At 44.7% G+C, this 288,358-nt stretch overlaps 3 protein-coding genes across 10 annotated transcripts; 2 read left to right on the top strand and 1 right to left on the bottom strand.

Moving 5' to 3' along the window:
- The first annotated feature begins 32,333 nt into the window (after window positions 1–32,333).
- Window positions 32,334–53,679, top strand: LOC104046161 (3-hydroxy-3-methylglutaryl-coenzyme A reductase). 6 transcript variants are annotated; one of them, XM_064439990.1, is made up of 20 exons: window positions 32,334–32,367; window positions 38,183–38,378; window positions 38,787–38,898; window positions 39,430–39,517; window positions 39,619–39,703; window positions 41,134–41,239; window positions 42,328–42,434; window positions 42,844–42,960; window positions 43,441–43,592; window positions 44,462–44,706; window positions 44,844–45,016; window positions 45,574–45,768; window positions 46,374–46,532; window positions 46,677–46,834; window positions 47,916–48,021; window positions 49,210–49,380; window positions 51,522–51,662; window positions 51,761–51,919; window positions 52,215–52,369; window positions 52,519–53,679. In XM_064439990.1, the coding sequence occupies exons 2-20, from the start codon at window positions 38,214–38,216 to the stop codon at window positions 52,571–52,573; spliced, it is 2,649 nt and encodes an 882-aa protein (XP_064296060.1). In that variant the 5' UTR covers window positions 32,334–32,367; window positions 38,183–38,213; the 3' UTR covers window positions 52,574–53,679. The 6 variants fall into 6 exon arrangements, with proteins under 6 accessions (XP_064296060.1, XP_064296058.1, XP_064296059.1 ...); XM_064439988.1 differs by lacking the exon at window positions 32,334–32,367 and adding an exon at window positions 32,416–32,736; XM_064439989.1 differs by lacking the exon at window positions 32,334–32,367 and adding an exon at window positions 32,965–33,045.
- A 16,530-nt stretch (window positions 53,680–70,209) lies between these two features.
- On the top strand, window positions 70,210–81,070 carry LOC135310886 (ceramide transfer protein-like). The gene is made up of 4 exons (XM_064439984.1): window positions 70,210–70,649; window positions 71,462–71,600; window positions 72,596–72,679; window positions 79,681–81,070. The coding sequence occupies exons 1-4, from the start codon at window positions 70,590–70,592 to the stop codon at window positions 79,845–79,847; spliced, it is 450 nt and encodes a 149-aa protein (XP_064296054.1). The 5' UTR covers window positions 70,210–70,589; the 3' UTR covers window positions 79,848–81,070.
- Window positions 81,071–94,785: 13,715 nt separating this feature from the next.
- LOC135310888 (ceramide transfer protein-like) lies at window positions 94,786–258,464 on the bottom strand. 3 transcript variants are annotated; one of them, XM_064439994.1, is made up of 18 exons: window positions 258,270–258,464; window positions 257,999–258,148; window positions 252,420–252,554; window positions 222,332–222,448; window positions 150,448–150,555; window positions 149,496–149,634; window positions 148,416–148,499; window positions 141,257–141,414; window positions 116,898–116,990; window positions 115,363–115,449; window positions 114,264–114,356; window positions 109,043–109,138; window positions 100,763–100,895; window positions 100,582–100,652; window positions 99,128–99,256; window positions 98,238–98,367; window positions 96,727–96,863; window positions 94,786–95,560 (listed from the first exon to the last, which is right to left on the bottom strand). In XM_064439994.1, the coding sequence occupies exons 2-17, from the start codon at window positions 258,092–258,094 to the stop codon at window positions 96,730–96,732; spliced, it is 1,803 nt and encodes a 600-aa protein (XP_064296064.1). In that variant the 5' UTR covers window positions 258,095–258,148; window positions 258,270–258,464; the 3' UTR covers window positions 94,786–95,560; window positions 96,727–96,729. The 3 variants fall into 3 exon arrangements, with proteins under 3 accessions (XP_064296064.1, XP_064296063.1, XP_064296066.1); XM_064439993.1 differs by having other exon boundaries at window positions 257,999–258,463; XM_064439996.1 differs by lacking the exon at window positions 222,332–222,448 and having other exon boundaries at window positions 257,999–258,464.
- Window positions 258,465–288,358: the final 29,894 nt, after the last annotated feature.

Raw genomic sequence — 288,358 nt, 5'->3', positions numbered from 1 at the left:
CCTCCCCCCCCCCCCCCCCGCCCAGGTTTTGCTTCTCTCTTGTTATTTTTCCTTTTCATTGCATAATTATTGTTTTTTTATTACTATTGTTTTATTTTAATTATTAAACTGTTTTTATCTCAACCCACAACCTTTCTCACTTTTACCCTTCTCATCTCCTCCCTCATCCCACAGTGGGGGAGTGAGCGAGCAGCTGTGTGGGGCTGAGTTGCTGGCTGGGGCTAAACAACAACAGTCTCTTTTGGTACCAAACATGGGGCTCAAGGGTTGGAGATAATAACAGCTGCTGGTCACAGCACCATGTTCTTGTTTTTGCAGTTGGTGTTAAAGATTGGTGTTGGTTTGTTTAGTCTGCTGTGATTAGTAACATTTTGCCTAAGATATTTGTTATACAAACACTCATATTAAGCTTTATCTGGTAATTGGGGTTTTTGCTGAAACTGTTACTGTACTTTGCATGCCACCTTGTTGAGGCAATTAGCAATTATACCTCCTCCTCTGAGAGGTTTTATATGGAGGAAGTACAGAATAGTATCTTTGCAACTTTGTTCTATGATGTCTCTGCCTTTATTACAACAACCTTTTTGTACCTTGAACATCCTTGGGTTCAAGATAGATATATTTGGAGAATGTATGTTCTTATCCTGGGAAATGTACAGAGACACAGATAACTGCAATTTGCTGGGGCCTGGCCCATGCGTACCAAGCCCTGCTCAACAGTATTCAGTGCTCCCAAGGGGAAGAGAAGGTCTCTGGATTGAAATGCAAAGTGACTGGCACTGTAGACAATCCAGCCCTGATGACAGGCACTGCAGCCCCTCAAACCCCCACGACAAGTACTGGAGCTGGCTCAGAGAATCAACCCGTACCAGTATCAGTTGCCCCTATATACAAGACGAAATATTGAAAGCGGATGTCAACCCGTTTAGAACGGGATGATGAAAAAGCAGGGCCGTCACAGTGAGAGGAGGAAGAAGTCATAAATGAAACAGAGACCACCCGATCCCTGTCCTTGAGCAAGTTGTGAGACAGGCGAAAAGATTTCAGCCATTGATCAGGTGAGCACACTGTCACCTGGCTGGTCTGATGCTGGGATAATAGGTCCAGCAGTCTGGAACTAGAGGGAAAAGAAGCCAAACAATTGGGATCCCTTTCTGAGGAAGGGGGCGTTGACAAAGCAATTGGGAAAAAGAACGCAAGCCCTCAGCCTCTGGAGGTGACTCCTGTCCGGAGTGAAGGAAAGGGATCCCTTTAAAGATGATGTTACATATCACCTAGGAAAATGGACAACTATGGAGAAAGGCATCCAGTATCTAAGGGAATGAGCTGTGCTTGAGGTGTTTTATGGTGACCTGGACGATCAACGGTCATCCAAAGATCCAGATGAAGCCGAGTGCACATGACCCATGTGGCGGAAGTTTGTACAGAGCGCACCATCTTCGCATGCAAACTTATTGGCAGTAATGTCCTGGAAAGGTGACGAGGCACCAGCAGTGGGGGAGGTGATTGATAGACTCCAGGATTACGAAACAAATATCTCTTCCTCGCTTGTCTCTGCTGTGGAGAAACTATCCCAAGAGGTCCAGCAACTCAAAGAAGATATGTCCTACTCCCCACCTCGACAGAGTAGTGTCTCAGCTGTTAGGAATGAGCGTCCTTTGGCTCAAAGGAGGGGATACACACCACGGGCCACCCTATGGTTCTACCTGTGTGACCACAGAGAGGAGGGCATCAGGAGGTGGGATGGCAAGCCTACCTCGAACCTACAGGCACGAGTGCGTGAACTGCAAGGAAGAACAATCACTCAGGGAGGCTTTTGCAGGAAAACCGCTGCTCCAATTTCCAGTGAACAAGTCCCCAGACAGAGGAGTAGAAGGGCTGATTTTATTTCTAAGTGTAATAGGGAGACTCTTGATTCATATTTACAGGAAGTGAGTTGTGACTGCCATGGTCAAGACTAGAGGGGCCCTGCCTCCAGCTGGGTGGAGGAAAGGGATAGCCAGGCTTACTGGACTGTGTGGATCCAATGGCCTGGCACGTCCGAACCACAGGAGTATAAAGCTTTAGTGGACACCAGTGCACAGTGCACCTTAATGCCATCAAACTATATAGGGGCAGAACCCATTAGCATGCTGGAGTGACAGGGGGATCCCAAGAGCTAACTGTATTGGACGCCAAAGAGAGCCTCACCGGGAATGAGTGGCAAAAGCACCCCATTGTGACTGGCCCAGAGGCTCCGTTCATCCTTGGCATAGACTACCTCAGGAGAGAGTATTTCAAGGACCCAAAAGTGTACACGTGGGCTTTTGTTCGAGTTGCCTTGGAGATAGAGGAAACTAAACAGCTGTCTACCTTGTCTGGCCTCTCGAAGGACCCTTCTGTTGTGAGGTTGCTGAAGGTCAAAGAACAACAGGTGCCGATCGCCACCACTACAGTGCACCGGTGGCAATATCGCACCAACTGAGGTTCCCTGATTCCCATCCATGAACTCATTCACCGACTGGAGAGACAAGGAGTCATCAGTAAGACCCACTCACCCTTTAACAGTCCCATATGGCCAGTCCGGAAGTCTAATGGAGAGTGGAGGCTAACAGTAGACTATCGTGGCCTGAATGAAGTCACTCCACCGTTGAGTGCTGCTGTGCCAGACATGCTAGAACGTCAATACGAACTGCAGTCAAAGGCAGCCAAGTGGTATGCCACAATTGATATTGCTAATGCATTCTTCTCAATCCCTCTGGCAGCAGAGTGCAGGCCACAGTTTGCTTTCACATGGAGGGGTGTCCAGTACACCTGGAATCGACTGCCCCAGGGGTGGAAACACAGTCCTACCATTTGCCATGGACTGATTCAGACTGTACTGGAGCAGGGAGAAGCTCCAGAACACCTTCAATACATTGACGAAATCATCGTGTTGGGCAACACAGCAGAAGAAGTTTTTGAGAAAGGAGAGGAAAGAGTCCCAATCCTTCTGAAAGCTGGTTTTGCCATAAAGCGAAGTAAAGTTAAGGGACCCGCACAGGAGATCCAGTTATTAGGAATCAAATGGCAAGATGGACGTCGTCAGATCCCAATGGATGTGATCAACAACATAGCAGCCATGTCTCCACCAACTAGCAAAAAAGAAACACAATTTTTTTTGGGCATTGTGGGTTTTTGGAGAATGCATTTTCCAGATTACAGTCTGATCGTAAGCCCTCTCTATCAAGTGACCCGGAAAAAGTATGATTTCAAATGGGGCCCTGAGCAACGACAAGCCTTTGAACAGATTAAACGAGAAATAGTTCATACAGTAGCCCTTGGGCCAGTCCGGGCAGAACAAGATGTAAAAAATGTGCTCTACACTGCAGCCGGGGAGAATGGCCCTACCTGGAGCCTCTGGCAGAAGGCACCAGGGGAGACCCGAGGTCGACCCCTAGGGTTTTGGAGTCGGGGATACAGAGGGTCCGAAGCCCACTATACTCCAACTGCAAAGGAGATTTTGGCAGCATATGAAGGGGTTCAAGCTGCTTCAGAAATTGTTGATACTGAAGGACAGTTGCTCCTGGCACCCCGACTGCCAGTGCTGGGCTGGATGTTCAAAGGAAACGTCCCCTCTACACACCATGCAACTGATGCTACGTGGAGTAAATGGGTTGCACTGATCACCCAAGAGGCTCGAGTAGGAAACCCCAGTCGCCCAGGAATCTTGGAAGTTATTATGGACTGGCCAGAAGGCAAAGATTTTGGATTATCACCAGAGGAGGAGGTGACACGTGCTGAAGAAGCCCCACTGTATAACAAACTGCCAGAAAATGAGAAGCAATATGCCCTGTTCACTGATGGGTCTTGTCACCCTCTGGGAAAGCACCAGAGATTGAAGGCTGCTGTATGGAGTCCTATACGACAAGTAGCAGAAACTGCTGAAGGAGAAGTTGAATCAAGCCAGTTTGCAGAGGTAAAGGCCATCCAGCTGGACTTGGACATCGCTGAACAGTATCGTGGTTTAGCCCCAGCCAGCAACCAAGCATCACACAGCCGCTTGCTCACTCCCCCTGGTGGAACGGGGAAGAGAATTAGAAGAGTACAAGTGAGGCAACTCAGGGTTTGAGATAGACAGTTTAATAGGTAAAGCAACAGCTGCTCGCAGAAGCAAAGCAAAACAGGGAATTCATTCACTACTTCCCACAGGCATGCAGGTGTTCAGCCATCACCAGGAAAGTAGGGCTCCATCATGTGTAACAGTTACTTGGGAAGACAACCGCCATCACTCCAGCTGTCCCCCCTTCCTCCTTCTTCCCCCATCTTTATATACTGAGCATGACGTTATATGGTATGGAATATCGCACTGGTCAGTTTGGGTCTGCTGTCCTGGCTGTGCCCCCTCACAGCTTCTTGTGCACCTACCAGAGCATGGGGAGGTGAAGAAGTCCTTGACCAGTCTAAGTGCTACTTAGTAACAAGTAAAACATCTCCACATTTTCACCACTGTTTCCAGAAAAATCAAAAACATAATCCCATGCTAGGTACTATGAAGAAATTTAACTCTATCCCAGCTGATACCAGGACAATGGGAAAAGTGGCCAGTGCTCTGTCTCTATACTGACTCCTGGATGGTGGCAAATGCCCTGTGGGGGTGGTTACAGCAGTGGAAGCAGAGCAACTGGCAGCACAGAGGCAAAGCCATCTGGGCTGCTGCCTTGTTGCAAGATATTGCTGCCTGGGTAGAGTACCTGGTCGTGAAAGTACGTCATGTGGATGCTCATGTCCCCAAGAGTCGGGCCACTGAAGAACATCGAAACAACCAGCAGGTGCATCACTCTCCTAAGATTGACGTGGCTCAGGTGGATCTGGACTGGCAGCATAAGGGTGAACTATTTCTAGCTCGGTGGGCCCATGACACCTCAGGCCATCAAGGGAGAGATGCAACATACAGGTGGGCTCGTGATCGAGGGGTGGACTTGACCATGGATATTATTGCACAGGTTATCCACGAATGTGAAACATGCGCTGCAGTCCAGCAAGCAAAGTGGGTAAAGCCTCTGTGGTATGGGGGATGATGGCTGAAATATAAATATGGGGAAGCCTGGCAGATTGACTATATCACACTCCCACAAACCCACCAATGCAAGCACCATGTGCTTACAATGGTAGAAGCAACCACCATCTGTCTGGAAACATATCCTGTGCCCCATGACACCACCCAGAACACTATCCTGGGTCTTGAGAAACAAGTCCTGTGGCGACATGGCACCCCAGAGAGAACTGAGTCAAACAATGGGACTCATTTCCAAAATAACCTCATAGACACCTGGGCCAAAGAGCATGGCATTGAGTGGGTGTATTGCATCCCCTATCACGCGCCAGCCTCTGAAAAAATTGAATGGTGCAATGGACTGTTAAAGACTACACTGAGAGCAATGGAGGGGGTGGAACATTTAAACACTGGGCTACACATTTAGCAAAAGCCACCTGGTTAGTCAACACAAGGGGATCTGCCAACCGAGCTGGCCCCGCCCAATCAGAACCGTTATGTACTGTGGAAGGGGATAGAGTCCCTGTAGTGCATCTAAAAAATATGTTGGGCAAGACAGTCTGGGTTATTTCTGTCTCAGGCAAAGGCAAACCCATTCATAGGATTGTTTTTGCTTGAGGACTTGGGTGCCCTTGGTGGGTGATGGGGGAGAGTGGAGGAGTCGGGTGTGTACCTTAAGTGGATTTAATTTTGGTTGAAAACAGCCAATGAACTGAATAATATGCTGTTAATTGCCGTATAATGTTGTATGTTGTCACTACTACAGTTGTTTTCTGCCATATCAATGGTATCATGGTGGGAAACTCCCAAATTAATAAAAAAGACCTTTCGTTGAACTAAGCAACGTGCACCGGTGATGGAACAAGGACTGGTTTCAGCATGCAACAATCCAGCACCACACACGGCGTCTCTGAAAGAATTGTACAATAGATGGAATCCAAAGTCATGGACTAAATTAACTTGCTGTATGTTTCTATGGACATTTTACAGGGGTGGTCCATAGACTTGGGGAATGATAAATGAAATCCGTATATTCTATTAAAGGATGAGAAGGCGGGTAGGGGTTACTGTAGTTGTATTGGATAGTATGGTACCTGAGCATGATGTAAATGATATGGAGTAAGGGGTGGATACTGTCGTGGTTTTAGCTGGGATAGAGTTAATTTTCTTCACTGCAGCTGGCATAGTGCTGTGCTTTGGACTTTAGTATGAAAACAAGGTTGATAACACACAGATGTTTTGGTTGTTGCTGGGTAGTGCTTATACTAGTCAAGGACATTTCTAGCTTCCCATGCTCTGCCAGGTGCACAAGAAGCTGGGAGGGGCGGGGGCACAGCTGAGAGAGTGGATTCAAACTGGCCAAAGGGATATTCCATATCATCTAATATCACACCCAGTATGTTAACTGGGAGGAGCTGTCCAGGGGAGGGAGGCAGCAATCGCGGCTTGGGAACCAGCAGTGTCAGTGGGTGGTGAGCAGTTGTATCGTTTGTGGTTTTGTTTTTTTAATTTTTCCATTTTCCTTTTTCTGATATTATTGTTATTATTTTTATTATCATAATCATTTTTATATTATTTTATTCTAATTATTAAACTGTTCTTATCTCAACCCACAAGTTTGTTGGGTTTTGTTTTGCTTTTGTTCTTCTGATTCTCTCCCCTATCCCACAGGGGTGGGCGGAATGAGCATGTAGCTGCGTAGTGTTTAGTTGCTGACTGGGGCTGAACCACAACTGTCTTTATCTCAACCCATGAATTTTCCTTTTTTTTTTTTCTGATTCTCTCTCCCATCCTATTGGGGTGGGGGTGTGAGTAAACAACTGTGTAGTGTTTAGGTGCCTGCTGGGTTAAATCACAACAGGTGGACAATATAATGCCTGAAGAGAAAAATCAGTTCTTGGCATGGCACACAGGGAGAAGATTTTTGACTTGCGAAAAGAACTAAGTTGCTATTGCCAGCAAGATGTAAAAATTTTGAGGGAGGCCTGCCAGTTTTACAGGAATGAGATTATGGTCATGGCTGGTTGTACATTCTGTGAGAAAGAAGGCAGGGAAAAGGTGAAGGTTTATTCCTGTATAGATCCCTTTCAGTGTACTGCACTGGCCTCTACTTGCATATCCACTTACTAGTTTATGTTCCTTAAACCTAATATGATTTCACTCCTTCCTCTGGATGGTTATCGTCAGAGAAAAAAAAGAGATATTCAACCCTTTCTATTCAATGGTTTCTGTATCTGGCTATTCAAATCAGTCATGCATTACAAGGTGGTGAATATCAAGTGGGATCCTACTTCTTGGATGGCTATGCAGTCATTGATGGGGTGCTGACAGCTTCTGAATTTGATGGGTGATTTTTCCATGGCTATACTGAATGCTACCATGAAATAGATGGGAATCCTCTGGTGGGGCCACCTTTGGATATTTGTATTACACAATGCAACAAAAGATGGCCCACCTAAAGAGAGCAGGTTTTAACATCAGAACTATATAGGAGTATGAGTGGGTTGCTATGATGAAATCAGATGGGGAGCTTGCAGAGTTCTTAGGACCAGACTCCCCACATGACTGGTCCTCAGAGATTAACTTTTTGGTGGCAGGACAAATGCCATTTGTCTGCATTACAAAGCAGCCGCTGATGAAAAGATACATTACTATGATTTTACTAGCCTCTATCCGTTCATCAACAAAACAAAAAAACAATACCCCATGGGGCACCCTGAAGTTATTTTTGAGAATTTCGACACCCTGCCTGGCCTACTTTGGGATGTTCAAAGGAAAGGTGTATCCACCTCATAGGCTCTTTTTTGCTTGTGCTGCTTCACCATGGCATATGCATGCCTAGAGCTTTAGGATCTCTTAGATGCCCTGCAAGACCGTTGCCTTTATTGTGACATGGATTCTGTGATATTTGTGAGTCATCCAGGGGACTGAAACCCCTGGCTGGGTGACTATTTAGCCAAGTTTCCACCAGGTGAGCACATCATGGAATTTGTGTCATCAGGGCCCAAATCCTACGGCTACTTGCAGTCTGGAGGAAAATGTTGTTTAAAGGTTGAAAGCATCCCTCTAAATGCAACAAAACAAAAAATAAATTTTGAGGCACTGAGGGATTTCATGTTGGATTACGGCATGTATCCACACAGTGACAACCTTAAAAAGATCATGATAGAGTAGCACTCTATAATCAGGAACAAGCAGAAGTGGGCGACTGAAACCAGGCCCACCCACGCAGAAGGTGGTCTATGACAAAAGAGTACTGACTAAAAATTTTAAAAGCTTCCCCTATGGTTTTTGATCAAGGGCATGTGCCGGAAGCACCCCTTTTCTGCTATTCTGGCAGGGCCTAGCAACTATGGGAAAAGTTATTTTGTAAAAAGTCTTTTGGAGAATGTCAACTGTTTGCTGTATGTTATGCCTGAGAATATTGTGTGGTGTTACAGTTGTTGGCAGCCTTTGTATTGAGAACTGCTCTGTAAATATCCTTTTATCAAATTTGTAGAGGACTTACCTGAAAGTCTCAGTGATAACCTTTTATTTTCTCCTAATAAAGTAAATTTGGTTGCAATCAATGATTTGATGAACTCTGTGAGAGCTATGAAATTGAGAAAGCTTTTACTAAGTATGTGCATCACAGGAATCTCAGCATCCTGTACATTGTCTAGAATGATTTTTATCAGGGTAAAAAGAGTTGCACCATCACTCTCAACACAAAATATATGGCGCTAGTTCAGATCCCCTGACATAAGCTCCAGGTTGCATCCCTAGCCAGGCAGATGTAACCTGGCAAGGCTTGGTTTGTTTTAGAACCATTTGAAGATGTTACGCAGGTACCCTATGGGTACCTGGTTGTTGATTTAAATGCTTCTGTGCTGTGGGCTTTTAGGCTAAGAACTGGTCTCTTCCCACCAGAGCGGCCTGCCATTTACATATTGGGAAAAAAGACTAGTGTTCAGAAATAGAGAGTACATGTAGCAGTTGCTTCTGAAGACAAACGCCTTAATAATGAAAGCTAAGAGAAAGGAAGATGGTGGAAGGCATTTATTGCACGACATCATATAGTATGGAATATCCCTTATCCCTTTGGTCAGTTTGGGTCAGCTGTCCTGGCTATGTCCCCTCCCAACCTCTTGCCCACCCCAAGCCTACCGGCCTTTGGGAGTGGGAAGGGTTGGAGAGACAGCCTTGATGCTGTGCTGTCACTGCTCAGAAGTAGCCAGAGCATTGGTGTGTTATCATCAACACCTTTCTAGCTACAAATACAAAGCACGGCACTATGAAGGCTGCTGTGGGGAAAGCTAACTCCATCCCAACCAGACCCAATACAGTGGGACAGAGGTAGCAGTTGTTGCTCTGGATTATCAGTTGGTCCCCCAGCTTAATGTCCAGCTGGCTAAAATTAGAGGACAGTGGGTAATTCACAAGGCCCATGGCCTCACCAGCATCCAAGATTAGACCTGTCAGCTTTTACAATCTTGCAGCAAAGGTACAGCAAGGTGTTGTTCAGATCTTTGTGATCTTCCCCATTCTCAGCTATGAAAAAGTCCAGAGGTGTAGACTCTAACAGTGGAAAGTGGAAGCACCTCAATAAACAGGCCTTTCTCAGTGCTGATGTGCACTGGGGACACTTCAAACAAATCCAGCTTGAGTTTGGTACATTCTTCTGAGCAGCCGTGAATGAAAGCCATCCTTTTAAAAATATATTTCCTTTTCTAGATGTAGAACAAGACACCTTTCTCTGGGTTATCCGTTTCTTTTGCACTACTCGGCCTGGCTTGTTCTTTTTCTTCTTCTTGTCCTGGTCAGACTGTTGTCTGGCACTCCTGATTTGCTGGCATTTCCAACTTTTCCATGGCAACCTTGGAAACATGTCCAAACACGTTTTCCGCAATATCTTGAGCGGCACTTTTAACGTGTGGCTTAACAATTTTCAAACTCCTTTTCAAAACCTGGATGGCCTTTTTGAGCAGGCTACAGAATATATCTCTGACACCTGCACCATCCATCAGAAGGACGTCTTGAAAACTAAGACGACCATTACCAACCTGGGCTCTATAACAACTCACATACAAGGAAGGGTCCCCATAATTTTTTACTACTACCATTTTGGCGGGTTTTTTTTAAAACTATCAGAGGTCCGTGTAGAGGTAGAGCAAGCTAAACCCTCTGGTGATGTCTGCCAAAAAGGGAACTTTCTTAGTGGCAACACCCAGAGAAGCCCCCAAAACATGTGCCAGATCCCCAGCTGTAGAAAAAAATGTAAGGCTTTTCATCCATCTTGAGCTTTGATTTCCTTATGATGGGGTCATAGACCAGGCCCACTGGTGGAGAGTAAACAGCTGAAGCTTTCTTGTGGAGGTTAAGAAGATGGTTCATACATTCCATCAACATGAAGAGGGACAGATAGCCTTTCTGCAAAGTACACTGCCATATCTTGTCCTGCAGTGCTATTTCAAAGATGGTGACTTCATTGATGTTATTCCACCAGTGCAGGTACTGTATTTACGCCACACTCACCTCCCACTTGCCTGAGAGCTCGAGGGATCTCACCAGATGTACGGTAAAGTCTGAGCTGGTGTTTTGTGGGAAGATTCTGGTGCTGGTATTGCTAGGTACCATTATGTATAAGCCCGTCTGCCATCCTTCCCCTTCCCTCTGCTCCACTGCTGTTTTCCCAAAAGCAGGTTCATTCACCCAGTGTGCAAAACGCCAAACTACACACAGAGTGGAGGTATTTTATTCAGTTCATTTTTGCACAAAGATAGGTGCTAGGTGGTAATTCCACAAAGCTAACACACTGCACTAAGAAACTACAAGGCATTTATAGAGTTAAATGTGTCAGTAACAGCTAATATCCACACCCCCCAGCTAATCAGTGGTTAGTTTATTTCTCACTTATCGTAAAGGTACAGCTCCCTTTAAATTTACCACCCATGCTCAGAGAGTAAGGGGCTTATTTGAGTAGGGGATTTTCTGGCCTATGGGAGTGATTTTTAGTATTATAATGAGGATAAGCGCCTAGTGGGTGCTTAGTTTTAGTTCTTATCAACATGCATAAAAATCCCAATTAGTTGTCCTCCTTGACTTCATACTTTATTGCCCAGCTTTTGGTGTCGTCTTGTTATCCTGGAAAGTGGGTTCGTTCACCTGGTGTGCAAAACGCCAAACTACACACAGAGCAGAGGTATTTTACTAAAGTCATTTTTGTGCCAAGATTGGTGCTAGGTAGTAACCCACAAAGCTAGCACACCACACTGAGAAACTGCAAGGCATTTATACAGTTAAATATGTCAATCACAGCTAATATTCACATGCCTCAACTAATAATTGGTTAATTTCTTTCTCACTTGGATGTAACAGTACAGCTCACTTTTAATTTATCATGCTGACCCCAACTGGCCAATGGGATATTCATTCCATACCATGTGACACCATGACCAGTATATTAACCAGGGCAGCTGCTGTGTGGTGGGGTAGTTGTGGCTCAAGGACTGGTGGTATCTGGTTGGTGAGTGTTTGTGAAATGCATTTTGTTTTGGTTGTTCATTCTCCCCCTCACCCGGCCTGGGTTTTGTGCCTCTCATTGTTTTCCTTTCCATTGCATTATTGTTGTTGTCATTGTTTTATTTTAATTATTAAACTGTTCTTATCTCAACGCAGGAGCTTTACCCTTCTGATTCTCCCCCCCATCCTGCCGGTGGGGGAGTGAGCAAGTAGCTGTGTGGGGCTGAGTTGCTGGTTAAACCACAACAGAGGGTGTTGTTTCTTTCTTACCAGCTGGGGTCCCAGTTTTAGTTCCATCCTTATTGGAGTCACATTATTGGCTCGTACCAGTGTTCCCGATGACCACACCATGGATATGACTGCATCTAATACCTTGTCTGGAATATTTCCTTCTGCCGGACCCTTCTCAGGTAGCAGGCATATCTGGGCTCTCCATGCATTCTCTGGAGGAATATGTAACTGGACAAAATCTTTAGAGAAGGCTAATTGTGCATTTAATTTACAGAGTAAATCCCATCCAAGTAATGGGAAGGGACATTCTGGCATATAGAGAAAATTATGTGTTAATTTAGTATCCCCAATCGTGAGCTCCATAGGCTGTAAAAACGGCCTAAAGGGTGGTTTTTTTTTTCCTGTAGCACCAACAATGCTTACTTTAGTCTTACTTAAAGGTCCCTTGCAACTAGTTATCACAGAATAGGTGGCCCTGCTATCAGTCAAAAAATCAATTGCTTCATTCCCCAGCTTAACTGGAATCCGAGGATCGGCTGAGAAAGCTTTAATAGATTCCTCCAGTCCCCTTCAGCCTAACCCAACTTCTGCCATTACCCCAACCTCTTCCTCTGCTTCTCTCTCCTGGTCATTAAAAAGACGTGGGCATTTCTCCTTGCAGTGACCCTCCTGCCTGCAATTTAATAAGTCAGAAGCAGTCACTGGTTTATGTACACACACTGGTCCTCCTTCGGGTCCCACAGCTTACCTAAGAGGAGCCTGGATTCCAGGTCTCTGTTCCCTAGTCTTACTGGCTGTAAGACTAGTAATCTCATCTCCCTCCTCACTGAAGGAGCTTGATCCTAATTGTTTCAGGGGGGGCTACCAATAGCTGTGCATCCTCCTGCATATCCTCCGACTTGTTTGTTTTCTTACAGTTAGTACAGCACAAACTCTCTTTTCCCTTTTTTCCTTTTTTCTCATTTAAAGAATATATTCCATTCTGGTATTTTGAATCCACCAAACCACGTTTCTTTCTATTATCCCAGTCACCTCTTAACATAAAGAATAATTCAATGTATAGCATTTCGTCCCATTTCTCATTTTTCTGACAAAACATTAATTGCAGTATAGTATTATATTTCAAAGACCCATTTTCAGGCCATTTCTCAGCCTCTTCTAATTGATATTGTGGCCACAATTGATTGCAATACCATTTTAATTTATCCTTAGTCAGGGGGTCCCCTCCAAATTTACTCCAATTCTTTAGGATGCATCCTAAGGGAGAACAAGGAGGAGGGTTCCTGGAAGCAGCGGAACCCATTTCAGTAATGAACTCCAAACCAATGTTTCATAGACAACAAATTCCAAAATTCCCCATGTAAAATGAGGGATCTTCTCCCTGCGTTAGGAATTATACATACAAAACTAGGGATTTTCTCCCTACGTTAGGAATTCCAAATGCAAATACGTGCAAAAACAAAAAAAAACCACTGCAATGCATCTTATGCAGAGAAAATACCAAAACAATTCCAGTTGCTTCCTTAAGATCTTGCTCTTCCCCCCTTTTCCCCTTAAAATACCTCTTTTAAATAGCATTGCACCATTGTGTCGCTCACTGCCCGACTGCAGGAGAGAGGAGCCGATGGAGTCCCCAGTCAACAGGTTGTTGTGTGCTGGCGTCTAGTGGCTCCACTTCTCCTCATCGGGTACGGTGAGACAATCAGGGCAAGGCTGTCAGCACAGTCCCATCTGGGTCACCAAAACTGTTATCCCAAAAAGCGGGGTCATTCACCTGGTGTGCAAAACGCCAAACTACACACAGAGCAGAGGTATTTTACTAAAGTCATTTTTGTGCCAAGATTGGTGCTAGGTAGTAACCCACAAAGCTAGCACCCCACACCGAGAAACTACAAGGCATTTATACAGTTAAATGTGTCAGTCACAGCTAATATTCACATGCCTCAACTAATAATTGGTTAATTTCTTTTTCACTTGGATGTAAAAATACAGCTCACTTTTAATTTACCAGGCATGCTCATAGATTAAGGAATTTACTAGAGGGGGGCTGGTTTCTGGCCTATGGGCCTGATTTTTAGTATTATAACGAGGATAGTTCCCCTACTGGGCACTTTGTTTTAGTTCTTATCAACATCCCAATTAGTTGATCTCCTTGACTATACAGAATGCTTCTAACCTCACGCTGGGCAAGCACACCTCTAACGCTAACACCAACTGTAATTGACCCCCAAACTGTGACGATACTCCCAATACTGTTGCTCTGCATAGAAAACCTTAGGTAGGGAGGTATGTCACTGCTTTACATATTTCCAAGCAATACTGGTCCACAAAGCGAGTACAAATAAAAAGTACAGCTGCTAGGCAGTTTCAATTCTTTGACATGTCTTAAAGAAAAGAGAAAATGTCATGAGCATAACATTAAGTTAAAGCTGCGGAGAAATAACATTAGCAGCAGTCCTGGTGCTTTCCTTATTTTCTCTGACTAGGATTTTGATACATTTCACTTCCACTGACTAAAATGGCCTTCTGGAGGATCTAGCAGCACAAACTCAGAGGCCTACAAAATATGTGTAAAATCAGTGGGGCACATTTGTATAGCTGGGGACTACTGAGTCCAAAACTGGTCTGAACAGGAAATAAAAGAAAAAAAAAAAGATTAAAAAAATAATTTTATAAATATTATAAAGAAGAGCTGTTTTGCATTCTAGGATTTCAGATGCGGGGTAGGTGGTTCCTGTGCGTGGCTGGGGTTTACTGAGGTCAAACCCAGAGCTCAGCAGGCCCGGGACAGCAGTCCAACTCACCTTATGTTTTCCCAAAAGTGTGATCATTCACCTGGTGTGCAATATGCCAAGATACACACAGAGCAGAGATATTTTATTAATTTCATATTTGCTCAAAGATGGGTGCTAAGTGCTAACTCCACAAAGCTAGCACAAAGAAACTACAAGGTATTTATCTTGTTACATGATTAGTAAAAACCTGCATAAATTCATATTAATTGGTTAGTAATTATCATCTCATCTGCTATTGGTTAGCTATATTTTAATTAGCCTTGCTAGCTATGTAAATTAGCACACATGTTCCTTAGGGGGGGAGCAATTGTTCTCAGTACTGAATTGAGTCGGAGGAGGGAGCTGAGAGATAAGGAAATATTTGTTTTACGACTATATCCTTGCAGAACTGAGAGACTGATAAAAGGGAACATCCTGCCCCAGAAGACGTCGAAAGCTGGGTGATAAAGTGTGAAGTCAGTCAAAACTGTGGTAACTGGGGGAAAGGTAAAGGCGGCAGGGGAGATCACGACCAGATGCTGTTTTGCAAACGTTACATGGATCATTGTTATTACATAGTGGAGAATTCAATTTTATGCAGTGTATCACTCAGGGCAGCCCAAGAGCGAGCTTCCCCCATCCCCATGTCTCGCAGCTGTGGGACACTCGCTTCCCTCTGCGCCACACCTGCTCTAACACATGCACAGGTACACACAGAATCACAGGTTGGAAGGGACCTCTGAGATCAAGTCCAACCTTTCTAGGAAGAGCACAGTCTAGACAAGATGGGCCAGCACCCTGTCCAGGCGACTCTTGAAGGTGTCCAACGTGGCCAAGTCAACCCCTTCCCTGGGGAGATTATTCCAATGGTTGACTGTCCTCACTGTGAAAAATTTTCCTCTCGTGTCCAATCGGAATTTCCTCAAGAGCAACTTATATCCATTCCCCCTTGTCCTTTCCGTGTGACTCCTTGTAAAAAGGGACTCTCCATCTTCTTTGTAGCTACCCCTTAAGTACTGGTACATGGTGATGAGATCCCCTCTAAGCCTCCTTTTCTCAAGGCTGAACAAACCCAGTTCTCCCAGCCTAGCCTCATATGGCAGGCTTCCCAGTCCTTTGATCATCTTGGTGGCCCTTCTCTGGACCAGCCTGTCCACATCCTCTTTGTATAGCAGGGACCAGAACTGTACACAGTACTCCAGGTGTGGCCTGGCAAGCACTGAGTAGAGTAGGATAATGACTTCTTTCTCTCTGCTGGTGATGCCCTTTTTGATGCAATCCAGCATCCTGTTGGCCTTCTTGGCTGCAGCAGCACGCTGTCCGCTCATGCTGAGCTTCCTGTCCACCGGGACCCCCAGGTCCCTTTCCACAGAGCTGCTCTCCAGCCAGGTGGATCCCAGTCTGTGCTGCACTCCCAGATTATGTTTTCCCAGGTGCATGACCTTACACTTGTCCTTGTTGAACGTCATAAGGTACTTGTTGGCCCTGTGCTGGTTGGCTGAGAAGGGGTTAATTCTCCTCACTGTGGGGGTCGGCTACCTTTCCAGCTTCCCAAGCTCTGCCTTGTGGCAGGAGTGGCACGGCTGTGGTGGGGGCGGCTGACCCCGACTGGCCAATGGCATGTTCATTCCATACCATGTGACACCATGACCAGTATATTGAGGGGGGGCAGGTTGCAGCTCGGGAGCGGCGCGGCGTCGGGTCGGCGGGCGGCTGCAGCACATGTGGTTCGTTCCGGTGGTTCGTTCCCCCTCTCCCCTCCCTTCCCCCCTCCCCCGGGGCTTTGCGCCTCTCGTTGTTCTCCTTTCCATTGCATTTCTGTTGTTCTTTCTTTTAATTTTAATTATTAAACTGTTGTTATCCCAACGCACGAGCGTTACCCTTCTGATTCTCTCCCCCATCTACCGGTGGGGGAGTGAGCGAGTGATAGTGTGGGGCTGAGCTGCCGGCTAAACCACGACAGTCTTTTTGGCACCCAGCATGGGGCTCAAGGGTTGGAGATAATAACAGCTGCTGGTCACAGCACCATGTTGTCCTTTTTGCAGTTGGTGTTAAAGATTGGTGTTGGTTTGTTTAGTCTGCTGTGTTCTGCTGTGATTAGTAATGTTTTGCCTACAAGATTTGTTATACAAACACTCGTTTTCAGCTTTATCTGGTATTTGGGGTTTTTGCTGAAACCGTTACTGTACTTTGCATACCACCTTGTTGAGGCAATTAGCAATTATACCTCCTCCTCTGAGAGGTTTTATATGGAGGAAATACAGAATAGTACCTTTGCAACTTTGTTCTATGATGTCTGTGCCTTTGTTACAAAAACCTTTTTGTATCTTGAACATCCTTGGGTGGTTAAGGTGCACTTATTGTTAGTTTTTGGGCATGTTGTTTTGGTTTTGACTAAGCAAATTAAGAATATCACCCAGAAATCTGCCCCAAGCCTTGATAGTTACATGTGGCAGGGCATGTGGGATAGCATGGGCAAATACCTAGGGCAGTGGGCACCCCCAGTGTTTTGGAGTTTCACCCCAGAACAAGTGAAAAATCCTAAAAAACTAGTAGAATATTTGGAGAATGTATGTTGTTACACTGGGCCACCCTATGATTCTACCTGCGTGGCCATGGAGAGGACATGATGAGGTGGGATGGCAAGCCTACCTCAACCCTAGAGGCACGGGTACGTGAACTGCAAGGAAGAACAGTCACTCAGGGAGGCTCCTCCAGGAAAGCTGCTGCTCCAGTTTCCAGTGAGCAAGTCCCCAGACCGAGGAGTAGAAGCGCAGATTTTATTTGTAAGTGTAATAGAGGGACTCCTGATTAACATTTACAGGAAGGGAGTTGTGACTGCCATGATCAGGACTAGAGGGGCCCTGCCTCCAGCCGGGTGGAGGAAAGGGATAACCAGGCTTACTGGACTGTGTGGATCCGATGGCCTGGCACGTCCGAACCACAGGAATATAAAGCTTTACTGGACACCGGTGCACAGTGCACCTTAATGCCATCGAACTATATAGGGGCAAAACCCGTTAGCATTGCTGGAGTAACAGGGGGATCCCAAGAGCTAACTGTATTGGAGGCCGAAGTGAGCCTAACCGGGAATGAGTGGCAGAAGCACCCCATCGTGACTGGCCCAGAGGCTCTGTGCATCCTTGGCATAGACTACCTCAGGAGAGGGTATTTCAAGGACCCAAAAGGTTACAAGTGGGCTTTTGGTGTAGCTGCCTTGGAGACGGAGGAAACTGAACAGCTGTCTACCTTGCCCGGTCTCTCGAAGGACCCTTCTGTTGTGGGGTTGCTGAAGGTCAAAGAACAACAGGTGCCAATCGCCACCACAACAGTGCACCGGCGGCAATATCGCACCAACAGAGACTCTCTGATCCCCATCCATAAACTCATTCACCAACTGAGGAGCCAAGGAGTCATCAGTAAGACCCACTCACCCTTTAACAGTCCCATATGGCCAGTCCGGAAGTCTAATGGAGAGTGGAGGCTAATAGTAGACTATCGTGGCCTGAATGAAGTCACTCCACCGTTGAGTGCTGCTGTGCCAGACATGCTAGAACGTCAATACGAACTGCAGTCAAAGGCAGCCAAGTGGTATGCCACAATTGATATTGCTAATGCATTCTTCTCAATCCCTCTGGCAGCAGAATGCAGGCCACAGTTTGCTTTCACATGGAGGGGTGTCCAGTACACCTGGAATCGACTGCCCCAGGGGTGGAAACACAGCCCTACCATCTGCCATGGACTGATCCATAATGCTCTGGAACAAGGTGGAGCTCCCGAACACCTACAATACATTGATGACATCATTGTGTGGGGCAACACAGCGGAAGAAGTTTTTGAGAAAGGAGAGAAAATAGTCCAAATCCTTCTGAAAGCTGGTTTTGCCATAAAACGAAGTAAGGTCAAGGGACCCGCACGAGAAATCCAGTTCTTAGGAATCAAATGGCAAGATGGTCGTCGTCAGATCCCCATGGATGTGATCAATAAAACAGCAGCCATGTCTCCACCAACCAGCAAAAAGGAAACACAAGCTTTCTTGGGCGTTGTGGGTTTTTGGAGAATGCATATTCCAAATTACAGTCTGATCGTAAGCCCTCTCTATCAAGTGACCCGGAAAAAGAATGATTTCAAATGGGGCCCTGAGCAACGACAAGCCTTTGAACACATTAAACAAGAAATAGTTCATGCAGTAGCTCTTGGGCCAGTCCAGACAGGACAAGATATAAAAAATGTGCTCTACACCACAGCCGGGGAGAATGGCCCTACCTGGAGCCTCTGGCAGAAAGCACATGGGGAGACCCGAGGTCGACCCCTAGGGTTTTCAAGTCGGGGATACAGAGGGTCCGAAGCCCACTATACTCCAACTGAAAAAGAGATATTGGCAGCATATGAAGGGGTTCGAGCTGCTTTAGAAGTGGTTGGTACTGAAGCACGGTTGCTCCTGGCACCCCGACTGCCAGTGCTGGGCTGGATGTTCAAAGGAAACGTCCCCTCTACACACCATGCAACTGATGCTACGTGGAGTAAATGGGTTGCACTGATCACCCAGCAGACTCGAGTAGGAAACCCCAGTTGCCCAGGAATCTTGGAAGTTATTATGGACTGGCCAGAAGGCAAAGATTTTGGATTATCACCAGAGGAGGAGGTGACACGTGCTGAAGAAGCCCCACTGTATAACAAACTGCCAGAAAATTAGAAGCAATACGCCCTGTTCACTGATGGGTCCTGTCGCCTTGTGGAATAGCACCAGAGATGGAAGGCTGCTGTATGGAGTCGTACACGACAAGTAGCAGAAACTGCTGAAGGAGAAGGTGAATCGAGCCAGTTTGCAGAAGTAAAGGCCATCCAGATGGCCTTAGACATTGCTGAACAGGAAAAGTGGCCAGTGCTCTATCTCTATACTGACTCCTGGATGGTGGCAAATGCCCTGTGGGGCTGGCTGCAGTAGTGGAAGCAAAGCAACTGGCAGCGTAGAGGCAAACCCATCTGGGCTGTCACATTGTGGCAAGATATTGCTGCCAGGGTAGAGAACGTGGTTGTAAAGGTACGTCATGTGGGTGCTCACGTCCCCAAGAGTCGGGCCACTGAAGAACATCGAAACAACCAGCAGGTGGATCAGGCTCCTAAGATTGAAGTGGCTGAGGTGGATCTGGACTGGCATCATAAGGGTGAACTATTTCTAGCTCGGTGGGCCCATGACACCTCAGGCCATCAAGGGAGAGATGCAACACACAGGTGGGCTCGTGATCGAGGGGTGGACTTAACCATGGATATTATTGCACAGGTTATCCACAAATGTGAAACATGCGCTGCAATCAAGCAAGCGAAGCAGGTAAATTCTCTGTGGTATGGGGGACGATGGCTGAAATATAAATATGGGGAGGCCTGGCAAATTGACTATATCACACTCCCACAAACCCGCCAAGGCAAGCGCCATGTGCTTACAATGGTAGAAACAACAAATGGCTGGCTGGAAACATATCCTGTCCCCCACGCCACTGCCTGGAACACTATCCTGGGTCTTGAGAAACAAGTCCTGTGGCGACATGGCACCCCAGAGAGAACGGAGTCAGACAATGGGACTCATTTCCAAAACAACCTCATAGACACCTGGGCCAAAGAGCATGGCATTGAGTGGGTGTATCACATCCCCTATCTCGCACCAGCCTCTGGAAAAATTGAACGGTACAATGGACTGTTAAAAACTACGCTGAGAGCAATGGGGGGTGGGTCATTCAAGCACTGGGATACACATTTAGCAAAAGCCACGTGGTTAGTCAACACGAGGGGATCTGCCAATTGAGCTGGCCCTGCCCAGTCAGAAATCCTACATACTGTGGAAGGGGATAGAGTCCCTGTAGTGCACACAAAAAGTATGCTGGGCAAAACAGTCTGGGGTTCTTCCTGCCTCCGGCAAAGGCAAACCCATTCGTGGGATTGCTTTTGCTCGAGGACCTGGGTGCACTTGGTGGGTGATGCGGGAGGATGGAGAAATCTGATGTGTGCCTCAAGGGAATTTGATTTTGGGCAAAAACAGTCAATGAACTGAATGGTACAATGTGAACTGCTATATAATACTGTGTGTCACCTCTGTGTTGTATCAGTGATATCAGAATACGAGCCTCCCAACCCATGGAAGATAAACTATGAAACAAGCCGTGCAGCAGGGATGGAACGATGACTGACTTGGTATGCAGCAACCCAATGCCACACACCATCTCTCCCACCCAGAAAGACTTATACAACAGATGGAGCCCAGAGTCTTGGACTGGGTGAACTCAATGGACATTTTAATGGACCTTTTACAGGCAAGGTCCATGAACTAAGGGAATGATGTCTGTGTATTATGCTAAAGGTTGGGAAGGGGAGGGGTGGTGGTTGGTACGGTTGTATTGCATCGTATGGGACCTGGGCATGGTGTAAATGGTATGGACTAAGGGGTGGAGAATGTGCTGGTTTTGGCTGAGAAGGGGTTAATTCTCCTCACTGTGGGGGTCGGCTACCTTTCCAGCTTCCCAAGCTCTGCCTCGTGGCGGTGGGTGGGCTGGGAGGGGCATGGCCGTGGTGGGGGCGGCTGACCCCGACTGGCCAATGGCATGTTCATTCCATACCATGTGACACCATGACCAGTATATTGAGGCGGGGCAGGTTGCAGCTCGGGAGCGGCGCGGCGTCGGGTCGGCGGGCGGCTGCAGCACGTGTGGTTCGTTCCGGTGGTTCGTTCCCCCTCTCCCCTCCCTTCCCCCCTCCCCCGGGGCTTTGCGCCTCTCGTTGTTCTCCTTTCCATTGCATTTCTGTTGTTCTTTCTTTTAATTTTAATTATTAAACTGTTGTTATCCCAACCCACGAGCGTTACCCTTCTGATTCTCTCCCCCATCTAGCGGTGGGGGAGTGAGCAAGCGAATGTGTGGGGCTGAGCTGCCGGCTAAACCACGACAGCCCACTCTTTCAGCCTATCCAGATCTTCCTGCAGAACAGCTCTCCCTTCTGGAGTGTCTAATTCCACACTCGACTTGGTGTCATCCACAAACTTCATCAGGCTACATTTGATCCCGTTACCCAGATCACTTATAAAGATATTGAATAACATTGGGCCCAATATCGATCCCTGGGGGACTCCACTTGTGTCAGGTTGCCACTTTGAAAAAGAGCTATTTACCACCACCCTTTGGGTGCGGCCTGTCAGCCAGTTCCCCATCCGCTGCACAGACCACTTCTCTAGGCCATAATGCATTAATTTCTCCAGGAGGAGGCCATGGGGAACCGTATCAAAGGCCTTGGAGAAGTCCAGGTAGACAATGTCCACTGCCCGCCCCATGTCAACCAGGCAAGTCACTTTGTCATAGAAGGCCACCAGGTTTGTCAAACATAATCTGCCTTTAGTGAAGCCATGTTGGCTTTTCCCAGTGACGTGCTTCATTTGACTTGTGATGGCCCCCAGGAGGATTCGTTCCATAACTTCCCCAGGGATTGAAGTAAGGCTGATGGGCCTATAATTACCCAGATTGTCCCTCGAGCCCTTCTTGTAGATAGGGGTAACATTTGCCTTCCTCCAGTCCTCTGGGACATCCCCCGTTCTCCATGACTTCTCAAAGATTATGGAGAGTGGCCTTGCAATGATGTCAGCCAGCAATCTCAACACCCTCAGCTGTATGGCATCAGGGCCCATCGATTTGTAGGGGTCAAGCTCCTGTAGTAATTCACGTACTAACTCTTCCTTCACTGATGGTGGGTCGGTGTTTGGATCAATCGGCAATTTCGTTCCCAAAGCCTGGGACGCAACAGTGTTGGTAAAGACCGAGGTGAAGCAGGTGTTGAGGACCTCTGCCTTTTCTGCATCATTGGTGATTGACTCTCCTTTTCTGTTTAACAGTGGGCCTATGTTTTCCTTCTTTTTCTGCTTGTGGTTGACATGTCTGAAGAAACCTTTCTCGTTATTTTTCACGTCTACAGCCAGTTTCATTTGAGCTATGGAGGCCTATTGCTCCTCTTACTTCCGTTTCCTTTGTAGTGGATAAGCTGGCTTTGTGCTTCCAATAGAGAGTTCTTGAAGAACTCCCAGCACTCACTTGCTCCTTTGTCTTCCATGGAAGCATCCCATGGAATCCCTCCCAAGTGAGCCCTGAGTGAGCTGAAGTTTCCCCTTCTAAAATGCAGAACCCTTGTATTAATACTGACCTTCAGCACACTCAGCAGGATCCCGAACTCCATAATATTGTGGTCACTGCAGCCAAGGCTATCACTAACCGAGATATTACAAAGCAGGTTTTCTCAGTTTGTGGATAGCAAGTCCAGCAGTGCCTCCTTCCTGGTTGGCACATCTAACATTTGTATGAGGAAACAGTCCTCTATGCATTCCAGGAACTTGGTGGATGCCATGCGAGCTGCCGTATTGTTCTTCCAGCAGATGTCTGGGTAGTTGAAGTCACCCATCAGGACCAGGTTCTGTCGGCCAGAAGCTTTCTTTAGTGTCCCAAGTATCGCTTTGCCAGCATCGTCATCGTGGTTAGGAGGTCGGTAGCAGATGCCCACTGTAAGGTCCTGCTTGGAGATGACCCCTCTGACTTTAACCCAGAGGCATTCGATAGAGCAGTCGCAATCACCATAGTTGACTTTGATACATTCAAGGTTTTCCTTAATGTAGAGTGCGACTCCTCCACCTCTTCTACCCTGCCTGTCCTTACAAAAGAGTCTGTAACTGTCCATTGCGATCCCCCAGTCATTTGAGTTGTCCCACCATGTTTCAGTTACTCCTATGATGTCATAACCTTCTGAGTGGGCACGGAGTGCCAGTTCCTCCTCTTTGTTGCCTAGACTGCGTGCGTTCGTATACATACACTTGAGGTGATTACTCTTCTGTTTCACCTCTTGGGAGACAGCTAAGGAACCTTTGTCACCACACTGCTTGGCCTGACTTACTCCCCTGTTGGACGTGCTGGTGTGAGCATTTTTGCAACGGATCCCACCCCCCAAGCCCTTCAGTTTAAAGCCCACCTCACCAAGTTAGCCAGCCTACTGCTGAAGATTCCCTTACCCCTTTTGGACAGGTGGATTCCATCCCTCCCTAGCATGTTGTAGTAATTGAACACACCCCATTGTCATAAAAGCCAAACCCCTCACGGTGGCACCAGCCACGTAGCCAGGAGTTGATATACATTATGCACCTGTTTCTGGCTGCTCCCTTCCCTCAAACTGGCAAAATGGAGGAGAAGCTAACTTGGACGCCAATGTTTTTCACTTGCTCCCCCAGGGCTCGAAAGTCTTCCTTGATTTTACCCAGGTTACGGCTCAGCACAGAGAAACACCGCGTTACTGTTGTCACTGATTCAGAGTTCTTTACCCGGTGTGCAAAACACCAATTGTAAAATGTGTTCATCTGATTCGTGTCAATATGGAACAATGCTAGAGTCACACGGTGAAGTGTGACCTTCTAGCATTTGACCGTTCTGTTTGTGCTTGTGTAACCGAGGGCCGTTCAATTGACTTGTTAATGGTTGGAATGTTGATTGGCGATTTAGGTTGATAATAAAGACAAAAGAAGACCCAAAATTGATCAGATAACTGAGAAACTGGCGCCTGAGAATTTTAACAAGATAATGGATGGTGCTTGGGCCAGTCGGGAGGGCGTTAGCAATGAATGCTGCATTGACAAGAAGCCTCCTAAAAAGATACAATTCAGTTGACCGTCAAGGACTAACAGTGGAAACACCCTGCTACAAAGGAGAGTGACCAAAAAGACTTGCCCCCACACACCCGTAAAGAGCATGCGGGCTAATCTACATGGCAAGCGTGACTAATTTACGGCTGACCAACGGCAAGTGGGATGCTTATCACTGACCAATGAGTGTAAAGTTAGGCGTGTTTTTACTAATTGTTATTAATTAAGTAACTGAATATAAACCCTGTATTTTTGTATGACGGTATGCACATTAGGCGGAAGGATCCCCCGTGCATCCAGCGCTGCTTGCTTGTCTCTATTCAATAAATTGTAAACTTTGATTGAAATTCCGTTGAAGGCTAAATTAATTATAACACCAATCAACACAGAGTCGAGATGTTTGTCTTTATTGGCAGTCTGCAGAATGGGGTCCCAGTCATTTAACATCAGCCAGCACACCTTTTAGAAACACATGGGGTCTTTCATACAAAATTATAACAAAAAGAAGTCACATTAAAATATCTAATTGATTACTTGTACAAAAGTTCGTCCATGCATATCTGTCTTTTAGTTTGGCTCATTGTATTAAGGTGGGCTCACATTTACATCGAAGGTCTTGTCCTAGGGGTATGTTTTTAGTGTTATAATTACCTAAGGTAACCAGATGTCATACCTTCATCCTATCACTAAGTTAAGGTGTTACTTCATCTCCTGCTGTGGCTTCTGCCTGAACAATGGCTAGCCCCAAGGGAGGTATTTGCAGATCTTTGTTTTAGGGGCTTTCTAGTCTCTCTATTCAAGGTTTCGAGGCTGACCATCATGTTTTTTTAACCCTTCGAGATCATTACCACCTCCTCCTCTGGAACTCCTCTTCCTCCACATCACTCTCTGTGACAGAGCCCTGCACGATGGTTTCGTTGTTGTTGCTATCGCTCTCCCCGCAGCCCTACTCCCCCATGGCGACGACACTGCTGCCGCCTCGCTCTGCTCACCTCCCCCTGGCGCCGCAGGCGGCCACCCCTCCCCCCAGCGTGGCGCGCGGCTCTCCTTAGCGGAGGCGGTGACGGCCATCTTACGGAGGTCTGCGCCCAGCGGCGCCTCCCTCCCCCTCGGGTGGCACCGGGCAGCTGAGGTGGGGGTTAGGGAGAGACAGAGCGAGAGAGGAGAGCTTGCCTGCAATAAACATTGCCTCTCAAATACAGATAAGATTGGAGTTGTTGCCCAGTAGAAGTTAAAGGCAGCTCTCCCTTTGGTGCTATTGGGATGAGTCTCCCTCGGTATGACTGGCATCGGCCTGCTTGAGATGGTGATACCATCCCCACACCTTCAGCCTCACCGCTCCCTTGCCTCCCTGCTAGTGTTAGGCTCCTGGTTCTGGTCTGTTGCACACATCGTTCAGCAGGACCATTGAAAGGGGGAAAAAAAAGTTAACTGTTCTATTGCTGAGTGCTTATCCAGCTGAAAGTTAATTGTTGCAGAATGCTTATCTAGCAGCTGTGTAAAATAATTAGCAAGGAGGCCTGGAATCCACCTGTGAAGGACAAATTCCTGATAAAGATAGAAATTTGTCTCAAGAACCAGCTAAAACTGACTTTGCAGTTTGGACAAGTGTCAAGTGATAACTGAGTCTGTGCAAATCCAAAAGGTTGATAGCAGTGACGAAGAGGAGCCAGCAGCCTTCATCTTTACGACCCCCGATGACCACCACGAGGAGGCACTGCGCAAGCTCAGTTGGGAAAGATTTATGGAAATGACCTTTTTTGGCTAATTTTAATACGAAGCTGGGAAAGGTCATGCATATGTATAGGCATATTGGGAAATCTTATGTATATGTAATGCTTTACTGTATAAATCCAAGACAAACTATCACGCGGGCGCGCACAACTTTGGTGGGACTACCCCCCGTGCTGCCCAGCGCTGAATAAACATACCTACTTTACAATCTTACAGACTGTGGAGTCCGCTTTCTGCACATCACCATGAAGCACTGAACCTGTGTTGATACAAAAATTCGCAGATACTATCCTTCAAAGTCTGAACCTCCCCGTAAGAGGAAGCAGAGTATCCAGAAAGTTCCCAAAATAAAACTCAATAGCAACAAAGTCACTATTAAGCAGGCATCCTTTATTACAGCACTGGGCAGCACTGGGGATTGCTCCACCATGAGTGCTCCAGTGATTTGGTAAACTTCCAAAGATTATATGCTATAAAGTCATACATAGTCATAGGGTTCCCGATGATTCATTAACATATGTAAAAGTTCAATCTGCATGCATAGTTTAGTTGTCGTCTTTAGTGGTCTTCGGGGGTCCTCCAGTGGTCTCCGATGGTCTTCCTCACCTGTCCGCTGCTTGAACTTTGGGTTTCCTTTGCCCATATATAGTAATTGAATTAGCTCATCAGTCCTTTGGCCTTGGACTATCACAAGGGGCTGCTTTAAACTAGCTTGGCACTGATGTCCCGAGTCTATGTTATCAATGAATTTACGAGCTTATTCAAGGTCTTTTTAATCCTATCAGGCACCAAGTTGCATTCTTCAAATACCTAAAACCATCTTTGCAGGGGAAGAAACCACAAGAGAACAAGAATGCTTACAATAAGGTCTGAGTCAGGGATTGTCAGGGGTTTAGTCCTTTCAGCATGTCATCTAAAATCCCTCCCTTTTCCTTATTTGTGTACTTCTATGGCCACATTTAAGCAACTGAGTCAAAGTGTTCAGGAATATGGGTGTATAATTTGCTTTGTAGTTTAAGATAACATAGTCCTCTAATTGTAATTTGAGGTGACTTAGAAACATGCCAGCAAGGGTAAGTGACTTATACAACCCCCACAAATGTGCTAAGGTTAGATAGGAATCAGAAACCTGGAATGATGAAGGAATCCCCTGGTGTGCACCAGAGATAAGAGGAAGTGAAAAGGAAAAACATGTTATGAGGCCAGCTGTGAAACCAGACAGAACCGGCTTTGCAGGTTAAGTCTATGTAAGGTAAAAAGGGCAAGGGGAGGAAGACTCAGAGCCTTCATCACCACGACCACCAGAGAGACCACCCGAAGATTCAGCACATACGCAGGCAAAGAATTAAGGGCAGGGAAAATGTAAATTGATTCCAGGAAAAGTCGGGGAGAAATGTAAATTAATTCCAGGAAACCATTACCATAATGATGTAATCAGTAGCAGAAACAGTATAAGAAGATGAAAATTGAAACAAGGGGTGTGCATGCCTTTGGAGGAGTGATCCCCCACGCACCTGGCACCGAAATAAACATACCTGCTTTATAACTCTTTGAGTTGTAGAGTTTGTTACACAGATCACAGCTAAATTCATCTGTTGTCCTGAGCAGAATTGTTTTCCTAAAAGTGGGTTCATTCACCTGGTGTGCAAAACACCAAACTACATACGGAGCAGAGGTATTTTATTAAATTCACTTTTGCACAAAAAAAACCCCAGATGCTAGGTGGTAACTCCACAAAGCTAACACACCCCACAAAAAAACTACAAGGTATTTATACAGTTAAATGTGTCAGTAACAGCTAATATTCACACCCCCCAGCTGATTATTGGTTAGTTTCTTTCTCACTTCACCTTAAAGGTACAGCTCCCTTTAAATTTACCACCCATGCTCAGAGAGTAAAGGGCTTATTTGAGTAGGAGACTTTCTGGCCTATGGGTGTGATTTCTAGTATTATGAGGATAGTTCCCCTAAAGGACACTTAATTTTAGTTCTTATCAACATGCCAATTAGTTGTCCTCCTTGACTATATACTTTATCACCCAGTTTTCCATGTCTTCTGAGGCGGGGTGTTCCATTTTATCAGTCTCAGCTCTTCAAGGATATAGTTGTAAAACAAGTGCTTCCCTATCTCTCAGCTCCCTTCTCTGGCAGCCAAATTCTGTTTTGCCAAGCTCACATGGTTCATTGTTATTACTTAGCAGAAAATTCCATTTTCTTTGGGATATCAGAATGAATGGCTTGTGTTCAAGAGTAGGAATGTGTTTGAGATAACAACATTATTAGTTGCCAATATTTCACAGTATTTACAATAGTACTCTTTTATGTAACCCTGTGATCATCTGTTAATAACAGCAATGTTTTCCTTGGACAGACTGTTCTTCCTCAGCATTGCCTTTCACCAGGACACTGCAACAGTGGGGACAATGCTGCTCCCATGGCCTCTGTCAGTGTGAAGCTGGGCTGCAGGCAGGCCACAGGGAGAGCTATAGATATGAAAATTTTTGATGGCAAAAAACATTGTAACCAAAGTGATGAAATTAATCAGCCAGGGATGTTGTTATATTATGGGAACGTGGAGTGTACGAATCAGTGTATCTGTTGATCTGTATTTTAGTCCCTAGGTAATCATTAATGTGACCAAAACAATAGACAATGTGCTTCTGTCAGAAGAGGATGACAAAATGTGGTTTCATGTAGTGGACTGAGAAAACTGACCAGGACTGCCAAGATTAAGAGCCAAGTAGGTAAAAGGTAATTCCGGCAGGGGGAGATCGTGACCACCGACTCACGGACCACTGACCCAAGTAATATCACCTACTCAAAAGAGAACAATGGAAGAGGACAACTGAGCCTGCGCATTAATTTACATATGGAATGAGCAAGTTTGTACCAATCAGTAGAAAGGACAATAATTAATATGTATGAATATGTAAATATTTGATCTATAAATTGTATGAGAAAGGTGTATAAGGTATGCACATTAGGAGGAGCGATCCCCTGTGCATCCAGCACTGCAATAAAGAACGCCTGCTCTTTAATACTAAATTGGTGTTAAAGAGTTGTTTCTGATTTTACCGTGTTTTTCAGTAATAACATTATGCCATATACTTTCACAGACTGCAAATTCCAAATCATCATAATGACTCCTGATCCCAGTGAACTTGATAAAATAAGCATTTTTATTATTTGCCAAATTATATTCCATCACAGAAGAAAAAAAACCACTGCTACAGAAAAAGTGTGGAAAACAGAGCAGTATACTAAAGGTCATTTTAAATTATGTATCAATATACATAATTGTTACAACTGTGTACAAACTACTATTTTGCTTTGACTTACTCATATCCATATGCAATTACAGCAATTGCTGTGCATATTATCAATTTACTCCAGAAATCTTGTTGGTAGTTTTATTATTTATATAAATATATATAAGATATAAATTATTATTACTAAAATATTTTAAAGGTGAGATACTCAAGAAAACAAAAGAAGCTAACAGGGAAGATGGATACACAGTAGTAAATTATCAGGATTTATATGCATCACATTGAAGATGAGAATGAAAAGTGTATTTGCATGCTAAACAACTGAGGTGGCATGAATGATTTCCTCATTCACAACAACTACTTTGGGTGGAGTTCTTAGGAAACCTTTTTCATCAGTGTATCCTTTTTTGAGAATCACATTAACACTTCACAGCACAGTACCATGTGGAGCTACTTTAAATATTTCTGGATGAAATGGTGCATGCAAGAAGCAGTTTTGGAAAAGCTGGAGTGTAAATCATCTGCAGCAAAATCCTTGCAGATTATATTTTGTTTGTATTTAAACATGTTAGCCTGGAATTGCTCAGATCTGGCAAACACAAAATGGCCACACAAAACTGGAACAATGTATTGATTCAGGGAATAAGTATTTAAACGTTACTAATGCAATCTAGTGTAGCTCAACAAATGCTGGGGCCCGGAGCCAAAACTTAGCCGGGATAATGAGGTAGCCTTGGGCTGTAAGATAACAGGAACAGCCTGCACAATAACTAAAACTTGTTGCTTTGGGGGAGTCAGAAAGGCTTCAAGACAAGAAGTGCCTAAACAAAGTTACGATGACATTTGACCTTAAGAAAAGCAGATATACAGAACCATAAAGATAAGGAACTGCAGAGCAAACACTAAACCAGAACAGACCATCCCTCAAGGACAGTATATACGTGATCTCAGAACTGAGTGTGCGAAAGCAAGGGTTAACTAGCGGACACAGTGAGGAAGAGTATATCCTTCATCCAGAGACCTGACGACTACCTGGAGACACCAACAGGCATGCACAAAGGACATTTGCATATGACAATGAATATGTATATCTTTTCTTGGAAAACTAATGAATATGTACATAGAACATGTACTTAACCTGCACAATTAGATATGATGGTGTGCAAGTTAGGAGGAGCAATCCCCCTTGCACCCAATGCCACAATAAACATACCTGCTTTATAACTCTCTGTGAGTTGTAGAGTTTGTTTCCGCACCTCCATATTGCAATCAAGAATAGTATGTCACACCTGAGTCAGTGGGCAATGCCTGCCCAAAGAAACTGATGCTGTGAAAACCTGAAATCAGGACTCAATAGTCTGAACGACTATTAAGTAGGTAGTCTTTATTGCAGCGCTGGACGCACAGAGGATCACTCCTCCAAATGTGCATACCGCAAGTCGTGAAGGACAAAGCTTATATTGCTCAGTTATATACATATGCATTAGATTTCCTGGAACTAATTATAATACTTGCATCTTAATTACCCATGCGTTTTAATGAAAGAACTAAACCCCTGACAGTCCTTGACTTAGTCCTTATTGTAAACATCTTTGTTCTCTTGTGGTTTCCTCCCTTGCAAAGATAGTTTCAGGGATTTGAAGAATGCAAATTGGTGCCAGATGGGATTAAAAAGATAGTGAATAAGCTCGTAAATTCATTGATAACAGAGACTCAGGACATCAGTGCCGAGATAAGCACTCAAGGAACTAGTTTAAATCAACCCCTTGTGACAGTCCAAGGCTAAAGGACCGAGGAGCTCATTCAATGACTATATATGGGCAAAGGAAACCCAAAGTTCAACCAGCGGATAGGTGAGGAAGACCATCAGAGACCACTGGAGGACTCCCAAAGACCACTAAAAGGACAACTATGCATGCAGCTTGAGCTTTTACATATGTTAATGAATCCTCGTGAATCTTATTAATATGTATGACTTTATAGTATATAATCTTTGGAGGTTTACCGAATCACTGGAGCACTTATGGTGGATCAATCCCCAGTGCTGCCCAGCGCTGTAATAAAGGATGCCTGCTTAATAGTGACTTTGTTGCTATTGAGTTTTATTTCGGGAACTTTCTGGATACTCCGCTTCCTCTTACGGGGAGGTTCGGACTTTGAAAGATAGTATCCGCGAATTTTTGTATCATTAAGTCCCTTAAGGAACACCTGAAGAGGTATCAGGTGGTCTCTGGTGGTCCCTAGTAGTTTGTTGAAGGGGTGGTTTTTTGTGTCCTTTCCATGAATGCTGAGTCCTTCTGCCACATATAGTCATGATTTGACCCATTGAGTAATCTTGCCAGAGTGTATTGCAAGGTGTGTTGGTTTCAACTGGTGTTCTAACTCTTATCTAGAGACATCCTTAGTTCCTTTTGTCTTGGTTTGGACTGTTGCCTGCTGCTAGGTTGTTTGCATCCCTCCAGGACATTCCCCATCAGGCTTTCGAAGATTATGTCCTTGAGTGCATTCTTGCCTGAGGCCCCTTCAGCAGTGGCAGTCCTGAGGCTGTTGCCTGTTTGTCCTGGGTGCTTCTGAGTGGAACCTCAGGGATCATGAGGTGGTTTCCAGACAGGAGTTTGGTGACATTGCAGTACTGCAGAGGAGGTCTTCTGGTAGGAGTTTGGTAGTTCTGCAGTGTCCTTATCTTTATGGTTCTGTACACGTGCATCATAAATTTTGTTTAGGCGCTTCTTGTCTTGAAGCCTTTCTGACTCCCCCAAAGCAACAAGTTTTAGTCACAACAGGTCTAACTCTATCAAAACTAAGGAGCCTCTTGTGTTTCACGAGCAAAGAAAAATTGAGCATGCATAGCTACATCACAGAAAGTATTTCCTCTTTGGCCAAAAGCCGCAAATGTAAGTATATTGCATTCTTTCTGAATGTCAGGGGGCACCACTGCTTTCCACAAGAGAGCTGTAAATTATTATGGTATTTCTTAATGCCTTGGTAAAGTGCATCCAGGCGGTACCACAGGCACACAGCGTAGGTTAGCATCAGTGTAAGAAACAGATACACCACGATAGTAAGAACTTACAAACGGCACCCCGCCCGCTTGCTTTTCCCGGAAGGACACGGGCACCAACTGGCCAATAGGAGATGAGGTAGAACGGGGCTCCCGTGGGCAGCAAAAGGGAGTCTGAGCGCCGGGTACGTGGCGGATCTGTCTGTAGATCAGCATATATAAATAAGCCACATCCTGCCGCCCAATCAGGAAATAAGAAGAGGGGAGCGCGAGGGTCCATTGGTGGGCAGTTCATGGCGAGATGGCGTGTTCTTTGCTCCTGATCCAGTCTCAAGCTGTACGGCGTTCGCCGGATGGTTGCCTCAGCGATGCAGCGAGTGACGCGGCGTGGGCTGGGCGCGCCGGGCTCTCGCCATTGGCTGCGCGATCAGGCGATGGCGGCTGCTGGCGTGTCGTGCCTCGGGTAACCTTGCTCAGAGAGAAGTGGTAGCTTCAGTTTGCAGCACGGCGAGGAGGAACGTGTAGCATTTGTGCGGCGGTGCAGCGCCAGGGTGGTGAGCGGGGACTGGCGGGGCAGGGAAGGGCATGAGGGCCGCGTTTGGGTCAGGCGCTGTGCGGACAGCCCGCCGTTTCGATACGGGTCCTCCGTGGCTGGGGGACGGGCTGCGGCTCTGGGCTCCGAGCAGCTCCTCGGAGATCAGCCGGATAACGGTGGCGGACTGGCCCGCCTTACCTGCCGCCCTGAGTGGCGGGTGGGGAAGGTCAGAGCCGCTGTCCCGGTGCCTTCTCCTTGACGTCGGAGGGCGCGGCCCCGCGGAGTGGGCTGCGGGGCCGAGGAAGGCTGTCCGAGGCATCTGTCACCGGTAGCGTCCTGGGCGGGCTTGAGTTGCGCGGGCCTCGCTAGTTCTCCGCCCGGAAATGCGTGGGGACTCTGCGGCTGTAGGGAGAAACTCAGCCTTCCCCGTGCCCTCCTCCTCCGGACCCTGTGCTGGCTTCCAGCGGTCTGCACCCTGCTCTGCGGGCGGCCCAGCCTAGGTCACACTGGTGGGCTGTGCCCTCAGCCTTTCGCAAGGGGTTTGAGGGGCTACAGTGATGGGCCTGCGTGAGTGTGGTTTCCATTTTTAAAACCAAAAAATGCTACCTGACAGCTTGACACGGTCTGTGTGGTGTCATATGCTTTTCAGGTGAGCTCTGCACAAGGTTTAGCTCAGCTATTTTTGCTACTCGATTCCTTTATAATACTGTAGATATTGCTGAGTCAGCCAACAAGAGATGGGAAATTTGTGCTGATCTAATAGATGGTGTTGCAGAGGATTGCTTTGACGTTAATGAGAGCTGTGTGGCAAGTTTTAGGTATTTAAACTGAATAGTCATACAGTTACGTGACAGATTAATGCTCTAAAGCATTACATAAACCGATCTATTTTGCTTTTTACACTCTGGTTAAGTTTTTGAAGGGGTTGCAGTTAGAGTTTTTTGTTTGCATTTTGTTTTGATTCCCAGAATGGATTGCTGTATGTAATAGTCTCCTGGAAATTTTTGATTGAAAACAAAGACAAGCAGGAAATGGATAGAACTTATAAAGCATACCTTTTGAGTCACCATTTTGAAATGTAACAAAATGATATTAATGATAAACTACAGCTTTAAATATAAAGTTATGTCTTGCTAATTTCAAGCTATGTCAGTGTAGCTATAAATATTTTTAAGAGAATTAGGAATATGAGCTGATAATATGCATAGATTTTTTTTTTTTACAGCAGTCTGTAGTGCAGAATTTGTGCATGAAATCTTCATCAATATTTTCTAGAAATGCCAATTGCATGGTAAAAAAAATAAAAGATGCACTTCAGGCAGGTTAAATAAGCATGAAGGCTTTAAAGAACCCTTTTAGATTAAGAGTTACTGCTACTCAGTTAACCCCAAGATCAGCAGTGAGTCATCCTGTATTACATAGCAGCATTTATTTATAAAACATTGGCTAATAATAGATATTATGGAGAGTTATTTTTTCATAATCGAATGCATTTTTCCCTAACTGATTTTTGTGAAGCCATTTCACACTTACTAGAAATGTGAGAAGTAATATCTGAAGAAAGATTTTGGAATCTTTCTAGATCCAATAACAATTTTGTTAATTGCCTAGATAATAATTCCAACTTTCAGAATTTAGGAGCTGTATTACTAATTTTAGGACTGGTAGGACCGTATATAGTAATGAAGTAAGTACTAATTCTGATTTTTCCTGAAACTGTGGTATTCAAATGTATTAGTATTTTAATAGGATATTGCTATGCCTTTCCTATTTTTTGCTTTGTTTCAAAATCTTTGGCACTAAGATATTCCTTGGCTATGTCTTATTTTAGTTTTCCTAATTAAAATATACCTTCCATACTGCTGAGGATTAACCGTAATACCATTTTGGAACAGTTTTGTGAGAACATAAATTTACAAAACAGTATGTAAATTATATCGCACAGGGAAAAGCTAAGGATAATGTTGACTTTAAAAGGAGATTTTTTTGTTGTTTTGTTGTGTTTATTGGTTTGTTTTTAAAAAAGCCTTCTGTCAGGAAACGAAAGAATTTGTTCATAAGGAAGGCAGTCCTCTCAATGATTTTCCTCAGTTGGTTCCATCAGCCATAAAAATCCTGCCACACCTTCACTGTGGAAGGGTAAAGAAAAAATATATTGGTGCTACTGATGCTCATATGATCAAGATTGGCATTGGTAGGAAACCAAGATGTTTCTGGTATCTTCAGTAACACTAAGCAGATAGACTTGTCCTGTATATTATTTTCTCCATTGAACGACAGCTTCATTTATGATGTCCAAGCAAAAGAAGTAATACTAGAAAGACTGTCTTCCCAGAAGCCTGATTGTTACTTTTAAGGTACTTTGCAGTGACAGTGTGTAGAGCCCTCAGTCCTCTATGGGAATCTCCACAGTACTAGGTTTGTACATGTAAGTACTGAACTAGAGAATGCCTCTATAAGTTAGACTATTTAAGCATCTTTTGAACTCTAGGATATAGTTATATAGTTAACATTCATCACAGAGTCTTATAAGTTGTAATAAGCAAAGTCCCAGTATTAATGTATTTAAGAGAGTGTTTTATGACATTTTGTTTCTGTGTTTCATGAGTAAACATCCTCGATGAATTCATCTAAAGATACAACACAGAAAATAGACTAGGATGCCGTTTTTGTACAGAATATCCATGTTCTCAGGATGCAGGTTTTGTACAAAATATCCATGTTCTCAGTTATGTGAGAGGCGTGGGAGTTCATTGAATGTTATTTATTTAAATAAGGGGGTGATAAAATGCATCAGTAACCTGGGAATTAGTTATGGGTACAAGAGAACTGTCGCAGAACACTGTATGTGAGAAGGATTCATGTGTTTCAGATGAAAGAACTGTTTTCACACAGAATCCCAGAATCCCAGGTTGGAAGGGACCTCAGGGATCATCTAGTCCAACCTTTCTAGGAAGAGCACAGTCTAGACAAGATGACCTAGCACCCTGTCCAGGCAACTCTTGAAGGTGTCCAGCATGGCTGAGTCAACCACTTCCCTGGGGAGATTATTCCAATGGTTGACTGTCCTCACTGTGAAAAATTTTCCTCTCGTGTCCAATTGCAGTTTCCTCAAGAGCAACTTATATCCATTCCCCCTTGTCCTCTCCATGTGACTCCTTGTAAAAAGGGACTCTCCATCTTCTTTGTAACTACCCCTTAAGTACTGGTACACGGTGATGAGATCCCCTCTGAGCCTCCTTTTCTCAAGGCTGAACAAACCCAGTTCTCCCAGCCTAGCCTCATATGGCAGGCTTCCCAGTCCTTTGATCATCTTGGTGGTCCTTCTCTGGACCCCTTCCAGCCTGTCCACATCCTCTTTGTATAGCAGGGACCAGAACTGTACACAGTACTCCAGGTGTGGCCTGACAAGTGCTGAGTAGAGTGGGATAATGACTTCTTTATCTCTGCTGGTGATGCCCTTTTTGATGCAACCCAGCATCCTGTTGGCCTTCTTGGCTGCAGCAGCATGCTGTCCGCTCATGTTGAGCTTCCTGTCCACTGGGACCCCCAGGTCCCATTCCACAGAGCTGCTCTCCAGCCAGGTGGATCCCAGTCTGTGCTGCACTCCCAGATTATGTTTTCCGAGGTGCAAAACCTTACTCTTGTCCTTGTTGAACGTCATAAGATATTGTTGTCCCACTCTTCCAGCCTATCCAGGTCTCCCTGAAGAGCAGCTGTCCCTTCTGGAGTGTCTACTTCCACACTCGACTTGGTGTCATCCACAAACTTCATCAGGCTACACTGATGAAGATGCTGAAAAACATTGGGCCCAATTTTGATCCCTGGGGGAATCAACTTGTGTCAGGTTGCCACTTTGAAAAAGAGCTATTTACCACCACCCTTTGGGTGCGGCCTGTCAGCCAGTTCCCCACCCACTGCACAGACCACTTCTCTAGGCCATAACGCATTAATTTCTCCAGGAGGAGGCTGTGGGGGACCGTATCAAAGGCCTTGGAGAAGTCCAGGTAGACAATATCCACCGCCCGCCCCATGTCAACCAGGCAAGTCACTTTGTCATAGAAGGCCACCAGGTTTGTCAAACCTGCCCTTAGTGAAGCCGTGTTGGCTTTTCCCAGTGACGTGCTTCATTTGACTTGTGATGACCCCCAGGAGGATTCGTTCCATAACTTTCCCAGGGATTGAAGTAAGGCTGATGGGCCTATAGTTACCCGGATCCTCCCTCGAGCCCTTCTTGTAGATAGGGGTAACATTTGCCTTCCTCCAGTCCTCTGGGACATCCCCCGTTCTCCATGACTTCTCAAAGATTATGGAGAGTGGCCTTGCAATGATGTCAGCCAGCTCTCTCAACACCCTCAGCTGGATGGTGTCAGGGCCCATTGATTTGTAGGGGTCAAGCTCCTGTAATAATTCATGTACTAACTCTTCCTTCACCGATGGTGGGTCGGTGTTTGGATCAACCGGCAATTTCATTCCCAAAGCCTGGGACCCTACTGTGCTGGTAAAGACCGAGGTGAAGAAGGTGTTGAAGACCTCTGCCTTTTCAGCATCGTTGATGACTGACTCTCCTTTTCTGTTTAACAGTGGGCCTATGTTTTCCTTCTTTTTCTGCTTGTGGTTGACATGTCTGAAGAAACCTTTCTTGTTATTTTTTACATCTACAGCCAGTTTCAATTCGAGTTGGGCTTTTGCTTTTCTGACTGTATCTCTGCATGTTCTGGCAATGCCCTTGTAGCTCTCGATGGATAATCCTCCACTTCTCCATCTCTGCTATGCTTCCCTTTTGGATTTGAGTAGACCCAGGAGGTCGTGGTTGAGCCATGGCGGCCTCTTGCTCCGCTTACTTCCCTTTTAAATGTGATTAACTTGAATCACTGACGAATATTGAGCAGAAAGTAAAGACACAGTCAGAGGAAGATAACGTTGCACTTCCTGCTGTTGAAGTTGAGCATTGCCAAGAGTGGTTTGTTGGCAATTTCTATAGTAAAAATGAAGTTAATCAATTTTTTTGATAGGAAGAGTGAGTAGAAAGAAGTAATAGAATTTAGTGAGTGCTTACACAGAGAGGTGGTAAAAACAAGAAGTTGGAGTCAAAGTGGTATTATCAAAATTGTGTGACAGGAAGATACTAAGAGATGTCATGGAAGTGGTGTAGTTCTTTAAGACTTTTTTAAGAAACAAGGGAGATGTGTATGAAAAAAAGGATTGAGAAGGCAGGAACAGATCATATTGTATTTCAGAAGATTAGAAACAAATGTGTTTTACATGGAAAGTTGAAAGGTGAAGATGAGTTTCCTTACTCATCTGTTACTTAATGGTTTTGGGGTTAGTTTTTTTTTCTTGGTTTGGTGTTTCGTTTTTGGTTTGGCTTTTTTTTTCTGAGGTGACTTGCAGAACTGTACATAGCGCTCTCCTTTTTCCCCTGAATTTCATAGTTGCTTATATGAAATATTCTTTTGTTGCAGGTTTGCAAAGTATAGAAAAACAGTATTGAAAATGTTGTCCAGACTCTTTCGAATGCATGGCCTTTTTGTAGCCTCTCACCCATGGGAAGTCATTGTGGGAACAGTGACTCTCACCATCTGTATGATGTCCATGAAGATGTTCACTGGGAATGATAAGATATGTGGCTGGAATTATGAGTGCCCCAAACTTGAAGAAGTAAGGATTTAAATTCATGTTATAGTACTTATTGTTAATCTGTAGATGCAGGGTTTTCTGTAGAATAAGATCAGGTTGTGATGTATTAGGAGGAAAGTAGCTATACAGAAACTTCTTTATTACCTTCTTTTCCCATGCTGGATATTAAAGCTGTACACAAGCAGTGATGCGCCTACAGGAGGTTTTCATTAAGCCTAACTTTCAGTGGCATGATAACTGGTGAGCAAGTATTTGCTATTCATATTGTTTGCATTACTTTAGTCTTTTTTTAGACAGACTAGCAGTGATACTTATTTTATTCCAAATCTTTGTTTTTGGTGCAGCTTCACGATGGGATTCTTTTTGTTACTGAAAATTAAGTTACTGCTTAATGTAAAAGCTAACAAAATCACTTTTTATTTCAAACAGGATGTTCTGAGCAGTGACATCATCATCCTGACAATCACACGCTGTATAGCAATCACTTATATATATTTCCAGTTTCAGAACCTAAGGCAGCTTGGATCAAAATACATTTTAGGTACTGTATATGAATTTTTTTTTTGCTGTATGCATTTTATTTTTTTTAATATAAATTGGTAATAAATATACAGGTTTTAATACTTACGTACAGAGCAGGGTTATTTTAATTCTTTGCTAGATAGCAGAACAAATGTTCTGCATAGATCAAAGTGCAATTCTTTAAGAGAGATTGTGTAGGTTTATATAAACATTGGAAATGGAATTATTGAATAAATTGTTTATTGTGTGAAACACTAAAAATATATAGCTCTTTAAGACAGTTTTCATTTTTGCTGATAAGTGAGAAGATTTTTGGCTTTTATTTCTCACAGTCTTACTTTGAATGCAGTACAAATTTTAGATTTAAATAGCCATTAAAAAAATAGCATCCTCATCAGTTTATCTCAACTGCTGTTTGTGCACTCTGAGAGATGAGAATTGTAATTTGTTTGCTTCAGAATTGATTTAAAGGCATAGTGTGTTTTCCTTTTTTTTTTTTCCCCTTTCTCTCTAAACATATATAAAAAAGAATTTTCCAATTTTTTGGAAGGTATTGCTGGCCTCTTCACAATCTTCTCAAGTTTTGTTTTTAGTACAGTGGTAATTCACTTCTTGGATAAAGAACTGACAGGTTTAAAGTAAGTAATGAATTGTTATTCTGGATTTCTTGCTTGACCCCCCCCCCCCCCCGTACAATAAACCTTGATTTTTACTCTTAACATATGCCTCTGTCTTTCAGTGAAGCTTTACCGTTCTTCCTGCTTCTGATTGATCTTTCAAGAGCAAGTGCATTAGCCAAATTTGCACTCAGTTCCAACTCACAGGTCCGGGTTTTCTTTTTTGTTTTTTGTTTGGGTTTTTTGTTTGGTTGGTTTTTTCAATGGAGCCTTTGAATTTAATATTCAAAGGTGAATAATCCAGGTGGAGAGACATACAGGTGAATACTGTATTGGTGATATATAAAAAGGATCAGATTTAAACCATATTCTGTATTGTCTTTTATTCAGATCAGTGTTCAAGTGAATAACACCACTGTAAAATTGGTGTGCATAATCATGTGAGCCAAGTTAATTATATGTATGAGTACTTTATAGGTTCAGAACTTTAAACAGCAATGCTTATAGCTCTGTTAAGGAGACTAGAGTTCTTAGACCCAAGTCTTGCATTTATTGATAGAAAAAAGTTAATTTGTAGGACTCAGGAGCAGTATATAAATAGACATTTAATGTTATGCCAACACAGAAAAAAAGCATATTTTTTAGACAAAAATCTTAGCAGAACAAACATGGCATATGTGTAGATAGATACATATTCATGCTCTAATGCAATTAACAGCACAACATGAAGGATCAACAGTATATCTTGCCCATCATACATTGGAATAGTCACTTCTTAATATTTTACGTTCTGAAATAAAAGTGTTTTTAGTGAAATTAATTTATATCTACAAAATACTGTACATGGTAATTGAGCATAATTGTGACAAATACAATATAACATATAGCAATACATTATAACATTGTATATATGAGTATATCGTACACTCTATATATGTTATATAGTGTTGTATATTATTATATAACAATTACAAGTACAGAATTTTTTATTAATTTTCAAGAAAGTATTTCACAAATAAGTTTTCACCACAGCTTCTCTCCCCTTCTCTCCCATTCCCATTCACCCACACCCACCACCCACCCCCTGAAAAACCACCACCACTAAAACAGTAGCAGACTTCTGGAGTTTTCCATGCCTGGCTTCTGGGGGAAATCCTTTTTTCCCCAGGGGAAAGTTTTAGTGTCTTTTATGTCCTCTCTTCTGACAGCTGAGTTTAGAGAGTAAAATAATTTTTTTTAAAGTTAGGGTACAGATATGTGGTTGCAAGAACTTTTGAGATGCCATGACATAAGTGGCTTCTATTTTATGTCTTAAAGTGTAGAAGTCCTGTTCTTCTGAATGTACTTTAATTAAAAGTCTGTGCCCATCAGTGTTGTAGGAGCTTAGAATACTGATGAGCCAAAGGTGGAGACTTTCAAAAGTAAATAATCTTGTGTAAATTAAGACTGTCAAAGTATAATAACTTATGGGAAATGAAGCAATTAAAGAATGTATTCTCTCCATAATAGTTCATTTTCAACATCTGTTTTATAAGGCCTTATCACCATAATACTACTCAATTTACTAATCACGTTATGTGCACTCCCCTACTTTGATTTTTGTCTTTATGCTAATGTACAGAAATTTTTATTTTTAGGATGAAGTAAGAGAAAATATTTCACGTGGAATGGCAATTTTAGGCCCTACGTTTACACTGGATGCACTTGTGGAGTGTCTTGTGATTGGTGTTGGTACTATGTCAGGTGAGATCTTGTATCATTCCCATCGTTCCTGTTAACATCTTAAAGCAGCTGCTAAAATTTTCTCTTGGGCATTCTTAAAAATGAATGACCCTTTCAATACATGCACACCTATTTTGTATTCTTGCAAAAACTAGCGTTTCTAAAAATGACTCCAGGTGAAGGAAAGTTATTCTAGTTCAATTAAAAATAACCAATCTTACTCTGTGTGTGTGTACCCATCTTTTGATTTTCATCAGTTCAGTGCACAGTAGCAGTTATCTTTCCTTAAAAAGAGAACAGCTAAATGTAATAAGCAAAGGTTTTTCATGTACAAATAACTAATTTCTTTCTTAAAATAAATTGCAGTTCCATAGTAAGTACTGAGGGTTTTGTTTGTTTGTCTATTTGGTTTTTGTGTGTGTTTTGGTTTTTTGTTTGGTTTTTTTTTTTAAACTACCTTAGATGCCTTTAAGGTATGCTTCAAAGCATTTGCTTTTTAAATTCTTTTGGACCTTTGGGGGGAAAACATGTGTTAATAAGCTGTTTTTCTGTTTACATCTAGGGGAAAAAAACTCATTTTGGTGTAGCATGTATTTATATTGTTAGCCCTTTCATCTTTATTAAGGGGGTTCTGTAATGCATGTGCAACATGGCATATTGCCCCTTTCTGGATACCAGACTTGTGAAAGAGTAGGTGGAGTATATACTGTTTTATTTCCTGAACACTTAATTGGCCATCTTACACAAGGGATTTCAATACATAATGTTGGCTAATTGTTCTTTGCTTAGGTAAGGGAGGAGTTTCAAGCTTTGATTGTGAAGCTTTAAAATCTTAGTAAACTGCAATTATTTTTATATTTATTTAGATTTACAATTTAAAATTTTTCTGTAAATACCTTACATACATATTGTGCTTGGAATAAGCTAATACAAAATGACTAGGACTTAACATGCTTGTTTTTCTTTAATCTAGACAGTTCCCTCTATAATCTGCAGTGTCAGTTTAACGGTTTCTTTCTTGCTTCTGCAACACTTCAAGTATGTAGAAAGCCCGATGCATATTCAAACGTTAAAAACTTTTTTCCTCTCTTTTCTTTTTTTTAACATAGGTGTACGACAACTTGAAATTATGTGCTGCTTTGGCTGTATGTCTGTTCTTGCCAACTACTTTGTCTTTATGACCTTCTTTCCAGCTTGTGTGTCCTTGGTATTAGAGGTAAGACCAACTTCAAGACAACATCAAGCTTAGTATCCAGACCCTGTGCTTCTTGTAGGGTATGCATTTCTTCACTGAGGTATACACCAGCATGTTTGTCTTCCTTATGAGGTGAACAGAGGGAATGCACAGAAAGAGTTATGGTGGCTCAGCTGATGGACAGTAACTTGTTAATGCCACTGTAAATGAGTCACACTCAATAGTATGAATTTTGATCTAAAGCAGAATAAACAAGTTCTATTTTAAATTAATGGCTGTCCAGGGTTTTTCATTATTTACAGTCTAACATAGGCTAAACAGGAGACACTAGGTTTAATGATCAAATAAAAATACAGTGCTGAAGCTCACTTGTTGGTTCTTCTAATACATATTAAATAAGACCTAATTTTTAATTTTGTTATTTTTTCAGCTTTCGAGAGAGAGTCGTGAAGGACATCCTATATGGCAGCTTAGCCATTTTGCTCGTGTTCTGGAAGAAGAAGAAAATAAACCAAATCCTGTAACACAGAGGGTCAAAATGATTATGGTTTGTGGCTTTTTTTTGACCTGTAGTTATGCAATCGGTAAGATGTCCTGGTGAAATGAATAAAGCTTTTGTTTTCTATAGACTTGTGTTCTGCATCCCATTAGTCTAGTTTACTGTGGTAATTTTTAATAACACCCCCTGTATCTATACCTAAAGTCTTCCTGCATATGCCATTTCTGTGCAAAACACTCATGGCTTTTTCATGTGTACTCATTCTTTCCCTCTTACCCCTACAGTGCCCTCAGCTTCCTCTGCTTATTGCTTGAGCCAAGAGGAAGGATGTGGTGGACAGTCTCAAAGTTGAGTGTTATGATAGGCCAAAAATGGTGTTGATGAGAGGTGTGGAAAATCAGCCTTTAGCTTTAGACTTTTGAGGCATGGGAAACAAACAAACAAAAACCCAAGAAGTTTAATCTTGGTAGGTTAGATAACTAGATACAGTTGAAAAATTAATATTTATTTTGTGTTTTTTCAATACAGTCGCTGGGTTTGATTCTTGTTCATGCCCACAGTCGCTGGATAGCAGAACCAGCTGCTCAAAACAGTACTGTAGAAAATGCAGCGGGATTGGATGAGAATGCACCAAAGAGAATTGAACCTAATGTTTCCTTATGGCAGTTCTACCTTTCTCGGTAGGCAACTTCACAGAAGAGAAGTGCATTTCCTCAATTAGGGTCTATTCTCCAGTGTTGCTAAGCTATGGTCCTAGGGGTACAACACTTGTAAACTTGCAGATCTGACCCCTGTTGGATTTCTTGGAACCAGAGATGACATTTCATAAGAAATATTTCAATATTATGCCATTTGTTCAATCTCCTTGAAGTAATAAGAACATCATCAGGAGCCAGCTGTCCTGTATGCATCATAATGCTATCTTTTTGCACTAGCACTGAGACCTTTCAGAGCACACTGGAAAACAAATTTTCTGACTGCACTAGAATTATGCAGAGCCTCTGACCATTCACATACAAGTGCAAAAGCCATGTCATTATTGCTTTTCCTTCAGCTCAACTGCAGTTAGCAGCAGCTGTGGTTCAATGATACTTCTGAAAACTCAGAACTATCTATTAGGTTCCACACACACACCCCCACCCCCCAGCAGTTCAGCTTCCATCAAAATAGTCATTATTGGTAGAAGGTGATAATTGAAACTTTCTACTTTATTGTTGGGAGATAGGTGTTAAATCAATTTGATGTAGCTGTTAAATAGTGAATATTTTCCAGTCATTTCTCTTACAATTGTTTTGGGTTTATTTTTTTAACTAAGATTTAGAAAATAGTTAATGACACATGAAAATTCTTAATACAAAGAATTATTTCTCTACCCTACCCTACCCTAACATACTTGAATGTCCTGCTAGAAATGTCTTTTGACAGGAATTTCAGTAACTGTATAAATTATGATCAAACTATTACCCTTTCTAAAGCAAAGGGATGTCAGAATGTTGTTATAAACAAATTGTATATACCATGTATTTACTTCTTAATTTGTCTTTTTTAGAATGGCCAGTATAGATATTGAACAAGTAATTACTCTTGGATTAGCCCTTCTCCTTGCTGTGAAATATATTTTCTTTGAGCAAGCAGAGACTGAATCCACGCTCTCACTGAAGAATCCCATAACATCTCCAGCGATGGTCCAGAACAAGGTACCTGCGAACTGTTGCAGGAAGCAATCTGGACTTCTGAAAAATGATCAGATATCTAACACAGTAGAAGAAGCTTTAGTTCCCAAAGATGGAAATGGTAATTTTTGGCATTTTGAAGTCTGAACCTATTCCTGAATATTTGGAACAAATAGTGAAATCTGTGTTAGCATGTTGTATTTAGAATCAAAATTTAAGATTTTTGTAAACCAGAGTTCATTAATTGTCTTTACACAGCTGAAGTCATAAAACCTGTATTAGCAGAGTCATCAACCAAGGCTACATTTGTAGGGTTGCAACTGCCAACTGTGGAAACTTCTTCATTTCTTACTAGAAAAGAGGAAGAAGTTGAGTTACCTAAAGAACCACGTTCTATTGCAGAATGTGTTTGCATACTTGGAAATGCAGAGGTATGGAAAAATAACTTTTTATTTTTTAACCTCTACTGCAACATCTTACAGTTAATATTTTCCAGCTTCTAAATGATCCTATTGACCGTAATGTCATTATTAAGAGAATTATATGGCTTTAATTACTGGGGGGGGGAACGGAACAAAACAACACCCTTTCATAAGTTACTTCTGCTCAAGACAGTTTCTGTTGCATTTTTTTTCTTCAATACAGATGAGAAAAACAGATAGGTGTATATTTTTGAAGTTGTAAAGAAATAATCTTTTATTATGAATCTCCCTCTATCCCCAAGATTGGGGGGGGGAGCAGCTTCATAATTCATGGCATACCAAGTAACTGAAGCTTCTATCATGTACACATATAAGTTGGTGTTTGAGTAAAAAAATGTTTTATCATATCCTGTCCTACTATAAAACTTCACATTGGCAGTTGGTTCCTTTAGATGTTCTCTGATATTGTCAAAGTAAAATTGTTACCTTTTTTCATTTGGAAACATTTAAAAGGATTTTTCACCAAGAGAACCTATACTTTCTCTCTCCACCCTTTACATTTGCAGAAGGGAGCAAAATTCCTTACTGATGCTGAGGTCATTAGATTAGTTAATGCTAAGCATATTCCTGCATACAAACTGGAAACTGTGATGGAAACTCAGGAGCGAGGTGTGTCCATTCGCAGACAGATGTTATCTAAGAAACTCCCTGATCCTTCATCTTTGCAATATCTTCCTTATAGGAATTACAATTATTCTTTGGTAAGTAAAAGGCATACAAGCAAAACTCACTGTAAAACCATTTTCCAAATCTATGAAATGTGCGCTTGAAGTGATGTATGTGAATTAACAATGAGCTTGGTCAAAACTGATGTAGAAGGGGGGGGAAGGCAAGCATAAGGCACTACCTTTTATTGTTTTTGATGTTTTTAAACCTAGAGAGGTAGGTAAGTTTTGTAGTTTACCTTGGTAGGAAATACTTTTTGGGTATGCAATTGCCTTATCTCCTAAATGCAGAATTCTACTCATACTGAGCCTGAGTTCAGCTGAATAAAAATATTACCTTGAGCTCAAGTTAAAATGGAAGTTTAGTTAAAATTAATTTAACAGTATTAAATTAATTTTATTTAATAGTGTTTAAAACCTATTAAGGTTCAATAGGTCTGCCAAATACTAGACTTCAGCAGTATTAGCTGTTGATGGCTGTAGCTGTAACTTTTTGAGGTAGCAATTGGTTGCTTTATGGGTAGGGTTGTGGGGTTTTTTGCTAAGATACCTTGTTGTAGTCACATGCATAGTATGTAGTATGTTGTACTGTATCACTGTACATGTAGCTTAAATAATACCTTTTCTATTATTTTTGTAAGGTTATGGGAGCTTGCTGTGAAAACGTGATTGGATATATGCCTATTCCTGTAGGTGTAGCAGGACCACTATTTTTAGATAACAGAGAGTTTCACGTTCCAATGGCAACAACAGAAGGATGTCTTGTAGCAAGCACAAACAGAGGATGTAGAGCAATATGTGTAAGTATTGTTTGACTGGCCTGAAAAAAATTCTATATTATAAAACATATTTGGGGGTGATACAAGGTGCGTTTTTTTGACTCCCTAAAATTAAAATTTACTTTCAGTAATCTTACTTTGTTTCCCTTCTGCTTTGATGTTTAGCTTGGTGGAGGAGCAAGTAGCTGCATTCTGGCAGATGGGATGACTCGAGGACCTGTTGTAAGGCTGCCTACTGCTTGCCAGGCTGCAGAAGTGAAAGTTTGGCTTGAAAGCCCTGAAGGCTTTAAAATAATGAAGGAAGTGTTTGACAGCACAAGTAGGTTAGTACAATGGCTATTCTAGCCTTATTTCCTGATATCAGACTTCTGTGGATGGTAGAAAGCTCTTAATTGTATTTCTGTGTACTGCAGTACAGGAAACTACATGGGATAGCTCAAATGAGTATGTAATATGAATCTAAGAAAACAAAAGTTGCTCTGGCTATATACCAAGGCTAGTAATAAACATTTTTCTGATGATAAGTGGTAAACAACTAGATCATAGCAACAAATATGTTTACATTGTGTAATACTTAATACATAATTTTGTCTAAGCATTTAAAAATAAGCATAAACGCTTGTTTGGATTTTTAGTAGTTATTATGTAAAAAGTAATTAACATCAGTAATATAATCTGGAAGGCTAGATTCCAAACTTTGAATTAATTAGTGAGGTTCCAGAGAATACAGGATAAACTAATACTAGAACTGAAATGCTTAAAAAAAGTAAAACAGTGTTAAGAATAAGTTTATTTCAAGCCCTAGAGTTTCTTCTAAGACTTATGATTACCTGCTCTCTTTAGTAGGAAGATTTGGAAAGAGATTTCCTTATCAGTTATGTTTCTTACCAATCTTAAAAGTGTCACCCAAGGACATATGTATATTTTAGTGAGAATCAACTCATGCTGCTGCTGCTTAAATGCAGTGTTTCCTGGTTTTTGTTTTACTCTTATTCTGTATGAATAAAGATTTGACTTGTGAAGCATGCACTGTTGTTGAAGACAGCATGGGTTTTGCCTTGCTGTAAAATTGACATAAAAATTTCCGAAGGCCTCATTTTCAGTTTATACCTGGTAGTCAGATGTTTTAGGGAATAAAAAGGAATTTATGTTAGTGCTTAGGGATATTTTATTTCATGAAGTCCAGGGATAGAAAACATAAAAAGGCAGTGAACGCTTTTAAAGTGAACATTTTAAAGTATTTACTATGTGCATGGTAGCTGTGACCTTTTTTCCTGTGCTGAGGGAGGAGTGTAGCACAGTGTAGTCAACAGTGCTATCTGCAATGATTTACTATCATTTTGTCACTTAAAACAAATTTAATCTTTTTCCTTGAGGATTGTAAGTAATTAAATCTTCTTGCAGGTTTGCCCGCCTACAAAAACTCATCATCAGTTTGGCTGCTCGTAACCTTTATATCCGTTTTCAGTCTGGAACAGGTGATGCAATGGGAATGAATATGATTTCAAAAGTAAGATCCAGTCTCCTTAAGTCTCTAATAAATGTGTATTTCTTTTAAAAATGTTGTGGTTGGTGGTGGTTTTGTTGAGGGCTGGAAGTTGGGGGTGGCCACTGTTGATAGTGGGGGGATGTTTTTAGTTCAGTTAGACTTTGGTGGGGTGGTGATATGCTATTCTTATGGGGTGGGAATGTTTGTGGTGGCTGGGTGAGGTTTGCTGCTTACTTTGTTTGTTGTGTTGGAGCTTGTGCGGGGACTATCGTGGGGGGTGATTCGAGCGGTTTAGGGGGGAGGGGTCAGAGAATAGTTTAATATAGAATGCCAGCTTTGGGAGTTGGAGGTATCTTACTAATTTGTGACTACCTGGCATGTGAAGACAGAAAGACAAGACATAGCACTGTTTGCAGTAAACAAGAATAGGATGAGAATGATGAAAGAAGGTTAAAGTAACTTTGTGGTTTTTTATTATTTTTTAAACAAAGTATTCTTGATAATGTGGAGGTTAAGCTGTTTGCTCTGTTGCTTTGGGCCAAAGATTTTTATCCAGTAGTAGTAATCTGTTACTGTGTTTATCACCCCTTGTAAATAAGGGATTAGAAATCTGGTGAGTGGCAGCAGGTGGGTGTTCTCTAGTTTTGCTTGTTTGATTTGTTTTTGGGTTTTATGCAAACATGACACATGACCCATAGGCTGGGGGGGGTGCCTTGTGCTGTTTGAGATAAACTGTATGTAGAATAGGCAATCAGTATTAAAGTTTATCAGAACTGTTCCATAAATTAGTCTGGCCATAGACAAGTACTAAATATAGCAGACCTTTTGTCTGACTTCCTAGTGTAGAGAAGCTTTTTCCACTACGTCCAAAGTGAATTCATTTCATGCCTGTAGTGTTTGCCTTGGTTCATGTTGTATCTTCAGTATGGTAAGCATATGCCTGTTCACCTAGAATGTTACCCAGAGAGTCCATATGTACTGGGAAGAACCAATTATTCCCCATATAATTACCAAAGTGGTTGGAAAAAGGATAGTGATAGATTTTTCTTTTTCTTCTCCTGTTTCAGGTTCTTTCCTGAAATAATGTTCTTCAGCTGTAACTGATGATCTGATTAGACTTAATCAAATCTTGCTGTTCTACTGTCCTTGAGTAGCTTGTTTTACAGTCATAATGATATACTAGCCCTATATCTGTTTCTCTTCTAACAGGGTACTGAAAAAGCACTGGCAAGGTTGAATGAAGAGTTTCCTGATCTCCAGGTTATAGCTATTAGTGGTAACTATTGTACAGACAAAAAACCTGCTGCTATAAATTGGATAGAAGGAAGAGGGAAGTCTGTTGTCTGCGAAGCAGTCGTTCCAGCCAAGGTTGTTAGAGAAGTGAGTGCTTTATTTTATTGAATTTGTAATAAAAATGCATACACTTCACAAAGCTAATACATATTTTAAATCACAGATATTAACTGTAAGTTGTGTTCCATGTAAGGATAATCCCTGCATGTATTTTTAGACCACTGCTGTGGGATAAGTAATTTTTTCAGAGTAGATATTTTTTTCCTTTCACTGCCTCTTCCAAGATAATGTGCTATATATTTAATGATGGATATCTAGTTGAAGGCATTAGGATTTTCACTTTTTATGTTTGAAAAAATTATGCCACACTTTGATAGAGTTGTTTTTGGTGTTTGTGGGTTTTTTTGTGTTTGTTTGTTTGTTTTGGGGGTGTGTGTGTGTGTGTGTGTGGTTTTTTGTTGTTTTTAACACATGGAGTTTTGCCTGACATTATACCTGGTCATTTCAATCATTTCACTCATTTATTGCCTCTTGCACAAACCTGGCATTCTCTTCAAAGTTTTATGTGCTCCCTACTACAATGAAAACAGATAATCAGGTGCTTCACTTAATTCCAGAGCTGCCTTAGCTTCTTACATGATGAAGGGTAACCTTTATAACCAGTGCCAGTCCTAGCCTCTGACAAACTTGTCAGCTATCTTAAATTCTCTTCCATCTGAACTCAGAAGATTGGCTGTGTGTCAGACCAAATCTATTGCCTGTTACCTGGTTGCCAGCACTGGCCATGACAGACAATATCTAGGGAGGAGTTTACTACACCATACTGAGAATAGACTTCCACTAACATGTTCAAGATTGTGTGAATTGGTGCTTTAGTATTTGATGGAATTCCCTCCCCCCCTCCAGTAATTTGTCCAGTCCCTTCTGTGAAACTGTGTAAACTTTTAGTATCAATACACTGAGCAGAATTCCACAGTGCAGCTACACCTTGTGTGAAGAAATACCTCCTCTTTGTTGTTGATATCATTTGATGATGCCCCAGTTTGTACTGGAAGAAATACTTAAGACTTTTATCCTTTTTCTACTGTTCAAGATTTTATAGCTCTAACAAAGCTCTTCTACCTTCTCAGCTATTCTAATTTTCAGACTGAAAAGTACTAGTTTCTCTGAGGAATGAGTAAAAAGACTATTCTAGCATGTCTTTTGAACATCCTTATATCTGGATCTTTTTCAATTCTAAAATTTCTCAAATTCTGGGTACAGAGTTGGACACCGTATTCAAAGCATGTGTGCAGGCTGGATTTATACATTGTCATAATTGTGTTTTGGTTTTGCTTCCTAGTAGTTTCCTAATTTTCTAATTGTTTGCATTTTTAATGCTGATTCAGTTGTAATATCTATTATAGCACCAAGATTTCATTCCAGAGTAATAATGGGGAGCCCATCCTTTGGTAATTGGCATTGATAGTGTTTTTTCAAGTAAATTTGGGATTTTTTTTTCCCATCCCCCAACTACATACATCAAACTTACTTACATTGAACTCATATCAAACTTCATATTTTTGTAAGACTTTGCGCAGACCTGTCATCAGTCGCTATTCCTACTACACTGGAATATCCTAAATTTTGTTCACAGCACTATCTTGTTTTTTCTCTTTAATCATTTTTATACTAATTCAGTGTAAATCTCTTATCTGAAGGTTTCAAAATACAGTCAGTACAATATAAATATGTCACTTAATTTGATATTACTGTGCACAATGTTTATTTAGCAGTGTAGCAGAGTGTTGTGTTTAAACTCTTCAGTTTAGCTCCGTATTCTTATTCAGAGCAAAATTGGGGGAAGGTTTACTGTCTGGAGCAACTTGGGAGGAAAGTCTCTATCATGTCAAGGTGAATTAATGGGATATTTCTGCCAAGTTGGTTTTGTTTGTTTCATACTGAAGATGAACGAGAATTTGAAATGGAGAAGGTAGCTGATGAATTGTTCTTAAAGGCATGTGCCAAGTCCAAACCCTTTGCACTGGCTCTTCCATTGTTACTTGGACAATGCAGTCTGCGTTTGAAAGGGCTCCTTTTGAACAAAAATAAAAGTAGGTATCTAGGGCAATGATTGGGTCAAATTCTATACGGAAGCAAACAAGGGGCAGGGGCTTATTAAACATAAAATGAGGTATTTCTACTCCTGCCTAAGGAATGTTGTAGTAACAGTGTATCACTCTGCCTAGGTATTGAAGACAACTACAGAAGATATAGTTGAAGTCAACATAAACAAAAACTTGGTGGGTTCTGCGATGGCTGGCAGCATAGGTGGCTACAATGCACATGCAGCAAACATTGTGACAGCTATTTTCATTGCTTGTGGTCAGGTAGGATTGTTTTACACCAACTCAGCTTTTCTTTAATTCAGTAATTCTTAACCAAACACTTAGTTGAGTTTTTTGTTTTGTTTCTTCCTGATCTAAAGGATGCTGCACAGAACGTGGGCAGCTCTAATTGCATCACTTTAATGGAGCGAACTGGTTTAACCAATGAAGACCTGTACATCAGCTGCACAATGCCTTCTATAGAAATAGGAACTGTTGGTGGAGGCACCAACTTGCTTCCGCAGCAGGCCTGTTTGCAGGTATAAAGCAGAAAGTTTAAAGCAATTTAGCTTCCTAATCAAAGCTCACTTCTGTGTTGTGTACGTTGTGTCCAAGTAGTGTGGGAATGGGGCTTCTTGTAACTTCGTGGATTTGACATGAAAAATTTAGAATAATCTAATTGTTTTCATATATCTAGTTTTTAAAGCTCAAGATCTTTAATATTAAAGAAACTTAAAGCTAGTTGATTTGGTATAACTTGGAAAGACTTACTTTAAAATTTAGCATAAATTTACTTAGATTTCATAGCATGATATTGCATGTTTTTCTCTTCAGATGTTAGGGGTTCAAGGTGCAAGCCAAGATAACCCTGGTGAAAATGCCCGTCAGCTTGCTAAAATTGTATGTGCTACAGTGATGGCAGGGGAATTATCACTAATGGCAGCTCTTGCAGCTGGGCATTTAGTCAAAAGCCACATGATTCATAACAGGTAAGAAATGGAAAAATTCATATCTTTTTCTGCAGTTCTGCCTTTCTTCCAAGTATACAAGATTAAATAATAATTACATGAATAATTGTAACATAATAGCAGTGTATCATTTTAACTATCTAATGTAGTTATCTTACCATTTTTCTTAGGTCAAAAATAAATCTTCAAGACCTTCAAGGAACCTGCACTAAGAAGGCAGCTTGAATACTAAAGCAGCTTTGAAATGAAGAATTGTTCTAGCAACTGATCAGGTGCACAGGGGGGAGGGGAGAAAACCTGTGAAGTAAACTTAATTCTAAAGAATGAAAATCACCTTCAATTCAATGATTTCTGTTGAAGATAAACTGAAAGATCAATGTACTTGTGTGAGGCTACTTATGCCTTTGATCTTCAGTAGATGACTTCATGAAAGAAGTCTTGTCAGATGTCTTGAACGTGGCTTTGGAATTCTTACTCTTAAGCCTCATTTTTTTTGAAGGGTCTGTCTTATGTTTTTACAGGTTGAGATTATTTTGACTAGTAAGCTCCTAGTAACTACCAAGGTGAAAAGTGATGTAATGTACTTTGTTTGTTGGGGGGGAAGTTGGTCTAAACTTGGCCTGAATGCATTAGTCCTTGCCATCTTTATTTTCTGGTTAGCCAAGTATGTGTTTTTGTTTTTTTTTAAAGTGATGGCAAGCCTAATCACTTTCCATGAACTCCCAATTTTAATTTTGTTTGCATGTAAAATTTAAGACATAGGCTTTGAGACAATTTTATTGAATCATATTACTTTTATAGAAACCTCTGTCTGTAGTACTTAAATTGCTGCTGCTGCTTCAGCTAAGTAGCATTCAATGTTTTAACTCCACAATTTAAGCTGTTCCTTCATGGAAAACTTGTGACCTACAAAGTGCTGAAGTGTTAAATATAATCTGTACTGACTGTTCTGTCATTTTGTTCAGGTAGAAATAATAGATTTTGAAACTAGTAACTCCAAAAACAATTATAGGTCAGACAGTTCAGTAATTTAAGCAAATGAAGTTTCTCAAAATTGCTTGAATGTACTCCTATTAAAAATAAAAACCACACTGAAAAAAACACCCCAGGAATCAAGAACAGGTGCTTACACTTCTACTAAAAGAAGTCTCTTAAGGTACACTGTGTTTGTTTATTCCTAAGTTTTTTTTTTAACTGACACTTATTCACCAGGAATGGGTGTGTATCCACTGCTTAAGATGAGATAAAATGAAGACAGAAAATCACACTGTTATTTAAAAGGAATTAAAACATAAACCCTAGTGTTAAACTTTTTTTTTTTTTTTTTTGGGGGGGGGGGGGGGTGGTGGGGTGGTGGTATTTATGTTAAGAAGAAATCTTATCCTAAAGTACTAATTAAGGGTATTCGATGAAATGACATGTTAATGCAACAAGCACTTTTTGTATTAAAATACTGTACTTGAACCAGTCTCAGGTGGTGTTAATGTAATACAGAAACCCCAGGCTTATTCTGTTTTGATTCACCTTTGGGAAGGTTGCTAAATGCATCACCCTGCCTAGTTAATCACAGGAGGAAAACTGTTAATATGCTTGATGATGGGGTGTTTTTTGTTTTGGTTTGGGGGGGAGGGAAGCAGTGGATTGGACTGCATTTCTTACAGGAATGCAGCAGCATTCCTAAAGGGGTGACTAGCAGAGGTGCTCTTCTAATGTGCAAATTCTAGATAAATTCATGATGGGTTATTTTGTAGTACAGCAAAACACTAATATTGTAATGAGCTCATAAAGCTAATTGCAAGCATGAAGACATACTACATGCTGGATATGTTATGAAAGCATGTAAATTATCATTAGTGTTTATCTTACTGTAGTATTGTTAATAGCTCTCATTTAAGGAAAGTTGGAACTACTTTGTTTCTATGTTGATTCAGTGATCTTATTTAAAGTAACACTGTACTAGCTATAAATGGTGGTTCAGTGTTCATTTTGGTGAATTTAACTGACATTCTGTCCTGCAGAATTAACATTTTGTATCATTACTAAATTGTGTACATTTTGGTACAGAACTACTTTTTCATTTTCAGTAAAACAATGGAAAATATATTGGCTTCAATTGTGATACGAAGCCATGAAATAAGCTTAAAGTGAAATATCTTAACATAAAATATGACTAGCATAGAGTACTAAACGCAGTGGGGATATATGATACCAAAGCCTCTCACTTTATTTGCAGAAGCCTGTACACATTTATTCTCCTTGAAGCTGAGTTATGCAGTTTGCCCAAATAGGAGAACTAATTCGCTTCACCATTAGGCTTCAACAGAAGGTAGCACTATTTTGTGGAAGATAGGAGAAATGCCCAAATCGTTGAATTATACTTTTGGTAGTTTCTCACATGTTCACAAAAAAAACCCCAAAGTTTCAAAGGTGCTTTTTAATCTGTTAATTTACTACCTGAATTTTAAATACTGCTTTCACCAGGAAAATGTAATTTTATCAAAATATACAGTACTGTATAGTCTTGCAAGACAGGTGTCACGGTTCAGCCCCAGTCAGCAACTGAACACCACGCAGCTGCTCACTCACTCCCCCCACCCTAGTGGGATGGGGGAGAGAATCAGAAGAGCAAAAGCCAAAAAAAAAAAAAATTTGTGGGTTGAGATTAACAGTTTAATAATGAAAATAAAAAATAATAATTATACTAATAACAACAATGATAATATAATAAAAAGGGGGAAAAATCCAGAAACACAAGTGATACAACCGCTCACCACATGCTGACTGACGCTGCCAGTCCCTGAGCTGTGATTGCTGTCTGCCTCCCCTGGACAGCCCCTCCCAGTTAACATCATGCCCAGTATGTTACATGATATGGAATATCCCTTTGGTCAGTTTGAATCCGCTCTCTTAGCTGTGCCCTCTCCCCTCCCGGCTTCTTGTGCACCTGGCAGAGCATGGGAAGCTAGAAGAGTCCTTGACTAGTACAAGCTCTACCCAGCAACAACCAAAACAGTGGTGTGTCATCAACATTATTTTCATACTAAGTCCAAAGCACAGCACTATGCCAGCTGCAGTGAAGAAAATTAACTCTATCCCAGCTAAAACCATGACCACAGGTTAAGCTGGAAGAGTAAAAGAACCTGTTAGTACTACATCAAAAACTGTTTGAAATTCTTATCAGAGCTTTTAACATTCACTATGATATTATCAGTGAAGTGTTTAAGCTTTTAGTCAGCTTCCAGGATTTGTAGTGGGGTACTATCAAAAATTTGGAGCTGTAATCCGTGATAGAGATTCACCAGCCTGTGCCTGCATTTCTTGTAAAAGGTTAAAAGAACAGGTTCCCCCCTCCTTTTCCTGCCTTTCCCCCTCAGCTGTAGTTCAACTCCCATGTTTGCTCTTGGTAATGTCCATCAGTCTGTAATCTGACATACAATGCAGTCTGCATTCTTTTTCAGCCTCCTCAGCCCTACAGGTTTTATACCAGAATCAGAGGTTAACACACAGGAAATGATAGGAAGTTTAGGGAACTGAAGAGTTCTTATGTCCCTGTGTACGCTACACTAGAGTATTTCAACATCACTGCAAAATTTGTGTAGCAAGACTGCTTCAGTACAAGAAGTCCTTTTTGTTTTGAGTCCTTCACAAAACCAAACCATCTGTCTGGAATCAAGTTTCTAGAGCTGCAGCAACCTAATTGAAAATCTATATCAATTGTAATAGTATAGCAAATATTTTAAAATGGTAAAAAATTGTATATTTTGACTCTGATAACTAGTTTGCTTCTCCCTCTACCTAGATTACCTCCTTTCTTTGGTGTTCTGAATCTACTTCCCACTACCATTACACACCGGTCCTATTCCTGCTGTCTGATGTAAAAGTTTCAGAGCTGTATCTAACTAAACAATTTTTGTCCACTTTGTTGTCTCTCAGCCAGCTTTCTTATAGAAGAGTTCAAGTATATCCAAGCTCTGGGTGTGTCTATACATAGCACTGTTTGGACAATTTTCATAACCTGCTCATAGGGCAAAGACAGTTCTCAGAAAATCTGTGGTAAAAGCTCCTCCTCCCCCTCCTTTCAGCTGGGTTTTGGGGTGGAATGAGAGCTGTTCCTACTACTAGTGCTTGTAAGGCACATCATCTTATCTCCATCTCCTCTGGGACATGACTTACCATCTTTGAGGTTCTGTCCTTTTCCCTTGCTCCCTTTAGCTTTGATTAGGGAAGGCTTACATTGCACCATGACACTTGCGGAAACAAGGGGATAATGGTTTGGGCTTCAGGTGATGTCTGTGTTATAGCAACAGTTTCTCTCCTCCACAGATCCTTTCTGTTACCTTGGGGGAAGCTCCTATTACTGGCAGATGCATCTTGCCTTACTTAGTAATTACAGCACTGTGCATCTAGTGAACCTCCTAGTGCTGACAATTTTGTACCTTGTCTTCCTGGCTAGAGATTACTGCAGGCCCCAGAGTCACCTTGTGCTATCCTCTGGGAGGAGGCCTGCCTCTGAAGCTAACCTTATCTCTACAGTACTCTAGGGATTTTGCAGTCTATTATATAATGCAAAATTATCTCCTGTCCCATTTTCATCCCTGGTTTATGTTCAGTCAGCTTCTTAATCTACACAGGGTGACAATAGGGGCTTTTTAGCACCAGCTTTTATAGGTTCTTCCCCAATTACAGAACCCAACACCATTCCTACTAGGATTCTTAAGCTACCTAGAAAAATGCTTGCTCACCCCTACCCCAGCAGGATGGGGGAGAGGATTGGAAGGGTAAAAGCAAGAAAATTTATGCATTGAGATAAAGACAGTTTAAGAGGTAAAATGAAGCTGTGCACACAAAGCAAAATAAGGAATTTATTCACTACTTCCCAGCAGCAGGCAGGCCCCTCAGCATGTGAACAGTTACTTGGAAAGACAAATGCTATAACCACAAATGTCCCCCTCTTCCTCATACTTTCCCTGAGCTTTTAGTGCTGAGCACAAGGCCATACACTGTTCTGGGTTTGACCCTGGCTGGATGCTAGCTGCCTACCAAGCCCCTCTATCACTACCCCTCAGCTGGGGGTTGAGATAAGGACAGGGAGAGATCACTTGGCAATTACCATCGCAGGCAAAACAGACTTGACTTGGGGAAAAATTAATTTATTTTATTACCAATCAAATCAGAGTAAGGTATTGAGAAAATAAAACCTGTTGCTGTACGCTTCTATGGGAGAACTTATCTTGGGCCGCATATCTCCGGGACACAGGGCTCTACCCACCCTGGGGACAGTGATGTGCAGACATCAATATGATGGATACAAAATGTCCGTTTATTTAACTGCGTCACACGCTTATATAGCTCTTGCGGTTCCTGTTCCTGCCACTCCTATGGGGAGGAGTCTATCTTTCCGTCACATCCCGTGATCTTCCGGTCGCCGATCCCTGTCTATTCCCCTACAAAACCAAATCTTAAAACACCTTCCCCCCACCCCTCCCTTCTTCCCAGGCTCAACTTCAAGCCTGATGTTCTCTATGTCCTCCTCCTGAGCGGCACAGCGGGCCGGGGAATGGGGGTTGTGGTCAGTTCATTGCATGTTGTTTCTGCTGCTCCTTCCTCCTCACACTCTTCCCCTGCTCCAGCATGGAGTCCCTCCCATGGAAGACAGTTGTCCATGAACTGCTCCAATGTGAGCCCTTCCCATGGGCTGCAGTTCTTCACAAACTGCTCCAGCATGGGGCCTTTCCATGGGGTGCAGTCCTTCAGGAACAGACTGCTCCAGTGTGGGTCTCCCACAGGGTCACAAGTCCTGCCAGAAAAACCTGCTCCAGCACAGGCTCTCCACGGGGTCACAGCCTCCTTTGGGCACATCCACCTGCTCTGGCATGGGGTCCTCCATGGACTGCAGGTGGATATCTACTCCACCATTAACCTCCATGGGCTGCAGAGGGACAGCCTTCCTCACCATGGTCTTCACGATGGGCTGCAGGGGAATCTCTGCTCAAATGCCTGGACCACCTCCTCCCCCTCCTCCTTCATTGACCTTGGTGTCAGCGTAGTTGTTTCTCTCACATATTCTCACTTCTCTCTTCCAGCTGCTGTTGTGCTGCAACAGGTTCCCCCCCCGCTTCTTAAATATGTTATCACAGAGGCGCTGCCACCTTCACTGATTGGCTTGGCTTTGGCCAGCAGTGGGTCCATCTTGGAGCTGGCTGGCATTGGCTCTATCAGACATAGGGGAAGCTTCTAGCAGCTTCTCACAGAAGCCACCCCTGTAGCCCTGCCCCCCCCCGCAAAACCTTGCCAGGCCTTGCAAACCCAATACATATGGAATAATCCTTTGGTCTGTCTGGGTCAGCTGTCCTGGCTGTGTTCCTTCCCAACCTCTGGCCCATCCCCAGCCTACTCACTGGGAGGAAAGCGTGGTGGGAAAAAGCTCAAAAAGAAAACCTTGGTGCTGCATAAACACTGCTCAGGAATAGTCAAAACACTGGTACATCATCAACACTGTTAGCCAAAAATTCAAAACACAGCACCATGCAGACTGCTATGAAGAAAACTACCTCTATCCCAGCCAGAGCCAGTGCAAAAAAAGAAAATCTAGATCTTGGAACCAATATATGTTGACATCCACAACAGCCAAATAAAGACCAGCTCTTCTGGAGAAGAATTGTACAAGGTCAGTTCATTTTCATAAGCTGTAACACCAGGATGAAATAAATGTGCCATAAAAATTATGCCAATGACCAGTGTCTCCTAGGACCACTTGATGAAAGACCAGACTTTGACAAGACTCAAGCTCAGAGCAAGACTACTCACATAGGTCTGTAGCTTCTAGCTCTCCACCTAGTACCACAACACAGTTTGCCAAATTGCTTCCCACTTACTTACCCTGTAGTGAAATGCTGGTCTCCAAGAACAACTGGAAGGCATTCTCAAAGTAAGTATATGGTGTAGACTGCATAATCATCAATCTACATTCTCAGAAAAGTGATCTTCCAAGGAGGCAGTCACCCTGCTGGCAGAGAGCTACATAAAGGTGCCCTGAAAAACCTTACTTCACCCTCAAAACAAGTGGACAATGTTGCGACCCTCTTTTGCCCAGCACTGATTGCTTGATCAGTGTTTCACCCATAGTCCATAACCAATCAAGCCTGCTTTATACACTGTGTACTGGTATAACTATATTGCCAAAGACAGAACTTATTTTTTAAAAAGGTGCTAGGAACAAGCCTAGTACTAGTGTAAAAATACTTACAGCAGTCCAGCTCATTCTTCTTTTATATGTGAGAGCCACCTTGCTCTGTGTGAGCTGGCCCAGTTTAACAGTAGTAAAATAGTTAACATTAGTTAACTTTTGGGACTATCAGCTCTAAAAGAATGCTCCATTAGTGGAAAAAAATGGGCAGGCCTATCAGGCACACTGAGAGACATCACTGCTAACAGAGTTTCTGACTAAACAGAATTGCACTTTTTCAGGAATAATCTTGCCTTTCCTATATGAAAATTGTTTCTCGGTACGTCATAGAATAGAATAGAACAGAACAGACTAGAATAGTTCAGTTGGAAAGAACCTACAATGATCATCTAGACCAACTACCTGACCAAATCAGGGATGACTAAAAGTTAAAGGAAATTATTAAAGCCATTGTCCAAATGCCTCTTAAACACTGACGGGCATGGGGCATTGACCACCTCTCTAGGAAGCCTGTTTCCAGTGTTTGACCACCTTCTCACAGTAAAGAAATGCTTCGTAATGGCTAGTCTAAACCTCCCCAGTGCAGGGTTGAACCATTCCCGAATGTCTTGTCTCTGGATACCAGGGAGAAGAGATCAGCACCTCCCTCTCCACTTCCCCTCCTCAGGAAGCTGTAGAGAGCAATGAGGTCACCCCTCAGCCGCCTTCTCTCCAAACTACACAAACCCACAGTCCTTTAGCTGCTCCTCATAGGACATTTTTTCCAGCCCTTTCACCAGCTTTGTTGCCCTCCTCTGGATGCATTCAAGGATCTTCACATCCTCCTTAAATTGTGGGGCCCAGAACTGCACACAATACTCGAGGTGAGGCCTCATCAATGCTAAATACAGTGGGATAATCACCTCATTTGACTGTCTGGTTATAGTGTGTTTGATGCACCCCAGGATGCGGTTTGCCCTCTTGGTTGCCAGGGCACACTTCTGACTCCTATTGCATCTGCTGTCAACCAGCACCCCCAGATCCCTTTCTGCAGGGCTGCTGTCCAGCCACTCCTCTCCCAATTTATACTGGTGCCTGCCATTACTTGCCAAGGCAAGCAGTTCCGGTGCCAGCACGATCCACAGCAGAGTGCTCTAGCATGGTGCAAAGGGTGTTTCCTGAACCAGGGAAACGTCAGGGGCAGCTGAGAGAGCCGCCAGGAGCCCACAGCTCGCATGACAGCGACTGATGAGACCTGGGTGGGGCCAGGAGCAATGGCAGCCAAGCCCCCCCACAAATGTATAAAAGAAGTCCATAGGGAGTGTGGCAAACAGGGCAGGGCATGTCAGCAAAGGCATGGCATGGCAGTTTGCGCAGTAAGGGCATGCAGGAAGAGTGCTGAAGCTCTGCATGCTCGACCAGGGAGCAATGGTATCCACCCAGCAAAAGGCCATGGACTCGCTTAACTCTGCAACCGCCATGACTGACACAGCTTCCCAGACAGAGCTCTGGTGGGAACATGCTGCCACCCAGATGTCAAGCTGCAGGGTGTGTCCTACTCATGCCAGTACCAGATGGCAGTAGTGAGCATACCTGTGGGAGGTGTGCCCAGGTAGAGGAACGCCTCTGCTTAGTGGCAGAGCTCTGGGAGGAGGTGAGTAGGTTGAGGAGTATGAGGGATTCCGAGAGAAAGACAGACTACTGGAATCACACCCTACCTTCCCTTGGACAAGACCTATGGGCAGACAGGATACATGATAAAGAGGATTCCCTAGCCTCTTTCCACTTGGCTGAACATGGTGACTTAAGGGATAGGGGGCAACGGCAACAAGTTCCTGGCAGCACAGCAGGTGTGTCTCCTCTGTGACTATCCCACCTTCCCAGGTGCCCTTGCACAATAGGTACAAAGCTCTGCAAGTGGAACTGAAGAATGATGAGGGCGATGGTTCATCTAGCTTGGAGGTAGGGCCAAGGTTAAGTCAGCCTACACCCTGCATCAAAACTGCTTCCATAAAGAAAAAAAGCTGGGTCATTGTCATAGAATCACAGAATCATTAAGGTTGGACAAGACCTCTAAGATCATCAAGTCCAACCATCAACCCAACACCACCATGCCTCCTAAACCATGCCCTGAAGCACAGCATCTACACATCTTTTGAATACCTCCAGGGATGGAGACTCAACCACCTCCCTGGGCAGCCTGTTCCAATGCCTGACGACTCTTTCAGTAAAGAAATTTTTACTAATATCCAGTCTAAACCTCCCATGGTGAAACATGAGGCCATTTCCTCTCATCCTATCACAAGTTACTTGGGGAAAAGAGACCGACCCCCGCCTCACTACAACCTCCTTTCAGGTAGTTGTAGAGAGCAATGATGTCTCCCTCAAGCCTCCTCTTCTCCAGATGAAACAACACCAGTTCCCTAAGCTGCGCCTCATAAGACTTCTTGTCCAGACCCTTCACCAGCTTCATTGCTTCTTTGGACATGCTCCAGCAACTCGATGTCCTTGTAGTGAAGGGCCCAAAACTGAACACAGTATTCAAGGTGTGCCCTCACCAGTGCCAAGTACAGGGGTATGATCACTTCCCTATGCCTGCTGGCCACACTATTCCTGATACAAGCCAGGATGCTGTTGGCCTTCTTGGCCACCTGGGCACACTGCTGGCTTGTGTTCAGCCGGCTGTCGACCACCACCCCCAGGTCCTTCTCCACCAAGCAGCTATCCAGCTACTCTTCCCCAAGGCTGTAGCGTTGCATGGGGTTGTTGTGACCCAAGTGCAGGACCCGGCACTTGGCCTTGTGAAACCTCATACAATTGACCTCGGCCCATCAATCCAACCTGTCCAGATCCTTCTGTAGTGCCTTCCTACCCTCGAGCAGATTGACACTCCCGCCCAATTTGATGTCATCTATAAACTTACTGAGGGCACATTCAATCTCCTCATCCAGATCATTGATAAAGATATTTGTGCTTGTTTTGGCTGAGAAGGGGTTAATTCTCTCCACTGTAGTGCCTGTGGTGGTCAGGGACCTTTCCAGCTTCCTGTGCTCTGCCACGTGGGCAGCAGGCTGGGAGGGGTGGGGCCACGGCCAGGGCAGCTGACCCCAACTGGCCAATGGGATGTTCATTCCATGCCATGTGATGCCATGACCAGTATATTAACAGGGGCAGTTGGCGTGCAGGGGGGCAGTTACGGCTTGGGGGCTGGTGGCATCAGATCGGTGGGCAGTGAGCGGCTGCATCGTGTGCTGTTTGTTTTGGTGGTTCATTCCCCTTCCCTCCTCCCTGCCCCAGGTTTTCACGCCTCTCATTGTTTTCCTTTCCATAGCATTTTTATTGGTTTATTTTAATTATTAAACTGTTCTTATCTCAACCTACGAGCATTACCCTTCTGATTCTCTCCCCTGTCCCACCGGTGGGGGAGTGAGCAAGTGGCTGTGTGGGGCTGAGTTGCGAGCTAAACCACAACATTGGGCCCAAAACTGAGCCCTGGGAAACACCACTTGTAACCAGCCACCAACTGGATTTAGCAACGTTTACCACAACTCTCTGGGCTTGGCCATGCCGCCAGTTTTTTACCCAGCAAAGAGTACACCTGTCTAAGCCATGAGCCACCAGTTTCTCTAGGAGGATACTGTGGGAGACAGTGTCAAAGGCTTTATAAAGTCCAGGTAGACAACATCCACAGCCTTTCCCTCATCCACTAGGTGGGTCACCTGATAATAGAAGGAGTTCAGGTTGGTCAGGCAGGACCTACTTTTCATGAAGCCATGCTGACTGGGCCTGATTCCCTCATTGTCCTGCAGATGAGGACATGTTGTCATAGGACAGTCTCTTAGGGAGGTCTGCTGCCTCCCTGGGACTGTAGGGGAATAGACAGGGATCGGCGACCAGAAGATTACGGGATGTGACGGAAAGATAGACTCCTCCCCATAGGAGTGGCAGGAACAGGAACCGCAAGAGCTATATAAGCGTGTGACGCAGCCAAATAGACGGACATTTTGCATCCATCATATTGATGTCTGTGCATCACTGTCCCCAGGGTGGGTAGAGCCCTGTGTCCCGGAGGTATGCGGCCCAAGATAAGTTCTCCTGTAGAAGCGTACAGCTACAGGGACCATGAAACTTCCTACCCTAGTATGGCCCTCAGATTACTGTCTATTATTGATTTTTCAGGTAGGCAGTGATGAAGTTGCAGTAAGAAGTCCAAGGGCAATCAAGACAGACTTAATGGCCTTGGGATGACTGGTTAAGGCATCAGGAGCCCAAGTAGAATCATAGAATGTCCCGAGTTGGAAGGGACCCACAAGGATCATGGAGTCCAACTCCTGTCCCTGCATGGGACAACCCCAAATTCACACCATGTGTCTGAGGGCATTGTCCAAGTGCTGCTTGAATAGCGCCAGGCTTGGCACCATAACTATCTCCCTGGGGAGCCTGTTCCAGTGCTCCACCACCCTCTGGGTGAAGAACCTTTTCCTACTGTCATGGTTTAGCCCCAGTCAGCAACCAAGCACCAGGGGCTTTAAGGCATACAGTATATATACAGTAAGTCAGGCAAGCCCCATAGCCAGCACAGAAGCCTGCCAATTAATAGCTAAACAGCAATAACCGCTATAAATTCCATCTAGCGCATTCCAGTCAAATCTGTCGTTATCTCAAACCTTTCATGCCTCACATTGGGCGCCAAAATGGACTGTTGTGATTTAGCCCCAGTCAGCAACCAAGCACCACGCAGCCGCTCGCTCACTCCCCCCTGGTGGGACGGGGGAGAGAATCGGAAAAGTGAGGCGACTCATGGGTTGAGAAAAAGACAGTTTAATAGGTAAAGCAAAAGCCGCATGCACAAGCAAAGCAAAGCAAGGAATTCATTCACCGCTTCCCATGGGCAAGCAGGTGTTCAGCCATCTCCAGGAAAGCAGGGCTCCATCACACGTAACAGTTACTTGGGAAGACAAACGCCATCACTGCAAACGTCCCCCCCTTCCTCCTTCTTCCCCCAGCTTTATATACTGAGCATGATGTCATATGGTATGGAATATCCCGTTGGTCAGTTTGGGTCAGCTGTCCTGGCTGTGTCCCCTCCCAGCTTCTTGTGTGCTCGGCAGAGCACGGGGAGCTGAAAAAGTCCTTGACCAGTGTAAGCGCTACTTAGCAACAACTTAAACATCTCCACATTATCACCACTGTTTCCAGCAAAAATCCAAAACATAGCCCCATACTAGCTACTATGTAGAAATTTAACTCTATCCCAGCTGAAACAAGGACACCTACTATACAGCCTAAACCTCCCCTGGCGCATCTTCCTGCCATTCCCTCAGGTCCTGTCATTGGTCACCAGAGAGAAGAGATCAGCGCCTGCCCCTCCTCCTCCCCTTGTGAGGAAGCTGTAGACCATGATGAGGTCTCCCCTTAGTCTCCTCTTCTCTAGGCTGAACAAACCAAGTGACTTTAGCCGCTCCTTGTAAGGTTTCTCCTCTAAACCCTTCACCAACTTCATGGCCCTCCTCTGGACACTCTCTAGTAGCTTTATATCCTTAATGTACTGTGGCGCCCAAAACTGCACACAGTACTCAAGGTGAGGCCGCACCAGCGCAGAGTAGAGCGGGACAATCACCTCCCTTGACCGGCTAGCAGTACAGTGCTTGATGCACCCCAGGACACGGTTGGCCCTCTGGGCTGCCAGGGCACACTGTTGGCTCATGTTCAACTTGCTGTTGACCAGAACCCCCAGGTCCCTCTCTGCAGAGCTGCTCTCCAGCTTCTCGTTCCCCAGTCTGTATGTACATCCAGGGTTGCTGTGTCCCAGGTGCAAAATCTGGCGCTTGCCCTTGTTAAACTTCATAAGGTTGGTGACTGCCCAGCTCTCCAGTTTGTCTAGATCTTTCTGGAGGGCCTCTCTGCCCTCGAGAGCTCCTCCCAATTTTGTGTCATCAGCAAACTTAATTAGTATTCCTTCCAGTCCTGCATCCAAGTCATTTATGAAGAGATTAAACAGTACCAGCCCTAAGATGGATCCCTGCGGAACCAGTGACTGGCCGCCAGCCTGATGTAACCCCATTTACTATAACCCTTTGAGCCCAACCTGTCATCCAATTGCTCAACCATTGCATTATGTGTTTATCCAGCTGTATGCTGGACATTTTGTCCAGGAGGATACTGTGAGAGACAGTATTGAAAGCTTTACTGAAATCCAAAAAAATCACATTGGTTTCACTTGGTCAACTATGTGGGTAACCTTGTCATAGAAGGAAATCAAGTTTGTTGGGCAGGACTTTCCCCTCGTGAACCTGTGCTGGCTAGGACCAATGACTGCATTGTCTTTCAGGTGGTTTTCAATAACTCACAGAATAATCTTCTCCATAATTTTGCCAGGTACAGAAGTGAGACTGATGGGCCTGTAGTTACTGGGGTCATCCCTGTTGCCCTTCTTGAAGATTGGGACAACATTTGTCAGCTTCCAGTCAACTGGGACCTCTCCAGATTCCCAAGAGCATTGAAAAATCATTGAGAGAGGTCTCGCTATGACATCAGCCAGCTCTTTAAGCACCCTCGGATGAATCCCATCAGGCCCCATCGACTTATAGGGATCTAGCTGGAGCAGCAAGTCCTGCACAAGTTCAGGGTTTATGAGGAGATTATCGCTGCCACAGTCATGGTTCTCTAGCCCAGGGCTCTGGGGGTCCCTGAGCCCACCATCGGTGTTGAAGACTGAGGCAAAGAAAGCATTAAACAGCTCTGCCTTCTCTATGTCCCTGCTTGTGAGGTGACCATTCTCATCAAGCAATGGGCCAATGTTATTTCTGGTTTGCCTTTTGCCATTAATGTATTTTAAAAAGCCCTTCTTATTGTCCCTCACAGTACTGGCCAGTTTCAACTCTAATTGAGCTTTGGCAACACATATTTCCTCCCTGCAGTAGCGAACAGCATCCCTGTAGTCCTCCCATGTTGCCTGACCTTGCTTCCACTGGCCATATACTTCCTTTTTTCTCCTTATTTCTAGAAGAATATCCCTGGTCAGCCAAGCCAGTCTCTTGCCTCGCCTGCTTGACTTCCTACACTTTGGGATTGCCTTCTCCTGTGCTTTTAGGAGGTGGTACTTAAAGAGCGACCAGCACCTTCAAAAGCTTTTTCCCAGGGGACCTTACTAAGCAGTTCCCTGAGCAGCCTGAAGTCTGCTCTCCTCATATCCAGAGTTGCGGTCTTGCTGGCAGCTTTCCTCCTGTCAACATAGATTTTAAACTTGACTGCTTCATGGTCACTGTGGCCAAGGTGGCCCCTGATCTCCGCTTCACCCACAAGGCCCTCTCTGTTAATAAGTAGCAAGTCAAGGAAGGCACCTTGCCTGGTTGGTTCCCTTAGTACCTGTACCAAGAAGTTGTCATCCAGATTGTTTAGGAACCTTCTGGACCTGCTTGTTGTGTGGTATTCCCATTTGACATTTGGCAAGTTGAAGTCCCCCATAAAGACAAGGGCGGATGACTTAGAGGCATCCCTTAGTTCCTTAAAGAATAACTCATTGGTGTCATCCTCCTGGCTGAGCTGCTTATAGTAGACTCCCATGACAACATCCGCTTTATTTGTCTATCCCTTAATCCTTACCCAGAGGCTCTCAACTGTGCCATCACCAACTGCAAGCTCCGTGCATTCCAGCTCCTCCACTACATACAAGGCTACCCCTACACCTCACCTGCCCTGCCTATCCCTCCTGAAGAGATTGCAACCATCCATCATTGCACACCAGTCACAGGACTCACCCCATCAGGTTTCACTTATGTCAATGATGCAATATCTCTGGGACTGGGCCAAGGCGTCTAATGCCTCTTGCTTGTTCCTCATGCTATGTGCATTTGTGTAGAAACACTTCAAGTGCAGCTCATTGTGCCCATCGTCACATGTAGCAGTCTGAAGAGTCTCGCTAGCACACAGCTCCTCAAACTTTGGTGTGTCTACCTGTTGCCCATTGCTGACTAGCTTGGTATTGCCCCTTTCCCCCTTCCAATCTAGTTTAAAGCCCTGTCGATCAGTCCTGCTAGCTCCTGAGCAAAAAACTTTCCCCTTCTGAGAAAGTTGCATCCCATCGGATGTCAGCAGACCTGGTGTTGAATAGACCATCCTGTGACTGAAAAGTAGTGTTCGCCTCTATCCTTCCAGTTACGGGGAATGATGAGGGAAGAAACAGGAAGAGCCAGCAGATCAATACCTGGCTCTGAGCCTGGTGTCACTGGCATAATTTTGGGTTTGTTGATCATGGGTCAGTCTACATGACACCAGGCCTGCTGGTGACAGATGGGTTACACCTGTCTCAAACAGGGGAAAGGATCTTTGTGCAGGAGTTAGCAGGGCTCATTGAAAGAGCTTTAAACTAGCTTTGAAGGGGGGAGGGGATAAAACCAAGCTCGCTAGAGTTAAGCCTGGGGGCAGCACGCCAATGTTTGAGGGACAGTGTGCTAGCAGGGTCCTTCGGTCTGCCATCTCAGTGGACATAGGGGATGGAGATCCACATAGCAGCAAAGACATGAGGATTATTGATGTGTTAGAAACCATGGAAGCCTGAGAATGGTCACGTAGGACTTAGGGCTTCTCCCCCAAAAAAGGTGGCAGGATCAATAGCCCAATTGAAGTGCATCTACACCAATGCACGCAGCATGGGCAACAGGAGGAGCTGGAAGCCGTTTTGCAACTGGAAAACTATGATATAGTTGCAATCATGGAAACATGGTGTGATGACTCACACAACTGGAGCACTGCAATGGATGGCTACAAGCTCTTCAGAAGGGATAGGCAAGGAAGGAGAGGCAGTGGGATAGTCCTCTATGTTAGGGAGTGTTGTGACTGTCTAGAGCTTGACGATGGTGATGAAAGGGTCTAGTGTTTATGGGTAAGAATCAGGGGGAAGGCCAACAAGGCAGATATGGTGGGTGTCTGTTATAGACCACCCAACCAGGATGAAGAGGCAGATGAAGTACTCTACAAGTGGTTGGCTGAAGTCTCACAATCTCTAGCCCTTGTTCTCATGGGGGACTTCAACTTAGCAGATGTCTGCTGGCAGTACAATACAGCAGAGAGGAAACAGCCTAGGAGGTTCCTGGAGTGTGTGGAAGATAACTTCCTGACACAGCTGGTGAATGAGCCAACTAGGGAAGGCCTGTTGTTTAAGAACAGAGAAGGACTTGTGGGTGATATGATGGTTGGAGGCTGTCTTGGGCCTAGTGATCACAAAATGATAGATTCTCGGAGAAGTAAGAAGAGGGGTTAGCAGAACTGCTACCTTGGACTTCCAGAGGGCAGACTTCGGCCTGTTTAAGGGCCTGCTTGACAGAGTCTCTTGGGAGGCAATCCTGAAGGGCAAAGGAGTCTAGGAAGGCTGGACATTCTTCAAGAAGGAAACTGTAAAGGCACAAGAGCAGGCCATCCCCATGTGTCAAAAGATGAGTCAGCGGAGAAGACCAGCCTGGCTGAGCAGAGAGCTTTGGCTGGCGCTCAGGGAAAAAAAGAGTTTATGACCTTTGGAAGAAGGGGCAGGCAAGTCAGGAGGGCTACAAGGATGTCGTGAGGCTATGCAGGGAGAAAATTGGAAGGGCCAAAGCCCAACTAGAACTTAATCTGGCTACTGCAGTAAAAGACAATAAATAATGTTTCTATAAATACATTAGTAAGAAAAGGAGGGCTAAGGAGAATCTCCATCCTTTATTGGATGCGGGGGGAAACATAGTGACAAAGGATGAGGAAAAGGCTGAGGTACTTAATGTCTCCTTTGCCCCTGCCTTTAATAGTAAGACAGGTTGTTCTGGGGGTACCCAGCCCCCGGAGCTGGAAGGCAGGGACGGGGAGCAGAACGAAGCCTCCACAATCCAAGGGGAAATGGTTAGCGACCTGCTACACCACTTAGACACGCACAAGGCTATGGGGCCGGACGGGATCCACCCAAGGGTACTGAGGGAGCTGGCGGAAGCGCTCACCAAGCCACTTTCCATCATTTATCAGCAGTCCTGGTTAACAGGGGAGGTCCCAGATGACTGGAGGTTAGCAAATGTGACTCCCATCTACAAGAAGGGCCGGAAGGAGGATCCAGGGAACTACAGGCCTGTCAGTCTGACCTCAGTGCCAGGGAAGGTTATGGCGCGGATCACCTTGAGTGCCGTCACACAGCATGTAAAGGACAACCAGGTGATCAGGCACAGTCATCAAGGGATTATGAAAAGCAGGCCCTGCCTGACCAACCTGATCTCCTTCTATGACAAGATGACCCGCTTAGTGGATGAAGGAAAGGCTGTGGATCTTGTCTACCTGGACTGTAGTAAAGCCTTTGACGCTGTCTCCCACAGCATTCTCCTGGAGAAACTGGCTGCTCATGGCTTGGATGCGTGTACTGTTCACTGGGTGAAAAACTGGCTGGACGGCCGGGCCCAGAGAGTTGTGGTGAATGGAGTTGAATCCAGTTGGTGGCCGGTTCCAAGTGGTGTTCCCCAGAGCTCAGTATTAGGGCCAGTCTTGTTTAATATCTTTATCAATGATTGGGACGAGGGGATTGAGTGCACCCTCAGTAAGTTTGCAGATGACACCAAGTTGGGTGGGAGTGTTGTTCTGCTGGAGGGTAGGAAGGCTCTACAGAGGGATCTGGCCAGGCTGAATTGATGGGCCGAGGCCAATTGTATGAGGCTAAGTGACAGGTCCTGCGCTTTGGTCAAAACAATGCCATGCAATGCTACAGGCTTGGGGAAGAATGGCTGGAAAGCCGCCTGGCAGAGAAGGACCTGGGTGTGGTGGCTGACGGGTGGCCAAGACTGCCAATAGCATCCTGGCTTGGATTCTATTGATTCATAGTAACTTTAGAGATCAACATCAACATCTTAAACTTGCAGACACAATCTGAGTTATTAAGCCCCTGCTGCTTCCTGACAAGAAACAAATGGGCTGGTTTTAGAGGAGATGGCATTAAACTTGCTTTCATTATTTCTTTTTTTTTTTTTTTTTTTTAATTAAAAGCCTCAGCACTATTTTTGTGTGTGGTTTGGTTTTTAGACTGAATCTGGCTATGGATCAGAGTCAAGTTTACGACGCCACGGCTCCATGGTGTCTCTTGTTTCTGGAGCAAGTGGATACTCTGCAACATCCACCTCTTCGTTCAAGGTTAGTGAACAACATTTTCTCTAGTATCGTTGTGTAAATAACACACAACTGGAAAGGAAATAAGCTATACGAAGACTTAGTCACACAATTATAGGAAAAAAAAACCCCAAATCTTTGGTTTATTATAAGTGTTAGTAATTCAGTATGTGATGATGAACAGATTGTACAGGAAGCTTTTTCATGCCTCTACGCAGTTATCCCTCTTAAACTTGTTGTTTTCAAACGGCAAGAAAATCAAGCCGGTGGGAGGATTTATTAACCTTTCGTAGCTAACTTCTGAGAATATCAGTGCTTCTAAATGAAAGGAAATGCTGATTCTGTGACTTAAATTCGATTAATACTGATTGACAAATGATGGCTTTCCTTGCTTCACGTGTATAAATATTTAACATATGAACTTGGGTGGGCTGTACTTCTGGGAGAGCAGAAGAGAAGCAGCACAAGAAAGGGGAGAGTACAGATTAGACCAGAGATCTTAAACTAGAACTGACTGTTTTCAGGCAAATAGGCGTAAACATGGTAGCATGCAATACCATGTTTTTAATACGCTTTTACTGAACGCTTTAAAGTAGCAGATGCAGTCAAGAGGAAAAATTGAGACCAGTTGTTAAAATGAGTAAGAAACACTTTTATACAGTTTCTTATGTTGTTCTAACATTAACAGTATTTCATAGCTGCTGCTATCTGAAATGTCTTCAGTGTACATGAATTTGTTCTTCATAACTGCAGAAATCCTTTTTTTTTTTTTTTTGGCATTGAACTATTGCTGAATATGTAGGAGCATTTGAGTCTTTTTTCTCTTGTATTTTCAGAAGGGCCATAGCTTACGTGAGAAGCTTGCAGAAATGGAAACCTTTAGAGACATCTTGTGTAGACAAGTTGATACTTTACAGAAATACTTTGATGCCTGTGCAGATGCAGTTTCCAAAGATGAACTCCAGAGGGATAAAGGTAAAACTGTAATTGAAAACTCTTATCTCCATAGAATTTGACTTTTTACACAGTAATAGCCCTTGAAATAGTTACTATAGCATTTGATGCCATATAAGTAAAATATGTATCTCAGATTTACTCTTTAGTAATGAGATCAATCATAGATATTTCTGCATAAATAGTGTTAACTATTTTTATTTTCACTTCAGAAGTTGGAGTCCCATAAAAATCTGCTTAACCTAAATATTAACCTGTAGCTGTCAACTGTATAAAAGAAATGTTCTTTTAAGCATTTGATGTTATAGAACAACAATTGTTTACCCCCATAAGATGAATTCAAGTTAGTTTAATGCTGTGTCTCTTTCTTACCTTTATTTTGAAAAACAATAGGATATTAGTTTTGATAGGAACAATGCATTATTTAAAAAAGGAAAAGGTTCTGCCATAATGAGTGCTCCTGAGATGTAGTGGCTGCAGCTAGAGCACTGAGCGCACACTTGAGGTCCTAGTAGACTCAGGTGTGGATGTTTACCTATCTCTGAACTGTTCTTCCCGGAGCACAGCTTGTCGCTGTATTCATGCACTCTCTTGAGGCGTTTATATTCATCCCCGCATTTGTTCTGGCAGCCTAAAACTTTTGATAGTGAGAAAACAGTAGATAAGTACCATTCCACTTCTTTGAGAACTTTCTAGTATAAGAGAGTAGATAGTTGCTCAGTTGTGGCTCCCTGCTTATCCAGTTGTAACACCGAGGTAATGTTGTTCTTACCATCGAATCAAGTGCTAAATTTCAACACTGAGAAAATGTTAGTCTCCTGATGGTTTCTAACAATAATGTTGATAGTGGTCTTGGGTCAAAAAAAAAAAAAAGGGGGGGGGGGGTCATGACTGTTGTTATACGACAAAATCTTAAATACTGCTTAGCCATGAAGATGCTCTTAATTTTTTCTTGCGCACTAAAGAATTGGGAAAGCTTTCTCACTCCCATAACACACACTCTCTCTCAAATTTAGTGGTAGAAGATGATGAAGATGATTTCCCTACAATGCATTCTGATGGGGATTTTTTACATAACAGTAACAGCAGTAAGGAAAAATGTAAGTGTGTCAACTTCTTAACTGAAAATTCATATGAATGGTATGATAAGCCTGATACAAGATGAGTATTTATGCTCTTTTCTAAGCAGAAAACAACAAGAATAGTTATTTGAATGTATGTGACAGGAAGTTCTTATTCGTGTTAAGATAATAATGAAAAGCGGCTAAGGAATGATAATCTGAGTTATTCTTAATTCACACAAATATTACTGCAAGCCTGTCAAAATGGAATTTTTTATTCTGTGTCCAAAGCCATTTCCACTACAAAATTCTGTTGAAACATTTGCATCATTTGTATATTGGGAACTGAGATTTGTAACAGGCAATTGCAGTTTTTCTTGCAAGTATTATCTGCTTTAGCAGTGTGGCAGAGCACAATGCTTTTCCATTTAGTTATGCCCCATTATGGTTTTTCTAAGTTCTATGGCTATGTAATGGTTAACTCAACATTGTTACTGATTCTCACTCATCATCATTTTAGTACTTTTTAAAACTGTATTTTCCAATGTTATGATGAACAGAATTCTGATTTTTATTCTTATCTTGAATGAGCTGGTTATAGTCATTGTGCTCACTGCATCCATGCAGTAAATGTGAAGAGCTCATGCAAGTCTTGCTATTATAGAAATCTGATACTTCTGGCCTGCCAGAAGTTGTGTATGCATTTAAAATCTATTTGGCGTTCTTCTTATACTTTCTCTTGTTTCCTGACTGGAATTATTTCAGTATTTACATTCTCTAGTTGTTGACAATTCAGAATTTGTTAGACTTTGGTTCACAAAACTTTGAAGCAGTCCAGTTTCAAATCTGATGGAATCTCCAAAAGAAGTACTTACCAAAAGCATTTTTTAAAATGTAGGCACTTTCTTCAAGAACCTGGAAAATATATGGGTAAAATAAGCCTTTTCTATCTTCTGTTGTCTTTTTAACTGGCTCTAGTTCCCTGTATGTTGCATGTTTCTTTGCTGTATTTAAGTGCTCTTTCTAGATTATTGCCAAAACTGTTACAAGGAAAGGAAATGGAAGGAGCTTTCAGTATACTTCTAGAGAATTAAACATATGAGTAGATTTTTAAAAATTTATAAAGTGCTTGTTCTCCTAAGGATTAATTGTAGTGCTGATTTCAGAGGTTAAGTAGTGTATAACTGAAGTTTTGAATAAATCTTTCTTGCCTCTTATCAGCAAAGATAAGCAAGCTTGCAACGCTCACCTGTAAGCAACTCCACAGTGCCACTAACCCTATTTTATATGTAAAAGACTATCTTTTTGAGGACTGTTAAGTCAGAACAAACTTCACAAAACTGAAAAATCCTTTTTTAAAAAATGTTGTATTTAATTTCACTGTATGATTCATTGTGAAAAAGATGTCTTAGTCAAACATAATTATTATAGAATGATGTCGGAGTTTCAGCTTAATTCACCTTTAGAACATTTCTTCTAAAGGAAGGAGGATCTGGGGAACTACAGGCCTGTCAGCCTGACCTTGGCACCAGGGAAGGTTATGGAGCGGTTCATTTTGAGTGAGCTCACCAGGCAAGTGCAGGACAACCAGGGAATCAGGCCCAGCCAGCATGGCTTCATGAAAGGCAGGTCCTGCCTGACCAACCTGATCTCCTTCTATGACAAGATGACCCGCTTAGTGGATGAGGGAAAGGCTGTGGATCTTGTCTACCTGGACTTTAGTAAAGCCTTTGACGCTGTCTCCCACAGCATTCTCCTGGAGAAACTGGCTACTCATGGCTTGGATGCGTGTACTGTTCACTGGGTGAAAAACTGGCTGGACGGCCGGGCCCAGAGAGTTGTGGTGAATGGAGTTGAATCCAGTTGGTGGCCGGTTCCAAGTGGTGTTCCCCAGAGCTCAGTATTAGGGCCAGTCTTGTTTAATATCTTTATCAATGATTGGGACGAGGGGATTGAGTGCACCCTCAGTAAGTTTGCAGATGACACCAAGTTGGGTGGGAGTGTTGTTCTGCTGGAGGGTAGGAATCACAGAATCACAGAATGGTAGGGGTTGGAAGGGACCTCTGGAGATCATCTTGTCCAACCACCCTGCTTGAGCAGGGACACCTTGAGCACGGGGCACAGGACTGCGTCCAGGCAGGTTTTGAATGTCTCCAGGGAAGGAGACTCCACAACCTCTGTGGGCAGCCTGTTCCACTGCTCTGTCACCCTCACAGGAAAGAAGTTTTTTCTCATGTTTAGCTGGAACTTCCTGTGTTTCAACTTGCGCCCATTGCCCCTTGTCCTGTCGTTGGGCACTATTGAAAAGAGTCTAGGCCCATCCTCCTGACACATACTCTTTAGATATTTCTAGGTATTGCTGAAATCCCCCCTCGGTCTTCTCTTCTCCAGGCTGAACAAACCCAGGTCTCTCAGCCTTTCCTCATAAGGGAGGTGCGCCAGTCCCCTGATCATCTTGGTAGCTCTCCACTGGACTTGCTCGAGCAGTTCCCTGTCCTTCATAAACTGGGGGGGCCCAAAACTGGACGCGGTACTCCAAATGCACTAGGGCAGAGTAGAGGGGGAAGATAACCTCTCTCGACCTGCTGGCCACACTCCTTTTAATGCAGCCCAGGATACCGTTGGCCTTCTTGGCCACAAGGGCACATTGTTGGCTCAGGGTCAGCTTGCTGTCCACCAGCACTCCCAGGTCTTTCTCAGTAGTGCTACCTTCCAGTAGGTCAGCCCCCCAGCCTGTACTGGTGCATGGGGTTGTTCCTCCCCAGGTGCAGGACCTTGCAATTGCTCTTGTTGAATTTCATCAGGTTCCCCTTGGCCCAGCTCTCCAGCCTGTCCGGGTCTCGTTGCATGGCAGCACAGCCTTCTGGCGTATCAGCCACTCCTCCCAGCTTGGTATCATCAGCGAACTTGCTGAGGTTACACTCTATCCCATCATCCAGGAAGGCTCTGCAGAGGGACCTGGATGGGCTGTATTGATGGGCCGAGGCCAATTGTATGAGGTTTAACAAGGCCAAGTGCCGAGTCCTGCACTTGGGTCACAACAACCCCGTGCAACGCTACAGGCTTGGGGAAGAGTGGCTGGAAAGCTGCATGGCAGAGAAGGACCCGGGGGTGCTGGTTGCCAGCTGGCTGAACACAAGCCAGCAGTGTGCCCAGGTGGCCAAGGCGGCCAACAGCATCCTGGCTTGTATCAGGAATAGTGTGGCCAGCAGGCGTAGGGAAGTGATCGTGCCCCTGTACTTGGCACTGGTGAGGGCACACCTTGAATACTGTGTTCAGTTTTGGGCCCCTCAGTACAAGAAGGACATTTTGTTGCTGGAGTGTGTCCAAAGAGGGGCAACGAAGCTGGTGAAGGGTCTGGAGAGCAGGTCTGATGAGGAGCGGCTGAGGGAACTGGGATTGTTTAGTCTGGAGAAGAGGAGGCTGAGGGGAGACCTTATCACTCTCTACAACTATCTGAAAGGGGGTTGTAGCAAGGTGGGTGTTGGTCTCTTCTTCCAAGTTACTTGTGATAGGATGAGAGGAAATGGCCTCAAGTTGCATCATGGGAGGTTTAGACTGGATATTAGGAAAAAAGTCTTCACTGAAAGGGTTGTCAGTCATTGGAACAGGCTGCCCAGGGAAGTGGTGGAGTCACAATTCCTGGAAGTATTTAAAAGACGTGCAGATGTGGCACTTAGGGACATGGTTTATTGGTGGACTCGGCAGTGTTAGGTTTACGGTTGGACTCAATGATTTTAAAGGTCTTTTCCAACCTAAATGATTCTCTGATTCTGTGGCTACTCCATCCCAGGTGCAGAAACCAACATTTTTCTTTTTAGATTTCATCCCATTAATCATAGCCCAATGCTCCAATCTATCTAGATCCCTCTCCACGGCATCTTGTCCCTTGAGAGAGTCAACAACATCTCCCAGTTTGGTATCATCAGCAAACTTGCTAATGGTGCATTCAACTCATGCATCCAGCTCATTGATAAATATATTGAACAGAAGTGGCCCTAGAATTGAGCCCTGAGGAACACCATGCTTGTGAATGGTTGCCAGCCAGATGTAGCCCCATTCACCAGAACCCTTTGAGCAGGTGACCTTATTATAGTTAGTTAAACGGGACTTTCCCTTTGTGAACCCATGTTGACTGTGCCTGATGAATGCATTAGTCTTTAAACACCTTTCAGTACTACTCAGTATGATCTTCTCAGTAATTTTTCCAGGTACCAAGGTTAGACTAACAGGGCTGTAGTTTCCTGGGTCTTCCCTCATGCCCTTCTTGTAGACTGGAATAATGTTGGCTAGCTTCCAGTCAGCAGGGACCTCCCCAGACTCCCAAGATCTTTGGCAGATGATCGCCGGAGGTCCTGCCATAACAGCCACTAGCTTCTTCAGTACTCTGGGATGAAACCCATCAGGCCCCATGGACTTGTGAACATTCAGCTGATACAACTGGTCCCTTACAGTTTCACTGTCCACAAATGGAAAGTCACTGTTTCCGCACTCGTGGTCCTCCAGCTCAGAGGACCGGGCAGCCCAAGATCTATCAGTATTATTAAAGACGGAGGCAAAAAAAGCATTGAATGTCTCCATGTTTTCTTTGCCCCTATTAGTCAGGTGACCATCTTCAACAAGTATCAGTCCAATGTTTTCTTTAGACCTCCTCTTGCTATTAACATATGTCGTAGGAGGTTGTAGCGAGGTGCATATTGGTCTCTTCTGCCAGGTCACCAGTGATAGAACGAGAGGAAATGGCTTAAAGCTGCATCAGGGGAGGTTTAGATTGGATATTAGGAAAAATTTCTTTACTGAAAGAGTGGTCAGACATTGGAAGTGGCTGCCCATAGAGGTGGTAGAGTCTCCATCCCTGGAGTTATTTAAAGGACGTGTAGATGTGGCACTCCAGGGCATGGTTTAGGAGGCGTGGTGGTGTTGGGTCGACAGTTGGACTTGATGATCTTAGAGGTCTTTTCCAACCTTTATGATTCTGTGATTCATATCTACATTCTTCTCATGTATCCGCTGTATATACACATTCGATATGTGAAATGTCATTAGGAAAGTCTGTATCTTTAGTACATCTGGCCATTTTGGAACATTTAAATGCAAAGTGACTTCATTTCTTTTCATCATGTGTTTAACAGGAATTTGAAGTGATATCCACATTCCTCTTGTGAAAAGTTCTGTTATCAAGTCTTATATAACTTATATGCTAAGAAATTGCTATGTATTATGGGTACCTGTATATAATCTCACTATAGCTCACTAGAGAAAATAATTTCTGCAACCCATTGCTTTCTGCGAAACTTCTAATTCCAGTTCTTATGAATCCTGATTCCATTAAATTTGCTTTCCATCAATTATTTATATTAAAAGCTTTATCTTCTTTTTGGTTTTTCTATGCCTTGGTTTGATTTCTAAGGGCTAAATCCATTAAAGGTTTAGTAGCTGAGTGCTACAAAGCTTGATGAGAAATGAAGTTAGACTCTATGCCCTAAAGTGGAATCATAAGTGATGCGGTGGGAGAAGTAGGCGTCTTAGGTTGAGACACCCATGCCTGTGTATTGAGCAGAAAACCACTCAGGCTAACTCATAATGAAAGATTTATCTTAAACTTCACCCTTTTCTGAAGCTTTGTCTCAGAGCAGCTGTCAAGATTCTTTGATTTCTCAAGTTTCAGGTTCCCTTCTTCTCTATCCAGTCCTGGAAAGACTGGAACAATCTTTTTAACTGTAGCTAAGAATCATAGAATCATTTAGGTTGGAAAAGACCTTTAAGATCAAGTCCAACCGTTAAACTAACACTGCCAAGTTCACCACTAAACCATGTCCCTAAGTGCCACATCTACGTCTTTTATATACCTCCAGGGATGGTGACTCAACCACCTCCCTGGGCAGCCTGCTCCAATGCTTGACAACCCTTTCGGTGAAGAAATTTTTCCTAATAGCTAATCTAAACCTCTCATGGCACAACTTGAGGCTGTTTCTTCTCGTCCTATCACAAGTTACTTGGGAGAGGAGACCAACACCCACCTCACTACAACCTCCTTTCAGGTAGTTGTAGAAAGCAATATGGTCTCACTTCAACCTCCTCTTCTCCAGACTAAACAACCCCAGCTCCCTCAGCCACTTCTCATAAAACTTGTTCTCCAGACCCTTTGCCAGCTTCATTGCTCTTCTTTGGACATGCTCCAGCACCTCAATGTCCTTTTTGTACTGGGGGGCCCAAAACTGAACACAGTAGTCAAAGTGCAGTGTCACCAGTACCGAGTACAAAGGGACACTCACTGGGTGATAAGTCATTAGCTTGCCTCACGGCATAGCAGGAGTTACTTTAACTTGCAGGGCTTAGTCACTTTCAACATGGGTGTTATTTTCTGACATTTGTGCGTAGTGTTTGATTTGTTATTCTGTCAACGTACATACGAGTTTGACATAGAATAGGTACTTTTTTTTGCACACATTTTAAGTGACTTGTTTAAATATCCTTAGCGACAGATGGCCTGGTTGACAGCATGAAGTAGTTGTTGGAACTGCAAAACCCCATAGTACTTGGATAATTCAACACATTTTATACTTTTATATCATACCATTTTGTGTTGAGGTTTTAAAATCTATAATTACCTGCTTAAAGCAACCTTGAAATGTTACCTTTTGGGTTTGACTGCATTTTGAAATTGTTCCTTTCTTACTGCTGTATTGGATATGTTTTAAGGTTTCTCTGTGTTAATTAGGCCCCACTTCTAGCTGTCAAACTGCTATTGTTACAAAGTATTCCCACTCCCTCCACGCATGTGATTTGCAGAGTGCAGAGTAATACAGCATTACAAACAGACTTGAAATACAGTATAGCAAGATGAAGCTGGAGAGATGCATTCCTCCTTTTGAATCTCTTTCCTTATCCTGTGGATAGCTGAAAATTTTGATTTTTATTTTTAAATTAACTTTCTAGCCAGTCTATTTTCTTCAAACAGTTGTAATATAAAGTATACATGTAAAATGCTTGTTTGAGTTAAAGACAGCTATCAGTGAATGATTCTTGTTTGGTTTTAGTGTTTCCACATGTGACACCCAAAGGAATTAATGGCATAGACTTTAAAGGAGAAGCTATAACTTTCAAGGCAACTACTGCTGGAATCCTTGCTACACTCTCTCATTGTATTGAACTCATGGTAAAACGTGAAGAAAGCTGGCAAAAAAGACTAGATAAAGTAAGATAAATTTCCTTTCACTTTTGTTGAAATAATTCTTTCTTTAGACTGAAATTGAAATTTCAAATTAGCTGGTTTAACTTTTTTTATTCCAGGTATTGCTTTTATTTTTATGTACAGCATTTATTAATTTTAGGTACTTTCATTATTTATTACTCCTATAAAATGTTAAAACCTCATCCTGACTGTTGGTGATACAGTAACATTATTCATCATATTCTTTGTTTTCCTAGCCCTTGCTCAGACAGTATTCCTATTTTTTATATATCTATAAAGAACCAGATAGTATTCTACAGTAATTGCTTACAGCCTTCTAAAAGAGACCTAATTATCCATGCTTGCAAAATGATATGCAAATCTCTGAAATGCTTTAATTGTGATAAGAGATGGTAACAGTACTGAGGAGAACAACCAGTTCTAACTTTAAAGGTCTAGGATAAAATTATTTCACTTACTTACCTTTGAAAGACTGAAGAGATTAATTTAAGACATGTTTTATACCAATTGGTTAAATTTTTTAGAGTGATGTCTAATGGCAGTGACAATTCATGGTAAGCTGACTCAACCATTATACCAACTTGAAAGGAGCAGTGTTCCCTCTTGTCAGATTAGATGTGCTAGAAGCATGGCTAGGTTGTACTTCAGGCTTTGATTTCTACAATCCTGCCATCACTGGCTGGTGTCCTATACAGTCCTTTAGACATTGTTGACTTGTTTTTAATTTAACATGTTTCCATATGGTATATATCACACTTCAAATCTTACTCCATATGTGCTAGTGGTACACAGTTCAAAGAATTAAGTAGTTCAGATAAAATACATCCACATTTGAATCCTTGCCCCTGTCTCCTGGCTCTTCCTTGTCTATATGTGTCATGGTTTTGGCTGGGATAGAGTTCATACTCTTCACTGTAGTTGGTATAGTGCTGTGTTTTGGATTTAATATGAGAAAAATGTTGATAACACACTGATGTTTTAGCTGTTGCTAAGTAGTGCTTATACGAGTCAAGGACTTTTCCAGCTTTCCATGTTCTAGCAGGCGCACAAGAAGCTGGGAGGGGAGGGGGGCAGAGCCAAGACAGGTGATCCAAACTGGCCAAAGGGATATTCCATATCATATGATGTCATGCCCAGTATATTAACTGGGGGGAGTTGGCCGGGGGAGGCAGCAATCGCAGCTTGATGACCGGTGGCGTTGGTTGGTGGGTGGTGAGCAGTTGCAGCACTTGTTTTGTTTAGTTTTTTCCCCCTCCCCAGGTTTCCTCCCTCTCTCTCCCCTGTTATTTTCCTTTTCATTATATTATTATTGTTATTATTACTACTACTACTACTACTACTACTACTACTGCTGTTTTATATTAATCATTAAACTGTTCTTATCTCAACCCACGAGTTTTCTTCAATTTGATCTTCTGATTCTCTCCCCCATCCCACTGGGGTGGGGGGAGTGAGCGAGCGGCTGTGTGGTGCTTAGTTGCTGACTGGGGCTAAGCCACCACATTCCTTTTTGGCACCCAACATGGGACACAAAGGGTTTGAGACAATAACAGTTGGTGGTCACAGCACTGACTCATCTGTTCTCAATAGTAGTTTATCCGATCTACACCATGTTCTTTTTGCTCTTCCTGTTAAAGATTGGTGTTGGTTTTCTCTGTGCTCTGCAGTGATTAGTGATGTTTTGCCTAGGAGATTTGTTATTAAAACACTGGCCTTGAGCTTTATCAGTTATTTGGGTCTTGCATGGAAGCCATTACTGTACTTGAGGTACCACCTCATGTAGGCAATTAGCAATTATACATCCTCCTCTGAGAGGTTTTTTATGGAGGAAATACAGAATGGCACCTTCGCTGCCTTCATCTATGATGCCTCCTCCTTCATTACGATAACTTTTCAGTATCTTGAACATCCTTGGGTAGTTAAGATACTTCTATTGGTATTGCTTGGGAATATTGTTTCAGTTTTGTCTAAGGTTAATAAGCAATTTCAGAATAACATCCAGCGATCTGCCCCAAGGCTCGATAGTTATGGGTGGCAGGGTATGTGGGATAGTATGGGCAAATGCCTAAGACGATGGGCACCTCCATTGTTTTAAGACTTCACCCCTGAACAAGTGCAGAATCCTGAAAAATTAGTAGAATATTTGGAGGAAGTATGTTGTCACCCTGGCAATTCCAGTGTCGTGGTTCAGCCTCAGCTGGCAACTGAACACCACGCAGCCGCTCGCTCACCCCCCACCCCCACCCCTGTGGGATGGGGAAGAGAATCGGACGAGCAAAAGATAAGAGATAAGCACAGTTTAATAACTACAATAGAATGATGATGATAAATGATTATGATAATAATGACAGTAATGTTAATATAATAAAAGGGAAAAGGAAGGAAAGGGAAAACAGGGAACAAAAACACAGAAACACGAACGATACAACCGCTCACCACCCGCCGACCGACCGACGCTGCCCGTCCCTGAGCCGCGATTGCTCCCTCCCTCCCCCGGCCAGCCCCTCCCAGGTAGCATACTGGGCATGACGTTACATGATATGGAATATCCCTTTGGTCAGTTTGAATCCACTCTCTTAGCTGTGCCCCCTCCCCTCCCGGCTTCTTGTGCACCCAGCAGAGCATGGGAAGCTAGACATGTCCTTGACTAGTATCAGCGCTGCCCAGCAACAGCCTAAACATCTGTGTGTTATCTCAACAGGTTTTTTTTTCCATGCTAATTTCAAAGCACAGCACTATACCAGCTAGAGTGAAGAAAATTAACTCTATCCCAGCTGAAACCATTACACCAGAGAGACACAGATAACTGCAATCTGCTGGGGCCTGGCCCATGCCTATCGAGCCCTGTTCAACACTATTCAGAACCCTCAAGGGGAAGAGAAGGCCTCTGGATCTAAAAAGACAAAGAGAAAGAAAGTAACAGGCACTGAGGCTGCTCCAACCCCAGTGACAAGCACTGCGGCCACTCAAACACCCACGAGAGGCATTGAAGCTGAATCAGAATCAACCCATGCCATTATCAGTCGCCCCTATACACAAGAAGAAATCTTGGAAGAGAAAGTTTAGAAAGAGATGATGGAAGAGCAGGGCCATCACGAGGAGAAGAGGAGGAAGAAGAAGAAGGACTCGTACAAGAGACAGAAACTACCCAATCCCTATCCTTGAGTGAGTTGCGAGTTATGCAAAAAGATTTTGGCCGTCGTTCAGGTGAGCACATTGTCACCTGGCTGCTCCAATGGTGGGATAATGGGGCCAGCAGTCTGGAATTAGAGGGGAAAGAAGCCAAACAGCTGGGTTCCCTTCCTAGGGAAGGGGGCATTGGCAAAGCGATTGGAAAAGGGACACAAGCCCTCAGCCTCTGGAGGCGACTCCTGTCTGCAGTGTGAAAGAAACGTATCCCTTCAAGGAATATGTTATATATCGCCCAGGAAAATGGACCACCATGGAGAAAAGTATTCAGTACCTGAGGAAATTAGCCATGTTTGAGGTGCGTTATGGTAACCTGGATAATGAACAGTCACCCAAAGATCCAGATGAAGCCCAGTGCACATGACCCATGTGGCGGAAGTTTGTACGGAGTGCACCATCCTCGTATGCAAACTCATTAGCAGTATTGGTGTATAAAGATGACGAGGCACCAGCGGTGGGGGATGTGGTTGATAGACTCTGGGTTTCTGAAGCAAAAATGTCTTCGTCCCTCATCTCGGCTGTGGAGAAACTATCCCAAGAGGTCCAGCAATTCAAAGAAGATATGTCCTACTCCCCACCTGTATAGACCAGTATCTCGGCCATTAGGAGTAAACATCCCTTTGCTCAAGAGAGAGGATGCACACCACGGGCCACCCTAAGGTTTACCTGTGTGAACATGGAGAGGACATGAAGAAGGGGGATGGAAAATCTACCTCGACCCTAGAGGCATGGGTAATTGAGTTGCAAAGAAATGCAGTCACTCAGGAGGGGTTCTTCCAGGAAAGTTGCTGCTCCAGTTTCAGTGAGCAGGTCCACAGACAGAGGAGTAGAAGCACTGATTTTATTTCTGATCTTAATAGAGAGACTTCTGATTCGCATCAAAGTGAGTAGTGAATACTATGATCAGGACTAGTGGGGACCTGCCTCCACCCAGGTGGAGGAAAGGGAAAACCAGGTTTACTGGACTGTGTGGATCCGATGGCCTGGCACATCCAACCCACAAGAGTATAAAGCTTTAGTGGACACCGGTGCACAGTGCACCCTACTGCCATCAAACTATATAGGGGCAGAACCATTCAGCATTGCTGGAGTGACAGGGGGGATCCCAAGAGCTAACTGTATTGGAGGCCGAAGAGAGCCTAACCGGGAACGAGTGGCAAAAGCACCCCATTGTGACTGGCCCCGAGGCTCCGTGCATCCTTGGCATAGACTACCTCAGGAGAGGGTATTTCAAGGACCCAAAAGGTTACAAGTGGGCTTTTGGTGTAGCTGCCTTGGAGACGGAGGAAATTAAACAGCTGTCTACCCAGCCCGGTCTCTCGAAGGACCCTTCTGTTGTGGGGTTGCTAAAGGTCAAAGAACAACAGGTGCCGATCACTACCACAACAGTGCACCGGCGGCAATATCACACCAACCGAGACTCCCTAATTCCCATCCATGAGCTCATTCGTTTACTGGAGGTCCAAGGAATCATCAATAAGACCCGCTCACACTTTAACAGTCCCATATGGCCAGTGCAGAATTCTAATAGGGAGTAGAAATTAACAGTAGACTATCGTGGCCTGAATGAAGTCAAGCTGCCCCTGAGTACTGCTGTGCCGGACATGCTATAACTTCAATATGAACTGGAGTCAAAGGCAGCCAAGTGGTATGCCTCAGTTCACAAAGAATCACAGAATCCCAGGTTGGAAGGGACCTCCGAGATCATCTAGTGCAACCTTCCTAGGAAGAGCACAGTCTAGACAAGATGGCCCAGCACCCTGTCCATACAACTCTTGAAGGTGTCCAACATGGCCAAGTCAACCACTTCCTTGGGGAGATTATTCCAATGGTTGACTGTTCTCACGGAAAAATTTCCCTCTCATGTCCAGTCGGAATCTCCCCAAGAGCAACTTATATCCATTCCCCCTTGTCCTTTCCGTGTGACTCCTTGTAAAAAGGGAGTCTCCATCTTCTTTGTAACTACCCCTTAAGTACTGGTACATGGTGATGAGTTCTCCTCTAAGCCTCCTTTTCTCAAGGCTGAACAAACCCAGCTCTCCCAGCCTAGCCTCGTATGGCAGGCTTCCCAGTCCTTTGATCATCTTGGTGGCCCTTCTCTGGACCCCTTCCAGCCTGTCCACATCCTCTTTGTATAGCGGGGACCAGAACTGTACACAGTACTCCAGGTGTGGCCTGGCAAGCACTGAGTAGAGTAGGATAATGACTTCTTTCTCTCTGCTGGTGATGCCCTTTTTGATGCAATCCAGCATCCTGTTGGCCTTCTTGGCTGCAGCAGCACACTGTCCGCTCATGTTGAGCTTCCTGTCCACTGGGACCCCCAGGTCCCTTTCCACAGAGCTGCTCTCCAGCCAGGTGGATCCCAGTCTGTGTGTTTTCCCAGGTGCATGACCTTACACTTGTCCTTGTTGAACGTCATAAGGTTCTCCCTTCTGGAGTGTCTACTTCCACACTCAATTTGGTGTCATCTGCAAACTTCATTGTGCTACACTTGATCCCATTATCCAGATCACTCATAAAGATGTTGAATAACATTGGAACCAATATTGATCCCTGGGGGACCCCACTTGTGACAGGTTACCACTTTGAAAAAGAGCTATTTACCACCACCCTTTGGGTGCAGCCTGTCAGCCAGTTCCCCACCCACTGCACAGACCACTCGTCTAGGCCATAACGCATTAACTTCTCTAGGAGGAGGCCGTGGGGAACCGTTTCAAAGGCCTTGGAGAAGTCCAGGTAGACAATGTCCACCGCTCACCCCATGTCAGCCAAGCAAGTCACTTTGTCGTAGAAGGCCACCAGGTTTGTCAAGCACGATCTGCCCTTAGTGAAACCATGTTGGCTTTTCCCAATGACGTGCTTCATTTGACTTGCGATAGCCCTCAGGAGGATTCATTCCATAACTTCCCCAGGGATTGAAGTGAGGCTGATGGGCCTATAATTACCTGGATCCTCCCTCGAGCCCTTCTTGTAGATGGGGTAACATTTGACTTCCTCCAGTCCTCTGGGACATCCCCCATTCTCCACGACTTCTCGAAGATTATGGAGAGTGGCCTCAAACTGACGTCAGTCGTCTCTCTCAACACCCTTGGGTGGATGGTGTCAGAGCCCATCGAGAAGAGGTAGTAGATGAAGGCTTCAACAGACAGCTGGAAGTAGCCTTGCAATCAAAGGCCCTGGTCCTCATGGGGGACTTCAACTCCCCTGATATTTGCTGGAATAGCAACATGGGCAGCCATGCATGATCCAGAAGGTTCCTCCAGAGCATCAAGGACAACTTCTTGATGCAGGTGGTAGAGAAGCCAATGAGGCGAGATCTGCTGCTCAACCTTATACTAACAAACAAGGAAGGGCTGTTTGAGGATGTGAGTTGCGGGTAGCCTTGGCTGCAGTGGCAATGAGATGGTCGAGTTTAGGATACTGCACGGTAGAAGCAGGGCTATGAGTTGAATTACAACCTTGGACTTCAAGAGGGCCAACTTTGGCCTCTTCAAAGACCTGCTAGGAGGAATCCCATGGGCTAGGGCTCTGGAAGGCAGGGGGTCCAAGGGAGCTGGACAGTGTTCAAAGACCACTTCCTCCGAGCTCAAGATCGGTGCATCCCCAGGAGGAAGAAGTCAGGCAGAGGAGATGGGAGACCTGCATGGACGAGCAAAGAGATTCTAGTGAAACTCAAATGGAAGAAGGAGGTTCACTGTATGTGGAAAAAGGGACTGGCCGCTTGGGAGGAATATAGGAATGTTGTCAGTGTATGGAGAGATCATAGAATCATAGAATCGTTAAGGTTGGAAAAGACCCTTAAGATCATCGAGTCCAACCACTAACCTATCACTGCCAAGTCCACCACTAAACCATATCCTCAAGTACCACATCTACCCTTCTTTTGAATACCTCCAGGGATGGAGACTCAACCACCTCCCTGGGCAGCCTGTTCCAATGTTTGACAACCCTTTTGGTGAAGAAGTTTTTCCTAATATCCAACCTAAACTTCCCCTGGTGCAGCTTGAGGCCATTTCCTCTCATCCTAGCGCTTGTTACTAGGGAGAAGAGACCGACCCCCGCCTCGGTACAACCCCCTTTCAGGTAGTTGTAGAGAGCAATAAGGTCTCTCCTCAGCCTTCTCTTCTCCAGACTAAACAACCCCAGCTCCCTCAGCCGTTCCTCATAAGACTTGTTCTCTAGACCCTTCACCAACTTCGTTGCCCTTCTCTGGACACACTCCAGCACCTCGATGTCCTTCTTGTAGTGAGGGGCCCAAAACTGAACACAGTACTCGAGGTGCGGCCTCGCCAGTGCCGAGTACAGGGGCACGATCACCTCCCTGCTCCTGCTGGCCACACTGTTCCTGATACAAGCCAGGATGCCATTGGCCTTCTTGGCCGCCTGAGCACCCTGCTGGCTCATGTTCAGCCGGCTGTCAACCAGCACCCCCCAGGTCCTTTTCCTCCAGGCAGCTCTCCAGCCACTCCTTCCCAAGCATATAGCGTTGCATGGGGTTGTTGTGACCCAAGTGCAGGACCCGGCACTTAGCCTTGTTGAATCTCATACCACTGGCCCCGGCCCAACGATCCAGCCTGTCCAGGTCCCTCTGTAGGGCCTTCCTGCCCTCCAGCAGAACAACACTCCCACCCAGCTTGGTGTCATCTGCAAACTTACTGAGGGTGCACTCAATCCCCTCATCCAGATCATCAATGAAGATATTGAACAGGACCGGCCCCAACACTGAGCCCTGGGGAACACCACTCGTGACTGGCCGCCAACTGGATTTGACCCCATTCACTACCACTCTCTGGGCTCGGCCGTCCAACCAGTTTTTAACCCAGCGCAGAGTGCACTTGTCCAAGCTGTGAGCAGACAGCTTCTCCAGGAGGCTGCTGTGGGAGACAGTGTCAAAAGCCTTACTAATGTCCAAGTAGACAACGTCCACGGCCTTCCCCTCATCCACTAAAGCAGGTCACCTTATCATGGAAGGAGACCAGGTTAGTGAGGTAGGACCTCCCTTTCATAAATCCATGCTGGCTGAGCCCGATCCCCCGGTTGTCCCACATGTGCCGCGTAATGGTGTTCAAGATGATCTGCTCCATGACCTTTCCCAGCACCGAGGTCAGGCCTGTAGTTCCCCAGATCCTCCTTCTGACCCTGCTTGTAGAGGGGCGTCACATTTGCTAGTTTCCAGTCATCTGGGACCTCCCGGTCTGACCAGGACTGCTGATAGATGATGGCGAGTGGCTTGGCGAGCTCCTCTGCCAGCTCCCTCAGTATCCTCGGGTGAATCCCATCCGGCCCCATGGACTTGTGAACATCCAGGTGAAGGAGCAGGTCGGTGACTGCCACCTCTTCAACAACTGGGACTTCATTCCGCATGCTAGCTCCATCTCCCAGCACAGGGGCCTGACAACCCCGAGGATGACCAGTCTGACTATTAAAGACTGAGGCAAAGAAAGCATTAAGTACCTCAGCCTTCTCCTCATCTTTCCTGGCAAGGTTACCTTCCGCATCCCACAAAGGAGGGAGATTCTCCCTGGCCCTCCTTTTGTCACTGATGTATTTATAAAAACATTTTTTGTTATCTTTAATGGTGGCGGCCAGTTTAAGTTCCAGCTGGGCCTTCGCCTTCCTAATCTTTTCCCTGCATAACCTCACAACATCCTTGTAGTCCTCCTGAGTCACCTGCCCCTTCTTCCAAAAGCAGTAAGCTCTCCTTTTTTTCTTGAGTTCCAGCCAAAGCTCACTATTCAGCCAAGCCAGTCTTCTCCCCCGCCTGCTCAACTTACGGCACATGGGGATGGCCTGCCTCTGCGCCTTTGAGACTTCCTTCTTTAATAACATCCAGCCTTCCTGGACTCCTTTGCCCTTCAGGACTGCCTCCCAAGGGACTCTGTTAACCAGACAGACTCCTTAACAATCCAAAGTCTGCCCTTCTGAAGTTCAGGGTAGTGGTTTTGCTGACCCTCTTCCTTACTTCTCCAAGAATCCAGAACTCTATCCTGTCATGGTCGCTAGCCCAAGACAGCCTCCAACCGCCACATCACCCACCAGGCCTTCTTTGTTCATAAACAGCAGGTCCAGCGGGGCACCTCCCCTGGTTGGCTCGCTTACCAGCTGCATCAGGAAGTTATCTCCCACACACTCCAGGAACCTCCGAGACTGCTTTCTCTCTGCTGTGTTGTATTTCCAGCAGATATCTGGTAAGTTGAAGTATCCCACGAGAATAAGGGCTAGAGATTGTGAGACTTCAGCCAACTGCTTGTAGAGTACTTCATCTGTCTCCTCATCCTGGTTGGGTGGTCTATAACAGACTCCCACCAGGATGTCTGCCTTATTGGCCTTTCCCCTGATCCTTACCCATAAGCACTCAACCTTATCATTACCGTCATTGAGTTCTAGACAGTCAAAACACTCTCTAACATACAAGGCTACCCCTCCACCTCTCCTTCCTTGCCTGTCCCTTCTAAAGAGCTTGTAGCCATCCGTTGCAGTGCTCCAGTTGTGCGAGTCATCCCACCATGATTCCGTGATGGCGACCACATCATAGTTTCCCTGGCACGCAATGGCTTCCAGCTCCTCCCGTTTATTGCCCATGCTGCGTGCATTGGTATAAATGCACTTCAGCTGATCTATTGATCTTTTCTCCAACACAGGCATGCCACCCCCAGGCTCATTCCTAGCAAGCCTGGTTTTATCCCCTTACCCCTTTGTATCTAGTTTAAAGCCCTCTCAACGAGGCCTGCTAACTCCTGAGCCAGAATCCTTTTCCCCCTTTGCAGCAGGTGAACCCCATCTGTCTCCAGCAGGCCTGGTGCCATGTAAACTGCCCCATGATAAAAAAAACCCCAAAATTCCACTGCTGGCACCAGCCTCTGAGCCACATGTTAATGAGATGGGACTTCCTGTTCCTTTCCGTATGTCTCCCGGCTACCGATGGGATGGAGGCAAACACTACCTGCGCTCCTGATCCTTCAAGCAATCACCCCAGTTCTCTGAAGTCCCTTTTGATTGTCTTTGCACCTCTCTCAGCTACCTCATCACTGCTGACCTGAACAACCACTAGTGGCTAATAATCGGATCCTTTTACTAGCCTAGGGAGCTTCCTGGTAATGTCTCTTATCCTTGCCCCAGGGAGGCAGCAGACTTCCCTATGGGATGGGTCCAGTCGGCGTATCGGGCCCTCTGTTCCCCTCAGAAGGGAGTTGCCTACGACAATTACCCTTCTTTTTTTCTTACCAGTGGCCGTTGTAATGCATGGGGCTGACCGGTTCCCTCTAGTCAATCCCTTGGGTGGATCACTGTCTGTATCTTCATCCTCCTGGCCCTTGGGTTCCAGAGCCTCATACCTATTGTGCAAGGGCACCTGGGGGGGGGGCCGAAGTTGGCCAGGAGAGGATTCGCCTACTATGCTGAGCAGGGATCTGAATCCATCTTCCATCTCTTGGGTCCCCTCCCTCTGCCTGGCTGCAGGAGGGCAGGGGAGCCACTCCTTCTCTTGATGCTTCTATCTGGTGCGCTTGTCTCAGGGATGGTAGGGAGTGGCTCCAGCAGTCTATCTCCCTCTCACGTTCCCTGATACTCCTCAGTCTTGCAACTTCTTCTTTCAGCTCTGCCACCATGCTGAGCAGATCCTCCACCTGCTCACACCTCACGCAGGTCCTGTCTCGGGAGCCCTCCATGACTGGAGCAAGGCTCTGACACTCCCTGCAGCCAGAGACCTGGGTGGCTGCATGTTTTAGTGGGAGGTCTGTCTGTGTTGCCACATGCCTCCTGGCGATAGCTCTTGTCCAAGCGGAGACCATGGCTAAGTCTTTTCCAGGAGAGCGTAGACCACAAGGAGAGCTCGCCAGCTGCCTGCTCACCCTGCCTGCGCGAACTGCCATGCCACGCCCTTCCTCAACGAGGAAGGCCAAGGCCCACATGGAACAAAATCTGGCAAGGGATGTCAAAGATAACAAGAAGGGCTTCTTTAAATACATCAGCAGTAAAAGGAAGACTGGAGATAAAGCGGGCCCACTGCTGAACAAGGTAGGGGCCCTGGCGACGCAGGATGCAGAGAAGGTGGAGTTACTGAATGCCTTCTTTGCCTCGGACTTTACTGCTAAGACTGGCCCTCAGGTATCCCAGCCCCCAGAGAAGACAGATAAAATCTGGAGAAAGGAAGGCTTACCATTGGATGAGAAGGATTGGGTCAGAGATCACCTAAGCAAACTGGATCCTTGCAAAGCCATGGGCCCCGCTGCGATGCACCTGTTGAGTGCTGAGGGAGCTGGCGGATGTTATTGCTGAGCCATTCTCCATCATCTTTGAAAGGTCGTGGAGGACAGTAGAGGTGCCCGAGGACCGGAGGAAAGCAAACGTCACTCCACTCTTCAAAAAGGGCAATAAGGAGGCCCTGGGAAACTATAGGCCAGTCAGCCTCACCTTCGTCCCTGGAAAAAGGTGATGGAGCAGTTCATCCTGGAGGTCCTCTCCAAGCATGTAGAGGAAAAGAAGGTTATCAGAAGTAGTCAACATGGATTCACCAAGGGAAGATCATGCTTGACCAACCTGATAGCCTTCTATGATGGTGTGACTGGCTGGGTCGACGAAGGGAGAGCAGTGGATGTTGTCTATCTCGACTTCAGTAAGGCATTCAACACTCTCTCCCATAGCACCTTCATAGGCAAGCTAAGGACGTGCGGGTTTGATGAGTGGACAGTGAGATGGCTAGAGAACTGGCTCAACAACAGAACTCAGAGGGTCGTGACCAACGGGACAGAGTCTGGTTGGAGGGCTGTAACTAGCGGTGTTCCCCAGGGGTCTGTGCTGGGTCCAGTCCTGTCCAATATATTCATCAACGACCTGGACGAAGGGATAGAGTGTACCCTCAGCAAGTTCGCTGATGATACCAAGCTGGGAGGAGTGGCTGATACGCCAGAAGGCTGTGCTGCCATGCAACGAGACCCGGACAGGCTGGAGAGCTGGGCCAAGGGGAACCTGATGAAATTCAGCGAGAGCAATTGCAAGGTCCTGCACCTGGGGAGGAACAACCCCATGCACCAGTACAGGCTGGGGGGCTGACCTACTGGAAGGTAGCACTACTGAGAAGGACCTGGGAGTGCTGGTGGACAGCAAGCTGACCCTGAGCCAACAATGTGCCCTTGTGGCCAAGAAGGCCAACGGTATCCTGGGCTGCATTAAAAGGAGTGTGGCCAGCAGGTCGAGAGGGGTTATCCTCCCCCTCTACTCTGCCCTAGTGAGACCACATTTGGAGTACCGCGTCCAGTTTTGGGCCCCCCCAGTTTATGAAGGACAGGGAACTGCTCGAGCAAGTCCAGTGGAGAGCTACCAAGGTGATCAGGGGACTGGCGCACCTCCCTTATGAGGAAAGGCTGAGAGACCTGGGTTTGTTCAGCCTGGAGAAGAGAAGACCGAGGGGGGATTTCAGCAATACCTAGAAATATCTAAAGGGTATGTGTCAGGAGGATGGGCCTAGACTCTTTTCAATAGTGCCCAACGACAGGACAAGGGGCAATGGGCGCAAGTTGAAACACAGGAAGTTCCAGCTAAACATGAGAAAAAACTTCTTTCCTGTGAGGGTGACAGAGCAGTGGAACAGGCTGCCCACAGAGGTTGTGGAGTCTCCTTCCCTGGAGACATTCAAAACCTGCCTGGACGCAGTCCTGTGCCCCATGCTCAAGGTGTCCCTGCTCAAGCAGGGTGGTTGGACAAGATGATCTCCAGAGGTCCCTTCCAACCCCTACCATTCTGTGATTCTGTGTTTTGTAGGGGTCACACTCCCGCAATAATTCACATACTTCACAGATGGTGGGTCTATGTTTGGATCAACCAGGAATTTTGTTCCCAAAGCCTGGGACTCAACGGTGTTGGTAAAGACAGAGGTGAAGAAAGTGTTGAGGACCTCTGCCTTTTCAGCATCGTTGGTGACTGACTCGCCTTTTCTGTTTAACAGTGGGCCTATGTTTTCCTTCTGTTTCTGCTTGTGGTTGACATGCCTGAAGAACCCTTTCTTGTGATTTTTGACATCTACGGCCAGTTTCAATTCGAGCTGGACTTTTGCTTTTCTAACTGCATCTCTGCACACTCTGGCTATGCCCTTGTAGTACTCAGCGGATAACCCTCCACTTCTCCATCTCTGGTATGCTTCTCTCTTGGATTTGAGTAGACCCAGGAGCTCATGGTTGAGCCAAGGGGGCCTCTTGCTCCGCTGTGCTGGTTTTGGCATCTGCTTACTTCCCTTTCCTTTATAGGGGATAAATTGGCTTTGTGCTTCCAATAGAGAGTTCTTGAAGAACTCCCAGCACTCACTAGCTCCTTTGTCTTCCATGGAAGCATCCCATGGAATCCCTCCCAAGTGAGCCCTGAGTGAGCTGAAGTTTCCTCTTCCAAAATCTAGAACCCTTGTATTAGTACTGACCTTCAGCATGCTCAGCAGGATCCCAAACTCCACAATATTGTGATCACCGCAGCCAAGGCTACCACTGACCAAGATATTACAAAGCAGGTTTTCTTGGTTTGAGAATAGCAACTCCAGCAGTGCCTCCTTCCTGGTTGGCACATCTAACATTTGTATCAGGAAACAGTCCTCTATGCATTCCAGGAACTTGGTGGATGCCGTGCGAGCTGCCGTATTGTTCTTCCAGCAGATGTCTGGGTAGTTGAAGTCACCCATCAGGACCCGGTTCTGTTGGCCAGAAGCTTGCTTTAGTGTCCCAAGTATCGCTTCACCGGCATCATCATCGTGGTTAGGAGGTCGGTAGCAGATGCCCACTGTGAGGTCCCGCTTGGAGATGACCCCTCTGACTTTAACCCAGAGGCAGTCACCATAGATAGAATGATGGAATAGAGCAGTCACAGTCACCATAGTTGACTTCGATACATTCAAGGTTTTCCTTAATGTAGAGTGCGACTCCTCCACCTCTTCTACCCTGCCTATCCTTACTAAACAGCCTATAACCAGCCATTGTGATCCCCCAGTCATTTGAGTTGTCCCACCATGTTTCAGTTACTCCTATGATATCATAACCTTCTGAGTGGGCACGGAGCTCCAGTTCCTCCTGTTTGTTTCCTAGACTGCGTGCGTTCGTATACATACACTTGAGGTGATTACTCTTCTGTTTCACCTCTTGGGAGACAGCTAAGGAACCTTTGTCACCACACTGCTTGGCCTGACTTACTCCCCCGTTGGACGTGCTGGTGTGAGCATTTTTGCAACAGATCCCACCCCCCAAGCCCTTCAGTTTAAAGCCTGCCTCACCAAGTTAGCCAGCCTGCTGCTGAAGATTCCCTTACCCCTTTTGGACAGGTGGATTCCATCCCTCCCTAGCATGTTGTAGTCATTGAAGAACACCCCATTGTCATAAAAGTCAAACCCCTCACGGTGGCACCAGCCATGTAGCCAGGAGTTGATATACATTATGCGCCTGTTTCTGGCTGCTCCCTTCCCTCGAACTGGCAAAAATGGAGGAGAAGCTAACTTGGACACCAATATTTTTCACTTGCTCCCCCAGGGCTCGAAAGTCTTCCTTGATTTTACCCAGGTTAAATATGAGGAAAACGTGCAGGATCTGAAAATAATGTACCCATCCTCATTCTAGGCTGGGAATGTTGTCCTATGTAGTCCGAAGTGCTTCAATACATATTATAGTGCACTTTCTCACAGCTTTGGGAAAGCCCCAGATATCATGCAAGAAAGCCATCCACATCTACCATGGACAGATGACTACTAGCTTTCAGGCAGTCTCTTGCCCTCTCATACAGAATCTTCCTAGAAATTTCTGGATCATGTTTATTAACAAAAATGCTGTAGCACATATTACATAACTAAAAAATACAATAGAAATATAAAGATATCTGGGAAAAAAAAAAAGCACTTTTCACACTCTTACTCCTTTAGAGCCAAAGATCTTCATAAGAGTAAGACAGTAGAAAAGGCAGTCATAAGGATATTGACAGCCCTCAATTATTAACTGACATCTTATGTAACAAGATGATTCATTATAGAAACAAGCAGCAATAAGCTATGATTATACAAAGCAAAAAAAACCCTGTCAATAAGTCACCTAGGCTTTACTGAACTCCCTCCCTCCCAACCAAAATACCACATAGATTTTTGTGCATATAAAGCACATACAGTATGCTATATGTGCATTTGTCTTTTGTGCTTTTTAGACATGCACAAATCCTGCACGAGTATCTTAGGAATGATGACACTGTAATTCTGCAAGTTGTTTAAAATTAAAGCAGTAACCCATGTTGGCGATTCAAAGTTGTACATGTTCTTCCTCTTCTAAAGCAAGCAAATAAAATAGCCATGTACATGTTATCAATACATCTATTTATAATTACACACTGATTCCACAAGAAAATTTAGGAGACCGCTAGTGTTAAATATTCAGCCTCATGGTGTCACAACACTTCTTTACTTCAGTATACAAAGCCTAGAACTTCAGCCATAAAAAGGCTATACATCCTTCGTTCCAGCATGGAGTGCTCTATGCATGGTCACTTCAACATGGAATGCTCACCCAGTCTCGTTCTGATTGCTGCAGGTAAGCAAAGACAAAACACAGTACTGAAAATTTTGAACGCTAATAGGAAAACAAGAACTTGTTAAACCTCTTAAATAGTATCAGCACTGCTATTATCACATTTGAACTGTTGGCTCATGACAGCCATGTTTTAAATGGCTCACCTACACTAGTTCTCTAACAATATACAATTAAAAATGTGAATCATGTTACAGAAGGATCAAATTACTAAGACTTTTGGAGTCTGACATAATAAATAGAACCTAAAAATAGAGGTAGCCTATGTCATGCATAGAAAAGTGATAAAAACTCATTTTCAGATCTTGCTCTAATAGTCAAGCTACAAAATGCTACTTTGTAGCTGGAATTTGGTGGTTTGACACTACAGTTATACATAATAAAGTATACGGCAAGAGTCTACACTAACAAAAATTAAGCAAAGCCTTACTTAGCACAAAGGCTTACGTCTGACAGATTCAGACATCCCCAAAAGTGATTGAGAAATTATTTTCTAATGTCACATCATCATTTAGACATTAAAATAATTTTAGATTGGCCCAATGACATATACCATTAAAATACATCCATTAACTTCAGAAAGTATCTGTAAATCCCTTTTCTTTCTTAGGTTCATCAGAAAGACTAAAAATTTAAGTCAGTCTTTTAAATACTCCAGTAAATGACACTGGTTTATCAGAAAAGTTCCATTAATAAAAAGCCTAGATCTAAACTATTCTGTCAATATAAAAGAACACTTTGACCTTCTATCAGATATGCAATTATAACTAGAATTTAAGATCTCAAAATCTCATGAGGCTCTAGAGAAACCTCTGTATGTATTTTTTTTTCAGAACAAGTGTAAAATGCCTGAGATAGCTGAGAAAAAAAATACTTAATCCTTTTATACTTCTACATAAATTAAACATGCATGCAAAAACTTGCAAGACGAACTAGTAAAAGTCTACAAAAACTAATGCTTGATAACTTGTGCAGCCCTTATTTCTCATGCTAATAATACACACAAATTACATGAATGTTTTAAAAAGTATATTGCATACATATAGCAAAACTAAGCACTGAATTAATGCTAATTATAAGGCATTTCTAGATTGCATACTTCTGTTTGGCCATAAATATTTACAACAGTGAAACAAGAATAATAATTAAAAAAGAATGTATACCTGCTAATACTGGAATAAAATAGGCTTTCCTGCTGTTTTCTCTTGCACATATGATGTAAAACGCTTTAAGAATTTTGGATATTCTCGTTTTGCAACTGCCCGTAACACTGACGCTGGTGCCCATCCTCCTGGGTTCACTAGAAGTAGACAGGAAGCCAGACATTGAAATACAGCAAATCTGCTAAAAGCTAGAAAAGAAAATTTAAGTTTGTATTCCTGCAACTCTTTCTGAAGTAACAGGAAAGAATAATCAGCAGAATTTATGCCCTTAAAGCTTGTATTGCAGCACTTTCTACTCTTAATACTCTAATTCAGTCCAGTTCTATGGTGTCACTATTTAGAAAACATTAAACATGATGTGTTGTCTTTGGGCATTCCCCAAAGACAAAGATTATATTATTTAAGTACTTCCAAGAAACAACAGAAAAAGAGACTCAAGTTACTTCTTATTTCAAAGAAAATAGAAGTCAGTCTTAACTTTTCAATAACTGCTGCATTTGCCTGCAGAATTGCTACATAGCCAACGCCTTACAATTTATTTTTAAAGCACTTTAAACAAAATTTGAACTGATTCTAAAATATGCTTAAATTCACAGGTCAAGTACTTTGCTGGAAATGCTGCCACTTCCCATATAGGCACAGTTCAGAATTTTTCAATGAAAATGTATTTTTTAAATAATTGGGAAACTTCTACACAGGAAACAAAGCAGCTTACCCCAGAGCTTAACATCATATAGTATTATTTGTACAGGATTTAATACAAGTTGCATCACTCCTATATGGCAAAGATTAACTGAACCCATTTTTCAGACTTTGATTCTTTAGTAAGCCATGCAGAGGTGGTCAAAAATAATAAGCAGGTGAGATACTCAAAGTGCTTTGTAGTTGCAGGAGAGGAGCTAATAAGTATGTGGTTCCAATACTATAATACACTGCTAAATACTGGGTACAGTAACAATACAGTTTGGCTTTGCTAACTTTGCAGTCAATACCAAAGATTCTAGCAGTTTAAAAAATTTAAAAATATCTAGGCTAGATGATACAGCTTGCAAACATCCTCATTCAAAATATATTTGTCCCTTCTTAATACTGAGGGTAAGAACTGTATCTTTACTATCAGCAGCTTTTCAGCCTAACAAGATGAACTGGGGAAAAAAACTGACAGCAATACATGAATAAAAAAACCCAGACTACTACTGCTTATGCCAAGTCATCCCAGTTGCAGACATTTCTTCTGCCCACCCCCCTCCACCCCAAGGTTCTGTACTTAGGACTGAGCTACACATTACTTCCATTTATTCCTCCCAGAATGCCACACAATGAAAGATCCCATTCACTGACTGATGTGCACATTAATTGGAGTCTTTCTGACCATGAAGACCATAAATTTAACAAATAAATTTTAATAAATTTAACAGAAAACTGCATCAACCTTTTTTTTTCCCCCCAGTATTCAGGTCCCCAGAATTAGCATATATCATGAGTGTCATACTGAAACAGTTTAGACTTACCATTAGCTACATATGTAATCTTGCAAAGGATATTGTCCCTGCTTATTTCCTTGTTCCCCTCTGGTGGGCTTACTAAGGTCTGACAAATCATAGCAATATTTATTTTGGCACGGACACAGCGACTGTTCAGCTGCTCCCCAAAAAAGAAGAAACATTTGTAAGCATCAAACTAAGTTTATTTCAGCATACTTGACTGCTAACATTTTAATTTAGTATAAAATCTAAGTTGTGTTTCGGGGAGTTTGCATTCTAGCACTACACGGATGTAACATGAATGTGAATTAAATTAAAGGTACATGGTGAATGGGGAAAGGGTTAAACTGACATGCCTGAATCTCAGGTTTCTGTTTGCTTAATAGAGTGAATTATTTCAATTATTGTGACAAGTAAGAAAACTTCTAAAGAATAATGCATCAGCATTTACAAGTATCAGTTAGCAACTTTCCCCTTGTAAGCAGGCAATGGCATAGCAATCAGCACAGAAATACTCCAAAGAAAACAATCATTGCTACTGTCTGACAGAACCAAGGCAGAACTGTGTAAGATGGAGGTTTAACAGATTCCATATCTATAGTTATACAAGCCTATTCCCATGCCTGACAATACTGAAGAGTTATTGATTTGATTCCATATGAAGTAACCTCAGTTCTTTAAAATATTTTCACATCTCCAGAAAGTTTGCTTCCATTTTTCTGCAACACCTTAGATATGCCAACTGTTGCGATAAGGTAAGAAAGCTTTTGGCTCGGAATGCCCTCATTAGGTCATTGTATCATCTGGTTTAAACAAACTGTATTTTTGCATACCTCCCCCCTCCCCTGCAAGATCATCACCACATAATAGAAAAATAGTATCTTAAAAGCAGAACTTGATAGAATGAAAACACTTACAGGAGCACTGTCATGTTCCACAGAGAAATTGCACACAATCCATGTTTCAGGATCGTTTTCACTGAATGCTGGTATCTTTCTGATGGCAGACAAATACAGCACATCCCTTTGAGAAGCTGGCCACACCCTCTGCAGAGAAACACGTGAATATAAGCTTTTCCAGTTTTGCAAATTAAGTACTTACTATCCTTAGATAAAGGAAAGAAACAAACAAGGCAAAACAGGTCAGTCGTTATTTAAGTAAAAAAGTTTCTTCAAGTTAGTAATTTCATGCAATTTTCAAAACTGAAACAGAACATAGGTGTTGTACAGATGTGTATCAGGTTATATGGCTACACTTCATTTTTAAAAAATTAAGGCAAAAGTTTAAGGCCTTTGAAAGGCAGGGAGCCAAGCTGCAATGACTTTTTCAGTAGACAACCAGGAAGAGACACTTCCCCTCCTGTTCTCTCAACCTCAGGGTTACATTTTAGTTAATATTTGTAAGCTACAAACTGAACTAGTGGTTAAGTATAGGTGCATCAATAGTTATTTATGTCTCCATAAATATGGAGGGAGAGGAAAAAAAAGAGAGCAAGAAATATTTATAACAAACATTATTTCAAGAAGCTACTACTTTAGTGAGACAGATATGGTAAACTGTTATTACCCAAGAGAAAGTTTCAGAAGCAAAGTGTCTGAAAAAGTAAAACTATACAGAAGCCATTTTCCTGACACAGTAGGGGGGAAAAGTCAAGCTTTTACCACAACACTATACAGTTCAACTGCCTTATTCAAAAATTGGAGTCTGCTGTTACAGCAGTTTTAAGGTAACCACATTACTAGTAAAATTGTAAAAAAAAAGATTTGTTTTAATATTTGAGTATACTAATACTTAGAATCATGCAAGATTAAAGATGAATTTGTACACTTCATTCCCAATTTTTTTGAACCTGTTACGTTACAGTTACTGGGTTATAAGTCATATAAGAACATTTTAGTAAAGCTATATCAGAACTGGTTGGGGTGAAAAACCATAATGAAGTTAAAAGAACAAATGTTGTACCAGCAATTATACCACCACATAATGCAAATGCATATGTCAACTAATCGTGGTCAACAATAGCTTGAAATACCGCAACAAATCATATGATGCAGTGGTATGGGTTTCTTCCTTGTAGTCAGTGTCAATTTATTGCTTCAGTTTGCTTTAGATGACCCTTGCCTTGCTGGCAGTGATACACTTAGAGATTAAAAACAGTCCTCATTTGTTATTACAAGCTCTAGCAGACACATACACAACCGATTATGCTATCAAGCCAAGTTTGAAAAATTGACCAAGTTGCAGTTTAACAGAGAACTTGTTTTAAACAGCATTTTAAGTTGTTAAGATGTTAGAGTATTTCAGAACAGATAAGAACACATATGCCCCAAACCATCTCACTAAGGTGTGTATACAGGTAAAGTGTTATTACCTTATGGATCTGGTAAATGATGATTGCATTATCAGCTAAATTTTCCACAACATGGAAATTTTCAATTGTTGCTAAAAGAGGGGGGGGGAAATCCATCAGTAAACAAGCACAGATATTAGGTCAATGTTATAAACAATATGCTTACTGATAAACATGCAAAGCTTAAGAACTGATTCCTTACTTTCCCAGTCATTACGAACATCTACATTCCAGAAGTAGTGGCAAACTTCATGCCCTGTTACCCCTTTAACAGCATGCGTTGCTTTCAAAGGATCTAAAACTATTCCATTCTCTTCCACCTCTCTTCTGTACACCTATGGCCAAATACAAAGAAAGAAATGCAGAACAGAAATTGTCAAAATGGTTCATGTTTTAATTGTTTAAAGTTTAATCAGTGTAATCAGTGTTGTGGTTTAACCCAGTAAGCAGCTAAACACCACACAGCCATTTGCTCACTACCCACCCCCACCCTCCCTGCCCCACAGTGGGATGGGGGAGAGAATCGGGGGGGTGGGTGTCGTGGTTCAGCCTCAGCTGGCAACTGAACACCACGCAGCTGCTCGCTCACTCCCCCCCCACCCCTGTGGGATGGGGAAGAGAATCGGACAAGCAAAAGAACTTGTGCGTTGAGATAAGCACAGTTTAATGATTACAATAAAATGATAATGATAAATGATTATGATAATAATGACAATAATGTTAATATAATAAAATGGAAAAGGAAGGGAAAGGGAAAACAGGAAAAAAAAAACATGGAAACATGAACGATACAACCGCTCACCACCTGTCAACCGACTCTGCCCATCCCCGAGCCGCGATTCCTCCCTCCCCCCCAGCCAGCCCCTCCCAGGTAACATACTGGGCATGACGTTACATGATATGGAATATCCCTTTGGTCAGTTTGACTCCACTCTCTTAGCTGTGCCCCCTCCCCTCCCAGCTTCTTGTGCACCCAGCAGAGCATGAGAAGCTAGAAAAATCCTTGACTAGTAGAAGTGCTACCCAGCAACAGCCCAAACATCTGTGTGTTATCTCAACAGGTTTTTTTCCATGCTAATTTCAAAGCACAGCACTATACCAGCTAGAGTGAAGAAAATGAACTCTATCCCAGCTAAAACCATGACAGTATCCACCCCTTATTCCATATCATTGACATCATGCTCAGGTCCCATACTATTCAGTACAAATTCAATAATCCCTACCCATCTTCTCATCCTTTAACAGTATATACAGATTTTTTTTTCATTTATCATTCGCCTAGTCTATGGACCACCCCTGTAAAATGCCTGTGAAATGTCCACTGAGTTCATTTAGTCCATGACTTTGGGTTTCATCTATTGTAAGAGTCTTTCAGAGAGGTGGGGTGTCGGGGGTCAGATTGTTGCATGTCAGTCCTTGTTCCATCACCGCTGCACTGGTAGTTCTTGTTCTCTCACTGCTGCACTTTGCTTGGTTCCATTGAAAGTTCATTTGCTATTATTATTAATTGGGAGATTCCCACCATGATAACATTCCATTGATATGGCATATAGCAACCATAGTAGTGATGACATACAACATCATATAGCAATTAACAGCATATTATTCAGTTCATTGGCTGTTTTCACCCAAAAGCAAATCCCCCTGAGGTACACACCGGACTCATCCATCCTCCCGCATCACCCACCAAGTGCACCCAGGTCCTCGAGCAAACGCAATCCCACGAGTGGGTTTGCCTCTGCCTGAAGCAGGAATAACCCAGACTGTCTTGCCCAACATATTTTTTATGTGCACTACAGAGACTCTATCCCCTTCCACAGTACGTAAGGATTTTGAATGGGCAGGGCCAGCTCGCCTGGCAGACCCCCTCGTGTTGACTAACCAGGTGGCTTTTGCTAAAAGTGTATCCCAGTGTTTAAATGTTCCACCCCCCATTGCTCTCAGTGTCATCTTTAATAGTCCATTGTATCTTTCGATTTTCCCAGAGGCTGGTGTGTGATAGGGGATGTGATACACCCACTCAATGCCATGCTCTTTGGCCCAGGTGTCTATGAGGTTATTTCGGAAATGAGTCCCATTGTCTGACTCAATTCTCTCCGGGGTGCCATGTCGCCACAGGACTTGTTTTTCGAGACCCAGGATAGTGTTCCGGGCAGTGGCGTGGGGGACAGGATATGTTTCCAGCCAGCTGGTGGTTGCTTCTACCATGGTGAGAACATGGCGCTTGCCTTGGCGGGTCTGTGGGAGTGTGACATAGTCAATCTGCCAGGCCTCCCCATATTTATATTTCAGCCATCGTCCCCCATACCACAGAGGCTTTACCTGCCTCGCTTGCTTGATTGCAGCGCATGTTTCACATTTTTGGATAGCCTGTGCAATAGCGTCCATGGTCAAGTCTACCCCTCGATCATGAGCCCATCTGTATGTTGCATCTCTCCCTTGATGGCCTGAGGTATCATGGGCCCACCGAGCTAGAAATAGTTCACCCTTATGCTGCCAGTCCAGATCCACCTAAGCCACTTCAGTCTTGGCAGCCTGATCTACCTGCCGGTTGTTTCGATGTTCTTCAGTGGCCCGACTCTTGGGGACATGAGCATCCACATGCCGTACCTTTACAACCAGGTTCTCTAACCGGGCAGCAATATCTTGCCACAATGCAGCAGCCCAGATGGCTTTGCCTCTGTGCTGCCAGTTGCTCTGCTTCCACTGCTGTAGCCAGCCCCACAGGGCATTCGCCACCATCCAGGAGTCAGTATAAAGATAGAGCACTGGCCACTTTTCCCGTTCAGCAATTTCTAAGGCCAGCTGGATGGCCTTTACCTCTCCAAACTGGCTTGATTCTCCTTCTCCTTCAGCAGTTTCTGTGACTTGTCATGTAGGACTCCATACAGCAGCCTTCCATCTCCGGTGCTTTCCCACAAGGCAACAGGACCCATCAGTGAACAGGGCATACTGCTTTTCATCTTCTGGCAGTGTGTTATACAGTGGGGCTTCTTCAGCACGTGTCACCTCCTCCTCTGGTGATATTCCAAAGTCTTTGCCTTCTGGCCAGTCCATGATCACTTCCAAGATTCCTGGGTGACTGGGGTTTCCTGCTCGAGCCCGCTGGGTGATCAGTGCAACCCATTTACTCCAAGTAGCATCAGTTGCATGGTGTGTGGAGGGGACATTCCCTCTGAACATCCAGCCCAGCACTGGCAGTCGGGGTGCCAGGAGCAACTGTGCCTCAGTACCAACCACTTCTGAAGCAGCTCGAACCCCTTCATATGCTGCCAATATCTCTTTTTCAGTTGGAGTATAGCAGGCTTTGGACCCTCTGTATCCCTGACTCCAAAACCCTAGGGGTCGACCTCGGGTCTCCCGTGGTGCCTTCTGCCAGAGGCTCCAGGTAGGGCCATTCTCCCCGGCTGCAGTGTAGAGCACATTTTTTACATCTTGTCCTGCCTGGACTGGCCCAAGAGCTACTGCATGAACTATTTCTTGTTTAATCTGTTCAAAGGCTTGTCGTTGCTCAGGGCCCCATTTGAAATCATTCTTTTTCCGGGTCACTTGATAGACAGGGCTTACGATCATACTGTAATTTGGAATATGCATTCTCCAAAACCCCACAAGGCCCAAGAAAGCTTGTGTTTCCTTTTTGCTAGTTGGTGGAGACATGGCTGCTCTCTTGTTCATCATATCCATGGGGATCTGACGACGACCATCTTGACATTTCATTCCTAAGAACTGGATATCTTGTGCGGGTCCCTTTACTTTGTTTTATGGCAAAACCAGCCTTCAGGAGGATTTGAACTATTTTCTCTCCTTTCTCAAAAACTTCTTCCGCTGTGTTGCCCCACACAATGATGTCATCAATGTATTGTAGGTGTTCAGGAGCTCCACCTTGTTACAGAGCATTATGGATCAGTCCATGGCAAATGGTAGGACTGTGTTTCCACCCCTGGGGCAGTCAATTCCAGGTGTACTGGATGCCCCACCATGTGAAAGCAAACTGTGGCCTTCATTCTGCTGCCAGAGGGATTGAGAAGAATGCATTAGCGATATCAATTGTGGCATACCACTTGACTGCCTTGGACTCCAGTTCATATTGAAGTTCTAGCATGTCTGGCATAGCAGCACTCAATGGCGGCGTGACTTCATTCAGGCCACGGTAGTCTGCTGTTAGCCTCCACTCTCCATTTGACTTCCGGACTGGCCATATGGGACTGTTAAAGGGTGAGTGGGTCTTACTGATGACTCCTTGGCTCTCCAGTTGACGAATGAGCCCATGGATGGGGATCAGGGAGTCTTAGTTGGTGCGATATTGCCGCCGGTGCACTGTTGTGGTGGCGATTGGCACCTGTTGTTCTTTGACCTTCAGCAACCCCACAACAGAAGGGTCCTTCGAGAGGCCAGGCAAGGTATACAGCTGTTTAATTTCTTCCGTCTCCAAGGCAGCTACACCAAAAGCCCACTTGCACCCTTTTGGGTCCTTGAAATACCCTCTCCTGAGGTAGTCTATGCCAAGGATGCACAGAGCCTCTGGGCCAGTCACGATGGGGTGCTTCTGCCACTCATTCCCAGTGAGGCTCTCTTCGGCCTCCAATACAGTTAGCTCTTGGGATCCCCCTGTCACTCCAGCAATGCTGATGGGTTCTGCCCCTATATAGTTTGACGGCATTAAGGTGCACTGTGCACCAGTGTCCACTAAAGCTCTATATTCCTGTGGGTCAGATGTGCCAGGCCATCGGATCCACACAGTCCAGTAAACCCGGTTATCCCTTTCCTCCACCTGGCTGGAGGCAGGGCCCCCCTAGTCCTGATCATAGTATTCATCACTCACTTCCGGTAGATATGAATCACGGGTGTCTCTGTTGAGATCAGTCAGGCCATCAGCACTTCTGCTCCTCTGTCTGGAGAATTGCTTACGGGAAACTGGGGCAGCAGCTCTCCTGGAGAAACTCCCCTTAGTAATTGTTCTCCCTTGCAGCTCACATACCTGTGCCTCTAGGGCTGAGGTAGGTTTTCCATCCCACTTCTTCATGTCCTCTCCGTGATCACGCAGGTAAAACCATAGGGTGCCCCGTTGTGTGTATCCCTTCTCTTGAAGCCAAGGGACACTTACTCCTAATGGCTGAGATACTGGTCTGTGCTGGTGAGGAGTAGGACCTATCTTCTTTGAGTTGCTGGAGCTCTCGGGACAGTTTCTCAACAGCAGAGATGAGCGAGGAAGAGATTCGCTTCATATTCCCGGAGTTTATCAATCAACTCAGCCACTGTTGGTGTCTTGTCATCTTTCCAGGATATCACTGCCAATGAGTTTGCATGTGAAGATGGTGCGCTCCGTACAAACTTCCGCCACATGGGTCGTGTGCACTTGGCTTCATCTGGATCTTTGGAGGACCGTTGATCATCCAGGTCACCATAAACCACCTCAAGGACGGCTAAATCCCTTAGATGCTGAATGCCTTTCTCCATGGTCATCCATTTTCCTAGGCGAAATACAGTATCTTCTTTGAAGGGATACCTCTCTCTCACTGCAGACAGGAGTCGCCTCCAGAGGCTGAGGGCTTGTGCTCCTTTTCCAATTGCTTTATCAATGCCCCCTTCCCTAGAGAGGGATCCCAGTTGTTTGGCTTCCTTCTCCTCTAATTCCAGACTACTGGCCCCATTATCCCAGCATCGGAGCAGCCAGGTGATAACGTGCTCACCTGAATGATGCCCGAAATCTTTCTGTATATCCCGCAACTCACTCAAGGATAGAGATTGGGTAGTTTCCGTTTCTTGTACACATTCTTCCTCTTCCTCCTCCTCTTCTTGTGATGGCCCTGGTTCCTCGTAATCTCTTTCTAAACGAATTGACCTTCTCTTCCATGATTTCTTCTTGCGTATAGGGGCGACTGATACTGGCACAGGTTGGTCCTCTGGTTTAGCTGCAACGCTTGGCACTGGATTTGGAGCAGCTGCAGTATCTGTCGCGAGGGTTTGAGTGGCCGCAGTGCTTGTTGCTGGGGTTGGAGTAGCTGCAGTATCTGTCATGGGGGGTTGGGTGGCTGCAGTGCTTGTCGCTGGGGTTGGAGTAGCTGCAGTGTCTGTCGTGGGGGTTTGAGGGGCCACAGTGCTTGTCACAGGGGTTGGAGTAGCTCCCTTCTCTTTCCCTTGGGGGTACTGAATATTGTTAAATAGGGCTCGATAGGCATAAGCCAGGCCCCAGCAGATTGCAGTGATTTGTATCTCTCTGGAATTGCCAGGGTGACAACATACTTCCTCCAAATGTTCTACTAATTTTTCAGGATTCTGCACTTGTTCAGGGGTGAAGTCCCACAACACTGGGGGTGCCCACTGTCTTAGGCATTTGCCCATACTATCCCACATACCCTGCCATGCATAGCTATCGAGCCTTGGGGCAGATCTCTGGATTATATTCTTAACTTGCTTACTAACCTTAGACAGATCTGATACCATCTGCCAAAGCAATATCAACAGATGTATCTTGACTACCCAAGGATGTTCAAGATACTGAAAAGTTGTTGTAATGAAGGAGGAGACATCACAGATGAAGGCAGCTATGGTGCCATTCTGTATTTCCTCCATAAAAAACTTCTCAGAGGAGGAGGTATAATTGCTAATTGCCTCCATGAGGTTGTAGCTGTAGTACAGTAACGGCTTCCATGCAAGACCTAAATAACCGATAACAGTCAAGGCCAGTGTTTTAATAACAAGTCTCCTAGGCAAAATATCTCTAATCACTGCAGAGCACAGCAAACTGACAAAACCAACAGCAAGTTTTAACATGTACTTTACAGTCAGCATGGTAAAGACTGGACAAACTAATACTGAGAGCAGATGAATCAATGCTGTGACCAGCAACTGTTATTATCTCAAACCCTTCGTGCCCCATGTTGGGCGCCAAAAATAGACTGTCATGGTTCAGCCTCAGCTGGCAACTGAACACCACGCAGCTGCTCGCTCACTCCCCCCCCACCCCTGTGGGATGGGGAAGAGAATCGGACAAGCAAAAGAACTTGTGAGTTGAGATAAGCACAGTTTAATGATTACAGTAAAATGATAATGATAAATGATTATGATAATAATGACAATAATGTTAATATAATAAAATGGAAAAGGAAGGGAAAGGGAAAACAGGAAAAAAAAACCATGGAAACACGAACGATACAACCGCTCACCACCTGTCAACCGACTCTGCCCATCCCCGAGCCGTGATTCCTCCGTCCCCCCCTGCCAGCCCCTCCCAGGTAACATACTGGGCATGACGTTACATGATATGGAATATCCCTTTGGTCAGTTTGACTCCACTCTCTTAGCTGTGCCCCCTCCCCTTCCGGCTTCTTGTGCACCCAGCAGAGCATGGGAAGCTAGAAATGTCCTTGACTAGTAGAAGCGCTACCCAGCAACAGCCCAAACATCTGTGTGTTATCTCAACAGGTTTTTTTCCATGCTAATTTCAAAGCACAGCACTATACCAGCTAGAGTGAAGAAAATTAACTCTATCCCAGCTAAAACCATGACAGGGGGGAAGTAAAATTCGTGGTTTGAGATAAAGACAGACAGTTTAATAGGAGAGAAAAGGAAGGGAAAACAATAATAATGGTAAAAGAATATACAAAGTAAGGGATGCACAATGCAATTGCTCACCACCTGCCGACTGGTGCCCAGCCCATTCCCAAGCCGCAGTCACTCCCCCCTGGCCAACTCCCCCCAGTTTATGTACTGAGCATGATGTCACATGGTATGGAATATCCCTTTGGCCAGCTTAGATCAGCTGTCCTGTCTGTTCCCCCTTCCCAGCTTCTCGCTGGCAGAGCACGAGAAGCTGAAAAGTCCTTGACTAGTGCAAGCACTACTTAGCAACAACTAAGACATCAGTGTGTTATCAATATTATTCTCATCCTAAATCCAAAACACAACACTGTACCGGCTACTAGGAAGAAAGTTAACTCTATCCCAGCCAAAACAAGGACAATCAGCTTTGATAAAAACTTACCTAGAAGACTAACACATGAATAATTTGCCATGTCAGTGTTCTCTGGTAACTACAAATGCAGATGTCCTTACATGGCACTTCACATTAAAATACCAGTATTTTGAGAATCTCTACTCCAAAAATTATTACTCTACCTTATTTATCGCTATGCACAAGAATGAATACAAGCACAGTGGAGTAGCCAACAGTAACTTGCTACCATATAACATTTTCATACTTTGATTTTACACACCATTTTGATACCAAGTTTTACGTAGGAGAAAATGAGAAAGGGATCTGCAAAGACAAAGCTATTGCAAGAGCTGCATAAGATTTTGCATGAATAAATATATTAGAAGCTGTAGCTCTTGTGGACTCCAGTCCTAACTGAAACAATGCTCTTCTCAGAGAGAAGTTTTAACAGCATAACTTGCTGAGTGATAGTATTCAAAGAGAATAGAAATATCTGTTTTGACAGCATATCATCTTATATAAATTAAGCAAAAACCAAATGCTTACCTTCATTTCTCCTTCTTCTACCACTAGCTGCCAATTGGCATCTCCTCCTACATCTTGCAAGGAATATGTCATATGGTTGTGCACCATCTCTTCCACCTTTAAAGGAAAAAATACACATTTTGAAATCATTCCTTCCATCTTCTTGGGCAGGGGACTGTACAGTACTGGAAGCCACAAGTCAATACTTCAAATCCTGTGCAGGAGCTGAACTTGGACAACAGAGCCTTCTATCACAGGTTAAGAACAATCAGATACTTCCGGCCTTCAGAAACAAAAGCCAAAATCTTGATTCAACTTCCAACTTCATTCTTTCTGGGTACTTCCCTATCCTTCCTTTGCACCTCTAAACTGTCAAAACTCACTATTTCTACCTAAGACAGTTCTATTTCAGCATGTAGGAAGTTACTTCAGGTATCTCCAAATAGAATTACAATGCATTGTAAACTTGAAAGCCAATATTCAATGAAGAGCATTTTAAAAAGCTGAACAGAGGGTGGGTGAGAGAGACAGACAAGCTCTAAAGAAGTGAATGCATATCAAAAGTCATATTGAAACATTCATATGCCTATTCTGTTTCATTGGCATCTTTCCACAGTTGCCAGCTAGAAAAACAGAACAGAAATGCTTACATTCAAAAATTCCACTATTATAAAATACTAATTTAAAAAATGCTTAGCTAGACAGTTGCATGCTTTTCTTAAAGGTACATTTTTACCAAGCTATGTGAATACCTCTTTTTTCTTTTGTTGTTCTAAATAATGTGCATGAAAATGGGTGGTGGGACAGGAAATAGATTTTTATTTTAAATCTACAGTCTTATTCTATGTTTCTTTTGTGTCTGTCTCCCCCATTTCCATATCCCACTCTCCGCCAAATAAAAATAGAGACAAAAATATAAAGTATCCATTGTTGTGTAATGTTTACAAGTGCTGGAAACAATTTAATAACTTTTTCCACCTAAAAGGTAGATGACTACTAAAACTCATTACAGCAAATAAGTCCATGTAATTGACACTATTTTCCTGAATTGCTAGAAATACTTTTTTTTTAAAGAGGAAAAGCACTGCAAGCAAAGGTTAGTCAATTGACCAACATACAGATTAGTCTAAGAAGTGTACAATCACAAGATTAATAGCCTGAACCTACAAGTGGTTTTTGCACAACTTACAAAAATATTTTATATGCACATTAGGCTTCATAACCTATAAAACATAACTGAGCAAGTAACACAAGTATAAAGCAAAATTAAAGAATACTTAATTACCTTTTTGTGATATGATACAGAATTGAAAAATGTTGTTTACTTTTAATTTAAAGCAGTAATTTTGTTTGCACAATGTACTCTTTGGGCAATACACTTAAGACTAGGAAGAAAAAAAGTAATTGAATCAAGTCAAAATCCTCAAAGTGCAACATAAAAATAAAATCCTTTCAATAGACATTCTACTTTATCTTATTTTAGCTATAGACTTCTCTACAGAAAGACAAGTTATTGGTCCAGTTTGGGGGGTTTTCTTTGAGGCTTTTTTGTTTTGTTTTGTTTGTTATAATAAACTATAAACACCTGCAAGATTTGTGTTTCTGCTTTTAGACAGGCCATCTTTTCCTGCCACTTACTAACAGGTTTCCTACAAAATATTCTTCTAATATTTTTTTTCCAGTGACACAATGACAGTATAATCTAAGCCACGTAAGAATGTGGGTTAGTTAAATATTCAATTTACTAGCTCTAGGTCACACTTCTTTCAGAAAGGAATCCTTGCCATGCTCCTAACCTTTACCTGCAACACCTTCAGGTCTCTATCTCTCTTCTCCCCTAACTCTTAATCTATTAAGGAAAAAGCCAGTGTTTATGTTTGTTTTGTATTTTGCTGCTTTTTGCTTTATGCTAAATGCAGAGGGAGGAGGGGAATAGCAAAGAAAGAAGAGAATGAGGCATCCACAGGAGTGCAATCTAAACAGTTTAAGGCCTTTGGAATTGTTCAGCATTTAGCCCCCCCGACTTCCTCTGAAAACTTGAAAGGCATTTTTAGTTTGGTTGTCTCCCTCTCTCTCCCGATAAAGTTTAATTCTTGCTAATACAACATCTTTCAGATAGCTTCGCCTTAGGTTTGGGGAAGGAGAGGTATCATCATTGCGGCTTTCAGAGGAGAGTGAATGATGGTTTTTGCTAACAAGCAATTACTTCTACTTGACCAAGTAATTGCAGTGCCTACAACTGCCTTGTGCATACTACCTGTCCAAACTGCAGTCTACCTGCTGGTCGCTGTCTGTCAGCCTGCACCTATTTCAGGTACCACATTAGGCACAGAGTCAAGATTCAGAGCTTCTTTCCTACTGGGGAGGCCACATTATTACCTCTAGGTTCCTGGAAGACTACAGGAATGGTCTGCAAAAATACTTGCAACCTCTATCCCATGCAGCCTTGGCCTGAACATTAAGTAGGCAGTGCACTTCAAAGTCCCTCAGAACAGCTCAATCTACTTTAAAATCTGATAGTCCTTTAAAAGAGGAGAAAGTGATCTGCAAAACATCTGCAGTGTTTTAAGCCCACAGCCTCCCACTCAAAGGGCAGAGAAAATGATGCCTTTCTGAAGGCGTGCTGAAGAACCAGCTCCCATCAGAATACATGTTTACACTTCTCAATCTTAAAAACAAAGCTACAAGTTTCTACTTGACCTTTTACTAATACCAAAATTCCATTGGTATGAATGAAGTCTATAAACAAGTCCCATTTATTCAGAATCAAGATATTAGCTTGCCTTTCCAAAAGCCAAATCCTCAGCCTGGGGAAAGAGGCCAATTTCCTATTAATAAGGTCCACAGCAGGTTGTTACCAAAAGGTGTGATGCTTTTCTCTTCATGCTCTCAGTTGTCTTTCACCTGCTTGTTCACTAGCAATGAAGCTCCAGAGCAGGTGGGCCGACTTACTGATCTGGCAAAAGTTTGTTCTAAGGAAAATATGGGAGAAGGAGGGGGCAGTAGGTTTCTTGTAAGCTAGCAAGCTCATCCTTTCTGCACTGAGTCAGTAACTTGAAACCACATCTTAAGACACTGGGTAGTAGCTTCTACATGTAGTATAAACCCTACAGCTGCTGAAAAGAGCAGCACCTTGACCCCATAATCCAGTCTATTTGACCCTGATCTTTAACGTCATTTTGCATTATTGTGATAAGGGCCTGATCAACCTCAGGTTTGTTTTTAAATGGTTAGGTTTTTAGCCACACTAGTGCTCTGATATTCAGGTTTACCATATGGATCCACAAATGTTATCACAGGCATAAGAGATGAAAATGAGAAGGTTCATATATTTTAGTGACTATGAGTTTCCCTTACACTGAACTGACCATGTACCCATAGCCTGATAGACAACCAATTCTATCTTTGGAATCAAACTTGCTTTCTATTACTTGATTTCCCCCCTCCTCCCAAACAAAACCAAACATGAATTACTGATGTGACTACTGGAGTACCAGTAGATGATCCTATCAGTGTTGTGCAATATGACCTGCGTACTTTTTCCCCTTGCGATAAATTCAAATTCCAGAAATTAACTGACTGTAATAGGTCAAGGCAAGTATTGGGATTTCAGTCCAATAAGCACATCCTTAAGCGTTAGGGTTCTGCTCACAAAGCTGGTGGTATGATTCCAGGCTCTGTTAATCAAAAGAAAATCCATTCCTTCTAGTTGAAAAAGCAGGCTGTTTGCAGTATTAGTTAAAAACCAACCAAACAAAACCCAAAACAACAGATCGCAGAAGGAAGCCCCATATTCACAGTCATATATGGACCACAGCAGAAGGAAACTAATGGCATGAATGCTATGTCTGAAGAAATTTTTTTTTGAGAATAAAGACCAAACACATGAACTCACTTATCTAATTCAACTCTCAACTGTGATCTTCAGAGCAAGCAGCTATAGTAAATTTGTACATTACTGGAATATGTCACTACGTCTACATTCACATATTCAGGATGTCAGACATTTTCTGAAGGATAATTGAATATATTGGAACTCTTCAGTAAAAATTCTCATACCCACAATCTCGTTCGTTAACAACATACTTTGTGACCTTTCAGTAATAAAACTAGTTGTAGAGGTAAAAAATGCTAATAGAGGACCTTAACATTTAGTCATTACAAGTGACAAACAAACTTTAAAGACAAAATTAAACCTTTGATTTAAAAGCAAGAAAAACTATTGAATTTGAAGCAAAGACCATCTCCAGCCCACACAAAACAGGTGTTATTTTATTACTTTTATTGTAATCAGAAATGCCAAATTTTTGAGTTGTAGGCATTTTTATTAAAGCTACTGAAATCAATCCAACAGTTTCACAAGATTTGGGCCTCTGCACAAGTGATATGCATGCAAGCAGAATGTAAAAAGACAACCATTTAGTGTAGGAATAGATACCTCCTTTTTTTGTCTCAACATATTAGCTTAAAGCAAGCAGTGATTTATGTAACAAAAAAACCAGGTTCTAGAGAAGAGGATGAAATACAGCAAAGATATGCAACCCCCCACTCTACACATTAATACAGTACCTGGGTGCTGAATCTGTGAACATCAGAGGGACTGACTAGATCAATGGAAGACATAGAGGAAGAGTGACTATAGGGCTACCAGAGACAGACAAAGAAAAAACCAAGTAATCAGAACAAAGGCACAACAGAGCATTCAGTACCAACTTGCAAGCACAAGATAATGAAGAAAAGGAAAACAAAAGCACCACAAGCAGCAAGCACAGCAGCAAATGTTGATTTCACATGCCTGTTATGTATTATGCTCCCAGTGTAGCCCTAAGAAGAGCACAGTGTTTCCAGTAACACTAAAAAAAGTTGACTGATCCCAATGCAAGAGAGTGGATTCTTTAAAAAATTTTTTAAAATCATTTAAATGAATTTTGGTGAAGCTATCTTAAAAACACTGAGGTTAGCAAGTTGGGATTTTTTTTTTCCTTTAATATAATCTCTAACTGACAAGCTTGATACAAGTCAAGAGTATTCTAAATAGATACTGAAATCAGTATTTTTTGAGCCAAGACAGTCCTCCTTCAATTCCAGCTACTTCAATTGAAAGCAAGTAAACCAAAGTTATACTAGAAACACCTAAAAAAAAATAATTTTTTTTTAAATCAATCTTACCTATTCATATAAAATATTATCTAGAAATATAAGTCAGCCCATTATTCAGAGGAGATCATGAGAAATATCTTACCTTTTGGACAAATCTATGAGTCCCCACAGCAGAATATTCATCTCCAGAAGGTAAGGATGCTGGCCAGTGTAATCTGACCTTTTCACTTTGGGACTGCAACAAAATAGGTTTAATTATTAGTAGTCAGCTGCTACTGGGTGGACTATGAAATGGAGTGAGGCATCCTCAATCTATATAGTGGCTACAACAACTAATGCTGTCCATGACAGACATGAAGTTGTCATCCTTCTGGAGTTCTCAGGAAGTGAATGGGCCTGGAGACTGAATTACCCATTCATCTATACTTCAAGATGTATTTCCAGGTTAAGCAAAGTAGATTGGCAGCATTAAGGCTGTTGCATCCATGTAGTAGTACAACAGTCACTCAAAACTTTTACTTTCTGCTAAGAGACCCCAACATAGATAAACTCTGTTGGGTACTACATGTCCACTAGAAAGTCTAATAATTCTTAACCAAGTCATTGTATTCACTATATTCATAAGCCTAAACACTTTGAAGACAGAGGAGGCACCACTTTGTTATTCCTTCTCATTTTATACACTACTATATGTTCTCATATTCTGTATATTTCATCACATGCATCTTATCCCTTTTTGATCCCTGTCACTGAAGTGCATTCAAGAAACGAGTTAGAGAAATAGCAGAGCCTACACAATTTTTTAGTAAAAACACCAACAGAACTGTCTTTCCTATTTCATATACTGCTACAGTCAAAAAAACCCCAAAACTTCAGAGCAATAATTAGGTTTTGAAAAATAGCTGCAGTATTTGATATTCTTATTTGCACAAGGCGTCAGTTACATATAAAGCTAAGTTTTAGACAGGACTAATACACTTATTTAGGAATTAGAAACCAGAGACATTCAATTAGCTTAACACTTATTCTATCCTTTTCTATGCAAGCTGTGAAGTCACATTCTCAAAATTAGTGTTAATATTTTTGTACAGTTAAATATCATTGCTTAAGTAGTGAATTCCACTTGTAAGTGTCAGTATAAAATATCTAGAGTTTCAGGAGATGCACCCCAGGACTGAGTAAGTCACAGAACTCTTCCATGAAGTGTCCATCATTAAGACATTTTTTTCAGGTACCAATACCTGTTCTTCCATTTTATCCTGTCTATCGAGAGCAGCTTCAACAGCATCAAAGAATTCATCTTCATTAATCAGACTATTAGGACCCTCCTAGGGCATAAGAAACAAAACTAGTTCAAAATTTTGGAGATGTGAGAGCTCCACTTAAGTTCAGTATTAGAAATAGATATTTATATGTTATGCATATAAATGACAGAAGGAAATTTCTTCCATAGACCTCAAATATTTTCTCCAATATTCTTAGATTACAACTAATCTGAAAACCCTACTTGTTAAAAGAAGTTATTTCCTTTAACTACAATTTGGGGTAGTTCTATAAACAAGCAAAAAAACAGGAAACTGAGGACTGAGTAACAGCGTCAATATGCTTTGACATCAGTTTTAGGTTTTAATTAACACATATCTTCTCTTAAAAATGTTTACAGTGTGTCAGTAAAGTAAACATATTAACATAATTGTGTAGTTAGACTCCTTCCAAGTATCCCAGTGACTTAGGGTGGATTTCAGATATGTGCTCAAAGCACAACAAGACAAAATCCTGGGGATCACTATTGAAAATTCTTGGAAAGAACAGTTTAACAATAAACAGCAGGTAGAGTTGAGTCAGCTACTAAAAACTTGTGTCCACTAATTAAAATGGTAACTTAAGAAAACTAGGTTTACTGCTCCTATTATATTGCAAAACAAACTGGTCCAGCAAATTTCAAAAACCTACTTTACAACAGGGATATCTGGGAGAAGCAGCTGGGTTCATAACCAGGTAGACAAAGTCCAACTTCCTATCCATCTTTTTCTTTTATAGTGCCTCAGTCACAACAGAGAACCTAAGCTCAAGTATCTTTTAAGTATCCCAATGTATTAGTACTATTTTTCAGGCTATGGTTTGTAAATAGAAATCTGCTTGATTAACATAAATGAAAGGTCAAGTTCTTAAAAATTGTGCAAGCTGCATTATAGGTGCATTAGCTTACATTATTCTTCAGAAGATAGTTTAAGAGCCTTAGAATTTGACTAAATAACCAAACTGAGAAGGAAGCTGCTAAAACATGCAATTTAACAGAAGCAGCAGAACCTAAAATCATTGAATTTATCAACACGGTTCAAGTAGCAGTGACAAGTTAAAAATCAGTTCAAGTTAAACTTCAGATTCTAGGACTGCTTCTGCAGTCACGGTTTTCATATTTGCATTACATATCTATACAGCTGACTCATTAAAAAGTAAGAGTACAAAACTTGAATATGGGCAGTATCAAACGTACAAGAAAAATAATAAAAAGTCAGCAGAAATATTTGTAAGCAAAATGCTTTAGACAAAAGCAGAATAAGAGAGACTTCTATTCTCAAAAATTAAGGATTTAGATTCTTCATTCAGTTTCAGTTTCCAAGGCAGAAAAAGAAAAGTGGCATGAAGATGCTTGCACAGCCGAAGACCTTGATTTACACGTGCGCACATGCGCACACACACGCTCTCCTTTGAGAAACAAACCAATCTTTAAAAGCCTTAGAATTTTTAAAAATTTCAAAAGCAGATTTTGTACCTCATAGTCTGGCCCTCCAAACTGGGACTTCTTCTTCAGTTCTGTCACAGCATTTTTGTATGCTTCTTCAATTCTTCTCCTTTTCTCTGTCTCCTGTAAAATTACATGATCATTTGATGCAGCAAGAATGAATTGGCTGATAATAACATGCCAATAAATGGAATGACCAGTATAGGGGTTTTTCCCAAGTAACGATTGCAAAGCTGCTGATTTTCTGGTTTTGTTTGCATGCATGCATTATATGTGCCCATATACATGCATATATAATACAAAGTTTGGGAAGCTAGCTACCTTGAGCATACCTTCTTTAAGTCATGTGGAAGAAACTAGATCAGCAAGAAAAATCTGGTATCTAGTTTAAGCATAGCTATTCCTGGTTTGTTGAGGGTCAGACTTGGTATCTGACAGTTTATATAAACTCCTTGACACAGATGCTTGGGCAGTGATAACAAATGGTGAAAAGTAAGACTGGTAGAAATCTAACTTGTTGAATGGGGTGAGATACTAGTGAATCACAGCATGTAAGCTTATATCTATGGCATAGGATCCACGTGAATAATTTTGTGAACTTCATGCAGAGACTAACAACTCAACATCCTTCTCCCATAACAGGGGTGTGGCTGTACTAGAGCCACTAATGTCGTCTATGTCATTGTATATTTTGAATAAAGAAGTAGTAATGATGGAATCAGATTAAGCCTAGTATTTCCTCTGCAAATTCTACATACTGCCAGATATTCCCAGAGAAAGTGCTATAAACACTTCTGAAATTCTTGCAGAATTCAGCTTTAGTACATAAGATGTTTCTCTGTTCCCTTTCGGCAACTGGACACCACACACTACTTCTTGCAGATATGAGTATAATTATTCAGCAACCCAATTTGAACTTTATGTGATTCAGTGGAAAACCCTTAACAACACTGAAAGGCTGAGTTTACCAACTGGGAATTTGGTGGTAACATTCACTCTGGAACACATACTTTCCAGTTTCTAGAGAAAAATTTGAAAAATAAAGCAACAGTTTTGATGCAAAACAAAGTAGCATAGTTTTCCACAGGAAAATTCTTAGGAAAAAAGCAGCAGTTAGATTAAGACAGTATTGCCTTTATCTGTGAATGTAGGCTTTTCCCTTCCTGAAACTATCACAAACAGGCAATAACTGCTAACACTTGTGTTTCACAAATTTTTGCAAGTTTACCTATTTTGAAAGTAACTGGAGAGTCCTGAAGATGCATAAAGCATGACTTGAGTGTAAGTCATTGAGAGAAAGCATAGAAGTTTTACCAGAACACTTGGAATGAAAAGCAAAAAAAAAAAAAACCAAACCCAAAAAACAATTCCCCCACCAATCCCCACACTTTCTGTACTTCAATCTGCAAATTAGTGATAATTCACGTGTCAAAAGACAGCTCTCCAAATCTGCCAGCTTCTCTTGGCAACAACATTAAATAAGGCAGAAACTGGGAAATTGTTTGATTGCACAGCAGAAAAATTACTGGTGTATTAAAACTCTGTAAAATTTAATGAGACATTTAAGTTACAGTTGTGAAAGATGAACATTCAGAAGATAAGTTTGCACATTAATGCCAATTAAGACAAAAGGAAACAAGAATAGAAAAATGTTACTGTAGTCAAGACAACAAGAAAAGCATCATCACAAGGATTTCGTTGCAAATAAAACAATGGACCAAATACTAGAGATTAAATCTTTTCCCTGCTTATCCATTTTCTTTAAAAAAGTCTATTTAAAAAATACATTCAAGAGGCTCATACTGAAAAATATACTGCACTGGGAAAATGAAAATTCAAGCTCAATATCTTAAGAGCTAAGAATAAAAGGCCAAAAGCAAAACTGCAACTACAAGTACCTTTAGATAACATTACATGCTTTTGTATTAATTTTATTCTGGCCATCTGACTGTTTTGGTAACAGAAAGAAAACTAAATATAGAATTCTAAAATTACGATCACTAAATGCACTATTTTAGCAGTCACCTTCAAAATTAAAAGATGTTTTTATAATGATTTCTTGCTTTCGAAGGTTTAAAAATAAAGTTTCCAACCTTCAGAATGTAACTTAAAAACCTTTCACTTATTTAAAAAACAGGGTTTCTAGAGAAAGATACTCACTTCATAACACTGTACTCATATAAAGTCAAACTGTAGTCAGCTCTGCATTCAACAAGTTCTGATGAACTTGAGCTTTTTAATACTAGAAATATTTAGGACAGCTATAATTTTGAAATATATTTGCTTCAAGTTCAGCAGACATAAATCTCTCTCGCATCTTTAGGCTAAACTGCCCCTCTATAAAATGAAGGCTGTATAGTTTTGTGAAGTAGCAGGACTCTCACTAATCACATTTGTGTTTTGCTGTCAAGTAAAACGTGGTTCTGAAGCTAGTGTAGTGAGGAGGCTGGAGAGGGAAGGAAAGCAAGCTGGACTGCAACAGTACTTACACTACTTGTAAAACACTCATTGCTTTTAGCCACTGACAGAGATCCTGTTCTTCCTGTGACAAACTTGCACAGCACAGAGCCTGTGGAGTGAATCTGCTGATATGCAAAAGACAAACTTGGCACTTGTGCTGGTTTTGGCTGAGAAGGGGTTAATTCTCCTCAGCGTGGGGGGGTCGGCTACCTTTCCCGCTTCCCGCGCTCTGCCGCGTGGTGGGGGGGCTGGGAGGGGCAGGGCCATGGTGGGGGCGGCTGACCCCGACTGGCCAATGGCAGGTTCATTCCATACCATGTGACACCATGACCAGTATATTAAGGGGGGGGGGACGGGACAGTTTGTGGCTTGGGAGTGGTATGGTGTTGGTTGGTGGTGAGTAGCTGTGTTGTGTGCAGTTTGTTTCAGTGGTTTGTTCCCTGTCTCCCCTCCTTCCCCCCCTCCCTTCTCCTGGGGCTTTGCGTCTCTTGTTGTTCTCCATTACATTGCATTTCTGTTGTTGTTTCTTTTAATTTTAATTTTTAAACTGTTCTTATCTCAACTCAAGAGCATTACCCTTCTGATTCTCATCCCCATCTACTGGTGGGGGAGTGAGCAAGTGACTGTGTGGGGCTGAGCTGCCGGCTAAACCACGACAGCACTGCACCTTTCAGTTCTTCTACCTGGTCTTTTACAGGCACTGGACAGACTTACAAGAGCTTTAAAACTCTCCCAGCTAGAACAAACACAAATGGCTGCCTAATTAAATATAATTTCCCCCTCTAATCTCTCAGAGAAGATATTCTGACCTTTATAATCTTTCAATATTTACTTCCTTCTCAGAGTAGCATAAGCATCTATCCAAGAAAACCAAGAGTGCAGAGATCAACATTGTTCTCCTACATCTATTTATCAGATGACAGAGCAATGTTGGTTTCTTTTTTCTTAAGCCCATAGTTATAGAAGAGACTTTTACAGAGCCATGTTTAGCCACTAAAACAACAAGGTAACAAAACAAAAGAAGCCCTACAACTGAAGTGGGAAAAATAGTGTTAGCAAAGGTCTGAATACAGTTGACTCCTGTCTTTAATTCTTGTGCAGGTGTTAAGGTGTTGGTTGTGGGAGGAAGCCATGGGCTTCCCTGTGTCAGACACAGCTGGTTCCAGCCAGCTCCAAAACAGACCCACTGCAGGACACAGCTGAGCCCATCTGCCACATGTGTGGCACCTCTGTGAAAATGTATTTAAGAGCAAAAGACACCCCAAGGAGAGAGGAGGGGGAACAAAAAGTGAGAAACAGAGGGAATTCCAAGGCCAGAAAAGGATGAGGACTGCCAGGACAGAGAACATATCCACACTGCAGCCCATGGAGGATTCCCACTGGAGCAGATTTTTCCCAGATGACTACAGCCCTGGAAAGGACCCATGCTGGAGCAGGGGAAAAGTATGAGGGGGAAGGAGTGGCAGAGTCCAAAGTGTTTTGGACTGACTGCCAACCCTCCCCCAGTCCTGCACTGCTTGGGGCTAGCAAGCAGGGGGTAGAGGGGCCTGCAAGTGAAAGAGCGTAGTTGAGACTGGAAATAGGGGGGAAAAAAGCTGTTTTAGTGTCTGTCTTTTTGTTTCCCACTAACTGTATCTATTTTAATCAGCAACAAATTGATTTTCCCCAAGTCGAGACTGTTCTGCCATGACAAGAACTAGTGAGCAATCTCCCTGTCTTTCTCTTGACCCATGAGCTTTCTCGTCCTATTTTTTTCCCCTGGTCCTGCTGAATGGGGTGATAAGTGAGCAGCTGGGTGGGCATTTGGCCATTTGGTGGGATTCTCTATTATTTAATTCAATCAAAATCTCCTCTTCTAAAAAGCTAGCAATTGGAGGAATCAAAATTTAAAAAAAGGTTATTTAATATTAAAATTACAGTACATAAGCATGAGTGTACTGTAAACCCCAGAAAAGTCACTGACAAGTGTGACAAAGTCGCAGGTCTACCAAAGCAGAGCAACTTAAAATCTCCAAGTTTTTAGAAGCTTTTGCTATTTTAATTTCTGGGAAACCAAGTCCAAGTAAGCTTGTGACCCCCTTTTAAATGTATTACCTCATACAGCATGAGTAATCAGTCACATGAGACTCAAAGCAAAAATTAGGTTTGCATTTGTTAACTGCTTGCAGCTAAAAACAAGTGCTTTAAAGTTAGTCCACAGAAGAAGAAAAACATGACAAATAACTAAAACCATTTCAAATTCTATATTAACATATACTAACCTACTGACAAGAAAAACTTATCTTCATCCGTGCTCTAAGCAAAGTCTGATCTGTGAACTGTGTTTGCTCAGCCTGGAGAAGAGAGCTTTTGTGGGGGAACTTAACAGAAGCCTTCCAATAGCTCTGAGGAAGTAATCAAGAAACTGAGACAGGTTCTTCACAGCAGTCTATAGTAGGAATATGAAAAACAATAGGCAAATACTGCAATAAGAGCTACTCCAACCAGATAAAATGAAAGACTTTTTCATTATAACAAGAGTTGAGCAGCAGAACAGGATGCCTGGAAAGGCTGAGAGGACTCTGGTCTTGGAGACTTGAAATCAGACTTGATAAAGCCCTGAGCAACCTGGTCTGATGTCAAACTGTACCTCCTTTAAGCAGGAGGTTGGACTAGAGACCTCTTGAGGTATCTTCCAACATGAATTACCCTATGATACCATGAACAAGCTTCAAGTCTTAGGTCTGCTATAATTCCATCAGTTACCTAGACGAAGCAGTAATAAATTAACTGTTGATGGAAGTCTGTCGTGGTTCAGCCTCAGTTGGCAACTAAACACCACGCAGCTGCTCGCTCACTCCGCCCCCCCCCCCCCGTGGGATGGGGAAGAGAATCGGAAGAGCAAAAGAACTTGTGGGCTGAGATAAGCACAGTTTAAGAATTACAATAAAATAATAATTATAATAATGATTGATAATAATGACAATAATGATAATATAATAAAATGGAAAAGGAAAAAAAACCAGAAACACAAATGATACAGCCGTTCACCACCCGCTGACCGACACTGCCTGTCCCTGAGCCGCAATTGCTGCCTCCCCGCTCCAGCCACCCCCTCCCAGGTAACATACTGGGCATGATGTTACATGATATGGAATATCCCTTTGGCCAGTTTGAATCCCCTCTTTCAGCTGTGCCCCCGCCCCTCCCGGCTTCCTGTGCACCCAGCAGAGCATGAGAAGCTAGAAAAGTCCTTGACTAGTACAAGCACTACCCAGCAACAGCCCAAAACATCTGTGTGTTATCTCAACGTTGTTTTCATGCTAAGTTCAAAGCACAGCACTATGCCAGCTAGAGAGAAGAAAATTAACTCTATCCCAGCTGAAACCATGACAGTATCCACCTCTTATTCCATATCATTTATATCATGCTCAGGTCCCATACTATCAAATACAATTTCAATAATCCCTACTCGCCTTCTCATCCTTTAATAGAATATACAGAGTTCATTTATCATTCCCCTTGTCTATGGACTGCCCCTGTAAAATGTCTGTGGAATGTCCATTGAGTTCATTTAGTCCATGACTTTGGGTTTCATCTATTGTAAGAGTCTTTCAGACAGGTGCTGTGTGTGGTGTTGGATTGTTGCATGCTGAACTCAGTCCTCTTTCCATCACTGCTGCACTGTTAGTTCTTGTTCTCTCACTGCTGCACTTCGCTCAGTTCCATTGAAAGTTCATTTTTTTTTATTATTGATTTGAGAGATTCCCACCATGATACCATTGATATGGCATATAGCAACCATAGTAGTGATGACATACAACATCATATAGCAATTAACAGCATATTATACAGTTCATTGGCTGTTTTCACCCAAAAGCAAATCCCCTTGAGGTACACACCAGACTCCTCCATCCTCCTGCATCACCCACCAAGTGCACCCAGGTCCTTGAGCAAAAGCAATCCCACGAATGGGTTTGCCTTTGCCTGAGGCAGGAATAACCCATACTGTTTTGCCCAGCATATTTTTTCCGTGCACTACAGGGACTCTATCCCCTTCCACAGTATGTAAGGATTCTGATTGGGCAGGGCCAGCTTGCCTGGCAGATCCCCTTGTGTTGACTAACCAGTTGGCCTTTGCTAAATGTGTATCCCAGTGATTGAGTATTCCACCCCCTCATTGCTCTCAGTGTAGTCTTTAATAATCCATTGTACCGTTCAGTTTTCCCAGAGGGTGGTACATGATAGGGGATGTGTTACACCCATTCAATGCTGTGCTCTTTGGCCCAGGTGTCTATGAGGTTGTTTCGGAAATGAGTCCCGTTGTCTGACTCAATTCTCTCTGGGGTGCCATGTCACCACAGGACTTGTTTTTCGAGACCCAGGATAGTGTTCCGGGCAGTGGCGTGGGGCACGGGATATGTTTCCAGCCAGCTGGTGGTTGCTTCTACCATTGTAAGCACATGGCGCTTGCCTTGGCGGGTTTGTGGGAGTGTGATATAGTCAATTTGCCAGGACGCCCCATATTTAAGGTTCAGCCATCGTCCTCCATACCACAGAGGCTTTATCTGTATCTGCTTCGCTTGCTTGATTGCAGCGCATGTTTCACACTCATGGATAACCTGCTGTCGTGGTTTAGCCGGCAGCTCAGCCCCACACAGTCACTCGCTCACTCCCCCACCGGTAGATGGAGATGAGAATCAGAAGGGTAATGCTCTTGAGTTGAGATAAGAACAGTTTAATAATTAAAATTAAAAGAAACAACAACAGAAATGCAATGTAAAGGAGAACAACAAGAAGCGCAAAACCCCGAGCGGGGGGGGGAAGGGAGGGGGGAGGGGAACGAACCGCTGACACAAAAAGCACGCGACGCAGCCGCTCACCGCCTGCCGACCCAACGCCACACCGCTCCCGAGCTGCAAACTGCCCCCCTTAATATACTGGTCATGGTGTCACATGGTATGGCATGAACATGCCATTGGCCATTGTGGGGTCAGCTGCCCCCACCATGGCCCTGCCCCTCCCAGCCCCCCCAGCCACGCAGCATTTCGATGGAAGTTGGAAAGGTAGCCGACCCCCCCACGCTGAGGAGAATTAACCCCTTCTCAGCCAAAACCAGCACACCTGCACAATAGCGTCCATGGTCTAGTCCAGCCCTCGATCGTGAGCCCATCTGTATGTTGCATCTCTCCCTTGATGGCCTGAGGTATCATGGGCCCACCGAGCTAGAAATAGTTCACCCTTATGCTGCCAGTCCAGATCCACCTCAGCCACTTCAGTCTTGGCATCCTGATCTACCTGCTGGTTGTTCCGATGTTCTTCAGTGGCCCAACTCTTGGGGACGTGAGCATCCACATGATGAACCTTTACAACCAGGTTCTCTACCTGGGCAGCAATATCTTGCCACAGTGCGGCAGCCCAGATGGGTTTGCCTCTGCGCTGCCAGTTGCTCTGCTTCCACGGCTGCAGCCAGCCCCACAGGGCATTTGCCACCATCCAGGAGTCAGTATAGAGATAGAGCACTGGCCACTTTTCCCGTTCAGCAATGTCTAAGACCAGCTGGATGGCCTTTACCTCTCCAAACTGGCTCTATTCATCTTCTCGTTCAGCAGTTTCTGCAACTTGTCATATAGGACTCCATACAGCAGCTTTCCATCTATGTTGCTTTCCCACAAGATGACAGGTCCCATCAGTGAAGAGGGCGTATTGCTTTTCATCTTTGTCTGGCAGTTTGTGATAGAGTTGGGCTTCTTCAGCACATGTCACCTCCTTCTCTGGTCATATTCCAAACTCTTTGCCAATCTCTCTTTTTCAGTTGGAGTATAGCGGGCCTTGGACCCTCTGTATCCACAACTCCAAAACCCTAGGGGTAGACCTCGGGTCTCCCAGGTGCTTTCTGCCAGAGGCTCCAGGTAGGGCCATTTTCCCTGGCTGTAATGTAAAGCACATTGTCCTGGTTTGAGCTGGGATAGAGTTAAATGTCTTCATAGTAGCTAGTATGGGGCTATGTTTTGGATTTTTGCTGGAAACAGTGGTGATAATGTGGAGATGTTTTAGTTGTTGCTAATAGCGCTTACACTGGTCAAGGACTTTTTCACCTCCCCATGCTCTGACAGGTGCACAAGAAGCTGGGAGGGGACACAGCCAGGACAGCTGACCCAAACCGACCAACGGGATATTCCATACCATATGACATCATGCTCAGTATATAAAGCTGGGGGAAGAAGAAGGAAGGGGGACGTTTGGAGTGATGGCGTTTGTCTTCCCAAGTAACCGTTACATGTGATGGAGACCTGCTTGCCTGGGGATGGCTGAACGCCTGCCTGCCGATGGGAAGTGGTGAATGAATTCCTTGTTTTGCTTTGCTTCTGTGCACAGCTTTTGCTTTGCCTATTAAACTGTCTTTATCTCAAACCATGAGTTGCCTCCCTTCTACTCTTCCGATTCACTCCCCCGTCCCACCAAGGGGGAGTGAGCGAGCAGCTGCGTGGTGCTTGGTTGCTGACTGGGGCTAAACCATGACACACAGTTTTTACACCTTGTCCTGCCTGGGCCAGCCCAAGGGCTACTGCATGAACTATTTCCTGTTTAATCTGTTCAAAGGCTTGTTGTTGCTCAGGGCCCCATTTGAAATCATTCTTCTTCCAAGTCGCTTGATAGAGAGGGCTTACAATCAGACTGTAATTTGGAATATGCATTCTCCATAAACCCACAACACCTAAAAAAGGTTGTGTTTCCTTTTTGCTAGTTGGTGGAGACATGGCTGCTATTTTGTTGATCACATCCATTGGAATCTGATTATGTCCATGTTGACATTTTATTCCTAGAAACTGAATGCCCTGTGCAGGTCCCTTCATCTTGCTTTCTGTTATTGCAAAAATGGCCTTCAGAAGAATTGGGACTATTTTCTTCCCTTTCTCAAAAAAATCTTCTGCTGTGTTGCCCCACATGATGATATCATCAATTTATTGTAGGTGTTCCGTAGCTCCACCCGGTTCCAGTGCAGATCGGTCCATGCAAATGGTAGGGATGTGTTTCCACCCCTGGGGCAGTCGATTCCAGATGTACTGGACACCACTCCAAGTGAAAGCAAACTGTGGCCTGCACTCTGCTGCCAGAGGGTGTGGGATATCCGGAAAGCAAAGGACACATAGTGAACAATCCAGGCTCGGACTGCGTGGAATTAATCTGCCTGGGAACAAGAAGGCCTCAAGGATGTTGCGAGTTAAAACCAATGTATGTAGCTATTAATAACAGCGGTGATTTTGTATTTCCCAAGGCTTACAAAGCGGCATGGTACAAACTTACTGTGGCAATGTGTGGGATGGCATTACGCCTTCCTGATAAGTTGCATTCCAAGATTGGCCACAGGTGCTACTCTGTCAACAGGGGCTGTATCCCATGCCACCGGCGGGAGTGTCTCATTACAGGGTAGCAAAACAAGGCGGGAGTTGCCGATGCTGCTAGTAGCTATCCTTTATGATAAAGCCCAAGGCCGTGCTGACCAACTAACAATAGGCTTGTGTATAATAAACAGTAGAGGCTTGTGTGTGATAAGGTGGTTGTAATAAACTGGCATTAGCGATATCTGGGGAGTAAATTAGGCCAACCGGTGTGGTGACAAAGGTTCTTTAGCTGTCTCCCAAGAGGTGAAACAGAAGAGTAATCACCTCAAGTGTATGTATACGAACGCACGCAGTCTAGGAAACAAACAGGAGGAACTGGAGCTCCGTGCCCACTCAGAAGGTTATGATATCATAGGAGTAACTGAAACATGGTGGGACAACTCAAATGACTGGGGGATCACAATGGCTGGTTATAGGCTGTTTAGTAAGGATAGGCAGGGTAGAAGAGGTGGAGGAGTCGCACTCTACATTAAGGAAAACCTTGAATGTATCGAAGTCAACTATGGTGACTGTGACTGCTCTATTCCATCATTCTATCTATGGTGACTGCCTCTGGGTTAAAGTCAGAGGGGTCATCTCCAAGCGGGACCTCACAGTGGGCATCTGCTACCGACCTCCTAACCACGATGATGATGCCGGTGAAGCGATACTTGGGACACTAAAGCAAGCTTCTGGCCAACAGAACCGGGTCCTGATGGGTGACTTCAACTACCCAGACATCTGCTGGAAGAACAATACGGCAGCTCGCACGGCATCCACCAAGTTCCTGGAATGCATAGAGGACTGTTTCCTGATACAAATGTTAGATGTGCCAACCAGGAAGGAGGCACTGCTGGAGTTGCTATTCTCAAACCAAGAAAACCTGCTTTGTAATATCTTGGTCAGTGGTAGCCTTGGCTGCGGTGATCACAATATTGTGGAGTTTGGGATCCTGCTGAGCATGCTGAAGGTCAGTACTAATACAAGGGTTCTAGATTTTGGAAGAGGAAACTTCAGCTCACTCAGGGCTCACTTGGGAGGGATTCCATGGGATGCTTCCATGGAAGACAAAGGAGCTAGTGAGTGCTGGGAGTTCTTCAAGAACTCTCTATTGGAAGCACAAAGCCAATTTATCCCCTATAAAGGAAAGGGAAGTAAGCAGATGCCAAAACCAGCACAGCGGAGCAAGAGGCCCCCTTGGCTCAACCATGAGCTCCTGGGTCTACTCAAATCCAAGAGAGAAGCATACCAGAGATGGAGAAGTGGAGGGTTATCCGCTGAGTACTACAAGGGCATAGCCAGAGTGTGCAGAGATGCAGTTAGAAAAGCAAAAGTCCAGCTCGAATTGAAACTGGCCGTAGATGTCAAAAATCACAAGAAAGGGTTCTTCAGGCATGTCAACCACAAGCAGAAACAGAAGGAAAACATAGGCCCACTGTTAAACAGAAAAGGCGAGTCAGTCACCAACGATGCTGAAAAGGCAGAGGTCCTCAACACTTTCTTCACCTCTGTCTTTACCAACACCGTTGAGTCCCAGGCTTTGGGAACAAAATTCCTGGTTGATCCAAACATAGACCCACCATCTGTGAAGTATGTGAATTATTGCGGGAGTGTGACCCCTACAAAACACAGAATCACAGAATGGTAGGGGTTGGAAGGGACCTCTGGAGATCATCTTGTCCAACCACCCTGCTTGAGCAGGGACACCTTGAGCATGGGGCACAGGACTGCGTCCAGGCAGGTTTTGAATGTCTCCAGGGAAGGAGACTCCACAACCTCTGTGGGCAGCCTGTTCCACTGCTCTGTCACCCTCACAGGAAAGAAGTTTTTTCTCATGTTTAGCTGGAACTTCCTGTGTTTCAACTTGCGCCCATTGCCCCTTGTCCTGTCGTTGGGCACTATTGAAAAGAGTCTAGGCCCATCCTCCTGACACATACCCTTTAGATATTTCTAGGTATTGCTGAAATCCCCCCTCGGTCTTCTCTTCTCCAGGCTGAACAAACCCAGGTCTCTCAGCCTTTCCTCATAAGGGAGGTGCGCCAGTCCCCTGATCACCTTGGTAGCTCTCCACTGGACTTGCTCGAGCAGTTCCCTGTCCTTCATAAACTGGGGGGGCCCAAAACTGGACGCGGTACTCCAAATGTGGTCTCACTAGGGCAGAGTAGAGGGGGAGGATAACCCCTCTCGACCTGCTGGCCACACTCCTTTTAATGCAGCCCAGGATACCGTTGGCCTTCTTGGCCACAAGGGCACATTGTTGGCTCAGGGTCAGCTTGCTGTCCACCAGCACTCCCAGGTCCTTCTCAGTAGTGCTACCTTCCAGTAGGTCAGCCCCCCAGCCTGTACTGGTGCATGGGGTTGTTCCTCCCCAGGTGCAGGACCTTGCAATTGCTCTCGCTGAATTTCATCAGGTTCCCCTTGGCCCAGCTCTCCAGCCTGTCCGGGTCTCGTTGCATGGCAGCACAGCCTTCTGGCGTATCAGCCACTCCTCCCAGCTTGGTATCATCAGCGAACTTGCTGAGGGTACACTCTATCCCTTCGTCCAGGTCGTTGATGAATATATTGGACAGGACTGGACCCAGCACAGACCCCTGGGGAACACCGCTAGTTACAGCCCTCCAACCAGACTCTGTCCCGTTGGTCACGACCCTCTGAGTTCTGTTGTTGAGCCAGTTCTCTAGCCATCTCACTGTCCACTCATCAAACCCGCACGTCCTTAGCTTGCCTATGAAGGTGCTATGGGAGAGAGTGTTGAATGCCTTACTGAAGTCGAGATAGACAACATCCACTGCTCTCCCTTCGTCGACCCAGCCAGTCACACCATCATAGAAGGCTATCAGGTTGGTCAAGCATGATCTTCCCTTGGTGAATCCATGTTGACTACTTCTGATAACCTTCTTTTCCTCTACATGCTTGGAGAGGACCTCCAGGATGAACTGCTCCATCACCTTTTTCCAGGGACGAAGGTGAGGCTGACTGGCCTATAGTTTCCCAGGGCCTCCTTATTGCCCTTTTTGAAGAGTGGAGTGACGTTTGCTTTCCTCCGGTCCTCGGGCACCTCTACTGTCCTCCACGACCTTTCAAAGATGATGGAGAATGGCTCAGCAATAACATCCGCCAGCTCCCTCAGCACTCAACAGGTGCATCGCAGCGGGGCCCATGGCTTTGCAAGGATCCAGTTTGCTTAGGTGATCTCTGACCCAATCCTTCTCATCCAATGGTAAGCCTTCCTTTCTCCAGATTTTATCTGTCTTCTCTGGGGGCTGGGATACCTGAGGGCCAGTCTTAGCAGTAAAGTCCGAGGCAAAGAAGGCATTCAGTAACTCCACCTTCTCTGCATCCTGCGTCGCCAGGGCCCCTACCTTGTTCAGCAGTGGGCCCGCTTTATCTCCAGTCTTCCTTTTACTGCTGATGTATTTAAAGAAGCCCTTCTTGTTATCTTTGACATCCCTTGCCAGATTTTGTTCCATGTGGGCCTTGGCCTTCCTCGTTGAGGAAGGGCGTGGCATGGCAGTTCGCGCAGGCAGGGTGAGCAGGCAGCTGGCGAGCTCTCCTTGTGGTCTACGCTCTCCTGGAAAAGACTTAGCCATGGTCTCCGCTTGGACAAGAGCTATCGCCAGGAGGCATGTGGCAACACAGACAGACCTCCCACTAAAACATGCAGCCACCCAGGTCTCTGGCTGCAGGGAGTGTCAGAGCCTTGCTCCAGTCATGGAGGGCTCCCGAGACAGGACCTGCGTGAGGTGTGAGCAGGTGGAGGATCTGCTCAGCATGGTGGCAGAGCTGAAAGAAGAAGTTGCAAGACTGAGGAGTATCAGGGAACGTGAGAGGGAGATAGACTGCTGGAGCCACTCCCTACCATCCCTGAGACAAGCGCACCAGATAGAAGCATCAAGAGAAGGAGTGGCTCCCCTGCCCTCCTGCAGCCAGGCAGAGGGAGGGGACCCAAGAGATGGAAGATGGATTCAGATCCCTGCTCAGCATAGTAGGCGAATCCTCTCCTGGCCAACTTCGGCCCCCCCCCCAGGTGCCCTTGCACAATAGGTATGAGGCTCTGGAACCCAAGGGCCAGGAGGATGAAGATACAGACAGTGATCCACCCAAGGGATTGACTAGAGGGAACCGGTCAGCCCCATGCATTACAACGGCCACTGGTAAGAAAAAAAGAAGGGTAATTGTCGTAGGCAACTCCCTTCTGAGGGGAACAGAGGGCCCGATACGCCGACTGGACCCATCCCATAGGGAAGTCTGCTGCCTCCCTGGGGCAAGGATAAGAGACATTACCAGGAAGCTCCCTAGGCTAGTAAAAGGATCCGATTATTAGCCACTAGTGGTTGTTCAGGTCAGCAGTGATGAGGTAGCTGAGAGAGGTGCAAAGACAATCAAAAGGGACTTCAGAGAACTGGGGTGATTGCTTGAAGGATCAGGAGCGCAGGTAGTGTTTGCCTCCATCCCATCGGTAGCCGGGAGACATACGGAAAGGAACAGGAAGTCCCATCTCATTAACATGTGGCTCAGAGGCTGGTGCCAGCAGTGGAATTTTGGGGTTTTTTTTATCATGGGGCAGTTTACATGGCACCAGGCCTGCTGGAGACAGATGGGGTTCACCTGCTGCAAAGGGGGAAAAGGATTCTGGCTCAGGAGTTAGCAGGCCTCGTTGAGAGGGCTTTAAACTAGATACAAAGGGGTAAGGGGATAAAACCAGGCTTGCTAGGAATGAGCCTGGGGGTGGCATGCCTGTGTTGGAGAAAAGATCAATAGATCAGCTGAAGTGCATTTATACCAATGCACGCAGCATGGGCAATAAACGGGAGGAGCTGGAAGCCATTGCGTGCCAGGGAAACTATGATGTGGTCGCCATCACGGAATCATGGTGGGATGACTCGCACAACTGGAGCACTGCAACGGATGGCTACAAGCTCTTTAGAAGGGACAGGCAAGGAAGGAGAGGTGGAGGGGTAGCCTTGTATGTTAGAGAGTGTTTTGACTGTCTAGAACTCAATGACGGTAATGATAAGGTTGAGTGCTTATGGGTAAGGATCAGGGGAAAGGCCAATAAGGCAGACATCCTGGTGGGAGTCTGTTATAGACCACCCAACCAGGATGAGGAGACAGATGAAGTACTCTACAAGCAGTTGGCTGAAGTCTCACAATCTCTAGCCCTTATTCTCGTGGGATACTTCAACTTACCAGATATCTGCTGGAAATACAACACAGCAGAGAGAAAGCAGTCTCGGAGGTTCCTGGAGTGTGTGGGAGATAACTTCCTGATGCAGCTGGTAAGCGAGCCAACCAGGGGAGGTGCCCCGCTGGACCTGCTGTTTATGAACAAAGAAGGCCTGGTGGGTGATGTGGCGGTTGGAGGCTGTCTTGGGCTAGCGACCATGACAGGATAGAGTTCTGGATTCTTGGAGAAGTAAGGAAGAGGGTCAGCAAAACCACTACCCTGAACTTCAGAAGGGCAGACTTTGGATTGTTAAGGAGTCTGTCTGGTTAACAGAGTCCCTTGGGAGGCAGTCCTGAAGGGCAAAGGAGTCCAGGAAGGCTGGATGTTATTAAAGAAGGAAGTCTCAAAGGCGCAGAGGCAGGCCATCCCCATGTGCCGTAAGTTGAGCAGGCGGGGGAGAAGACTGGCTTGGCTGAATAGTGAGCTTTGGCTGGAACTCAAGAAAAAAAGGAGAGCTTACTGCTTTTGGAAGAAGGGGCAGGTGACTCAGGAGGACTACAAGGATGTTGTGAGGTTATGCAGGGAAAAGATTAGGAAGGCGAAGGCCCAGCTGGAACTTAAACTGGCCGCCACCATTAAAGATAACAAAAAATGTTTTTATAAATACATCAGTGACAAAAGGAGGGCCAGGGAGAATCTCCCTCCTTTGTGGGATGCGGAAGGTAACCTTGCCAGGAAAGATGAGGAGAAGGCTGAGGTACTTAATGCTTTCTTTGCCTCAGTCTTTAATAGTCAGACTGGTCATCCTCGGGGTTGTCAGGCCCCTGTGCTGGGAGATGGAGCTAGCATGCGGAATGAAGTCCCAGTTGTTGAAGAGGTGGCAGTCACCGACCTGCTCCTTCACCTGGATGTTCACAAGTCCATGGGGCCGGATGGGATTCACCCGAGGATACTGAGGGAGCTGGCAGAGGAGCTCGCCAAGCCACTCGCCATCATCTATCAGCAGTCCTGGTCAGACCGGGAGGTCCCAGATGACTGGAAACTAGCAAATGTGACGCCCCTCTACAAGCAGGGTCAGAAGGAGGATCTGGGGAACTACAGGCCTGACCTCGGTGCTGGGAAAGGTCATGGAGCAGATCATCTTGAACACCATTACGCGGCACATGTGGGACAACCGGGGGATCGGGCTCAGCCAGCATGGATTTATGAAAGGGAGGTCCTACCTCACTAACCTGGTCTCCTTCCATGATAAGGTGACCTGCTTTAGTGGATGAGGGGAAGGCCGTGGACGTTGTCTACTTGGACATTAGTAAGGCTTTTGACACTGTCTCCCACAGCAGCCTCCTGGAGAAGCTGTCTGCTCACAGCTTGGACAAGTGCACTCTGCGCTGGGTTAAAAACTGGTTGGACGGCCGAGCCCAGAGAGTGGTAGTGAATGGGGTCAAATCCAGTTGGCGGCCAGTCACGAGTGGTGTTCCCCAGGGCTCAGTGTTGGGGCCGGTCCTGTTCAATATCTTCATTGATGATCTGGATGAGGGGATTGAGTGCACCCTCAGTAAGTTTGCAGATGACACCAAGCTGGGTGGGAGTGTTGTTCTGCTGGAGGGCAGGAAGGCCCTACAGAGGGACCTGGACAGGCTGGATCGTTGGGCCGGGGCCAGTGGTATGAGATTCAACAAGGCTAAGTGCCGGGTCCTGCACTTGGGTCACAACAACCCCATGCAACGCTATATGCTTGGGAAGGAGTGGCTGGAGAGCTGCCTGGAGGAAAAGGACCTGGGGGGTGCTGGTTGACAGCCGGCTGAACATGAGCCAGCAGGGTGCTCAGGCGGCCAAGAAGGCCAATGGCATCCTGGCTTGTATCAGGAACAGTGTGGCCAGCAGGAGCAGGGAGGTGATCGTGCCCCTGTACTCGGCACTGGCGAGGCCGCACCTCGAGTACTGTGTTCAGTTTTGGGCCCCTCACTACAAGAAGGACATCGAGGTGCTGGAGTGTGTCCAGAGAAGGGCAACGAAGTTGGTGAAGGGTCTAGAGAACAAGTCTTATGAGGAACGGCTGAGGGAGCTGGGGTTGTTTAGTCTGGAGAAGAGAAGGCTGAGGAGAGACCTTATTGCTCTCTACAACTACCTGAAAGGGGGTTGTACCGAGGCGGGGGTCGGTCTCTTCTCCCTAGTAACAAGCGCTAGGATGAGAGGAAATGGCCTCAAGCTGCACCAGGGGAAGTTTAGGTTGGATATTAGGAAAAACTTCTTCACCAAAAGGGTTGTCAAACATTGGAACAGGCTGCCCAGGGAGGTGGTTGAGTCTCCATCCCTGGAGGTATTCAAAAGAAGGGTAGATGTGGTACTTGAGGATATGGTTTAGTGGTGGACTTGGCAGTGATAGGTTAGTGGTTGGACTCGATGATCTTAAGGGTCTTTTCCAACCTTAACGATTCTATGATTCTATGATCTCTCCATACACTGACAACATTCCTATATTCCTCCCAAGCGGCCAGTCCCTTTTTCCACATACAGTGAACCTCCTTCTTCCATTTGAGTTTCACTAGAATCTCTTTGCTCGTCCATGCAGGTCTCCCATCTCCTCTGCCTGACTTCTTCCTCCTGGGGATGCACCGATCTTGAGCTCGGAGGAAGTGGTCTTTGAACACTGTCCAGCTCCCTTGGACCCCCTGCCTTCCAGAGCCCTAGCCCATGGGATTCCTCCTAGCAGGTCTTTGAAGAGGCCAAAGTTGGCCCTCTTGAAGTCCAAGGTTGTAATTCAACTCATAGCCCTGCTTCTACCGTGCAGTATCCTAAACTCGACCATCTCATTGCCACTGCAGCCAAGGCTACCCGCAACTCACATCCTCAAACAGCCCTTCCTTGTTTGTTAGTATAAGGTTGAGCAGCAGATCTCGCCTCATTGGCTTCTCCACCACCTGCATCAAGAAGTTGTCCTTGATGCTCTGGAGGAACCTTCTGGATCATGCATGGCTGCCCATGTTGCTATTCCAGCAAATATCAGGGGAGTTGAAGTCCCCCATGAGGACCAGGGCCTTTGATTGCAAGGCTACTTCCAGCTGTCTGTTGAAGCCTTCATCTACTACCTCTTCTCGATGGGCTCTGACACCATCCACCCAAGGGTGTTGAGAGAGACGGCTGACGTCAGTTTGAGGCCACTCTCCATAATCTTCGAGAAGTCGTGGAGAATGGGGGATGTCCCAGAGGACTGGAGGAAGTCAAATGTTACCCCTATCTACAAGAAGGGCTCGAGGGAGGATCCAGGTAATTATAGGCCCATCAGCCTCACTTCAATCCCTGGGGAAGTTATGGAATGAATCCTCCTGAGGGCTATCGCAAGTCAAATGAAGCACGTCATTGGGAAAAGCCAACATGGTTTCACTAAGGGCAGATCGTGCTTGACAAACCTGGTGGCCTTCTACGACAAAGTGACTTGCTTGGCTGACATGGGGTGAGCGGTGGACATTGTCTACCTGGACTTCTCCAAGGCCTTTGAAACGGTTCCCCACGGCCTCCTCCTAGAGAAGTTAATGCGTTATGGCCTAGACGAGTGGTCTGTGCAGTGGGTGGGGAACTGGCTGACAGGCTGCACCCAAAGGGTGGTGGTAAATAGCTCTTTTTCAAAGTGGTAACCTGTCACAAGTGGGGTCCCCCAGGGATCAATATTGGTTCCAATGTTATTCAACATCTTTATGAGTGATCTGGATAATGGGATCAAGTGTAGCACAATGAAGTTTGCAGATGACACCAAATTGAGTGTGGAAGTAGACACTCCAGAAGGGAGAACCTTATGACGTTCAACAAGGACAAGTGTAAGGTCATGCACCTGGGAAAACACACAGACTGGGATCCACCTGGCTGGAGAGCAGCTCTGTGGAAAGGGACCTGGGGGTCCCAGTGGACAGGAAGCTCAACATGAGCGGACAGTGTGCTGCTGCAGCCAAGAAGGCCAACAGGATGCTGGATTGCATCAAAAAGGGCATCACCAGCAGAGAGAAAGAAGTCATTATCCTACTCTACTCAGTGCTTGCCAGGCCACACCTGGAGTACTGTGTACAGTTCTGGTCCCCGCTATACAAAGAGGATGTGGACAGGCTGGAAGGGGTCCAGAGAAGGGCCACCAAGATGATCAAAGGACTGGGAAGCCTGCCATACGAGGCTAGGCTGGGAGAGCTGGGTTTGTTCAGCCTTGAGAAAAGGAGGCTTAGAGGAGAACTCATCACCATGTACCAGTACTTAAGGGGTAGTTACAAAGAAGATGGAGACTCCCTTTTTACAAGGAGTCACACGGAAAGGACAAGGGGGAATGGATATAAGTTGCTCTTGGGGAGATTCCGACTGGACATGAGAGGGAAATTTTTCCGTGAGAACAGTCAACCATTGGAATAATCTCCCCAAGGAAGTGGTTGACTTGGCCATGTTGGACACCTTCAAGAGTTGTATGGACAGGGTGCTGGGCCATCTTGTCTAGACTGTGCTCTTCCTAGGAAGGTTGCACTAGATGATCTCGGAGGTCCCTTCCAACCTGGGATTCTGTGATTCTTTGTGAACTGAGGCATACCACTTGGCTGCCTTTGACTCCAGTTCATATTGAAGTTATAGCATGTCCGGCACAGCAGTACTCAGGGGCAGCTTGACTTCATTCAGGCCACGATAGTCTACTGTTAATTTCTACTCCCTATTAGAATTCTGCACTGGCCATATGGGACTGTTAAAGTGTGAGCGGGTCTTATTGATGATTCCTTGGACCTCCAGTAAACGAATGAGCTCATGGATGGGAATTAGGGAGTCTCGGTTGGTGTGATATTGCCGCCGGTGCACTGTTGTGGTAGTGATCGGCACCTGTTGTTCTTTGACCTTTAGCAACCCCACAACAGAAGGGTCCTTCGAGAGACCGGGCTGGGTAGACAGCTGTTTAATTTCCTCCGTCTCCAAGGCAGCTACACCAAAAGCCCACTTGTAACCTTTTGGGTCCTTGAAATACCCTCTCCTGAGGTAGTCTATGCCAAGGATGCACGGAGCCTCGGGGCCAGTCACAATGGGGTGCTTTTGCCACTCGTTCCCGGTTAGGCTCTCTTCGGCCTCCAATACAGTTAGCTCTTGGGATCCCCCCTGTCACTCCAGCAATGCTGAATGGTTCTGCCCCTATATAGTTTGATGGCAGTAGGGTGCACTGTGCACCGGTGTCCACTAAAGCTTTATACTCTTGTGGGTTGGATGTGCCAGGCCATCGGATCCACACAGTCCAGTAAACCTGGTTTTCCCTTTCCTCCACCTGGGTGGAGGCAGGTCCCCACTAGTCCTGATCATAGTATTCACTACTCACTTTGATGCGAATCAGAAGTCTCTCTATTAAGATCAGAAATAAAATCAGTGCTTCTACTCCTCTGTCTGTGGACCTGCTCACTGAAACTGGAGCAGCAACTTTCCTGGAAGAACCCCTCCTGAGTGACTGCATTTCTTTGCAACTCAATTACCCATGCCTCTAGGGTCGAGGTAGATTTTCCATCCCCCTTCTTCATGTCCTCTCCATGTTCACACAGGTAAACCTTAGGGTGGCCCGTGGTGTGCATCCTCTCTCTTGAGCAAAGGGATGTTTACTCCTAATGGCCGAGATACTGGTCTATACAGGTGGGGAGTAGGACATATCTTCTTTGAATTGCTGGACCTCTTGGGATAGTTTCTCCACAGCCGAGATGAGGGACGAAGACATTTTTGCTTCAGAAACCCAGAGTCTATCAACCACATCCCCCACCGCTGGTGCCTCGTCATCTTTATACACCAATACTGCTAATGAGTTTGCATACGAGGATGGTGCACTCCGTACAAACTTCCGCCACATGGGTCATGTGCACTGGGCTTCATCTGGATCTTTGGGTGACTGTTCATTATCCAGGTTACCATAACGCACCTCAAACATGGCTAATTTCCTCAGGTACTGAATACTTTTCTCCATGGTGGTCCATTTTCCTGGGCGATATATAACATATTCCTTGAAGGGATACGTTTCTTTCACACTGCAGACAGGAGTCGCCTCCAGAGGCTGAGGGCTTGTGTCCCTTTTCCAATCGCTTTGCCAATGCCCCCTTCCCTAGGAAGGGAACCCAGCTGTTTGGCTTCTTTCCCCTCTAATTCCAGACTGCTGGCCCCATTATCCCACCATTGGAGCAGCCAGGTGACAATGTGCTCACCTGAACGACGGCCAAAATCTTTTTGCATAACTCGCAACTCACTCAAGGATAGGGATTGGGTAGTTTCTGTCTCTTGTACGAGTCCTTCTTCTTCTTCCTCCTCCTCTCCTCGTGATGGCCCTGCTCTTCCATCATCTCTTTCTAAACTTTCTCTTCCAAGATTTCTTCTTGTGTATAGGGGCGACTGATAATGGCATGGGTTGATTCTGATTCAGCTTCAATGCCTCTCGTGGGTGTTTGAGTGGCCGCAGTGCTTGTCACTGGGGTTGGAGCAGCCTCAGTGCCTGTTACTTTCTTTCTCTTTGTCTTTTTAGATCCAGAGGCCTTCTCTTCCCCTTGAGGGTTCTGAATAGTGTTGAACAGGGCTCGATAGGCATGGGCCAGGCCCCAGCAGATTGCAGTTATCTGTGTCTCTCTGGTGTAATGGTTTCAGCTGGGATAGAGTTAATTTTCTTCACTCTAGCTGGTATAGTGCTGTGCTTTGAAATTAGCATGGAAAAAAAAACCTGTTGAGATAACACACAGATGTTTAGGCTGTTGCTGGGCAGCGCTGATACTAGTCAAGGACATGTCTAGCTTCCCATGCTCTGCTGGGTGCACAAGAAGCCGGGAGGGGAGGGGGCACAGCTAAGAGAGTGGATTCAAACTGACCAAAGGGATATTCCATATCATGTAACGTCATGCCCAGTATGCTACCTGGGAGGGGCTGGCCGGGGGAGGGAGGGAGCAATCGCGGCTCAGGGACGGGCAGCGTCGGTCGGTCGGCGGGTGGTGAGCGGTTGTATCGTTCGTGTTTCTGCGTTTTTGTTCCCTGTTTTCCCTTTCCTTCCTTTTCCCTTTTATTATATTAACATTACTGTCATTATTATCATAATCATTTATCATCATCATTCTATTGTAGTTATTAAACTGTGCTTATCTCTTATCTTTTGCTCGTCCGATTCTCTTCCCCATCCCACAGGGGTGGGGGTGGGGGGTGAGCGAGCGGCTGCGTGGTGTTCAGTTGCCAGCTGAGGCTGAACCACGACACTGGAATTGCCAGGGTGACAACATACTTCCTCCAAATATTCTACTAATTTTTCAGGATTCTGCACTTGTTCAGGGGTGAAGTCTTAAAACAATGGAGGTGCCCATCGTCTTAGGCATTTGCCCATACTATCCCACATACCCTGCCACCCATAACTATCGAGCCTTGGGGCAGATCGCTGGATGTTATTCTGAAATTGCTTATTAACCTTAGACAAAACTGAAACAATATTCCCAAGCAATACCAATAGAAGTATCTTAACTACCCAAGGATGTTCAAGATACTGAAAAGTTATCGTAATGAAGGAGGAGGCATCATAGATGAAGGCAGCGAAGGTGCCATTCTGTATTTCCTCCATAAAAAACCTCTCAGAGGAGGATGTATAATTGCTAATTGCCTACATGAGGTGGTACCTCAAGTACAGTAATGGCTTCCATGCAAGACCCAAATAACTGATAAAGCTCAAGGCCAGTGTTTTAATAACAAATCTCCTAGGCAAAACATCACTAATCACTGCAGAGCACAGAGAAAACCAACACCAATCTTTAACAGGAAGAGCAAAAAGAACATGGTGTAGATCGGATAAACTACTATTGAGAACAGATGAGTCAGTGCTGTGACCACCAACTGTTATTGTCTCAAACCCTTTGTGTCCCATGTTGGGTGCCAAAAAGGAATGTGGTGGCTTAGCCCCAGTCAGCAACTAAGCACCACACAGCCGCTCGCTCACTCCCCCCACCCCAGTGGGATGGGGGAGAGAATCAGAAGATCAAATTGAAGAAAACTCGTGGGTTGAGATAAGAACAGTTTAATGATTAATATAAAACAGCAGTAGTAGTAGTAGTAGTAGTAGTAGTAGTAATAATAACAATAATAATATAATGAAAAGGAAAATAACAGGGGAGAGAGAGGGAGGAAACCTGGGGAGGGGGAAAAAACTAAACAAAACAAGTGCTGCAACTGCTCACCACCCACCAACCAACGCCACCGGTCATCAAGCTGCGATTGCTGCCTCCCCCGGCCAACTCCCCCCAGTTAATATACTGGGCATGACATCATATGATATGGAATATCCCTTTGGCCAGTTTGGATCACCTGTCTTGGCTCTGCCCCCCTCCCCTCCCAGCTTCTTGTGCGCCTGCTAGAACATGGAAAGCTGGAAAAGTCCTTGACTCGTATAAGCACTACTTAGCAACAGCTAAACCATCAGTGTGTTATCAACATTTTTCTCATATTAAATCCAAAACACAGCACTATACCAACTACAGTGAAGAGTATGAACTCTATCCCAGCCAAAACCATGACACATATAGACAAGGAAGAGCCAGGAGACAGGGGCAAGGATTCAAATGTGGATGTATTTTATCTGAACTACTTAATTCTTTGAACTGTGTACCACTAGCACATATGGAGTAAGATTTGAAGTGTGATATATACCATATGGAAACATGTTAAATTAAAAACAAGTCAACAATGTCTAAAGGACTGTATAGGACACCAGCCAGTGATGGCAGGATTGTAGAAATCAAAGCCTGAAGTACAACCTAGCCATGCTTCTAGCACATCTAATCTGACAAGAGGGAACACTGCTCCTTTCAAGTTGGTATAATGGTTGAGTCAGCTTACCATGAATTGTCACTGCCATTAGACATCACTCTAAAAAATTTAACCAATTGGTATAAAACATGTCTTAAATTAATCTCTTCAGTCTTTCAAAGGTAAGTAAGTGAAATAATTTTATCCTAGACCTTTAAAGTTAGAACTGGTTGTTCTCCTCAGTACTGTTACCATCTCTTATCACAATTAAAGCATTTCAGAGATTTGCATATCATTTTGCAAGCATGGATAATTAGGTCTCTTTTAGAAGGCTGTAAGCAATTACTGTAGAATACTATCTGGTTCTTTATAGATATATAAAAAATAGGAATACTGTCTGAGCAAGGGCTAGGAAAACAAAGAATATGATGAATAATGTTACTGTATCACCAACAGTCAGGATGAGGTTTTAACATTTTATAGGAGTAATAAATAATGAAAGTACCTAAAATTAATAAATGCTGTACATAAAAATAAAAGCAATACCTGGAATAAAAAAAGTTAAACCAGCTAATTTGAAATTTCAATTTCAGTCTAAAGAAAGAATTATTTCAACAAAAGTGAAAGGAAATTTATCTTACTTTATCTAGTCTTTTTTGCCAGCTTTCTTCACGTTTTACCATGAGTTCAATACAATGAGAGAGTGTAGCAAGGATTCCAGCAGTAGTTGCCTTGAAAGTTATAGCTTCTCCTTTAAAGTCTATGCCATTAATTCCTTTGGGTGTCACATGTGGAAACACTAAAACCAAACAAGAATCATTCACTGATAGCTGTCTTTAACTCAAACAAGCATTTTACATGTATACTTTATATTACAACTGTTTGAAGAAAATAGACTGGCTAGAAAGTTAATTTAAAAATAAAAATCAAAATTTTCAGCTATCCACAGGATAAGGAAAGAGATTCAAAAGGAGGAATGCATCTCTCCAGCTTCATCTTGCTATACTGTATTTCAAGTCTGTTTGTAATGCTGTATTACTCTGCACTCTGCAAATCACATGCGTGGAGGGAGTGGGAATACTTTGTAACAATAGCAGTTTGACAGCTAGAAGTGGGGCCTAATTAACACAGAGAAACCTTAAAACATATCCAATACAGCAGTAAGAAAGGAACAATTTCAAAATGCAGTCAAACCCAAAAGGTAACATTTCAAGGTTGCTTTAAGCAGGTAATTATAGATTTTAAAACCTCAACACAAAATGGTATGATATAAAAGTATAAAATGTGTTGAATTATCCAAGTACTATGGGGTTTTGCAGTTCCAACAACTACTTCATGCTGTCAACCAGGCCATCTGTCGCTAAGGATATTTAAACAAGTCACTTAAAATGTGTGCAAAAAAAAGTACCTATTCTATGTCAAACTCGTATGTACGTTGACAGAATAACAAATCAAACACTACGCACAAATGTCAGAAAATAACACCCATGTTGAAAGTGACTAAGCCCTGCAAGTTAAAGTAACTCCTGCTATGCCGTGAGGCAAGCTAATGACTTATCACCCAGTGAGTGTCCCTTTGTACTCGGTACTGGTGACACTGCACTTTGACTACTGTGTTCAGTTTTGGGCCCCCCAGTACAAAAAGGACATTGAGGTGCTGGAGCATGTCCAAAGAAGAGCAATGAAGCTGGCAAAGGGTCTGGAGAACAAGTTTTATGAGAAGTGGCTGAGGGAGCTGGGGTTGTTTAGTCTGGAGAAGAGGAGGTTGAAGTGAGACCATATTGCTTTCTACAACTACCTGAAAGGAGGTTGTAGTGAGGTGGGTGTTGGTCTCCTCTCCCAAGTAACTTGTGATAGGACGAGAAGAAACAGCCTCAAGTTGTGCCATGAGAGGTTTAGATTAGCTATTAGGAAAAATTTCTTCACCGAAAGGGTTGTCAAGCATTGGAGCAGGCTGCCCAGGGAGGTGGTTGAGTCACCATCCCTGGAGGTATATAAAAGACGTAGATGTGGCACTTAGGGACATGGTTTAGTGGTGAACTTGGCAGTGTTAGTTTAACGGTTGGACTTGATCTTAAAGGTCTTTTCCAACCTAAATGATTCTATGATTCTTAGCTACAGTTAAAAAGATTGTTCCAGTCTTTCCAGGACTGGATAGAGAAGAAGGGAACCTGAAACTTGAGAAATCAAAGAATCTTGACAGCTGCTCTGAGACAAAGCTTCAGAAAAGGGTGAAGTTTAAGATAAATCTTTCATTATGAGTTAGCCTGAGTGGTTTTCTGCTCAATACACAGGCATGGGTGTCTCAACCTAAGACGCCTACTTCTCCCACCGCATCACTTATGATTCCACTTTAGGGCATAGAGTCTAACTTCATTTCTCATCAAGCTTTGTAGCACTCAGCTACTAAACCTTTAATGGATTTAGCCCTTAGAAATCAAACCAAGGCATAGAAAAACCAAAAAGAAGATAAAGCTTTTAATATAAATAATTGATGGAAAGCAAATTTAATGGAATCAGGATTCATAAGAACTGGAATTAGAAGTTTCGCAGAAAGCAATGGGTTGCAGAAATTATTTTCTCTAGTGAGCTATAGTGAGATTATATACAGGTACCCATAATACATAGCAATTTCTTAGCATATAAGTTATATAAGACTTGATAACAGAACTTTTCACAAGAGGAATGTGGATATCACTTCAAATTCCTGTTAAACACATGATGAAAAGAAATGAAGTCACTTTGCATTTAAATGTTCCAAAATGGCCAGATGTACTAAAGATACAGACTTTCCTAATGACATTTCACATATCGAATGTGTATATACAGCGGATACATGAGAAGAATGTAGATATGAATCACAGAATCATAAAGGTTGGAAAAGACCTCTAAGATCATCAAGTCCAACTGTCGACCCAACACCACCACGCCTCCTAAACCATGCCCTGGAGTGCCACATCTACACGTCCTTTAAATAACTCCAGGGATGGAGACTCTACCACCTCTATGGGCAGCCACTTCCAATGTCTGACCACTCTTTCAGTAAAGAAATTTTTCCTAATATCCAATCTAAACCTCCCCTGATGCAGCTTTAAGCCATTTCCTCTCGTTCTATCACTGGTGACCTGGCAGAAGAGACCAATATGCACCTCGCTACAACCTCCTACGACATATGTTAATAGCAAGAGGAGGTCTAAAGAAAACATTGGACTGATACTTGTTGAAGATGGTCACCTGACTAATAGGGGCAAAGAAAACATGGAGACATTCAATGCTTTTTTTGCCTCCGTCTTTAATAATACTGATAGATCTTGGGCTGCCCGGTCCTCTGAGCTGGAGGACCACGAGTGCGGAAACAGTGACTTTCCATTTGTGGACAGTGAAACTGTAAGGGACCAGTTGTATCAGCTGAATGTTCACAAGTCCATGGGGCCTGATGGGTTTCATCCCAGAGTACTGAAGAAGCTAGTGGCTGTTATGGCAGGACCTCCGGCGATCATCTGCCAAAGATCTTGGGAGTCTGGGGAGGTCCCTGCTGACTGGAAGCTAGCCAACATTATTCCAGTCTACAAGAAGGGCATGAGGGAAGACCCAGGAAACTACAGCCCTGTTAGTCTAACCTTGGTACCTGGAAAAATTACTGAGAAGATCATACTGAGTAGTACTGAAAGGTGTTTAAAGACTAATGCATTCATCAGGCACAGTCAACATGGGTTCACAAAGGGAAAGTCCCGTTTAACTAACTATAATAAGGTCACCTGCTCAAAGGGTTCTGGTGAATGGGGCTACATCTGGCTGGCAACCATTCACAAGCATGGTGTTCCTCAGGGCTCAATTCTAGGGCCACTTCTGTTCAATATATTTATCAATGAGCTGGATGCATGAGTTGAATGCACCATTAGCAAGTTTGCTGATGATACCAAACTGGGAGATGTTGTTGACTCTCTCAAGGGACAAGATGCCGTGGAGAGGGATCTAGATAGATTGGAGCATTGGGCTATGATTAATGGGATGAAATCTAAAAAGAAAAATGTTGGTTTCTGCACCTGGGATGGAGTAGCCACAGAATCAGAGAATCATTTAGGTTGGAAAAGACCTTTAAAATCATTGAGTCCAACCGTAAACCTAACACTGCCGAGTCCACCAATAAACCATGTCCCTAAGTGCCACATCTGCACGTCTTTTAAATACTTCCAGGAATTGTGACTCCACCACTTCCCTGGGCAGCCTGTTCCAATGACTGACAACCCTTTCAGTGAAGACTTTTTTCCTAATATCCAGTCTAAACCTCCCATGATGCAACTTGAGGCCATTTCCTCTCATCCTATCACAAGTAACTTGGAAGAAGAGACCAACACCCACCTTGCTACAACCCCCTTTCAGATAGTTGTAGAGAGTGATAAGGTCTCCCCTCAGCCTCCTCTTCTCCAGACTAAACAATCCCAGTTCCCTCAGCCGCTCCTCATCAGACCTGCTCTCCAGACCCTTCACCAGCTTCGTTGCCCCTCTTTGGACACACTCCAGCAACAAAATGTCCTTCTTGTACTGAGGGGCCCAAAACTGAACACAGTATTCAAGGTGTGCCCTCACCAGTGCCAAGTACAGGGGCACGATCACTTCCCTACGCCTGCTGGCCACACTATTCCTGATACAAGCCAGGATGCTGTTGGCCGCCTTGGCCACCTGGGCACACTGCTGGCTTGTGTTCAGCCAGCTGGCAACCAGCACCCCCGGGTCCTTCTCTGCCATGCAGCTTTCCAGCCACTCTTCCCCAAGCCTGTAGCGTTGCACGGGGTTGTTGTGACCCAAGTGCAGGACTCGGCACTTGGCCTTGTTAAACCTCATACAATTGGCCTCGGCCCATCAATACAGCCCATCCAGGTCCCTCTGCAGAGCCTTCCTGGATGATGGGATAGAGTGTAACCTCAGCAAGTTCGCTGATGATACCAAGCTGGGAGGAGTGGCTGATACGCCAGAAGGCTGTGCTGCCATGCAACGAGACCCGGACAGGCTGGAGAGCTGGGCCAAGGGGAACCTGATGAAATTCAACAAGAGCAATTGCAAGGTCCTGCACCTGGGGAGGAACAACCCCATGCACCAGTACAGGCTGGGGGGCTGACCTACTGGAAGGTAGCACTACTGAGAAAGACCTGGGAGTGCTGGTGGACAGCAAGCTGACCCTGAGCCAACAATGTGCCCTTGTGGCCAAGAAGGCCAACGGTATCCTGGGCTGCATTAAAAGGAGTGTGGCCAGCAGGTCGAGAGAGGTTATCTTCCCCCTCTACTCTGCCCTAGTGCATTTGGAGTACCGCGTCCAGTTTTGGGCCCCCCCAGTTTATGAAGGACAGGGAACTGCTCGAGCAAGTCCAGTGGAGAGCTACCAAGATGATCAGGGGACTGGCGCACCTCCCTTATGAGGAAAGGCTGAGAGACCTGGGTTTGTTCAGCCTGGAGAAGAGAAGACCGAGGGGGGATTTCAGCAATACCTAGAAATATCTAAAGAGTATGTGTCAGGAGGATGGGCCTAGACTCTTTTCAATAGTGCCCAACGACAGGACAAGGGGCAATGGGCGCAAGTTGAAACACAGGAAGTTCCAGCTAAACATGAGAAAAAACTTCTTTCCTGTGAGGGTGACAGAGCAGTGGAACAGGCTGCCCACAGAGGTTGTGGAGTCTCCTTCCCTGGAGACATTCAAAACCTGCCTGGACGCAGTCCTGTGCCCCGTGCTCAAGGTGTCCCTGCTCAAGCAGGGTGGTTGGACAAGATGATCTCCAGAGGTCCCTTCCAACCCCTACCATTCTGTGATTCTGTGATTCCTACCCTCCAGCAGAACAACACTCCCACCCAACTTGGTGTCATCTGCAAACTTACTGAGGGTGCACTCAATCCCCTCGTCCCAATCATTGATAAAGATATTAAACAAGACTGGCCCTAATACTGAGCTCTGGGGAACACCACTTGGAACCGGCCACCAACTGGATTCAACTCCATTCACCACAACTCTCTGGGCCCGGCCGTCCAGCCAGTTTTTCACCCAGTGAACAGTACACGCATCCAAGCCATGAGTAGCCAGTTTCTCCAGGAGAATGCTGTGGGAGACAGCGTCAAAGGCTTTACTAAAGTCCAGGTAGACAAGATCCACAGCCTTTCCCTCATCCACTAGGCGGGTCATCTTGTCATAGAAGGAGATCAGGTTGGTCAGGCAGGACCTGCCTTTCATGAAGCCATGCTGGCTGGGCCTGATTCCCTGGTTGTCCTGCACTTGCCTGGTGAGCTCACTCAAAATGAACCGCTCCATAACCTTCCCTGGTGCCAAGGTCAGGCTGACAGGCCTGTAGTTCCCCAGATCCTCCTTCCTTTAGAAGAAATGTTCTAAAGGTGAATTAAGCTGAAACTCCGACATCATTCTATAATAATTATGTTTGACTAAGACATCTTTTTCACAATGAATCATACAGTGAAATTAAATACAACATTTTTTAAAAAAGGATTTTTCAGTTTTGTGAAGTTTGTTCTGACTTAACAGTCCTCAAAAAGATAGTCTTTTACATATAAAATAGGGTTAGTGGCACTGTGGAGTTGCTTACAGGTGAGCGTTGCAAGCTTGCTTATCTTTGCTGATAAGAGGCAAGAAAGATTTATTCAAAACTTCAGTTATACACTACTTAACCTCTGAAATCAGCACTACAATTAATCCTTAGGAGAACAAGCACTTTATAAATTTTTAAAAATCTACTCATATGTTTAATTCTCTAGAAGTATACTGAAAGCTCCTTCCATTTCCTTTCCTTGTAACAGTTTTGGCAATAATCTAGAAAGAGCTCTTAAATACAGCAAAGAAACATGCAACATACAGGGAACTAGAGCCAGTTAAAAAGACAACAGAAGATAGAAAAGGCTTATTTTACCCATATATTTTCCAGGTTCTTGAAGAAAGTGCCTACATTTTAAAAAATGCTTTTGGTAAGTACTTCTTTTGGAGATTCCATCAGATTTGAAACTGGACTGCTTCAAAGTTTTGTGAACCAAAGTCTAACAAATTCTGAATTGTCAACAACTAGAGAATGTAAATACTGAAATAATTCCAGTCAGGAAACAAGAGAAAGTATAAGAAGAACGCCAAATAGATTTTAAATGCATACACAACTTCTGGCAGGCCAGAAGTATCAGATTTCTATAATAGCAAGACTTGCATGAGCTCTTCACATTTACTGCATGGATGCAGTGAGCACAATGACTATAACCAGCTCATTCAAGATAAGAATAAAAATCAGAATTCTGTTCATCATAACATTGGAAAATACAGTTTTAAAAAGTACTAAAATGATGATGAGTGAGAATCAGTAACAATGTTGAGTTAACCATTACATAGCCATAGAACTTAGAAAAACCATAATGGGGCATAACTAAATGGAAAAGCATTGTGCTCTGCCACACTGCTAAAGCAGATAATACTTGCAAGAAAAACTGCAATTGCCTGTTACAAATCTCAGTTCCCAATATACAAATGATGCAAATGTTTCAACAGAATTTTGTAGTGGAAATGGCTTTGGACACAGAATAAAAAATTCCATTTTGACAGGCTTGCAGTAATATTTGTGTGAATTAAGAATAACTCAGATTATCATTCCTTAGCCGCTTTTCATTATTATCTTAACACGAATAAGAACTTCCTGTCACATACATTCAAATAACTATTCTTGTTGTTTTCTGCTTAGAAAAGAGCATAAATACTCATCTTGTATCAGGCTTATCATACCATTCATATGAATTTTCAGTTAAGAAGTTGACACACTTACATTTTTCCTTACTGCTGTTACTGTTATGTAAAAAATCCCCATCAGAATGCATTGTAGGGAAATCATCTTCATCATCTTCTACCACTAAATTTGAGAGAGAGTGTGTGTTATGGGAGTGAGAAAGCTTTCCCAATTCTTTAGTGCGCAAGAAAAAATTAAGAGCATCTTCATGGCTAAGCAGTATTTAAGATTTTGTCGTATAACAACAGTCATGACCCCCCCCCCCCCTTTTTTTTTTTTTTGACCCAAGACCACTATCAACATTATTGTTAGAAACCATCAGGAGACTAACATTTTCTCAGTGTTGAAATTTAGCACTTGATTCGATGGTAAGAACAACATTACCTCGGTGTTACAACTGGATAAGCAGGGAGCCACAACTGAGCAACTATCTACTCTCTTATACTAGAAAGTTCTCAAAGAAGTGGAATGGTACTTATCTACTGTTTTCTCACTATCAAAAGTTTTAGGCTGCCAGAACAAATGCGGGGATGAATATAAACGCCTCAAGAGAGTGCATGAATACAGCGACAAGCTGTGCTCCGGGAAGAACAGTTCAGAGATAGGTAAACATCCACACCTGAGTCTACTAGGACCTCAAGTGTGCGCTCAGTGCTCTAGCTGCAGCCACTACATCTCAGGAGCACTCATTATGGCAGAACCTTTTCCTTTTTTAAATAATGCATTGTTCCTATCAAAACTAATATCCTATTGTTTTTCAAAATAAAGGTAAGAAAGAGACACAGCATTAAACTAACTTGAATTCATCTTATGGGGGTAAACAATTGTTGTTCTATAACATCAAATGCTTAAAAGAACATTTCTTTTATACAGTTGACAGCTACAGGTTAATATTTAGGTTAAGCAGATTTTTATGGGACTCCAACTTCTGAAGTGAAAATAAAAATAGTTAACACTATTTATGCAGAAATATCTATGATTGATCTCATTACTAAAGAGTAAATCTGAGATACATATTTTACTTATATGGCATCAAATGCTATAGTAACTATTTCAAGGGCTATTACTGTGTAAAAAGTCAAATTCTATGGAGATAAGAGTTTTCAATTACAGTTTTACCTTTATCCCTCTGGAGTTCATCTTTGGAAACTGCATCTGCACAGGCATCAAAGTATTTCTGTAAAGTATCAACTTGTCTACACAAGATGTCTCTAAAGGTTTCCATTTCTGCAAGCTTCTCACGTAAGCTATGGCCCTTCTGAAAATACAAGAGAAAAAAGACTCAAATGCTCCTACATATTCAGCAATAGTTCAATGCCAAAAAAAAAAAAAAAAAGGATTTCTGCAGTTATGAAGAACAAATTCATGTACACTGAAGACATTTCAGATAGCAGCAGCTATGAAATACTGTTAATGTTAGAACAACATAAGAAACTGTATAAAAGTGTTTCTTACTCATTTTAACAACTGGTCTCAATTTTTCCTCTTGACTGCATCTGCTACTTTAAAGCGTTCAGTAAAAGCGTATTAAAAACATGGTATTGCATGCTACCATGTTTACGCCTATTTGCCTGAAAACAGTCAGTTCTAGTTTAAGATCTCTGGTCTAATCTGTACTCTCCCCTTTCTTGTGCTGCTTCTCTTCTGCTCTCCCAGAAGTACAGCCCACCCAAGTTCATATGTTAAATATTTATACACGTGAAGCAAGGAAAGCCATCATTTGTCAATCAGTATTAATCGAATTTAAGTCACAGAATCAGCATTTCCTTTCATTTAGAAGCACTGATATTCTCAGAAGTTAGCTACGAAAGGTTAATAAATCCTCCCACCGGCTTGATTTTCTTGCCGTTTGAAAACAACAAGTTTAAGAGGGATAACTGCGTAGAGGCATGAAAAAGCTTCCTGTACAATCTGTTCATCATCACATACTGAATTACTAACACTTATAATAAACCAAAGATTTGGGGTTTTTTTTTCCTATAATTGTGTGACTAAGTCTTCGTATAGCTTATTTCCTTTCCAGTTGTGTGTTATTTACACAACGATACTAGAGAAAATGTTGTTCACTAACCTTGAACGAAGAGGTGGATGTTGCAGAGTATCCACTTGCTCCAGAAACAAGAGACACCATGGAGCCGTGGCGTCGTAAACTTGACTCTGATCCATAGCCAGATTCAGTCTAAAAACCAAACCACACACAAAAATAGTGCTGAGGCTTTTAATTAAAAAAAAAAAAAAAAAAAAAGAAATAATGAAAGCAAGTTTAATGCCATCTCCTCTAAAACCAGCCCATTTGTTTCTTGTCAGGAAGCAGCAGGGGCTTAATAACTCAGATTGTGTCTGCAAGTTTAAGATGTTGATGTTGATCTCTAAAGTTACTATGAATCAATAGAATCCAAGCCAGGATGCTATTGGCAGTCTTGGCCACCCGTCAGCCACCACACCCAGGTCCTTCTCTGCCAGGCGGCTTTCCAGCCATTCTTCCCCAAGCCTGTAGCATTGCATGGCATTGTTTTGACCAAAGCGCAGGACCTGTCACTTAGCCTCATACAATTGGCCTCGGCCCATCAATTCAGCCTGGCCAGATCCCTCTGTAGAGCCTTCCTACCCTCCAGCAGAACAACACTCCCACCCAACTTGGTGTCATCTGCAAACTTACTGAGGGTGCACTCAATCCCCTCGTCCCAATCATTGATAAAGATATTAAACAAGACTGGCCCTAATACTGAGCTCTGGGGAACACCACTTGGAACCGGCCACCAACTGGATTCAACTCCATTCACCACAACTCTCTGGGCCCGGCCGTCCAGCCAGTTTTTCACCCAGTGAACAGTACACGCATCCAAGCCATGAGCAGCCAGTTTCTCCAGGAGAATGCTGTGGGAGACAGCGTCAAAGGCTTTACTACAGTCCAGGTAGACAAGATCCACAGCCTTTCCTTCATCCACTAGGCGGGTCATCTTGTCATAGAAGGAGATCAGGTTGGTCAGGCAGGGCCTGCTTTTCATAATCCCTTGATGACTGTGCCTGATCACCTGGTTGTCCTTTACATGCTGTGTGACGGCACTCAAGGTGATCCGCGCCATAACCTTCCCTGGCACTGAGGTCAGACTGACAGGCCTGTAGTTCCCTGGATCCTCCTTCCGGCCCTTCTTGTAGATGGGAGTCACATTTGCTAACCTCCAGTCATCTGGGACCTCCCCTGTTAACCAGGACTGCTGATAAATGATGGAAAGTGGCTTGGTGAGCGCTTCCGCCAGCTCCCTCAGTACCCTTGGGTGGATCCCGTCCGGCCCCATAGCCTTGTGCGTGTCTAAGTGGTGTAGCAGGTCGCTAACCATTTCCCCTTGGATTGTGGAGGCTTCGTTCTGCTCCCCGTCCCTGCCTTCCAGCTCCGGGGGCTGGGTACCCCCAGAACAACCTGTCTTACTATTAAAGGCAGGGGCAAAGGAGACATTAAGTACCTCAGCCTTTTCCTCATCCTTTGTCACTATGTTTCCCCCCGCATCCAATAAAGGATGGAGATTCTCCTTAGCCCTCCTTTTCTTACTAATGTATTTATAGAAACATTATTTATTGTCTTTTACTGCAGTAGCCAGATTAAGTTCTAGTTGGGCTTTGGCCCTTCCAATTTTCTCCCTGCATAGCCTCACGACATCCTTGTAGCCCTCCTGACTTGCCTGCCCCTTCTTCCAAAGGTCATAAACTCTTTTTTTCCCTGAGCGCCAGCCAAAGCTCTCTGCTCAGCCAGGCTGGTCTTCTCCGCTGACTCATCTTTTGACACATGGGGATGGCCTGCTCTTGTGCCTTTACAGTTTCCTTCTTGAAGAATGTCCAGCCTTCCTAGACTCCTTTGCCCTTCAGGATTGCCTCCCAAGAGACTCTGTCAAGCAGGCCCTTAAACAGGCCGAAGTCTGCCCTCTGGAAGTCCAAGGTAGCAGTTCTGCTAACCCCTCTTCTTACTTCTCCGAGAATCTATCATTTTGTGATCACTAGGCCCAAGACAGCCTCCAACCATCATATCACCCACAAGTCCTTCTCTGTTCTTAAACAACAGGCCTTCCCTAGTTGGCTCATTCACCAGCTGTGTCAGGAAGTTATCTTCCACACACTCCAGGAACCTCCTAGGCTGTTTCCTCTCTGCTGTATTGTACTGCCAGCAGACATCTGCTAAGTTGAAGTCCCCCATGAGAACAAGGGCTAGAGATTGTGAGACTTCAGCCAACCGCTTGTAGAGTACTTCATCTGCCTCTTCATCCTGGTTGGGTGGTCTATAACAGACACCCACCATATCTGCCTTGTTGGCCTTCCCCCTGATTCTTACCCATAAACACTAGACCCTTTCATCACCATCGTCAAGCTCTAGACAGTCACAACACTCCCTAACATAGAGGACTACCCCACTGCCTCTCCTTCCTTGCCTATCCCTTCTGAAGAGCTTGTAGCCATCCATTGCAGTGCTCCAGTTGTGTGAGTCATCACACCATGTTTCCATGATTGCAACTATATCATAGTTTTCCAGTTGCAAAACGGCTTCCAGCTCCTCCTGTTGCCCATGCTGCGTGCATTGGTGTAGATGCACTTCAATTGGGCTATTGATCCTGCCACCTTTTTTGGGGGAGAAGCCCTAAGTCCTACGTGACCATTCTCAGGCTTCCATGGTTTCTAACACATCAATAATCCTCATGTCTTTGCTGCTATGTGGATCTCCATCCCCTATGTCCACTGAGATGGCAGACCGAAGGACCCTGCTAGCACACTGTCCCTCAAACATTGGCGTGCTGCCCCCAGGCTTAACTCTAGCGAGCTTGGTTTTATCCCCTCCCCCCTTCAAAGCTAGTTTAAAGCTCTTTCAATGAGCCCTGCTAACTCCTGCACAAAGATCCTTTCCCCTGTTTGAGACAGGTGTAACCCATCTGTCACCAGCAGGCCTGGTGTCATGTAGACTGACCCATGATCAACAAACCCAAAATTATGCCAGTGACACCAGGCTCAGAGCCAGGTATTGATCTGCTGGCTCTTCCTGTTTCTTCCCTCATCATTCCCCGTAACTGGAAGGATAGAGGCGAACACTACTTTTCAGTCACAGGATGGTCTATTCAACACCAGGTCTGCTGACATCCGATGGGATGCAACTTTCTCAGAAGGGGAAAGTTTTTTGCTCAGGAGCTAGCAGGACTGATCGACAGGGCTTTAAACTAGATTGGAAGGGGGAAAGGGGCAATACCAAGCTAGTCAGCAATGGGCAACAGGTAGACACACCAAAGTTTGAGGAGCTGTGTGCTAGCGAGACTCTTCAGACTGCTACATGTGACGATGGGCACAATGAGCTGCACTTGAAGTGTTTCTACACAAATGCACATAGCATGAGGAACAAGCAAGAGGCATTAGACGCCTTGGCCCAGTCCCAGAGATATTGCATCATTGACATAAGTGAAACCTGATGGGGCGAGTCCTGTGACTGGTGTGCAATGATGGATGGTTGCAATCTCTTCAGGAGGGATAGGCAGGGCAGGTGAGGTGTAGGGGTAGCCTTGTATGTAGTGGAGGAGCTGGAATGCACGGAGCTTGCAGTTGGTGATGGCACAGTTGAGAGCCTCTGGGTAAGGATTAAGGGATAGACAAATAAAGCGGATGTTGTCATGGGAGTCTACTATAAGCAGCTCAGCCAGGAGGATGACACCAATGAGTTACCCCTTCTTTCTTCAAGTATATGTTGAAACTTTTGCAGCAAGTCTAAAAATTGCCCTTGGAACTCAGGTGTTCGATAGAAGCTTTTCTGCTTAGTCTTCACAAAGTCTTTTATAATACCTTCCAGCTCTTTCATTTTGTGTTTCTACTTTTTTCTACATTATTGTTTTTTATAAGATATTGTGATTTGATCTTATAGATGTTTTAGTAGAATTTTTCACAAGTACCGCAGAGAACATGATTAGAGTCACTGTATCCTAATGTCTGTTTCATCACTTCCTAGGGTGAGCTGTATGTCATGGAGGAGCTGCCTGCTGCTTGCGTTATGTAAAATAATAAATAATTTCTAATGCTAACTGAAAGTATCTGCTTTGGTGGATGAACATACATGGAAGTGCTTGACAGGCACTAAATTGAGACATAATCGAAATAATTCCTTTAAGATGTGGAAGAATAATTTGCTTTCCTTGATTTTTTTTTTTAAGTGGGAGAGCCTTTTAGTGAGTCTTTGCTTTACTCCAGAGTATTATTTACCCACTTTAGGAAATCCTTAACTGGCAGATCAGTGTGAGCCATAATGGACATCTGCAATATGATTCTGCAAATACTTAGCTATTTTCCTGAAAGCAGTTTTTCCTGATGTACTGCCTTGTTGCTGATATCAGCACCTACTCCAGTAAAGAATCACATGAATCCTTGCATCATGTGGCTCTTTCCTCTTGTCTATCATAATTAAAAAGCATTTTGAAAGCATTAATGGATGTCATGCACCGCCTTAGAAAGCTGAAGGTGTTGCAATGTACTAACAAATAAGAGTTTAGAGTGTAGATTTGAAGCTGTGATGTATGTATGGAATTTCAAAGAACTGCATATATATATTGAGCATGGTAATTTAGCATTAGTGCTTGATGCTATGAATTGATACAACCTCTGCAAGTTATTTTGCTTTCAAGCAGAAACTGTTGGCTTCTATCATGTGGACTCTACCTGCTTGTCCAATTTTTATCTTGGGAAATGAAAAATTGCATAAACAGAAGAAGCTTGTGTCAACATTCCTCTTGATGTAATTGAGTATTTCTGCAGTGAATAATTAATGATAATATGCTTTGCAAGAAAATTTGACACTGATCTCTCTGTGGTAGTACAGTGGTGGGGCTTTGCATGATGCATGCTTTCATTGTTTGTGTTAAGCTGCTTGCAAGTGCCTGCTGTGAGCTGTATGACTTATCCCTGCATCAGTTATAAAGCAATACTTGTTTTCTGGTTCTTCTGACAAATAAGTATTCTTGATGTAATTTTCATTTTTTTCCCCTTTGGCTACTAAAACATAATTGTCTGAGACAGTTTTGTGACCACGATCTGTAAATGGAAATGCTTCAGATTCGTGTTGTGTACTTGTGCTGGTTTTGGCTGAGAAGGGGTTAATTCTCCTCACTGTGGGGGTCGGCTACCTTTCCAGCTTCCTGTGCTCTGCCATGTGGCGGGGGGGGGGGGGGGGGGGGGGGCTGAGAGGGGCAGGGCCGTGGTGGGGGTGGCTGACCCCGACTGGCCAATGGCAGGTTCATTCCATACCATGTGACACCATGACCAGTATACGAAGGGGGAGCAGTTGGCAGCTCGGGAGCAGCGTGGTGTCGGGTTGGCGGGTGGCTGCGGTGCGTGCGGTTTGTTTCGGCGGTTCATTCCCCCTCTCCCCTCCCTTTCCCCCTCCTCCGGGGCTTTGTGCCTCTCGTTGTTCTCCTTTACAGTGCATTTCTTGCATCCTTGGCATAGACTACATCAGGAGAGGGTATTTCAAGGACCCAAAAGGGTGCAAGTGGGCTTTTGGTGTAGCTGCCTTGGAGACGGAGGAAAGTAAACAGCTGTCTACCTTGCCTGGCCTCTCAAAGGACCCTTCTGTGGTGGGGTTGCTGAAGGTCAAAGAACAACAGGTGCCAATTGCCACCACAACAGTGCACCGGCGGCAATATCGCACCAACAGAGACTCTCTGATCCCCATCCATAAACTCATTCACCAACTGAGGAGCCAAGGAGTCATCAGTAAGACCCACTCACCCTTTAACAGTCCCATATGGCCAGTGCGGAAGTCTAATAGGGAGTGGAAATTAACAGTAGACTATCGTGGCCTGAATGAAGTCAAGCTGCTCCTAAGTACTGCTGTGCCAGACATGCTAGAACTTGAATACGGACCGGAGTCAAAGGCAGCCAAGTGGTATGCCACAGTTGATATTGCTAATGCATTCCTCAGTCCCTCTGGCAGCAGAATGCAGGCCACAGTTTGCTTTCACATGGTGGGGCGTCCAGTACACCTGGAATCGACTGCCCCAGGGGTGGAAACACAGTCCTATCATTTGCCATGGACTGATACAGACCGTACTGGAACAGGGAGAAGCTCCACAACACCTTCAATACATCGATGACATCATCATGTGGGGCAACACAGCAGCAGTTGTTTTTGAGAAAGGAGAGAAAATAGTCCAAATCCTTCTGAAGGGGGCCGAGCTGCTTCAGAAGTGGTTGGTACTGAGGCACAGTTGTTCCTGGCACCCGGACTGCCAGTGCTGGGCTGGATGTTCAAAGGAAACGTCCCCTCTACACACCACACAACTGATGCTATGTGGAGTAAATGGGTTGCACTGATCACCCAGCGGGCTCGAGTAGGAAACCCCAGTCACCCAGGAATCTTGGAAGTGATTATGGACTGGCCAGAAGGCAAAGATTTTGGATTATCACCAGAGGAGGATGTGACACAATCAAAAAGTGCCCGACATGCTAGAACTCAATACGAACTAGAGTCAAAGGCAGCCAACTGGTATGCCATAATTGATATTGCTAATGCATTCCTCTCAATCCCTCTGGCAGCAGAGTGCAGGCCACAGTTTGCTTTTACTTGGAGGGGCGTCCAGTACATGTGGAATCAGCTGTCCCAAGGGTGGAAGCACAGTCCTACCATTTGCCATGGAGTGATTCAGACTGTACTGGAAGAAGGTGGAGCTCCCGTGTAGGAGATGAATTTGCAAGTAACTTAGTGCTGTTTGACACGTCCTTGAGCTGAAGCATCGCGGCAGTAAAGAACCGAGACAGGAGTGTGGGAATGTCAAGAACGAATTAAGTAAGCTTAAACAAATGAGGTAATGCGAATAGAACAGCCTATTAAAATGTAGCATAAGGCGTGTGCTTAGAGCTAGCTGATGAATAACAGAAACTGTGCGCGTGATCGCGCAGAGAATGTGTCGAAAAGATATATAAGCAGTGAAAAGCTGGCAGTAAAGGTATTCTGCGGAACATCTGTCAGGAGTCCGTGACATTCATTCCTGCAAACGGTGACCCCGACGTGACAGAGTAATGCTGAGGAGCAGCGTCCGCAGGGACCCCAGCCGGATGAATCAAACTGACAGTGGGACTGCAGCTCTAATCCCGGGACATCACCTTAATCTTAGAGTTGAGTGGCTGGGGCAGTAAGCATGGGAGCTAATCTCTCTGCCGAAGAGGCAATTGTTAAGTTACTGATTCAGTTATTGAGCAAAGAAGGCATTAAATATGATACTTTTAAAGTAAAGTTATTACTGAAATTCCTGCAAAAGCATGGGGCTCCATCAACAGTCTCAGCAGTGTTCGATGTTAAAACATGGGAAGGAGCAAGGCAAATGGCGGAGACATGGTCCCGAGCCCTGTCCCGAGAGCGGTGATAATCCCAGCATGGAGGAGGTGGCGCCGGGGGCTCTAACGCCCGCGCCACCCTGCAAGGTATCGGAGCTGGCACTGGTACCGGAGAGGGGTGGAGCAGAGGCCACCGTCAGCAGCGCGCCGTTCGCAGACAGCAGATCAGCAGCCAGAAACCAACGCTAGAGCCGCACATCCACGGCAGCGCTGACCCAGGACCCGCGCCTGCCCGCCCCCGCTGCCAGCACCCATGCCAAGAGAATATGAAACAGGAGCCAAAATGACAGCCTGATTTGGGAAAACCTACAGCCGGAAAGGGGGAAACGGCAGTTCCAAGGTAAAAAAAAAAAACAAATGAACAACACACCACACAGTCAAACAACTACTCCAAAAACAAAAAGGGGGAGATAGCCAAGAAACCCCGCACAACCGATTAGCAAAAATATTATACGTGATGAACCATTTGTCACTACCATTCCAAAATGATGATACCCCACCTATAGTAAAACAATATAAAGTAATGGGCAAACCCATGTTGGAACAGGTTTATTTCTGGAGGCACTGCAGCCAGCCATGGGCAAGGGCAGGAGTTCATTGCAATGTTAAAACCTATAACCTGGCCCAAAGGGACCAGGGGTGGAGATTGTAATGGAAATACCTTTAAATTGTTGTAACCTGTGATTTGAGTTGCATGTTATAGGAATTACTACACCAGGAACCACCTGAACCAATGGAGGACAAGCCTTTCAAGAAGCAGTGCAAGTGCAGCAGTGACCTGACCTGAGCTGGCTTTGGTGCCCAGTAACTCCATGCAACACACCACCTCTCCTGTCCTGAGTGACCACAAGAACAGACAGAGACCAAAGCCATGGACTAAATGATATCTGTGTATTTTATCAAAGGATGGGAAGGGGGGTGGAGGCTAATGAGTTTGTATTGGATAATGTGGAACCTGAGCATGATGTAAATGGTATGGAATAAGGGGTGGATACTGTCCTGGTTTCAGCTGGGATAGAGTTAAATTTCTTCATAGTAGCTAGTATGAGATTATGTATTTAACGATATTGGTGGCAAATACTCAATAAATAGTTTGCATCTGTTAGACTGTCATTTTGTATGTGAACAGCAATGCATAACTCATCTTCCTAGAACTGCAGAACATTCATTAAATGGAAAAATTAAAATTATTTGGGTGCTTAAAGCTACTGGCAGTTCAAATAGGTGTAAAATTAGGGCTTTTCCTTAAAGCTGATATTTCTGGCTGTGATCTAATACTAGACCAGAATACTAGAATAACTCTATTTACATGTCTTTGGCAAAATAATAAAACACCCCAGAAGTGAGGCATGCTTTTGTTTTTGATAGAAACTAAATCCCACTTCTTTCTTAATCTTCTTTTGGTGGTGAGTTAGCAGGTTTTTACTCCTAGACTGCTCTGAGGTTTTGAGCAGAGGAATACTTTAAATATACACAGCTGACTATGCAGCAAAGGGTAAATCTAAAATAAAAAGATAACTGGGTTTTATATTGATACCCTCCTGGAAGGGAGGAGGAAAGGAGATAGAGCTCTTCCACGTAGCACTAGTGATGTCTATACTATCCATGCCATAAAGCAGCTTTTGTTTCAGGGATTGAAATCATGTGAGACCTTGATTTGAAAAGAAAAAAGAAAAATCTTGTCTATGTAGATGGTTAAGAACTGCTGATGGACAGACTCAAATTTTATCATTATGATTTCATGGTAATATTTCACAAGTTCTAATGAATATCTTGCGTGTCCCTTTGAAGTGCACCTTGAGTTTACTTCTGAAATAGAATTGTTACAGAATAAACTTCTGAAAGTCATCAAAATATTTACGTGGCTGTGCTGGATTTGGCTGAGAAAGGGTTAATTCTCCTCACTGTGGGGGTCGGCTACCTTTCCAGCTTCCCCTGCTCTGCCGCGTGGCGGGGGGGGGGGCTGGGAGGGGCAGGGCCATGGTGGGGGCAGCTGACCCCGACTGGCCAATGGCAGGTTCATTCCATACCACGTGACACCATGACAGTATATTGGGGGGGGGCAGTGGCAGCAGGGGGGTGGCGTGGCGTTGGGTTGGTGGGCGGTTCGTTCCGGCGGTTCGTTCCGGCGGTTCGTTCCCGCTCTACCCTCCCTTTCCCCCTCCCCGGGGCTTTGCGCCTCTCGTTGTTCTCCTTTACATTGCATTTCTATTGTTGTTTCTTTTAATTTTAATTATTAAACTGTTCTTATCCCAACCCACGAGCCTTACCCTTCTGATTCTCTCCCCCATCTACCGGTGGGGGAGTGAGCGAGCGAGCAACTGTGTGGGGCTGAGCTGCCGGCTAAACCACAACAGGCTTTTTGGTGCCCAACGTGGGGTTCAAGGGTTGGAGATAACAACAGCTGCTGGTCACAGCACCATGTTGTCCTTTTTGCAGTTGGTGTTAAAGATCGGTGTTGGTTTGTTGAGTCTGCTGTGTTCTGCTGTGATTAGTAATGTTTTGCCTACAAGATTTGTTATACAAACACTCGTTTTCAGCTTTATCTGGTATTTGGGGTTTTTGCTGAAACTGGTACTGTACTTCGGATACCACCTTGTTGAGGCAATTAGCAACTATACCTCCTCCTCTGAGAGATTTTATATGAATAGTACCTTTGCAACTTCGTTCTATGATGTCTGTGCCTTTGTTACAACAACCTTCTTGTATCTTGAACATCCTTGGGTGGTTAAGCTGCACTTATTGTTAGTTTTTGGGCATGTTGTTTTGGTTTTGACTAAGCAACTTAAGAATATCACCCAGAAATCTGCCCCGAGGCTTGATAGTTATGAGTGGCAGGGCATGTGGGATAGCATGGGCAAATACCTTGGGCAGTGGGCACCCCCAGTGTTTTGGAGCTTCACCCCTGAACAAGTGCAGAATCCTAAAACACTAGTAGAATATTGGGAGAAAGTATGTTGTTATGCGGGGAACTCCAGAGAGACACAGGTAACTGCAACATGCTGGGGTCTGGCCCATGCATACCAAGCCCTGCTCAACAGTATTCAGTGCTCCCAAGGGGAAGAGAATGTCTCTGGATTGAAATGCAAAGTGACTGGCACTGTAGACAATCCAGCCCTGATGACAGGCACTGCAGCCACTCACACCCCCACAACAATTCATGGAGCTAGCTCAGAAAATAAACCTGTACCAGTATCAGTTGCCCCCATACACAAGACAAAATATTGGAAGCTGACGTCAACTCGTTTAGAACGGGATGATGAAGAACCAGGGCCATCGCGGGGAGAGGAGGGAGAAGTAATAAATGAAATAGAGACCACCCGATCCCTGTCCTTAAGCAAGTTGCGAGATACGTGAGAAGATTATAGCCGTCATTCAGGTGAGCACATTGTCACCTGGCTGGTCTGATGCTGGGATAATGGGGCCAGTAGCCTGGAACTAGAGGGAAAAGAAGCCAAACAATTGGGATCCCTTTCTGGGGAAGGGGGCGTTGACAAAGCAATTGGGGAAAAAACCACAAGCCCTCAGCCTCTGGAGGCGACTCCTGTCTGGAGTGAAGGAAAGGGATCCCTTTAAAGAAGATGTTACATATCGCCCAGGAAAATGGACAACTATGGAGAAAGGCATCCAGTATCTAAGGGAGTTAGCTGTGCTTGAGGTGGTTTATGGTGACCTGGACGATCAACGGTCATCCAAAGATCCAGATGAGGCCGAGTGCACACGACCCATGTGGCGGAAGTTTGTACGGAGCACACCATCTTCACATGCAAACTCATTGGCAGTGATGTCCTGGAAAGGGGACGAGACACCAACGGTGGCAGAGGTGATTGATAGACTCTGGGGTTACGACACAAATATCTCTTCCTCGCTCGTCTTTGCTGTGGAGAAACTATCCCAAGAGGTCCAGCAACTCAAAGAAGATCTGTCCTACTCCCCACCTCGACAGAGTAGTGTCTCAGCTGTTAGGAATAAGCGTCCTTTGGCTCAAAGAAGGGGATACACACCACGGGCCACCCTATGGTTCTACCTGCGTGACCATGGAGAGGACATGACGAGGTCGGATGGCAAGCCTACTTCGACCCTACAGGCACGAGTACATGAACTGCAAGGAAGAACAGTCACTCAGGGAGGCTCTTCCAGGAAAGCTGCTGCTCCAGTTTCCAATGAGCAAGTCCCCAGACAGAGGAGTAGAAGCGCAGATTTTATTTCTAAGTGTAATAGAGGGACTCCTGATTCACATTTACAGGAAGTGAGTTGTGACTGCCATGATCAGGACTAGAGGGGCCCTGCCTCCAGCCGGGTGGAGGAAAGGGATAACCGGCCTTACTGGACTGTGTGGATCCGATGGCCTGGCACCTCAGACCCACAGGAGTATAAAGCTTTAGTGGACACCGGCGCACAGTGCACCCTACTGCCATCAAACTATATAGGGGCAGAACCCATCAGCATTGCTGGAGTGACAGGGGGATCCCAAGAGCTAACTGTATTGGAGGCCGAAGTGAGCCTCACGGGCAATGAGTGGCAGAAGCACCCCATTGTGACTGGCCCAGAGGCTCCGTGCATCCTTGGCATAGACTACATCAGGAGAGGGTATTTCAAGGACCCAAAAGGGTGCAAGTGGGCTTTTGGTGTAGCTGCCTTGGAGACGGAGGAAAGTAAACAGCTGTCTACCTTGCCTGGCCTCTCAAAGGACCCTTCTGTGGTGGGGTTGCTGAAGGTCAAAGAACAACAGTTGCCAATTGCCACCACAACAGTGCACCGGCGGCAATATCGCACCAACCGAGACTCTCTGATCCCCATCCATAAACTCATTCACCAACTGAGGAGCCAAGGAGTCATCAGTAAGACCCACTCACCCTTTAACAGTCCCATATGGCCAGTGTGGAAGTCTAATGGAGAGTGGAGGCTAACAGTAGACTATCGTGGCCTGAATGAAGTCACTCCACCGTTGAGTGCTGCTGTGCCAGACATGCTAGAACTTGAATACGGACCGGAGTCAAAGGCAGCCAAGTGGTATGCCACAACTGATATTGCTAATGCATTCTTCTCAATCCCTCTGGCAGCAGAATGCAGGCCACAGTTTGCTTTTACATGGTGGGGCATCCAGTACACCTGGAATCGACTGCCCCAGGGGTGGAAACACAGTCCTACCATTTGCCATGGACTGATACAGACCGTACTGGAACAGGGAGAAGCTCCACAACACCTTCAATACATCGATGACATCATCGTGTGGGGCAACACAGCAGCAGTTGTTTTTGAGAAAGGAGAGAAAATAGTCCAAATCCTTCTGAAGGGGGCCGAGCTGCTTCAGAAGTGGTTGGTACTGAGGCACAGTTGTTCCTGGCACCCGGACTGCCAGTGCTGGGCTGGATGTTCAAAGGAAACATCCCCTTTACACACCATGCAACTGATGCTATGTGGAGTAAATGGGTTGCACTGATCACCCAGCGGGCTCGAGTAGGAAACCCCAGTCGCCCAGGAATCTTGGAAGTGATTATGGACTGGCCAGAAGGAAAAGATTTTGGATTACCACCAGAGGAGGAGGTGACACGTGCTGAAGAAGCCCCACTGTATAACAAACTGCCAGAAAATGAGAACCAATAAGCCCTGTTCACTGATGGGTCCTGTCGCCTTGTGGGAAAGCACCGGAGGTGGAAGGCTGCTGTATGGAGTCCTACATGACAAGTAGCAGAAACTGCTGAAGGAGAAGGTGAATCGAGCCAGTTTGCAGAGGTAAAGGCCATCCAGCTGGCCTGAGACATTGCTGAACGGGAAAAGTGGCCAGTGCTCTATCTCTATACTGACTCCTGGATGGTGGCAAATGCCCTGTGGGGCTGGCTGCAGTAGTGGAAGCAAAGCAACTGGCAGCGCAGAGGCAAACCCATCTGGGCTGCTGCATTGTGGCAAGATATTGCTGCCCAAGTAGAGAACCTGGTTGTGAAAGTACGTCACATGGATGCTCACGTCCCCAAGAGTCGGGCCACTGAAGAACATCGGAACAACCGGCAGGTAGATCAGGCTGCCAAGATTGAAGTGGCTGAGGTGGATCTGGACTGGCAACATAAGGGTGAACTATTTCTAGCTCGATGGGCCCATGACACCTCAGGCCATCAAGGGAGAGATGCAACATACAGGTGGGCTCGTGATCGAGGGGTGGACTTGACCATGGGTGTTATTGCACAGGTTATCCACGAATGTGAAACATGCACTGCAGTCAAGCAAGCAAAGCGGGTAAATCCTCTGTGTTATGGGGGACGATGGACTGAGGTATAAATATGGGGAGGCCTGGCAAACTGACTATATTTCACTCCCACAGACCCGCCACGGCAAGCGCCTTCTGCTTACAATGGTAGAAACAATGACTGGCTGGCTAGAAACATATTCTGTCCCCCACGCCACTGCCCGGAACACTGTCCTGGGTCTTGAGAAACAAGTCCTGTGGTGACATGGCACCCCAGAGAGCATTGAGTCAGACAATGGGATTCGTTTCCGAAATAGCCTCATAGATACCTGGGCCAAAGAGCATGGCATTGAGTGGGTGTATCACATCCCCTATCACGCACCAGCCTCTGGGAAAACTGAACGGTACAATGGACTGTTAAAAACTACACTGAGAGCAATGGGGGGGTGGGCTATTCAAGCACTGGGATACACATTTAGCAAAAGCCACCTGGTTAGTCAACACGAGGGGATCTGCCAACCGAACTGGCCCTGCCCAGTCAGAAATCCTACATACTGTGGAAGGGGATAGAGTCCCTGTAGTGCACACAAAAAGTATGCTGGGGAAGACAGTCTGGGTTCTTCCCGCCTCCGGCAAAGGCAAACCCATCCTTGGGATTGCTTTTGCTCGAGGACCTGGGTGCACTTGGTGGGTGATGCGGGAGGATGGAGAAATCCGATGTGTGCCTCAAGGGGATTTGATTTTGGGCGAAAACAGTCAATGAACTGAATGGCATAATGTGAACTGCTATATTGTAGGGGAATAGACAGGGATCGGCGACCGGAAGATATATTGTAGGGGAATAGACAGGGATCGGCGACCGGAAGATTACGGGATGTGACGGAAAGATAGACTCCTCCCCATAGGAGTGGCAGGAACAGGAACCGCAAGAGCTATATAAGCGTGTGACGCAGCCAAATAGACGGACATTTTGTATCCATCATATTGGTGTCTGTGCATCACTGTCCCCAGGGTGGGTAGAGCCCTGTGTCCCGGAGGTATGCGGCCCAAGATAAGTTCTCCCGTAGAAGCGTACAGCTACAAGTGGTGACCCCGACGTGGTTAGCGGGGAGGCTTGGCAGGTTCGCCGGGGGGGAAAAGATAGCTTGGGGCACGCAGGTGCAGGACGGGGAGCCGCAGGTCGGCGGGCGCGCCATGGATTCAGTCGTAAAGGTACTGAAGGGATTGGGGAAGGAATATGGTACTTCGATATCGAAGACGCCTACCTCAAAGGCCATCCGATGGATGATTACGCAGGGGCTCATACGGAGTCCCGCAGACATATTTAATAAGGATAAGTGGGTGAGGATTAAAGAGGAGTTAGCCGAAAGGGCTATGATGGGAAAAACCCAGTACATACAGCTCTGGGGAAAGATACACCGATTATTATAGAAAGCTCGGGATGATCAGGAGACGTGGCGGCAGGCGCGGCGGTGCCTGCACGGTGCTACAGGCGACAGTAGCCCGGAAATAGACCCAGGAGGGGCAGTGGGGACGCAGACAGGGGCAAGCATCGCGGGGGATGGGAAAGAAGGGGAGAGTTCGGACGGAGTAGCCTGGCCAGCGACTCAGTCTGAGGCTCCCAAAGAGGTGGATCGGGAAGCGGCGGTGTTCCCTGTTGAGCCAGCGGGGCCTTTAGAGTGTCCCCCCCCCGCATACCCCTGGGATGATTTGGCACGGGCGCGGGTACCCGCGCGCGGGGAGAGTGACGTGGCAGTGGACGCAGCGGGAGTGACGGAGCGGAAGGAGAAAGATGACCAGCGCCGGAAGCAGCGCCGGCAGCGGCACCGCCCTCTGCCCGACCCTCGAGACTGGCTCCCGGGGCAACCCTTGAGATGGGAGTCGGACGAGGAGGGGGATTGGGGTGCCTGGAGGGGAGGACAGGGGGAGTATAGAACAACTTCGAGTAGCAGCGAATCAGAAATTGGGGGAGAAACCGATGCCCATATGTGGGAAGAGAGAGCAGCTTGCCTGCGGCGCGCAAAAAAGAGGCACAAAAGAGCAGAGACTCGGAGGACCAATCAGAAGGAGGGAGGAAAGGGACCGTCAAAAGGGGAGGTCCGGGGCGCTGTAGCTCCGGAGGGGTCTCCGGAGGACGTGCTGCGGCAGCTGCAGCAGGTTATGCGCGCACTAGGGGAAGTAACTCGGCAGCAGACAGGACTTTTAACGAAGGGTGCACCCCAGCGACAGTCAGTTGAGTTACCTAACTGGTGGCTGATAGCTAGAGATTGTAGCCTCGATGGAGTAAGGATAGAGATGCCCGGGATCTTCCCTGTCCGATTAGCTCCAGGAGGAGGAGTGGAGTGGACGCCGATAGATGCCAAGCTAGTGCGAAGTTTATGGCGAGAAATTAGAGAAAAGGGGCTCGAAGTACCCAAGAATGGTGTAAAGCTTGGAATATTGTATTAAAACACGGCATTGCTTACAATAGCACAGGGCAGGCAATAGTAGAACGCGCTCATCGCACCTTGAAAGCAAAAATAATACAGCTTGGGGAGGGGGAGGGGTATAAGGGAACTATACCCATAGCAGCTCAGCAAACTATTTTAATGCGTGCATTATATTCGCTTAATCATTTTATACGCGGGCAGGAGCAAGTTACAGCAGTGGAGAAGCACTTTGGCAAAGCTCAAGCAGGCAAGCGCTATCCGCAGGTACAAGTAAGGTTCCCAGGCAGTGAGCAATGGGAGAGAGGATGGAAACTGAGATGCCTGGGGAGGGGCTACGCCGCGGTTGAGAATGAGGGGCGCATAGAATGGGTGCCTGCAAAGTGTGTGAAAGCAGAACTGTGCAAGGATGTACAATGAATAATCCCTTTCTGAGTTGTCTCTTGCAGGGTCTGCTGACATGGATCCTCATGCTAGCCGTACCCTTGGGAAAAGAAATGAGCTCCTTGACAAGATCGCAAGCAATATTGCAACGAGAGCGACACTGGAAAGGGCGGCAAAATAGAGATATAAACTGGAACTGGATAGTAATAATTGGGGGGATCTTGTTGTGTGTAGTAATCATGGTTACTTGTGGGCTACCATTGTTATGCTGTGTTATAAGACAAATCAAAGAGTGCCTGCGAGCGTTACATGAATATAGACCTGACCGCAATATGTATCCGCTTCCGCAAGTAGCTTTGTAGAATTTTAGTAGCATGGGGAGGGGGAGATGTAGGGGAATAGACAGGGATCAGCGACCGGAAGATTACGGGATGTGACGGAAAGATAGACGACTCCCCATAGGAGTGGCAGGAACAGGAACCGCAAGAGCTATATAAGCGTGTGACGCAGCTAAATAGACGGACATTTTGTATCCATCATATTGGTGTCTGTGCATCACTGTCCCCAGGGTGGGTAGAGCCCTGTGTCCCGGAGGTATGCGGCCCAAGATAAGTTCTCCCGTAGAAGTGTACAGCTACACTATATAATATTGTGTGTCACCTCTGTGTTCTATCAATATCATCAGAGTACTAGCCTCCCAACCCATGGAAGATAAACTATGAAACAAGCCGTGCAGCAGGGATGGAACGATGACTGACTCGGTATGCAGCAACCCGATGCCACACACCATCTCTCCCACCCTGAAAGACTGATACGAGAGATGGAGCCCAGAGTCATGGACCGGGTGAACTCAATGGACATTTTACAGGGAAGGTCCATAGACTAAGGGAATGATGTCTGTGTATTATGTTCAAGGATGGGAAGGGGAGGGGTGGTGGTTGGCAAGGTTGTATTGGATGGTATGGGACCTGGGCATGGTGTAAATGGTATGGAATAAGGGGTGGAGAATGTGCTGGTTTTGGCTGAGAAGGGGTTAATTCTCCTCACTGTGGGTGTCGGCTACCTTTCCAGCTTCCTGGCGTGGCGGGGTGGGGCTGGGAGGGGCAGGGCCATGGTGTGGGTGGCTGACCCCGACTGGCCAATGGCAGGTTCATTCCATACCATGTGACACCATGACCAGTATATTGAGGGGGGGCAGTGCCAGCGCAGGAGCGGCGTGGCATTGGGTGGGCGGGTGGCTAGCGGCTGCGTTGCGTGCGGTTCATTTCGGCGGTTCATTCCCCCTCTCCCCTCCATTTCCCCCGCCCCCTGGGCTTTGTGCCTCTCGTTGTTCTCCTTTACATTGCATTTCTATTGTTGTTTCTTTTAATTTTAATTATTAAACTGTTCTTATCCCAACCCACAAGCATTACCCTTCTGATTCTCTCCCCCGTCTACCGGTGGGGGAGTGAGCGAGCGAGCGACTGTGTGGGGCTGAGCTGCCGGCTAAACCACGACAGTTGCCATAACTAGTAAGTTTAGGGAAGAATGTGAAGCAGTTTATAAAGCTGCACAAGCTTGTCGTGGTTCAGCCTCAGCTGGCAACTGAACACCACGCAGCCGCTCGCTCACTCTCCCCACCCCTGTGGGATGGGGAAGAGAATCGGACGAGCAAAAGAACTTGTGGGTTGAGATAAGCACAGTTTAAGAATTACAATAAAATAATAACAATAATATGAATAATGATAATATTGACAATAATGTTAATATAATAAAATGGAAAAGGAAGGGAAAGGAAAAAAAGAAAAAACACAAACATGAACGATGCAACCGCTCACCACCCGCCAACTGACGCTGCCTGTCCCCGAGCCGCAATTGCTTCCTCCCTCCCCCGGCCAGCCCCTCCCAGTTAACATACTGGGCATGACGTTACATGATATGGAATATCCCTTTGGTCAGTTTGAATCTGCTCTCTTAGCTGTGCCCCCTCCCCTCCTGGCTTCTTCTGCACCCGGCAGAGCATGGGAAGCTAGAAATGTTCTTGACTAGTACAAGGGCTACCCAGCAACATTTTTTTTCCATGCTAATTTCAAAGCACAGCACTATACCAGCTAGAGTGAAGAAAATTAACTCTATCCCAGCTAAAACCATGACAAAGCTGTTGCAGGAGGATCACTTCAGACAGAAAGAGCATGACTGCTGCAGAACTATTCCTTGTTTAGGTATAAATGATGAAGGAATGACACAGCCAGGACAGCTGACATAATCTGACCAAAGGGATATCCCATACCATATGACGTCATGCTCAGTATATAAAGCTGGGGGAAGAAGAAGGAAAGGGAGGATGTTTGGAGTGATGGCGTTTGTCTTCCCAAGTAACTGTTACGTGTGATGGAGCCCTGCTTTCCTGGAGATGGCTGAACACCTGCCTGCCCATGGGAAGTGGTGAATGAATTCCTTGCTTTGCTTTTAATTTTGCCATTCTTTTGTCAGTGCTTGCAGCGATTAATAGAGAGAACAGTAAAAATGTCTGGCTAATACAAAATAAAAACGGGGGAGATGTAGGAGATGAATTTGCAAGTAACTTAGCGCTGTTTGACACATCCTTGAGCTGAAGCAGTGCGGCAGTAAAAAACAGAGACAGGAGCATGGAAATGTCAAGAAAGAATTAAGTAAGCTAAAACAAATGAGGTAATGCGAATAGAACAGCCTATTAGAATGTAGCATAAGGTGCGTGCTTAGAGCTAGCTGACGAATAACAGAAAGTATTTGTGCACGTGATCGCGTGGAGAATGTGGCAAAAAGATATACAAGCAGTGAAAAGCTGACAATAAAGGTCTTCTGCGGAACATCTGTCAGGACTCCGTGACATTCATCCCCGAACTCCCAAACACACACAACACATCGATGACATCATTGTGCGGAGAATACAGCAGAGGTTGTTTGTGAGAAAGGGAAGAAAACAGTCAAAATTTTTCTGAAAGCCAGTTTTGCCGTAAAATAAAGGGACCTGCAGAAGAGATCCAGTTCTTAGGAATAAAATGGCAAGATGGTTGTCATCAGATTCCAATGGATGTGATCAACAAAATAGCAGCCATGTGTCCATCAACGAGCAAAAAGGAAACACAGGCATTTTTAGGTGTTGTGGGTTTTTGGAGAATGCATTACAGTCTGATCGTAAGCCCTCTCTATCGAGTCACCCGGAAGAAGAATGATTCCAAATGGGGCCCTGAGCAACGACAAGACTTTGAACAAATTAAACAGGAGATAGTTCATGCAGTAGGCCTTGGGCCACTCCGGGCAGGACAAGATGTAACACACCATGCAACTGATGCTACATGGAGCAGGCTCGAGTAGGAAACCCCAGTCGCCCAGGAATCTTGGAAGTGATCATGGACTGGCCAGAAGGCAAAGACTTTGGAATATGGCCAGAGGAGGATGTGACACATGCTGATGAAGCCCTACTGTGTAACAAACTGCCAGAAAATGAGAAGCAATATGCCCTGTTCACTGACGGGTCCTGTCGTCTTGTGGGAAAGCATCGGAGGTGGAAGGCTGCTGTATGGAGTCCTATACGATAAGTAGCAGAAACTGCTGAAGGAGAAGGTGAATCGAGCCAGTTTGCAGAGGTAAAGGCCATCCAGCTGGCCTTAGACATTGCTGAACGGGAAAAGTGGCCAGTGCTCTATCTCTATACTGACTCCTGGATGGTGGCAAATGCCCTGTGGGGGTGGCTACAGCAGTAGAAGCAGAGCAACTGGCAGCGCAGAGGCAAACCCATCTGGGCTGCCACATTGTGGCAAGATATTGCTGCCCGGGTAGAGAACCTGGTTGTGAAAGTACGTCATGTGGATGCTCACATCCCCAAGAGTCGGGCCACTGAAGAACATTGAAACAACCAGCAGGTGGATCAGGCTGCCAAGATTGAAGTGGCTGAGGTGGATCTGGACTGGCAACATAAGGGTGAACTATTTCTAGCTCGATGGGCCCATGACACCTCAGGCCATCAAGGGAGAGATGCAACATACAGACGGGCTCACGATCTAGGGGTGGACTTGACCATGGACGCTACTGCACAGGCTATCAACGAATGTGACACATGCGCTGCAATCAAGCAAGCGAAGCGGGTAAATCCTCTGTGTTATGGGGGACGATGGCTGAGGTATAAATATGGGGAGGCCTGGCAAATTGACTATATCACACTCCCACAGACCCGCCAAGGCAAGCGCCATGTTCTCACCATGGTAGAAGCAACCACCGTCTGGCTGGAAACATATCCTGTGCCCCATGCCACTGCCCGGAACACTATCCTGGGTCTCAACAAACAAGTCCTGTGGTGACATGGCACCCCAGAGAGAATTGAGTCAGACGACGGGACACCTCATAGACACCTGGGCCAAAGAGCATGGCACTGAATGGGTGTATCACATCCCCTGTCATGTACCAGCCTCTGGGAAAATCGAAAGAGACAATGGACTCTTAAAGACTACACTGAGAGCAATAGGGGGGTTGAACATCCAATCACTGGGATATACATTTAACAAAAGCCACCTGGTTAGTCAACACTAGGGGGTCTGCCAATCGAGCTGGCCCTGCCCAATCAGAACCCTTACGTACTGTGGAAGGGGATAGAGTCCCTGTAGTGCGCATAAAAAATATGCTGGGGAAGACAGTCTGGGTCCTTCCTGCTTCAGGGAAAGCCAAACCCATTCGTGGGATTGCTTTTGCTCGAGGACCTGAGTGCACTTGGTGGGTGATGTGGGATGATGGGGAAGTCCGGTGTGTACCTCAAGGGGATTTGATTTTGGGTGAAAACAGCCAATGAACTGAATAATATGCTGTTAATTGCTATATAATGTTCTATGTCATCACTACTATGGTTGCTATATGCCATATCAATGGTGTCATGATGGAAATATCCTAAATTAATAAAAAAATGAACTTTGATTGAACCAGGCAAAGTGCAGTTGTGATCAATCAAGGACTGAGTGCAGCATGCAACAATCCCACAGCACACACACTACCTCTCTGAAAGAAACGTACAATAGGTGGAGCCCAAAGTCATGGACTAAATGAACTCAATGGACATTTCACATACCTTTTACAGGGGTGGTCCGTATACTAGGGGAATGATAAATGAAATCTGTATATTCTGTTAAAGGATGAGAAGGCTTATAGGGGTTACTGAAGTTGTACTGGATCGTATGGGACCTGAGCATGACATAAATGATATGGAATAAGGGGTGGATGCTGTCATGGTTTCAGCTGGGATAGAGTTAATTTTCTTCACTGCAGCTGCCATAGTGCTGTGCTTTGGACTTAGTATGAAAACAAGGCTGATAACACACTGATATTTTGGTTGTTTGTGGGTAGTGCTTATACTAGTCAAGGACTCTTCTAGCTTCCCATGCTCTGCCAGGTGCACAATAACCCGGGAGGGGAGGGGGCACAGCTAAGAGAGCGGATTCAAACTGGCCAAGGGGATATTCCATATCATGGAACGTCATGCCCAGTATGTTAACTGGGAGGAGCTGGCCGGGAGAGGGAGGCAGCAATTGCGGCTCGGGGATGGGCAGCATCGGTTGGCGGGTGGTGAGCGGTTCTATCATTTGTGTTTCTGGGGTTTTTTTGTCTTTTTTTTTCCTTTTCCATTTTATTATATTATCATTATTATTATTATAACCATCATCATTATTATAATAACAATTATTATTATTCTAATTATTAAACTGTTCTTATCTCAACCCACAAGTTTGGGGTTTTTTTTGTGCTTTTCCTCTTCTGATTCTCTCACACGTACCACAGGGGTGGGGGGAGTGAGCAAGCGGCTGTGTGGTGTTTAGTTGCCGACTCAGGCTGAACAACGACACTGAGCAAAGGTGCCAAAAACCAATCTGACAATAACTGCTTCCATCTGTATACCAGCTTAATAATAAATCTAAAGCAGCTTGTAGCACTGGGCAACCAGGCTATAGCAAGACTGGGAGAGTGCTACATTTGCCCCTCCTGTGAATCTGGGCTGTCAGGAGGGGGCCAAGCAACATCTGCAAGAGCTACACAAGAACCAGAAACTTCCATTCTGCTCTTAGACACTATCAGGAAAAACACTGATGTTCTGGCCTCAGCTACCAATGTGCTAAAGTTCACCTACTACAGCTAACCATTATCTTGTCACTACCCCATAAAGGAACAGATTATTTCTTCTCTCCACTCAATCCTCAGACGTTCAACTAGCCATCAGAATAGAAACCTATTAAATGTTTGGCATATCCCCGAGTATGCAATAGTAGCAAGCACTTGAGCATAAAGTTGGAATTGTAAAAGATTGAAAAGGCCATATTTTATCTGACAGGATTTAAGAAAAATTGCTCTTACACCCAAAGGAAAATTATGAGAACACATCATTCAGTTTAAACTGCAATTTTACAACAGTAATTTGGGGGAAAAAAAGAGGGGAGGGGAAGAGAAAGGAGTTTTGCTTCCAGCAGTGCTTGATTTGCATCTCACACCTCATAAAATCTAACACATTTTTCTTAGCTTTCAAAACATATTCCCTGTTCTTCCTACTTCCTTGTTGCTATAGCCCTCGTTTTTATCAGGTGTCAACACACACTTCCCTCAAAACTCCCCCAATATCAAGTGTTGAGGTTTAGACCCAGTCAGCAACTAAATACCACACAGCTGCTCGCTCACTCCCCCACCCCTGTGGGATGGGGGAGAGAATCAGAAGGGCCAAAGTAAGAAAAACTCACAGGTTGAGATAAGAACAGTTTAATAGTTAAAGTAAAACAGTAATAACAATAATAATAATGGTAACATAATGAAAAAGAAAATAACGAGAGAGAGAAAAAGAGAGATGAACACTTGGGAGGAGGAAAAAAAACAAAAATCCAAACAACAAGTGATACAACTGCTCACCACCTGCCGACCAATGCTGCTGGTGCCCAAGCTGCAATTGCGTCCCCCCCGGCCAGCTCCCCCCAGTTAATATACTGGGCATGACGTTACATGATATGGAATATCCCTTTGGCCAGTTTGAATCCGCTCTCTTAGCTGTGCCCCCTCCCCTCCTGGCTTCTTGTGCACCCAGCAGAGCATGGGAAGCTAGAAGAGTCCTTGACTAGTATAAGCACTACTTATCAACAACTAAAATATCTGTGTGTTATCAACATTATTTTCATACTAAGTCCAAAGCACAGCACTATGGCAGCTGCAGTGAAGAAAATTAACTGTATCCCAGCTAAAACCATGACATTATCCACCCCTTATTCCATATCATTTATGTCATGCTCAGGTCCCATACTATCCAATGCAACTTCAGTAACCCCTATAAGCCTTCTGATCCTTCAAGAGAATATACAGATATCGTTTATCATTCTCTTAGCCTACAGACCACCCCTGTAAAATGTCTGTGAAATGTCCACAAATGTCCACAAAAAAGTCTACTGAGTTCATTTAGTCCATGACTTTGGGCTCCATCTATCGCAAGAGTCTTTCAGGGCCGGAGAGATGGTGTGTGTGGTGTTGGATTGTTGCATGCTGAAGTCAGTCCTTGTTCCATCACTGCTGCACTGTCAGTCCTTGATTGATCACAACTGCACTCTGCTTAATTCAATGAAAGTTCTTTTTCTTTTTTATTTTTTCACTAATTTGGGAGATTTCCATCATGACACCATTGATATGGCATATAGCAACTGTAGTAGTGATGACATAGAACATTATATAGTAATTAACAGCATACCATTCAGTTCACTGGCTGTTTTCACCCAAAATCAAATCCCCTTGAGGTACACACTGACTCCTCCATCCTCCTGCATCACCCACCAAGTGCACCCAGGTCCTCGAGCAAAAGCAATCCCATGAATGGATTTGCCTTTGCCTGAGGCAGGACTAACCTAGACTATATTCCCCAGTATATATTTTATGTGCACTACTGGGACTTCATCCCCTTCCACAGTACATAAGTGTTCTGACGGGGCAGGGCCAGCTCGATGGGCAGATCCCCAAGTGCTGACTAACCAGGTGGCTTTTGTTAAATGTGTATCCCAATGTTTCAATGTCCCACTCCCCATTGCTCTCAGTGAAGTCCTTGAGAGTTCATTGTAGTGTTGGATTTTGCCAGAGGCTCGTGCATGATAGGGGATGCGATACACCCACTCAATGCCTTGCTCTTTGGCCCAGGTGTCTATGAGGTTGTTTCGGAAATGAGTCCCGTTGTCTGACTCAATTCTCTCTGGGGTGCCATGTCACAATAGGACTTGTTTCTCCAGGCTCAGGATAGTGATCCAGGCAGTGGCATGGGGCACGGGTTACGTTTCTAGCCAGACGGTGGTGGCTTCTACCACTTAAGCACATGGTGCTTGCCTTGACGGGTTTGTGGGAGTGTGATATAGTCAATTTGCCAGGCCTCCCCATATTTATATTTCAGCCATCGTCCCCCATACCACAGAGGCTTTACCCGCTTCGCTTGCTTGATTGCAGTGCATGTTTCACATTCGTGGATAACCTGCGCAATAGTGTCCATGGTCAAGTCCACCCATCGATCACAAGCCCGTCTGTATATTGCATCTCTCCCTGAAGGCCTGAGGTGTCATGGGCCCACCGAGCTAGAAAGAGTGAATAGTTCACCCTTATGCTGCCAGTCCAGATCCACCTCAGCCACTTCAATCTTGGCAGCCTGATCCACCTGCTGGTTGTTTTGATGTTTTTCAGTGGCCCAACTCTTGGGGACGTGAGCATCCACATGACGTAGTTGCACAACCAGGTTCTCTACCCGGGCAGCAATATCTTGCCACAATGCGGCAGCCCAGATGGGTTTGCCTCTGCGCTGCCAGTTGCTCTGCTTCTACTGCTGTAACCACCCCCACAGGGCATTTCCCACCATCCAGGAGTCAGTATAGAGATAGAGCACTGGCCACCTTTCCCGTTCAGCAATGTCTAAGGCCAGCTGGATGGCCTTTACCTCTGCAAACTGGCTCAATTCACCTTCTCCTTCAGCAATTTCTGCGACTTATCATATAGGACTCTGTGCTGGTTTTGGCTGAGAAGGGATTAATTCTCCTCACCGTGGAGGGTCGGCTACCTTTCTATCTTCCCGAGCTCTGCTGGTGGCGGGAGGCTGGGAGGGGCAGGGCCATGGTGGGGGCGGCTGATCCCAACTGGCCAATGGAATGTTCATTCCATACCACGTGACACCATGACCAGTATATTAAGGGGGGGCAGGTTGTGTCTGGGGAGCGGCATGGTGTTGGGTCGGCAGGCGGTGAGCAGCTGCGTCGCGTACGGTTTGTTTCAGCGGTTCGTTCACCTCCCCCCTCCCTTCCCCCTTCACCTGGGGTTTTGCGCCTCTCGTTGTTCTCCTTTACATTGCATTTCTGTTGTTTCTTTTAATTTTAATTATTTAACTCCTTATCCCAACCCACGAGCCTTACCCTTCTGATTCTCTCCCGCATCTACCGGTGGGGGAGTGAGCGAGCGACTGTGTGGGGCTGAGTTGCCGGCTAAACCACGACAGACTCGGTACGACAGCCTTCCGTCTCCAGTGCTTTCCTACAAGATGACAGGACCCATCAGTGAACAGTGCACACTACTTCTCATTTTCGTGCAGTTTATTATATGGTGGATCTTCTTCAGCACATGTCACATCCTCCTCTGGCCATATTCCAAACTCTTTGCCTTCTGGCCAGTCCATGATCACTTCCAAGATTCCTGGGCGACTGGGGTTTCCTACTCGAGCCCGCGGGGTGATCAGTGCAACCCATTTACTCCATGTAGCATCAGCTGCATGGTGTGTAGAGGGGACGTTTCCTTTGCACATCCAGCCCAGCACCGGCAGTCGGGGTGCCAGGAGCAGCTGTGCTTCAGTACCAACCACTTCTGAAGCAGCTCAGACCCCTTCATATGCTGCCAATGTCTCTTTTTCATTTGGAGTGTAGAGGTCCTCAAAATCTCTATATCCCCAGCTCCAAAACCCTATGGGTTGACCTCAGGTCTACCCTGGCACTTTCTGCCAGAGGCTCCAGGTAGTGCCATTCTCCCTGGCTGCAGTGTAGAGCACATTTTTTACATCTTGCCCTGCCTGGACTGGTGTAAGACCTACTGCACTTACTATCTCCTGTTTAATCTGTTCAAAGGCTTGTCGTTGCTCAGGGCCCCATTTGAAATAGTTTTTCTTCCGGGTCACTTGATAGAGAGTGCTTACGATCAGACTCTAAATTGGAATATGCATTCTCCAAAAACCCACAATGCCTAAAAAAGCTTGTGTTTCTTTTTTGCTAGTTGGTGGAGACATGGCTGCTGTTTTGTTGATCACATCCATTGGGATCTGACAACGTCCATTTTGCCATTTCATTCCGAAGAACTGGACCTCCTGTGCGGGTCCCATGAACTTAATTTGTTTTCAGCTGGATCCTTCCTTCCTTTCCTGAGAGGAAATCCTTCCTTTCAGTAGGATTTGGACTATTTTCTTCCCTTTCTCAAAAAGGTCTTCTGCTGTGTTGCCCCACACGATGATGTCATCGATGTATTGAAGGTGTTCTGGAGCTTCTCCCTGTTCCAGTACAGTCTGAATCAGTCCATGGCAAATGGTAGGACTGTGTTTCCACCCCTGGGGCAGTCGATTCCAGGTGTACTGGACGCCCCACCATGTGAAAGCAAACTGTGGCCTGCATTCTGCTGCCAGAGGGATTGAGAGGAATGCATTAGCAATATCAACTGTGGCATACCACTTGGCTGCCTTTGACTCCGGTCCGTATTCAAGTTCTAGCATGTCTGGCACAGCAGTACTTAGGAGCAGCTTGACTTCACTCAGGCCACGATAGTCTACTGTTAATTTCCACTTCCTATTAGACTTCCGCCCTGGCCATATGGGACTGTGAAAGGGTGAGTGGGTCTTGCTGATGACTCCTTGGCTCTCCAGTCGGTGAATGAGTTCATGGATGGGAATCAGGGAATCTCAGTTGGTGCGTTATTGCTGCCAGTGCACTGTTGTGGTGGCAATTGGCAACTGTTGTTCTTTGACCTTCAGCAACCCCACCACAGAAGGGTCCTTCGAGAGGCCGGGCAAGGTAGACAGCTGTTTAATTTCCTCCGTCTCCAAGGCAGATACACCAAAAGCCCACCTGTACCCTTTTGGGTCCTTGAAATACCCTCTCCTGAGGTAGTCTATGCCAAGGATGCACGGAGCCTCGGGGCCAGACACAATGGGGTGCTTTTGCCACTCGTTCCCGGTTAGGCTCACTTCGGTCTCCAATACAGTTAGCTCTTGGGATCCCCCTGTCACTCCAGCAATACTGAATGGTTCTGCCCCTATATATTTTGATGGCATTAGGGTGCACTGTGCGCTGGTGTCCACTAAAGCTTTATACTCCTGTGGGTCGCACGTGCCAGGCCATCGGATCCACACAGTCCAATAAGCCCAGTTATCCCTTTCTTCCACCTGGCTGGAGGCAGGGCCCCTCTAGTCTTGATCATGGCATTCACAACTCATTTCCTGTAAACGTGAATCAAGAGTCTCTCTATTAAGCTCAGAAATAAAATCAGCACTTCTACTCCTCTGTCTGGGGACCTGCTCACTGGAAATTGGAGCAGCAGCTACTCTGGAAGAACCTCCCTGAGCGATTGTTCTTCCTTGCAGTTCACGTACCTGTGACTCTAGGGTCGAGGTAGGCTTGCCATCCCACCTCATCGTGTCCTCTCCGTGGTGACACAGGTACAACTATAGGGTGGCCCGTGGTTTGTATCCTCTCCTTTGAGCCAAAGGACGCTTATTCCTAACAGCTGAGACACTACTCAGTAGAGGTGGGGAGCAGGACATATCTTCTTTGAGTTGCTGGACCTCTTGGGATAGTTTCTCCACAGCAGAGACTAGCGAGGAAGAGATCTTTGTGTCATAATCCCAGAGTCTATCAATCACCTCTGCCACCGTTGGTGCCTCGTCCCCTTTCCAGGACATCACTGCCAATGACTTTGCATGCGAAGATGGTGCGCTCCGTACAAACGTCCACCACATGGGTCGTGTGCACTCGGCCTCATCTGGATCTTTGGATGACCGTTGATCGTCCAGGTCACCATAAACCACCTCAAGCACAGCTAATTCCCTTCGATACTGGATGCTTTTCTCCATAGTTGTCCATTTTCCTAGGCAATATGTAACATCATCTTTAAAGGGATCCCTTTCCTTCACTCCGGACAGGAGTCGCCTCCAGAGGCTGAGGGCTTGTGTTTTTTTCCCCAATTGCTTTGTCAACGCCCCCTTCCCCAGAAAGGGATCCCAATTGTTTGGCTTCTTTTCCCTCTAGTTCCAGGCTACTGGCCCCATTATCCCAGCATCAGACCAGCCAGGTGACAATGTGCTCACCTGAACGACGGCTGAAATCTTTTTCGCATATCTCGCAACTCACACAAGGACAGGGATCGGGTGGTCTCTGTTTCATTTATGACTTCTTCCTCCTCTCCTCGTGATGGCCCTGCTTTTTCATCGTCCCGTTCTAACCGAGTTGACGTCCGCTTCCAATATTTCGTCTTGTGTATGGGGGGTGACTGATACTGGCACGGGTTGATTCTCTGAGTCAGCTCCAGTACTTGTCGTGGCGGTTTGAGTAGCCACAGTGCTTTTCCTAGGAGTTTGCGTGGCTGCAGTGCCTGTCACTTTGCCTTTCAATCCAGAGACCACCTCTTCCCCTTGGGAGCACTGCATACTGTTGAGCAGGGCTCGGTAGGCATGGGCCAGGCCCCAGCACGTTGCAGTTATTTGTGTCTCTGTGGAGTTCCCCGCGTAACAACATACTTTCTCCAAATATTCTAGTAGTTTTTCAGGATTGTGCACTTGTTCAGGGGTGAAACTCCAAAACACTGGGTGTGCCCACTGCCCAAGGTATTTGCCCATGCTATCCCAAATGCCCTGCCACTCGTAACTATCAAGCCTTGGGGCAGATTTCTGGGTAATATTCTTAAGTTGCTTAGTCAAAACCAAAACAACATGCCCAAAACCTAACAATAAGTGCACCTTAACTACCCAAGGATGTTCAAGATACAAAAAGGTGGTTGTAATAAAGGCGGAGACATCATAGAACAATGTTGCAAAGCTACTATTCTGTATTTCCTCCATATAAAATCTCTCAGAGGAGGAGGTATAATTGCTAATTGCCTCAACAAGGTGGTATCCGAAGTACAGTAACGGTTTCAGCAAAAACCCCAAATACCAGATAAAGCTGAAAACCAGTGTTTGTATAACAAATCTCGTAGGCAAGACGTTACTAATCACAGCAGAACACAGCAGACTCAACAAACCAACACCAATCTTTAACACCAACTGCAAAAATGACAACATGGTGCTGTGTCCAGCAGCCGTTATTATCTCCAACCCTTGAGCCCCACGTTGGGCGCCAAAATGACTGTTGTGGTTTAGCCGGCAACTCAGCCCCACACAGTTGCTCGCTCACTCCCCCACCGGTAGGATGGGGGAGACAATCAGAAGGGTTAAGCTTCTGGGTTGAGATAAGAACAGTTTAATAATTAAAATAATAATAATAAAAAACAACAACAACAAAATGCAATGGAAAGGAAAACAATGAGAGGCACGAAACCCAGGCAGGGGGGCGGGGGGTGGGGATGAACCACCGAAACAAACTGCACGCGACACAGCCGCTCACCGCCCGCCAACCCGACACCACACACACCCCCACACCCCCCCAGCTGCAACTGCCCCCCTTAATGTACTGGTCATGGTGTCAGATGGTATGGAATGAACATGCCATTGGCCAGTCGGGGTCAGCCGCCCTGGCCGTGGCCCTGCCCCTCCCAGCCCCCCCACCACGCGCTCTTCGGGAAGCGGGAAAGGTAGCCGACCCCCACATTGAGGAGAATTAACCCCTTCTCAGCCAAAACCAGCACATGTCCCCTCCCAGCTTCTTGTGCGCCTGGCAGAGCATGGGAAGCTGAAAAGTCCTTGACTAGTATAAGCACTGCTCAGCAACATCTAAAACATCAGTGTGTTATTGACATTATTCTCATCCTAAATCTGAAACACAGCACTAAACCAGCTACTAGGAGGAAAATTAACTGTGTCCCAGCTGAAACCAGGACAAATGTCTATGTTTGTATAAGCATAAATTTGGAAAGCTGCTCTCACTGAGTAGCCTTAATGTGTACTTCCAGCAATAAAGAGCCTAATGTTAACTCTTAGTATGATTTAAGAGACATAAATGCTGCATTCAGAAAGCCACAGTCCTTTCTGATCTTGTTTTATCATTCCTATCGCACTGGGCAGAGATTGATATATAATTCTACAGGGATATTTTGTAGTATTATTAAAGTAGCTTATTTAGGTATTTTAAGTGTAGAATGTCTTATCTTCAAAAGAGGTAGGTTCCTGTGACAAATCTTTAATTGAATGGAAAACATGGGGTCTGGTTGGGCCATTTGCTATAATAACCACCGGGACCGAATAACTCTTTCTCTGGAATACAGGACTAACTGATGAATATTGTATACTCACTGGATTACATCAAGTAATGAACTGTCAAGAACTAGCCGTGTGAATTAAGTTATGAAGGAGGACAATGAAAGTCAATATATGATGCTGAGTTGCTTTTAGCCAGATAATTAAAAACACCTTGAAGGTGTTTAACCAGTTTATAACAGAGTGGAGGCTTGAACTCAAGTTACAAGTTCTGCCATGTGGTCAAGGGATGAGAAGAAATTATGGGTATTATAAAAAGTTGATATATACACAGATTTAAGCTTTGTTCTAGTACTCTAGCTTGGACATCCTAAATTACTGCTGCAGTCGATAGTCAGAGACAGATAATGTTTATTAAAGATATCCTTCATTACTGTAAAACTCTGTAGTTCTTTCATTCCTAAAGTCAAGCTTTCAACGGGGACTTCTATGTACATGGTTAGGAGTGAATGTTGATGGTAGTCCTGTAGTGGTAGATCTGTGGGATTCAGCTTTGGAGTTAGAATGTCTAGGGTCTGTCATTAAAAACACACAGAAATGCTTTGTAGAGTTCAAAATCCAACTTCCAGGGAAACTTGCCTTTCAGCTTGTACTGTCTTTGCCTTGATTGCTGTCTATTCTGATAATGCCATTGCTGCTTTTGCACAGAGGGATTTGTACTATCTCATGTAGTGAGTGTGATATATCAAGAAGCAATATGGTATGCATAGAATAACTTAACCTCGAGAGGTCCCTTCCAGCTTATCTACTTTGCGCCCCGCCCCCCCCCCCCCCCCCCGCTCCAGGCAGTCTCACAGAAAGGCCAGCACTAATTTAATTTTGGTGATAACTTATATTAATAGATTTTTTCAAACCTGTTTACAGATTCATAATGACAAAGTGTTTATCTCATGACTTAAGAGATTTTCCAGAAAGGACTCGGCTGGTCAGGACAGCTCTTCTGCATGGATCTTTAAAAACACTTAGAGAAATGTAATGCTTTAACTTTTAAGAACGCTTAAACTCAGCCATGTGTGCACTTTGTATTTTTTGTCACTAGAGGTGACTGCCTAGAATCATAGAAAGGTTTGAGTTGGAAGGGACCTTTAGAGGTCATCTAGTCCAACCCCCTACAGTGAGCAGGGACATCTTCAACTAGATCAGGTTGCTCAAAGTCCTATCCAACCTGGCCTTGAACACTTGCAGGGATGGGGCCTCCACAACCTCTCTGGGCAACCTGTTCCAGTGTTTCACTACCCTCATAGTAAATTTTTTTTCCTTATATCCAGTCTAAATCTACCCTCCTTAAGTTTAAAAACATTACCCCTTCGCCTGTCACAATAGGCCTTGCTAAAGAGATTGCCCCCATCCTTCCTATAGTCCCCCCTTAAGTACTGAAAGGCCGCAATAAAGTCTCCCTGCAGCCTTCTCTTCTCCAGGCTGAGCAACCCCAACTCTCTCAGCCTGTCCTTGTAGGAGAGGTGCTCCAGCCCTCGGATCATTTTTGTGGCCCGCTCCAACAGTTCCATGTCCTTCTTGTGTTGAGGGCTCCAGAGCTGGATGCAGTACTCCAGGTGGGGTCTCATGAGAGCAGAGGGGCAGAATCACCTCCCTCAACCTGCTGGCCATGCTGTTTTTGATGCAGCCCAGGATACGGTTGGCCTTCTGGGCTGCAAGCACACATTGTTGGCTCATGTCCAGCTTTTCATCCACCAGTACCCCCAAGTCCTTCTCTGCAGGGCTGCTCTCAGTCTCTTCATCCCCCAGCCTGTATTGATACCGGGGGTTGCCCCGACCCAGGTGCCAGGACCTTGCACTTGGCCTTGTTGAACCTCATGAGGTTTGCATGGGCCCACATCTCCAGCTTGTCTAGGTCTCTTTAGGTGACATCCTGTCCTTCTGGCGTCATCTGCAAACTTACTGAGGGTGCACTCGATCCCACTGTCCATGTCATTTATGAGGATATTAAATAGTACTGGTCCCAGTATGGACCCTTTGGGGACACCACTCATCACCTGTCTCCATCCGGACATCAAGCCATTGACTACTACCCTCTGGATGTGGCCATCCAACCAATTCCTTATGCACTGAACAGTCCACCTATCAAATCCATCTCTCCCCAATTTAGAGAGAAGGATGCTGTGGGGGTGTTGTGGTTTAGCCAGCAACTTAGCGCCACACAGCTGCTCGCTCACTCCCCCACCGGCGGGATGGGGGAGAGAATCAGAAGGGTAAAGCTCATGGGTTGAGATAAGAACAGTTTAATAATTAAAATAAAACAATAACACCAGCAGCAACAATAATGCAATGGAAAGGAAAACAAAGAGAGGTGTGAAACCTGGGGAAGGGGGATGAACAACCAAAACAAACTGTATGTGACACAGCTGCCCACTGACCCAACACCACCAGTCCCCAAGCTGCAACGTCAGTTGCATCAACTGTGCATCAACTGCCCCGGTTAATATACTGGTCATGGTGTCACATGGTATGGAATGAATATCCCTTTGGCCAGTTGGGGTCAGCTGTCCTGGCTATGGCCCTGCCCCTCCCAGCCTCTTGCCCATGTGGCAGAGCATGGGAAGCTGGAAGGATCCTTGACTAGTACAGGTGCTACAGTGATGAGAATTAACTCTTTCTCAGCCAAAGCCAGCACAGGGGGACCGTGTCAAAGGCCTTATAGAAGTCCAGATAGATGACATCCACAGCTCTTCCCTTGTCCACTGATGTAGTCACTGCATCATAGAAGGCCACGAGGTTGGTCAGGCAGGACTTGCTCTTGGTAAAGCCATGCTGGCTGTCTCGAATCACCCCCCTGTCCTCCATGTGCCTTAGCATAGCTTCTAGGAGGACCTGTTCCATGATCTTCCCAGGCACAGAGGTGAGGCTGACAGGACGGTAGTTCCCCGGGTCCTCCTTTCTACCCTTTTTAAAGATGGGCGCAATGTTTCCCTTCTTCCAGTCCCCAGGGACCTGACCTGACTGCCATGACTTTTCAAATATCATGGAGAGTGGCTTGGCCACCTATACAGGAAGAGTTCAAAAAGTTTATGTTCCAACTTAAATTTGAGCTTTTATTCAGATAGGATTCATACCTGCCATGTTGTTTTAATCCAGTGGTTGATCTTTATTTTACTTTCTGTATTACTGATGTAGAAAAACTTTTTGATTTCTAATTTGGTAGCTTAAACAAGATGCAGTAACTGCGATGCGATGATTTTCCTTGGTTTTTGTTATACTGAGATGATGCATGCTCATGTAAAAATCTTAATGGAAATATGCTATTGGTTATTAGTCTTTTTCAGAACATTTTGTTGTTATTGTGTTGTAGAGATATTGACACAGTTCTGTGGAAATGCAAGGACTAGGATTGAGTAATGAATGCAATTTGCATAATGGAGATATTTTTAGTAAATTAATTTGTTTCCAGAAACAGTAATTGGAAAGAACTTTTGCTTAATGAAGGCAGTAATGATGTTTTATATTAATATAAAAGTTGCAAGCCATTCCCCTTCACAATGGACTTCTGAAAGGGTGGGTTTCTTGAGTATCTATTGCCTGTGGATATTTGGGAGCTTGGATCAGACAAGAAGATAGAAAACTGAAGTCTGCCTGAGACAGCCTAGTGAATTGTCTTAGCTTATTTTTCTAAATAACAATAAGTTGCTATTGTGAAGAACTTAAGAAATATTAATGTTATAAATTAGGGCTGGAATAAACATGTTTTAGCTCTGGTTTACCAAAAGAACAAGAACACTACATGAAAGAGCTAAACTGGCAGTTTCCAATTTTAACTTTCTCATTTTCTTACACATAGTCTGAAGAAAGAGACAGAAAGAGACAGTTCTTTCCAGTAATCAGTTGCTAATAATAAAAAACTTTCCCCACTTTTTTAAAGATACTGTTAGTTGAACAGCCATTCTTCCGCTGTCTAGTAGTATTTCTGGTTTATTTCTAGTATGACGCTGGCCACCATTAATAATTGGGCACTTGGGAGAGGAAGTACAAATTGACATCTGTAAATAATTTACATCTTTATGAAGCATGTTAACTTGTCAAACTATTTTTAAACAGATTCAGAGGCTTCCATTGAGAGCTTTTTTCGTAGAAACTTTAAACTCTACAAATATTTAAGTTTTAAAATAAAGATGTGTATTTTTAGTTGAAGAGAATGTCAGTGCTAAACAAATATTCTTAGTAGTATTGTTTAAAGCACTTTTAGCATGAAGAATCATGTCTTGCAAAATAGATTTTTCAACAATCCACCATGACATTAATAGTACATTGGTGTCTTGCTGTTACATTTCATATTTTATACGATTTAAAAGATTTCAGAAGCAGTTGGAGTGGTAGCATATAGAAGTGGACCCACTTGGAGAACTAATGTAGGTAAACTTTGAATTAGGTCTTTCTAGCTGCTGCTCTGAACATTGATCTTGCTAACAGACCTGCTTGTGATAAAATAATGATGTCCTTGTGACTTTTATCTACTGATAGGTTTGATTCTGTCAGCAGCTAGTTACGTTGAATGGGAGCTGATAGCTTTTAGTCAGTGAAAGCTTTTATTAAAAAAGCTAAGCTATAAATCCATGCCCTGGGCAGAAATACCATAGCAGTAAATTTGTAATAAATGTTAACTGTATGGGGAAATATTGTTTCCAACTGCCTGAGGTTGGAAAACAATCTGGTTTAGTATGAAGTGATGAACATTTAGCTAATTAAGGCTTCCTCAGCCTTAATTGCGACTAAAAAGATGACCTGAGTAAACTAAGACATAGAATACAAGCCCTAACTAGATAGGGCTTTATTTAGGACACAAGGCAATTAGTACTTTTAGGCTTTGGTGTGTGCCTTAAATAATCAAATAGTTACATCCAGATTGGTGGAAAAATCTTGGTTAAATGGGAGAGAAATCTGAATGGAGATTCTAGACAGTGCATCCAAAAAACACTGCAGAGCCAAGTGTGGTCAGGAATGCTTACTCATATGTGAAAGGCCCGAGGTGATTGTATTCTGCAGAGGAAAATGCCAGAGAGCAACAGAAGAGTGAGGGAGAAAAAGAGTTGATGCCTAGGAGACAATGAGATAGGGCTGGTGTTGGTGAGGCAGGCAGAAGTTGCTTGGAACATGGGTTTCTCCTGGACAATTACTTTTTGCATTCACATCCTCTGTACAAATTTGTATATGACTCTTACAGTCTTTGAGTTATCTGAACCAGCAATGGATGGGTTGATGTTCAAAGTGAAAATGTCAGAATCTTGTCCTGTATTTATCAAAATGCTATAGAGTGCTAATATTCTTGGCAAGCAAAAAGCAATTATTTGGCTGGGTGGAGAAATGGAAGATTTCTTCCTTAGTATGTATTGAGGAAATTAAGTCAGAAGTAGAAAAATGCGCATTCAGATTAGCTTAATTGAGACTGTTAATCATTATGGAATTCTTTGTCGTAATATGAACAAGATGTGTGTGTGTGGGGAAATCAGTAAAGTGTATTAAATAACCAAATATTTTAGGATTACTTAATATTGCTGAAGAATTCGGCTTTAGTACTTGAATATAATCATATGTTAACACACACTTGAAATTAATCCAACAGTACTTCTGTCAATTTTTAAAAAATTATTAATTAGACTATCATTCCCCCACTTGACATTTTTATTAAAATAATTAAGTATTAACAGTGTTAATGATTTGTCATCTACTTTAGGATCATAATTCCTGCCCATGGGTTATATCTGAGCATTTTCATGCTGTGGAACACTTCCCTCAGATGCTATACCAAGCCTTAAATAATTCCAGTGTTTGCATTTGGTGTTAAAGCTATGGTTATATACCTCAGCAAATTTTTCTGTGATATTTGCAATCCTTATTCTTGTTCAACCTGAATTTCTATGAATCTTCCTAAGATTAATTTATTGTTAGTGGATATGGTTTGTTCATATGTCACCCTCTTTGAGGGTTGTGATGTTGCTCAACAGTCCTGCTAGGCAACTTGCTGTTGATTATCTGCTTGGTCTTGTGATAGCCATTCATGACACTTTTAACATCTCTACCAAGGATTTGTGTAATACCAGACCTCACTTTAATATGCATTCCTGGAATGCTAAGTAAAAGGGTCAGAATACTCTCTTTTTTTATATCTACTAATATGCAGCTGCACCAGGCCATCTCCTGTTTTGCTGCCTCCTAAAGTTGCTAACTCATCAGTCTTTCGCTTCTGTTCATACACACAGTAGTTCTTGACAGATGACTTCTTTAGTGTTTCTGCTTCTCAGAGTTCATCTTTTTGTCTCCTCCTTTAGACATAAACTTCAGTTGCTGCTTTTGCTATGTTCCTCATGAATTCTAATCAATGTGGTTTAGATCAAATCTTCTGGCAGGCTTCAGCCACTTAGCCTGTTTGGCATGTCTTTCCACTCAGTTGAAGTTTACCATTCCCCAGTTAAGAGGACCAGTTGAACAGAATTTGCTACCCCATTTCTCCAGACACTTAAGAACCCAGATTGCATTGACTAGTGTCTAATATATTCTTAAAACTTTAAGTTGCAGGAGAAAAGTTGTTTCGCAACTAAATATGTGTGCATATATAGAGATATATGTATACAAATAGAATTTTATATATATATGTAAAGGACTTGGAGATAGTTGTGATGAGAGAGTTTAGACTGACATCAGGTCAATTTTAAACTTCAGAATGAAAGCTTTTAGGCTGACATTTGCTAGCAACATACCTTGTGCTTATAAATAGCTCTTACGTGTTGCTAATTATTGCTATACATTAGTTCTTACACACTAACCGTTATCATTGCATATTCAAAACCATCAGTCTCTGAAACTTTTATCCTAAATTAGCTGCAAGTATGCAGTGCCATGGAGCCAATGCCCTATAGCTAGCTTGATATCTTTGTTCCTGATGGTCCTAGCTGCCGAGGTCAAGGTAACCTGACTGGAGAGCTCCTTAATTGGGGGGAATGGGAAACGGAAGACAGGACAGGGACACAATTGAAGTAGGCATCTTCTGCCAACCCTGCCCCAATTTGGGACTTTTATAACCATCTTCAATAAATGATTGAGTTTCTAGGTGACTTTTAATCCTTGGCTCCTGCTCCTGGACTACATGCTGTGTGATGCTGGGGGGGGGAGTGTTACTTTCCCAGGCTGCAGCAGTTGCATTGCCTGGGTTGGGGTTTTGGGGTTGGATTTTTCCTGCCCCTTGTGTAGCTGCTGCTGCTGCTGCTTAGAGCAAAAGCAGTCTTCCTAGCTCTGGAGGTTGCACTTTTTCACTGACTAGTAATTGAACATTAATGAGTTGTTTATGGTTCTGGGGCCTCTGCTTTTAGCCTGCGTCCATATTTTGAAGGCCTTTGATATCTCATGCTTAAATTGTATGTCATAACAAGAGACACCTGGTACCAATGTCATAGAAATTGGGAATAGAACCTCCTTAACACCAATGTAGTATTAAGACGCAGGCATTCTTTATTATGGTGTCGGATGCACGGGGGATAATTCCTCCTAGCGTGCATGCCACAAGTCACAACAGACAAAGCTTATATTGCTCAGTTATATACATATGTGTTAGATTTCCAGGAATAGTTATACATATTCATTCACAGTGTGCTGCAAGAGGTGCCAGTTTCGGCTGGTGTTCTGACTCTTATCTAGGTGTAGATGTCCTTAGTTCTTTTTGTCTTGGTTTCAACTGGCGTCTGCTGCTAGGTTGTTTGTACCCCTCCAGGATGTCCCCGATCACGCTTGCGAAGATAATGTCCTTGAGTGCATTCTTGCCTGAGGCCCTTTACAACACTGTCGTCTTGTGGGAAAGCATCGGAGGTGGAAGGCTGCTGTATGGAGTCCTATACGACAAGCTGCAGAAACTGCTGAAGGAGAAGGTGAATCGAGCCAGTTTGCAGAAGTAAAGGCCATCCAGCTGGCCTTAGACATTGCTGAACGAGAAAAGTGGCCAGTGCTCTGTCTCTATACTGACTCCTGGATGGTGGGAAATGCCCTGTGGGGCTGGTTACAGCCGTGGAAGCAGAGCAACTGGCAGCGCAGAGGCAAACCCACCTGGGCTGCCGCATTGTGGCAAGATGTTGCTGCCCGGGTAGAGAACCTGGTTGTGCAACAACGTCATGTGGATGCTCACGTCCCCAAGAGTCCGGCCACTGAAGAACATCGAAACAACCAGCAGGTGGATCAGGCTGCCAAGACTGTAGTGGCTGAGGTGGATCTGGACTGGCAACATAAGGGTGAACTATTTCTAGCTTGGTGGGTCCATGAGACCTCAGGCCATCAAGGGAGAGATGCAGCATACAGAAGGGCTCATGATCGAGGGGTGGACTTGACCATGGACACTATTGTACAGGCTATCAACGAATGTGAAACATGCGCTGCAATCAAGGAAGCCAAGCGGGTAAAGCCTATCCTGTATTGACGACAACGTCTGAAATATAAATATGGGGAGGCCTGACAGTTTAATTCCCACCAAGGTGACAACATGCACACTTCCATTTCCAGTATCGTGTATCCTGGAGTCATTAACTGATAGTTAGCACTAAATGCAAGTTATGACTTCAATAAAGCTTAGGGTTCTTCAGACTGTGTTCAAAGAGGACAGGCCCGTTGGTTATATCCTCATTTCTCAATGTGTATCTGTGCTGGTTTTGGCTGAGAAGGGGTTAATTCTCCTCACTGTGCGGGGTCGGCTACCTTTCCAGCCTCCCGGGCTCTGCTGTGTGGCGGGGGGCTGGGAGAGGCAGGGCCACGCCGGGGGCGGCTGACCCCGACTGGCCAATGGCATGCTAATTCCATACCATCTGACACCATGACCAGTATATTAAGGGGGGGCAGTCTGCGGCTCGGGTCGGCGCGGCGTCGGGTCGGCGGGTGGTGAGCGGCTGCGTTGCGTGCTGTTTGTTTAGGCGGTTCGTTCCCCTCTCCCCCCCCCCCCCCCCCCCCATCGCGGTGTTTTGTCCCTCTCGTTGTTCTCTTAAAATAACTGTATATTAGTGATCTCTATGAAACGTCTTGCTGGTCACTTGAAGTATATGTATTTTTTTTAATCTAGCTAAGATTGGTGGGAGTGCTCTGAAACAGTAAAAACACAAGGGTTGGCATACTGCTCCAGAAGCTAGTGCCTCGCTCTCTCTGTGGTGTTGCGAGGCACTGACTTGCAGCAGCACTACAACTTGCCTGAGAGGAGACTGGAGAACAGCATTCAGATATCTTTGTGAAGCTGTAAAAAGTTTGGTTACCTGTTGAACAGATTTAAATGTGTTGGCAAGTCCTTATCTTGACGCACAAGCTTTTTGTTATATTTTCTTTCCCCTGTCCAGCTGAGGAGGGGGAGTGATAGAGCAGCTTTTGTGGGCACCTGGCATCCAGCCAGGGTCAACCCACCACAACAGTAAATGTCATGGTTTTTTTTACCTTTCTAATGGGCAAATCTTTTAGGAAGTTTAGCACTGCTTGCCTCCCAGGAGCAATTCTGCATTGCCCATTAGGTTTATTATGATCACTGTACATTTTTGCTAACATTATATTTGGAGCTATTCCTTAAAAAAAGTAAAAATACAAGATAATGTTTAATTTCAATTTCCCAATATTGAAAAGTACAAGAGTAGCCTACGCATTTGGTAGAGACTAAACATAAGCAAAATAACAACGATAACTGATGATAAACAGATTTGTTACAACTGTACAAAAAAAAAATAAAATAGGCATGTCAGAATATAATGGTAGTTTAAAAATAATTGATGAGCCAGATAAATTGTACCTACAATTTCGAGATAGCTAGGGTAACATAACATGTACTAATCAGTCATGAGGGCTTAAAAATCAAGTGTTTAAAAATAACATCAGTTACATGACTGATCTATTTTATGATGGTGATTATAGTAAGATGAAAGGAAATGCTTACAACAACAGTTATAATAAGCTCTAATGCGAAGGAGCTATTTCTTCCTTCTTGTTCAGCAAAAAGACTAAATTAATTTTGAAAAAAAATTACCAAACTGAAGTCTTTCGACTACCACTGCTATGTAGTCATTTAGAATTTTTCTATCTTTATTTATTTTTCTTTTCCCCACTGCACTAGCAGGGATAAGCAGTGATTGCTCTTTTCTATTGAAGTAACTGTTTTTACAAATTAACTCTGGGATTGGTTAGCAAGAAGAAAAACATAGAATTATTCTGTGCTATAACCCCAGTGACCTAAAATTTTATTTGCTCACTGCTGTAACATATTCATGAAGATGGTAGAAGTAATACTACTTATTATTCCTTATGAGTATTTTTCAGTTACCCTTCTGCGTGGTTTAACCCTAGCCAGCAACTAAGCGTCACACAGCTGCCTGCTCAGTCCCCCAGTGCAGCGGGATGGGGGAGAGAATCGGAACAGTAAAAGTCAGAAAACTCATGGGCTGAGATAAGAACAGTTTAATAATTGACATAAAGTAAAATAATAGTAGTAGTAATAGCAATAATAATAGCAATAATAGTAATAACAATATAGAAAGCAAGTGATGCACAATACAATTGCTCACCACCCACCAACCAATGCCCAGCCCATTCCCAAACAGCGATCGCTGCCCCACGGCCAACTCCCCTCAGCTTATATACTGAGCATGACATCATATGGTATGGAATATCCCTTTGGACAGCTTGGGTCAGCTGTCTTGGCTATGCTCCCTCCCAGCTTCTGGTGCAGAGCATGGGAAGCTGGAAAAGTCATCGACTAGTGTAAGCAGTACTTAGCAACAACTAAAATATCAGTATGTTATTAACATTATTCTCATTCTAAGTCCAAAACACAGCACTATACCAGCTACAGTGAAGAAAATTAACTCTATCCCAGCCAAAACCAGGACAGTATCGAACACTTATTCTATACTATCTACATCATGCCCAGGTCCTACACTTCCCAATATATTCCAAATAATCACCATCATTTTTCCTGTCTTTTCATATATACACACAGATATCATTCCCTTTGTCTATGGGCCATCCCCCTAAAACGTCTGTTGAGTTGATTTAGGCCATGACTTTGGGCACCATCTATCATAACTGTCTTTGATGGCAGAAGAGATGGGGTGTGGCGTTAGATTGCTGCATGCTGCAGCCAGTTCTTCATTCCATCACTGCTGCACTTGGCTCGGTTTCATCAAAGTTCATTATTCATTAATCTGGGTGATTCTTACTGTAATGCAACTGATATGGCATATAGCCACCATAGTAGTGATGTCATACAATAGTATATAGCAATTAACAGCATACCGTTCAGTTCATTGGCTGTTTTCACCCAAAAGCAAATCCCCTCGAGGTACACACCGGACTTCCCCATCATCCCACATCACCCACCAAGTGCACCCAGGTCCTCCAGCAAAAGCAGTTCCAAAAATGGGTTGGCCTTTGCCTGAGGCAGGAATAACCCATACTGTTTTCCCCAGCATAAATTTTATGTGCACTACAGGGACTCTATCCCCTTCCACAGTACATCAGGGCTCTGACTGGGCAGGGCCAGCTCGATTGACAGATCCCCTAGTGTTGACAAAACAGGTGGCCTTTGCTAAACGTGTATCCCAGTGTTTAAATATCCCACCCCCCCATTGCTCTCAGTGTAGTCTTGAACAGTCCATTGTACCGTTCAATTTTCCCAGAGGCTGGTGCGTGATAGGGGATGTGATACACCCATTCAACGCCGTGCTCTTTGGCCCAGGTGTCTATGAGGTTGTTTCGGAAATTAGTCCCATTATCTGACTCAATTGTCTCTGGGGTGCCATGTCACCACAGGACTTGTTTTTCGAAACCCAGGATAGTGTTCTGGGCGGTGCCATGGGGCACGGGATATGTTTCCAACCAGACAGTGCTCGCTTCCACCATTGTAAGCACATGGCATTTGCCTTGGAGGGTTTATGGGAGTGTGATATAGTGAATTTGCCAGGCCTCCCCATATCTATATTTCAGCCCTCGTTCCCCGTACCACAGAGGCTTTACCCGCTTTGCTTGCTTGACTGCAGTGCGATTGCAGTGCATGTTTCACATTCATGGATAACCCGTTGTTGTGCTGGATGCAGTGACAGAAAACAATAAAAGCATTTATAGCAAGAGGGAAACCAAGAAGGTTTGTCCAGAGCTCAGTGGGGAGGAGAATGTAACAGATATGATACCAAAAAATTACGTATTTGTCTGCCAAGTTATCAATGAAAATGAAATATGAACTCATTCTTGGTTGAGAAAAGGGTTAATCAGCAAAAACTTGACTTGTTCTGGGTTAAGAAAAGATCAGGTCACATGTGATTCAGATGTTTTATTTCCTCTTGGTAAAATGCATATTAGAGAACTTGACTTTCATGTTCAGTGAATTCAGGGTTCTTATGGTGGAGCCTGTCTTTAAAAAATGCAGAGGAAAAGGAGGGAAATAATGGGTCTGACTTCAGTTGCCAGAAAAATATGGAAAATAGGCAATTAATAAGTACTATAAGATGGTAAATAGGTAACATGCATTTGTCAAGAGCAAATCATGTATCTCCTACCTAACTTCCTTTTCAAGCAGTATTTAGCATTGCTAGTGGAGATCTCTTATCTTTAAGCAACTTGTCTAACAGGACCACCTGTTCAGCTGGCTTTTTTGTAATATGAATCACAGAATCACAGGTTGGAAGGGACCTCGGGGATCATCTAGTCCAACCTTTCTAGGAAGAGCGCAGTCTAGACAAGATAGCCCAGCACCCTGTCCAGACAACTCTTGAAGGTGTCCAACGTGGCCGAGTCAACCACTTCCCTGGGGATTTTATCCCAATGGTTGACTGTTCTCACTGTGAACAATTTTCCTCTTGTGTCCAGTCGGAATCTCCCCAAGAGCAACTTGTGTCCATTCCCCCTTGTCCTCTCCATGTGACTCCGTGTAAAAAGGGAGTCTCCATCTTCTTTGTAGCTACCCCTTAAGTACCGGTACATGGTGATGAGATCCCCTCTAAGCCTCCTTTTCTCAAGGCTGAACAAACCCAGCTCTCCCAGCCTATCCTCGTATGGCAGGCTTCCCAGTCCTTTGATCATCTTGGTGGCCCTTCTCTGGACCCCTTCCAGCCTGTCCACATCCCTTTTGCATAGCGGGGACCAGAACTGTACACAGTACTCCAGGTGTGGCCTGACAAGCGCTGAGTAGAGTGGGATAATGACTTCTTTATCTCTGCTGGTGATGCCCTTTTTGATGCAACCCAGCATCCTATTGGATGGGCCTTCTTGGCTGCAGCAGCACGCTGTTCGCTCATGTTGAGCGAATAAATGGTTATCAAATGGCCAGAGGTCTGGCTGTGTTCAGAAAAAGTAACAGATAGTGAACCTGCTGATCATTTGGTGTGCTGGTTTTGGCTGAGAAGGGGTTAATTCTCCTCACTGTGCAGGGTCGGCTACCTTTCCAGCTTCCCGGGCTCTGCTGCGTGGTGGGGGGCTGGGAGGGGCAGGGCCACGGCGGGGGTGGCTGACCCCGACTGGTCAATGGCATGTTAATTCCATACCATCTGACACCATGACCAGTATATTAAGGGGGGGCAGTCTGCGGCTCGGGTCGGCGGGTCATTGCAAGTCCACTCTCTGGTGGTTGGTGCACTGTTGCAGTGGCGATCGGCACCTGTTGTTCTTTGACCCTCAGCAACCCCGCAACAGAAGGGTCCTTCGAGAGGCCAGGTAAGGTAGATAGCTGTTTAATTTCCTCCGTCTCCAAGGCAGCTACACCAAAAGCCCACCTATACCCTTTTGGGTCCTTGAAATACCCTCTCCTGAGGTAGTCTATGCCAAGGATGCACGGAGCCTCTGGGCCAGTCACAATGGGGTGCTTTTGCCACTCATTCCCGGTGAGGCTCACTTCGGCCTCCAATACAGTTAGCTCTTGGGATCCCCCTGTCACTCCAGCAATACTGAATGGTTCTGCCCCTATATAGTTTGATTGCATTAGGGTGCACTGTGTGCCAGTGTCCACTAAAGCTTTATACTCCTGTGGGTCTGAGGTGCCAGGCCATCGAATCTACGCTGTCCAGTAATCCCGGTTGTCCCTTTCTTCCACCTGGCTGGAGGCAGGGCTCCTCTAGTCCTGATCATAGTATTCGTTACTCACTTTTTGTAAATGCAAATCAAAAGTGTCTTTATTAAGATCGGAAGTAGGATCAGCCATTCTACTCTGTCTGGGGAACTGCTTACTATAAACTGGAGCAGCAGTTTTCCTGGAAGAACTGCTCTTGAGTTATTGTTTTTCCTTGCAACTCACATAACCCGTGCCTCTAGGGTCGAGGTATATTTTTCCATCTTGCTTCCCCATGTCCTCTCCATGCTTACACCACTAAAACCCTAGGGTACCTCGTGGTGTGTATCCAATATATTCTCTCTGTTGAACGGAACGTTTACTCCTAATGGCTGAGATACTGGTCCATACAGGTGGGGAGGAGGACATATCTTTGAATCGCTGGAACTCCTGGGACAGTTTCTCCACAGCCGAGACAAGGGAGGAAGAGATACTTTCTTAATATTGCCCGAGTTGGCCAGCCAATTGTCATGGTTTAGCCCTAGCCAGCAACGAAGCACCACACAGGCATTTGCTCACACCCCCACCCCACTGGGATGGCTGAAGATAAGAAGGGCAAAAGTAAGAAAACCTTTGTGTTGAGGTAAGAATAGTTTAATAATTAAGATATAATAATAATAGTAATAATAAATTATTGTAATGGAAAGGAAAACAACGAGAGAGAGGCGAAACCGGGGGGGGCGGGGAGTGATGCAACCGCTCACCACCCACCAACCGATGCCCTGCCAGTCCCTGATCCACAGTCGCTGCCCCCCCCCCACCTAGCCAACTCCCCCCCAGTTAATGTACTCGGCATGACGTCATATGATATGGAATATCCCTTTGGCCAGTTTGGATCAGCTGTCTTGGCTGTGCCCCCTCCCCTCCTGGCTTCTTGTGCACCTGGCAGAGCGTGGGAGGCTGGAAGAGTCTTTGACTAGTATAAGCACTATTTAGCAACAACTAAAACATCATTGTGTTATCAATATTATTCTCATACTAAGTCCAAAGCACAGCACTATACCAGCTACAGTGAAGAAATTTAACTCTATCCCAGCCAAAACCAGGACAACTGGAAAATATTAAGTTCAAGGTTTACTTGGTTATAGGAAATATTGTACTGCACAAGTACAGGACAAGTAACAATCTGCAGATAGTTCTAGACATGAATTAGATTTAGTGGCTCTCAAGCTGAATAAATAAAAATCATGGTGTTGCAACACAGGGTAGTCTACAAGACCCACAAAATAATCTTACGTTCTCTTCAACATCCATGAGATCCTCTGTAGGAATATCGAGTCCAGTTTTGGTGCTGTACCTCAAAGAAAGATGAGGACTGAGTTTGGAGGAGAGCCATACAAGGTATCAGAGTTGTAAAACATGTCCACATGAACAACAACTAAGGAATGGGGAGCTGTTCAGTCTAACAGAAAAAGACAAAAAATCAGAAATCTTAAGTGCTGCAAATATGAAGGGAATAATCTCCTCTCCAGACTGACTGTAAATAAGACTACTCTATAAAGGAAGACTCAGATTAGAAGAGGACTGTGAGAAGAAATACCTGTAACAGCAGAAACAGGCTAAAATGATTCCATGACCCCTCACTGTTACAACACTTACCAGTTTAGCTTATAATAAAACATGGCATCTAATAAGGATGACTTTAGCTCACATGATATTACAGGAAGGATTACCATGAGCTTTATGACCCTTCAGGAGGGCCCTTCAGTTTATTTCTCTTCTGATACCTATACCCATCATATGTCAATAAAGAGCAAAAAGGAAGAGCCAGTATTCACAGTAAAAGGACCAATGAACTTCAGAAGCTAGACAAGGTGCTTGGATTTGAGACAGCTACATCCTTCTCCTGTGTATTTCTCACCTTAGTCTGAGATTCAGGCCAAAATCCAAAATAAACGTATTACTGCAGCATTCAGAAGACTATGCTTAGACTTAACTTTTTGTTTAGTTATCGGGGAGTGTTTTTGCAAATTCAACTTTAAAGGGAGATGTCAAACATGAATACACAAGAACTTAAGTTACATATTTTATGTCAATACACAACTGTGACAGAACAGCAACAAGAGTGGATCTAAATTCCTGCATAAGCTTGAGCAACAATTCAGTTTTCTAGTTTCAAACTACTAAATATTGGGTTTGCAACACCTTTAAGCATATACCTCTACCACTCATTAGTGACTTGCCTACACATTTAAGTCTGTTCAACAGGTAACCAAACTTTTTACAGCTTCACAAAGATATCTAAATGCTGTTCTCCAGTCTCCTCTCAGGCAAGTTGCAGTGCTGCTGCAAGTCAGTGCCTCACAACACCACAGTGAGAGCGAGGCACTAGCTTCTGGAGCAGTATGCCAACCCTTGTGTTTTTACTGTTTCAGAGAACTCCCACCAATCTTAGCTAGATTTAACAAACTACATATACTTCAAGTGAGCAGCAAGACGTTACATAGAGATCACTAATATACAGTTATTTTAGGAATATTTTACTCTTATCACCAGATAGTTTTTCTTTTATTTCTAATTCAGACTTTTCACCTTTTATCATCACAAATGCTCAAACAGAAAAACACCTGTTACAAACTGAAAAACACAAGTAACCACACCAAGAATTAGTCTGTAAACCTCGATATTTTAACATGCAAAGCAAACTGCATTCTAGCAGCACTAAAAGACACCATGATCTACATAATTTATCTGGCTTTTCCTTCTATACCAACATTTACTTTCTTTCACAAGTACAGTTATTTTAAAGCCTCTTCAAACAACCAACCTCTTGTCCTTGCATGCAAGATAGAGTTCACCCCAGTATCTGGCATCTTGTATGAATATAAGCTATATATTAGTACTAGTTGTTGAAGTCATCACAGAAACTAATAAGGTATTCGATACAATCCAAACCGTCAGCATAAAAAAAAATTTTACTTTGATGTACTGCAGAACATCAGGCAACAGAACATAGCAACCCAAATAAATCTGATAGGAAACAGTAGCTTGACACCAAAACTACTTAACACTTGTTCCAACATTTAGGCCACCAATATAAGAGAAAAAGGACGCCTCATCGTCTCTCTCCTACAATCTTCACTATGAACTTGAGAAATAAAAACAAGGTTAAACAGTATTTGCCTACTCCCATAACTCCTCTGCTTTCCTCTGTTTGCACTGTTGCTTCTGCTCAGGCCAGTCTTATTTGTGAACGGGGGGGGGGAGTAGGGACAGAGGAACTGGTGTTAGGATGAAATGACAAAAACCACACACACAACCACAGATTAGGGGACCACATTTGTTCTCCTCTTCAGACCACAGCAACCACTGCTGAGGAAGCAAATCATTCAAAACAAAAAAAATCACATATTACTGAAACACATGAACTCCAGGAGAAGAAGCAGAATAGAGTAGAACAGTTCAGTTGGAAAGAACTTATGCTATTCTGTGCTTAACAACTCAAACCCCTAGGAAAAGCACTGTGCCTACTCAAACCGCCACGACAAGTACTGGAGCTGACTCAGAGAATCAACCCGTGCCAGTATCAGTCGCCCCCATACACAAGACAAAATATTGGAAGCGGACGTCAACTCGGTTAGAACGGGACGATGAAAAAGCAGGGCCATCACGAGGAGAGGAGGAAGAAGTCATAAATGAAACAGAGACCACCCGATCCCTGTCCTTGAGTGAGTTGCGAGATATGCGAAAAGATTTCAGCCATCGTTCAAGTGAGCACATTGTCACCTGGCTGCTCCGATGCTGGGATAATGGGGCCAGTAGCCTGGAACTAGAGGGAAAAGAAGCCAAACAAATGGGATCCCTTTCTGGGGAAGGGGGCGTTGACAAAGCAATTGGGGAAAAAAACACAAGCCCTCAGCCTCTGGAGGTGACTCCTGTCTGGAGTGAAGGAAAGGTATCCCTTTAAAGAAGATGTTACATATTGCCTAGGAAAATGGACAACTATGGAGAAAGGCATCCAGTATTGAAGGGAATTAGCTGTGCTTGAGGTGGTTTATGGTGACCTGGACGATCAACGGTCATCCAAAGATCCAGATGAGGCCGAGTGCACACGACCCATGTGGCGGACGTTTGTACGGAGCGCACCATCTTCGCATGCAAACTTATTGGCAGTGATGTCCTGGAAAGGGGACGAGGCACCAAGGGTGGCGGAGGTGATTGATAGACTCTGGGATTACAAAGCAAATATCTCTTCCTTGCTAGTCTCTGCTGTGGAGAAACTATCCCGAAAGGTCCAGCAACTCAAAGAAGATATGTCCTGCTCCCCACCTCTACTGAGTAGTGTCTCAGCTGTTAGGAATAAGAGTCCTTTGGCTCAAAGGAGAGGATACAAACCACGGGCCACCCTATAGTTGTACCTGTGTCACCACGGAGAGGACACGATGAGGTGGGATGGCAAGCCTACCTCGACCCTAGAGTCACAGGTACGTGAACTGCAAGGAAGAACAATCGCTCAGGGAGGTTCTTCCAGAGTAGCTGCTGCTCCAATTTCCAGTGAGCAGGTCCCCAGACAGAGGAGTAGAAGTGCTGATTTTATTTCTGAGCTTAATAGAGAGACTCTTGATTCACGTTTACAGGAAATGAGTTGTGAATGCCATGATCAAGACTAGAGGGGCCCTGCCTCCAGCCGGGTGGAGGAAAGGGATAACCGGCCTTACTGGACTGTGTAGATCCGATGGCCTGGCACGTCTGACCCACAGGAGTATAAAGCTTTAGTGGACACCAGCGCACAGTGCACCCTAATGCCATCAAAATATATAGGGGCAGAACCATTCAGTATTGCTGGAGTGACAGGGGGATCCCAAGAGCTAACTGTATTGGAGGCCGAAGAGAGCCTAACTGGGAATGAGTGGCAGAAGCACCCCATTGTGACTGGCCCAGAGGCTCCGTGCATCCTTGGCATAGACTACCTCAGGAGAGGGTATTTCAAGGACCCAAAAGGGTACAGGTGGGCTTTTGGTGTAGCTGCCTTGGAGACGGAGGAAAGTAAACAGCTGTCTACCTTGCCCGGCCTCTCGAAGGACCCTTCTGTTGTGGGGTTGCTGAAGGTCAAAGAACAACAGGTGACAATTGCCACCACAACAGTGCACCGGCAGCAATATTGCACCAACTGAGATTCCCTGATTCCCATCCATGAACTCATTCACCGACTGGAGAGCCAAGGAGTCATCAGCAAGACCCACTCACCCTTTCACAGTCCCATATGGCCAGGGCGGAAGTCTAATAGGGAATGGAAATTAACAGTAGACTATCATGGCCTGAGTGAAGTCAAGCTGCACTAAGTACTGCTGTGCCAGACATGCTAGAACTTGAATACGGACCGGAGTCAAAGGCAGCCAAGTGGTATGCCACAGTTGATATTGCTAATGCATTCTTCTCAATCCCTCTGGCAGCAGAATGCAGGCCACAGTTTGCTTTCACATGGTGGGGCGTCCAGTACACCTGGAATCGACTGCCCCAGGGGTGGAAACACAGTCCTACCATTTGCCATGGACTGATTCAGACTGTACTGGAACAGGGAGAAGCTCCAGAACACCTTCAATACATCGATGACATCATCGTGTGGGGCAACACAGCAGAAGACCTTTTTGAGAAAGGGAAGAAAATAGTCCAAATCCTTCTGAAAGGAAGGATTTCCTCTCAGGAAAGGAAGGAAGGATCCAGCTGAAAACAAATTAAGTTCATGGGACCTGCACAGGAGGTCCAGTTCTTCGGAATGAAATGGCAAGATGGACGTTGTCAGATCCCAATGGATGTGATCAACAAAACAGCAGCCATGTCTCCACCAACTAGCAAAAAAGAAACACAAGCTTTTTTAGGCATTGTGGGTTTTTGGAGAATGCATATTCCAATTTAGAGTCTGATCGTAAGCACTCTCTATCAAGTGACCCGGAAGAAAAACTATTTCAAATGGGGCCCTGAGCAACGACAAGCCTTTGAACAGATTAAACAGGAGACATTAAGTGCAGTAGCTCTTACACCAGTCCAGGCAGGGCAAGATGTAAAAAAATGTGCTCTACACTGCAGCCAGGGAGAATGGCCCTACCTGGAGCCTCTGGCGGAAAGCGCCACGGGAGACCCGAGGTTGACCCCTAGGGTTTTGGAGTCGGGGATACAGAGGGTCCAAAGCCTGCTATACTCCAACTGAAAAAGAGATATTGGCAGCATATGAAGGGGTTCGAGCTGCTTCAAAAGTGGTTCATACTGAAGCACAGCTGCTCCTGACACACTCCAACTGCCAGAGCTGGGCTGGATGTTCAAAGGAAACGTCCCCTCTACACACCATGCAACTGATGCTACATGGAGCACCCAACGGGCTCGAGTAGGAAACCCCAGTCGCCCAGGAATCTTGGAAGTGATCATGGACTGGCCAGAAGGCAAAGGTTTTGGATTATCACCAGAGGAGGATGTGGCATGTGCTGAAGAAGCCCCACTGTATAACAAACTGCCAGAAAATGAGAAGCAGTATGCCCTGTTCACTGATGGGTCCTGTCGTCTTGTGGGAAAGCATCGGAGGTGGAAGGCTGCTGTATGGAGTCCTATACGACAAGCTGCAGAAACTGCTGAAGGAGAAGGTGAATCGAGCCAGTTTGCAGAGGTAAAGGCCATCCAGCTGGCCTTAGACATTGCTGAACGGGAAAAGTGGCCAGTGCTCTATCTCTATACTGACTCCTGGATGGTGGCAAATGCCCTGTGGGACTGCTTACAGCAGTGGAAGCAAAGCAACTGGCAGCGCAGAGGCAAACCCATCTGGGCTGCCACATTGTGGCAAGGTATTGCTGCCTGGGTAGAGAACCTGGTTGTAAAGGTTCATCATGTGGATGCTCACGTCCCCAAGAGTCGGGCCACTGAAGAACATCGAAACAACCAGCAGGTGGATCAGGCTGCCAAGAATGAAGTGGCTGAGGTGGATCTGGACTGGCAACATAAGGGTGAACTATTTCTAGCTCGATGGGCCCATGACACCTCAGGCCATCAAGGGAGAGATGCAGCATACAGAAGGGCTCATGATCGAGGGGTGGACTTGACCATGGATGCTATTGCGCAGGTTATCCATAAATGTGAAACATGCGCTGCAATCAAGGAAGCCAAGTGTTTAACGGCTCTGTAGTATGGAGGATGATGACTGAAACTTACAAATGGGGAGGCTTGGCACATTGATTGTATTACACTCTGTGCTGGTTTTGGCTGAGAAGGGGTTAATTCTGCTCACTGTGGGGGTCGGCTACCTTTCCAGCTTCCTGAGCCCTGCCGCGTGGCGGGGGTGGGGCTGGGAGGGGCAGGACCATGGTGGGGACGGCTGACCCCGACTGGTCAATGGCAGGGTCATTCCATACCATGTGACACTATGACCGGTATATTGAGGGGGGGCAGTGGCAGCGCGGAGGCGGTGTGGCGTCGGGTCGGCGAGCGGCTGCGGTGCGTGCAGTTTGTTCTGGCGGTTCATTCCCCCTCTCCCCTCCCTTCCCCCCTCCCCCGGGGCTTTGCGCCTCTCGTTGTTCTCCTTTACATTGCATTTCTACTGTTGTTTCTTTTAATTTTAATTATTAAACTGTTCTTATCCCAACCCACGAGCGTTACCCTTCTGATTCTCTCCCCCATCTACCGGTGGGGGAGTGAGCGAGCGACTGTGTGGGGCTGAGCTGCCGCTAAACCACAACAGTCTTTTTGGCGCCCAACGTGGGGCTCAAGGGTTGGAGATAACAACAGCTGCTGGTCACAGCACCATGTTGTCCTTTTTGCAGTTGGTGTTAAAAATCGGTGTTGGTTTGTTGAGTCTGCTGTGTTCTGCTGTGATTAGTAATGTTTTGCCTACAAGATTTGTTATACAAACACTGGTTTTCAGCTTTATCTGGTATTTGGGGTTTTTGCTGAAACTGTTACTGTACTTCGGATACCACCTTGTTGAGGCAATTAGCAATTATACCTCCTCCTCTGAGAGATTTTATATGGAGGAAATACAGAATAATACCTTTGCAACTTTGTTCTATGATGTCTGTGCCTTTGTTACAACAATGTTTTTGTATCTTGAACATCCTTGGGTGGTTAAGGTGCACTTATTGTTAGTTTTTGGGCATGTTGTTTTGGTTTTGACTAAGCAAATTAAGAATATCACCCAGAAATCTGCCCTGAGGCTTGATAGTTATGGGTGGCAGGGCATGTTGGATAGTATGGGCAAATACCTAGGGCAGTGGGCACCCCCAGTGTTTTGGAGTTTCTCCCCCGAACAAGTGCAGAATCCTAAAAAACTAGTAGAATATTGGGAGAAAGTATGTTGTTATGCGGGGAACTCCAGAGAGACACAGATAACTGCAATATGCTGGGGTCTGGCCCATGCATACCGAGCCCTGCTCAACAGTATTCAGTGCCCCCAGGGGGAAGAGAATGTCTCTGGATTGAAATGCAAAGTGACTGGCACTGTAGACAATCCAGCCCTGATGACAGGCACTGCAGCCACTCAGACCCCCACAACAAGTACTGGAGCTAGCTCAGAAAATAAACCCGTACCAGCATCAGTTGCCCCCATACACAAGATGAAATATTGGAAGCAGACATCAACTCGTTTAGAATGGGACGATGAAGAACCAGGGCCATCGCGGGGAGAGGAGGGAGAAGTAATAAATGAAACAGAGACCACCCGATCCCTGTCCTTGAGTGAGTTGCGAGATATGCAAAAACATTATAGCCATCATTCAGGTGAGCACATTGCCACCTGGCTGCTCCGATGCTGGGATAATGGGGCCAGTAGCCTGGAACTAGAGGGAAAAGAAGCCAAACAAATGGGATCCCTTTCTGGGGAAGGGGGTGTTGACAAAGCAATTGGGGAAAAAAACACAAGCGCTCAGCCTCTGGAGGTGACTCCTGTCTGGAGTGAAGGAAAGGTATCCATTTAAAGAAGATGTTACATATCGCCCAGGAAAATGGACAACTATGGAGAAAGGCATCCAGTATCTAAGGGAATTAGCTGTGTTTGAGGTGATTTATAGTGACCTGGACGATCAACGGTCATCCAAAGATCCAGATGAAGCCGAGTGCACACGACCCATGTGGCGGACGTTTGTACGGAGCGCACCATCTTCGCATGCAAACTCATTGGCAGTGATGTCCTGGAAAGATGACGAGACACCAACGGTGGCAGAGGTGATTGATAGACTCCGGGATTACGACACAAATATCTCTTCCTCGCTTGTCTCTGCTGTGGAGAAACTATCCTAAGAGGTCCAGCAACTCAAAGAAGATATGTCCTACTCCCCACCTCGACAGAGTAGTGTCTCAGCTGTTAGGAATAAGCGTCCTTTGGCTCAAAGAAGGGGATACACACCACGGGCCACCCTATGGTTCTACCTGCGTGACCACGGAGAGGACATGATGAGGTGGGATGGCAAGCCTACTTAGACCCTACAGGCACGAGTACATGAACTGCAAGGAAGAACAGTCATTCAGGGAGGCTCTTCCAGGAAAGCTGCTGCTCCAGTTTCCAGCGAGCAAGTCCCCAGACAGAGGAGTAGAAGCGCAGATTTATTTCTAAGTGTAATAGAGGGACTCCTGATTCACATTTACAGGAAGTGAGTTGTGACTGCCATGATCAGGACTAGAGGGGCCCTGCCTCCAGCCGGGTGGAGGAAAGGGATAACCGGCCTTACTGGACTGTGTGGATCCGATGGCCTGGCACGTCCGACCCACAGGAGTATAAAGCTTTAGTGGACACCGGCGCACAGTGCACCTTAATGCCATCAAACTATATAGGGGCAGAACCCATCAGCATTGCTGGAGTGACAGGGGGATCCCAAGAGCTAACTGTATTGGAGGCCGAAGTGAGCCTAACTGGGAATGAGTGGCAGAAGCACCCCATTGTGACTGGCCCAGAGGCTCCGTGCATCCTTGGCATAGACTACCTCAGGAGAGGGTATTTCAAGGACCCAAAACGGTACAAGTGGGCTTTTGGTGTAGCTGCCTTGGAGACGAAGGAAATTAAACAGCTGTCTACCTTGCCCGGTCTCTCAAAGGACCCTTCTGTGGTGGGGTTGCTGAAGGTCAAAGAACAACAGGTGCCAATCGCCACCACAACAGTGCACCGGCGGCAATATCGCACCAACTGAGATTCCCTGATTCCCATCCATAAACTCATTCATTGAATGCAGAGCCACGGAGTCATCAGTAAGACCCACTCACCCTTTAACAGTCCCATATGGCCAGTGTGGAAGTCTAATGGAGAGTGGAGACTAACAGTAGACTATCGTGGCCTGAACGAAGTCACACCACCATTGAGTGCTGCTGTGCCAGACATGCTAGAACTTGAATACGAACTGGAGTCAAAGTCAGACAAGTGGTATGCCACAATCGATATTGCTAATGCATTCTTCTCCATCCCTCTGGCAGCAGAGTGCAGGCCACAGTTTGCTTTCACATGGTGGGGCGTCCAGTACACCTGGAATCGACTGCCCCAGGGGTGGAAACACAGTCCTACCATTTGCCATGGACTGATTCAGACTGTACTGGAGCAGGGAGAAGCTCCAGAACACCTTCAATACATTGATGACATCATTGTGTGGGGCAACACAGCAGAAGAAGTTTTTGAGAAAGGGAAGAAAATAGTCCAAATCCTTCTGAAAGCTGGTTTTGCCATAAAACAAAGTAAGGTGAAGGGACCTGCACGAGAAATCCAGTTCTTAGGAATCAAATGGCAAGATGGTCGTCGTCAGATTCCAATGGATGTGATCAATAAAATAGCAGCCATGTCTCCACCAACTAGCAAAAAGGAAACACAAGCTTTCTTGGGCACTGTGGGTTTTTGGAGAATGCATATTCCAAATTACAGTCTGATCGTAAGCCCTCTCTATCAAGTGACCCGGAAAAAGAATCATTTCAAATGGGGCCCTGAGCAACGACAAGTCTTTGAACTGATTAAACAGGAGATAGTAAGTGCAGTAGCTCTTGGGCCAGTCCAGGCAGGGCAAGATGTAAAAAATGTTCTCTACACTGCAGCCGGGGAGAATGGCCCTACCTGGAGCCTCTGGCAGAAAGCACAGGGGGAGAGCTGGGGTTGACCCCTAGGGTTTTGGAGTCGGGGATACAGAGGGTCCAAAGCCCGCTATACTCCAACTGAAAAAGAGACATTGGCAGCATATGAAGGGGTCTGAGCTGCTTCAGAAGTGGTTGGTACTGAAGCACAGTAGCTCCTGGCACCCCGACTGCCAGTGCTGGGCTGGATGTTCAAAGGAAACATCCCCTCTACACACCATGCAACTGATGCTACGTGGAGTAAATGGGTTGCACTGATCACCCAGCGGGCTCGAGTAGGAAACCCCAGTCGCCCAGGAATCTTGGAAGTGATTATGGACTGGCCAGAAGGCAAAGATTTTGGATTATCACCAGAGGAGGAGGTGACACGTGCTGAAGAAGCCCCACTGTATAACAAACTGCCAGAAAATGAGAAGCAATATGCCCTGTTCACTGATGGGTCCTGTCGTCTTGTGGGAAAGCATCGGAGGTGGAAGGCTGCTGTATGGAGTCCTATACGACAAGCTGCAGAAACTGCTGAAGGAGAAGGTGAATCGAGCCAGTTTGCAGAGGTAAAGGCCATCCAGCTGGCCTTAGACATCGATGAACGGGAAAAGTGGCCAGTGCTCTATCTCTATACTGACTCCTGGATGGTGGCAAATGCCCTGTGGGACTGGTTACAGCAGTGGAAGCAAAGCAACTGGCAGTGCAGAGGCAAACCCATCTGGGCTGCCACATTGTGGCAAGGTATTGCTGCCCGGGTAAAGAACCTGGTTGTGCAACTACGTCATGTGGATGCTCACGTCCCCAAGAGTCGGGCCACTGAAGAACATCGAAACAACCAGCAGGTAGATCAGGCTGCCAAGACTGAAGTGGCTGAGGTGGATCTGGACTGGCAGCATAAGGGTGAACTATTTCTAGCTCGGTGGGCCCATGACACCTCAGGCCATCAAGGGAGAGATGCAACATACAGGTGGGCTCGTGATCGAGGGGTGGACTTGACCATGGATATTATTGCACAGGTTATCCACGAATGTGATACATGCACTGCAATCAAGCAAGCAAAGCAGGTAAAGCCTCTGTGGTATGGGGGACGATGGCTGAAATATAAATATGGGGAGGCCTGGCAAATTGACTATATCACACTCCCACAGACCCGCCAAGGCAAGCGCCATGTGCTTACAATGGTAGAAACAACGACTGGCTGGCTGGAAACATATCCTGTCCCCCACACCACTGCCTGGAACACTATCCTGGGTCTTGAGAAACAAGTCCTGTGGCGACATGGCACTCCAGAGAGAATTGAGTCAGACAACGGGACTCATTTCCGAAATAGCCTCATAGACACCTGGGCCAAAGAGCATGGCATTGAGTGGGTGTATCACATCCCCTATCATGCACCAGCCTCTGGGAAAATTGAACGGTACAATGGACTGTTAAAAACTACACTGAGAGCAATGGGGGGTGGAACATTCAAGCACTGGGATACACATTTAGCAAAAGCCACGTGGTTAGTCAACACGAGGGGATCTGCCAACCGAGCTGGCCCTGCCCAGTCAGAAATCCTACATACTGTGGAAGGGGATAGAGTCCCTGTAGTGCACACAAAAAGTATGCTGGGCAAAACAGTCTGGGGTTCTTCCTGCCTCCGGCAAAGCCAAACCCATTCGTGGGATTGCTTTTGCTCGAGGACCCGGGTGCACTTGGTGGGTGATGCAGGAGGATGGAGAAATCCGATGTGTGCCTCAAGGGGATTTGATTTTGGGTGAAAACAGTCAATGAACTGAATGGCACAATGTGAACTGCTATATAATACTGTGTGTCACCTCTGTGTTGTATCAATGATATCAGAGTATGAGCCTCCCAACCCATGGAAGATCAAATATGAAACAAGCCGTGCAGCAGTGATGGAACGATGACTGACTCGGTATGCAGCAACCCAACGCCACACACCATCTCTCCCACCCGGAAAGACTGATACAACAGATGGAGCCCAGAGTCATGGACTGGGTGAACTCAATGGACATTTTAATGGACATTTTACAGGGAAGGTCCATGAACTAAGGGAATGATGTCTGTGTATTATGTTAAAGGATGGGAAGGGGAGGGGTGGTGGTTGGTACGGTTGTATTGCATCATATGGGACCTGGGCATGTTGTAAATGGTATGGACTAAGGGGTGGAGAATGTGCTGGTTTTGGCTGAGAAGGGGTTAATTCTCCTCACTGTGGGGGTCGGCTACCTTTCCAGCTTCCTGAGCTCTGCCGCGTGGCGGGGGGGGCTGGGAGGGGCAGGGCCATGTTGGGGACGGCTGACCCCGAGTGGCCAATGGCAGGTTCATTCCATACCATGTGACACCATGACCAGTATATTGAGGGGGGGCAGTGGCAGCGCGGAGGCGGCGTGGCGTCGGGTGGGCGAGCGGCTGCGGTGCGTGCAGTTTGTTCTGGCGGTTCATTCCCCCTCTCCCCTCCCTTCCCCCCTCCCCCGGGGCTTTGCGCCTCTCGTTGTTCTCCTTTACATTGCATTTCTACTGTTGTTTCTTTTAATTTTAATTATTAAACTGTTCTTATCCCAACCCACGAGCGTTACCCTTCTGATTCTCTCCCCCATCTACCGGTGGGGGAGTGAGCAAGCGACTGTGTGGGGCTGAGCTGCCGCTAAACCACAGCACACTCCCACAAACCTGTCAAGGCAAATGCCATGTGCTTAACACTAGGGGATCTGCCAATTGAGCTGGCCCTGCCCAATCAGAACACGTATGTACCGTGGAAGGGGATAAAGTCCCTTTAGTGTACGTGAAATATATGGTGGGGAAATCAGTCTGGCTTATTCCTGTCTCAGTCTAAGGCAAACCCATTCATGGGATTTTTTTTTTTGCTCGAGGACTTCGGTGCACTTGGTGGGTGATGCAGGAGGATGGAGGAGTTCGGTGTGTGCGTCAAGGGGGGTTTGATTTTGGGTGAAAACAGGCAACGAACTGAATGGCATGATGATGTCATGCACATTTCCCAGATTGTTACCCTCAGTGAGACAGATTTTGTCTCTTAAAATGCTTGACTGATGAGATGCCAGGCGGTTAACGTGTACCCCAAATGTATTATATTTTCCACTGTCCTTAAGGAGGTTATTGTAACCTGTATAGGAAGCCCAATACATAATAAGATAGTAATTGGTAGAGTAAGATACATGAAATGGGAGGAAGGGGAATACAACCTGTTTAGTGTTCCAGTAGTCCCCGCGAAGGTCAAAGGTGGTGGGGGTCTCAGACTGTTATCCCAAAAAGGGGGTTCGTTCGCCCGCCCAGTGTGCAAAATGCAGACTACACACAGAGCAGAGGTATTTTATTTAATTAATTTTTGTGAAAAATTGGTGCTAGGTGGTAACCCACAAAGCTAGCGCAGCACACCGAGAAACTACAAGGCATTTATACAATTAAATGTGTCAATCACAGCTAATATTCACACACTTCAGCTAATAATTGGTTAATTTCTTTCTTGCTTGGATGTAAAGGGTAATTTACCAGGCATGCTCATAGTTTAAGGGGCTTAGTACAGACAGGGTGGTTCCTGGCCTATGGGCCTGATTTTTAGTCTTATTATGAGGATAGTTCCCCTCCTGGGGACTTTTTTTTAGTTCTTATCTACATCCCAATTAGTTGTTCTCCTTGACTACACACTTTATCACCCCGTTATCAGCGGCTTCTGAAGCAGGATGTTTGCTTTGATCAGTCTCTCAGCTCTCCTCAAGGATATAGTTGTAAAACAACTGCTTCCCTATCTCTCAGTTTCCATCTCTGGCCCTCAACTTCTGTTTTACCAGGCTCACATGGTTCATTGTTATGGCTTAGCGGAAAATTCCAAAAATTCCTTTTTTTAGGGATATCAAGACCAGCTGAGAGGGAGCTCCACCGACTTACTCCCATGCTCTCATTTTATAGCTGGTGTGAAGCCCCTAGTCCCCACATATCTTTGTACCCAGAGTTATAATCGCCGCAGCACACCTTGCTATGACTCTTGGAGCTGAACAGGGGCTGTTTGGGTAGATAAATGAGGGGCGAGGAAGGAGGAAGGTCTCATGTTTCAGTGAAAATACCAATACCAAGGCAACTACAAATTTTTGAATGAACTAGGACTCTCCAATTCCCAGCAGTAAAAGTTAGCTCATTGTTTATCAAACCGAGCACTGTTTTCTTCAGTGGACATTATGCATATGTTCATTAGTCAAGTAAGATCTATTGTAAGATCTTAATGTTTTGTATACATTGTAAATGTGTTATCTAATGATTTGTAAATAAACTGACCTTTCCTTCCTATCTATCTAAGGCAGGAACCAGACCCCCCTGAAAAAGCCGAGGGCAACAAAAGCTTAGATAAGAGGGCGATAGTATGTAGGGACGAATTGGGGCTTGGAATCATGACGTGTCATCTATCCTGCTAAAGACAATTATCACCGGTCTTTACCAAGATGGACGGGCCACCTATACTTAACCCAGAAAAGGGACATGTATCATTTTATATATGTTCAATAAATAACAAAAACGGTGCCCACGGAGGCTGCAGGAAGGGGTGGGAGGTGCTACCGGCTCCCGGGTGAGACATGGAGGGGGCAGAGTGGCCCGCCCTGCTGCAAGTAACAGGTCTGCCATCTGCACAGGACTTGCAGGTTAGGTGTGGCATGCCAAGTAGCCGCATTGTGCAGCTGCAGGTGGGCTCAGCAGCCTGCTCCTTCCCAGCTGCTGGGGCACCTCTGTGCTGCCCACTTTCATTCTGCTTCACCAGCTCAGCCCAGAGGTGTGTTATCAGCAGAGTGGAAGGTGGCAGTCAGCAGTCTGCCTCAGTCATGAGGTAGTGGTATCCTTTTATTTGCCTAATATTTAAACACTTTAGGGAATGAAATGATAAATACTTTTTTCTTCAGGACTCCATTTGAGATATGTATCCTTGCCGATATTTATGGGTGGAGAAATATTGGCAGAAAGCAAAAACAAAAGAGGCAGTTGAACGTATCACTTCAAAATTTCTGAACAAATGTAGGGGGTTGGGAAGGACTGGCCCATCTCTTTTCTCATGATTCCTTGAAAAAAAAAGTGTGTTGAATAGCGTTAGTTGAGGAAACTTCAGTTTTGGAACATATCGTAAAAAGAAACAACGAGTGCTCATGGTGGGTGACTCTCTGTTGAAGGGTACTGAGGCACCCATCTGCTGACCTGACAGGGAGTCACGAGAGGTACGCTGCCTTCCAGGAGCCAAGGTTCGAGACGTGGCAGAGAGGGTGCCACAACTCATCAGGACAACAGACTACCATCCACTACTACTGTTTCACGTAGGCATGAATGACACTGAGAGCCGTAACCTGGGTAAAATCAAGGAAAACTTTTGAGCTCTGGGGGAGCAAGTGAAAAACACTGGCGCCCAGGTGATCTTCTCTTCCATTTTCCCAGTTCGAGGGAAAGGAGCAGCCAGAAACAGGCGCATAATGCATATCAACTCCTGGCTATGTGGCTGGTGCCACCATGAGGGGTTTGGCTTTTATGACAATGGGGTGTTCTTCAATGACTACAACATGCTAGGGAGGGATGGAATCCATCTGTCCAAAAGGGGTAAAGGAATCTTCAGCAGTAGGCTGGCTAACTTGGTGAGGCAGGCTTTAAACTGAAGGACTTGGGGGGTGGGATCCATTGCAAAAATGCTCACACCAGCACGTCCAACGGGGGAGTAAGTCAAGCCAAGCAGTGTGGTGACAAAGGTTCCTTAGCTGTCTCCCAAGAGGTGAAACAGAAGAGTAATCACCTCAAGTGTATGTATATGAACGCACGCAGTCTAGGAAGCAAACAGGAGGAACTGGCACTCCGTGCCCACTCAAAAGGGTATGACATCATAGGAGTAAATGAAACATGGTGGGACAACTCAAATGACTGGGGGATGCAATGGTGGAGGAGTTGCACTCTACATCAGGGAATACCTTGAATGTATCCAAGTCAACTATGGTGATTGCGACTGCTCTATCGAATGCCTCTGGGTTAAAGTCAAAGGGGTCATCTCCAAGCGGGACCTCACAGTGGCATCTGCTACCGACCTCCTAACCACGATGACGATGCCGGCGAAGCAATACTTGGGCCACTAAAGCAAGCTTCTGGCCAACAGAACCGGGTCCTGATGGGTGACTTCAACTACCTAGACATCTGCTGGAAGAACAATACGGCAGCTCGCACGGCATCCACCAAGTTCCTGGAATGCATAGAGGACTGTTTCCTCATACAAATGTTAGATGTGCCAACCAGGAAGGAGGCACTGCTGGAGTTGCTTTTCACAAACCAAGAAAACCTGCTTTGTGATATCTTGGTCAGTGGTAGCCTTGGCTGCGGTGATCACAGTATTGTGGAGTTTGGGATCCTGCTGAGCATGCTGAAGGCCAGTACTAATACAAGGGTTCTAGATTTTGGAAGAGGAAACTTCAGCTCACTCAGAGCTCAGTTGGGAGGGATTCCATGGGATGCTTCCATGGAAGACAAAGGAGCTAGTGAGTGCTGGGAGTTCTTCAAGAACTCTCTGTTGGAAGCACAAAGCCAGTTTATCCCCTACAAAGGAAAGGGAAGTAAGCGGAGCAAGAGGCCCCCTTGGCTCAACCATGAGCTCCTGGGTCTACTCAAATCCAAAAGGGAAGCATACCAGAGATGGAGAAGTGGAGGATTATCCGTCGAGAGCTACAAGGGCATTGCGTTGATTATGGGGGGTTTATTCTTCGATCTGACCCTGCCTTCCAGCTCAGGGGGCTGAATACCCCGGGGATAACTGGTCTGACTATTAAAGACTGAGGCAAAGAAGGCATTAAGTACCTCAGCCTTCTCCTCAGCTTCTTGATTTGATTTAAATACTTCCCCCATGGTGTTCTGTTAGAAACTGTCTAGGCTCTTGACATAAGTTTAGGCCTAATTTTCTGGCAGCTGATAAGCAGTGTAGGGAGTGGCAGAGGCATGTTATTGGAGTCTTCACAGTTGGGGCTGTGAGGCTAAGCAAGGGGCGACCACCAAGTCTTCACCTAGTTCCACCCCTCACCTTGGCCTCATCGTGATGTTCCCCTCTTCAGCAGACCCCCAACATTAGTCCGGTCCCAGCGTTGGGACCCCACAGATGTTAATTTCTATATAATACTGTATGTCATCACTCCTATGGTTGCCATATGCCATATCAATGATATCACAGTAGAAATCTCCCAGTTCATGGAAAATGTCAGCATGCAACAATCCAATACCACATACACCATTTCTCCTGCCCTGAAAGACTGTTATGATAGATGGAGCCCAAAGCCATGGACTGAATGAACTCAATGGACACATTTGTGGATATTTTACAGACATTTTACAGGGGTGGTCCATAGACTAAGGGAATGATATCTGTGTATTATGTCAAAGGATGGGAAAGGGGGGTGGTGGTTGATGAGGTGGTATTGGATAGTATGGGACCTGGGCGTGATGTAAATGGCATGGAATAAGGGGTGGAGAATGTGCTGGTTTTGGCTGGGATAGAGTTAATTTTCTTCACTGTAGCTATTCTGTGCTAAATGCACCCCAGGATGCGGTTTGCCCTCTTGGCTGCCAGGGCACACTGCTGACTCCTATTGAGCCTGCTGTCAACCAGCACCCACAGGTCCCTTTCTGCAGGGCTGCTCTCAAGCAACTCCTCTTCCAATTTATACTTGTGCCTGGCATTACTCCATCCCGGGTACAGAATCCGGCACTTGGACTTGTCAAATTTCATCCCATTAATCATTGCCCAATGCTACAACCTATCCAGATCCCTCTACAAGGCCTCTTGTCCCTCAAGAGAGTCAACAGCACCTCCCAGTTTAGTATCTTCAGGAAACTTCATAATCACAGAATCACAGAATGGTAGGGGTTGGAAGGGACCTCTGGAGATCATCTTGTCCAAGCCCCCTGCTTGAGCAGGGACACCTAGAGAAGGGGGCACAGAAACGCGTCCAGGTGGGTTTTGAATGTCCCCAGGGAAGGAGACTCCACAACCTCTGTGGGCAGCCTGTTCCACTGCTTTGTTACTGTCGTGGTTCAGCCTCAGTTGGCAACTAAACACCACGCAGCCGCTCGTTCGCTCCCCCCACCCCTGTGGGATGGGCAAGAGAATCGGAAGAGCAAAAGAACTTGTGGGTTGAGATAAGCACAGTTTAAGAATTACAATAAAATAATAATTATAATTATGATTATGATAATAATGACAATAATGATAATATAATGGAAAAGGAAAAAAAAAACCGAAACACAAACAATACAGCCGCATACCACCCGCCGACCGACGCTGCCCGTCCCCGAGCCGCGATTGCTGCCTCCCTCCCCTGGCCAGCCCCTCCCAGTTAACGTACTGGGCATGATGTTACATGATATGGGATATCCCTTTGGCCAGTTTGAATCCGCTCTCTTAGCTGTGCCCCCCTCCCCTCCTGGCTTCTTGTGCACCTGGCAGAGCATGGGAAGCTAGAAAAGTCCTTGACTAGTACAAGCACTACCCAACAACAGCCAAAACATCTGTGTGTTATCTCAACGTTGTTTTCATGCTAAGTTCAAAGCACAGCACTATGCCAGCTAGAGTGAAGAAAATTAACTCTATCCTAGCTAAAACCATGACAGTTACCCTCACAGGAAAGAAGTTTTTTTCTCATGTTTAGCTGGAACTTCCTGTGTTTCAACTTGCGCCCATTGCCCCTTGTCCTGTCATTGGGCACTATTGAAAAGAGTCTAGGCCCATCCTCCTGACACATACCCTTTAGATATTTCTAGGTAGTGATGAAATCCCCCCTCGGTCTTCTCTTCTCCAGGCTGAACAAACCCAGGTCTCTCAGCCTTTCCTCATAAGGGAGGTGCGCCAGTCCCCTGATCATCTTGGTAGCTCTCCACTGGACTTGCTCGAGCAGTTCCCTGTCCTTCATAAACTGGGGGGGCCCAAAACTGGATGCGGTACTCCAAATGCGGTCTCACTAGGGCAGAGTAGAGGGGGAGGATAACCTCTCTCGACCTGCTGGCCATACTCCTTTTAATGCAACCCAGGATACCGTTGGCCTTCTTGGCCACAAGGGCACATTGCTGGCTCAGGGTCAGCTTGTTGTCCACCAGCACTCCAAGGTCCTTCTCAACAGAGCCGCTTTCCAGTAGGTCAGCCCCCAGCCTGTACCGGTGTATGGGGTTGTTCCTCCCCAGGTCCAGAAGGATGCTGTGAGGGACAGTATCAAAAGCCTTACTAAAAATCCAGAACACCCACATCCACTGCCTTCCCTTCATCCACTAGGCAGGTGACCTTATCGTAGAAGGATATCAAATTAGTTAAACGGGACTTTCCCTTTGTGAACCCATGTTGACTGTGCCTGATGATTGCATTATTCTTTAAATGCCTTTCAGTAGCACCCAGTATGATCTTCTCCGTAGTTTTTCCAGGAACTGAGGTTAGACTAACAGGTCTGTAGTTCCCTGGGTCTTCCCTCACGCCCGTCTTGTAAACCAAAATAACACTGGCTAGCTTCTAGTCAGCAGGGAATTAGTGGAAGATAACTTCTTGTCACACTACTACATCATACTACTCCACAAGTAGCATTTTACCTCATGTCCTTCATACTGTTTACTGATTTGTATTACCAATTGATTTAAGCAATCTGACATTAGCCCAGTCTCTTCGAATGGGAAGAATTAAAATGGTTTGAGAGGGCTCCTGTAAGAGTACTCTGTGGTGTTTGGGGCTTTTTTGTTTGTTCGTTTGTTTAGTGGTTTTTGTTTGGGTTTGGTTGTTGGGTTTTTTTGATGTGTGTGGGGTTTTAAAAAAATATATTTAAGATGCTTCCCTAGTGTATAACAATATGGTGCTCTGTTTTTAGCCACTGGGAGTTTTGCTTTTGTATGGGGTTGCACTCATGTTTGACTAACAAAAGCCCACCTCTACCCCTTGTCCTCTCTTCAGATACCTACCTACTGCCTTTTCTGCTTCAACATCACAATTACTGTTAGCAATAATATTTTTTCAGTGCCTAACAACACATTCAGTACCTCCTTCAGAAAAGTACTTAGACAAGAGAAAACACAATGTGTAAATGACCTTAAGAGTGAAATTAATTACTTGCTATTAAGCAAGTATTTTACTTGCTTAAGTATTAAGCAAGTATTTACCTTGTGCACAAGGTAACAGTAAATATTTTTTTTTTTTGGTTAGGTGGAAACCCCCCCACACACGCATTTTACATGGTTAACAAGCATTCTGTGAAATTTTCAAGCTGATTATTTTTCACAATATTCTAAAACAACCTTATCAATTGCAATCATATTTGAGCTGTTTAAAGTTTGCTCTGCAGTTTTCTAAATGAATCTATGAGCTAGGATCCACATTTAGAAAAGAGTCTTTTCAAAACTAAATGCCCCAATTCTAGTGTACTTGTTTGGAAGTGTATCAGTGTTTAACAAAAAGTAAATCAACCATTATAATACTTATGCCTAAATTTGACTTTATTAGCCTGCCAAATCCAACTTTTTGGTCCTTCACCATCTTAACTAAATCCATACTTAAAGCAATAAGAAAAACTGGGATGTAAAGTGTCTTACTGAGGGTTTTTTGACAACTGATATTTTTTTAAAAAACAAGTTATACTATATTAAGAATCTCAAAATTAGAATTACTTACAAGCTAAATTATCCTTGACCTGCTGAGGCTACCATGCCCCCTCCCACCAAGCTATTTAGGGAAAAAAGATGCTAGAAAAGCGACACTATTTTATAAGTTTTACTCTTCCCAATTTTTCTGTATAACCCTTATTCTAAGTAGCTGACACCTCTCCCAGTGTCAAATCAACAGTAAAAACAATGAAGCAGTCACTCTTTCAAGGTAGCCACACAGGAATGCCTTTCACAGTCAGACTTTGAAATTCACGCCTCTGGCTCTAGATATAAACACCTTGTATATCATCACTTCAAAATGAAAAAGGGAACCTATCTACTCCTCATATGCCAAAATTATTCGATATATAGACATCCCTCTGGTTTTACACACTTAAGACAGGAATTGTAAGAAGTTCAACAAGACTTAAAACAATATTTCAGTTTGATAAACACAAGATTTTGAAAATCCAAGACTTAAAACACTCTCAATTTACTTTGCTGAAGAGTCACAAAGTCAATAATGAACGCATGAAGAATCTGTGTGGAAAAATTTAAACTAAGATGGAACAAAATAGGACAAACATAAGTTGATGCAGAGTTTCTCATGAAGCATTCATTTCTTAACAAATTCTCAGCAAGTTTTCAACCCTGGTGTTAGGTCAGTGTTACAAAAAATCATTATCTGGATTTCAAGAATTCAAAAAAGCATTTAAGTTAATTTGCTCAAAATAAGCTTATTTATCCAGATAGTTCTCACAGCAAACAGCAATTCACCCCCTCATCTATACCTTTGGGAAGTAACACAAGTTTGTAAGTTAACAAACCAACTTTACCAGAGTGGAGGGTAAAGAATGAAAACTTTGGGTAAGTTTAATACATGTGAAGAAACACTTTCCACTTCAATGAAAAAGTAAATCTTATTTGTTTAGTCATACTACATAGAGCATGTTCATTTTATTATTAGAAGTTACATGCTGCAAGAGTCCACGTCCTCTACATGCAAACCCAAACATTTTACTCAGTTTCTCACAGCACAGAACTAACAACATTTAAGTTGGTTTCTCTAATCTTAGGTTAGAAATTCCATACTCCATTTTCAAACCACAGTGGAGACCAGCAGTCAGCCCTTGAAGTTATTATTTGAGAGCAACTTTTCAAAAGCACCGATACCTCGGTGCTCATGCACCATCAATATTTTTTACACCAGAGAAATAAGGAAATCAAGTCTGGTCTTGAGTTCCTCAGCAATCTAAATTGCCATTAGATCCATCTGAGGTAACGGTCATCAGCTAGACCTGACTATCTGTTAGGATAGGAGAACAGAGAGGCTTCCTAATGAAATACATCCTTACAAACGGGAATTTCGCAGATAAATATCTGCTCCGTATGTTTAATGAAAGATTTAACTAGAAGAAAGGACTCCGGGTTAGACATGAACTATTTCCTCATTTGCCTCACTGATGGCCTTATCACTTGACTTCGACATTCGAAGATCACAGAATCATAGAATCATTAAGGTTGGAAAAGACCTCTAAGATCATCAAGTCCAACTGTCGCCCCGACACCACCATGCCTCCTAAACCATGCCCTGAAGTGCCACGTCTACACGTTTTTTGAACACCTCCAGGGATGGTGACTTCACCACCTCCCTGGGCAGCCTGTTCCAATGCCTGACCACTCTTTCAGTACAGAAATTTTTCCTAATATCCAAAATAAACCTCCCCTGGTGCAACTTGAGGCCATTTCCTCTCATCCTATCGCTAGTAACTTGGGAAAAGAGACTGACACCCACCTCACTACAACCCCCTTTCAGGTAGTTGTAGAGAGCAATAAGGTCTCCCCTCAGACTCCTTTTCTCCAGACTAAACAACCCCAGCTCCCTCAGCCACTCCTCATCAGACTTCTTCTCCAGACCCTTCACCAGCTTCATCGCCCTTCTCTGGACATGCTCCAGCAACTCAATGTCCTTCCTGTAGTGAGGGGCCCAAAACTGAACACAGTATTCGAGGTGCGGCCTCACCAGTGCCGAGTACAGGGTCACTATCACCTCCCTGCTCCTGCTGGCCACACTATTCCTGATACAAGCCAGGATGCCATTGGCCACCTGGGCACACTGCTGGCTCATATTCAGCTGGCTGTCAACCAAACACCCCCAGATCCTTTTCCTCCAGGCAGCTCTCTAGCCACTCCTCCCCAAGCCTGTAGCGTTGCATGGGGTTGCTGTGACCCAAGTGCAGGACCTGGGACTTAGCCTTGTTGAATCTCATACCGTTGGCTCCGGCCCAACGATCCAGCCTGTCCAGGTCCCTCTGTAAGGCCTTCCTGCCCTCCAGCAGATCAACACTTCCACCCAGCTTGGTGTCATCTGCAAACTTACTGAGGGTGCACTCAATCCCCTCATCCAGATCATCAATGAAGATACTGAACAGGACCGGCCCCAACACTGAGCCCTGGGGAACACCGCTCATGACTGGGTGCCAACTGGATTTGACTCCATTCACTACTACTCTCTGGGCTTGGCTGTCCAGCCAGTTTTTCACCCAGCGCAGAGTGCACTTGTCCAAGCTGTGAGCAGCCAGCTTCTCCAGGAGGATGCTGTGGGAGACAGTGTCAAAGGCGTTACTAAAGTCCAGGTAGACAAGATCCACAGCCTTTCTCTCATCCACTAGGCGAGTCACCTGGTCATAGAAGGAGATCAGGTTGGTCAGGCAGGACATGCTTTTCATGAAGCCATGATGGCTGGGCCTGATCCCCTGGGTGTCCTGCACATGCCTGGTGAGCTCACTTAAGATGTATTGCTCCATAATCTTCCCCAGTACCGAGGTCAGACTGACTGGCCTGTAGTTCCCCGGATCCTCCTTCTGGCCCTTCTTGTAGATGGGCACCACATCGGCAAGCCTCCAGTTGTCTGGGACCTCCCCTGTTAACCAGGACTGCTGATAAATGATGGAGAGAGGCTTGGTGAGCTCCTCCGCCAGCTCCCTCAGTAGTCTCGGGTGGATCCCATCTGGCCCCGTAGACTTGTGAGTGTCCAGGTGGCTCAGCAGGTCATAAACTGCTTCCTCCTGGATTATGGGGGGTTTATTCTTCGATCTGACCCTGCCTTCCAGCTCAGGGGGCTGAATACCCCGGGGATAACTGGTCTGACTATTAAAGACTGAGGCAAAGAAGGCATTAAGTACCTCAGCCTTCTCCTCATCCTCGGTGGCGATGTTCCCCTCCGCATCCAATAGAGGATGGGGATGCTCCTTGGCTCTCTTTTTGTTGTTAATGTATTTGTAAAAATATTTTCTGTTCTCTCTTACAACAGTGGCCAGATTGAGTTCTAGCTGGGCTTTTGCCTTTCTAATTTTCTCTCTGCATGACCTAACGAGATCCCTGTACTCTTCTTGAGTTGCCTGCCCCTTCTTCCAAAAGTAGTAAACCCTCCTTTTTTTTTTTCTTTCCCCTGAGTCCCAGCAAAATCTCCCCGTTCAGCCAAGGCCGGTTGTCTTCCCCACCAGTTCGTCTTACGGCACATGGGGACAGCCTGCTCCTGCACCTTTAAGACTTCCTTCTTGAAGAATGCCCTCCCTTCCTGGACCCCTTTGCCCTTCAGGACTGCCTCCCAAGGGACTCTCCCAACCAGTGCCCTGAACAGACCAAAGTCTGCCTTCCGGAAGTCCATGGTAGTGGTTTTGCTGATCCCCCTCCTTACTTTGCCAAGAATCGAGAACTCTATCGTATCATGGTCGCTAAGCCCAAGACAGCCTCCGACCACCACATCTCCCACCAGTCCTTCTCTGTTTATGAGCAGCAGGTCAAGCGAGGCACCTCCCCAGTAGGCTCACTTACCAGCTGTGTCAGGAAGTTATCTTCCACACACCCCAGGAACCTCCTAGACTGTTTCCTCTCTGCTGTGCTCTATTTCCAGCAGACATCTGGTAAATTGAAGTCCCCCACAAGAACAAGGGCTAGCGAGCTAGAGAGCTGGGCAATCACCAAACATATGAAATTCAACAAGAGCAAGTGCTGGATTCTCCACCTGGGACAGGGTAATCCTGGTTCTACATACAAATTGGGGGATGAGAGGCTGGAGAGCAGCACCGCGGAAAGAGGTCTGGGAGTTTGGGTTGACGGCAAGTTGAATGTGAGTCAACAGTGTGCCCTGGCAGCCAAAAGGGCCAACCATGTCCTGGGGCGCATCAAGCACAGCACAGCTAGCCGGTCGAGGGGGGTGACTGTCCCACTCTACACTGCACTGGTGCGGCCCCACCTCGAGTACTGTGTGCAGTTTTGGGTGCCTCAATATAAGAAAGGCATCAAACTATTAGAGTGTGTCCAGAGGAGGGAGACCAAGATGGTGAAAGGTCTCGAGGGCAAGACTTATGAAGAGCGGCTGAGATCACTTGGCTTCTTCGGCTTGGAGAAGAGAAGGCTGAGGGGTGCTCTCATCTCAGTCTACAACTTCCTCAAGAGGGGCAGCGGAAGGGGAGGTGCTGATCTCCTCTCTCTGGTGACCAGTGATAGGACACGAGGAAATGGAATGAAGCTGCGTCAGGGGCAGTTCAGATTGGACATTAGGAAAAGGTTCTTCACTGAGAGGGTGGCCGGTCAGTGGAACAGGCTCCCCAGGGAAGTGGTCATGGCACCAAGCCTGTCAGAGTTCAAGGAGCGCCTGGACGGCACTCTTCGTCATATGGTTTAGCGGTAGGTAGTCCTGCGAGGAGCAGGGAGTTGGACTCGATGATCCTTATGGGTCCCTTCCAACTTGAGATATTCTATGATTCTACCTGTATAACCCAGATGCACAAGTTGCATTGTGCTAGATATTGTAGTTAAACTCAACACCTTGGAGCAGTGCCTATCTTGTATCTGAAAACATAACAGATGTTTTGTGTGCTACATACTTTAAAAATACCTGACCTTCAAGCCCTTTAGGTAAAATCAAGGTAACAGAGTTCATTAGAAGCGATAAGGCATAGATCAGGAAAGCTGAACCAAAATGCTGATGAGCAGTAGGGCCTTAAAAGACAAGGAGACAAAAGCCGGTAATCAGATACAGTAAAAGCAGACAAGCGATGAAAGAGATGAGTCTAAAAGCCAGAACGATAACCTAGGAGAATGGACTCCAAGACTAACAAGTTCAACATCTAGGACATCCAGATAAGAACTAATTCAATAAGCAGTGAGAGAATGGACAAAACCATTAAAAAGTCACTCAAACATAATGCAAGCTTTTTCTTTTTGAAGCTAGAGAGCTCAAGAAAGGCTCACAGTTGTTAGCTCCAAGTTCTGTAAACTCATATATTAAGGATAAGCAAATCAATTCATTTGGAACATATTTAACACACTGCTTCAATCTTGCAGCCTTTATCGGTCATAAATACCTTGAGTACTTTATTGACTGTACAGTGAAGCCTACAACTCTCCACAAGCACCACCAGATCTAATGAGGGAGCGAGAATGGAAATCAGAAAAAAAACATACCTTGTGTTGTTCTAGTGCATCTACCCACTGTTGTCTGTGGTCTGGGTCCTGAGCTCGGAGGTACCAAACACTATTGTTTACACTAATATCAAATCTGCATTCATCAAAGTCATGGGGCTGTGAAAGAAGAGAGTTTAAGAATAGCTAAAATTATCAACATGATCAACAATATCTCACACTCTAAAATACTATAATTAGAAAAACTGATCGATATTGCCTTGAATTCATCCTAGATTCTAAACTGTTATGTAGCTGTCCCAAATAATGAGCTAACATACGCTTCCATAATGAAAAATGCCAGCCTTCTGAAACAGAAAAGCCTGTTTAGCACATTCTTATTAAACAAAATCGTCACAGAAGTTCCACATGAGCATTGAGAAAACCTTCATACTTCCAAAGGAATCCTTTAGCAAAATAACAAGTGGACACAGCCAGGAAAATACAACTTTTAAAAAAAAAAATTTCAAAGCAGGAAAGAGAAATTAAGGTTATTGCTATCAGTATTGATTTTAGATGGAAGGAATGCATACACTGTAGCAAAAAGCACCAGGACAGAACCATAAAAGCAGACTACAGCAAAATGACAAAGGCAGGCAGGCAACTAAAGGAAGCTGTGGTACCCTCTGCCTCAACTATTTTCACTAAGATAGGTTTGTCAGATAATTGGGAGCAATTTTGCAATCCCTTCCCGCATCACCGCTCAAATGCATCTAACTTTTGGTTCACATGCCTCAAATACTAAAAAGCTTTTACTAGCATTACAGTGAAGCTGGTAAGGAAAGTACAAGGGAACAAAGCAACAATCTAATCTGCCCCGTGCCCTGACACTGTCAGTTCAAAGTTACTCCCTAGCAAACATCCAACACAGAGCACAACTTCCCCCCTCCAAAAAAAACCCCACCTATTCTTAACGAAACATAACACAGGTATAGCTGAACACCTTTTTGAATTTGAATACAAAGAAAAGTTACACATACAAGTAACCACAGGAAGATAACCAGCTTTAAGGTTAAGGCGAATGATGCCATCTGAAAGTCCATAAATATTGATTCCTGATGCCAAAGACAAGACTACACATGTTAATATCCTTTACAACATAAGAACTGCTCTGTGAATACATTCATCTGGCAGACAACTAAAGCACTGTGAATCACTTGTGAAACACTCCGCAAAAGAAAACCTAAAAGCAAGTCTCATTTGTTGTGTCATGCACAACAGTTCAGTGTCAGTGAGAATTATTTTCTAAGGATCTGGAAATCAGAAGCTACTTACACATAATACACAGTTTTTTCTTGTGTAAATACACTAAGGAGGAAGAAAAGTACAGCAGAAGCCAACTAGCAAATAAAAATGAGCTAGGAAGAGTTTAACAAAAGTACTTGAAACTTCACTTTTTTTTTTAATAGCTTCACATATTTGGTCAAGCATCTTAACCTAAGATCAATTTAAAGAAATTTAAACTTCCCACAGAAAAAAAAATCCAGCAACTGACAAAGCTGACAATCAAGTGAATCAACTGCAGCTACCAATTCCCTTAATACCTGACCATCTCAACTTAATTCAATTCAAACAACTTGCAAAACTGGTTATATATGCCGCTTTGCCTTCACTGAACCACAGAACGTAGGGATGTAAGGGACATCAAGTCTTCTAGCGCAGGCCCCTCTTTTTCAAACTGCATTTGCTACATTATTATTACTCATTTGATAACATTATTATTACTATATATGAGAAAGATGTTTATCTGCTTCAGGGTAGCAAGCCTGCCACATCAATGTGTCAGGCTTATAAACCTGATCCCAGCCATCTCTCTGCCAGGACCTCCTTTAGCCATGTGGTAGGGGATATGCACCTACAACAATGGAAGATTCTCCCAAAAATCAAGTGTACAAGAATTGGCTATCAAAGTTTTTCCTACCATGACAGTATTCCTCTGCTCAATCTCTCTCTCCGAGGCCCTTTGGAAGGAGTTAAAAGCAATTACATGCTACACAGTTAGAAGGACTGCCAAAACTAATCTTAAAAGCCTGCAGTACTACTGATTCCACGCTTCCATACACAACTTATTCCAGCACACAATCATCCTTGCTGTCAATTTTTTTCCTCCATCTCTAACTTCAACATCTTTCATTGTGGTTTAAGACCATTACTTCTCTGCCCTTTTCAAAGGCAGGTTTATATACTCCCTTTCTTTGCATAGCAACTTTTAATATATTTGCTATGACAAAGAAGGGAAATGTTTTCCTTGAGGTCTAGCTAAAACTTTTAAACACTTTTATGGGCCATTCACTGCATACACACTTCTGCATTACCTATAGTTAAGAGGCTAGGCCACATAAAAGTCAGGTCTAGGGTTCTCCTCAGCTCACTGTGCAAACTTCAGTTCACTCAGGGCTCAGTTGGGAGGGATTTCGGTGGGAAGCTTCCATGGAAGACAAAGGAGCTAGTGAGTGCTGGGAATTCTTCAAGAACTCTCTGTTGGAAGCACAAAGCTAATTTATCCTCTACAAAGGAAAGGGAAGTAAGAGGAGCAAGAGGCCCCCATGGCTCAACCACGACCTCCTCGGTCTACTCAAATCCAAAAGGGAAGCATACCAGAGATGGAGAAGTAGCTCTTGATGGACAATCCTCCAAAAGGGCATTGCCAGAGTGTGCAAAGATGCAGTTAGAAAAGCAGAAGCCCGGCTCGAATTGAAACTGGCTGTAGACGTGAAAAATAACAAGAAAGGTTTCTTCAGGCATGTCAACCATAAGCAGAAAAAGAAGGAAAACATAGGCCCACTGTTAGATGGAAAAGGAGAGTCAATCACCAATGATGCTGAAAAGGCAGAGGTCTTCAACACCTTCTTCACCTCTGTCTTTACCAACACTGTTGCATCCCAGGCTTTGGGAACAAAATTGCTGGTCGACCCAAACACCGACCCACCATCAGTGAAGGAAGAGTTAGCACATGAATTACTACAGGAGCTTGACCCCTACAGATCAGTGGGCCCTGACGCCATCCACCCGAGGGTGTTGAGAGAGATGGCTGACGTCAGTTCGAGGCCACTCTCCATAATCTTCGAGAAGTCATGGAGAACGGGGGATGTCCCAGAGGACTGGAGGAAGGCAAATGTTACCCTCATCTACAAGAAGGGCTCGAGGGACGATCCGGGTAACTATAGGCCCATCAGCCTTACTTCAGTCCCTGAGGAAGTTATGGAACGAATCCTCCTGGGGGCCATCACAAGTCAAATGAAGCACGTGATTGGGAAAAGCCAACATGGCTTCACTAAGGGCAGATCGTGCTTGACAAACCTGGTGGCCTTCTATGACAAAGTGACCTGCTTGGTTGACATGGGGTGGGCAGTGGACATTGTCTACCTGGACTTCTCCAAGGCCTTTGATACAGTCCCCCACAGCCTCCTCCTGGAGACATTAATGCTTTATGGCCTAGACAAGTGGTCTGTGCAGTGGGTGAGGAACTGGCTGACAGGCCGCACCCAAAGGGTGGTGGTAAATAGCTCCTTTTCCAAGTGTCAACCTGTCACTAGTGGAGTCCTCCAGGGACTGATATTGGGCCCAATGTTATTCAACATCTTTATAAGTGATCTGGATAACGGCATCAAGTGTAGCCTGATGACATTTGCGGATGACACCAAGTTGAGTGGGGAAGTAGACATTCCAGAAGGGAGAGCTGCTCTGCAGGGAGATCTGGATAGGCTGGAAGAGTGGGCCAGCAAGAACCTTATGAAGTTCAACAAGGACAAATGTAGAGTCATGCACCTGGGAAAACATAATCCGGGAGTGCAGCACAGACTGGGATCCACCTGGCTGGGGAGCAGCTCTGTGGAAAGGGACCTGGGGGTCCCGGTGGACAGGAAGCTCAACATGAGCGAACAGCGTGCTGCTGCAGCCAAGAAGGCCCATCCAATAGGATGCTGGGTTGCATCAAAAAGGGCATCACCAGCAGAGATAAAGAAGTCATTATCCCACTCTACTCAGCGCTTGTCAGGCCACACCTGGAGTACTGTGTACAGTTCTGGTCCCCGCTATGCAAAAGGGATGTGGACAGGCTGGAAGGGGTCCAGAGAAGGGCCACCAAGATGATCAAAGGACTGGGAAGCCTGCCATACGAGGATAGGCTGGGAGAGCTGGGTTTGTTCAGCCTTGAGAAAAGGAGGCTTAGAGGGGATCTCATCACCATGTACCGGTACTTAAGGGGTAGCTACAAAGAAGATGGAGACTCCCTTTTTACACGGAGTCACATGGAGAGGACAAGGGGGAATGGACACAAGTTGCTCTTGGGGAGATTCCGACTGGACACAAGAGGAAAATTGTTCACAGTGAGAACAGTCAACCATTGGGATAAAATCCCCAGGGAAGTGGTTGACTCGGCCACGTTGGACACCTTCAAGAGTTGTCTGGACAGGGTGCTGGGCTATCTTGTCTAGACTGCGCTCTTCCTAGAAAGGTTGGACTAGATGATCCCCGAGGTCCCTTCCAACCTGTGATTCTGTGATTCATATTACAAAAAAGCCAGCTGAACAGGTGGTCCTGTTAGACAAGTTGCTTAAAGATAAGAGATCTCCACTAGCAATGCTAAATACTGCTTGAAAAGGAAGTTAGGTAGGAGATACATGATTTGCTCTTGACAAATGCATGTTACCTATTTACCATCTTATAGTACTTATTAATTGCCTATTTTCCATATTTTTCTGGCAACTGAAGTCAGACCCATTATTTCCCTCCTTTTCCTCTGCATTTTTTAAAGACAGGCTCCACCATAAGAACCCTGAATTCACTGAACATGAAAGTCAAGTTCTCTAATATGCATTTTACCAAGAGGAAATAAAACATCTGAATCACATGTGACCTGATCTTTTCTTAACCCAGAACAAGTCAAGTTTTTGCTGATTAACCCTTTTCTCAACCAAGAATGAGTTCATATTTCATTTTCATTGATAACTTGGCAGACAAATACGTAATTTTTTGGTATCATATCTGTTACATTCTCCTCCCCACTGAGCTCTGGACAAACCTTCTTGGTTTCCCTCTTGCTATAAATGCTTTTATTGTTTTCTGTCACTGCATCCAGCACAACAACGGGTTATCCATGAATGTGAAACATGCACTGCAATCGCACTGCAGTCAAGCAAGCGAAGCGGGTAAAGCCTCTGTGGTACGGGGAACGAGGGCTGAAATATAGATATGGGGAGGCCTGGCAAATTCACTATATCACACTCCCATAAACCCTCCAAGGCAAATGCCATGTGCTTACAATGGTGGAAGCGAGCACTGTCTGGTTGGAAACATATCCCGTGCCCCATGGCACCGCCCAGAACACTATCCTGGGTTTCGAAAAACAAGTCCTGTGGTGACATGGCACCCCAGAGACAATTGAGTCAGATAATGGGACTAATTTCCGAAACAACCTCATAGACACCTGGGCCAAAGAGCACGGCGTTGAATGGGTGTATCACATCCCCTATCACGCACCAGCCTCTGGGAAAATTGAACGGTACAATGGACTGTTCAAGACTACACTGAGAGCAATGGGGGGGTGGGATATTTAAACACTGGGATACACGTTTAGCAAAGGCCACCTGTTTTGTCAACACTAGGGGATCTGTCAATCGAGCTGGCCCTGCCCAGTCAGAGCCCTGATGTACTGTGGAAGGGGATAGAGTCCCTGTAGTGCACATAAAATTTATGCTGGGGAAAACAGTATGGGTTATTCCTGCCTCAGGCAAAGGCCAACCCATTTTTGGAACTGCTTTTGCTGGAGGACCTGGGTGCACTTGGTGGGTGATGTGGGATGATGGGGAAGTCCGGTGTGTACCTCGAGGGGATTTGCTTTTGGGTGAAAACAGCCAATGAACTGAACGGTATGCTGTTAATTGCTATATACTATTGTATGACATCACTACTATGGTGGCTATATGCCATATCAGTTGCATTACAGTAAGAATCACCCAGATTAATGAATAATGAACTTTGATGAAACCGAGCCAAGTGCAGCAGTGATGGAATGAAGAACTGGCTGCAGCATGCAGCAATCTAACGCCACACCCCATCTCTTCTGCCATCAAAGACAGTTATGATAGATGGTGCCCAAAGTCATGGCCTAAATCAACTCAACAGACGTTTTAGGGGGATGGCCCATAGACAAAGGGAATGATATCTGTGTGTATATATGAAAAGACAGGAAAAATGATGGTGATTATTTGGAATATATTGGGAAGTGTAGGACCTGGGCATGATGTAGATAGTATAGAATAAGTGTTCGATACTGTCCTGGTTTTGGCTGGGATAGAGTTAATTTTCTTCACTGTAGCTGGTATAGTGCTGTGTTTTGGACTTAGAATGAGAATAATGTTAATAACATACTGATATTTTAGTTGTTGCTAAGTACTGCTTACACTAGTCGATGACTTTTCCAGCTTCCCATGCTCTGCACCAGAAGCTGGGAGGGAGCATAGCCAAGACAGCTGACCCAAGCTGTCCAAAGGGATATTCCATACCATATGATGTCATGCTCAGTATATAAGCTGAGGGGAGTTGGCCGTGGGGCAGCGATCGCTGTTTGGGAATGGGCTGGGCATTGGTTGGTGGGTGGTGAGCAATTGTATTGTGCATCACTTGCTTTCTATATTGTTATTACTATTATTGCTATTATTATTGCTATTACTACTACTATTATTTTACTTTATGTCAATTATTAAACTGTTCTTATCTCAGCCCATGAGTTTTCTGACTTTTACTGTTCCGATTCTCTCCCCCATCCCGCTGCACTGGGGGACTGAGCAGGCAGCTGTGTGACGCTTAGTTGCTGGCTAGGGTTAAACCACGCAGAAGGGTAACTGAAAAATACTCATAAGGAATAATAAGTAGTATTACTTCTACCATCTTCATGAATATGTTACAGCAGTGAGCAAATAAAATTTTAGGTCACTGGGGTTATAGCACAGAATAATTCTATGTTTTTCTTCTTGCTAACCAATCCCAGAGTTAATTTGTAAAAACAGTTACTTCAATAGAAAAGAGCAATCACTGCTTATCCCTGCTAGTGCAGTGGGGAAAAGAAAAATAAATAAAGATAGAAAAATTCTAAATGACTACATAGCAGTGGTAGTCGAAAGACTTCAGTTTGGTAATTTTTTTTCAAAATTAATTTAGTCTTTTTGCTGAACAAGAAGGAAGAAATAGCTCCTTCGCATTAGAGCTTATTATAACTGTTGTTGTAAGCATTTCCTTTCATCTTACTATAATCACCATCATAAAATAGATCAGTCATGTAACTGATGTTATTTTTAAACACTTGATTTTTAAGCCCTCATGACTGATTAGTACATGTTATGTTACCCTAGCTATCTCGAAATTGTAGGTACAATTTATCTGGCTCATCAATTATTTTTAAACTACCATTATATTCTGACATGCCTATTTTTTTTTTTTTTGTACAGTTGTAACAAATCTGTTTATCATCAGTTATCGTTGTTATTTTGCTTATGTTTAGTCTCTACCAAATGCGTAGGCTACTCTTGTACTTTTCAATATTGGGAAATTGAAATTAAACATTATCTTGTATTTTTACTTTTTTTAAGGAATAGCTCCAAATATAATGTTAGCAAAAATGTACAGTGATCATAATAAACCTAATGGGCAATGCAGAATTGCTCCTGGGAGGCAAGCAGTGCTAAACTTCCTAAAAGATTTGCCCATTAGAAAGGTAAAAAAAACCATGACATTTACTGTTGTGGTGGGTTGACCCTGGCTGGATGCCAGGTGCCCACAAAAGCTGCTCTATCACTCCCCCTCCTCAGCTGGACAGGGGAAAGAAAATATAACAAAAAGCTTGTGCGTCAAGATAAGGACTTGCCAACACATTTAAATCTGTTCAACAGGTAACCAAACTTTTTACAGCTTCACAAAGATATCTGAATGCTGTTCTCCAGTCTCCTCTCAGGCAAGTTGCAGTGCTGCTGCAAGTCAGTGCCTCGCAACACCACAGAGAGAGCGAGGCACTAGCTTCTGGAGCAGTATGCCAACCCTTGTGTTTTTACTGTTTCAGAGCACTCCCACCAATCTTAGCTAGATTAAAAAAAATACATATACTTCAAGTGACCAGCAAGACGTTTCATAGAGATCACTAATATACAGTTATTTTAAGAGAACAACGAGAGGGACAAAACACCGCGATGGGGGGGGGGGGGGGGGGAGAGGGGAACGAACCGCCTAAACAAACAGCACGCAACGCAGCCGCTCACCACCCGCCGACCCGACGCCGCGCCGACCCGAGCCGCAGACTGCCCCCCCTTAATATACTGGTCATGGTGTCAGATGGTATGGAATTAGCATGCCATTGGCCAGTCGGGGTCAGCCGCCCCCGGCGTGGCCCTGCCTCTCCCAGCCCCCCGCCACACAGCAGAGCCCGGGAGGCTGGAAAGGTAGCCGACCCCGCACAGTGAGGAGAATTAACCCCTTCTCAGCCAAAACCAGCACAGATACACATTGAGAAATGAGGATATAACCAACGGGCCTGTCCTCTTTGAACACAGTCTGAAGAACCCTAAGCTTTATTGAAGTCATAACTTGCATTTAGTGCTAACTATCAGTTAATGACTCCAGGATACACGATACTGGAAATGGAAGTGTGCATGTTGTCACCTTGGTGGGAATTAAACTGTCAGGCCTCCCCATATTTATATTTCAGACGTTGTCGTCAATACAGGATAGGCTTTACCCGCTTGGCTTCCTTGATTGCAGCGCATGTTTCACATTCGTTGATAGCCTGTACAATAGTGTCCATGGTCAAGTCCACCCCTCGATCATGAGCCCTTCTGTATGCTGCATCTCTCCCTTGATGGCCTGAGGTCTCATGGACCCACCAAGCTAGAAATAGTTCACCCTTATGTTGCCAGTCCAGATCCACCTCAGCCACTACAGTCTTGGCAGCCTGATCCACCTGCTGGTTGTTTCGATGTTCTTCAGTGGCCGGACTCTTGGGGACGTGAGCATCCACATGACGTTGTTGCACAACCAGGTTCTCTACCCGGGCAGCAACATCTTGCCACAATGCGGCAGCCCAGGTGGGTTTGCCTCTGCGCTGCCAGTTGCTCTGCTTCCACGGCTGTAACCAGCCCCACAGGGCATTTCCCACCATCCAGGAGTCAGTATAGAGACAGAGCACTGGCCACTTTTCTCGTTCAGCAATGTCTAAGGCCAGCTGGATGGCCTTTACTTCTGCAAACTGGCTCGATTCACCTTCTCCTTCAGCAGTTTCTGCAGCTTGTCGTATAGGACTCCATACAGCAGCCTTCCACCTCCGATGCTTTCCCACAAGACGACAGTGTTGTAAAGGGCCTCAGGCAAGAATGCACTCAAGGACATTATCTTCGCAAGCGTGATCGGGGACATCCTGGAGGGGTACAAACAACCTAGCAGCAGACGCCAGTTGAAACCAAGACAAAAAGAACTAAGGACATCTACACCTAGATAAGAGTCAGAACACCAGCCGAAACTGGCACCTCTTGCAGCACACTGTGAATGAATATGTATAACTATTCCTGGAAATCTAACACATATGTATATAACTGAGCAATATAAGCTTTGTCTGTTGTGACTTGTGGCATGCACGCTAGGAGGAATTATCCCCCGTGCATCCGACACCATAATAAAGAATGCCTGCGTCTTAATACTACATTGGTGTTAAGGAGGTTCTATTCCCAATTTCTATGACATTGGTACCAGGTGTCTCTTGTTATGACATACAATTTAAGCATGAGATATCAAAGGCCTTCAAAATATGGACGCAGGCTAAAAGCAGAGGCCCCAGAACCATAAACAACTCATTAATGTTCAATTACTAGTCAGTGAAAAAGTGCAACCTCCAGAGCTAGGAAGACTGCTTTTGCTCTAAGCAGCAGCAGCAGCAGCTACACAAGGGGCAGGAAAAATCCAACCCCAAAACCCCAACCCAGGCAATGCAACTGCTGCAGCCTGGGAAAGTAACACTCCCCCCCCCAGCATCACACAGCATGTAGTCCAGGAGCAGGAGCCAAGGATTAAAAGTCACCTAGAAACTCAATCATTTATTGAAGATGGTTATAAAAGTCCCAAATTGGGGCAGGGTTGGCAGAAGATGCCTACTTCAATTGTGTCCCTGTCCTGTCTTCCGTTTCCCATTCCCCCCAATTAAGGAGCTCTCCAGTCAGGTTACCTTGACCTCGGCAGCTAGGACCATCAGGAACAAAGATATCAAGCTAGCTATAGGGCATTGGCTCCATGGCACTGCATACTTGCAGCTAATTTAGGATAAAAGTTTCAGAGACTGATGGTTTTGAATATGCAATGATAACGGTTAGTGTGTAAGAACTAATGTATAGCAATAATTAGCAACACGTAAGAGCTATTTATAAGCACAAGGTATGTTGCTAGCAAATGTCAGCCTAAAAGCTTTCATTCTGAAGTTTAAAATTGACCTGATGTCAGTCTAAACTCTCTCATCACAACTATCTCCAAGTCCTTTACATATATATATAAAATTCTATTTGTATACATATATCTCTATATATGCACACATATTTAGTTGCGAAACAACTTTTCTCCTGCAACTTAAAGTTTTAAGAATATATTAGACACTAGTCAATGCAATCTGGGTTCTTAAGTGTCTGGAGAAATGGGGTAGCAAATTCTGTTCAACTGGTCCTCTTAACTGGGGAATGGTAAACTTCAACTGAGTGGAAAGACATGCCAAACAGGCTAAGTGGCTGAAGCCTGCCAGAAGATTTGATCTAAACCACATTGATTAGAATTCATGAGGAACATAGCAAAAGCAGCAACTGAAGTTTATGTCTAAAGGAGGAGACAAAAAGATGAACTCTGAGAAGCAGAAACACTAAAGAAGTCATCTGTCAAGAACTACTGTGTGTATGAACAGAAGCGAAAGACTGATGAGTTAGCAACTTTAGGAGGCAGCAAAACAGGAGATGGCCTGGTGCAGCTGCATATTAGTAGATATAAAAAAAGAGAGTATTCTGACCCTTTTACTTAGCATTCCAGGAATGCATATTAAAGTGAGGTCTGGTATTACACAAATCCTTGGTAGAGATGTTAAAAGTGTCATGAATGGCTATCACAAGACCAAGCAGATAATCAACAGCAAGTTGCCTAGCAGGACTGTTGAGCAACATCACAACCCTCAAAGAGGGTGACATATGAACAAACCATATCCACTAACAATAAATTAATCTTAGGAAGATTCATAGAAATTCAGGTTGAACAAGAATAAGGATTGCAAATATCACAGAAAAATTTGCTGAGGTATATAACCATAGCTTTAACACCAAATGCAAACACTGGAATTATTTAAGGCTTGGTATAGCATCTGAGGGAAGTGTTCCACAGCATGAAAATGCTCAGATATAACCCATGGGCAGGAATTATGATCCTAAAGTAGATGACAAATCATTAACACTGTTAATACTTAATTATTTTAATAAAAATGTCAAGTGGGGGAATGATAGTCTAATTAATAATTTTTTAAAAATTGACAGAAGTACTGTTGGATTAATTTCAAGTGTGTGTTAACATATGATTATATTCAAGTACTAAAGCCGAATTCTTCAGCAATATTAAGTAATCCTAAAATATTTGGTTATTTAATACACTTTACTGATTTCCCCACACACACACATCTTGTTCATATTACGACAAAGAATTCCATAATGATTAACAGTCTCAATTAAGCTAATCTGAATGCGCATTTTTCTACTTCTGACTTAATTTCCTCAATACATACTAAGGAAGAAATCTTCCATTTCTCCACCCAGCCAAATAATTGCTTTTTGCTTGCCAAGAATATTAGCACTCTATAGCATTTTGATAAATACAGGACAAGATTCTGACATTTTCACTTTGAACATCAACCCATCCATTGCTGGTTCAGATAACTCAAAGACTGTAAGAGTCATATACAAATTTGTACAGAGGATGTGAATGCAAAAAGTAATTGTCCAGGAGAAACCCATGTTCCAAGCAACTTCTGCCTGCCTCACCAACACCAGCCCTATCTCATTGTCTCCTAGGCATCAACTCTTTTTCTCCCTCACTCTTCTGTTGCTCTCTGGCATTTTCCTCTGCAGAATACAATCACCTCGGGCCTTTCACATATGAGTAAGCATTCCTGACCACACTTGGCTCTGCAGTGTTTTTTGGATGCACTGTCTAGAATCTCCATTCAGATTTCTCTCCCATTTAACCAAGATTTTTCCACCAATCTGGATGTAACTATTTGATTATTTAAGGCACACACCAAAGCCTAAAAGTACTAATTGCCTTGTGTCCTAAATAAAGCCCTATCTAGTTAGGGCTTGTATTCTATGTCTTAGTTTACTCAGGTCATCTTTTTAGTCGCAATTAAGGCTGAGGAAGCCTTAATTAGCTAAATGTTCATCACTTCATACTAAACCAGATTGTTTTCCAACCTCAGGCAGTTGGAAACAATATTTCCCCATACAGTTAACATTTATTACAAATTTACTGCTATGGTATTTCTGCCCAGGGCATGGATTTATAGCTTAGCTTTTTTAATAAAAGCTTTCACTGACTAAAAGCTATCAGCTCCCATTCAACGTAACTAGCTGCTGACAGAATCAAACCTATCAGTAGATAAAAGTCACAAGGACATCATTATTTTATCACAAGCAGGTCTGTTAGCAAGATCAATGTTCAGAGCAGCAGCTAGAAAGACCTAATTCAAAGTTTACCTACATTAGTTCTCCAAGTGGGTCCACTTCTATATGCTACCACTCCAACTGCTTCTGAAATCTTTTAAATCGTATAAAATATGAAATGTAACAGCAAGACACCAATGTACTATTAATGTCATGGTGGATTGTTGAAAAATCTATTTTGCAAGACATGATTCTTCATGCTAAAAGTGCTTTAAACAATACTACTAAGAATATTTGTTTAGCACTGACATTCTCTTCAACTAAAAATACACATCTTTATTTTAAAACTTAAATATTTGTAGAGTTTAAAGTTTCTACGAAAAAAGCTCTCAATGGAAGCCTCTGAATCTGTTTAAAAATAGTTTGACAAGTTAACATGCTTCATAAAGATGTAAATTATTTACAGATGTCAATTTGTACTTCCTCTCCCAAGTGCCCAATTATTAATGGTGGCCAGCGTCATACTAGAAATAAACCAGAAATACTACTAGACAGCGGAAGAATGGCTGTTCAACTAACAGTATCTTTAAAAAAGTGGGGAAAGTTTTTTATTATTAGCAACTGATTACTGGAAAGAACTGTCTCTTTCTGTCTCTTTCTTCAGACTATGTGTAAGAAAATGAGAAAGTTAAAATTGGAAACTGCCAGTTTAGCTCTTTCATGTAGTGTTCTTGTTCTTTTGGTAAACCAGAGCTAAAACATGTTTATTCCAGCCCTAATTTATAACATTAATATTTCTTAAGTTCTTCACAATAGCAACTTATTGTTATTTAGAAAAATAAGCTAAGACAATTCACTAGGCTGTCTCAGGCAGACTTCAGTTTTCTATCTTCTTGTCTGATCCAAGCTCCCAAATATCCACAGGCAATAGATACTCAAGAAACCCACCCTTTCAGAAGTCCATTGTGAAGGGGAATGGCTTGCAACTTTTATATTAATATAAAACATCATTACTGCCTTCATTAAGCAAAAGTTCTTTCCAATTACTGTTTCTGGAAACAAATTAATTTACTAAAAATATCTCCATTATGCAAATTGCATTCATTACTCAATCCTAGTCCTTGCATTTCCACAGAACTGTGTCAATATCTCTACAACACAATAACAACAAAATGTTCTGAAAAAGACTAATAACCAATAGCATATTTCCATTAAGATTTTTACATGAGCATGCATCATCTCAGTATAACAAAAACCAAGGAAAATCATCGCATCGCAGTTACTGCATCTTGTTTAAGCTACCAAATTAGAAATCAAAAAGTTTTTCTACATCAGTAATACAGAAAGTAAAATAAAGATCAACCACTGGATTAAAACAACATGGCAGGTATGAATCCTATCTGAATAAAAGCTCAAATTTAAGTTGGAACATAAACTTTTTGAACTCTTCCTGTATAGGTGGCCAAGCCACTCTCCATGATATTTGAAAAGTCATGGCAGTCAGGTCAGGTCCCTGGGGACTGGAAGAAGGGAAACATTGCGCCCATCTTTAAAAAGGGTAGAAAGGAGGACCCGGGGAACTACCGTCCTGTCAGCCTCACCTCTGTGCCTGGGAAGATCATGGAACAGGTCCTCCTAGAAGCTATGCTAAGGCACATGGAGGACAGGGGGGTGATTCGAGACAGCCAGCATGGCTTTACCAAGAGCAAGTCCTGCCTGACCAACCTCGTGGCCTTCTATGATGCAGTGACTACATCAGTGGACAAGGGAAGAGCTGTGGATGTCATCTATCTGGACTTCTATAAGGCCTTTGACACGGTCCCCCTGTGCTGGCTTTGGCTGAGAAAGAGTTAATTCTCATCACTGTAGCACCTGTACTAGTCAAGGATCCTTCCAGCTTCCCATGCTCTGCCACATGGGCAAGAGGCTGGGAGGGGCAGGGCCATAGCCAGGACAGCTGACCCCAACTGGCCAAAGGGATATTCATTCCATACCATGTGACACCATGACCAGTATATTAACCGGGGCAGTTGATGCACAGTTGATGCAACTGACGTTGCAGCTTGGGGACTGGTGGTGTTGGGTCAGTGGGCAGCTGTGTCACATACAGTTTGTTTTGGTTGTTCATCCCCCTTCCCCAGGTTTCACACCTCTCTTTGTTTTCCTTTCCATTGCATTATTGTTGCTGCTGGTGTTATTGTTTTATTTTAATTATTAAACTGTTCTTATCTCAACCCATGAGCTTTACCCTTCTGATTCTCTCCCCCATCCCGCCGGTGGGGGAGTGAGCGAGCAGCTGTGTGGCGCTAAGTTGCTGGCTAAACCACAACACCCCCACAGCATCCTTCTCTCTAAATTGGGGAGAGATGGATTTGATAGGTGGACTGTTCAGTGCATAAGGAATTGGTTGGATGGCCACATCCAGAGGGTAGTAGTCAATGGCTTGATGTCCGGATGGAGACAGGTGATGAGTGGTGTCCCCAAAGGGTCCATACTGGGACCAGTACTATTTAATATCCTCATAAATGACATGGACAGTGGGATCGAGTGCACCCTCAGTAAGTTTGCAGATGACGCCAGAAGGACAGGATGTCACCTAAAGAGACCTAGACAAGCTGGAGATGTGGGCCCATGCAAACCTCATGAGGTTCAACAAGGCCAAGTGCAAGGTCCTGGCACCTGGGTCGGGGCAACCCCCGGTATCAATACAGGCTGGGGGATGAAGAGACTGAGAGCAGCCCTGCAGAGAAGGACTTGGGGGTACTGGTGGATGAAAAGCTGGACATGAGCCAACAATGTGTGCTTGCAGCCCAGAAGGCCAACCGTATCCTGGGCTGCATCAAAAACAGCATGGCCAGCAGGTTGAGGGAGGTGATTCTGCCCCTCTGCTCTCATGAGACCCCACCTGGAGTACTGCATCCAGCTCTGGAGCCCTCAACACAAGAAGGACATGGAACTGTTGGAGCGGGCCACAAAAATGATCCGAGGGCTGGAGCACCTCTCCTACAAGGACAGGCTGAGAGAGTTGGGGTTGCTCAGCCTGGAGAAGAGAAGGCTGCAGGGAGACTTTATTGCGGCCTTTCAGTACTTAAGGGGGGACTATAGGAAGGATGGGGGCAATCTCTTTAGCAAGGCCTATTGTGACAGGCGAAGGGGTAATGTTTTTAAACTTAAGGAGGGTAGATTTAGACTGGATATAAGGAAAAAAAATTTACTATGAGGGTAGTGAAACACTGGAACAGGTTGCCCAGAGAGGTTGTGGAGGCCCCATCCCTGCAAGTGTTCAAGGCCAGGTTGGATAGGACTTTGAGCAACCTGATCTAGTTGAAGATGTCCCTGCTCACTGTAGGGGGTTGGACTAGATGACCTCTAAAGGTCCCTTCCAACTCAAACCTTTCTATGATTCTAGGCAGTCACCTCTAGTGACAAAAAATACAAAGTGCACACATGGCTGAGTTTAAGCGTTCTTAAAAGTTAAAGCATTACATTTCTCTAAGTGTTTTTAAAGATCCATGCAGAAGAGCTGTCCTGACCAGCCGAGTCCTTTCTGGAAAATCTCTTAAGTCATGAGATAAACACTTTGTCATTATGAATCTGTAAACAGGTTTGAAAAAATCTATTAATATAAGTTATCACCAAAATTAAATTAGTGCTGGCCTTTCTGTGAGACTGCCTGGAGCGGGGGGGGGGGGGGGGGCGGGGCGCAAAGTAGATAAGCTGGAAGGGACCTCTCGAGGTTAAGTTATTCTATGCATACCATATTGCTTCTTGATATATCACACTCACTACATGAGATAGTACAAATCCCTCTGTGCAAAAGCAGCAATGGCATTATCAGAATAGACAGCAATCAAGGCAAAGACAGTACAAGCTGAAAGGCAAGTTTCCCTGGAAGTTGGATTTTGAACTCTACAAAGCATTTCTGTGTGTTTTTAATGACAGACCCTAGACATTCTAACTCCAAAGCTGAATCCCACAGATCTACCACTACAGGACTACCATCAACATTCACTCCTAACCATGTACATAGAAGTCCTCGTTGAAAGCTTGACTTTAGGAATGAAAGAACTACAGAGTTTTACAGTAATGAAGGATATCTTTAATAAACATTATCTGTCTCTGACTATCGACTGCAGCAGTAATTTAGGATGTCCAAGCTAGAGTACTAGAACAAAGCTTAAATCTGTGTATATATCAACTTTTTATAATACCCATAATTTCTTCTCATCCCTTGACCACATGGCAGAACTTGTAACTTGAGTTCAAGCCTCCACTCTGTTATAAACTGGTTAAACACCTTCAAGGTGTTTTTAATTATCTGGCTAAAAGCAACTCAGCATCATATATTGACTTTCATTGTCCTCCTTCATAACTTAATTCACACGGCTAGTTCTTGACAGTTCATTACTTGATGTAATCCAGTGAGTATACAATATTCATCAGTTAGTCCTGTATTCCAGAGAAAGAGTTATTCGGTCCCGGTGGTTATTATAGCAAATGGCCCAACCAGACCCCATGTTTTCCATTCAATTAAAGATTTGTCACAGGAACCTACCTCTTTTGAAGATAAGACATTCTACACTTAAAATACCTAAATAAGCTACTTTAATAATACTACAAAATATCCCTGTAGAATTATATATCAATCTCTGCCCAGTGCGATAGGAATGATAAAACAAGATCAGAAAGGACTGTGGCTTTCTGAATGCAGCATTTATGTCTCTTAAATCATACTAAGAGTTAACATTAGGCTCTTTATTGCTGGAAGTACACATTAAGGCTACTCAGTGAGAGCAGCTTTCCAAATTTATGCTTATACAAACATAGACATTTGTCCTGGTTTCAGCTGGGACACAGTTAATTTTCCTCCTAGTAGCTGGTTTAGTGCTGTGTTTCAGATTTAGGATGAGAATAATGTCAATAACACACTGATGTTTTAGATGTTGCTGAGCAGTGCTTATACTAGTCAAGGACTTTTCAGCTTCCCATGCTCTGCCAGGCGCACAAGAAGCTGGGAGGGGACATGTGCTGGTTTTGGCTGAGAAGGGGTTAATTCTCCTCAATGTGGGGGTCGGCTACCTTTCCCGCTTCCCGAAGAGCGCGTGGTGGGGGGGCTGGGAGGGGCAGGGCCACGGCCAGGGCGGCTGACCCCGACTGGCCAATGGCATGTTCATTCCATACCATCTGACACCATGACCAGTACATTAAGGGGGGCAGTTGCAGCTGGGGGGGTGTGGGGGTGTGTGTGGTGTCGGGTTGGCGGGCGGTGAGCGGCTGTGTCGCGTGCAGTTTGTTTCGGTGGTTCATCCCCACCCCCCGCCCCCCTGCCTGGGTTTCGTGCCTCTCATTGTTTTCCTTTCCATTGCATTTTGTTGTTGTTGTTTTTTATTATTATTATTTTAATTATTAAACTGTTCTTATCTCAACCCAGAAGCTTAACCCTTCTGATTGTCTCCCCCATCCTACCGGTGGGGGAGTGAGCGAGCAACTGTGTGGGGCTGAGTTGCCGGCTAAACCACAACAGTCATTTTGGCGCCCAACGTGGGGCTCAAGGGTTGGAGATAATAACGGCTGCTGGACACAGCACCATGTTGTCATTTTTGCAGTTGGTGTTAAAGATTGGTGTTGGTTTGTTTAGTCTGCTGTGTTCTGCTGTGATTAGTAACGTCTTGCCTACGAGATTTGTTATACAAACACTGGTTTTCAGCTTTATCTGGTATTTGGGGTTTTTGCTGAAACCGTTACTGTACTTCGGATACCACCTTGTTGAGGCAATTAGCAATTATACCTCCTCCTCGGAGAGATTTTATATGGAGGAAATACAGAATAGTAGCTTTGCAACATTGTTCTATGATGTCTCCGCCTTTATTACAACCACCTTTTTGTATCTTGAACATCCTTGGGTAGTTAAGGTGCACTTATTGTTAGGTTTTGGGCATGTTGTTTTGGTTTTGACTAAGCAACTTAAGAATATTACCCAGAAATCTGCCCCAAGGCTTGATAGTTACGAGTGGCAGGGCATTTGGGATAGCATGGGCAAATACCTAGGGCAGTGGGCACCCCCAGTGTTTTGGAGTTTCACCCCTGAACAAGTGCACAATCCTGAAAAACTACTAGAATATTTGGAGAAAGTATGTTGTTACGCGGGGAACTCCACAGAGACACAAATAACTGCAACGTGCTGGGGCCTGGCCCATGCCTACCGAGCCCTGCTCAACAGTATGCAGTGCTCCCAAGGGGAAGAGGTGGTCTCTGGATTGAAAGGCAAAGTGACAGGCACTGCAGCCACGCAAACCCCTAGGAAAAGCACTGTGGCTACTCAAACCGCCACGACAAGTACTGGAGCTGACTCAGAGAATCAACCCGTGCCAGTATCAGTCACCCCCCATACACAAGACGAAATATTGGAAGCGGACGTCAACTCGGTTAGAACGGGACGATGAAAAAGCAGGGCCATCACGAGGAGAGGAGGAAGAAGTCATAAATGAAACAGAGACCACCCGATCCCTGTCCTTGTGTGAGTTGCGAGATATGCGAAAAAGATTTCAGCCGTCGTTCAGGTGAGCACATTGTCACCTGGCTGGTCTGATGCTGGGATAATGGGGCCAGTAGCCTGGAACTAGAGGGAAAAGAAGCCAAACAATTGGGATCCCTTTCTGGGGAAGGGGGCGTTGACAAAGCAATTGGGGAAAAAAACACAAGCCCTCAGCCTCTGGAGGCGACTCCTGTCCGGAGTGAAGGAAAGGGATCCCTTTAAAGATGATGTTACATATTGCCTAGGAAAATGGACAACTATGGAGAAAAGCATCCAGTATCAAAGGGAATTAGCTGTGCTTGAGGTGGTTTATGGTGACCTGGACGATCAACGGTCATCCAAAGATCCAGATGAGGCCGAGTGCACACGACCCATGTGGTGGACGTTTGTACGGAGCGCACCATCTTCGCATGCAAACTTATTGGCAGTGATGTCCTGGAAAGGGGACGAGGCACCAACGGTGGCAGAGGTGATTGATAGACTCTGGGATTATGACACAAAGATCTCTTCCTCGCTAGTCTCTGCTGTGGAGAAACTATCCCAAGAGGTCCAGCAACTCAAAGAAGATATGTCCTGCTCCCCACCTCTACTGAGTAGTGTCTCAGCTGTTAGGAATAAGAGTCCTTTGGCTCAAAGGAGAGGATACAAACCACGGGCCACCCTATAGTTGTACCTGTGTCACCACGGAGAGGACACGATGAGGTGGGATGGCAAGCCTACCTCGACCCTAGAGTCACAGGTACGTGAACTGCAAGGAAGAACAATCGCTCAGGGAGGTTCTTCCAGAGTAGCTGCTGCTCCAATTTCCAGTGAGCAGGTCCCCAGACAGAGGAGTAGAAGTGCTGATTTTATTTCTGAGCTTAATAGAGAGACTCTTGATTCACGTTTACAGGAAATGAGTTGTGAATGCCATGATCAAGACTAGAGGGGCCCTGCCTCCAGCCAGGTGGAAGAAAGGGATAACTGGGCTTATTGGACTGTGTGGATCCGATGGCCTGGCACGTGCGACCCACAGGAGTATAAAGCTTTAGTGGACACCAGCGCACAGTGCACCCTAATGCCATCAAACTATATAGGGGCAGAACCCATCAGCATTGCTGGAGTGACAGGGGGATCCCAAGAGCTAACTGTATTGGAGGCCGAAGTGAGCCTAACTGGCAATGAGTGGCAAAAGCACCCCACTGTGTCTGGCCCAGAGGCTCCGTGCATCCTTGGCATAGACTACCTCAGGAGAGGGTATTTCAAGGACCCAAAAGGGTACAGGTGGGCTTTTGGTGTATCTGCCTTGGAGACGGAGGAAATTAAACAGCTGTCTACCTTGCCTGGCCTCTCAAAGGACCCTTCTGTGGTGGGGTTACTGAAGGTCAAAGAACAACAGTTGCCAACTGCCACCACAACAGTGCACCGGCGGCAATATCGCACCAACTGAGATTCCCTGATTCCCATCCATGAACTCATTCACCGACTGGAGAGCCAAGGAGTCATCAGCAAGACCCACTCACCCTTTCACAGTCCCATATGGCCAGTCCGGAAGTCTAATAGGGAGTGGAAATTAACAGTAGACTATCGTGGCCTGAGTGAAGTCAAGCTGCTCCTAAGTACTGCTGTGCCAGACACGCTAGAACTTGAATACGGACCGGAGTCAAAGGCAGCCAAGTGGTATGCCACAGTTGATATTGCTAATGCATTCCTCTCAATCCCTCTGGCAGCAGAATGCAGGCCACAGTTTGCTTTCACATGGTGGGGCGTCCAGTACACCTGGAATCGACTGCCCCAGGGGTGGAAACACAGTCCTACCATTTGCCATGGACTGATTCAGACTGTACTGGAACAGGGAGAAGCTCCAGAACACCTTCAATACATCGATGACATCATCATGTGGGGCAACACAGCAGAAGACCTTTTTGAGAAAGGGAAGAAAATAGTCCAAATCCTACTGAAAGGAAGGATTTCCTCTCAGGAAAGGAAGGAAGGATCCAGCTGAAAACAAATTAAGTTCATGGGACCCGCACAGGAGGTCCAGTTCTTCGGAATGAAATGGCAAGATGGACGTTGTCAGATCCCAATGGATGTGATCAACAAAACAGCAGCCATGTCTCCACCAACTAGCAAAAAAGAAACACAGGCTTTTTTAGGCATTGTGGGTTTTTGGAGAATGCATATTCCAATTTAGAGTCTGATTGTAAGCCCTCTCTATCAAGTGACCCGGAAGAAAAACTATTTCAAATGGGGCCCTGAGCAACGACAAGCCTTTGAACAGATTAAACAGGAGACAGTAAGTGCAGTAGGTCTTACACCAGTCCAGGCAGGGCAAGATGTAAAAAATGTGCTCTACACTGCAGCCAGGGAGAATGGCACTACCTGGAGCCTCTGGCAGAAAGCGCCACGGGAGACCCAAGGTTGACCCCTAGGGTTTTGGAGTCAGTGATACAGAGGGTCCGAAGCCCGCTATACTCCAACTGAAAAAGAGATATTGGCAGCATATGAAGGGGTCCGAGCTGCTTCAGAAGTGGTTGGTACTGAAGCACAGCTGCTCCTGGCACCCCGACTGCCAGTGCTGGGCTGGATGTGCAAAGGAAACGTCCCCTCTACACACCATGCAACTGATGCTACATGGAGTAAATGGGTTGCACTGATCACCCCGCGGGCTCGAGTAGGAAACCCCAGTCGCGCAGGAATCTTGGAAGTGATTATGGACTGGCCAGAAGGCAAAGACTTTGGAATATGGCCAGAGGAGGATGTGACATGTGCTGAAGAAGATCCACCATATAACAAACTGCCAGAAGATGAGAAGCAATATGCCCTCTTCACTGATGGGTCCTGTCACCTTGTGGGGAAGCACCCGAGATGGAAGGCTGCTGTATGGAGTCCTACACGACAAGCTGCAGAAACTGCTGAAGGAGAAGGTGAATCGAGCCAGTTTGCAGAGGTAAAGGCCATCCAGCTGGCCTTTAGACATTGATGAACGAGAAAAGTGGCCAGTGCTCTATCTCTATACTGACTCCTGGATGGTGGCAAATGCCCTGTGGGGCTGGTTACAGCAGTGGAAGCAGAGCAACTGGCAGCACAGAGGCAAACCCATCTGGGCTGCCACATTGTGGCAAGATGTTGCTGCCCGGGTAGAGAACTTGGTTGTAAAGGTACATCACGTGGATGCTCACATCCCCAAGAGTCGGGCCACTGAAGAACATCCGAACAACCAGCAGGTAGATCAGGCTGCCAAGATTGAAGTGGCTGAGGTGGATCTGGACTGGCAGCATAAGGGTGAACTATTTCTAGCTCGGTGGGCCCATGACACCTCAGGCCATCAAGGGAGAGATGCAACATAAACATGGGCTCACGATCGAGGGGCGGACTTGACCATGGACGCTACTGCACAGGCTATCCACGAATGTGACACATGCGCTGCAATCAAGCAAGCGAAGCAGGTAAATTCTCTGTGGTATGGGGGACGATGGCTGAAATATAAATATGGGGAGGCCTGGCAAATTTACTATATCACACTCCCACAAACCAACCAAGGCTACCACCATCTGCTTACAATGGTGGAAGCAACCACCAGCTGCCTGGAAACATATCCTGTCCCCCATGCCACTGCCTGGAACACTATCCTGGGTCTCAAAAACCAAGTGCTGTGGTGACATGGCACCCCCAGAGAGAATTGAGTCAGACAATGGGACTCATTTCCGAAACAACCTCATAGACACTTGGGCCAAAGAGCACTGACTGGGTTTATCACATCCCCTGTCATGCACCAGCCTCTGGGAAAATCGAAAGATACAATGGACTGTTCAAGACTACACTAAGAGCAATGGGGGGTTTGAACAGTCAAGCACTGGGATACACATTTAGCAAAAGCCACCTAGCTAGTCAACACGAGGGGGTCTGCCAATCGAGCTGGCCCTGCCCAGTCAGAACCCTTACATACTGTGGAAGGGGATAGAGTCCCTGTAGTGCACATAAAAAATATGCTGGGGAAGACAGTCTGGGTTCTTCCTGCCTCAGGCAAAGCCAAATCCATTCGTGGGATTGCGTTTGCTCGAGGACCTGGGTGCACTTGGTGGGTGATATGGGAGGATGGAGGAGTCCGGTTTGTATCTCAAGGGGATTTGATTTTGGGTGAAAATGGCCAATGAACTGAATGGTATGCTGTTAATGGCTATATAATGTTGTGTATCATCACTACTATGGTTGCTATATTCATGGGACCTGAGCATGACTTCAATGGTATGGAGCAAGTGGCGGATACTGTCATGGTTTTAGCTGGGATGGAGTTAAGTTTCTTCACTGTAGATGGTATAGTGCTGTGCTTTTGACTTAGTACAAAAAATAATGTTGATAACACACAGATGTTTTGGCTGTTGCTGGGTAGTGCTTGTACTACAGGGCAGCCTGTTCCACAGCTTTGTTAATGTCGTGGTTCAGCATCAGTTGGCAACTAAACACCACGCAGCTGCTCGCTCACTCCCCCCACCCCTGTGGGATGGGCAAGAGAATCAGAAGAGGAAAAGAACTTGTGGGTTGAGATAAGCACAGTTTAAGAATTACAATAAAATAATAATTATAATTATGATTATGATAATAATGACAATAATGATAATATAATAAAATGGAAAAGAAAAAAAAACAGAAACACAAACGATACAGCCGCTCACCACCCGCCGACCGACGCTGCCCGTCCCCGAGCCGCGATTGCTGCCTCCCTCCCCTGGCCAGCCCCTCCCAGTTAACATACTGGGCATGATGTTACATGATATGGGATATCCCTTTGGTCAGTTTGAATCCGCTCTCTTAGCTGTGCCCCCCTCCCCTCCTGGCTTCTTGTGCACCCGGCAGAGCATGGAAAGCTGGAAAAGTCCTTGACTAGTATAAGCGCTACCCAGCAACAGCCAAAACATCTGTGTGTTATCTCAACATTGTTTTCATGCTAAGTTCAAAGCACAGCACTATGCCAGCTAGAGTGAAGAAAATTAATTCTATCCTAGCTAAAACCATGACACATGCCCAGTATGTTAACTGGGAGGAGTTGGCCAGGGGAGGGAGGTAGCAATCACGGCTCAGGGAACAGCAGTGTCGGTCGGCGGGTGGTGAGTGGTTGTACCGTTTGTTCTGGGTTTTCTTCCCTTTTTCCCTTTTCCTTTTTATTATATTATCATTATTGTTGTTATTATCATCATTATTATTACCATTGTTATATTATTTTAATTAATAAACTCTTCTTATCTCAACCCACAAGTTTTTTTTTGTGCTTTTTCTCTTCCGATTCTCTTCCCCATCCCACAGGGGTGGGGGGAGTGAGTGAGCGGTTGCGTGGCATTTAGTTGGGTGACTGGGGCTGAACCACGACAAACATCTATGTGCCATCAGCACTATGTCAGCTACAGTGAAGAAAATTAACTCTATCCTAGCCAAAACCAGCACAAGATGATACGAATTAACTTCATCCATGTACTGCAGAGAACTAAAAATTTTTCTTATACATATCAATACGTACAAAACTCAGCCTCTCTGCTTGCGTAAGAGAAGCTGTACATTGCAACAGACACTAAGAAAAAATATCTGCTTCTTTCCAAACAGCTGGTGAATCAAAGAACATAGTTTCTCAACAACTTTTTATATATTAGAATGTTAAAAAATAGTACCCACATTAGACTTATATAAAAACACTTCTGTGCGTTCCAGTGATTATGCATGTATTAAGATGTCTGTGACTCTCCTTTATTTCTAATTGTTTAGGACTGATGCTGCTTTACCACTCACTCTCAGTGCTGCATTAATTCTTAATATCTTTATACCAGAGACTTTGAGCTTTTAGCTTTTAGCTGCCACATAAATGGAGAATACATATAAATAGTTAGGTCAATGCTAAGAGATCTTTAAAGAAATAATCCCTCAATTAAAACTTTCAAGGAGTGCAACATGGAAAAATTACACAATGATTTGTCACAAGGAAGAAGTCAGAGAAAATACAATTTTACAACACTGGTCTTGTGATATAACCAGACACTTATCACAGAATCACAGGTTGGAAGGGACCTCGGGGATCATCTAGTCCAACCTTTCTGGGAAGAGCACAGTCTAGACAAGATGGCCCAGCACCCTGTCCAGACAACTCTTGAAGGTGTCCAATGCGGCCGAGTCAACCACTTCCCTGGGGATTTTATCCCAATGGTTGACTGTTCTCACTGTGAACAATTTTCCTCTTGTGTCCAGTCGGAATCTCCCCAAGAGCAACTTGTGTCCATTCCCCCTTATCCTCTCCATGTGACTCCATGTAAAAGGGAGTCGCCATCTTCTTTGTAGCTACCCCTTAAGTACTGGTACATGGTGATGAGATCCCCTCTAAGCCTCCTTTTCTCAAGGCTGAACAAACCCAGCTCTCCCAGCCTATCCTCGTATGGCAGGCTTCCCAGTCCTTTGATCATCTTGGTGGCCCTTCTCTGGACCCCTTCCAGCCTGTCCACATCCCTTTTGCATAGCGAGGACCAGAACTGTACACAGTACTCCAGGTGTGGCCTGACAAGCGCTGAGTAGAGTGGAATAAGGACTTATTTCTCTCTGCTGGTGATGCCCTTTTTGATGCAACCCAGCATCCTATTGGATGGGCCAAAGAGCACGGCATTGAGTGGGTGTATCATGTCCCCTGTCATGTACCAGCCTCTGGGAAAATTGAACGGTACAATGGACTGTTAAAAACTACACTGAGAGCAATGGGGGGTGGAACATTCAAGCACTGGGATACATATTTATTAAAAGCCACCTGGTTAGTCAACACGAGGGGATCTGCCAATCAAGCTCACCCTGCCCAGTCAGAAATCCTACATACTGTGGAAGGGGATAGAGTCCCTGCAGTGCACATAAAAAAAATATGCTGGGCAAAACAGTCTGGGTTCTTCCTGCCTCCGGCAAAGGCCAACCCATTCGTGGGATTGCTTTTGCTTGAGGACCTGGGCGCACTTGGTGGTTGGTGATGCGGGAGGATGGAAAAATCCAATGTGTGCCTCAAGGGGATTTGATTTTGGGCAAAAACAGCCAATGAACTGAATGGCACAATGCAAACTGCTCTATAATATTGTGTGTCACCTCTATGTTGTATCACTGATATCAGAGTACAAGCCTCCCAACCCATGGAAGATGAACTTTGATGAAACAAAGCAAAGTACAGCAGTGATGGAACAATGACTGACTTGGTATGCAGCAACCCAATGCGCCACACACACCATCTCTCCCACCCTGAAAGACTGATACGAGAGATGGAGCCCAGAGTCATAGACTGGGTGAACTCAATGGACATTTTAATGAACATTTTACAGGGAAGGTCAATAGACTCAGGGAATGATCACAGAATCACAGGTTGGAAGGGACCTCAGGGATCATCTAGTCGAACTTTTCTAAGAAGAGCGCACTCTAGACAAGATGGCCCAGAACCCTGTCCAGACAACTCTTGAACATGTCCAATGTGGCCAAGTCTATTATGTTAAAGGATGGGAAGGGGAGGGGTGGTGGTTGGTAAGGTTGTATTGGATGGTATGGGACCTGGGCACGGTGTAAATGGTATGGAATAAGGGGTGGAGAGTGTGCTGTTTTTGGCTGAGAAGGGGTTAATTCTCCTCACTGTGGGGGTCAGGTACCTTTCCAGCTTCCTGCGCTCTGCCACATTGGTGGGAGGCTGGGAGGGGCAGGGCTGTAGCCAGGGTGGCTGACCCCAACTGGCCAATGGGATGTTCATTCCATACCATGTGACACCATGACCAGTATATTAAGGGGGGCAGTTGCAGCTCCGGGGAAGCATGGCATCAGGTCAGTGGGTAGTGAGTGGCTGCATCACATGCAGTTTGTTTCAGTGGTTCATTCCCCTCCCCCGCCCCCCGCCCGGGTTTCATGCCTCTCATTGTTTTCCTTTCCACTGGATTTTTGTTGTTGTTGGGGTTTTTTTATTTTTATTATTAAAACTCTTATCTCAACCCAGGAGCTTTACCCTTCCGATTCTCTCCCCTGTCCCACCGGTGGGGAAGTGAGCGAGGGGCTGTGTGGGGCTGAGTTGCCAGTTAACCCATGACAGGACACAACCAGGACAGGTGACCCAGACTAGCCAAAGGGATATTCCATTCCATATGACATCATGCTGAACAAAAAACTGGGCAGGGTTGGCTGAGGGGGTCTCAGCCACTGCTCAGGAACTGGCTGCGCATCAGTCAGTGGGTGGTGAACAATTGCATTGTGCATCACTTGTTTTATATATTTATTATTATTTTCCCCTCTTTTTCTGTCCTATTAAATTGTCTTCATCTCAATGCATGCGTTTTACTTTTTCCAGTTCTCTTCTCCATCCCACTGGGGGGGGGGGGGGGGGGGGGCGTGGAGTGCGCAAACAGCTGTGAGGTGCTTAGCTGCCTGCTGGGTTAAACCACAACAGTCCTATACTAATAGTAGCATTAATTACACACAGAAAATTATTACATCCCCCACTGAAGAAAAGTGTGCATACCTCATCTGAGCACCTAAAAGAAAGCTTCATGAGAATCCAATCCCCCCTTTCCTACAAGGAAACATTACAGCCATCAACACTATCTCAATACCACTCATGCCCTGCTTTGTACTTAAGGAAAACTTCCTGCAGTACACCAGGTTAGGAAATAGGTAGTTATTATGCCTGACTCTGGATTAGCAAGATCAAGGAAAACTAAATTTACAGTATAGTGAAAGACTATCAAAAAATATTCAAGATGAAGATCCCAACTACATCAGATCAGTGCTACTGAACATTAAGTCAATAAGAAACCCAACTTCCCTTCTCTAAGTAATCAGAAGACGTACAGTAACAAATAAGTTCATTGACAGCAAAAGTAGCTTTCCATTATCATCTCAACATTTATTTTATCAAATATTGGTGCTTGCCTATGCATTTAAATACATGCTAATAAGCTTATAGTAAGACATTACAAGGACATGAAAATTAAGATTTAAATATTCTTCCTCAGATACATGGTTAAACAATTTTCTTTGAGCATAATTCAATTTCTACTACTGAAAACAGTTTTTAAAAAAAACTATTCAATTTGCTACCAAACAACTATCAAACCAGAAGCATTTATTCTAAAACTCTGGCCTAGAAGAATAACATCTGAAAAGAGATAAGATAATCACATGGCAGTTTCAGAAGTAAATTTCTATATCCTAGAGACACATGAAGTGATCCAATAGTATTCCTGAACCTCTAATACTTACACAGAAATCACTAACTGCGGCTAGAGATGATTAACATGAGTTTACCATGTTTCAGAGATGCCATTTCAAACTACAATCAAGCAATTAAACTGTTAAATACCACTCAACACATGATCCTGAAATATCAGATTAATTTTTAGAATTATGCCCACTTTTTATTCTTTCTCAATGTACTCAAGAAGCTCAAGAGCTAAAAAAAAAGGCAACAATTCAACTCCAAGTTACAAGATGTAACAAGTGTCAGATAGAAGAGAAGGGGGAAAAAAAAACCAAAAAAGCTATCTGCAAGAAGTTTCAGTGTTACACACTTCATAGTCAAAAGATAAGCAGCTCACCAACTTCCCTTCAAAGTGCAATATACCAAAACATTCCAAAAGCAATATCAGCATCACTATAATCTCTCTGCCACCACAAGTGGAATTCAAGCTGCTGAGATGTGCTCTACAGCACACTTCCAGACATCCCTTGGCCTGTCTCCTTGATACCACCTTCCTGTCTCTGCCTGGTTAGCATGTTAAACCTCTTACTAGTGAATGAGACACCTTTTTGGAAGTCCTGATCAGATGCTGGTACGTCTACGGACCACCAGAAGTACACTTAAATGAGCACTTCTAGATGCTATTCCTGAGCAAGTAAAATCTTGAGCAAGTTTTAAAAGTTTAAGCAGTTTTTAAAAAGAGCTTTAAAAGAAATGAGGTAATCTGTTTTAAATTTTAGATGACTGCAATACCTGTCAGACATCTAAATGTAAAAATCTGTTTTTTCTTCAGTCTTTTTCCAAAATACATACAGTTGATGTAATCAAACCAGTCTTTTTTTTTCCCCCAAACCAAAATGTGTTTAAAAAAATTCTGTTTGTAAGCTGAATATTAGTAAGAAAAGGAAACTATTTGCCATCCTCAATTCAGTTTGAAAGCAAAACATTTGGTGGAATAAGAACATAAATAGTAAAATTTAACACCACTTGCTCTATGAAGTTACATGCTACACAGTTCAGCTTTTTTTCCCCTCCCCTAAATCAAATAACTGGACTATTTAACAGTAACACAGAAAAGCTACAGCATGCTTTTTGGCAAGCATTAATCATAATTAATACATATCATAATTCTGAAAGCTACAAAAATATTTTCTCTAAGGCCAATTCATCTTTATGATATTTCACTTACATGTAGGCTCTTTATTCTTACCAGCATAATACTGGATCTTTTAGCATTAGGCAGAAACAGCACCACACTTGTTTAGAGGAGGAAACATGTAGTAGAATGTTTTCTTTTGGAAATGTTGTAGAGAGTCATGTTCAGAAACTACAAAGAAATAATACTCTCTCTTTCTAGAGTGTAAGGACTGTGATGGATGCTGCCTCCTTTGGGAAGTTGGTTCAGTGTCTTCAGCTGACCCTGGGAAAACTCTGCCTCTTCCAGAAGTAAACTGTATCCCTACCCACAGACACCGCTAAGATAAGAGATGAAAAGCTGCTTACTGCAGTCTAAAATGAGAACAGTTTGTTTTCTTAATAGTAGCTCCTTGCCCTGCTCCATGGTGTTGCACTAATATCACTAACTTTAATATTAATGACCTAACAGAATTTATTTGCTTTCACCAGATATTAGCCTACAAATATGTAACACCCTAAAACATGAAAAGATGGCAATACTGAAATGGCACTTACCGTAACCACAGCCTTGCCCAGAAAGATAGAGCCTCTGCAGCCATACTCTGTTTCATCTTCAGACTTGTAATAACTGAGTGTGTTGCTTTTCAGAACTACCCATCGATCCTGCCACCCATGAATGTAGTTGGTCCACTGCGAGGGAAAAAAAAAAAACAACTTTAAGACACACCCACCCACCCCTACCCCTCCCCCCAACAGACACAGCTTGGCTTTCAAGCACTAGGAGAAAAGTAGTTTCTATAAAAGTTCTTCCCAAGAAGAACTTTTATTTCTCTTCTGCCCAGAGCACCTAAAATTATTTTACAAACTCCTGAAGGTACTAAAAACCAGTTGTTTCAAGTAACACAGGAAGTTCCATTTAAACATGAGAAAAAACTTCTTTCCTGTGAGGGTGACAGAGCAGTGGAACAGGCTGCCCACAGAGATTGTGGAGTCTCCTTCCCTGGAGACATTCAAAACCTGCCTGGATGCAGTCCTGTGCCCCCTGCTCTAGGTCTACCTGCTCAAGCAGGTAGGTTGGACAAGATGATCTCCAGAGGTCCCTTCCAACCCCTACCATTCTGCAAGCAATAAGATAACAGATATCTGTCCTGGTTTGAGCTGGGATAGAGTTAAATGTCTTCATAGTAGCTAGTATGGGGCTATGTTTTGGAGTTTTGCTGGAAACAGCAGTGATAATGTGGAGATGTTTTAGTTGTTGCTAAGTAGCGCTTACACTGGTCAAAGACTTTTTCAGCTCCCCGTGCTCTGACAGGTGCACAAGAAGCTGGGAGGGGACACAGCCAGGACAGCTGACCCAAACTGACCAATGGGATATTTCATACCATATGACATCACGCTCAGTATATAAAGCTGGGGAAGAAGGAAGGGGGGATGTTTGGAGTGATGGCGTTTGTCTTCCCAAGTAACCATTATGCGTGATGGAGCCCTGCTTTCCTGGAGATGGCTGAACACCTGCCTGCCTGTGGGAAGTAGTGAATGTATTCCTTGTTTTGCTTTGCTTCCACATGCAGCTTTTCATTTACCTATTAAGCTGCCTTTATCTCAACCCATGAGTTGCCTCACTTTTACTCTTCCGATTCTCTCCCCCATCCCACCAGGGGGGAGTGAGCAAGCGGCTGCATGGTGCTTGGTTGCTGACTGGGGCTAAACCACGACAGTCCATTTTGGCGCCCAATGTGGGGATCGAAAGGTTTGAGATAACGACAGATTTGATTGGACAAAGTGACTAAAAGTTCTGATTATTAATCTTATTTGCAACATCTTCTCAACGATACTGAGCTGCACTTTGTAAAAACACATAACACTAATCAGGACTGTTCTATAACTCTGGCTACATGCTGGTGCTTGACTTTCAATCACAGCACAAAAATTATAAATTAGATAAAAATGGAGACAAAAGCACTGAAAATTTTATCATGCAAGCACTTTGATCATGACAACTGTTCTTTGACAAAAAGCTCCAATAAATAAGTTTTAAATGTCTCTTTTTAGCATTTAATTCCAACCATTATTCACCATTTTTGTAAACATATAAATAGGGGGAACAAAGTGGACTAACAGGCTCGTATCTACATTATACTATACATATTAGTTAATACATGTCCCATAACAGCATGTTAACTCTAATAACAAGAGGAGGTCTACAGAAGACAAATTCTGCAGCTGAGAAATTCCTAACAATTTTCAAGCGTATGCAAGACCTAGATTTGCTCTCCAAAGATAAAGCCCTTTATGAGCGAATGTGATGCCCCTCTACAAGAAGGGTCAGAAGGAGAAACCAGGGAACTACAGGCCAGTCAGCCTGACCTCGGTACCAGGGAAGATTATGAAGCAGATCACCTTGAATACCATTACGCAGCACATGCGGGACACCCAGGGGATCAGGCCCAGCCATCATGGCTTCATGAAAAGCATGTCCTGCCTGACCAACCTGATCTCCTTCTATGACCAGGTGACTCGCCTAGTGGATGAGAGAAAGGCTGTGGATCTTGTCTACCTGGACTTTAGTAACGCCTTTGACACTGTCTCCCACAGCATCCTCCTGGAGAAGCTGGCTGCTCACAGCTTGGACAAGTGCACTCTGCGCTGGGTTAAAAACTGGCTGGACGGCCAAGCCCAGAGAGTAGTAGTGAATGGAGTCAAACCCAGTTGGCACCCAGTCATGAGCGGTGTTCCCCAGGGCTCAGTGTTGGGGCCAGTCCTGTTCAATATCTTCATTGAAGATCTGGATGAGGGGATTGAGTGCACCCTCAGTAAGTTTGCAGATGACACCAAGCTGGGTGGAAGTGTTGATCTGCTGGAGGGCAGGAAGGCCCTACAGAGGGACCTGGACAGGCTGGATCGTTGGGCCGGAGCCAACGGTATGAGATCCAACAAGGCTAAGTGCTGGGTCCTGCACTTGGGTCACAACAACCCCATGCAACGCTACAGGCTTGGGGAGGAGTGGCTAGAGAGCTGCCTGAAGGAAAAGGATCTAGGGGTGTTTGGTTGACAGCCGGCTGAACATGAGCCAGCAGGGTGCTCAGGCAGCCAAGAAGGCCAATGGCATCCTGGCTTGTATCAGGAATAGTGTGGCCAGCAGGAGCAAGGAGGTGATAGTGCCCCTGTACTCAGCACTGTTGCGGCCGCACCTCGAATACTGTGTTCAGTTTTGGGCCCCTCACTACAAGGACATCGAGGTGCTGGAGCGTGTCCAGAGAAGGGCAAAGTTGGTGAAGGGTCTGGAGAAGTAGTCTGATGAGGAGCAGCTGAGGGAGCTGGGGTTGTTTAGTCTGGAGAAAAGGAGGCTGAGGGGAGACCTTATTGCTCTCTACAACTACCTGAAAGGAGGTTGTAGAGAGGCAGGGGTCAGTCTCTTCTCCCTAGTAACAAGCAATAGGACGAGAAGAAATGGCCTCAAGCTGCGCCAGGGGAAGTTTAGGTTGGACATTAGGAAAAACTTCTTCACCGAAAGGTTTGTCAGTCATTGGAACAGGCTGCCCAGGGAGGTGGTTGAGTCTCCATCCCTGGAGGTATTTAAAAGAAGGGTAGATGTGGCACTTCAGGATATGGTTTAGTGGTAGACTTGGCAGTGATAGGTTAGTGGTTGGACTCGATGATCTTAAGGGTCTTTTCCAACCTTAACGATTCTATGATTCTATGATCTCTTAATACATCCAATTGCTAAGGTTAGTATTTCTTAAAGAAAGCCTCAACTGTGCTTAGTACATGAACTGGTAGCACAAGCTGTCATAGAGGTATATTATTTCCTGTCTTCTTCCTTTTCTCGTCTCTCATATTCCCAACTCCTCCTAGATACAAAAGGCAGAGTCCAAAATTATCTTGGGCAAAAGAGCAAGGGACAGGGAAGACAGCACCTTTCCTTATTTGACACAGTTAAGTGAGGTAAATATAGCAGTCAGTCTTGCATTTGCTGTTGCAATCAGTGTGCCATGAATTAAGACTTCTTAAAGCACATGGGGTAGAAACAAGGCTTTGGCAAAGGAAAGACCACTGGTTCAAGCATCTAGATTCTTGTGCTTCAAGAAAGACAGTTCCACATCTAAGTTCTTTCTTTGTATCCACCTTAAAATGGTAAGCAGGAAGTACAATGGAAAAAACCTGGAGTTCTGAAACGTTTAAAGAGACCAGCAGGACATACTTCTAACTTTCTCTTACCTAATTACTCCATTTCCCTCAAAGCTTCTCTCTTTACCAAAGGGCAGAACAACCGAAACTCTCCTAAGCACATGGAGAACTGCAGCCTACTTTTATTGATTTAAAATGTAATTATATACAATAAGTTATTATAAATATTTTTATAGTAAGAAGTTGGGTAGTCTACCATTTCATTTCCATTAGTTTGTCTCAAGTACTGTCGAGGCATCAACTAGCAAAAGGTAAACTTATCCCTCAAGCATAGTCACTGCAACAGGTTTCACCATACTTGACTATTCTGATTACATCCCATGTTCTCACAGGAAAAGCAGCATCAGCTACACTCAGCACAATCATCCAGAAATGTTTGCACATACCTAAGCTACAGAACATCAGAAGCAGCTATGGCTTCACCTGCTACACCAGTAAAAAAGCACTGGGGCTTAATGAAGTATTTAATTTGCCAACATAAAATTCAATTGCATCTCACTAGTATTTAAGTTTCTAATGATGGGAAGCATCTAATCAAAGGAAAACTTTGCAATGGGGGAAAAAAACGAACAATAGAACTACACAACTAAATCAAAACCTCACAGTTTAACTGCTTTAATATCTCACATCCACCTCATCCTCTCCCTCTCCATCCACTATTAGATGATAAGATCTTACAGAGGAGAGTCAAGGCCCTTTTCTCCTAGCCGTTCCTCCCATATCTGGGCTTAGAAACATTTCCAAGAGTGGAAGGAGTTCAGAATCCTTCACAAAAAACAGAGTACTGGCCCCATTACAGCTGTTTTCTCAGCATCCAGGGCCTGTTCATGATCTCTGTATTCCATGACCTTCTACACTGGCCTGTGCCTGGCCTTATTGTGTAGGAAAGGAAAGAAATTAAAACGCATAGCACTTGAAGTCTAAAGATATTTCAACATTATTCTGAATGTATTTTCTGTTAAAAAAAGGCATGCTTTCAAACTTAGTAATTCAATATTCAACTTTAAAAGCACTCCTAAAGTTTCCCAGTATCATCCAACGCATACTTACAAGTCATCTTATTCTCTGTGATAAAACAGCAAAAAGTGATGTTTATTTTTAAAAGGGGAAAACACGCTTTAGTGCCATTTTCCTTCCACTCCTCCCCACCTCCCATCTCTCTTGCTGTGGGGGTATTTTATTGCCCTGTTTTGATATTTGGGCTAAAGATTGTGCCCCTCCTATGTTGGGGCCTACTCCTAGGAAGTGACCACGGGCTGTACCTGCATTCAGGAACTCCCGGGTAGAGGAGTGGGATACTGCGGCCCCAGCCCGCACCCGGGCCCACCACCAGCCTCGGCCAGGAGCTTGAGGAGTGGGGGAAACACCTTCCCCGCGCGCATCCGGCAGCCCCCTCGCGGGCCTCGCTCTCCGGAAACTCAGAGCAAGCAGCCAACGGGCTCGGTACGGGGGCAGGGGGCGGCAGGGATTCCCGTGCCGGGCGCCGACACCTCCCCCAACCGCCCGGCCGGGGCTGAAGAACCCACGGCTCTTCCCCGAGAAAGTGCTTCCTCACACCGCCTCTCGGGGATGGGGAGAGCGGGCGTTTCGCAGTTGCGGGAGTAAATACGCGAGACCTCCGCCCCCCCTCCCGGTGCCCCCAGCTGAGGGAGGGAGCGGTTCACGCCGGGCGCCGGTGCGCCTGCCTAGCAAGCTCCTCACCATCAGATGGCGGCTGCCTCGGCCGTAACTGGCGTCTCCCGCACCCCCACCAGGCCCCTCCACCGGCGCCGGGGGAGGCAGGAGCCTCGGCCTGATTGTCCGGAGCGGCAGGGTGGGGAGAAGAGAGGCGGACAGGGCTGACAGCCCTCAGTAAGCTGCGGGAGTGAGGGGCCGTAGTGCGGCGCGGAGAGGGGAAGCGAGAAGCCGCCAAGCACAGGCTGCGGGGACGAGGAAAGGCAGCTTACCTTGCTGAGCACCCCACAGAACTCAACAGGCAGCCCGAGTTCGGTCTCGGGGTCCTCTTCGGAGCCGGAGGAATTCCAACTCTGATTGTCCGACATAACCGAGCAGGGAAGAGCTAAGCGACACCTGCCCACAGCAGCCTCAGTCTCCTCCTGTTGAAGGGACGGGAGCAGTGGGCTCTACCTGAGCAGCACTACTCCGCGCCCGTAGTGCCACCAGCGCCGGCCCGCCCCTGCCAGCGCTGAGGTACACAAGCTTAGTCTTTCCCCTCACCGTAGTTCCACGGGCCCTACCCGCGGCAAGAGCCACAACATATAGGTGGCGAGGAGAGGAAGGACGAGTACATGTCCGTCTGCCACACGCTCCACTTAAAGCGCGGCCACCACTGTCTTACGCGAGGTGAGTGCTCTATGCCACTATTTATTAGTTCCGCTCCTCGCCTTCCTTCCCAGCTCTGCTAGCCGGGCCGCGCGATGCCTGTCGGGAGTTGTAGTCTTCCGTGCAGCGGTAAGCCTGGCTACAGTTAGCTCTCGGAGATGTAGTCCGCTGCAGCGGCTGTCTCCCTCCCGTCGGCGGGTGGCCGCCATCGGGACCATGGCGCTAGCCAAACACCATTCGTCGTTTCTGTGGCACTAGCGATGGGTTTCGCTTCCGTAGCCCGAGGTGGGGAACTCCGTTCCCTTTGCCGCCGGGCGAGGTGCTACTTAGGGAGGTGGTTGGTTGGTTTGGGGGGGGCGGTGAGGAAGGACTCTAGTAAGGTGAAGCGTTTCTCCAGCCCTGCTCGCTTTCTAGCGTGAGAGAAGTGGTATCGTCTTCCCTACCCCAACCGGCAGGACTTGGGGGATGAGCAGCAAACCCTTCTCTTACCAGGCTCTCAGGACTGATTCCCAGTGTACAGGTCCAAAAGCTTCACAGAATTGTGCAGTCTTCAAATGAGACAATACGAGCAGCGGTTTGGCAAGAGGGAATTGAGAAGGAATTTGAAAAACTATGAATTGCAGCAGGAGGGGACAAGGGGAAAGTTCCATCTATCTGGAACCCAAGAGCGGTTATGGTGATATCTGAGGAGCTTGGCGGTGAGGAACCAGCCTTGGGATGGAAGATACCTGCTCCAAAAGTCATCTTTCCGAGACCCTTATAACTGGAGGAAACAGGTATTTGAAAATTGGACCAAGTTGGTTTCCCAGGGCTGTGGAATTTCCAGCTTTGAGAAGGATAAGATCAGTAACAACTGGTTAGAGTTTTATAGGGGTGTTCCCCACAGAAAGCTCATCAACACATTACAGTTAAGAGCTAATGTCTACCCGACGAGATAATTTCTAGTAAGGGGTAGACAGGAAAGTCAACTTAAGTCTTGTCAACTCTGTCAGGTGGACAATGAGTCCTGTACACACATTATTGGATACTGCCCAGCGGTATAGGGCGCTAGGATTAAAAGGCACAATCGCTTCTGTGAATTATTAGCAGAGGAGGCTAAAAAGAAGGACCGGGTAGTATTCCAAGAATCACTGCTGAGATATGAACAGAATTAATTATATAAACAGGACCTGGTATTCATCAAAGGACACCAAGCCCTGGTTTTGACATCACGGTCAAGTATGAGGGTAAATCAACATCTTTGGCAGATGCAGTGGTGGAGAAAGTTAAGAAATACCAACACCTAAAAGACCAAGTGCAGGAACTGACCAACACCAGTATCATTAAATTTATGGGATTTCCATTAGGTGCACGTGGAAAATGATACCAAGGCAACTACAAATTTTTGAATGAACTAGGACTCTCCAATTCCCAGCAGTAAAAGTTAGCTCATTGTTTATCAAACCGAGCACTGTTTTCTTCAGTGGACATTATGCATATGTTCATTAGTCAAGTAAGATCTATTGTAAGATCTTAATGTTTTGTATACATTGTAAATGTGTTATCTAATGATTTGTAAATAAACTGACCTTTCCTTCCTATCTATCTAAGGCAGGAACCAGACCCCCCTGAAAAAGCCGAGGGCAACAAAAGCTTAGATAAGAGGGCGATAGTATGTAGGGACGAATTGGGGCTTGGAATCATGACGTGTCATCTATCCTGCTAAAGACAATTATCACCGGTCTTTACCAAGATGGACGGGCCACCTATACTTAACCCAGAAAAGGGACATGTATCATTTTATATATGTTCAATAAATAACAAAAACGGTGCCCACGGAGGCTGCAGGAAGGGGTGGGAGGTGCTACCGGCTCCCGGGTGAGACATGGAGGGGGCAGAGTGGCCCGCCCTGCTGCAAGTAACAGGTCTGCCATCTGCACAGGACTTGCAGGTTAGGTGTGGCATGCCAAGTAGCCGCATTGTGCAGCTGCAGGTGGGCTCAGCAGCCTGCTCCTTCCCAGCTGCTGGGGCACCTCTGTGCTGCCCACTTTCATTCTGCTTCACCAGCTCAGCCCAGAGGTGTGTTATCAGCAGAGTGGAAGGTGGCAGTCAGCAGTCTGCCTCAGTCATGAGGTAGTGGTATCCTTTTATTTGCCTAATATTTAAACACTTTAGGGAATGAAATGATAAATACTTTTTTCTTCAGGACTCCATTTGAGATATGTATCCTTGCCGATATTTATGGGTGGAGAAATATTGGCAGAAAGCAAAAACAAAAGAGGCAGTTGAACGTATCACTTCAAAATTTCTGAACAAATGTAGGGGGTTGGGAAGGACTGGCCCATCTCTTTTCTCATGATTCCTTGAAAAAAAAAGTGTGTTGAATAGCGTTAGTTGAGGAAACTTCAGTTTTGGAACATATCGTAAAAAGAAACAACGAGTGCTCATGGTGGGTGACTCTCTGTTGAAGGGTACTGAGGCACCCATCTGCTGACCTGACAGGGAGTCACGAGAGGTACGCTGCCTTCCAGGAGCCAAGGTTCGAGACGTGGCAGAGAGGGTGCCACAACTCATCAGGACAACAGACTACCATCCACTACTACTGTTTCACGTAGGCATGAATGACACTGAGAGCCGTAACCTGGGTAAAATCAAGGAAAACTTTTGAGCTCTGGGGGAGCAAGTGAAAAACACTGGCGCCCAGGTGATCTTCTCTTCCATTTTCCCAGTTCGAGGGAAAGGAGCAGCCAGAAACAGGCGCATAATGCATATCAACTCCTGGCTATGTGGCTGGTGCCACCATGAGGGGTTTGGCTTTTATGACAATGGGGTGTTCTTCAATGACTACAACATGCTAGGGAGGGATGGAATCCATCTGTCCAAAAGGGGTAAAGGAATCTTCAGCAGTAGGCTGGCTAACTTGGTGAGGCAGGCTTTAAACTGAAGGACTTGGGGGGTGGGATCCATTGCAAAAATGCTCACACCAGCACGTCCAACGGGGGAGTAAGTCAAGCCAAGCAGTGTGGTGACAAAGGTTCCTTAGCTGTCTCCCAAGAGGTGAAACAGAAGAGTAATCACCTCAAGTGTATGTATATGAACGCACGCAGTCTAGGAAGCAAACAGGAGGAACTGGCACTCCGTGCCCACTCAAAAGGGTATGACATCATAGGAGTAAATGAAACATGGTGGGACAACTCAAATGACTGGGGGATGCAATGGTGGAGGAGTTGCACTCTACATCAGGGAATACCTTGAATGTATCCAAGTCAACTATGGTGATTGCGACTGCTCTATCGAATGCCTCTGGGTTAAAGTCAAAGGGGTCATCTCCAAGCGGGACCTCACAGTGGCATCTGCTACCGACCTCCTAACCACGATGACGATGCCGGCGAAGCGATACTTGGGCCACTAAAGCAAGCTTCTGGCCAACAGAACCGGGTCCTGATGGGTGACTTCAACTACCTAGACATCTGCTGGAAGAACAATACGGCAGCTCGCACGGCATCCACCAAGTTCCTGGAATGCATAGAGGACTGTTTCCTCATACAAATGTTAGATGTGCCAACCAGGAAGGAGGCACTGCTGGAGTTGCTTTTCACAAACCAAGAAAACCTGCTTTGTGATATCTTGGTCAGTGGTAGCCTTGGCTGCGGTGATCACAGTATTGTGGAGTTTGGGATCCTGCTGAGCATGCTGAAGGCCAGTACTAATACAAGGGTTCTAGATTTTGGAAGAGGAAACTTCAGCTCACTCAGAGCTCAGTTGGGAGGGATTCCATGGGATGCTTCCATGGAAGACAAAGGAGCTAGTGAGTGCTGGGAGTTCTTCAAGAACTCTCTGTTGGAAGCACAAAGCCAGTTTATCCCCTACAAAGGAAAGGGAAGTAAGCGGAGCAAGAGGCCCCCTTGGCTCAACTATGAGCTCCTGGGTCTACTCAAATCCAAAAGGGAAGCATACCAGAGATGGAGAAGTGGAGGATTATCCGTCGAGAGCTACAAGGGCATTGCGTTGATTATGGGGGGTTTATTCTTCGATCTGACCCTGCCTTCCAGCTCAGGGGGCTGAATACCCCAGGGATAACTGGTCTGACTATTAAAGACTGAGGCAAAGAAGGCATTAAGTACCTCAGCCTTCTCCTCAGCTTCTTGATTTGATTTAAATACTTCCCCCATGGTGTTCTGTTAGAAACTGTCTAGGCTCTTGACATAAGTTTAGGCCTAATTTTCTGGCAGCTGATAAGCAGTGTAGGGAGTGGCAGAGGCATGTTATTGGAGTCTTCACAGTTGGGGCTGTGAGGCTAAGCAAGGGGCGACCACCAAGTCTTCACCTAGTTCCACCCCTCACCTTGGCCTCATCGTGATGTTCCCCTCTTCAGCAGACCCCCAACATTAGTCTGGTCCCAGCGTTGGGACCCCACAGATGTTAATTTCTATATAATACTGTATGTCATCACTCCTATGGTTGCCATATGCCATATCAATGATATCACAGTAGAAATCTCCCAGTTCATGGAAAATGTCAGCATGCAACAATCCAATACCACATACACCATTTCTCCTGCCCTGAAAGACTGTTATGATAGATGGAGCCCAAAGCCATGGACTGAATGAACTCAATGGACACATTTGTGGATATTTTACAGACATTTTACAGGGGTGGTCCATAGACTAAGGGAATGATATCTGTGTATTATGTCAAAGGATGGGAAAGGGGGGTGGTGGTTGATGAGGTGGTATTGGATAGTATGGGACCTGGGCGTGATGTAAATGGCATGGAATAAGGGGTGGAGAATGTGCTGGTTTTGGCTGGGATAGAGTTAATTTTCTTCACTGTAGCTATTCTGTGCTAAATGCACCCCAGGATGCGGTTTGCCCTCTTGGCTGCCAGGGCACACTGCTGACTCCTATTGAGCCTGCTGTCAACCAGCACCCACAGGTCCCTTTCTGCAGGGCTGCTCTCAAGCAACTCCTCTTCCAATTTATACTTGTGCCTGGCATTACTCCATCCCGGGTACAGAATCCGGCACTTGGACTTGTCAAATTTCATCCCATTAATCATTGCCCAATGCTACAACCTATCCAGATCCCTCTACAAGGCCTCTTGTCCCTCAAGAGAGTCAACAGCACCTCCCAGTTTAGTATCTTCAGGAAACTTCATAATCACAGAATCACAGAATGGTAGGGGTTGGAAGGGACCTCTGGAGATCATCTTGTCCAAGCCCCCTGCTTGAGCAGGGACACCTAGAGAAGGGGGCACAGAAACGCGTCCAGGTGGGTTTTGAATGTCCCCAGGGAAGGAGACTCCACAACCTCTGTGGGCAGCCTGTTCCACTGCTTTGTTACTGTCGTGGTTCAGCCTCAGTTGGCAACTAAACACCACGCAGCCGCTCGTTCGCTCCCCCCACCCCTGTGGGATGGGCAAGAGAATTGGAAGAGCAAAAGAACTTGTGGGTTGAGATAAGCACAGTTTAAGAATTACAATAAAATAATAATTATAATTATGATTATGATAATAATGACAATAATGATAATATAATGGAAAAGGAAAAAAAAAACCGAAACACAAACAATACAGCCGCATACCACCCGCCGACCGACGCTGCCCGTCCCCGAGCCGCGATTGCTGCCTCCCTCCCCTGGCCAGCCCCTCCCAGTTAACGTACTGGGCATGATGTTACATGATATGGGATATCCCTTTGGCCAGTTTGAATCCGCTCTCTTAGCTGTGCCCCCCTCCCCTCCTGGCTTCTTGTGCACCTGGCAGAGCATGGGAAGCTAGAAAAGTCCTTGACTAGTACAAGCACTACCCAACAACAGCCAAAACATCTGTGTGTTATCTCAACGTTGTTTTCATGCTAAGTTCAAAGCACAGCACTATGCCAGCTAGAGTGAAGAAAATTAACTCTATCCTAGCTAAAACCATGACAGTTACCCTCACAGGAAAGAAGTTTTTTTCTCATGTTTAGCTGGAACTTCCTGTGTTTCAACTTGCGCCCATTGCCCCTTGTCCTGTCATTGGGCACTATTGAAAAGAGTCTAGGCCCATCCTCCTGACACATACCCTTTAGATATTTCTAGGTATTGCTGAAATCCCCCCTCGGTCTTCTCTTCTCCAGGCTGAACAAACCCAGGTCTCTCAGCCTTTCCTCATAAGGGAGGTGCGCCAGTCCCCTGATCATCTTGGTAGCTCTCCACTGGACTTGCTCGAGCAGTTCCCTGTCCTTCATAAACTGGGGGGGCCCAAAACTGGATGCGGTACTCCAAATGCGGTCTCACTAGGGCAGAGTAGAGGGGGAGGATAACCTCTCTCGACCTGCTGGCCATACTCCTTTTAATGCAACCCAGGATACCGTTGGCCTTCTTGGCCACAAGGGCACATTGCTGGCTCAGGGTCAGCTTGTTGTCCACCAGCACTCCAAGGTCCTTCTCAACAGAGCCGCTTTCCAGTAGGTCAGCCCCCAGCCTGTACCGGTGTATGGGGTTGTTCCTCCCCAGGTCCAGAAGGATGCTGTGAGGGACAGTATCAAAAGCCTTACTAAAAATCCAGAACACCCACATCCACTGCCTTCCCTTCATCCACTAGGCAGGTGACCTTATCGTAGAAGGATATCAAATTAGTTAAACGGGACTTTCCCTTTGTGAACCCATGTTGACTGTGCCTGATGATTGCATTATTCTTTAAATGCCTTTCAGTAGCACCCAGTATGATCTTCTCCGTAGTTTTTCCAGGAACTGAGGTTAGACTAACAGGTCTGTAGTTCCCTGGGTCTTCCCTCACGCCCGTCTTGTAAACCAAAATAACACTGGCTAGCTTCTAGTCAGCAGGGAATTAGTGGAAGATAACTTCTTGTCACACTACTACATCATACTACTCCACAAGTAGCATTTTACCTCATGTCCTTCATACTGTTTACTGATTTGTATTACCAATTGATTTAAGCAATCTGACATTAGCCCAGTCTCTTCGAATGGGAAGAATTAAAATGGTTTGAGAGGGCTCCTGTAAGAGTACTCTGTGGTGTTTGGGGCTTTTTTGTTTGTTCGTTTGTTTAGTGGTTTTTGTTTGGGTTTGGTTGTTGGGTTTTTTTGATGTGTGTGGGGTTTTAAAAAAATATATTTAAGATGCTTCCCTAGTGTATAACAATATGGTGCTCTGTTTTTAGCCACTGGGAGTTTTGCTTTTGTATGGGGTTGCACTCATGTTTGACTAACAAAAGCCCACCTCTACCCCTTGTCCTCTCTTCAGATACCTACCTACTGCCTTTTCTGCTTCAACATCACAATTACTGTTAGCAATAATATTTTTTCAGTGCCTAACAACACATTCAGTACCTCCTTCAGAAAAGTACTTAGACAAGAGAAAACACAATGTGTAAATGACCTTAAGAGTGAAATTAATTACTTGCTATTAAGCAAGTATTTTACTTGCTTAAGTATTAAGCAAGTATTTACCTTGTGCACAAGGTAACAGTAAATATTTTTTTTTTTTGGTTAGGTGGAAACCCCCCCACACACGCATTTTACATGGTTAACAAGCATTCTGTGAAATTTTCAAGCTGATTATTTTTCACAATATTCTAAAACAACCTTATCAATTGCAATCATATTTGAGCTGTTTAAAGTTTGCTCTGCAGTTTTCTAAATGAATCTATGAGCTAGGATCCACATTTAGAAAAGAGTCTTTTCAAAACTAAATGCCCCAATTCTAGTGTACTTGTTTGGAAGTGTATCAGTGTTTAACAAAAAGTAAATCAACCATTATAATACTTATGCCTAAATTTGACTTTATTAGCCTGCCAAATCCAACTTTTTGGTCCTTCACCATCTTAACTAAATCCATACTTAAAGCAATAAGAAAAACTGGGATGTAAAGTGTCTTACTGAGGGTTTTTTGACAACTGATATTTTTTTAAAAAACAAGTTATACTATATTAAGAATCTCAAAATTAGAATTACTTACAAGCTAAATTATCCTTGACCTGCTGAGGCTACCATGCCCCCTCCCACCAAGCTATTTAGGGAAAAAAGATGCTAGAAAAGCGACACTATTTTATAAGTTTTACTCTTCCCAATTTTTCTGTATAACCCTTATTCTAAGTAGCTGACACCTCTCCCAGTGTCAAATCAACAGTAAAAACAATGAAGCAGTCACTCTTTCAAGGTAGCCACACAGGAATGCCTTTCACAGTCAGACTTTGAAATTCACGCCTCTGGCTCTAGATATAAACACCTTGTATATCATCACTTCAAAATGAAAAAGGGAACCTATCTACTCCTCATATGCCAAAATTATTCGATATATAGACATCCCTCTGGTTTTACACACTTAAGACAGGAATTGTAAGAAGTTCAACAAGACTTAAAACAATATTTCAGTTTGATAAACACAAGATTTTGAAAATCCAAGACTTAAAACACTCTCAATTTACTTTGCTGAAGAGTCACAAAGTCAATAATGAACGCATGAAGAATCTGTGTGGAAAAATTTAAACTAAGATGGAACAAAATAGGACAAACATAAGTTGATGCAGAGTTTCTCATGAAGCATTCATTTCTTAACAAATTCTCAGCAAGTTTTCAACCCTGGTGTTAGGTCAGTGTTACAAAAAATCATTATCTGGATTTCAAGAATTCAAAAAAGCATTTAAGTTAATTTGCTCAAAATAAGCTTATTTATCCAGATAGTTCTCACAGCAAACAGCAATTCACCCCCTCATCTATACCTTTGGGAAGTAACACAAGTTTGTAAGTTAACAAACCAACTTTACCAGAGTGGAGGGTAAAGAATGAAAACTTTGGGTAAGTTTAATACATGTGAAGAAACACTTTCCACTTCAATGAAAAAGTAAATCTTATTTGTTTAGTCATACTACATAGAGCATGTTCATTTTATTATTAGAAGTTACATGCTGCAAGAGTCCACGTCCTCTACATGCAAACCCAAACATTTTACTCAGTTTCTCACAGCACAGAACTAACAACATTTAAGTTGGTTTCTCTAATCTTAGGTTAGAAATTCCATACTCCATTTTCAAACCACAGTGGAGACCAGCAGTCAGCCCTTGAAGTTATTATTTGAGAGCAACTTTTCAAAAGCACCGATACCTCGGTGCTCATGCACCATCAATATTTTTTACACCAGAGAAATAAGGAAATCAAGTCTGGTCTTGAGTTCCTCAGCAATCTAAATTGCCATTAGATCCATCTGAGGTAACGGTCATCAGCTAGACCTGACTATCTGTTAGGATAGGAGAACAGAGAGGCTTCCTAATGAAATACATCCTTACAAACGGGAATTTCGCAGATAAATATCTGCTCCGTATGTTTAATGAAAGATTTAACTAGAAGAAAGGACTCCGGGTTAGACATGAACTATTTCCTCATTTGCCTCACTGATGGCCTTATCACTTGACTTCAACATTCGAAGATCACAGAATCATAGAATCATTAAGGTTGGAAAAGACCTCTAAGATCATCAAGTCCAACTGTCGCCCCGACACCACCATGCCTCCTAAACCATGCCCTGAAGTGCCACGTCTACACGTTTTTTGAACACCTCCAGGGATGGTGACTTCACCACCTCCCTGGGCAGCCTGTTCCAATGCCTGACCACTCTTTCAGTACAGAAATTTTTCCTAATATCCAAAATAAACCTCCCCTGGTGCAACTTGAGGCCGTTTCCTCTCATCCTATCGCTAGTAACTTGGGAAAAGAGACTGACACCCACCTCACTACAACCCCCTTTCAGGTAGTTGTAGAGAGCAATAAGGTCTCCCCTCAGACTCCTTTTCTCCAGACTAAACAACCCCAGCTCCCTCAGCCACTCCTCATCAGACTTCTTCTCCAGACCCTTCACCAGCTTCATCGCCCTTCTCTGGACATGCTCCAGCAACTCAATGTCCTTCTGGTACTGAGGGGCCCAAAACTGAACACAGTATTCGAGGTGCGGCCTCACCAGTGCCGAGTACAGGGTCACTATCACCTCCCTGCTCCTGCTGGCCACACTATTCCTGATACAAGCCAGGATGCCATTGGCCACCTGGGCACACTGCTGGCTCATATTCAGCTGGCTGTCAACCAAACACCCCCAGATCCTTTTCCTCCAGGCAGCTCTCTAGCCACTCCTCCCCAAGCCTGTAGCGTTGCATGGGGTTGCTGTGACCCAAGTGCAGGACCTGGGACTTAGCCTTGTTGAATCTCATACCGTTGGCTCCGGCCCAACGATCCAGCCTGTCCAGGTCCCTCTGTAAGGCCTTCCTGCCCTCCAGCAGATCAACACTTCCACCCAGCTTGGTGTCATCTGCAAACTTACTGAGGGTGCACTCAATCCCCTCATCCAGATCATCAATGAAGATACTGAACAGGACCGGCCCCAACACTGAGCCCTGGGGAACACCGCTCATGACTGGGTGCCAACTGGATTTGACTCCATTCACTACTACTCTCTGGGCTTGGCTGTCCAGCCAGTTTTTCACCCAGCGCAGAGTGCACTTGTCCAAGCTGTGAGCAGCCAGCTTCTCCAGGAGGATGCTGTGGGAGACAGTGTCAAAGGCGTTACTAAAGTCCAGGTAGACAAGATCCACAGCCTTTCTCTCATCCACTAGGCGAGTCACCTGGTCATAGAAGGAGATCAGGTTGGTCAGGCAGGACATGCTTTTCATGAAGCCATGATGGCTGGGCCTGATCCCCTGGGTGTCCTGCACATGCCTGGTGAGCTCACTTAAGATGTATTGCTCCATAATCTTCCCCAGTACCGAGGTCAGACTGACTGGCCTGTAGTTCCCCGGATCCTCCTTCTGGCCCTTCTTGTAGATGGGCACCACATCGGCAAGCCTCCAGTTGTCTGGGACCTCCCCTGTTAACCAGGACTGCTGATAAATGATGGAGAGAGGCTTGGTGAGCTCCTCCGCCAGCTCCCTCAGTAGTCTCGGGTGGATCCCATCTGGCCCCGTAGACTTGTGAGTGTCCAGGTGGCTCAGCAGGTCATAAACTGCTTCCTCCTGGATTATGGGGGGTTTATTCTTCGATCTGACCCTGCCTTCCAGCTCAGGGGGCTGAATACCCCGGGGATAACTGGTCTGACTATTAAAGACTGAGGCAAAGAAGGCATTAAGTACCTCAGCCTTCTCCTCATCCTCGGTGGCGATGTTCCCCTCCGCATCCAATAGAGGATGGGGATGCTCCTTGGCTCTCTTTTTGTTGTTAATGTATTTGTAAAAATATTTTCTGTTCTCTCTTACAACAGTGGCCAGATTGAGTTCTAGCTGGGCTTTTGCCTTTCTAATTTTCTCTCTGCATGACCTAACGAGATCCCTGTACTCTTCTTGAGTTGCCTGCCCCTTCTTCCAAAAGTAGTAAACCCTCCTTTTTTTTTTCTTTCCCCTGAGTCCCAGCAAAATCTCCCCGTTCAGCCAAGGCCGGTTGTCTTCCCCACCAGTTCGTCTTACGGCACATGGGGACAGCCTGCTCCTGCACCTTTAAGACTTCCTTCTTGAAGAATGCCCTCCCTTCCTGGACCCCTTTGCCCTTCAGGACTGCCTCCCAAGGGACTCTCCCAACCAGTGCCCTGAACAGACCAAAGTCTGCCTTCCGGAAGTCCATGGTAGTGGTTTTGCTGATCCCCCTCCTTACTTTGCCAAGAATCGAGAACTCTATCGTATCATGGTCGCTAAGCCCAAGACAGCCTCCGACCACCACATCTCCCACCAGTCCTTCTCTGTTTATGAGCAGCAGGTCAAGCGAGGCACCTCCCCAGTAGGCTCACTTACCAGCTGTGTCAGGAAGTTATCTTCCACACACCCCAGGAACCTCCTAGACTGTTTCCTCTCTGCTGTGCTCTATTTCCAGCAGACATCTGGTAAATTGAAGTCCCCCACAAGAACAAGGGCTAGCGAGCTAGAGAGCTGGGCAATCACCAAACATATGAAATTCAACAAGAGCAAGTGCTGGATTCTCCACCTGGGACAGGGTAATCCTGGTTCTACATACAAATTGGGGGATGAGAGGCTGGAGAGCAGCACCGCGGAAAGAGGTCTGGGAGTTTGGGTTGACGGCAAGTTGAATGTGAGTCAACAGTGTGCCCTGGCAGCCAAAAGGGCCAACCATGTCCTGGGGCGCATCAAGCACAGCACAGCTAGCCAGTCGAGGGGGGTGACTGTCCCACTCTACACTGCACTGGTGCGGCCCCACCTCGAGTACTGTGTGCAGTTTTGGGTGCCTCAATATAAGAAAGGCATCAAACTATTAGAGTGTGTCCAGAGGAGGGAGACCAAGATGGTGAAAGGTCTCGAGGGCAAGACTTATGAAGAGCGGCTGAGATCACTTGGCTTCTTCGGCTTGGAGAAGAGAAGGCTGAGGGGTGCTCTCATCTCAGTCTACAACTTCCTCAAGAGGGGCAGCGGAAGGGGAGGTGCTGATCTCCTCTCTCTGGTGACCAGTGATAGGACACGAGGAAATGGAATGAAGCTGCGTCAGGGGCAGTTCAGATTGGACATTAGGAAAAGGTTCTTCACTGAGAGGGTGGCCGGTCAGTGGAACAGGCTCCCCAGGGAAGTGGTCATGGCACCAAGCCTGTCAGAGTTCAAGGAGCGCCTGGACGGCACTCTTCGTCATATGGTTTAGCGGTAGGTAGTCCTGCGAGGAGCAGGGAGTTGGACTCGATGATCCTTATGGGTCCCTTCCAACTTGAGATATTCTATGATTCTACCTGTATAACCCAGATGCACAAGTTGCATTGTGCTAGATATTGTAGTTAAACTCAACACCTTGGAGCAGTGCCTATCTTGTATCTGAAAACATAACAGATGTTTTGTGTGCTACATACTTTAAAAATACCTGACCTTCAAGCCCTTTAGGTAAAATCAAGGTAACAGAGTTCATTAGAAGCGATAAGGCATAGATCAGGAAAGCTGAACCAAAATGCTGATGAGCAGTAGGGCCTTAAAAGACAAGGAGACAAAAGCCGGTAATCAGATACAGTAAAAGCAGACAAGCGATGAAAGAGATGAGTCTAAAAGCCAGAACGATAACCTAGGAGAATGGACTCCAAGACTAACAAGTTCAACATCTAGGACATCCAGATAAGAACTAATTCAATAAGCAGTGAGAGAATGGACAAAACCATTAAAAAGTCACTCAAACATAATGCAAGCTTTTTCTTTTTGAAGCTAGAGAGCTCAAGAAAGGCTCACAGTTGTTAGCTCCAAGTTCTGTAAACTCATATATTAAGGATAAGCAAATCAATTCATTTGGAACATATTTAACACACTGCTTCAATCTTGCAGCCTTTATCGGTCATAAATACCTTGAGTACTTTATTGACTGTACAGTGAAGCCTACAACTCTCCACAAGCACCACCAGATCTAATGAGGGAGCGAGAATGGAAATCAGAAAAAAAACATACCTTGTGTTGTTCTAGTGCATCTACCCACTGTTGTCTGTGGTCTGGGTCCTGAGCTCGGAGGTACCAAACACTATTGTTTACACTAATATCAAATCTGCATTCATCAAAGTCATGGGGCTGTGAAAGAAGAGAGTTTAAGAATAGCTAAAATTATCAACATGATCAACAATATCTCACACTCTAAAATACTATAATTAGAAAAACTGATCGATATTGCCTTGAATTCATCCTAGATTCTAAACTGTTATGTAGCTGTCCCAAATAATGAGCTAACATACGCTTCCATAATGAAAAATGCCAGCCTTCTGAAACAGAAAAGCCTGTTTAGCACATTCTTATTAAACAAAATCGTCACAGAAGTTCCACATGAGCATTGAGAAAACCTTCATACTTCCAAAGGAATCCTTTAGCAAAATAACAAGTGGACACAGCCAGGAAAATACAACTTTTAAAAAAAAAAAATTTCAAAGCAGGAAAGAGAAATTAAGGTTATTGCTATCAGTATTGATTTTAGATGGAAGGAATGCATACACTGTAGCAAAAAGCACCAGGACAGAACCATAAAAGCAGACTACAGCAAAATGACAAAGGCAGGCAGGCAACTAAAGGAAGCTGTGGTACCCTCTGCCTCAACTATTTTCACTAAGATAGGTTTGTCAGATAATTGGGAGCAATTTTGCAATCCCTTCCCGCATCACCGCTCAAATGCATCTAACTTTTGGTTCACATGCCTCAAATACTAAAAAGCTTTTACTAGCATTACAGTGAAGCTGGTAAGGAAAGTACAAGGGAACAAAGCAACAATCTAATCTGCCCCGTGCCCTGACACTGTCAGTTCAAAGTTACTCCCTAGCAAACATCCAACACAGAGCACAACTTCCCCCCTCCAAAAAAAACCCCACCTATTCTTAACGAAACATAACACAGGTATAGCTGAACACCTTTTTGAATTTGAATACAAAGAAAAGTTACACATACAAGTAACCACAGGAAGATAACCAGCTTTAAGGTTAAGGCGAATGATGCCATCTGAAAGTCCATAAATATTGATTCCTGATGCCAAAGACAAGACTACACATGTTAATATCCTTTACAACATAAGAACTGCTCTGTGAATACATTCATCTGGCAGACAACTAAAGCACTGTGAATCACTTGTGAAACACTCCGCAAAAGAAAACCTAAAAGCAAGTCTCATTTGTTGTGTCATGCACAACAGTTCAGTGTCAGTGAGAATTATTTTCTAAGGATCTGGAAATCAGAAGCTACTTACACATAATACACAGTTTTTTCTTGTGTAAATACACTAAGGAGGAAGAAAAGTACAGCAGAAGCCAACTAGCAAATAAAAATGAGCTAGGAAGAGTTTAACAAAAGTACTTGAAACTTCACTTTTTTTTTAATAGCTTCACATATTTGGTCAAGCATCTTAACCTAAGATCAATTTAAAGAAATTTAAACTTCCCACAGAAAAAAAAATCCAGCAACTGACAAAGCTGACAATCAAGTGAATCAACTGCAGCTACCAATTCCCTTAATACCTGACCATCTCAACTTAATTCAATTCAAACAACTTGCAAAACTGGTTATATATGCCGCTTTGCCTTCACTGAACCACAGAACGTAGGGATGTAAGGGACATCAAGTCTTCTAGCGCAGGCCCCTCTTTTTCAAACTGCATTTGCTACATTATTATTACTCATTTGATAACATTATTATTACTATATATGAGAAAGATGTTTATCTGCTTCAGGGTAGCAAGCCTGCCACATCAATGTGTCAGGCTTATAAACCTGATCCCAGCCATCTCTCTGCCAGGACCTCCTTTAGCCATGTGGTAGGGGATATGCACCTACAACAATGGAAGATTCTCCCAAAAATCAAGTGTACAAGAATTGGCTATCAAAGTTTTTCCTACCATGACAGTATTCCTCTGCTCAATCTCTCTCTCCGAGGCCCTTTGGAAGGAGTTAAAAGCAATTACATGCTACACAGTTAGAAGGACTGCCAAAACTAATCTTAAAAGCCTGCAGTACTACTGATTCCACGCTTCCATACACAACTTATTCCAGCACACAATCATCCTTGCTGTCAATTTTTTTCCTCCATCTCTAACTTCAACATCTTTCATTGTGGTTTAAGACCATTACTTCTCTGCCCTTTTCAAAGGCAGGTTTATATACTCCCTTTCTTTGCATAGCAACTTTTAATATATTTGCTATGACAAAGAAGGGAAATGTTTTCCTTGAGGTCTAGCTAAAACTTTTAAACACTTTTATGGGCCATTCACTGCATACACACTTCTGCATTACCTATAGTTAAGAGGCTAGGCCACATAAAAGTCAGGTCTAGGGTTCTCCTCAGCTCACTGTGCAAACTTCAGTTCACTCAGGGCTCAGTTGGGAGGGATTTCGGTGGGAAGCTTCCATGGAAGACAAAGGAGCTAGTGAGTGCTGGGAATTCTTCAAGAACTCTCTGTTGGAAGCACAAAGCTAATTTATCCTCTACAAAGGAAAGGGAAGTAAGAGGAGCAAGAGGCCCCCATGGCTCAACCACGACCTCCTCGGTCTACTCAAATCCAAAAGGGAAGCATACCAGAGATGGAGAAGTAGCTCTTGATGGACAATCCTCCAAAAGGGCATTGCCAGAGTGTGCAAAGATGCAGTTAGAAAAGCAGAAGCCCGGCTCGAATTGAAACTGGCTGTAGACGTGAAAAATAACAAGAAAGGTTTCTTCAGGCATGTCAACCATAAGCAGAAAAAGAAGGAAAACATAGGCCCACTGTTAGATGGAAAAGGAGAGTCAATCACCAATGATGCTGAAAAGGCAGAGGTCTTCAACACCTTCTTCACCTCTGTCTTTACCAACACTGTTGCATCCCAGGCTTTGGGAACAAAATTGCTGGTCGACCCAAACACCGACCCACCATCAGTGAAGGAAGAGTTAGCACATGAATTACTACAGGAGCTTGACCCCTACAGATCAGTGGGCCCTGACACCATCCACCCGAGGGTGTTGAGAGAGATGGCTGACGTCAGTTCGAGGCCACTCTCCATAATCTTCGAGAAGTCATGGAGAACGGGGGATGTCCCAGAGGACTGGAGGAAGGCAAATGTTACCCTCATCTACAAGAAGGGCTCGAGGGACGATCCGGGTAACTATAGGCCCATCAGCCTTACTTCAGTCCCTGAGGAAGTTATGGAACGAATCCTCCTGGGGGCCATCACAAGTCAAATGAAGCACGTGATTGGGAAAAGCCAACATGGCTTCACTAAGGGCAGATCGTGCTTGACAAACCTGGTGGCCTTCTATGACAAAGTGACCTGCTTGGTTGACATGGGGTGGGCAGTGGACATTGTCTACCTGGACTTCTCCAAGGCCTTTGATACAGTCCCCCACAGCCTCCTCCTGGAGACATTAATGCTTTATGGCCTAGACAAGTGGTCTGTGCAGTGGGTGAGGAACTGGCTGACAGGCCGCACCCAAAGGGTGGTGGTAAATAGCTCCTTTTCCAAGTGTCAACCTGTCACTAGTGGAGTCCTCCAGGGACTGATATTGGGCCCAATGTTATTCAACATCTTTATAAGTGATCTGGATAACGGCATCAAGTGTAGCCTGATGACATTTGCGGATGACACCAAGTTGAGTGGGGAAGTAGACATTCCAGAAGGGAGAGCTGCTCTGCAGGGAGATCTGGATAGGCTGGAAGAGTGGGCCAGCAAGAACCTTATGAAGTTCAACAAGGACAAATGTAGAGTCATGCACCTGGGAAAACATAATCCGGGAGTGCAGCACAGACTGGGATCCACCTGGCTGGGGAGCAGCTCTGTGGAAAGGGACCTGGGGGTCCTGGTGGACAGGAAGCTCAACATGAGCGAACAGCGTGCTGCTGCAGCCAAGAAGGCCCATCCAATAGGATGCTGGGTTGCATCAAAAAGGGCATCACCAGCAGAGATAAAGAAGTCATTATCCCACTCTACTCAGCGCTTGTCAGGCCACACCTGGAGTACTGTGTACAGTTCTGGTCCCCGCTATGCAAAAGGGATGTGGACAGGCTGGAAGGGGTCCAGAGAAGGGCCACCAAGATGATCAAAGGACTGGGAAGCCTGCCATACGAGGATAGGCTGGGAGAGCTGGGTTTGTTCAGCCTTGAGAAAAGGAGGCTTAGAGGGGATCTCATCACCATGTACCGGTACTTAAGGGGTAGCTACAAAGAAGATGGAGACTCCCTTTTTACACGGAGTCACATGGAGAGGACAAGGGGGAATGGACACAAGTTGCTCTTGGGGAGATTCCGACTGGACACAAGAGGAAAATTGTTCACAGTGAGAACAGTCAACCATTGGGATAAAATCCCCAGGGAAGTGGTTGACTCGGCCACGTTGGACACCTTCAAGAGTTGTCTGGACAGGGTGCTGGGCTATCTTGTCTAGACTGCGCTCTTCCTAGAAAGGTTGGACTAGATGATCCCCGAGGTCCCTTCCAACCTGTGATTCTGTGATTCATATTACAAAAAAGCCAGCTGAACAGGTGGTCCTGTTAGACAAGTTGCTTAAAGATAAGAAATCTCCACTAGCAATGCTAAATACTGCTTGAAAAGGAAGTTAGGTAGGAGATACATGATTTGCTCTTGACAAATGCATGTTACCTATTTACCATCTTATAGTACTTATTAATTGCCTATTTTCCATATTTTTCTGGCAACTGAAGTCAGACCCATTATTTCCCTCCTTTTCCTCTGCATTTTTTAAAGACAGGCTCCACCATAAGAACCCTGAATTCACTGAACATGAAAGTCAAGTTCTCTAATATGCATTTTACCAAGAGGAAATAAAACATCTGAATCACATGTGACCTGATCTTTTCTTAACCCAGAACAAGTCAAGTTTTTGCTGATTAACCCTTTTCTCAACCAAGAATGAGTTCATATTTCATTTTCATTGATAACTTGGCAGACAAATACGTAATTTTTTGGTATCATATCTGTTACATTCTCCTCCCCACTGAGCTCTGGACAAACCTTCTTGGTTTCCCTCTTGCTATAAATGCTTTTATTGTTTTCTGTCACTGCATCCAGCACAACAACGGGTTATCCATGAATGTGAAACATGCACTGCAATCGCGCTGCAGTCAAGCAAGCGAAGCGGGTAAAGCCTCTGTGGTACGGGGAACGAGGGCTGAAATATAGATATGGGGAGGCCTGGCAAATTCACTATATCACACTCCCATAAACCCTCCAAGGCAAATGCCATGTGCTTACAATGGTGGAAGCGAGCACTGTCTGGTTGGAAACATATCCCGTGCCCCATGGCACCGCCCAGAACACTATCCTGGGTTTCGAAAAACAAGTCCTGTGGTGACATGGCACCCCAGAGACAATTGAGTCAGATAATGGGACTAATTTCCGAAACAACCTCATAGACACCTGGGCCAAAGAGCACGGCGTTGAATGGGTGTATCACATCCCCTATCACGCACCAGCCTCTGGGAAAATTGAACGGTACAATGGACTGTTCAAGACTACACTGAGAGCAATGGGGGGGTGGGATATTTAAACACTGGGATACACGTTTAGCAAAGGCCACCTGTTTTGTCAACACTAGGGGATCTGTCAATCGAGCTGGCCCTGCCCAGTCAGAGCCCTGATGTACTGTGGAAGGGGATAGAGTCCCTGTAGTGCACATAAAATTTATGCTGGGGAAAACAGTATGGGTTATTCCTGCCTCAGGCAAAGGCCAACCCATTTTTGGAACTGCTTTTGCTGGAGGACCTGGGTGCACTTGGTGGGTGATGTGGGATGATGGGGAAGTCCGGTGTGTACCTCGAGGGGATTTGCTTTTGGGTGAAAACAGCCAATGAACTGAACGGTATGCTGTTAATTGCTATATACTATTGTATGACATCACTACTATGGTGGCTATATGCCATATCAGTTGCATTACAGTAAGAATCACCCAGATTAATGAATAATGAACTTTGATGAAACCGAGCCAAGTGCAGCAGTGATGGAATGAAGAACTGGCTGCAGCATGCAGCAATCTAACGCCACACCCCATCTCTTCTGCCATCAAAGACAGTTATGATAGATGGTGCCCAAAGTCATGGCCTAAATCAACTCAACAGACGTTTTAGGGGGATGGCCCATAGACAAAGGGAATGATATCTGTGTGTATATATGAAAAGACAGGAAAAATGATGGTGATTATTTGGAATATATTGGGAAGTGTAGGACCTGGGCATGATGTAGATAGTATAGAATAAGTGTTCGATACTGTCCTGGTTTTGGCTGGGATAGAGTTAATTTTCTTCACTGTAGCTGGTATAGTGCTGTGTTTTGGACTTAGAATGAGAATAATGTTAATAACATACTGATATTTTAGTTGTTGCTAAGTACTGCTTACACTAGTCGATGACTTTTCCAGCTTCCCATGCTCTGCACCAGAAGCTGGGAGGGAGCATAGCCAAGACAGCTGACCCAAGCTGTCCAAAGGGATATTCCATACCATATGATGTCATGCTCAGTATATAAGCTGAGGGGAGTTGGCCGTGGGGCAGCGATCGCTGTTTGGGAATGGGCTGGGCATTGGTTGGTGGGTGGTGAGCAATTGTATTGTGCATCACTTGCTTTCTATATTGTTATTACTATTATTGCTATTATTATTGCTATTACTACTACTATTATTTTACTTTATGTCAATTATTAAACTGTTCTTATCTCAGCCCATGAGTTTTCTGACTTTTACTGTTCCGATTCTCTCCCCCATCCCGCTGCACTGGGGGACTGAGCAGGCAGCTGTGTGACGCTTAGTTGCTGGCTAGGGTTAAACCACGCAGAAGGGTAACTGAAAAATACTCATAAGGAATAATAAGTAGTATTACTTCTACCATCTTCATGAATATGTTACAGCAGTGAGCAAATAAAATTTTAGGTCACTGGGGTTATAGCACAGAATAATTCTATGTTTTTCTTCTTGCTAACCAATCCCAGAGTTAATTTGTAAAAACAGTTACTTCAATAGAAAAGAGCAATCACTGCTTATCCCTGCTAGTGCAGTGGGGAAAAGAAAAATAAATAAAGATAGAAAAATTCTAAATGACTACATAGCAGTGGTAGTCGAAAGACTTCAGTTTGGTAATTTTTTTTCAAAATTAATTTAGTCTTTTTGCTGAACAAGAAGGAAGAAATAGCTCCTTCGCATTAGAGCTTATTATAACTGTTGTTGTAAGCATTTCCTTTCATCTTACTATAATCACCATCATAAAATAGATCAGTCATGTAACTGATGTTATTTTTAAACACTTGATTTTTAAGCCCTCATGACTGATTAGTACATGTTATGTTACCCTAGCTATCTCGAAATTGTAGGTACAATTTATCTGGCTCATCAATTATTTTTAAACTACCATTATATTCTGACATGCCTATTTTTTTTTTTTTTGTACAGTTGTAACAAATCTGTTTATCATCAGTTATCGTTGTTATTTTGCTTATGTTTAGTCTCTACCAAATGCGTAGGCTACTCTTGTACTTTTCAATATTGGGAAATTGAAATTAAACATTATCTTGTATTTTTACTTTTTTTAAGGAATAGCTCCAAATATAATGTTAGCAAAAATGTACAGTGATCATAATAAACCTAATGGGCAATGCAGAATTGCTCCTGGGAGGCAAGCAGTGCTAAACTTCCTAAAAGATTTGCCCATTAGAAAGGTAAAAAAAACCATGACATTTACTGTTGTGGTGGGTTGACCCTGGCTGGATGCCAGGTGCCCACAAAAGCTGCTCTATCACTCCCCCTCCTCAGCTGGACAGGGGAAAGAAAATATAACAAAAAGCTTGTGCGTCAAGATAAGGACAGGGAGATCCCTCAGCAATTACTGTCACAGTCAAAAAAGACTCAACTTGGGGGAAAATTAATTTATTAACAATCAAATCAGAGTAGGGTAATGCGAAAATAAAAACAAATTTTAAAACACCTTCCCCCCACCCCTCCCTTCTTCGCAGTCTTAACTTCACTCCCAATTTTGTCTACCTCCTCCCCCACAGCAGCACATGGGGATGGGGAATGGGGGTTGCAATCAGTTCATCACATGTTGTCTCACCCACTCCTTCCTCCTCAGGGGGAGGACTCCTCATGCTCTTCCCCTGCTCCAGCATGGGGTCCCTCACACAGGAGAAAGTCATCCACAAACCTCTCCAACATCCGTCCCTCCCATGGGCTATGGTTCTTCACGAACTACTCTAGCATGGGTCCTTTCCACAGGGTGCAGTCTTCAGGAACAGACTGCTCCAGTGTGGGTCTCCCATGGGGTCACAAGTCCTGCCAGAAATCTGCTCCAGTGTGGGCTCCCTTCTCTCTGCGGGTCCACAGGTCTTGACAGGAGCCTGCTCCAGCACAGGCTCTCCACGGAGTGGGCTACAGGTGTGGCTTCTGTGAGAAGCTGCTAGAAGCTTCCCCCATGTCCGACAGAGACAGTGCCAGCCAGCTCCAAGACAGACCCACTACTGGCCAAGGCTAAGCCAATCAGTGACAGTGGTAATACCTCTGTGATAACATATTTAAGAAGGGAAAAAAAACCTGCTGCACAACAGCAGCTGGAAGAGAGGAGTGAGAATATGTGAGAGGAACAACTCTGCAGGCACCAAGGTCGGAGGAGGAGGAGGCGGACCAGGCACTGGAGCAGAGATTCCCCTGCAGCCTGTGGTGAAGATCATGGTGAGGCAGGCTGTCCCCCTGAGGCCCATGGAGGTTAATGGTGGAGCAGATATCCACTTACATCCCATGGAGGACCCCATGCTGGAGCAGGTGGATGTGCTCAAAGGAGGTGGAGACCCTGTGCTGGAGCAGGCTCCTGGCAGGACCTGTGACCCTGTGGAGAGAGGAGCCTACACTGGAGTAGGTTTTCTGGCAGGACTTGTGACTCCGTGAGGGACCCATGCTGGAGTAGTTCATTCCTGAAGGACTGCACCCTGTGGAAAGGACCCATGCTGGAGCAATTAGTGAAGTACTGCAGCTTGTGGGAAGGACCCACATTGGAGAAGTTCATGGAGGACTTTCTCCCATGGGTGGGACCCCACATTGGAGCAGGGGAAGAGTGTGAAGAGGAAGGAGCAGCAGAGACAACCTGCAATGAACTGACTGCAACCCCCATTCCCTGTCCCCCTGTGCTGCTAAGGGGGAGGAGGTAGCAAAATCAGGAGTGAAGTTGAGCCTGGGAAGAAAGGAGGTGTGGGGAGAAGGTGTTTTAAGATTTGGTTTTATTTCTAATTACCCTACTCTGATTTGATTAGTAATAAATTAATTTTCCTAAGTTGAGTCTGATTTGCCAATGGTGGTATTTGCTGAGTATTCTCTCCCTCTCCTTATCTTGACCCATGAGCCTTTCATCGTATTTTCTTTCCCCTGTCCAGTTGAGGGGGAGTGATAGAGTGGCTTGGTGGGCACCTGGCATCCAACCAGGGTCAACCCATCACACTCAGAGTTTATTGAAAAGATAAATGGAGCGATGTTGTAAATGGAGCGATGCACTTCACTCTAAGAGAGAAGCAAAAATATACATTATTGATATAAAAATGAGTTAACAAAATTCAGTGGTAAATGTGACAATGGTTTAACAAGATTCGATGGCAAGGTACAATTGATTATTTACTGCATAGAGAACAGGGTCAGACCAAACTGTCTGGATTCCCCTTGCTTTCTAAGCTCCTTCTCAGAGAGGAGCCTAGATGCAGCTAGATCTAATCCTAGTCCCAGACTTGGTCAATGGCTTGCGTCTAAAGGATTATATATGCGCAATCAATCCTTTATATCACTTAGTTAAGATTTTAAAGTTTAGTATGCTATTAGTCACTTACCATGAACCTGTTGCAGCAAGGAATCTCATCAACCTCGAGGAGTAACCTTGAGAGGAGTCCCTACTCAAGAGGAGATCCTGGCGTGCAGCCTGCTGCCATGCAGGAGGGCTCTTGGGCTGCTCACTGTTTATGGGGGTAAGATGATTGACTCATAGTCATATTTGCATACTGACCACAGAGTTTAGTTTCTTCACTGTGCAATAGCCCTTGGCTATTGTGTTGTTATCTGTCTCCCAAATCCACTTTGAGCAGGATGCAGCCTTCATGACCAGATGCATCCATTATGACTGCCACTTATCGCCTGAGCAGGGTTACCGGGTGTTAAGGGAGATAAAAGTCAGGGGAGGTGGGGAAGCACAACATCACAGTATAATAAATTGGGTTTTTTTTAAAGGGATGGAGAAAGAAGTAGTATGAGCACTGAAAGATATGCCTCCTTAATAGTCAAAAAATTAATTAGTCACTAAACCTACTTAATGCCAAGTAGTGTATACTTTTGTCAGTCACATAATTTCATCATGTATTTATAGGTGTTAAGAAACTAACTGCATATACAACACAATCACTAAATCAGATTCAAGCTTTTTTTTTCTTTTTTCTTTTCTGGCTTCAGAATACTATGGAGGTAATTCTGTCAGTTTGTGTGTTCTCTTGTCTCATCATCTGATTCTGCTAATGCCTTTAATGCATCAAAGAGTTCTTTAAGCCATAATATAGGGTGGAAATATATACGGAATTCAATTTTCTTTATATGTTCCAGTTTTTCCAGTTTAATGTCAACATCAGTCTAGTAGCCTGCAGTCACATGCACAGCAAGTATAACATAATGCAGACTTGCAAGGAAGATGCTAATTTTTCATGGTTTAACCCCAGCTGGCAACTAAGCACCACACAGCCACTCAGTCACTCCCCCCACCCAGAGGGATGGGGAAGAAAATCAGAAGGGTAAAAGTGAGAAAATTCGTGCGTTGAGATAGACAGTTTAATAGGTAAGGGAAAAGCCACCCACACAAACAAAGCAAAACAAGGAAAAATCAGTTTTAATGACAAACTAGATTTATGGCAGTTATGCAGTGCATTCTCATTTGCAGCAACGGTGATATGGAAACTACTACTCATTTCTGTAAATAGCATGTTTGCTACCCTGCCAGCCATGTTCAGAAAGGTGTTTGTAAGGACACTGAAATTTAAGTGAAAATCAATTAAAACATTTTCAACCTGGATTGTTTCAGAGATTTGATTGATGGGGAAGTACCATTGAGTTGTAAAGTGCAAACATTTGAAATACTCTTTTTTTTTTTTTCCTGTTCACATCAAATTGCTTAAATGTAGACATTTTATTATAATTAAATATTTATCAGGCAAATCAGTTATGATGATAGCATATTTCTTATGTTATGCAAACAATGATAAACCTTTGATGAAATATAAACTGCTTTTTAATTGCAAGATGTTTAAAAGAAATGACTACTGTAGAAGCATCTGTTCTTTTGTTTAACTGTATTGGGATTACTTTGGGGTTTGCTTGTTTTTTAAACAAACAAATGTGTACCTGGTATGTTTTAGATGCCCAGGCTAAGTCCAGAATGTGCTTTTTTGCTTCCAAACTTGCTGGAATAATTTCACCATCTCTACCTGCTCATCAGTTTGTTTGCCAGATGCCACTGTATCCACAGCTTTGTCATTAGAATTCATGTCAGTGCTCCCTAATCTGCTTTGGACCAAATCAGCTGGAGTAGTTCAGACTATGTAAATTGACTCAGTTGACTTGGTCTAAACCAGGTCAGTTAGCACTGAATGGTGGGAGCTGGAAACCTCTGGTAGGAAAGATATAAAAGCTACCAAAGGAGCAATGACTTAAGCTACCACTGCTGTTTAGAAAGTGAACACCTGTCCCTTTATTAGTTTGCATCTGTCTGATTCAATAAAGTGTAGAATCTGAGTATTATCTCATCATTGTCTGTATTTCTTTAAAAAGTGTATTTTTGCATATGCATTATTTATCAAAAAAGGAACCTACTATAAGCGCTTGAACAAATGAAATTAGTTTGACTTAGCCTTGGAAGTTGTTTTACCATCTGTTAAAAAAAAATTATCATGGAGTATGTTAATGTGGAAATAAAACTCACAATATGATTCTAAAGCCAGAAATTTCTATCTTTTGAGATGTGTGTAAAATGCATCTTTTGGAAAGATGATTCTCTATTTTTACAGAAAGTGCTTGGTGAGATTATTTTAATGTTTTCCATGTACATTATTTACTGTAATTCAAAGCAGAAGCATTTTTTTCTATTCCTTATATTTTCTTATAACACATTTATTACTTTGTATTTGAAGAAGGCCTTCAGTACAAGATTAAGTACTATCATAAACTTCTGCGATATTATTTTTTCATCTTAATTATTGTGGAGAAGACTCTGTAAGTGATGTTTTTGGTTTGCATTTTTCTCAGCACGTGTATGTGTTATATAACTGACCTTAACTTAAAATTTGCTTTCATTAGCATATGGAAATTTCTTTATAGCGTGCCTGTGTTTAACTTAATGTATAAATTATTTCCTCTGTGTGAGCCATTCCATGCTTACTATATCCACAGTCCTGAAACACATGAATGATCTAGGATGGCAGCAGATGAAAATTTTTGTGTAGTGTAAATCTCTCTCATTTAAGGTAGATATTGATATTTTATCTTTAATTTCTTTTTTAGTTATGGATAATAGAGAAAAAAAGATGACGATTCTGTGATCTTAATGTTCTTTTCTCCACCACCTGTGAAGAAAGGAATGCAGACAGCATATGCATGACCACAAAGCATTTATCTCTAATGAGTATGCTTGGCATAAGTGGGACACCCATAGACATGCCCCACTAAGAACAAGACTTGCTCAAGTTTATCTTGTAAATCCTCAATACATAAAAACTTGAGTTGTAGAATAGCATTTTCAGTTCAAATCTGTTTACTGCTATCTATAGTAATATCTTAATTTACTTTTGAGTTTTTAAATATGTTGTCCACAAAATGTCTTACTGTGGTTTGATATCACAGTGACCCATTTTGTTCATTAGTTGTCTGGCCTGGGTGTCTCATAAAATCTTTATTTCTAGAAATGTTCCTATTGGGAATATATAAATACTTTTGCTTATGCTGTTTTGTTCTCAAAGTTGCTGAAGTTCCACTTTGAAGTGGCAGTAATTCTACAGGCAGGAACATCAGCAAGACAGAGTTTGGGCTTGAATTGCTCTGCCAGTAGCTTGATACATGTTGGAATTATTTTTCATGATGGTTTATCACATCCCTGTTTCTCTCTCTTACATTGTAGTATGCAGAGCCAAGCGAGAGATTGGAGCTGTCAAGAATCATACTGCCTACAAGTGAACCTAGGGAACAGCCTGCAAGTTTGTTGTCCAGCTGGCATTCTGGGGATCTCTGCCATATATTTTCTGATTTCCATTTGTATATGTGAGCACCTGTTGAGATTGGGCCTCTCTATTTTACTGTTCTAATTATTACTCCTAAGCAAAGACAAGTGACAACAGGTAGCTGTAATCATAAAGGATGAGGGGAGGAATGAGTGTAACTGTAAAGCACTATAGTAGCACAGGCTAACAATTCATGCACCACAGGATTCAGAATTGTACAGAGTTTAATACATTCAATAAAAGTACACTGTTTAATACAGGTTAACACACAGTTTAATAAAAACATAATACTTGCTACCTTGTCTTTAGCTTCAAATCTCACCTTCTTTTACAGGACAATTTTTTCTTGTTCCTCTTTCTTCTTTATGCACTATTCAACATGCTATTATCTTACCTTATATTTTTCCTCCATATTGCTTCTATATATTTATTTATTACTACTGTTATTTTAGATAATAAAAAATGCTCTTGAGTTCCTGCTGTTCTCAGTTCCTGAGAGAGCAAGCTCTGTGAAAGCAAGTGAGGATTTTCCAGCAGTCCCTTGCTCTGCACTTTGTTCTGGATTCTGCATCTCTGTTAGTTTCTGCATCAGTTTTTTTCTGCAGGTTGCTGGGGTCCTTTGAAAGAGTCAATATTGTGGGAAGTGGATCAAGAGTGTGGTAGATTTACTATGTGAAAAGTTTGTGCACATAAAGCATAGCTGTACTTGGAAAGTTAGTAAAGAGATCCAGGATTACACTTTGAAATAATACTGTATGATAGTAATTAGAATCTGAAACTAAAAGCTGGTGTTTCCAGACTGAATGTAAAATTATGATCCTGGTTTAAAGAGTCATGCTATAACCTGTACTCTGTATGAGGCTGCAAATCTATTCTTCTTTGGTGCTGGCTGTGAGGTGAACCTAATAATTCCAAAGTTGCCCATTGTCTCTCACTTCAAAAAGGAGCATTAATGTTGCAAACAGTGGGTCTGTATTACTAGCCCAATTACCATACAGAGATAAAACTCTTCCCCTTAAGAAGTTTTGCTGGAACATTTGACTCACAGGAAGCAAATAAAGTGAAACCTCCATGATTCAGCTATGGCTAAATTAGTTACTTGTTCTTACCACTCTGGGTTTATTGTCACAGGTTTTTTCAGCTGCATAACATTCATCTATTGGAAAAACAGTTGATGAAACTGTCTAATCAGACCAAGGTGTATGAAGTGTAAAGATTCTTATACATCACAGCCTATCAAAAATGTTTAAAGGAAAAAAGAACTGTGATATCCATTCACTGAGCAAATAGTTTTGTATCCAAATTTGATCAATTTACAAAATTTTAAGTCTTTCAGATTAAATTTAATCATGGACATGTACATTGTTAATAATCTTGGAAGTTAAGACAACTGTAATTTAACTGCAAAGAAAAAATTATAGTGAAGAAACTCAAACATGTACATGTATAAGGCTGAAGACTGATAATCCTGTATTAATCCTGTATTCTTTGAGCTACCTTTCCAATATTTATTTTGAAATGTTAGAAATATCAAAGGCTATTTTTAAAGTAAAATTTAACCTAGTCACTTCAAACAATTTTTACGCCCTACCTTAGTGTTGTGGTTTAGCCAGCAACTCAGCCCCACACAGCCGCTCGCTCACTCCCACACTGGTAGGACAGGGGAGAGAATCAGAAGGGTAACGCTCATGGGTTGAGATAAGAACAGTTTAATAATTAAAACAAAACAATAACAACAAAAATGCAATGGAAAGGAAAACAATGAGGCATGAAACCCAGGGCAGAGGTAGGAGACCAAACCACCAAAACAAACAACAAGCAATCCCCTCCCCTCCCCTGCCAACTGCCCCCATTAATATACTGTTCATGGCATCACATGGTATGGAATGAACATCCCATTGGCCAGTCAGGGTCAGCTGCCCCAGCTGTGGCCCCACCTCTCCCAGCCTCCTGCCCACGTGGCAGAGCATGGGAAGCTGGAAAGGTCCCTGACCACCAGAGGCACTACAGTGAAGAGAATTAACCCCTTCTCAGCCAAAACCAGCACACTCAGGTAATCATTGTCTATCTGAAATGTAATATCAGTGCTGGTTTAAGTAGACCAAAGTAACAATGGAGTTGGAATTCAAGATAATTTGTTGTTTTCCTGATGGGATAGATCTCAATATGTCAGTGCAGTAAAACTTGAACCTTTGGTAACGTGTGTATCAATTTTGACTGCACATGGACAAAAGCAAGTGAAAGTATTGTCTACCTGAAAATGAACCGAGTCTTGTACTTGGATTAATACCACTACTACACATGCATGTTTCTGCCCAAATTCACTCCATAAGCACCTCAGTCTCTCTCAACAGGTTATTTGTGGAAACTGAGTGGTAGCTGTTGAACCCTGCCATGGCCCTGTCCTGTGATTTCAGCATGGCAGCCAGGAGCTGTTCTGGGCCGTGCTTCCTGTTTCCAGGCTGGCAAAGAGGGTAAATAAAGAAATTAATAAAATATCACTGTTGGATTCAATAGGTAGTTTTTTCCATGAATTCCTGACACAGTTGGTGAGTGAGCCAACTAGGGAAGCTGCCCCACTGGACCTGTTCTTTGCAAACAGAGAAGGACTTGTGGTGGATGGTTGGAGGCCGTCTTAAGCCCAGCAATCACAAAATGATAGTTTTCAGTTCTTGGAGAAGTAAGGAGGGAGGTTACCTTGGACTTCCAGAGGGCAGACATTGTCCTGTTTAGGGGCCTGGTAGACAGAGACCCCCTGGGAGGCAGCCTTGAAGGGCAAAGGAGTCCAGGAAGGCTGGACATTTGCCTTGGTTTTGGCTGGGAAAGAGTTAAGTTTCTTCCTAGTACCTGCTATACTGCTGTGTTTTAGATTTAGTATGAGAACAATTTTGATAAAACACAGATGTTTTGGTTGTTGCTGGGTAGTGCTTGTACTAGTCAAGGACTTTTCAGCTTCCCATGCTCTACAAGGTGCACAAGAAGCTGGGAAGAAGCATAGCCAGGACAGCTGGCCCAAACTGGCCAAAGGGATATTCATTACCATATGATGTCACGCTCAGTATAAAGGCTGGGGGCAGTTGGCCAGGGGGCAGTGACCACTGCTCGGGGACTGGCTGGGCATCGTTTGGTGGGTGGTGAGCAATTGCATTGTGCATCACTTGTTTTGTATATTATTATTATTATTTTGATTATCATCTTTCTCCCCCCACCCCATATACAGGGGCAGAACCCACCTGTATTGCTGGAGTGACAGGGGGGTCCCAAGAGCTAACTGTATTAGAGGCCAAAGTGAGCCTAACCGGGAATGAGTGGCAAAAGCACCCCATT

The sequence above is a fragment of the Phalacrocorax carbo genome, assembly GCF_963921805.1.
Source record: "Phalacrocorax carbo chromosome W unlocalized genomic scaffold, bPhaCar2.1 SUPER_W_unloc_5, whole genome shotgun sequence".
Taxonomy (NCBI): domain Eukaryota; kingdom Metazoa; phylum Chordata; class Aves; order Suliformes; family Phalacrocoracidae; genus Phalacrocorax; species Phalacrocorax carbo.
This window is presented reverse-complemented; position numbering and strand designations above follow the sequence as displayed.

Coding starts and splice junctions, on each gene's coding strand:
- LOC104046161 (XM_064439986.1), top strand. CDS start 33,317: ATGCTACCTGACAGCTTGACACGGTCTGTGTGGTGTCATATGCTTTTC. Junction 42,435..42,843: donor GTGTGTCCTTGGTATTAGAG/GTAAGACCAACT, acceptor TTATTTTTTCAG/CTTTCGAGAGAGAGTCGTGA. Junction 51,920..52,214: donor CGCAGCAGGCCTGTTTGCAG/GTATAAAGCAGA, acceptor TTTTCTCTTCAG/ATGTTAGGGGTTCAAGGTGC.
- LOC135310886 (XM_064439984.1), top strand. CDS start 70,590: ATGGTGTCTCTTGTTTCTGGAGCAAGTGGATACTCTGCAACATCCACC. Junction 71,601..72,595: donor TGAACTCCAGAGGGATAAAG/GTAAAACTGTAA, acceptor TCTCAAATTTAG/TGGTAGAAGATGATGAAGAT. Junction 72,680..79,680: donor TAACAGCAGTAAGGAAAAAT/GTAAGTGTGTCA, acceptor GTTTGGTTTTAG/TGTTTCCACATGTGACACCC.
- LOC135310888 (XM_064439994.1), bottom strand. CDS start 258,094: ATGTCGGACAATCAGAGTTGGAATTCCTCCGGCTCCGAAGAGGACCCC. Junction 148,500..149,495: donor TGAACTCCAGAGGGATAAAG/GTAAAACTGTAA, acceptor TCTCAAATTTAG/TGGTAGAAGATGATGAAGAT. Junction 100,896..109,042: donor TAGAAGAAGGAGAAATGAAG/GTAAGCATTTGG, acceptor ATTTGGCCATAG/GTGTACAGAAGAGAGGTGGA.